This window comes from Ciconia boyciana, chromosome 5 (genome assembly GCF_034638445.1).
Source record: "Ciconia boyciana chromosome 5, ASM3463844v1, whole genome shotgun sequence".
Classification (NCBI taxonomy): domain Eukaryota; kingdom Metazoa; phylum Chordata; class Aves; order Ciconiiformes; family Ciconiidae; genus Ciconia; species Ciconia boyciana.
The window spans coordinates 69,140,982-69,409,543 of NC_132938.1; the positions used below are offsets into that span (position 1 = coordinate 69,140,982).

A 268,562-nucleotide genomic window follows, 5' to 3' on the forward strand; every position below is an offset into this window, starting at 1 on the left:
CCCCCCCATACAGAAGTTCAGTTCCAGTAAGCCCCTCCGGCCCCTGTGCTGTGTGAAGGAATAGCTGAACACATCCAAGAAATGCTATGGGGTTAGCTTCGCACTAGTACGATTTTTCTTTTCTAGCACAGGAAGACAAAACGTCTTAATTTTAAAAAGGGTGGTTGTTGTTATTTTCTTTCCCACCAGAAACGAGGGAATTACAGTGCGAATGGTCGAGACCCACAAATCCCCCCCCCCCCTTTTTTTTTTTTAAAGAGCGAATTGGGAGCGGGTGCAGGACCGGGGCAGCGCATCCTCCGCCTGAACCCCGCCGGCGCGCAGCGCCGCGCCCGGAGCGGAGCAGGGGAGCGGGGGCACCTTCCCCTTTGCTCTGTGTGTGTGTGTGTGTGCGCGCGTGTGCCCGCCCGCCGGGGTGTGTGTGTCTGTGTGTGTGTGTGTGTCCCTGCCTGCCTCTCGCTGCCTGCCTGCCTGCCGCCCGCGGGCGAGCCGTGAGCGCCGCCGCCGCCGCTGCCCTTTGATCCCGGCGTTAGTGTTAGTTAGGGGCCGGGAGGCGCGCGGGGCGCAGCCCTCGGCACCGCCGCGCCAGCCCTCGCCCCGGCACGGCGCCCGGCGCCCGCTCGCCTGCCGGGAACACATCCCCGGCCGCTGAGGGATACTGCGACCGGGGACAAGCCAGGTGCACGACCGGGTTGGGGGGGGAAGGAAAAGAAAGAGAGAGGGAGAGGGAGCCCTTCGCGGTGGCTCCGGGAAAACCGGCTTCAGCCCCCTTTCCCCCGGCGAAGAGGGAAAACCCGCCCCGGTTAGCAGCTCCCCCGGGGGCCCCGGCTTTGTGCCTGTCTGTGCCCCCCCGGTCTTATTTGATCTCCCGTTAAACCAAGGAGGAGAATGTGAAAAAAGGGGGAAAATGCCCAGGAGGAAGCAGGAGCAGCCCAAGCGCCTCTCTTCACGTAAGTGCCCCCTCTTTTTGCCATTTTCTCCTTCCTCCTCTCCCCGTCTCCTTCCCCTCTGCAGCCGCCTCCGTCGTTTCGTGCATTAGTTTAGGGTTACAGAGGTGAAACTGACAAAGACACAGCCTGGGTTATTCCTCTTTTAGGTCTGAGCTAAGGCAGCCATGTTGGTGATGAACAGCCTTGTGCCCTTTTAATTTTTCCTCTCTCTCTCCTTTCCCCCCTTCTTTCTTCGCGTCTCTCGCCCTTTCCTCCCTCTCCCTCCCCTCGCCCGTGATTGTGCATTTGTGCTGGGGGGGGGGGACGACGGTGTGGGTTTCTCTTTGGGGCCAGAGCGAGGGGGGGGTCTGTTTTATTGGGGTGGGGAGGGGGGCTAGCACCGGAGGGGAGGGCGGCGAGAGGGGAAGCGGCTGCTGGCGTCTTGTGCGGAACCAGCCGAGAGGTCCGTCCCCGGCTAAAGGTTGCGGCGGGGCTGGGCGGCCCGGGAGCGGGGGGAGGCTGGCAGCGGCCGCGGAGGGGGCCGGCGGCGGCGGCGGGGGCACCCCACACCGACCCCGCGGCCACCCCCGTAGGGGGGCCCGGGCCGCCGGCGGCGGCGGGGGAAGGGGGCGGCGGGGAGGCAGACCGTGGCAGGCGAGGTCCCTGCAGAGCAGGGAGAGGCGGCGGCGGCGGGCTCGGGGCTCCTCCTGGCCGCAGTGAAATGAAGGGTCAGGCGAGCCAGGAGAGACTCGGGCTTCGGCGGCGCTGCCCCAGACGAGAGCAGCAGAGCACAGGGCTAAAGTGCATCCCGATCCTCCGCCTGCGGGCACCCCGTGCGCACGCACACACACACACACACGTCCCCTGACACAGCTCACCCTGCCCTGCTCCTTCTCCCTCCCTCCCCCCTCCCTGCCTATTTTGTCCCCTCTTTGCAAAACAGTTAACTTTTCTCCCGCTCGCTCTCCCCCCTCTCCTTGTATTAAGCGCTCGGCAGCTATTGAGAGGGAGGCGGAGGGGAGGGGACCTAAAAATACCCTGCCCCTGCTTGGCCCCAGGGTTGGTTTAAGGAGAGCGGGGGGTGGATGGAGGGGTCATTTGTCTGTCTCCGGCACATCTGCTCGGAGCGTGTCTGTAGCCCCTCTGCGCTGGGCTCGGGGCAGGGCGAGAACTGAGCCGCCGGTGCCGGAGCCTGGCTCGGTCACCGGGAGTTCACCGGGGCGGCCCCGGCCCCTGCCCGAGGGGCGCCGCTGCGGGCGGAGCGCGGCCCGTCCCCCCTCGGCTGTGCGGGCGAAGGGGCTGGGGCAGCGCTCCCCCCGCCCTTCCAGCACCGGCACACGGGCCGGGGCCAGGGGTGTCGGCGCGGGGGGGCGGCACTTGCAGCCCCGCAGATATTTCTCTCTCCTTTGCCTTTCCGCCGGAGCCGAGTTAAGGGCTTGAGTCGTGGTGGGGTTCGCTCGGGGGGTTTCGGTGGGGTTTTTTTCTCCCTTCCCCGCCTCTCGCCGTTTGCCCCCGCGCAGTCCTTTCGTGGTCCGCCCGCTAGAGGAGCCGAGCCGGCAGCCCAGCCGGCAGCCCCGGCGCTAATTCCCCGCGCAGAGCGCCGGCCGGGGCGGCTGGCACGGGGGGGCGGCGGCGGGAGCGCGGCGCCCGCCTCTGCAGCGCCCCGGCCCCGGCGCGGCGGGCGGGGGCAGGGGCCAAGCCCGGGCGCGCAGGGCCTTGCGTGGCCGTGGAGGGGCGTTTCGGGGAGGGGGGTGGGCGAGCGCCGCCGCCCCGGTTTGGCAGAAGCCCTGCGGGAGCGGGGAGGCGAAAGGGGGCTCTCGGGGCGGGAGGAGGCGGCGGGGCGGGCGCTGCGGGCGGCCCGGCGGCTGACCTTGCCCTCGCCCCCGCCCCGGTGCGGCTGCCCTCCGCCTGCCTCTCGGGCTGACATCAAACCTGGGCTCCATTTTAGCTCGCTCGGGCGTGCCGCTCCCGTGCGCGGCGGCGGGGGCTCGGCTCCGGCGCCGGGCTCTCGCCTGCCCCTGCCTCCGGGTTGCGCCTGAGGCTCCCCTCGGCCCCGACCTCCTGACCGCCCGCGCCTGGGGAAGTCACGGCTTTTTCTGGGCCAAGGAACAATTGCCTTCATTGTGCAAATCGAGTTGTGCGTGTGTTATTTGGGTTTTTGTGTGTGGTTGTTTTTTTTTTTGATGCACGGCCTGATTTGCAGTTCTTTCGGATTAATTTTTTATTTCAGTTCATGGGAGTTTTTGTCCTGATATGTGAAACACGCACATGCTCTATGTCCCACACGAATGCTACTTTTTAATGGGATTTATTTATTTTACTTTCTTTCACAACTAGATTGCATCGGATTAAAAGCTATTCTTTGACAATAATAATACATTAGATAATTCAGGAAGAATTGCAGGAGTACTGTTCTAGCCTGCAGTCCTGCAGATTCAGAAAATGCCTTGGAATCCACTGCATTCAGTGTGCAAATGCTATAAATAGTGATTTATTTTTTTTTAGCAACATGTTGCTTTAATGGGTACTCAGTGTAAAATACATTTTTATTCTACAATTTCTGCTGGGTGTAGCAATACATTTCTTAGAGGAACAGTGTGTGTATTTCATTTTGAAGTATTAATGATGGCAGAAGAATGTAAAGTACACCATGCGCATCTAGAAGGAAGACGGCTAATACTGTATTCAACCTTAACTCTGCCCCACTGTGGGTATCGCACTATGATTCACTCCTAAGTTATGTTACAGGTTACTGCTGGTACATGAATGCTCTCCAGTGCACCGAAATGATGTAGCATCTTACTGAACCTCTCTGTGATATTTTGGATTCTGTTGCAATTGTTTGGGATATAAATAGTAAGATGTTGATACACAGAATAATTTACTAGTGTTACAATGTAACTGAGCAAATGTCTGGCAACTCCTGTGGACTCTAGTATAGCTTAGATAGGAAGCTGTGTTCTCAGGACCTCTAGGCCTTAATTAATTTCTTATAAATTGTTACGTACCCTGAAATGCACCTGAAGAACACTGTCATGCTGCTTGAAGTGACAGTACACAGCTGCTGCTGACCAGGACCCTGATTTTATACTTCTGTCCATTGACTTCATTGGACAGCCGTCGTGTAAATTTAGAGGTAATTTCACAAGGGAAGACTGTATTGCCAAAACACATGCTATGGTGAAGAAGTTCTCTGTATAAGAGTTTGCTAGAGATGTATCTGGCTGTTGCAGCAATTTAACTTAGTTTCAAGGGCGTTGCTAGATATTGACGCTTCAGTTGTTGAATTAAAAAAAGGGACTAATATTATTAGATGCGATAATACTGTGTTTTGGTGGCATCTGCTTAAAAGGGCAGAGTTAAGGTTGAGCTCCCAGTCATTGGATTTGCTTACAACATAATTTAGTTTGGAAGGGTCCTTTGGAGGTCGTCTAGCCTAGCCCCCTGCTCAAAGCAGGATGAACCTCAGGGTTCAATCAGGGGGATGGGCCCTTTGAGACACTGGTATTAACATGTATTGTAAGCAGAGTTTCCGTGTGTAAGGAAGTCAGTTTTTGGGAACTGTTTAGTCACAGGTGCCAGCAGAATGTCTTCACTTACACTCTATGAAATACAGGAGAAAGTGCATCCTTTTTAATTTAAGATACAAGTGAATGAGGAAAGGACTTCAGGAGTTCCTGCATAGACAATGGCTCATTCATACCCAGACTAAACACTATGGCAGTGTAGACTCAGTTTATAATGACAGAGTTAGGTCCATAAGTTAAAAATTTTCCCAGTGCACGTGTGTCTTAAGATTATTTTTGGATGTGACTAACTCAGACAACTCAATTCATTTTCACTGGAATGCTTCAAGGAATTTTGCTCATTCCTTAGTGTGTGTGTGTTAGGGGATCCCCCCCCCCCTTTCAGCTACTTCAGCACTTAATTTTTTTTTTTTTCCTCATCTATTCAATTAGCATCAGAATCTTTAAAAATGTGTGTATAAATACAATTTTACTGTTTTTCTTGCCCTTGTTGTCTTACTTTCCATTCTCCCTCACACTATTATTTCCTTTTCTGAGAATTCCTGAAAGTCTGTTTCCTCTGAACTGCACAAATGTGACTTGGAAGACTTCAGCCTGAAAAGTAAAAGTTTTGGGAAGTTTTGAAGCACTCAAGTAAATGTTTAAGATCTAGACCACTACATTGCCTTAAGCGTAGCAATCGATACTCCTTGGGGTTTGGTTCTGTCTCAGAGGCTTGTAAGCAATGCAGTTTGTGAATGAATGCCACAATACCATTTATACAAAGCTTGCATTTGTTATAGAGTATCAGGCAGAATTAGATGCTACACTGAGGAGTTTGAACTACTACTACTTTCTGAAGAATGTGTTTAATGTAGGACAAACTGCAATGGTATTTTCTGTTGGATTTATTTTGTTAAGGAAGGACATGCAGAATTGATACAATATTAGTTTCAATATCAAAAGCTAGATATGTGATAATGAGGGGGCATAACTTCTTGCTTTCGTGGTCAGGTATAGTGTTAGATAGTCCAGATACTGTGTTGAAGTGTTCAGCTGTTTCTATACAGTAAAAAAACCCTTAAACTCTGTGAAGCTTTTTATTATATTGTTTTTTATTGCTGGATTATATCATCAGAGTGTAAAGAAAATACTGTCAAGTAAATTAACAGTGATTTAGAGCTTCCTTCTTTTTTATTCCTGCAGCTTACTTTATTTGATACTTTCTGGTAGCAAGAGAGAGTGTGTTGGATGGGTTTTTCAAAAGACTTTCCAATGTCAGAAAAGCCTTTACTATCATTCGGCATTCAAGAGTTGCCTCCAAGACAAAAGGCTTTTGCCAGGAACAGGAATCTTTCTCTCTTAATAGAGTTTATTACCTTACTAGCAGACATTGCATGTACAAGGCGAAGCTTTTAACATATTTTCTATTTACTTTTTTTAACCTCTTACCGCTGCAGGGATCATGATATAGCTCATTGTCGACAAGAGGATCCATGTAGGGAAAATTATTATTCTTAGTATGATTAGGTTAATAATTTCATTGCTGCTATCATGGTTGTCCTGGTGGTACTGTAATGCACCTCTCAAATGAACAGCATCCTTTTGGTGGATGGAGTAGCATCCACACTACTCTACCTCAAAACACTGTTCTTATTTTGTCCTTCTCGTGATGGCGAAGTCATCATAGACTTTTCAGAAATATCTTCTCCCTTTATGGGGATTCTTTCTGACATGTAAAGTCTCTGTCTCTTTATATTTGTATGCTAATGGATTGTTGTTTTTTTTTCATTATACAAATGAAGTCACTTGTATAAAATCATTCAATAATCAATGTCTAAACCCATTCAATGGTAGACTATGTCTTAGTGTTGTCTGATAGTATGAAATATGAATAAATCACACTGGAGTATAAACTGGACTACCAAAGAGTCAGTGTTGTGCTCATTAAGCTATTTAAGTCTTTAGGATCCTATGAATTAGATTTTAGAGGGGGTGGGGGTGCAAAAGATTATAGAAGAAAAACACAAACTTTTTAGTTGGCCAAACAGGAAAATCTGCAGGTAGAGCAGTGGAATTGGAAATGTAAGAACATGCAGACAGAATGCATTTTTACTTTTAAATTTTAAAATGGATAAAGAAAGAGTATGACTTAATCTTTGTAACAGAGTGATTGTTGTCTTTTTCATATGTAAGAAGGCAGGAGTAGGAGGAATTAAGTTTAGAAAAAAAAAGAAGAGCAGCCAGGAGGAGCTGGCTGTTCAAAGTGAAGTATTAGTAATTTCCTATAATTTAATCAGACCAGATCCCAGAGCAAGATAATGAGAGCATGACCTACAAAAGAGGACTTTTTGGAAGTTAAAAGGGTTTCTAACATGAAGCTTCACAAGGCATGTGATTTGTCATGAAGCATCATATAGAGGACTTTTTTTTCTTTCACATTGCAAAGAAATCATAATATAGACATTAGTTTGGATGATTAGGGAGAGCTAATATGGCTTATGCCTGGAATCCTTTTACCGTTACAGCTGTTAACCTACTCCAGAGTCATTCTTGAAGAGCGCATCTTCTGAATAATATTTTGTCCTGGTTTTCTAGTATACCATTTTTTGTTGCCTGTTTTGCCATTCATGGTAAGTGATTTGTATCATTTAGGTTTATGTATACAAAACCTTCAGGATTTATGGAGGCTAAAGTATCATGTGTTTTACAAAAAAAATAATATGCAAAAAATCTGGACTCCAAAGTAGCGAGCAGTATGTAATAGAATCCCGTTTTCAAGGGGGTGGGGGGAATTGTCTTCCTCTTTCTTTCTGCCCCCCAAAGTAAAACTTTTTATTCCACTTAAAAAAAAAATGTTTTCTATGAAGAATAATAAATGATATGGGCTGATATGGGCATGAAGAATAATAAATTATATTGGGCTGAAGGAAAAAAAGAAACCCTCAAAAAGGTGGGTAATATCCCTTTCCCCATGGATTTTTTTTTTTTTTTTTTTTTTAAATGTAGTTAAAGAATAAAACTCGGACTTGACCCATACTTCAGTTGAAAGAATGCTTGCTGCAGGGCACAGTCAGCATTGGTTCTGCACATATATTCTGCATTGTGGCTACTTTAATGAAGGATTCAGCAACATGTATCCATAAGCTCACATGAGAGCTTGTCTTTTAGTTTTTGTTCTTTTACAGACCTTAGGGTCACAATTATGGAAGCATTATGCTCCTCAAGACAATTTCTCTTTTCCTCACGTACCTTCAGTAGCATTTACAGGCTGGTATCCTCTTTGGTCTAGACTCCAAATATTTTGAATGCTCAGTCTGAACCTGTCGGCTTAGTAGTGAGCTCTATTCCTTAAAGTTTCTCCTGCCTTTCAAGGGATTTCCTGCTTGTGGTGTAATTGCACTGAGTAGTAGAATCCCAAGTTAAGCCTAACACTAAGACAAGCGTGGTCCATTTTGCAGGTTAAGAATTCACACAAAGTCCAAGTTTGATTAATTTGGAATCATGAAAGAGTTATGGGGGATTTGTTTGAAAAACATGCAGTAAAGAGAGAAAAACTGGGCTGCATAAATAGTCCTTTCACTCATTCTTTTCAATACTCAGGCAGCAGGGATGGAAGCTGGGGGGAAAGAATGACTAGTGCTGATAGTACAGTAGACCAAGAGAGAGAAGTTTTTATGCAAGACTGATGATTTAGCTGCTGTTTAGAATAAATTGTGTTCAAAATGAAAGGGTTACCGAGTGGTAGTGGTCTTGTAATGGATGGTTTAATCAGCAGTTTTGGAAAGTGAAATTAGGTTCCAAACATCTGCACTGTTTCGTTTCTTTTATTTGGGGCGCTCTCTCACTAGGGTAAAAATGAAATTTTTGAAGCAACTCAAAGCAAGCTACTGTCATCATCCCTTTGAATTCTGCATGGTCCTACCTCTAGGGATTCCCTTCCTCAAGAAGGATTTATAGCTCTGCTGGCCCTCATCTGGGGTTTGCTGCTTGGATGTGTTTTTCCTCTATTGTGGGGCTTTCTATGCAGGTACAAAAAATTCTTCCCTGCATAGTCTTAAGTTTTATCTGAAAGTTTCTGAAAGGGAGAAGATTTGGTGCAAGCTTACTTTAAAATTACAACTTCCTATTTTAAGTGAATGTTTTGGACATGTCCTGGATCTTGGTGCTTATGTTAGCATTTGTAAGATGCTGTATCAGTGCAAAAATGAGAATTCTGGTGAATTCTTAAAAATAAATGGCAAATAATTTTTAAAAGAATACATTAAAAGTATTGATGGCTTTAACAAGTGTGTATTTAGCTTAACAAGTGATCCCCATGTGTAAGTTTATTAACGAACACAAGTTCTTTGCAAGCTACTTCTAGACTTCACTTTGACTTGTGTAGTAGTACAAATAATTACTCATCTCAAAAATTAAAATCAGAACAGATCTTCCACAGCTAGATGATCATGCAGTGAGAAGCAGGTAAGGAACAGAGAGAGTGGCAGGCAAGTGGATTTAGATAGCAGCTGGTGGTGTAGCTGTTTGTGTTTGCATGCTTTCCTGAAGCACAGCCAGAGTCTTTCCCCTTATAGACCACTGTGCCAAATCTAGACCTGGCAACTAGTGACTGAGGACCCATTTCTTTATCTGTGTTTGGAGCAGAACTTCCCCTTATCTACCTCTGTATTTCTAGCACTTTGAGCCCATAAGGAGCCCTTCTCAGTCACCAGTGTAAGCATAACAGCCTAGGGCTGCTCTAATTTCTGCTGCCCCCAGGCTCTCACCCTGCCCCTTGTTCTGGAAAGGAAGGGCTGACATAATCCTTTGGTCAATTCTGCATTGCCAAAGGGAGTTCTTTGCACAGTGAATAACTCTGAAGGGGGCTCTTCTGCCCACCTTGAGGTACTTTTACATTGCCCATAAGGTCTAAATAGACTTCACCATAATTGTTTATATTGTCTTCCTGCACAGTGCTGTGCCACATTGAGATAACAAAGCAAGCTCTAAATAAGCTACCTTGTGTACAGGAGGCAGTTATCACAGCAGTCTACCCAGGTTAATTCAGCTATAATACTTGTGGGTATACTCAAGCTGGCTCAGATATCGCTACGTAGCACTGTGTTATTTAGTATAGACATACTCTCATGAGAATCAGAGTTGTTGTCTTTGAAGGCATTTACTGGCCTGTGTAAAAAGTGTTGGTAAAGCCCACAGAGTTTTCAGCCAAGAAATGCACTTTGAAAAAATAAAATCAAATCCTTCTGCCATTGGCACACTTGTTTGTTTGTTCAGCAGAAAAGCCAGCAATGGAATGGACATGAACATGAAACTTCCCCTTCGCTTCTAGCTATTCCTCTGCATCTGAATTTTAGGTGGCTTTTTAGGCAGAATGTAGAAGCGGGTTGCTGCCATTTATGCTGTGTCTGTGCCCTAAGTAGCCATAGTATTAGTTTCTTGTACCAGGAGCTTGGCAGAGAATCCTAAACCTCTTTAAAATGAGATAAGGTTTGAGGAATGTCCACTTTTTATTCAGTGCTTGCACATTAATTATGTGACCTCTGACTTTTCTTAAGGTTGAAAGCTGAAGCAGTGCCTTAAACAGTGTGTCTAGGAGTGAGGAGTGCCTATTCCACATGGACAGGTCTGCTTCTGTGTGTTCACCTACCACTAAGAGTAGCTTCCTAATCCTCTCTTATTTGGCTTTGCTTGTTAACCCCAAGCAATCCTCTCAGGGACAGAGAAAGCAGCTGTCTTTGGTAGCAAACACAGCACGACAAAACAAACACTTCTTGAAGCTTCCCTTAGATACGTTACCATAATATCATCCTTGTGGGAGGAATTAGAAACACAGAGAATATAATTTGCCATGTTTTAATCTGACTTTGGGAGAGAGGAAAAAATTAAATTATAGGGAACTAGGTTCCTGTGACACTTATAGGAAGGAATAATTTCAGTATCTGAAACCTAAACCTTTTGTTTCTGAACCAGTTGGAAAGCTAATGTGCATAAAGCATCTCAGGTGAGTAATGGGGCAGAGTAAAATGGTAAATCGGGAGCACGTTATTTACCAAAAATAGAGCAGGAGAAGCTGCATATAGCAAAAATAAACAGAAACTAGTCAAAAACAAAGGAGATCTTTGTTAGAGCAGGTACGCTGGTCTGATGTCACCTGCTATGGTTGAATATTGCCATACTTACGGTTTGTGAGCTCGTCCCTTTACTTTGTGAGCCATTGACAGAGGTTGTAAACACAATAGGGATAATTAAAGGCATTGTAGCATCTTGATCTGAGGCTTCCCATGTTTTGTTTGCTGCAGCCTACATATTAAGGTGACATAGGGATTTCTGGTTGATTTTGATTTTTATTTTACTTCATTGATCACTGGAACAACCTTCATAAATGTGTTCTAAAGCAACAATTCCATATATTTTAAAAGTCTTTTTCTAAGAGTCAATGTTTTGAGTGGTTAGTGTGAGGGTTTATCTTTCTGTATTTTAATAAAAGGGAAAGAAAGTTCACAGTATTTGCTGTCACTACCTTTCCAACTTCAATATTTAGAATAATTTAAGATGACTTCACTGAGTTCTACTTAACATTATTTTTAAACTAGGACTTAATGTTTATTATCAGCAATAAGCCAGCTTTGCAGCCTTCCTCTGATCTCCCTTGTGCTGCTAGGTTGATGCAAATGTTATGGAAGTTGCCTTGGCCTTCTCAGATGGGGATTCTCATTGCATGGGGATGTTCCTAGGAGAGAAATAATACTGTTGTTTCATACATCTTCATATCACTGCAACTTAGAATAGACTGTGAATCGGAGATGGAAAGGGTCAGAGATGAAGCCACAGCTGGAATGTACTCGGATCTACTTATTGCTAGTTAACAGCCATTTCCAGCTGCTGTTGATCACCCAGTCTCCAGGCTGAGTCTAGGTTAGAAAACACGAGGGAGAATCGGAGTGCTGTAAAGGCTCGTGCTGTGTTCCTCCTTTGCCAAATACTCACATGTCACACAGGAGAGAACCTGGTCCTATGCGTAAACTGAACAGAAGTGTCTGGATTATTGAATATGTAGCAGTAGCGATTCTTCCGAATTGGGTGGAATGAATTGCTTTTGCCAGAATGCCACTGGGGCTGTTGGGAAGTTGAGATGTCTTATTCGTGCTCAGAGAAGGAAACAATGAGCTGACCAAAAAAGTCAAAGTAAGCATAGGTCAGAATGTACAACAGTACATCATATCATCAAGGCAGGCAAATGCAACCACTTCTTTGACAGCTTTTCAAACTCCAACATCTTTTATATGAAGAGCAGCCAGCCAGCCTCCTGCAGCAATAAAGAGACAGAGAGATAGAGAGAGAGGCTGTGTTCTTCCTTCCTTAGAAGCTAGCTGGGTTAACTTTGTGCTCAGGAGATGAAAACCTCCCTTTGCCAAGCAAGAATTTTTCTCTTGCTGTTTTACTGGTGCTGTAAGTTATAACTGTGTTCCTTGGAATGGTTTTTGGGTCCAAGAGTTCTAGACTGCAATGACAGAGCTGTTGGGGTTGTATGATGTTTGTGGGGATGTTTGGAGGCTTGGCAGGACAGTTTACAGACATGAAATCTCCAGCTTTTTTGAGTTCTTGTTTTTTCTTTTTTCCTGTGGCTCAACAGGAAGTTTTCTTCAGAGATTCTTCACACCTATTGGGAGAGCTTCACAGACAGCTTTTTTTTTCAGCTTTAATCCTGTGTAGCGCTACTACACTGATGTAGGCTAGTTTTCTTCCTTTTTCTCTTTCTCCAAAACCACTTGTGAGATAATCACTGCTTTTATCACTGATAATTCTTCTTTTTTTTCACCCTTTGCCTATCAATATTTATGGTAAGTTTTCTAGACCAGCTGGAGAAGATTGGTCAGGAAAGGTAGGAAAGTAGAGAAATACCCATTTTTCATTTTGGTAATATAACTGCTTTATCAGTGTCACTCCCTGAAGACTGCTGGCAGTTTCAGAAGTTAATAGAATGAGAAGTTATTTGGAACTGGTTCAAGAGAAGACACAGCATGCCTTTAATCCATTGGAGAGAAGAGGAAAAGTGAAGGTTGCCATTTGTATTATCCCCGACATTGTTGGCCTGGCTCGGGAAATTAGAGCCAGTAGTCGTGGAGCAGACCAGAAATACCATGTTCTTCTGTAGGACTTCTGATTACTCTTTCAGCTGAGTGTCTCCTGGACTTCTGTTTTCTACGGTAGTGATTAGACATCAGAAAGTGCTCTCAAGGATTACCTTGTGCATGAGCGAGGCAAGGCAATATTGTTTCCTTCTCCTTTGTTGTTTTTGTATAGTGCATAAGAGTACAAGCCAGGGAGTCAGCCTGCTGTCCTAGGCACATGTGACCCAACAAAAAGATAGATTCAGCCTGAAAGACAGCCTGTATTCTAATTAGATGTCCTGTAGGAAAGAAGCACTTTGCAGTTTCTCAGGGAAACCAAGGTAACAGTGGTTGAGGTTGTGTATCTGTAGAGCAGTTGTCCCTGAGGAACAGAGGTAAATGGGGAAAAAGATGGAAAACATGCTCCTTGAAATGACTAGATATGTTCTGGATGTTGCTGTATGATTTTACAGTGCTGCTGAAACCTTCTAAAGAACTTTCCTCAAGTATTAAAACTATGCTGGGCTTGCATTAGCCTGTCCTTGTACAAACCCTGGTGGGAGTTCTCCACTTCTCAAGTCCAAAATTTGACTATGCCTTTGAAGAGATGCAGGAGACGAGATCTATTGCACAGTCCTTTGTATTTAATAACTTCTGTGTGTAGAGGAAGAAGGATGATATATCATTACCCTTTTGGTTTCAGCTTCTGTGTTGTTAGTCAGGTATTTTCTGTTCTCCTTTTCTGGAAATCTCTTGCTATTACCAGAGAGGAAGGAAGTATGGAAAGGGAAATTTTACCTGATATCATGCGCATCTACCTTGCTGTAGATTTAATATTCCATTTTGAGCCCAAACCAGCTCACTGGGAAGGATTATGGCCTTCTGTGGTTTTCCCATACTCTCCTGGCACTTGCGAGGACTGGACTGTTCTTTAGATTCCCACCAGGGGCACTAAAGCATCTCTACTTTGAAGATGAAGACAGTAACTGCAGTGCTTCAGTAGCATTTGCTTGTCTTTACCTTCCCCTGTATGTTAATGATTTCTCCCTGTTTTATAGGGGTGGGGGGAGTGTGTGGCTTGGGGTGGAAGGTGGTTTGGACTTCGTAGGAGGAGAGGAAGGGAGACTGTGAACTTCATGCCCTGTGTATATGTTCAGCCATGCAGGGGGTATCGTTGGAAAGACAGCAGGTGCTCTTGCTGTGGCGTTCGGGTGGGCTGAGGGTTATGCACAGAGCAAAAGTAAATGCGGAGACAGCGGCCTTAAATAATGACAGCAAGGGAGCTTTATTTTCTGGAGCTATCACTTTGGTGTTTAGAAACCTTTTTTAAATAAACTCATTGTAATCTTGCTTATAGTAATTAAGGATTTGCTAGTAATTTAAATAGTTGGTTTTGGCAAAGTACAGATCTTCTTCTCATAAGTACTGGTACAGGTAATGTAAGGATGAAAACATTTACACAAGAATAAAAGTCAAGGAAGCAGGTAATTGACCGATTTATCAACCTTAGCAGACAATTTTTTCTGAAACATCATGGTAGCTATGGTAAATTTACTCTGGATTGCTTAAGGGCACGATCCTATATGGTGTGTACAACACATGAGGGCAACTCCTTGAAATAAACGGGTGAAGGAGCAGGTAATCAGCCAATGTGGTTTTGGTGCCTTGATTAGCCTTTTGGTCAATGGTTTGTCCCCTAGGAAAGTTTGGAATTGCCCTGGACAGCACAGCTCAGAGCACATGTAATTTATGGCTTTTTCCTTGAGCTTTTAGATCAATTTTAATCTTTCAGGTAATGTGAGAACTTTTTGTAAACTTATGGCTGTTCCCAGGCCATAATGCTGAATTGCAATTGTGATCAGGGAGTTATTTATTTTCATTGCAAGTTGTTTGTATGCAACGAAGTGGCATGTTTGAACACTTTTCTCACTTTAGTCAGCCCCTTTTGCCAGCTGAATTGACACTTGCAGCTTCTCATCTGCTTCCTTTCCAACTGTAAGGGTGACTAAAATCATGTTGCTGTGGTGACCCTGTCAGTTTTAAATGACTAGCCACACTAAAATGAGTTGCACGTATTGAGGGTAAATCAGTGTTACAATAATCTATAGCATAAACAGATCACTTTATTCTTGGCTGCTGTAAATCGTGAGGAACATGTGAGGATTCTTGTGCCTACTTTTTACTGTTGGGGTTGTGACTGTGCTGAGGCTTGCAGTGCATTTCAGGCAATGAAGATGCATTTTGTTGCAGTAAAGAGTTGAGACAGCTATCACTGCAGCCAGTTCTGGAGAGGTGGCAGGTCAGGTGCAGGCCTTAATTAAGATGAATTGTTAGCTGATGAAGACACTGAGTAAGAGCAGGCAGTTTACAGATGTAGCTCAAAAAGAGAGAACATAGGTATGCAAAATAGAGTGGACCACCAATTTTATTTGTTACCAAGTCAAATAAAGATTAGAAAGCAAAGCTTTCCTGCCTTTTTTGGCACATAGATCATACAAAATGTAATATAAGAAACTGTACTATTCATGCTTAATGCCTTATTTCAGTTTTGCTATGGAGGCTTCTTTTCTTGGGAAGTGCTCGCTACATAAAAGTGATACTGTTAAGGGTGCTTCTCCCAATTTTCTTCTGGTGTTTGCCAAAGCCTTGTGGATACCACTGACAGCCAAGAATATAATCACTTTAAAATGCCTTGAGCCATCCAGTCAGCAGATAGATTCTCTAAACCATGTCTTATGCTTAGTCTTTATCTTGGAGACTGATCATCACAGCACCAAAAAACATTGTAGGGTATGCAGAAAGAAATTCTGCTGGTCTTATTTGAGCTGTTCAAGGCAGAGGCTTACCTCTCTGAAAATGGATACATTTCCTTTGTTTCTGAGCCTTTTATTTTGGGCCATAGGTTAAGTTTTTGTCTAGTTCCATGATCATTCACATGTGCTCACCTCCTTTCTTGAAATCCATTGCCTTTTAAGGGATGAAAGGTATAAAGAACTGAGGTTGTTATTCTGCTTTTTTCTTTTAGATATCTTAATAACATAGTATGATCTTTCCATCTGCTCAAGCAAAATTGTCCAAGTGAATGGATCTTGTCTTCCATAACACCTAAACAGAACTGTATGATGATAGATTGAGAGTGCTGAGTTACTTCACTGTTTGAGCTCATAGTGATTGTCTAGTCTGACCATGGTTTTGCTTCCTTCTATCTCTTTCTCTTTTGTAAGTCAGGGATAATTGCAGCCTGAGATCTTGTCAGGGGAAAAAAAAATAATCTGTATTTTGATGTCTTCTACCTCAAATATACAATAGAAGACTATGACCTAGAATCAAACTACTACAAAGCAAGTAGCCATTTGGAAATGAGTAACTGAGCCTCTGGTTTGCAGATAGACTATGTTTAAGATAAGGCAGTTTTGTGTTTCTGCTTAGAATTTCCTAATAGAGACACTAGTTCTGTGTTCCTTATGCAACTTTTCAAAGAACATTTAATTCATGACCTGCCAAAAGCATAAAAACTCTTCTCATTCTTGGAGTTAATTGTCATTCAAGGATGGCTTTAAAATATTATGCATTCCAATATTGACCATTTGGCATTCATGTGATTATGTCCCACAATAATTTGATCTAGAGTGGAAATGAAGTTCCTTTATTTAGAGATCTGGTTGTAGCCAGCTTTTCCAAATTGTTTGCTAGAATTGTTTGGGGTTTCATTTCTAATGAAGGCCCATGGTGGGAAATCTTAAAATATTTCCCCTCCTTTATGAAGTAGACTGAGATGATAGGTCTTGACTCTATATGCTAACGATAATAGAAGTCTTGAGAATAATGTTTAATACTTCTTATTTTGGAGGTGCCAGCATCCCTATTACCTTTTGCTATTTGATACTTTCTCACTGCAACAGCCTATTGCCATAAACATCTATCTAGAGCAAAACAAAAGAACAAGCAAAGTGAATTTTGGCTAAGTAGGAATAATTTTAAGGAGTTTTTAAACTTCCTTATAACTAAGAAAAGGTAGAGTTTCTAATCACTGTGCTGAACTTAACACGTAAGTGAGCCCACAACGGTAAATGTGTGCTGATGTAAATGATACACTACCACTCCAGGTGCAGGGATCTCTCTGGGTAGACTTGAACATGGACCACTTGAACCATCAAAGATTGTTAAAGCCGATTCCAATTTCAAATAGAGCTGTGGGAATAACAGTTGATCTCCCGCATATTTAGTTTGTCCTCAAATTTATAATACTCTATCAGAATCTTAATCTGATATCATAGCTGGTTTTAAAAGACCCAGGGAAGCTTGGAATTCCTGATAAGGGACTTGAATCTGGCTCAGAGGTTGCTGCCTAAAAAAGTGTTTGGTTCTATAGCAAATGATTTATCATATTCTCTGTTTTCATCAGGCAAAAGAGGTGTATTCCTTTGATATGTTAATGTACAGACTTCAGGTTTTCAGTTGGCCATATTCCTTTAGTGTATAAATCAGTCTGATCGCTGTCTTGTGCTTTATGAAAGGTGTGCCCAAACTCAACTATAGGTTATTATAGGATGTTCATGAGGGCCTGTGGTAGAAACTTTCAATAAGGCTGGTTGTGGTATTTTGCTCAGTCTCCATAAAAGCGTTACAAGAAGAACATTGGTACCATAAAATATGTTTTGTAAGGAACATGATTTTCTATTGTTATACTGACACTTTATGTGCTTTATGAATCTGTCTTGGGGCTACTAGCCAGCCTTTGCAGCATAAGCTGACTTCAGAAATATTTGTTTCTTCTGAAAACCTCAATCATAGAGATCAACTGTCTTTGTCTGCCTTCTCTCCGGGAGTTCTAGGTATTGGTCAAGTCAGCTGATGAAAGCTTGTTGTGTAGGATGCTCTTTTGTGGCGTATCACTTGAGAAATGGTCTTCAAAAATACTCCCCTCCTGTAAGGCCATGTGTGTTCCGTTCTGTTTCATGCACATACTTCAAGTACTTCAGCTCACTGAGCCTCAAATAGTGGTAAAATCCAGCTAGAACAAAGTGATTCTAAATTATAGTGAGACAAATATTATACATATATTATTATACACACATCCTATATATATGTACATATATATGTAACATTGTTATACATATCTATTACTGTAAGACATACTGCTCTGCCCACCTACTTTTCAGGGTTGCTGATTACTGGGCCTCACTGTTAGGATATTATTTCTGGGTCTTTAGGACTTTTCTTCTCCCAGGAAGATGCTGCCAACCAATTCTAGAGAAGAGGTTTTTTTAATTAGCCAACTGCAGATGTCCCAGATAAGGCTTCTAAAGCGGTGTGCATCATATTCATTGCTGTAATCATCCTGACTGCATGGGCCAGCTCTTCCCTGAGAGGTGTAGTACTTTCTTGAGGTTTGGGATGGGAGGGAGAATCCTCTGGTGCTTTTCATTGACAAGATACGATAAGCTTTGCACCCCAAAAGACCTCAGGAGATAGGTGGCTCAGATTGTTGACTCCTCCTGCTTCCCCATTCCTGCCTCCTTTGCATCAGTTTTGTTCTGATTTCTTGGCAGAGTGATTAGTTTTCTGCCAGATCCGTGAGTTGAAATGGCTCACCAAGCAGTCAAACAAACAACAGAGCAAATGTAAGGGAAGGCAGAGGACCACCACTTCTGTCAGTCTTGAGCTTTTGTCACCTTTAACAGTGTCTTCTAACTGCACTCTTAAGGCAATGCCTGTTTATTTGGTGCTTCAAATCTCTGAGTCCCAGTGGAAGCAATACTCCTCAAACACTGACCCCACAGTTACTAACTATAACCTCTTGCCTAAAACAGAAGAATAGTTAATCTTTCTTGGAGACAAGATGTCAAACATCCATCGTACTAGGAGTTATCTTTTGAAGAACTTGTTTTGGGGGAAATCAGATGTCACTATAAGGTCCTATCTTGTGGTCTGTCAACAGCCCTGAGAACCTTAATCAAATAGTGACAGCTTACCTCAGGAGAAACCATGTATTTCTGTCCTCTTCCGTAGATACTTAGCTAGTAAAAGAAGGATCTTTTTGGCAGGTAATGAAATCCACTTGACACATTTATTCTGGGGCTTATGGCTGAAAATAAAAGGCCACTGTCTCTGTTTCCCATCTACCACAAAATTCTTCTCCTTTGAGGGAAAGGAAATAAAGGCAGTTTTATGTTGTCTGTGACAAGTTTTTTCAGTAATCCATCCTGCTTCCCTTCTTCCTCGAAAGAGTCCATCACACCTGGATTCTGCCTTTGAGAGGAAACTGAGGTGCCGTACATGCATTTTGACCTTTTATGGTTGTCTAGCAGTTGGCAAACCTGAATGCATGGTACTTCTGCACATTTACAGTTGTTTGTGCATATGGGCAAAGCATCTTGAAGGGTTCCAGTTACTGCAAGGTAATTAACTTTCTCTAATCTTGTTCGTCTTGGAGCCCTCTTTTAAAAAAGCAGTACTAGAGAAATTGCTAGGTGAATATTCTGGGGTTTTCTTGTAAGTGGATTTTTTTTGAAGTCACTTTAAGTTAGGGATAAAAGTAGAGGATATATGCCTCGTCTTTAAAAGCTATGCCTTTCTTTTCCCCTCTCCTCCTTCCCTCCAGTTAGGAAAATCATTATTTTAGAAGATGTGGAGATGAAATACAGAGTCCTACCTAGGCTTCTTTTCCTGTCTAATTGTGTGAGTATTTTCACACATCTTAAACACAGTGGAGAAGGACAGAACAGAAGAGCTATGGCTTTTTGGCAGTTCCTTCTTGCAGCTGTGCTGCTCTCTCTAGGTCAGCCTGCGGTAGAGAAATTTGGTTCAAGCACCGGCAACACTGCTAAACCATTTTGTGATGAGGTCAAGAGTTGAATAATCATCCCGGTGATAAGTGAGCGAGCCAGAAATTCCATTCAAAGAGGACAGTGACTTCCTGTGCTGCTTACCTATTATAGGTCACAGAAATCATGAAGGGAAAGCAGGGGACTGAGGGCACTCTAGCACATGACTGTTTATGTAACTGTGACTTTTAAGTTTTATTTGCTGCTGTTGATATAATAAAAGGAGTTAAGGCAGGCCTTTGTGTCTTTATTAAAATAATGATTTTCTTGCAAGCATCCCTATGGGAAATTCGACATAGCTGCTGCTCTGGATATATAGTCTAATCAGATGTGGCTGTAAGTGCTTTTTAGAGGTGGAGCCTGTGGAGTGTCAGTGCACTGTGTGCCCAGCTTCTCTGAGGTAGGCCTACAGCACACACAGCCACGTGGTCTGGTGGGTGTGGGAACCCACAAAGGTTGTTCAGCCCAAAGAAGTGACATTCACTCTTTTTTATTTGAAATGCTTAAAAAACAGCCTGAATACAAAAAGGGTAGTTTGTAGGCAGCTAGGCTGAGCAATTTATGTAGGATACCACAGAATAGACTTCCCAGATATGACTGCCATTTTTAGGCCTGTGCATGCTGCTTTCTATAGTACCTGGTTGTGAAATTAGCAAGGCTTTATGTAAAGCTGACACCCAGAGACAAAGTGAATTAGAAAGTGATATGATATTAGCAAGTGATCTCTTGTAATTATTTTTTACCGTTGCTAAAATGATGCACTCACATAGTGTACATAGTTACCTAAAGGTATCTACTGTATTCAGTCCTTAGCTCCTTCATTCTTTTCTCCTCTGTATTACCTGGTCTGCACTAAATTCTGATGTGACACTTTTGTGGCTGATTGTTCTCACTGAATGTGCCGTTTGCAGTTAGGACTTCAAGTTCCTGTCCTCTAATTTCATCCTGGAGCTTCTCCAGTATAGCTTCTGCTTTCCTTGTTCCACTAAAACTGTTCTGCCCAGGGGGGCTAGCAACCAGTCTCTGGCAAATTTCAAGGCTTCCGTGCCAGTGGTACGGATTTGGCTGGGTTTGGCTGAAGGAAGTGAGCATCCTTCTGTATTCCAGTTCTAAAGGGCGTAGGTTGGCTGACTGTTGCAGAGCTAAGGTGGAGACATTGTGGGCCTGTGTTCTCTTCTTGAACATGCAGCCATCATGTGATGGGAAACTCCTCTTATTTGGATATGATGCTGATGGTAACAGTCATGATAGAACCTGGGTTACAGCACCTGTAAAAAGAGGGTATTCTGAAATGGACTGCCAGAAGAGTGAATTTTGGCCTGTGGCCTGATCCCTAATCCTCGTTTGAGGGTTCCGAAAAAGTGGACAGAAGGGAGTAGGTCATGGGAAGCCATCCTGGAGGCCAAATATGAGCACACCAGTTTACTATCTGTCTCACCTCTTCCTTGTCCATGACTAGTTAAATGCCTTTACAGTTGTCCATGCCTTCTCGGTTGTCAGCTGCTGCTTCTCTTCATTCACCCTCCTTTTCTTGCTATTCTTGATAAAAGTCCCACGAGGCTAAGTTCTAGGTTGCTCAGGTGTTGTCTCTGCCTTATTTTTGATGCATCTGCCTATTTACTTGGCCTTAAACTGATTGCTCATCTGAGTCAGTCTGTGTTTCCTCAGAACTCCTTATGGATGGCTTACTGCTTCATTTAAGTTTAATGCATCCTTTTAAATTCTGTAGGTATCTTTGCAGAGCTCCTCAGTTCCCTAGTTTAAACCTATTGCTTAATCCTAGCTCTTTCAGTAGGCCTAGGTATAGTGTATAGTATAAGATATACAAAGAATGGTTTATGATAGGTGTTAGAGATGGAATAAGATAAGCTGTTGGGGCAACAAATTAGGAAGATGACCTGGGTGCCAAATAGCCAAAAAATGCAACTGTAACTTTATTTAGATTGACACAACTTGAATGATCATCTCTGAAATCCTTATATAGATCAAGATATTTGATATCAAGGTAATAAAAATGAGGTTTGGCTCTCCTGTCCTTTTAAATCCTGGTCCTGTAGATTCCCAGATTTATCTTGAAATGTAACTGCTGAAGTTAGGGCAATCTTACCTAATTTATCTCATCAGCAATTTTCCTGTGCGCATTTCTTTGAAATTATTTGACTTCTTTCATATTTGTTTTAATTTTCATTCTGTAATCCCATAATTACAATTTCCATATGTTTCATATCACTGTAGCATATGGATTTGCAATGTTAATTCTATATTGAAGTTCTTTAATTTACTCATTGCACTGAATGATTAAAGTGAAATTTTGTCCCTCTTAGCCTGAAAATTCAGTCTCTTCGGGGTGAGCTCCTTAGCTGTAGCCTCTTCTCAGATAATCTCTGGTGGTTCAAATGGTGTTCTTTCAATCATGTTTTCACTGCCTGTGTCTGTCGCTCTATGCCACAACTTGGATACTCTTCTCTTTTCTGTGTGCTGCACAGGCTGTTTCTAGATCTAGCCTGCTACATTTGTATTTCTCCACTCCAAGTCCTACAAAGTGGAACTCTGGATCATCTCACACTTGCCACTTTCAGGAATGGCATGTGTACATTACATTGGGTACCGTTAAAGTTTCCAGCATTTGAACTGGGTGGCTCAGTATATAAATCAACAAACGTGTTTGTCTTCAGTTTTCAGATATAAATAGTTTGGGCAAGTTAATATTTACATTTCTATTGATAGCAGGGTCAAATTCTAATCACCACTCTAAGTAAAAGGGCAGATGCTCACAAAGTGAAATAATGTACTTTGGGATCAATAAGATTTGTCTGTCAAACTGATCTCTTGAAGAGGAAACAGAACTTCTCCGTGTTTGAAAACAAGCAGACGAGTGGGTGAGCGAGGGAAACTGGCACTTCTTCAAACAGTGCTTCTGCACGCATTTGTGGCTTTGCCAGAGATTGTTTGATATTGGGCTACGTCAGTGGCAGCAGTCGCCCAACAACTTTGGTGCCTTTTGTCATCGCTGACAGGAGTGGGAAGTACTTGTGTGAGGCTTCTGGCTGCTGTGTGATGGGGTAGTCCTGAAGCATGCAGGACCTGTAACTTCCACTAGCCTCTGCCAGTGGCAAATGGTTTGGGAAGCAGTTCTCCTTCCAGAACTGCCATGGAAATCAGGAAGGAGAAGCATTGGCAAGTCTTGACTCGAATCACATTGAGAAGGGGCAATCTGATGAGTGGTTACTTGGTAAAAGTTGGTGAGATTCCCAGCCAGGTCTTGTTCCAAATGAAGTCAGTGAGAATTTGCCTCTTAAATCTGAAGTTACTTTTTCCTGCTTTGCAACTTCCATGTTGTTTCTTACCCATTGTTTAGCATTTCAGGCTGCAATAGAAATGAAATGCCAGTAGCTTAATGTTCATAAGTACTTCTGTAATAACAAACTATGCTATGTTTATGGTGGAGAGAAGAAATTTAAATGCGGTATTACATTTCTATTTCTAGCTTTCAAGGACTTCTCACTGGAGCTTCTTAGCGATGTTGTGAGAGAAGGGAAAAACATGTCATGCAGATCTTCTGCCACAGATGTGAAATACAGCTGAAGTTTCTTGACAGACATGTGGAGGTTGGCTCTTGTTTCAGACAAACCTGGTCTGGGTGTCCCATGAACCCTCTGAGTTCTGAGGGAGGGTTTGATTTAATTTGAAATCATAGGAAAGTTGGTGGATTGGGCTGATTTCTCCTGGAGTTCTCAAGCTTGTTCAAACTCACAGGCTCACAAGTCAATGTGAATTAAAATCCTGCCCTGAAGGCCTTGAATGGCAACTTTGCTTAGAAATTAAGTTGCCAGGCTTAACTGTTATGCTTCTAAACCAATTCACTACTGTTTAAAAGGAGGCTTGACTGAGCTCATGATAAGACAGTGATGCTGGCTTTTTTAGCATTAACCTTACAGCCTTAAAATACAGTGGACTTGATACTGCAGCAACTGAGGGAATTACTGAGAAGAGGAAAATTAGAACTGTGTCAGCAGTTAGAGGTCTGGTTTCTGGGTACAGAAAGAAACTGCACTGGTGGAAAAAAAAAAATCCAGCTGGCTTTTGGGATAGAGATGCTGCAAAGGAAATTTGCCCTTTGTTATGGAGACCCCTTGGAGATTTGAGAGTGCTTGAGTGGTTACAGGTAGATTAGCAACAGGAGGGGGAGCTCTCACTACATTACCCAAAGAGGAGGGAAATTCTGGACTTGGTAGCAAGCCTTTAAATGAAGACTACTGCACTCCTGCTGCTCCCTGTCAATAACATGTTGGTGGCTGCTTTTCATATAGGCAAGACCAATGGAGAATGTGCATGCCTGGAAAAAGCAAGGCAATCCATGTCCTATTCCTATCTCTCCTGCTATTGCTACCTTATTTTTTTGGTTCCAGGCATAGTGTAGTTGTGTTACTGTCGAAGAAAGCTGTATTGCAGCTATGTCATAGCAGATGTAGTTCCTTCCCCCCATTCTTACCATCAACTTCAAATACCAGTGTCCTGTTCCTCAGCCACTGTGAGTGTTCCCTGAGATGTCAGCTTTAGAGACAAGGGATAGAGAGTAAAAATACATGTAGCATATTATTTTTATGGTTAGAGCAAAAACCGGTGCAGGTGAGAAGGAATAATTCATTTCCAGTGCAAGTAGGATGAACAAAATTGAGAGGTTTGTAAAATAGTGCTATTTAATTGGTATTTTAAAGGCTGGTTGCAACTAGGAAACATATCAACATTAAAAAATTGAGGTACACAGCAAGGAACAAAGAAATTTTGGGGTTTAGTAAGCTGGAGATTTCTCTAAAACAGAAACCCACTTCCTCTTGTAACCATTTACACTTAAATATCTCTCAAACTGTAATTTTTGGATTACTTTCAGAGTGAAAGAAATGCAATTCTCTCTCCCTATTTATGGATGGGGAGCCGAGACACAGAGAGAGTAGGGTTTGCAGGGGAGAAGAGGGGTTGTTTTAACACAGACAGATGTAAGCAGACACATGGATGTAAGTGGTAGGATGCAGGCTAGCTCTGGCTCAGAAGCTGTGTAGTGGTGTCAACTCTAGGCTGTGTCCCAGAGGATGTGCCCTGCTCTTGGTGTATTGGTTCAGGCAAAGTGCCAGTAAAGTACTTTTTTGGCTTCCAGTCCAGAACTTGCTTGCATCTGGGGTGAGTGGACAGATCTCTCCTCTGAGTGCACCCAACTGTACAGATATGCCTCAAGTTACTTTTTAATGTTCACGGGGTGAAAAGGGAATACGCTCAGTTCTCCTTTAACCTGCATAAGTGCTTGCTCAACTGATTAGCATCTATCTTCTTTATTTGAATGTGCGTGGTATTGGCCTTTATGCACATGTTATTGTTAATCTTGCTGTGTCTGTGATGTTAACTTGGATAATATAAAATAAATTTTAGTGCTTTGGGTTTTGCTTGGCTTTTGTTTGTTTCAAATAGGAAAGATGCTAGCCCTCTTCTGCTTGAATTACTAATCTAAGGTAACTGAGTGGTTTTATTGTGGGCTCTTAAAACATTGGTGAGTTTTTTTCCAAAGGGTTTTGAGTGAAAGGAACTTACTGTGAGAGACTATACCCATATTCTCTATAACGTAAAAAAAATCTTTGCTTTCAGAGTGTGTGTTACCTCTACACTCATGATACATTTGACTGGTTTTTTTCCCCTTAAATTCGTTGGATCAAAGCAATAATATAAATCTAAGTTTTGATTCATCAACTTCTCTCCAAGTTTTGTAATTTGCGGGAATTAAATAGGGAATCTGGGAGTAATACATGATCATAGATACAGTACATATAATGCAGGCTTATTTCCAGAATGTCAGTGGAGGGTTATATTAAATCCTTTTGTTTTGCTGTAGTATGATTACAAAGATTCTTTTGTAGCTTGGGACATTGAGTCTAAAAGCAAGAAATGTGAGAGGTATCTGGCAAGAGAAGATAACATGAATTTAATTCTAGCATTGCTGCTGTTCTTAACTACATTCTGATTGGCCAGCAAGATCTGCAAAAAAAATCTTGGTCATGTCCGCATGACTTTGAATACCTATCAGGAAGAAGAGCAATCCAGGGTCACAGTGCTTTAAACACTGTCGGTTAGGTCTCAGGAGAGCCTAGATGTGTTGCGGTTACCGGAGAGGAGAAAATGTAACTAACTGCATTGAGACCAACACTTTTTTCTTTTCTTTTCATTTTTTTTTTTTCTTTTCAGCTAAACTAATTTCAGTTTAGGATGGTCTTTAAAACTTTAACATTAATGAAGAGAGACAAGCAAATGACAAGCAAGTAGTGTCTATATGAGGAAAAAAACCCCCCAAAGATTAGTTTTGTATCTATGATATTCCTTTCCCAAATAGTTGGAGAGATGAGAGCTTTAGCCTGCATTTGTGCATTAATAATTTCAGCTATTCAGGAATGAATTATATATTATTGGTACAAATTTTATTTTATTTTAGATAGGGGTCACTGCAGGATTGGGCTGAGATTTAAAGTCACTGGAAGAAACTACTTTGAGTAGCTACACACCTGATCTGCTTTTGAAGGCACACCTGTGCTAGCTGTACAAAGACACAAGTATCCAGTAATTTCTGGGCCTGTTAAATCCCTGCTTTTATACCACAGAGCTCATAATATTTTGCAGGATGTATGGACTATACCGATAATGAAATATTTGCAACATATCAGTATATATTATATGTATTTGTATTGTTGCAGTCTTAGCTGTTTTAGTTATGCTGACTGAAAGATGACAGGCTTGTCATGATTTTGTCTTCAAAGAAAGACTTAGTCGTTTTCAAAACATTTTTTCTGGTCACACAATCCAGGCTGATGCCGAGTCCATGCACTTTGGGGGGATGTTAGGTGACTATTCAGGAGCATCATGCAGAGGCCAGGCATACTTCATACTAAGAAGTTATTTTACACAGATTTGGGAATAATACTGTTCTTGTTTCCACACAGATGGTACCAGACAGGAAGAAGTGGAAGGTGAACTCAGTGAAGAAGAACGCTGGTTTGGAAATTCTTCAGAAACTCCTTCAGAAGCATCATATGGAGAAGTCCAGGAGAACTTTAAGTTGTCTCTTGAGGACAGAATCCAAGAGCAGTCCACTTCCCCAGATACTTCTTTGGGAAGTGCAACTCCTAGCAGCAACACAGCAGAGCTGGGATCCATTGAAAATGAGGCACTAAGAGACGCATTACAGAGCAAAGAGCACCTTTCTCCTGATGTGTCATCTCTGTGTGAAGAAGAACCTCCTGGTCCAAATAAGCCACTGAGTAGTAACCTGAGGAGACTACTGGAGGCTGGCTCCCTCAAGCTGGATGCTGCTGTTACAGTCAATGGCAGAGACGAGTCCCCTGTAAATCTTGGCTCAAATCTCTCCTTCTCTCCGCCTGCTCATCATGCCCAGCAGCTAAGTGTTCTTGCCAGAAAGCTTGCTGAGAAACAGGAACAAAGTGACCAATACAATGCAAGTAGTCACTTTATATGGAACCAAGGTAAGTGGTTGCCAAACTCAACCACCACCTGCGGTTTGTCCCCTGATTCAGCTATCCTGAAACTGAAAGCTGCAGCCAATGCTGTTCTGCAGGACAAATCTCTTTCAAGGACTGAAGACACTATAAGATTTGAATCCTTTTCCTCACCTTTTAGTTCTCAGTCAGCCAGCTCCACATTAGCAGCTTTATCTAAGAAAGTGAGTGAAAGAAGCATGACTCCTGGGCAGGAGCACCCGCCTCCAGCTAGTTCTTTCCTTTCTCTGGCTTCCATGACCTCTTCGGCTGCCCTTCTCAAGGAGGTTGCTGCAAGGGCTGCAGGCACCCTGTTGGCTGAGAAGAAGAAATCACTGGTTGCTGAGGATCCCCTGCAGCTTTCAGAGATGAAGCAAGAGAAAGCAACTCCACCACAGTCTTTGGAATTATTGTTACTGCCAGTCCCTAAGGGAAGAGCATCCAAACCCACTAGTACAGGTATGGATACAGTTTGAGCTACTAAGTAGAATGTATTTTTTTTGCTATAGGCTTATATAACATCTCTTCAGTGGGTCTGGATTTGGTTTGATTCCATGTATTATGAGAACAAGAAATAGGTACTTTAGGTAAACAGTAGAAATGCCTTTTAAAATGCCACTTGAAGACAGTACTGTCACAAATGTTTCCATATTTGAAAGATATGAGTGTACAGTTCAGTACTTTGTTGTTGTTGTTGTTCCATGCAATGGTATTTCTCACTCTTACCAAGTTCAGAAGTCATCCACAAAAAATATTTAATGGAGAAGATCAAAGAATCCCTGTTAAGGAGCTCGCAGTATCAGTGAGCATGTACGAAACTAGTGCTTTTGAAATACTGGACAAGGGAGAAGTGTCCCTCCTGCTGTCTCTGTCACAAATGAACTTTAGTATAATCGCTTACTACCCTGTCCTAATTTACCAGAGTATATTATTACGTTGCCACTTTTCATTAAAATTTTTTGCAGCAGTTCGGTGTTTTACAGTCCTTTGTTGTTTAAAAAAAAAAAAAGCGAACTGCATTTCTCTAATTTGCTCAACAAGAACCATTTTACACTTCTCCACCAGTTCCTCCGCCAGTTCCAGCTGTTGGCAGTCAAGGGATCAGGCTTATAGGGAACACGAAGAAACAGTCTTGGTAACAAAAGCTTTCAAGAACTGGCAAGCCATGCAGGGAAATTTAAATGATCCGTCTTCAAAATAAGGAAAAATAAGGTTTCTTTAATCTCTTTCTATAAAAAGTTCACATCATGGATTCATATTTCTGGTAGAACATACAACTGCAGGTGTCGTCAGTGTTCCCCCTGGAGTGGCGTTCTGCTGCAGAGGGGAAGGAATCACGTCAGCTAGCTTCGTAAGATGCACAAAGTAGTTCCATATATTAGAGCTTTATCAGGCTGAGTTTTATCTGGAATACTAACTTGACTGTCCAGGTGGAGCAAGCTAATATACAGACATGAAGCCTGACATGGATGTTGTATTACTGCACTGCTGTCTTTCTGACCTAGCCTTTTTGTTTAGGGATGTTATGAGGTCTGATCTGTCCCTGTGCAGTCCTTGGTAAAAACTCATAGGGTAGAAGCTATTGGATGGACAGCAGTGCTCCTTCCTCCCTTGGAAGAGGAGGGGGAGGGATGCCATGAAGTGCGGCCGGTACCAGTTTTTTGCTCTGAGTTACATGTGTTCTGCAAATGCTTTGCTGGTGTGTTTTGCCAAGGCAATTAAAGTGGCAAACTATTCTTGGCATGGGTCTGGCCTAAGGTTTTCATTAGTTTAGATTAAATCCTTTTTGGAGTAACATAAGCTAATCCAAGATAAGGTCCTTTCGTGTGGGAATAGGAGTACCCACACTGGCTACACCAGTGTGACTGTGGGCATTAATTTAATGTAACTTTCCCCATGAAGACTGGCCTTCGTATAAGAAAGGAAGCAATGTATAGAAAAAGAGTAAGGTTAAAATTTATTTGAAGTTATTAGTTTATTTTCTGCTGGAGAAAAAGCTCTTCACATGGTAAGTTGTTTTTGGGGAAAAGTAAATCGTTGTAGTAAAATCCAGGTTCTGTGTTTGACCAACAAACTGTGGGACTTGTCTGTGCAGCTTATACTAGGGGAGTGCTCTGTGCCAGGGCGCAAGTGTGCTGGTAGTACCAGCACTTTTATAAAGTAGCTCTGATGAAGCAAATTCCTAGCAACTATTCTCTTTGCCGAAGGCCCAAGCATACTGTGCTGCTAAAAGATAACAATGGGGGCTGACTGCCTCAGGTCCTTGGTAACCAAGGAACAACTATTAACTTTTTATAATATATGGGACTAGTATCCCAAGAGGAAGGGTGTTTCCTTTCAGTTCATACACACTGGGCCAATGCCAGTTGGCATCCAAGCAAAGTTTATAGTGCGATGTTCATAACAAAAGTTCTTTAAGTCCATTTTCTGATATGCTATTAAGTTTTTTTCTTTCTAAATAATTAACCCACTGAAAATAAAAAGCAAGCTGTTGGTTAGCATATCTGGATGTTGATTATGGACAGCCAACTTCTCCATGGCTGAAGGAATCAAGGGAATACAGCTTGCAAAAAGAGGTCACTGTTTAGTGACCTTTGATTGAAGACTTCACTTCTGTAAAAGTTGAGTAGGGCAGCTGAGCATGTATATTTGCCATGAAATAATTGTCACATGTTCCTGATTCCTTTTGCAACTACAACCTTATGGCACTAAAAGCAAAAAATAGTATTTTATTTTATAATGTTTTATCTTTTTGTGTGTGTCTGATTGCTCCTTGAGACATGGGGTTTTTTTGTCTTATTCCCAGAGAGACATTTTTTCACAGTAGGCATAGCTTGAGAGGTGGTTTTTTCCCCCTCTCGTACTTTGAACATTTAAGGCACTGGTGAGTTTGCTTTGTTGCTATGAATCTGATTCACTTACCCACCAGCAACATCTAGCTTTGGTTATGAGATCAATACTCAGTGAGATTAATTAGACGTCGACAAGTAAGGAACAGCAAAGATGGAGGCTATTTAAAGAGGAATATATTAATAACAAGAGTATGCCTGCTGCTCTTTTGTCCACCATGTTGAGCTATTTGCTCAGAATTATTACAGGCAAGAAGCTGGAGCCATGGTTTTTCAGAGCGTAGTCACCTCTGAAATGCATGTCAGGCTTGGTGGACCTAATCGTTACTTCATAGGTTATAGTAAAGTGTTACATAGAAGATTAACTTTTCTATTAATCTGTTAATATTGCCAATTTTATAAAATGCTTGTGTGTTTGGGATGAAGTTTAAAAGGAGGCCTGGAATCTCTGTTAAAGTTCTGATGTCATTTTTGAAAGAGTGTGGGTGCCAGACCCTTCTTTTACTGACTGAATACTTGTTTGGTGTAACTTTTTGCCTGCGATGGTTGCAATTTTGTTCCTGAAGCTTCTTTGGGAAGCACTGGCTGATTCTCTCCTCACTGGAGTCACTCCTTCCAACTAATTGACACCGTGTGACATGAAATAGACATCAATTTAAATGAAGGAAAGCTGAACCCCACGATTTTTTTTCTTATGCTGAGGTTTATGTAGTATAGTGAAGAGCTAACATGGTTCATCTTTGGAGAACATTGACATGATTCCTGTGTGCCATTAATTGTCATTGTTACTGGTGACGTGGCATGCATTCAGTCCAGTTCTTTGCATATTTTGTAATGTGCTAAATTCCTATTGATCCGTCTTGTTTACAGATTTATTTTTAATGGGGTGGAAAACAGGTAATAGCTTGTTACACATTTCTTTTCTGGATCCTTTGTGATGATAACCAGAGGCTGGAGAAAAGATACGATAGAAGGAAGAGAAATGTTAAGTAAAAATGCTACCAATGTATTTTTTTCTCTGGTTTGTCTTTCTCCTGCCTTTTGTGAAGAAGTAAGTAAAGATATTTAAAAACTGAAACACAAGCAATTATAGCACTGGCTTTGGCTTACTCTTTAGGGGTGCAGAGAGGGGAACAGTTTGATAATATGTCGAGTGTGATAGAATATTTCACAAGGAGAATTTCTGAACTTGCAGAAGTGCGTTCTTTGACAATGAGTCCTTTTTTGTACTTCTGTAATGACTACCTAATTAGTTGAATTACAGTGTTTTTGTTTCCTAGCTAATAGCAAGAATTATATTTTAGGATATGACAAATCTTTCTGGAGGTTTTTATCACCTAGTTCCTCATCAAGGGAATTTGATGTTTCCTATATCCTTATCAGTAGGAAATAACTTATAATAATGAGATTAAATATTCAGAGAGAAATTCCAAATAGCAGGATGCACATTGCTGAGCTCTGGATATTTGAAAATAGTCTGGCTTTTACAGTGAGGAAAAAGGCTTCCAGTTCCACAGTAATACTAGGCCTTTCTTTATAATAAGCAGAGGAAATTGTGGTGAGAGGATGAATGGATGGTTAGCTGTGTAAAGTCAGCAGCAGGAATTTATCTTTTCTTCAACTTTGAGATGGTTCCACACTCAGTAGACTAACCATATTTGCCTGATAAATGCCACCAAATCCTTTTCTTACCTTAGGTGAATTGGGCAGTAAAGCAGAGTGCAAACATTTAGGAAGGCAGTAGATTTAAAGCTCTGGCAACTAGAGGAGCAGAAGGAAACCCACCACCCAAAGACTCCTGATGTCTGAAGTTGCAGCAGCATCTGCTCGAACCATAACTAAACAAGTTCAATAGCAGGGGTTCTGAAGTCATTCACTTCTGTAGTTAAATATATCTGATATGCAATACCAGCATGCTTTTCAGTTAAGTTGTGGATTGTTCTATGCTTTATATCCCACTCCCCTGCTGGCTGACCATCAGATATGGAAATGGATCATTTTTTAACAGTTAAGCATATTTTCCATACCTTACTACAACCGGCCTTTGATAGGAAATGAAGCTGCAAAGTGATGATTATGAGAGACATCCATCTCAGTTCAGTTAAATTATAAGGACCATTAGGACCAGGTGAGATAGAGTAGCATTCCGTACTGATTAGCCAAAGGATGTTTGGGACATTAGCCTTTATAAATTATGGTGACCTTTCTTAGAGGGAGAATAACTAGATTAAGGGGAAAAGGGATATGTAGGGGGGAGGAGCTGAAATTTCTGGTACATGTTGTTTAACTGATGTGTCTCTTTGCAGATGAAATTCTAGCATTGAAAAATGGTATCTTGAGTATGTTTACAAGGGGAAAGTATTCGACAAGTGGCTGTAAAGGATCCTCTCTTTTTCTTCCCCCTTCTGCTAAGCCTCAGAAGAAGAAGGAGGAAAGCCTTTCCAGTGTCCAATCTGTGGTCTGGTTATCAAGAGGAAGAGTTACTGGAAACGGCACATGGTGATTCATACAGGTTTGAAAAGTCATCAGTGTCCACTCTGTCCATTTCGCTGTGCACGCAAGGACAATCTCAAATCACACATGAAGGTAAGGGAAGTGTTTACAGACAATCAAAACACTTGAATCATCAATCAAACCTATTTCATTTGCTTTTGCAAGAACAAAATTTCTCTAGCTGTACTACCAATGATGCCTTTATTTAAATAAAGAGACCATATAAAGAGAAAGAAATAACTTTTTCCCCTTTGCTTGCCTTTCCATTTTATGCAATGTGGAAACTGCCTTGGCTTATGTCAGCTTGGTGCCGCACAAGCTGTCTGCGATGGATTTAGTTCTGGACCTGGAACCACCAGAAGTTGGGATGTTAGCTGAGATGTGACACCATGCAAACACAGCAGTGCTGCTTTTCAGGATGTCAGCTAGTATCTCTGTATGCCATTGCATCACACTAAGTGGGCATACCAACTTGGCCAGCACTAGCAGGGGATCTCCCCATTACTTTCTATAGACAGGCCTGCAGTTTTAACTTTTTTCTTGCTGTAGTTTTTAACTGCAGGCATTTCTGGAGTGAAGGATCCAAAACAAAATGAATGACAGTAATGTTTTGTTTTCAAATGTTTCCATTACGTTTGAAGTGTGCTGCCTAAGTTTTAGGCTCAAAAGAGTTCCACCTAAGTTTTAGACTCAAACTGAAGATGACCTTTTGAAGGAAGCAACATCTGTGTTGATACAGAAAAATATAAAAATGTAAAGAAACTCTCTGTCTGCTTGGCTGAAGTACTACATGGTTGCAACATACAAAGTGCCTGGTCTTGCAAGCTGTAGAACATGCTTGCTGAAGTAAAAATGGTACCTGTCCCATTAGCCCGTGGATGAAGAAGCTAAAGTGCAAAAAGTTTCCCTTGTTAATGCAGTTGAGTTTTATAGTAACAGTGAAATGTTTTATTATAGTCAGTATTTTGTCTGTTTTAGACAAATGTGTGTAACAGAGTACCAGGCTGGTGTGGAGGGGGACAAAAATGCCTGTTCAGCTTTTATATATGCGATTGCAGAATCTGAGATCACTAGACAGGAGTCTAACCTTGCTTACACCCAAGTAACTATTCACTTCAGTGTAAATGATTCAGATGATTCCACTGATCATCACAGCAGATCTTGCTGTATTTCAGGTCCTTGCTAGGTCTGAAATCATCCCCCTAAAGTCTGAAGGTTCATCCCTTAACTCTTCTACTGTGGATCAATGCACTATTCCCAGGCATCCCTGGTGTATCATGCTAATCCTTATCAGGTACAGGTAGGTTTGGTGTTTATGGCTCTTTCCTTTAGGACTTGGTGTTCAGTGTTGACTAGAGGGCTCAGATGGCTGTCATGAGTAGAAGATGAGTAGAAAGAATGGGAACACAGCATCATAAGAAAGGTTTTTTGTTTTCAGTTGTTGACAGCCTTCACAGAAGCATGCATCACCTAAAAGCTTGCTATTCCCTGGCAAAGACCTCATTTTGTCCCCTGCTTTGTAAAGGACATCCCTATTATTCCTTGCAGAAATTCTTGTTCTCTGCTTTTTTGCCTTTTTGGCATTATTATTTGCAGGCTGGGGGCCTATCCCTTCCTTTTTGGCATGGTCATTTCCATAGGTCATGACAGGTAGTATGTTAGAGAAAATTAGGGACTTTTTCACTGTCTCTGTGCACTATCAAGTTGATGGCTATCTGAAGCCCTCGTGCTCTTTTCTGCTCCCCACCTAACATAAGCCCCTAAATTAACTAAGCCCATGTCATCTTAAAACAGACCCCTTGTACAAACAGGTCACATGTAGCGTTAATTATTTGGTAATATAGTAATTATTACCAAGTAATGCTCAGTTAGACATCACTGAGGTCAGAGTCAGGCCCAGAGCTGCTTGACACGATGTAAGAGATTACAGCCTCCTTTAGCCTTACTATGGAGACAGGATTTGAAGTCTCCTCAGTCAATGCAGTCCAGTCATGCATGATGGACCCAGTGGTCTTTGCTGGTAAAACTGTTCCCTATTTAAGATGAAGGCAATTGTCTCTGTATCTGGTCTTTTGTCCTCGTTATAGTCTTATGGATAGGTGTAAAGAATCACAAGTACAAGAATCTGAAAGACAATGTTTTACCTTAATTTCAGTGGGTTTCATACACTTTTCTCAATTGAGTAGGCCATTTGTAAAAATATTTTCTATCACATCAAAATTGAGGCAGCTGAATGAGGTAGGGGCATGTTAGTCATGTGTCCAACAGTGTCAGACATAGTTTGAATTCCCTTTGGTGAAAGTATAAATTGCTAACAAGGTTAAAAATAAAAAATATCAGGTTTCTTTCCTCATTATAAAAAAAGTGCTGCTTTTAAATCTGTATGTAAATAAATACGAGACTATAATAATTTACACATATACAGTGTTCAAAATGGGATGAATACACATCAGAAATGGTACAGCACAGCTGGGAGCTGCTTAGGATGCAGCATTCTGGTTATGCCAGTCAGATGTTTCAGTTCTCTTTGTTGTCCTAGGATCCTTTGGGAGCTACCTGGCCTTATCTCTTTCCTGGCAGGGAACCCATGAAGGTAGAGCTGCCTCTAGCTCTCCATCCCTCCCTGCCTCCCCATGAGTCAACTGTGGCTGCAGGTGAAGACACATTTTTCAAAACCAAAAAGGCTACTCAAAATTAGGGTACTAGGCTGCTGTTTGTCATTCATTATAAGCCAATTTTTATTCTAGGATGCTATCACAAGCCAAGCTTTTTTCCTTTATGCTACTCTTCAGTTTTCAGGTTTTATGTTCTATTGATAAGGATGACAGGCAAAACTGGTTGAGATGTTTTGTCCAGCTGCAGTCCTCAAAATCTAATAGTGGTGTCTTTGTTTCCTCCTAAGCAGCTTAGCCTTGAGCTGAAGCACCTCCTCTTTTTTCTAGGTTCTCGTAGGCATTTTCCACTGAAACGGGTCATTTAGAGATTTAATTTCCATGAGTGGTTTGTGTGTGTCTCCATATGGGCCTGCCTTATTGTGTGTATCCTTAGGTTAACTAATAATAACTATATAATATAAATACTGTGTAATTTTATGGTAATTATAACATGTCAAACTGATTGGCCCAGAATACAACATTGCCAACATTTTTGGTGTCTTGTCCCCTGCTAGAGAAAATATTAACAGAGCTGGACTGATTCCAGCCCTGACCATATTCAGATCTACATGTGCTACCCACCATGTTGACGAAGCATTCTTCTAGTAAGGGCACTTTGCCAGGACCAACTCACAACTGGAGGCAAGGAAGTGAAAGAAAGGCAAGAAGGGAAGCAGAAGCAAAGTTTTCACACAGACACACAATGAACAAGGGAGGCTGAGTAGACTGCCTTTTAAGGCACACAGTGTTATCTATAATTGTTATATGGCATTTAGATTCCACAGTGATAGGCACCTTAGAAAAATCCTAAAATAGACACAGTACAGAATTTTATTAGTCTGTTTTGGAGACAAATTATAGTACATGCATAACCACGAGTTTTGGCCCTTATTCCCAGGAATCTGGGGATAGCATCATAGGACTTGATTCTGGTATCATAGTGTGGTTTTCAGGGGTGCTGAGAATACTGAAAATGAAGCTAGACAAAATGAATGGGTAACTGAGAGAGGTGTCTTGTCCAAGCAGGCAGCAAGGGTTATACTTGAGTCCTCCTCTCTGTTTACCTAAACATATATTCAGTTGGAATATGTTGTTCTCTTCTTGAGAGAGAGAGTATCTTATGTACTACTTATGCAGAAAGCAGCAGAAAGGGGTGGTGTAATTCAGCAAGATGTATTCAGGCTTTTCTGGTTTTCCTGGTAGGGAAGCAGGATTAAATTTACCTCAGAGCAATACCACAAGCATCAGTCAGACTTTGGCCAATTGGTGTCTTTGGATCATGCACATATCTTCCTCAGCAATTGGTGGACGGATAGGCTGTGAGATCATACAGATATGTTCCAAGAAAGCAACAGGATATTAGCTGGAGCACTTGGAAGGGGGAATGAGGAAGAGGAGCATATGGCCAAAAATAATATCTATAAATGTTCCTTGTGCTGCTATAGAGACCTAAGGCAGAAGCGGGTAAACCAGCTCTTCTAGCAGTGGAAAAGAAGGCTGGCATTGTGAACACGTGCTGAAGCATGATGGTATGACAGAAAATGAAGAAAGGGAAGGTTAAGCTTAACAGAAAAGGTAGATGCAATGGCAGGCAGGTCATGCGATGCTCAACCATGGGATCTTCCTGCTTCTGTTGCTTATGAAGAGGGACCATGTAGTGAGATCTCAGATTAATATTCCTGTGTAATATGAAGAGGGTTATAATCAGCCTTCTGATTAGGGAGAGGCTATTAATTACATGATAGTGGGAATAAGAAAAAGCCCTGAAGAGTGTAGCCAGGTGCTCATTACCCCTTAGTGATTTGCTTTTCCCTCTTTCTTCCTCAGCTAGGGTCAGACAACTGAATAAGCATTCCTAATCCATTTTGGTGAAGTATAGGACAGGTTATTTTAAAGCATCTTCACCATATTGGGAGAAGGAGATTGACTGTGTTTTATGGAAGGGTTTTTTGTTTAGTTTGGTTTAAGCTAACCTTAAAGAGCCCTGGGAGGCGCCTGTGATTCCATTACCTCCCCTCAGCTGAGGGGAGGTAATGCAAACTTGCACAGCTTTTCAAACAAGGGAAATCTTTGCCCTGAGTCTCAGACAGGTACCGCAACTGACTTCAAATATCTGCCTTTTAATCTTGTCACTTTTTGCACGTGGGACAAGGATAAGACAGGAAATGCATTGATACCTTAAATCTTAAAGAAAAAAAAATTATTTGTAACACCTAGTCCAGTCCAGCCCTGCAGAGAGCCTTTTTTTTTGTTTGTTTGCTTTCAAGCAAAGCAAGGAAATAATTTCAAGAAGAAAATACTATATAAATAATGCATGTGTCCTGAGGGGAAGGATCATATCAAAACTAGTACCGTAGCACTAAACTTTTGGAAGTGCAATATTTTAAAAATGAGGGAACTTGTCAAAAAGAGCATGAAATGAAAAAGCAGAGGGCACATGATGGATGCAAAATGTAGACCTCTCAAGTGTACTTAAATGCAGCTTCAGAAGAAGGGATTTTACTGGAAGAGATTTAAAAACAAACAAACAAACAAAAACCAGAAAAAATCAGTGGGTAGGCAGGTATGGCTAAATGGCCAGGTTGTAGTAGCTGTTGATTGTAGTAGTTGCTTAAAGAGATACCCCTCACGGAAATGTTAATCCACTTGAAAGTTGGTGAGAAAAATAAAACCTATAGTAGGCAAAGAAAAGTGATAATTAGGTCATAGAAAGTAAATAAAGACTGAGTAGCCAGAAGCAAATATAGCAGTGAATGGATTCAGTACCCCAACCCACTTATGTTCTGATTTTGCTTAGGGATGAAGGCTCTCAGAAAAAACATTTCCTCTTATTCTGAGTGTTTAAAAAATAATAAGAAAAAAACCTCTTAAGTCCCACAAAAGAAAGGTGAATGCCAATCCTTCCCTTCTTGTGCCTCATAGCTAGAAGGGAGAGTCTGTGCAAAGCATTACCCCAGCTTTAAGGAGGGGGAAAAGATCTACCTCACCAGTACTACAAAATTGCAGGACGTGCTTGTGTCACTATTTCCTTCACCCCTACTCCTCAAGGAACCCTGTTAGGTGGGATCACATGTATTTGTAACTGTGGTACATCTGTGTACGGGCCAGTGTGTACTTCCTATGACTTAAATTGGCTGGTAAATCAGCAGGGATGTTGCTTTTAAGTTATGAAAAGATGATTTAAGAAACTGCATATGATATGAGAAATGTTAGTATGTCAACAAAAAATGTAACAAAAAAATACAATTATACGAATGATGTGATATGATAGGGGCATGTGGTTTCTGTAAAAGAAAATCATGTGTTCTTCTACTAAGATGTTTTGAGCATGTCAGGAAAATCATGGACTTACGAACCAGTTGAAATTTATTTGGTCTTTAAAAAAGCCTTTGGCAAAGCTTCTCACTGAGAAGCTGCCAAATAAATTAAGCAATGTGATGTACTATGGCAAATTAGAAATTCACCAAGAGACAGTAAAACAAAGGATAGGAAGGAATTAGCAATTTTAAGCATAACAAAAGGCTAACAGAGGGGTGTTCCATTACTAAGAGTGGAATTGTGCATATTTTAGCAAATGTGATCTGCACAAAATTATGACTGTGGGTAAGAGAATTGTAGACGATATAACCTTATGTGCATGAATCTAGATTAGAAAAGGCAAACCTTGAAAGGAAATAAAAAGAGGCTGACTGACAGATAAACAAGGGGGCAAATGAAGTTATTGTTGACAAATACAAGGTACTGCACCTTGGAAACAAGAGTCTAATCATGCACCTGGCTGTCTGATATAATGAATTGTAACTACTGAGGGAAAATATCTGAGTATCGTTGTAGACAGTTCAATGAAAACCTCTTCTTGGCACGCGCAGCAGTGGTTAAAAAGTACATCAGATATTTGAATGTCTGTAGAATAAAACAGAAATAACACTGAAAATACTACAATGCTATTATTAACATATGGCGTGCTGCGACTTACGATATTCACTTCTGGTCACTGCATCAGAAAGATGTATCAGAAATAGAAGGGATTTTAAAAGCTGGCAATGAAAATGATTAGTGGGATGGCAAGAACTCCCTTTGAAGAAAGAAGCTGAAAAGAATGGGACTGCCAGGTATAGAAAGGAGGTGTGATCAAAATAATGCATGTGATAGAAAAAAAGAATCTGTTCAATTTATCTTCTCTTTCTTGTAATGTAAGAATGAGGAGGGAGCAAGACAAACTGAAAGAAACAAACAAACAAAAAAATTGACCAATAATAGATAATTTGTACCCAAGTCCTCAAACTAGGCCTAAAGTTTGTAAGGAGTGTATAGTTCTGTTGAAAATTACTGCGTACGTTATATCAAGCACACACTGAAAAAACTGTAGAACCACAAAATATTGTTTGAGACTGGGAAGACTGTAGGGTTAAAATAAAGATGATACAAGTACTTTGCACAGTCAAGGAGAATATCCATGGTTAAATGAAATAAACTCAGAAGGTAGAAGTCCTTAAACGTTTCTGACATAAGTCAAACCATAGTTTTATGGGATTTTGAAAGAACCATTCTCTATGAGCAGGTTGTGCACTGTGGTTTGTTGCAGCGTAATTCAGAGAAATCCAAATCTGGCAGCAGCTGGGCTCAGAGTGGGTCTTTGGAGAAAACCTGTCAGCTGCCCTCTTGTCTCCTCCTGCCTGTGGTTCTTGCAGCAACAGTCTAGCTGAGTCTGAAGGGGACATCTGATGGTTTGGGTAGCATTAGCACAGTGTAAGAGCCGTTCCATGTCTCATGGAGGGAGAAGGCAGCTTTTTGGATTGTAACACTGCATTACCTGGGTCTCCCCTGTGGCTTTCCGTGTAGCTCTACAGGGTTTCTTGTTTCTTATTCTTCAGCAAGTAGTTGCTGCCTTGACTTTTCCCTCTGAATAGCATAGAATGGCAATTCTTGGCTCTTTTAGCTGCTGTCAAATGAGAAAATAAGAGGTAGTTTTTTTCTTTAAAGGGACTTTAATTCCTAGCTTCTGTTTCTAATAGTGTTCGAATTTTTAAATATATATTATTATTTATTTTTGAGAATTAAAAAAAATAATGTCTTATGGTGGGACTGGACCCAGGATATTGGGAGCTAAATATTGGGCTTGATGTTGTTTCATATGGGTTTTTTGTAGATCTAAAATTTTTCCTTTCCTAACTCTTAAATATTTGGGTTTTAATTCTGTCATTCCTTGGCTGCAAGTTATAAACGTACTTTATTTTATGAGAAATCCATTGGTGATGCTGCTATTGTCTTTGGGCAGGAGAAAAATCCCAATCAGGTGAATCAGTCCCCCCTGTTCACATCCATTCTCAAAAGATATTGCAGGGGTGGCATGCCATGCTCCTGGGAAGAGGAGGTGGGCTCCCACACACTTTGCCACCCGACTGCAGCAGTGACAGCCTTCAGAAGGCATCATATTGATGATTGTGATAAGCGGCCTCTAGAAGAAGTGGTTAAATATGTAGGCAGGGAAATGTTGATTGAAGGGGATCCTGGAGAGAAACCCTGGCACGCAGAATCTTAGTGGGTGTAAGAGAGAAAGTTGCCATGGTGAGAGTGCTTGCTACCATTAGTACATCTCCGTGCTCTTCATGAAGAAGAGTGCTTTCATACTGCTGTTTTCACAGACCATCCTGTTTCCAGTAGTGTAGACAGGCAATCTGGTTGGCATTTCTGTTGTAACCTCTTAAATATTTAGAATTTATTGTGCTGCTATTCTTCTGCAAGGTTGTTGCTTTAAAACTGTTTCAGGTTAGCATTAGCTTCTAATTTTTTTTGTTGTCAGGTGCAATTTTAAGATTCCAGAATTAATTTGTCTGTAAATGTCATGTTTATATGATACTGAGAATGTCATTCTGTAAAGCGGCTGGCCAAGAGAAATTCTGTCTTGCTATCTGTTTGTTTATTACCTAATCTCTGGAGCCCTTGAAGAACTAGTGAATGAAAAGTTAAACAGCACTAATGAAATGTGTCTTCACTGAAAAAGAGGGACGTCTCCCAGCTTCAAATTTTAGCAGACCTGAATTCAGGTCCTGTGTATGTAGGGCTGGGAATGCTGGATATGAGCTTGTGACTGAATTCCTCTTACTATATAGAAAATGAATCAGGCCAAATCTACAACCATGGGAAACTCCAACCTGAATTTTGACAGAGCTGTGTTTGGGAAATGCTACTGTTACCCCAGAGCTCTGCAACGTCTGCACCAGGACTCTCAGAATCTAGATCTCAGCTCTGCAGGAAACTGGAAAGTGCTGAAAGCCTTAGCTAAAGCTAGGTTTTCCAGGCTCCCTGGTGTAGAGTTGAGCTTTGATTAGAGCTGGAGCTCTCGAGGCTTTTGGACTCCCAGGCTACAGCAGCGAGCCTTGGATCCCTGGCACAGCTGGCTGCTTCTGAGCCAAGCCCAGGGAGCGGGGGGTAGAGTGCCACTCAGTAGGGTAGGGGAATCACGCCTCATTTGCCAAGAGTTCATCAAACCTCTCCATGTTTCAGGTGAAATATTTTGCATTCAAGAAATTGCCATTTTCCAACAAAAATCTGTCTCACTGAAATGTTTCCAACCAACTCGAGTCACAAGTGAAAACGAATGTGTGGAGCTCAGTCTGGTGCCAGTTTGTCCTGATCACATGTTCATCAATTAGTAAGGAAAAATGTATGTATTTGCCAGTCTTTCTGCAGGGAGTAGTCCAGAGTGCTACTGTCAGGATTTAAAATTCATTTTTGAAGCTATAGGGAAAAAACTTTTCAATATACCTGCCACTATTATGCTGGACTCAGTTATTCCTTCCCTTTCATGAGTACTGTGTTAAACAAGAAATTGTATAATTATATGCATATAGTTTATATTAATGAGTGTGTCTGTTCAAATAATATGTAAACCATTACAGATGGATGGATGGAGTTCTCTTTAAAAGGTAATCAGGATCGGGCCTGAGGATACTAGGCATTGTAGTCATACTGGAGCATGCGACTTCTATGAGAAAGAGCCTGCAGTCAAAATATGAGGACAGTAAGATTAACCGTGATCATTAATTGACTGATAAAATAGAATAAATGGCAAACACCATCTCTCATGTTTGTATTTTATCGTAACAGAGCTGTTTATTTTCTAGTAGAATTAATTTGCAACAAACTGTTTCAATAGTGTCTTGGTATTGCCAGGTGCTGTGTTTTTACTCTAATGATACATGAATCGATGATGGACATTGCTATGTTGGTTGGTGTTTTGCTGGGTTGCTCTGAACAATTGCTATTTAAGAGTTTGCACAGAATGATCATGCTTAGCAGAACATGTAGTTGATAGGGTTTTTTTTGTTTGTTTTTTAATCAAGAAAGCTAGTAGTTATAGCTTGGAAGTCTTTTTATGCACTGACAGGTCATCAGGATCCAGTTGTAAGGACTGTTTGATCCAAAGCAGACCATCATTTCTATGCTGCAGAAGCAGATGTTCCTGGTTTGGTTTTTGTTTTTTTTTTTTAGTTAAGTCTGAAGTTTACGTTCTTTGACTTATATGTGAAAGAATCCTACTGTTCTTAGTGCCTGACCTCTTTGCAAGTGCTCAGAATGAAGAGTTCACCCATTAGTTAACTTTCCTTTTTTTTTAAATGGTGTGAGCAGTGTAGAGTTGGGATTTCTATAATGCTAGTAAACTGTTTTGCTTAATAGATGCTTTTATCTTTCACCTCTTGAACCAGGTTCATCAGCACCAAGACAGGGGTGAGACCTTTCAATGCCAGCTATGCCCTTTTACCTCCTCCCGCCACTTCAGCCTGAAACTCCATATGCGTTGCCATCAACATTTCCTCAGGACAGAATCCAAAGTGAAGGAGGAAATACCAGAAACTGAGGTGAAAGCATCACCACAGCTAAATAGTGACTCCTGCCCAGGACCACAGAGGGAAGGAGGTGGACCTGACCTTACAGGATCAGCATCTGCATCTCTATCTAAAACACCTGATGTGGCTGGGCAGCCTAGTGGAGGTATTCCACCTTTACTAGTGAAAGAAGAGCCCAAAGATGACAATGGCATCTCAGCTGCACCTTTTGCTCTTAGCACTGTTGACAGAGCCTCCAACAACACAAAGCTGAAAGACTCCTCTGACTTTGTGGCCAATACCGCATCAGCACTATTCAGCCAAGACATCTCTGTCAAGATGGCATCAGATTTTCTTATGAAGCTGTCAGGTAATTGAGCAGCAAGCGGTAGCATCAGCTGCTCCTTTATGGGCTAAGAAGCACTTTGCCTTGGGTTTGCCAAGTCATGGAATTGCAGGGAGAAAAACATTGCAACTTCTTAACTTATAATTTCTTGTTTCTTTTGATAAGGAGAGGTGCATGATGGAGGGAAGAGGGGAAACGGTGAGAGAAGAGAGGGATTTTGCTGTTTAATGACTGGGATTGGGAGTGAGAACTTTTTATCCAGGCTTTCATATTCATTGACAATTACCTTGGCAAACCTCATTTGGTGTGTTTTTCAGGCATGCTGAAATACTTGTAGTTCTGGTTTGAAATCACTGAGGGTCACAAGCGCCCAGCATGTTAGAAAATTCAGTTCTTAAGTTCTTTGCCTTTACCCATCTGTTGAATAGGACCAATAAAGTATTGGTCTCCTTCCTTTCAGAGCAGTATTTGAGGTCTAACTAGTAAATACGTGTGAACTATTACTGTTACCACATTTCTTGATTATTAACACTTAAAAAAATCTCTAGAGATTCATGAACAGCTTTTAAATTTTTTTACTATTTTAATTGAAATCCATATCGAATGCAAAGCATGTGTTTATTGTGTTTTCTTTCACTGTCAGATTATTGCTGTAAGAATGATATTCATATGTGAGACTCTGAAGTGGAGGATGTGTTTAGGGTGAATCTGTTATATTTTATGTGCTTGTTTATTGATTTGACTGAACACTTCAGAATTGTGGATGTGCTGGGGGGATGTTCTATACTAAATGTTTTCAAAATTGACCTTTAATTTTTAAAGAGAAAGAAGTCAGGAAAAATGTCACTGAAGAAACTTCTGTTTTACAAGGAGATGGCAGTCCATATGGCAAGTTTTAGACTTTGGAGGTAGAAGATATCCTTTTCAATAGAGAATAATTGGTCACCTTTTTCCTTTAAATGGCATGTGAGCTGCATTTTAGCAAATTTTATTGTCACATAAACTAAGGAATTAGGTCTGTCCTAATGCCATTGCCTTGGTGAAACTGCAGCCATTTATTTTGGAAAGGCTTGCTGTCCTCATCTGTCCAGACCTTTATACCTCTGGGATAGCAATTCTGTGGGGAATCAAGTAGAATGGGTAAAAACAAGAAATCAAGACTGAGGCTTCATGGAACCAACCAGGAAAATGGAAGAGAGCTGAGGACAAGCAGGAGGTGAAATGGGCTGGCACAAATGGTTTGCCGTGTGGGTTGGAAGAAGCCACAGAAACCTCCCCTTAAAAAAAAAAAAAAAATCTGTTGATATAATTTATTATTATGACCAACAAAAAATGAGCGAGGATCAGTCTGTTTTGATTTGCTTGTACATTTTTTTTAATTGAGTTTCAAATTTGGACTCTATATGTAATCCATTTTTTATGTTGTCTGACAGCTGTCCCATATATGTTGTCATTCTGATGTCTACCTTAAATTTGGGTTGCTGTGCACTAAGTGGCTCCACACATCAACTGTACTGACCTGTAGGTGGTAGTGCTCATGATGGCTGCACGTAGCAAGAATGAGAGCAGAAAGCAGGAGAGGGGGGAAAGCCTGAAAGCTGAGAAAACATACAACATTCTGATGTGTTGTTTTTCATGTAGCAATTGATGGGCAGCTGTTTACAGTTTGGCAGACGGTCATGTTTTCAAAGTCTGATCTATTGGCATCAGAAAAAAGATACAAATGTACATTATTCATGCAAAAGGCCTATGCAGTTATTTCATGGTGACTTACTAAAGGTCTTGAAACCTGACTTGTATGCACTGTTACCTAGCAACAAGTTATAAAGTCACTGGGGGAATGAGATGTATCTGTAATTTTGTATGTGTGCATATTTGGATGAAAATGTACTGCCAGTCACCAAGTTTACTACACAAGAAGAGCAATTTTAAAAGGAAAGGAATTTCTTTTCTCCTGAGATTTATATTGTGTTATGATATGAGTGTTATATACATTTAGCTCATGCTTTCCTTCATACAGTGTGCATAAATTTAGAGTAGAAGTAATTCTCTTTTAGAAAGTTGGCCAAGTGTTAGCTGCATTTTTTTGACTGCTTGCTGTGCTGAACCAAGTTCCTTTGAGTGATTTTTTTTATTACGACACTCTCTTGTTAGGCCCATCAGAACTTCAATTATTGGTCCTACCTTTTCAATGATATAAATCTTTTGACATCTCAAATTGTATATGCCAACTGTAACAGCCAATACAGATTTGTCGAGACCAAATTATGTCAAAACAATCTAATTTTCTTCTCTGACAGGCCTTGTGGCTAAGACAGAAGCAGTAGATAGATATATAGACTTTTAGAATTTGGCATTTATTCTTATTGAATATTGATGCTTTAAATGAACATTTATTTTTGCTTGCCAATGTTTATTGCTCCTCTTCTTCTTGGTTGATGTCAGTTTGTATGCCTCCAGTTTCATGGGAGACCTCAGGGCCTGTTGGTTTTCCTTTCTGTGCAGTTTCAGCCTCCTCTTTTTCTAAGCGTGTGACTCAGAGGAGCGCTTGTCTCCCTTCAGGCCTAAGAGTTACAGTTTCTAGAAGTTTGTGGTGTGCCTAGGGTGAAAGATGGTACAAAATTGGTGTTTATTAACTATTATGAATTTTAAAATTGAATCTTAATAAGCATGTATATAATCTTGTCTCTCAGTATTATTTCTGATTGTGCAATGCAGTACCTTTCTAGTCTAGATGAAGTGCATATCAGATGGTTGGAAAATAGCACACTGAAAGTAGTTCACAGTCAAAAGAGAAGAATTACAGTCAAAAGAGATCTGTAAAAAATGTGCAACTGTTCAACAAACAGTTGCACAAGTACAAAACCAGGAACAACTAGCTAGGTAGCAGTTCTGTGGGAAAGGAACAACAGTTAACAATGTCACACTGGTGCTAAAAGGGCAGTCATTGTACTGGGATGTGTACAGAGAGAAACAGCCTCAAAGAAGGCAGAAACAGTCCTGCTCTTCTCAGTCTTGCTGAACTCCAAGGTTTTGGCGCTATAGTTTATGAAGAGTGCGGACAGTTGGAAAGACTTCAAAGGAGAACAGCAGAAATGACTGGAGGTTTAGAAAATGTGTCCAGTGAGGTTGGATAAAAGGGAGTGAGGTTGTGAAGCCTATAGAGAAGGCTAAGGAGAGTCATTAATAAGCCTTTAAAAAGTTTGTCATGGGGAGAAGGAAATAATCTGTTGGTGATTCATCGTAATTAGGACAAAAAATAACAGGTTTATATTGCTGTAGGGTTTAAGTTGGCATTAGAAAAAGCTTTCCAAAAGTTGAGGTAGTTAAACCTCTATGATAGTTTGGCTGGAGAGATTGTGGCATCTCTGCCACTGGAGAATTTTAAAAACAGGTTAGATAACTACCTGTCAGATATGGTTGATCACATACTAGGCAGTAGGATGGACTAGGTCTGTGTATCTCAGTGAACCATAGGACATCAGAAGCAGTTGCAAGAAATTTCAGCTGAACAAAAACAAGCAGCAAGCTGTAGAGAAGCAAAGTGGGGAGAAAATTTACACATGTTCAAAGTTAGACCTGATTTAGAGTGGGCCAGAAATGAATTGTGATGACACTGCTCAAAATGGCCTCTGAATTTTTTTTCAGAAAGGCTTAGAGGAGCTTTAGATTTAAAGAGGTTGAGAAATACTAGTGTGGGTGACCTTCTGAGATCCCTTCAGCCCTAACTCTGTGCCATTGCTTGCCAGAAAGATTTTTAGTTACTTGTTTTATGAAATAAGACATGACACAAATCACCAAATGTAAATCTAAAAATAATAACAAATGTTGAATTTTTTTCCAGATTCCATTCTCTAGGTCCTAGTTTAAGGTAGGAGATGCTTTTAAATTCACAAGATATTTAAAAGGGTTCTCTGAAATTTTATTTAAATTCGGAAAGGGTTACTGTTTGTAAAGACAATTAGCAGATGACTCAACATATAAACAGAAGAATATTTAAGCATGGGCATGTTTTTACCTTCAAATCTTCCCCTTCTTATTTCAGTAGGACTGCTTGTATGCTTTAAGTTGCCTGAATGCTTTACTGGATCAGTGCTTTGCCAGAATGTTTTCTTCCCCCAGTCCATTAATTCCACATTGAAACTTTGTAACTGCATTCATATCTTAATTTGCAGAGTATTTGCTTTTCCTGTTTCAAAGGTTTCAGTGGCAGACATTACACAGCACATCTCTTTAAATACTCATGTCCTTCCACCTACTTCTAAGGCTTGTTTTCTTTTGTAATAAAAAACAGCTTTCACAGTGATCCAAATTACAATGGCTGGTATACTCTAGTGAAGTTATTACTGTGCCTATGTTATGTGCTGCAGTTACTTTTCATAACATTCGAAAATAAATGAATCCCATCAAAATGAATGGGATTCTTGCACTATTGATCTCAAAGGAATTCTGTGTGGAAACAGTAATTGTAAAGCATACTTCATTGCTGGCCTCTCTCCCCCACCTTTCTGTGTTCACCAAGTGCATTACTCTAGAAAGCGTGTCTCTTCATCTTGTGATGGTGTATATTATTGAGTGTGCCCTGCTTCTGCAGTTCTTTTTATGTTCCCCAAGTTACTCACATGGAAAAACATTAAAATAGAGAGAAGGAAGGAGAGATAACATGCTGAGGGTTTTGGGCTGGCCTTGTTAAACAAATGAGAAACTATGTTTTCCTCTAGTTTAAGTCATATCTGCTGTCACTATCGTGTGAGGAGTCAAATCTTTATTTTGGAAAATAATGCCACCTTGGGATTTAGGTGACTGTCCAAAGTACTTGGACTTAGCATTCATGTTTTATTAGCTGATTCCATTAATGGAATAATGAAATAGTAAATCATCAGACAGCTACGTAGAAAATATTAGTAGATAAGCTAAGTAGTCACTTAGATTATTTGTTCTGTTTGGCTCTTGAAAATTACTGCATTCCTTAAAGGTAACACAAATAATTTGAAATGTTTTAGCATTTGCCATTGACAGTACTGAACTGACTGGCTTGAACTCTTCAAACAGCTATTTTTAATAAAATAAAAGCATGTCCAATTAAATTGTCATAATTTATGTATTTGTGTAGCAAGTTCCAAAGAAAAGACCACGTTGCCTATATTTAGGATTCATAGTTTATGCCAGAATGTAAAATTTCAATTAGAATATGTAAGCGCACAGGACTGGCAATTATTGAGCCATGTCCTTAATTTAAAAATACTGTGAATTCCATAATGCTGCTGTCAGTGTAAATACCCCTGATGTCATCAAGATCTCTCTTTGAAGTCTCTCTCTAGACTCACATTTTCATAATTTCCATATAGACCTTTACTTTAAAATAAAACTGAAAAAGGGCAATAGCATGGCTAATTAAAACTTGGGCAAATAAAAGCTTGTACTAATCTTTGCCACTGATATATCACCACCCTTATAATCTCTTTTCAGCAATTGCAGCAATTCACATCCACAATTTCCCAACATCCTTAAAATCATATCCATCATGTTTTACACCTTGAAGGAATATGTACAATTTAGCAAGATAAAGCAGTGTAGACTCTGTTCTAATTCAGTCATTTAAAATGCAGGATAACAAACTGCTTTTTTGTGTACTCAGCCCAATGCAACTTAAAAGAAGACGTGAGTATGATTCTGGACCAGCTCTGTGCTTACAATTTAGTTTTAATATCTACACAAACTCTTATACTTGTAGTATAAGACTAGACTAGGTCTGATGGGTCTTTTGCTTCCCTGATTACACTATTACTCTGGGCAGAAGTCCTAGCTCATGAGCCTTTCTGTCACATCTATCCAAAATGGGAATCAAAGGCATTGTTGGTTCAATCATCACTGATAGTTTGGTTAGGTTTTTGTTTTCTTAAACAAACATAAAGGTCAGTCTGGTGGTGTTTCTCTCCTTCTCTGTTTCTGTTCCTTTGTAGAGGGAAGAAATTTCCATACTGCAAACAATTCTTTCCTGTCAGCAACAAATTTCCTTTTGCTCCTTTCACTTTCCTCCCTCTCTTTTCTCCAGCTTCCCCAGCATTCTACCTATTCTGCTGTTATTTTGATTTTTACCCAGAAAGGAGAAGATGGTCTTGGCAGATATTATAACGTTGTTCAGCAGGTGGGACTTTGGCTGTATAACAGACATCTTAGGGCATGGAGGGATGTGTGGTCCTACAGGTGCCTTAGCAATTTGCTTAATTCCTCTATTCCACTTCGACTAGAACATTGTGAAATTTTGAGGACACAGTAGGAGGACTGGTCATTCTCCAGTGCTGTGTCTCATTTTGCTTGACTACAGCTCCTTGAATGCAAAGCAGCTTTAGAGAAGATCAGGATAGTTAGCTGGCCTTTTCTTAGCTTCTGCTTGCACATTTTTAACATACTTAAGCAAGATGGTTTGGAAGACCTCATATTTTAAGTGGTCTCTCAAAGCCCAGAGTTGGCAAGTCTTGGCATCATCATACTTCTCATGATTGTCTATTCTGCCATTACACTGCTTTGGTAAAAAGAAATGTTTTTATGCTGAGCGCCCTTGAGTCATAGAGTAGCTTTTTCATTGATAGTTCCCATCCTCTTCCTTGGAGCCCTGTAGGTTAGTTTATTTGGCTGAGGGCAGAGTAGAGGGCTTTGAAAATTAGAAGTAATTGAGTTAGCACTCCCAGGAGGGGTAGGTAACATGAGGTGCTCTGGGACAGATTAATACTCCAGGGCAGAAGGCACTAAAAAGAAATGAGACACCAGCTAGGCTGTCCTGCCAGAAGAACAGTATTTCTCCTTTTGGGCCACTTACAGGGTAGACAGCCTCTATGTTTAATAAGTTGAACATAATTTATCAGACCAATTGGATTTTAGCCTGGAGATTCTCCAACAGGTTCCAATAGCATAGATTTTTCTTTGTGAAGCAATTAGCTCACTAGTGGCTTCTTCTGCAGTGTTTGTACCCCTTACTTCTTGAATGTCATCAAATATAAGCCATAGTCTCTATGCAGGATGTCAACACCTGTGCACGTTTCAGTTACTAGAGTGAAAATAGTAGAAGATTCAAGTCATACCCTTTATTGACCACAGCTGCCTTCAGGATGATGATACCCAGTGTTGGGGAAAATGTGTCTTCCAAATGCTGTGAAACTGATCTGTCAAAGGTCCTTGGTTTCTTTTGACAACCGCAGCTCACAACTTGCCACCTGGAATGGAAGGTTCCCTGTGTCATTCAGATGCTCTAGCTCCAGTAGGACCTGGATAAAATGCTGTCCTTACTTCCTCAGGTAGAAGTCATGCCATGGTTCTCTTGGCATGGCTCTGAGGATAATCACAAAGGGAGGTTTTCCTGCAAGATCTCAAGGAGATCAGTTCAATTTGCAGTGCCTTTTGGAATGTGTCCTGACTTTCCCCTTTTCCCTCAGCCATGACTGGCCTGCTCTCTCTCATCTTTGTAGCTGTAGTCAGGCATCACTTGTAAAATAATATGGTGCAGCGGTGTACTGTGGCATTTTCATCACAGTTCCTTTTGACCCGGACTCTGTAGATGCTTTTTCTTATGGTCTCTTTTGTGGCAGCATTTTTGTTGTGGATTCTTTTTTTTTTCTTATGTTCTTTGCTCAGACAGATGGAACAGTGACCAACTCCTTGCTGACTGTGACTTGTAACATTGAGCTTGGCTTGAAGTAATCAGCCCATTTTTCCTCTTTCAATTGTAAACATTTTGAGCATTTAGAAATCCTCGTAAGTGGACTGATGCAGTTAGCAGCTTCTACCAGAGTGTTTCAGATTAGTGGCAGATGCCCAAAGCTTTTCTTGTGGCATTTGGCAGTTTGAGGAAAGCGTTATAACTTTCATCATCTACTTTTGCCAAACAGATCAAATGATTCCAGTTTCCAGGAAGATAAAAATCAGCAGTCTGGAATCTTCTTTGATTTGATTTTTTTTTTGGCAATGGAATGAATGGAGAATTATCAACCCTGCTTGAGATACTTCTGCCTGTTGGTTGCATTTGCTAGGTGATGTTTTGGGTTTTTTTTTTCCTCGTTGTATATTTCAAAATTAAATTGTTGGGTTTTCTGGATTCAGTCTGCAGGCAACACATCCTTCAGTCTGTTCTCATTGCAGCTCAGGATGAACGTAAGTTAAATACAAATTAAGTATATGTATGTGTATCTACTTTTGTATGTAGATAGAAGATGCTATTCCTTCTGGGGAGTAATAATTTTGTAGTTCAAATATACTTAATAGACTTCAACATCATCTTTTTAATCCTTGTCTAGTACTAATTTTTAAAAGATTCCTCAATCATAGGGTTTTTTTAAAAACTGGTCTCAGTCAACTTTTATTTCCCTTATTTGCAATGATTTTTCTCACATCTGTTTATTGTTCTCCCTAATATGACTAGTGGATGCATCATAGTTGCTATTTCCCGTGTGTTAGCAATTCTGCCCATAATTGTAGATCCAAGATGGGACAGAAGCAAGGGTGGTGGCAATTTTTGTTGGGTTTGGAGTGGTTTGGTTTTTTGTTTTGGTTTTGTTTTTTTTTTTCCCCCTCTAGTTTTCATGTATGGATCTGATAGACTGGACAACCTCCCCCTTTTTTAATTTGTGGTTCTATTTAGGCTTCATTTACATTGGAATCTGCTTTAGTATATTTCAAGAAAGAGTAAAAGCCCCATTAATTGAAGCAAAAGCCCCATTAATTGAAACAGTTGGGTCTGATCAGACCCAATAGTTGTCTGATTTAATTTGTTTTTGTTTTCCGAGGGAACAAAAATGAGGTAAATAACTCTTCTATTTTTGTGATTTGTCTACAATTAAAATGTTTGATTTTTGGAAAGTGTGGTCAGTTCAAGGAATGTGATTTCAGTTAATTAAAGAAATAAACTCCTACTTCTTTCCTAATTTATTTATTCTATCTTCTGTCCAAAGCAAAGCAGCTAGAGTAGGCAGAAACAGCAACATTGGTAAGAACAATAGTCTGGGTTTCTTTTCCCCTTCACATAAAACTGCCAAATGCACATTTTCAGGACTTCCTCTGGATTGTGGGACCCTGACCGTGTTTTATATTTCTCATAGGTAATGTCTTGTAGACACACAGGGACATACAGATCTCATGAAGAGCTCATTTAGATTATAGCTGATGTGCTGGTAGATTTGTTGTCAACATAGTTTTAGCATTGTTATCCCGGGTGGTGGCTCAGAAGTGTGAGGGAGCAGTGGCTTATAGCAGCATGTGCTGTCACAGTAGGAGAGAGAATGTGTGGGGTAGAGAGAGAATGGGAAAGTGAGACACAGGAAAGGAGGGAAACTGGATGGATGCCCTGTTCAAGTCATTCTGTGTGTGTCACTATCATGAAACTATTTAAACTCTGATGTGACCTACCTTGAATTTTTTGTTCTCTGAGGTATTAGAACTTGGCTTCATCTCAGTAGATTTTGAGAATACCCTGGCATGAAGAGCATAGAGGTACCACTTGACACCTGCCCTTGGATTGGGTCAAATTGGCGCTGAGTTTTGGCTTGGTGATAAGAAGGTTTAATAAATGCTAATTTCTTCCAAAGCGCCCCCTTTGATCTTCCTTCTTGTGGTAGGGGAATCCATAAGGCATCTGCCACTGCATACTATAGTGCCTGACTCTGAAAAAAGCTCCTAGATTAAGGCTGTGATGATATATGAATTCTGTTACAGTGATTCTATTTGTATATGGATGTTTTAAATTGTTTGTAACCTGGCTTATAATGGACCATGGTGTAATGGCTGCAAACTTACAGTGATCCATGTATGTGAGCTTAATATCACCTCTGTATTTTAAATGGTAAAAGTGTATGCTGATCTGGTCTATAGTGCTTCCTCTACCTGGTTCACGGACAGAAACATAGCTGGCTTCACAGGTTAATGATTGTTCTCAGTGGGTCATCTTTACCTCTTCACTCAGTCTCATGTTTCCTTTATTTTCCAGGACATTTTGAATTACTACCTTCTTGAAATGAATAAATTCAAAAGTTTTTTTTTCTCCAGGTTCTCTGAAGGTTCAGGCAGAATGCTCTCTATTAGTTGCACTCAGCTCCTGGTGGAGGTATTTTTCATATCAGTAGCAGCTAGAGTGGTGTGTTTTAAAAGAGAAGGAATGCAGAAGGTAGTGTGGCATAGAAGGTTTGGGTCTTTTTTTTGGTGACCATTCATCACCCCAGGTCAAACCCCAGAACAGACTGAGCTGGAAAGATGTAGGCCTGGATAAAGAAGATAGATGGATTTTTTTTTTTGTAAGTACGTTGGTAAAGTTAATGTTGGTTTGAGAGCCTTAACCTGTATTTTGATGAATTAAAGCATGCTTTAATGTTTCATATTTCTGCTTTTGCTCTGTTTTTTTAAAAAAGGAAAAATAAATTCCTAATGCTGGTAAAAGTTCTTGTAGGTCATATTAAAACTTACACATATAAGGTAATTTAACTTCTGAAGTAGTGACTAGCACCAATATGTATGTACATGCTGCTTATGTGTACACTGTTTATACCACTTACTTTAATCTTGTTCTTTGGTAATGGCTTGCCAACCAATAAGAAAGGAGGAAAATCCAACAACCCTGGAGTATAAACAGTAAAGATATAAGTGTTGTGTTACAGGGTAATGTAGTAGCTTTAAAAAATAAATTAAAAAAAAACAAACACAAAGAAATCCACAAAACAATGGACAGTGTGAAAATGAACAAAGCTCAAAGTAGGAAACGGAAGTGTCTATTTGTGATAAAGATAACAATTGTACCCCATATTTTAGGGCTGAGGTCTCTGGGAGATGATGAGCACTTGACAGTGGGATGCAGGAATTCAGATTCTCTAGGAGTCAGACTTTGGGGGAACTGCTGAGAAGGAGAGTATCTGAGGAAATAAGCCAGGAAAGTGAGGAGCCGGAGAGTAGGTAAGAAGCAGTGAAGTGGAGGAGAAAGCAGACTGAGGGCTTAATGTTGCCAGATTTTGTTGGGTTGATTTGACCTGTTAGTACCCTGCCCCTTCAGTTGGATATTGCCATCCCTGTGATACGCCAGTTCCTCGGCTTTTCCTGTTCACATAATGGGTTTGTAAAACAAACGGCTCTCTGCAGCAGGCAATGCATGTTGGCTTCTAGTGCGCTGGTGCAGCCTGTGAAAGGGGTGAGTGGGGTACATCCTTCTTACGTGGTCTGAGTGAGATTTGACAGAGCTCATCTGCAAGAGTCATGAGGGTAGGCAGGGGATTGTCATGTGGAAGGAGGAAAATATGTAGGAGAGGTAGTGAGGTAAATGGTGAGAGAGCTTAGAAAGATAACAAAATGGGGACGATGCTCTATCTTTCCTATTTGTGGAGACAGAGGTTTAGAGAGGTGAGAAAGATGTAAACTTTTCAAAGTTTGGGGCACTGAACAAGTCATCGGCTGTGTGTTACTGGGAATTTAAAGTGAAATTTTGAACATGAAAAAGCCACTAAGAGACAGAGAAAGAAGTATCTCTTAATGGTGAAACATAAAGAATTATAAGAAGAGCTGCTGAAAAATAGTGCAACTTCTTTAGCTTCCTGTTTGTCTTGCAGTCTGCCTGTGAATTTATATTTCTCGGGTTTGGAAGTATTGTTTAAGAGGTGTTCTTGGTTTTATCCCTTCAACCAAACGCAGTGCAAAGGATCTACCACTGTCAAGGGGTTTTGGAAAGACTGTTTGAGAACAATGTTGTTCAGTGTGTAGATTTTAAGTAGTCCCAAGGTCTCTGCACCCTTCTTTGAGGCTGTGCAGCTGCTTACATGGAGTATTTGAAAGGATTATTTTAAACTTGCTCTCTTTCTTTTTTATAGATGTAGAACCTGGAACAGTGCTCTAATAGCATCTTCCAGTGCACAGCTGTCTTCTGAAAATCCCTCTGTTCTCTTTCTTAACAAAAACCAACTTTTAGGACCTAAGAATTAGCTGTTCTTTTCCCTTTTACTCCCCTCTTAGGTTTCCTATCTTTCTACTCTTCATCTCTTGCCTCTTTTCCATGCTTTAAGAACTCAGTATGTAGTACCCATGGGCTTTGCCAAATTTGCCCTTATGTGAAATGATGTTTTAAACTTCCATCAAGCCTATAGAAGACCTACAAACCAATGACCGGGGGAATGCTTTTAGGAGGAGTAGGGGCAAAAAAATAAGAGGAGAAGGATGGTTTCTTGAGCTCTGGTACCTGCAGTTTTTGTGTTTCAAAACTGTCCCTTTGTACAAAAGATGCAGAAGTTTACTTACCTCTTGAAATATCTTTGAATACTGTTTGACATGCTTGCTTCCAGTACCTGCTCTAGCATTTCTAAGGTTATGGTTTCTTCCTTTACTAGCTGCTCTGTGATTATATATTACATACCTCACTAAGTCTCACTTCTTTCCTTCTCTTGACAGCTGCAAATCAAAAAGAGCCCTTGACTCCTAAATTTAAAGTGAAAGAGGAGCCTAAGGATGAAGAAGCTCCAAGTTCAGCCTTGTCTCAGTCCAGCTATGTGTTCAGCCAGGAATCCGAAGCCTCAGCTCCAAACATCCCTGAGGAGAAACTCAAGCCACAGGAAGCACAGGCAAATGTGATGAGGCAGGACATGTCAGTGAAGGCAGCATCTGAGCTCCTCATGAAGCTCTCAGGTAGATATTTAATTTAATAATATTCAACTTCTTAATTTTTTTTTCATGTACGCTAGGAGAGTTACGTTGCAGAAGGAATGTGTAGCTTTAGCAGCAAGTGAGGGAACAATTGAAAAGGTCTGTCTACACAGGTTCATATACATAAGACATCTGAGTTTGGTCTGTCACCGTAGTATCTAATCATCTGTGCTCTGGTTTTCAAATTAATGACTACGGGATAAATCAAAAGAAATGATGCCTTAAAGCTTTTAGATGTTGTCATTTTTTAAATGTACCAAAACAGGTTAATACCATTATATTCACATGTGTCACTTCATTAACATCATAAGTATGTGTGTCTGTACTGAGCTGTACCTGATATAGCTTTATAAATGATGACTTTTAAAGCCTTACACTTAAAAATAAAAAAAGTAAACTGAGCAAGCTTTCTGCTATTAGGGAGACCACCTGAACTTGCCTACATTGCCTTAGTGATACATCCTTCTGCCGGACAAGTAGACAGTATGTATGTGTATACACATATGTACTGTTACAGCTGGAGGGAGTCAAATAAAAATGTATGTTCTGCTAATCATGCTTTGTCAAACTGTCAGAATTGAGGTTTAACTTTAAGGGAAAGTAAAAAGGTTGAATTCTCCCTGCTGGGAACAGGTTAAGTGCATGATGAAAAGGCTTTGAACTTCTAATAGACTTCAATTTTTAGGACTGAGACATGAAAGTCAGTCTAGGAGGCTGGGTTTCATACTTCTGCACCTAAACTGGATCAGTTAGTTTTCAGGTCTTCTCCAAAACTAGACAAGACTGGTTTTTTTAAGTATGCCAAAGTCCTGCAAGAGGTGCCAGTGGAAATGTTTACAAGTTTAGTAACTTCTGAGATCCCTGCCAAACCTATCTGAAATTATTTGGCTTCACTGGATACTGTCAACATTGAATTTGAGCTCAAATGTATACCTTAAAGACTTTAACTGACTAGGATCTCCCCCATAAATTCTAACGTAATTAATTCGCTCCTGTTTGTACCTGCACGCTTTGATTTGCAGAAGAATTGGGATCATTGATTTGCAAGCCTTCCGTGTTAATGGTGCAAAAAGTGCTTCCCAGGTACAAAAGTTGATCAGGGCAGAAGTTTCCCAATTTTTCCCAGAGTCCCAAATACTAAACATTTGGTTATTGATACAGTGCACTGTTGCTCCTGGTAACCGGTTCAAATATGTTGTTCTGGTAACAGAACTTTACAGCCTAATGAATGTTAACCTGTGACTTTATTTTTCTTGGTGCATATAAATTTATATAATTATTTTCATAAAGAAAGAGCTCCGTAACTTAATGATTTCTCAAGTACTTCAGAGACACTAGGGTTCTTGATTGTGAATCTTGAATTCACCACTAGCAGGCTGTGTTTAAATAGTTTTATTATAGACTATTATATTAGAATATTTGTGCCTTAAATATCTGTTTATGTGAGTGAAATCTGGCATGTATAAAATCTTGGTCAAGTCTTCAATCACTTCTGTTGGGAACTCACAGTCTTTAAAGGGTGTAGTAAGAAATACACTAGTTTAACATTTCTCTTATGATCTCTTAGTGATTGAGCAGTTTTTGCTGATAGTGATCTTTTTGGTTAATCCATAGATTAGAAGGTAAAGGATTACTCTAGGATTTACTCAGTCAGTATTGCTGCAATTGGTATTCCTGTATCAGCCAGTGGGTGGGGTTATACCAGGTTTATCACATACACTGTTTTCAACTTGCACTTTTCTGAATTACCATCTAAAGCAGAAACTATAAAGGAGGAAAACACTAAGATACAGTTTAATGTAGGACAAATGTAAGAGGAATATCTAAGATCAATATCCTCTCTAGTGTTTTTTTAATGTTTACTTTATCTGGTAGAATACTCTGAGATCACTATTGGCTTTCCAGCTTATCTTAAGCAATTCTGCACTCTGTTTTTGGTGATTTAGAACTGGTACTGCAAGGGGGGGGGGGGGGGGAATTAAAAAAAAAAAAGGAAAGGAATGAGTAAGTCTGGATCTTCTACTGTCTGTGGGAAATCTTCAGTGAAGTTCCCTTATTAGATTTGATATATTATATAATTAGGTTTAAGTCAGGTCCTTCCAGGCTCTGTATATTCTTGGTAAAGACTGAATGGATTACATTCTTATTTTGTTATTTTCAGGTTCTTCTGTATAATACTAATTACCAAAACCTGCACTGCATACAAATTCAGCAAGGGATTTCCAACATAACAGTATTTTGCTTTCTGCATTCCTGACATACATGCTTCTGTTATCCCCTGAGCAATCCCCTTGCTGTCTCCTTTTATATGAAGGATACACTGGTTTATATTTTTCACTGGGAAATCTCTTTTCCCAAACAGAGATGCTGTGTTGCTAGCTCTTAGCTGAGCTTGTACAGTGTAGTGGAAGGCCTTTGCAGCTCTGGAGCCTAGTTTGGGCTGGAGCATACTGTAAGAGAGACTTACTGCAAATCACTAGCCCCTATAATGGAGAGGCTTGTCAGCCACTCAGAAACTACCCTCAAGCTAGGAAAAGTTAGAAGAATAAACATATTTTACTGTAGTAGAACATTAACAGAACATTTACGAGTTGCCATTGTAGAGGCAAGTTTACAGAAACAAGAGAAAATCACATGCAGCTGTCTATTTTAGTTCTACTACACAAGGCGCTCTCTTTTCTCATTAAGCTAAAAAGCTGTGAGGACACTTGCATGCTTCTAGCAGCACCACAACCAATGTTTAAGATCAGGCCCTTACCCTGCATATTACTTTGGTGGAGTTGGGCCTTATCTGGAGATGCTATGCCCTTTTATACCAGTTTTTCTCCACTGTGTTCCACTTGGATTCAGATCTTCTACCTCACAGTTCACAAACTTGATACCTAGTCACTTGATACCTAGTCGCACTTCTTCCAAAGGATTATTCAAGCTAAGAAGGCTAACGTCTCTTGGGCATGTCTAGGCAGAACCCATTTCCATCCAGATAGTCAAAACAAAACTTCCTAACAACTCATCTGCTATTTAAAAATAAATGAAATGCCTGTTTGGAAGAAATGGTCTTTGGGGGTTAACAGACAAAGTTCGAGCCTCAGTGCAGACTTTCAACCTGCATTTTACAGAAGAATGTAAAATTACTACCATGATTTGTATGAATGTATGAAGCTTAGCTGTGAATTCTGTCCATTACTAAGTCTTGACTGAGACTAGATCCAATGGAAAGCAAACAGATTTGAGGAGATAGTGCAGTGGGGCAAATCGTTCTCATCTCTGTTTGGAAGGGTACCATCCCTGCCAGATTTTAAATTCCTATTAAATGTTGCACAAAATCACTTAGAAGAAATTGAAGTAATGTATTTCAAATACACCTGAACCAGTTTTCTACATTCTTACCAGTTCTCTTTCACAGAAAAGCTAATTTATTTCTCAAAATGTTCAATTAAGTGGTGCATCCGGTGATCCCTGGTCACTTTTATACACTCAGTCTTGTAAATTGAAAGGTAGGTTTCAGAGGAAACTGAAATTTAAAATAAATGTTTGCATTTACGTGCTAAAGTTTGAGTCTAAAAACTAATTTTCTGTTGAAATAGTCATGCTGCTAATATGTTTTGGGCATGTATTATCTTTCAGAAGCATACAGTGTTTTGCCTTCTTGTCCAAAAATGAATGCATAGCTGGAGGTGTATAAAATCTATTCCAGGTACTAGCATTTTATAAGTAGTATTTTACCCTAGTACCTTGAACTATGACAGTAGTATGTCCCTGTCTTTCCTAGAAATGTTGTCTGAATCACATTTGCCTTTATTTCAGCTATATCTTATTTGTGAAATGTAGTCATTTTGCATTTCAGTAGTAACTCAGGTTGTTCTCCTCTCTTTTTTCACTGGATCAGTTCCCCATGTATTGCACATATCCTTGTTATCACTAGCAAATGCATGACCTTTGTGCTGTTCAGTTCCTTTGGATTTTTTGTACTTCAATCCTCAGGTCACACAGTGCTTCTTGTAATACACCAATTCCCCAGTACCAACAATGTGTCATAATTTTGGGTTATCAGCAGATGCAATTAGTGCATACTTACTTTTTGTGCCAAGGTCATGAAATAAAATGTTGCATACAATTGATTCCAAAAGCATTCTTTATCAGCTCCATTTATTATCACCTAATTATATGACAATTCCTCTTTCAGCACAACTGGTTATTGCAGGGGTTTGGTGGTTTTTTCCCCTTTTTTGATTAAGTCTTTATCCACTTGAAAATGTTTATGCTAATTTCCTATTTTGTGCCTTGTAGTTAATTTTTTGACACTATATCTTGCATTTAGCTGAAACCACATGGATTAGATCTTCTATTTAAAAAGAGGAAGAAAAAGAAAAAAGAATGATAGTACAATTCTAGCATAAGATGAAGGCCAGAACACCTCAGTGCTACTCCCATTCCAAAAATGGCACATTGTGCGTTAGGGCACAGCAAGGTGAAGGACTATCTGAGAAGGCTTTAAATTAGCTCGTACCAAAACCAAACCAGTCACAACAGCACAAACTTCCAGAGGTACTAAATAACAATATCAGTTTTAAAAGTTTGCTAAGTAGGAGTGCTATCTATGCATGTGTGGCTGGACAGCTGGTATCAGATTTACCTCATTTTAAGGCTTGGGTGGCTTTATGCTTGGCTGTCATCAGCAATGTGAATTGAAAACAAAAAAGAGTTCATGGCTAGTAAGCTATTATTCCTAGCAGTGACAAAATCTTTCCAGCTTTAGTGGGTTGCATTGGCAGTCTTCTGGTTTATTGTTATTATGGTGAAGAAAAAGCACATTACTACATTCTTTGGGGGAGGTAGGGGACACAGAAACTAATCTTCCTATATATTTCTTTTTCATAACTTCGTGGACTGTTCTGGGAAGCACTTGTATGGACCTAGGCTGCTGTCTTTGGAGATAGCTGTTGTCAGGACCTCGTAAGAGTCTTGGTACCTCGATTGCAGGGGAGCTGTCAAGAGTGCTTTCATCCCTGCTTAGAGAGCCTTGATAATGGGCAGAGGAGTGAAAATACAGGGAAGTCTTTTGTTTCTTGGTCTCTAAATAGCTCATTAGAAAGCTCTGGGCAGCAGCAGGTGCTTCTGTAGAAGCCTAGAAAAGTAAGCAGGGAAGTGTATGACCCAAAATAAGACTTTCTCTTGATGGGAACTAGAGAGATGGCAAGCCATGGCAAGTCACATCACCAGACTAAATCCTGCTACTAGCCAAGTGGTTTTTGTTGTTTTGGATTTTTAACCAACAGAAATGTGAAATAGATTGTGAGCGGTTAGAGTGAAGCTGTGTTTTAATTAGAGTATAGAAAAAGATACAAATTTCTAGATAGCTAGACTTATAATTGCAATGTGTCAGGTTACAGATATTTTTTCAGGATTTTGAGACTCTCCTGCCAATGCTGTGATACATGAAGTTTGTATCAGGCCATGGTATGTTCATTCAGTTTAATAAGCTTTTCCATGACATCTGCATAATAACATAATCCCCAAAAAACTCAACTAGTAATGGATTTTTACCTTTTGATGGGTTTTGCCATGTTTCATGACAACATTAATGTCTAAACCCCAAAGCAGGAAAAATGTGGAAAAAATACTGCCCATTCACAGGAGGAGTATAGGGTGGGAAGTATGGAAGACTGCAAAGTCTGGGTTTTTTCCCCTATAGATCTTTAAAAAACCCACAAAACAACAAAAATCACAGAAAACCAAGTACCTTATAACAGAGCCTAGCTTTTAGTTCAGTAGATGCTATACTATACCTTTAAGTTATTGCAATTCATCATCTTCCTTTTTTCCATGTCAGGGTAATCTTGACATTTAATGAAAACTGTGTTAATTTAAAAGATTAGATAATTTGGAATAATAAGAAATCATAATGTCTGTGGTTCAAATGTGCTTCTTTTGGTGTTCTGGATCTTATTTTGTTTTGTTTTATTTTATTTTTATTTTTTAGGAATTGTCACTAAAGAGTTTAAACAAACCCCCTGTCCTTCACTTTACTGCTATTCCTTGATGATGTTCAGCCAGGTGGGAGTGGCCACAAAGCTATGGAAAGTGGGCATGTCAATTTTTTTTGAAGTGTCAGGGGATTGTGGATGCACAGTATTTGCAGAAGGGCCTCTTGCAGTCCCCTTTGCCTTTGGACAGTCAGCTTGGAGCCAGGCTCTGCAAAGGTACAGCTTGCTGCAGAAATGCTAGACTAGAATTTTCTTGAACTGGGAGACTTGCATAGATTGGAATATATTGTGCAGTGAATTGTTATTTTACATGTAGACTGTTTATCAAATTCTTCTTGATCTATGTTTTGAGGGGTTGGCTGTGTTCTGCAAGTAGGGTCTTTCAGGTAAGCACCATAATCCTATCATTTAAATGGAAGGAGCAGCAGATGCATATCACAACTCAAATTAGTCTGTTGCTTTAATTTGCTCCTTTTTTTGTTGTTGGCTTGCATTTTTGTGAAACTAAGCCTATAGTTGCAAAATTCTATAACATGGGAGTTCAGAGGTTCCACTTTAACAAATATAAGCCATTTTATGATTTTTTTTTTTTTTTTTAAATGCAGGATCCTGTTACATTGATTCAAGGCCCATTGACATTGTCTTATATAAAACAGCAGTTTGAAAAAAATACTAGCAAAATAAAGCATCAAGCACAGTGCCCTAGGGAACGTCAGATGTTACTTGTTGTGTCTCTGTAGCAGAACCTTCAGGGCTCGCCAACTGTTCCCTACCTCTGAGGTTTTATTTAAGCTGTTTTAGGGCATGTTTATTTCTAGCAAATCAGAACAATTAGCATAACAATGCCAGATTCTCCATACTGAAAGCTTTTGAAGTCGGTACAAGTTGACCCACTAGTTACCCCTGTCTGCTTGATTGTGAAAACTAGTACATGAGTCCAATTTATGAGACATATGGGAAAGGCTTTCTTTTCCAAGTTGATTCATAAAGTTGATTTGTAAAGCTGATGGGCATTTTAGCAAATATGAGCAACTTAGAATTTTAGTTGCAGGATGAAGTTTTAAATAAAATAGCGGGAAGAAGCATGAATGATTTAACAATGATTCATTTGATTTCAGCAATGGAAAGTCATTGGACAGCTATTGTATCAGCAAAAGCAATATTTACTACATGACTTGTGTTTTTTTATTAAATCTGTGCACTTGATTTTTACTTTCATCTCAAAAAAAGTGAAAAGCAGACTGTGCTGCATTAGAAGAGCATGTTCAGTGTGTCCCCTATAGAGCAGGTGAGTGCTGCATAGAATCACAGAATAGTTTGGGTTAGAAGGGACCTTTAAAGGTCATCTAGTCCAACCCCCCTGCAATGAGCACAGACATCTTCAACTACATCAAGTCGCTCAGAGCCCGGTCCAACCTGACCTTGAATGTTTCCAAGGATGGGGCATTTACCACCAATCTGGGCAACCTGTTCCAGTGGTTCACCACTCTCATTGTAAAAAATGTCTTCCTTATATCTAGTCTAAATCTAGCCTCTTTTAGTTTAAAACCATTAACCCTTGTCCTATCGCAACAGGTCCTGCTAAAAAGTTTGTCCCCATCTTTCTTATAAGCCCCCTTTAAGTACTGAAAGGCCACAATATGGTCTCCACGGAGCCCTCTCTTCTCTGGGCTGAACAACCCCAACTCTCTCGGCCTTTCTTCATAGGAGAAGTGTTCCATCCCTCTGATTATTTTTGTGGCCCTCCTCTGGACCCACTCCAACAGCTCCATGTCTTTCCTGTGCTGAGGACTCCAGAGCTGGATGCAGTACTCCAGGTGGGGTCTCACCAGAGCAGAGTAGAGGGGCAGAATCACCTCCCTCGACCTGCTGGCCACGCTGCTTTTGATGCAGCCCAGGATACAGTTGGCTTTCTGGGCTGCAAGCGCACATTGTTGGCTCATGTCCAGCTTTTCATCCACCAGTACCCCCAAGTCCTTCTCCGCAGGGCTGGTCTCAATCCCTTCATCCCCCATCCTGTATTGATAACTGGGGGTTGCCCTGGTGCAGGTGCAGGACCTTACACTTGGCCTTGTTGAACCCCATTGAGGTTCACATGGGCCCACTTCTCCAGGTTGTCCAGGTCCCTCTGGATGGCATCCCATCCCTCAGGCATGTCAACCATACCACTCTGCTTGGTGTCATCTGCAAACTTGCTGAGGGTGCACTCGATCTCACTGTCTATGTCATTGATGAAGATATTAAACAGTACCAGTCCCAATATGGACTCCTGAGGGACACCACTCATCACTGATCTCCATCTGGACATTGAGCTGTTGACCACTACCCTCTGGATGCGACCATCCAACCAATTCCTCATCCACCGAACAGTCCACCCATCAAATCCATCTCTCTCCAATTCAGAGAAGGACGTTGTGGGGGACCATATCAAAAGCTTTACAGAAGTCCAGATAGACAACATCTGTAGCTCTTCCCTTGTCCACTGATGTAGCCACTCCATCATAAAAGGCCACTAGGTTGGTCAGGCAGGACTTGCCCTTGGTGAAGCCATGCTGGCTGTCTCGAATCACCTCCCTATCCTCCATGGGCCTTAGCGTAGCTTCTAGGAGGATCTGTTCCATGATCTTCCCAGGCACAGAGGTGAGGCTGACAAGTCGGTAGTTCCCAGGGTGCTCCTTTCTACCCTTTTTAAAAATGGGTGTAATGTTTCCCTTCTTCCAGTCACCAGGGACTTCACCTGACTGCCATGACTTTTCAAATATCGTGGAGAGTGGCTTAGCAACTACATCAGCCAGTTCCCTCAGGACTCTGGGATGCATCTCATCAGGTCCCATAGACTTCTGTATGTTCAGGTTCCTCAGGTGGTCATGAACCTGATCTTCCCTTACAGTGGGAGGGGCTTTACCCCCCTGGTCCCCAACATGTTGTCCATTGACTCGGGAGGGGTGAGGAGAGCGGTTGCCAGAGAAGACTGAGGCAAAAAAGTTGTTGAGTACCTCAGCCTTCTCCTCGTCCATTGTTACCAGTTTGGCAGCCTTTTTCATTGGGGCAGTACGCTTTCTTTGGCCTTCCTTTTCTGGCTGACATACCTGTAGAAGCGCTTCTTGTTATTCTTTGCATCCCTTGCCAAGTTCAGCTCCAGCCGCACCTTGGCCTTCCTGACCCCATCCCTACACAACCGGGGCAGTGTCCCTATACTTTTCCCAGGTTACCTGTCCCTGCTTCCACTGCCTGTGCATTTCCTTCTTGCCCTTCAGTCTGACCAGCATGTCTCCACTCATCCATGCTGGTCTCTTCCCTTCCTTTCCTGATTTCTTACATCTGGGGATCGAGAGCTCTTGTGCTCTATGGAAAGCATCCTTAAAGATCTGCCAGCTCTGTTCTGTTCCCTTGTCCCTGAGGGCAGTTTCCCAGGTGGCCCTATTGACTAGCTCCTTGAAGAGCTGGAAGTTTGCTTTCCTAAAATTCAGGTTCCTGACGTTACTTTTTGCCTGTCCCATCTCCCTCAGGACTGTGAACTCCACCAGTGCATGATCACTGCAGCCCAGGCTGCCTCCAATCTTGACATCACCGATTAGCTCACTTGCTAGGTGTGAGTTGGTGACCATCAGGTCCAGTATTGCATCCCCTCCGGTAGGGTTGACTATTACCTGGCTTAAGCAGTTATCCTCAGTGCATTCCAGCAGTCTCCTGGATTGCCTACAGCTCGCCGTGCTACTCTTCCAGCAGATGTCGGGGTGGTTGAAGTCCCCATCAGGACGAGAGCCTGCAAGTGCGATGCCTCCTGTAGCTGGAGTAAGAAGGCTTTGTCAATAGGCTCCCCTTAACTGGGTTGCCTGTAGTAGACACCAACCACAAGGTTCCCTTTGTTGCCTCGGTCTCTAATTCTTACCCATAAGCTTTCAGCCTGCTTGTGGCTATTCTTCAGGGACAGCTCTTCACACTCCATCCATTTCTTGATATAGAGGGCAATGCCTCCACCCCTCCTTCCTTGCCTGTCCCTTCTGAACAGCCTGTATCCATTGATAGCCTCACTCCAGTCATGGGATTCGTCCCACCAAGTTTCAGTAATGGCAACTTGGTCGTAGCTTTCTAGCATCACGGTGGCTTCCAGCTCCTCCTGTTTGTTGCCCATGCTGCATGCCTTGGTGTAGAGGCACTTCAACTGGGCTGTTGGCCATGTCACCTTCTTAGAGGAACACCCCTTAGTTCCTTTGAGGTATTTCACTGGTGTTTCCCTCTTGGCTCCTGTTACCTCAGGAGCCCCTGGCTCGTCTCCGTGAGACTTCAAGTGTGTTGCAGCGTAGCCGGCACATCTCAGAGCAACAGGCTGAAGGCCCTCGCTAGCACCCCATCCCTCTAACCTTGGCGTGTCATCCACAGCTTGTCACGGGCCAGCCTGATACTATCGCCCTCCCCCTTCCAGTTTAGTTTAAAGCTCTGTCAATGAGCCCTGGTAGTTCATGAGCAAAGACCCTCTTCCCCCTTTGAGAAAGGTGAATCCCATCTGATGCCAGCAGGCCTGGTGCCATGTAGGCCATCCCATTATCGAAAAACCTAACATTGTGATGGTGACACCAGCCACGGAGCCATGTATTAATAGACTGGGTCCATCTGTTTCTTCCAATGTCACTGCCCACAGCTGGAAGGAGAGAGGAAAAAATAACCTCTGCTCCAGATTCCCTTACCAACTGTCCCAAGGCCCTGAATTCTCTTTTTATTGCCCTTGGACTACGCATTGCAGCTTCATCGCCACCCACATGGAAAAGCAGTAGTGGGTAATAGTCTGAGGGCTGTACCAGGCTAGGAAGTTTCCTCGTGATGTCCTTAACCCGGGCCCCAGGGAGGCAGCAGACTTTCCTAAGAGGAGGGCCTGTCTGGCATATTGGACCCTCTGTTCCCCTCAGAAGGGAGTCACCTACAACTATAACCCGTCTTTTCTTCCTCGTGGAGGTGGTTGTGATACAGGGGGTAGGCCTTTCTGAACTTGCCAACACCTCTGGTGTAGATGGACTGTCATCCACATCATCCATTGACTGGCCTTCCGCATCCAGATCCTCATACCTGTTGTACAGAGGCACCTGCGAAGGCGAGGTGGGCAAGGAGGGGGTTCGCCTGCTGCCCTAAGCATGGACTTACCTCCATTTGCTCCTTTCCTTTAAGCTACTGCCTTCAGCCTGGTGGGGGGAGGATACAGGATCCCCTTGATCTTGGGTTTTCTCTGGTGGCTGTTCCTGTTTCTGTCTCAGGGAGGGACAGAGCTTGGTTCCACCAGTCTATTTCTTTCTCAGATTCCCTGATGCTCCTTAACCTTTCCACTTCCTGCATGTGGAATACTGTACCAGTTTTGGGCTCCCCATTTCAAAAGGACCGTTGAGAATTAGTAGACTGTCTAGAGGAAGGCAGCAGACCTGATTAAGGGTCATGGGCTCGTGACCTACAAGGAGGCATTGGGGGAACAGGGCCTGTTCAGTCTGGCAAAGGGGGACTAAAGGCAGATCTAATCACAGCCTGCAACTACTTGAAGGAAACTTAGAAAAGCAGGGGAGTCAAACTCTTCTCTGTAGTGGCAGATGGTAAAAGAAGGGGCAACAGCTACCAGCTGCAGCTTGGAAGGTTCAGAGAGGACATTAAGAAAAATTCCTAGTGCAGCACAAGAAAAAGTGTTACCCAAGGATGCTGTAGCTTTCCCTTGCTTGGAGTTTTTGAAAGTTCTGCTAGCTAAACCTGCAGCTGATCTGATCTAGTGCTGATGATTCATGGAATAATTCAGTTTGGAGGGGACCTCCAGGGTTCATCTAATCCAAACTCTTGCTCGAAGCAGGTCCAACAAGACCAGGCTGCTGAGGGTCTTGTTAAGTTTTGAATGTGTCTGAGGATGAGAACCCAACCTCCCTCAGCAACGTGTGCCAGTACTTCACCATCCTGACAGTGAATTTTTTTCTGTGTATATAAACAGAATTTGCCATGTTCCAACTTGTGTGTCGACTCTTATACTATCACTTTGTATTTCTGAGAGGTCTGACTCTAGCTTCTCTATACCTTCCCTTTATACCTTAGAGAGTTGTCGACAGCAATATAAAATCTACCCTTACTGTTGGTTTCTTAAAGCTGAACAAACCCAGTTCTCTTAGCTGTTCTCCTCTTATGTCTTGCAGCAGCTCCCTAACTATCTTGGTAGCCTTCCACTGAACATGCTCCAGGATCTCAGTGTCCGTCCTATACTGGGGAGCCCCAAATGGGGTACAGTACTCTAAATGCAGTCTCATAAGTGCAGAATAGAGGGTAATAATCTCCTTCCTCTACCTGATGGCTACAAGTTTGATAATATGGCCCAGAATATGGTTGGCCTTGGTTGCCACAAGGGCACATTGCTGACTTGTGCACAACTTTCGTTGGATTGCGGTAGTCCCAACTTTCTGAGAGAAGTAGCTTGAATGAGCTCTTTCTAAAGCTTGGCAATCTCTGTCCTAGGCTGTAGAGAGACATTGTCTAAGAGTAAATTTCAGAGGCTCTCTTACTGCTACACCTTCTTGAGGCAACACTGTCAGGCCTTCAGGGATGAATGCTGTACCCTGAGCTTTTAGGTAGCACAAGTATTGTTCTAGGTTTCTGTTGTGTTTGGATTTTTTTAGCATGTGCCACTACTTTGCAATTCCTTGCACTTGTGAATGCCAGAGAACCTGAAAGCTGTGGAATAAACTACCTGCTCCTGGAACAAGCCTGTCCAATATTGCATTTTTCATATCTGATGTGGAAAATTGTCTCACTCAATGTGAATAGGATGAAGTTCATTGAGGCTTTTATAGATAAGCTGATTAAAACTTATGCTGTTCTGTAAAGAAACAGCATCTCTGTGGCTTGATAATAGTACATCCATGTATGCAATAATTTTCTCTTATTTTGTTAAGCTGTTTCCGTATCACAAAGTTAACAGCAGAAAAAGGCATATTAGGTGATTCAGTTAATCTTCTGCCAGATGAGCAATGTTCACTGCTGTGCTGTTGTTCTGAGCTTCATCCAGGTTGGTTTTGAATGAATAGCAGACCATGTTTAGGAGATCACGGTCTTGATACTTTAAAACTACTTGAGTCTTTATCCGCCGCTGATTTTTGCTAGGAATTAGATGTCTGTACTTTTATAAAAATCTGGCATGAAGAAAATTACTCTTGCATACTAACTTTGTATGCTGATACATTGCAGTTTATTTAACCTAGCCCATCTACTCAAGGAGAAATGCAAAAGTGGAAAAAAGCCAAAGCTATCATGATTTTAATTATTCGAACCAGGAGACCTCTCGGTGTACCAGTCCTTGACTTGGAAAAACTTTATCTGCGCTATGACCACGTGAGATACCTGTGTAAGGAAATAAGGGGTATCACCTTACTCCACAAATGAATTGTCTGTAGCACAGAAGGGAAAATAATCTTCAAGAAGTTACAGTTTGCCTGTATGGTGAGATGGGTATGGGCATGGGCGTAAGCCTAATTACAGTCTTTCGCCAGCACAAGATCTAGCACAACTGGGTTGTATGCCTGTGATTGCTGCTCAGGGGACAGACTGACTGTGTTTTCTTTTTGTTAGCCCTTGTAAAATTATCATAGAGACCCTTCTTCAGTCTTCTGTCGGAGTATGACAGGATTCACATTTGGCAGGGACATTCTGTCAGATCAAAAGGGTGCAGCTGGGAAGATAAAGGTCAAAGGAAATGATCAAATATGTAAATTTAGTTAGGGCAATTTGAATGTTAGCTGATTGTGAGAGAGAGAAGGTCATTGGTATTGCTTGACTCTTGCCTTAGCTGGGGTCGTATCAGTTTGTCTGTTTCAAAAGCATTTGCAGGACAGGGAATTAAACTGTGTGGAGCAGGAACAGAAATAGAAAGAATATTTTAAAAGCAGAGAGAGCAGCAAAGGTCAGCTTGACTCTGCACCTAAATTTGGCAGCTGGGTGCAAAGCTTAGTCTGTCAGACATCTGAAGAACTCATTTGTTTGTGGAGTTACCTGAGCTTTTGATTGACAGTGTTACCTGATGCGTTCTTTTGCTGTTCTGTGTTCACTTTCAATGGACAGCATGCTATTTTTACACTTTTCAACACAGATGCAATGTTCTGTGGTTTGATAATGAGGCTAATGGAATTTTTAAATTAAAGAAAAATCTGCTTAACAGGACAAAAAAGGCATTATATGATATTTCTAACTTGTATTCAGTTAGGAATTCACTATGAAAATTTCAAAAGTCTGAAATGTATCTGGTTGGATCGTAGATGGTAAATACTTTTATCAATGTTTATACATTTCTTTTAAAGGTCAAGAAATGTCATAAGAAAAGACTGAAAGCACTTCATGTAAATTGTTCCTGGAACATATCCAAGTGACTTTTATCTTCTGGCTTCGAATTTTTTTTTTTTTTTTAAGAGCTGTAGGCAGCAAAGCCACATTTTCTCCACTTAAGAACAACAGGAATGTAGGGAGAGGGAAAGACCACGGGAATGAAAAAGGACTTGGTGACACACATCAGTTTAATTTTGTGTGGAATGCATATGCCTTCATGCTGAATAGATTCTGTTCGTCTTTGGCTAGGGACTACAAGATAACACCAACCAGTCGACTAGCTTGACGATGTTATGAAGGATGACCAAACCATGTTTTGGTGCCTCTGAGATTCATGGTAATATTGGGAAATTGAAAACAAAAGGCCTGGTGGTGTTTGAAACATTCACACTTGGAATAATATCTGTGAGGCTGACACATTTGTATGTGAGTTAGAGAGGAGGGGAAAAACAGAGAGTGCAGCAACAGATGAATTTATTGAGTGAAGTTAGTGGATTCAGCCCCCCCCGCCCCCTTTTCTTCTCTCTGACCCAAACTTAATAGAAAATACTGTTTGTATTTGGGCTTTTTCTTATGAACTGTTGTTCATTTATTTATTTTTAATATCGGAGCCTTCGAAGTAGTAAAATTTGACAGATGACAAGGAAACTTCCATGTGAGGAAACTCATTGTGCAGAGTGCCTCCATCAGTGACCTGATGCTATCAGGATGGCCAGCCCCTGTCTGCACCAGTTAGTGTGCTGGCCCACGGTCATAGATCTGATCACGTCCCCCCAGTCTGGACAAGGGCCAAACTGCGCTCTCAGGTCCTAATCCACTCAGCATCTAAGCTCCCTGCTTCTCTGGCTCTGTGTGCTGCAGTGTGCCTGTCCCTGCCCTCTACCACGGCCTCTTTCCCTGGGTGCTAGGGTTGCCTTTTCCTCCTTTGGCTCATAAAGTCTGAGCAATTCAAACTCACGCTTTCCCTTGACTCTAGCTGCGGAGGCTACATAGGTGACAATTTAGGGCATGTGCTAATCATGAGTAAACAGAAGCAGATTTTCCTTAGGATTTTCAGTATCTTGACTAGTGCCAGAAGTCCGTGTACAGATTTTGGCAAAATTAATAAATCCCATGTACATTTTTTTGTTGGAATGATTCCTTATCTGGATAGCCCTTCTGGTATTTAACTGTGTTCATGCATTTATTAATTTTTTTTATTCTCCCAGGCATGTTGCCTGTCTTAGGCTGCCTGTTTCAGGAGTGTCTGGCCAGCATCCAGCCAGCAGAGGCAACACCTGGCTGGGCAGTTCTGCCATGATACCAGTGCCCTTTCAGGAGCACTCTGAATGAAGATCATTAAAAAAACTCACCATCTTTCTCTGAAACTAAATTGGGAATAAATTCTACAGGTCTTCTACAGGTCTTCAATTTCTCTTTTCACAGCAGAAAGTCTGAATCAAAAGGGCTGTATAGATATTTGGGGTGTGGTAGGCAAATTACCTTGGAGCCTTGATTTTGGCACTTCAGAGCTTTTATTCTGAAGAAAAAATGATCACTTACCTTGCAGCCAAACCAGAGCATTCAGCAGCACCCAGGGAATCTCAAGTGTAGAAAGTGAACTACAAATTGGCTTCTAGACTATGGTTTTGTTTGCTAGACCTAGGACACTGGAGAGGAAAGCAAGGAGGGAAGGATATGGGCTTATGGAAACTGGTCTTTAAGGTTATTGGATCTTGTAATGTATGACGGAATATCTATGCTTGTTACAAAATCAGACTTAAGAAAAGTATGGCCCCAGAATACTCCTCTCATCTTGAAAGCACATGCAGCTATAACAAACCGGTTCTTCACATAGTTGGCTGGAATTTTCCATAAAAGAGAAAAAGAGTAGAAGAGGAGCAGATGAGGTTTCCTCCTCCACCCCTATCCCCATACCAATACTTCTGACTGTCTGTGCGGGTACTTCTGCTGGTAAAGAGTAATTTAGAGTTTGTAAGAGGTCTTCAGTGCCCACCTTTGGAGAGCTAGTGTGTAGTTGCAACTTCATTTAATAAATAAAAATAAAGCTTCAGTAATTGGTGTGTGATCACCCAGTATTCATAGAAAGTAATCTAACTCTCATATTTACAAATATGCAACTGTTTTCTGCTCTCTAGTTTGAAAAATTATTTTCAGGAGATTGCTTCTATTTATACCCCCAGAAGAATACTGTAGCAGTCAGCTGCTTGCTTCCCTTACCATTTGCAGTGATATGGTATACAATTTATAACTTTGTAATTGTGCTTCCTGCTTTGAGTACTCTGAAAAATTGTAGCATAATTAAATAATTGTGGCAGTTGTTTATTTTTTTTTTAAATACATATTTGCAGCTGAGAGTTACAAAGAAACCCAGATGGTAAAGATAAAGGAAGAACCAATGGAAGTTGACATTCATGATTCGCAGGCTTCAGTGTCACCCAGCCAACCCAGCCAAAATGTTGGTTACAGCACTTTATTAGGGCGAGACATTAGTGAACACATACAGAAGGCACCAGAAGGTCGTGTGCTCCCAGAAAGAAATCTATTCAGCCAAGATATATCAGTGAAGATGGCATCCGAGCTGCTCTTCCAGTTATCAGGTAAAAGCAGTGGAAGTAGTCGATGGTTGAATTTAAAGAGATTGTGTATAACCATTAAGGTGCTATGAAAGTGTGAGATTGCTAAGGTTGAAAAATAATAGGAGGTAGAGCCCTTCTACCCTCACAGTTGAAACGCAAAAGCCTTGCCAAATGTCCCCCATAGTTAGCATATGCTTTAGAGCACTGTGACAGTCAGGTCAGGTTCACAGTATTTGAACTGAATTGGAAAAGCTGGAGTTCAACTCCTGTATTTTTGAAAGCTTATTAAATAATTTGTGACAACTGGTTGATCCAGGCTTTGGAGTATAGGGGAACCTATAGATGGCAATTACTGGCATAAGTGGCTAGTGGCTGCGGCATGCAGTGCTCCTGAGGCTGCGCTGTCCATTTCTCTTGACAAAGAAGGTGAACCTCAGCTATTACATAAAGGCAATGATATCAGCACTGTGTTTAATGAATGCTTGTATTGCACACTTTGCATGGAGCACTAACACTGAAATATGAAGCTGAAAAAATTTGTTGGGTGTTAGTTTAAATAAAGTCATGCCCATTCTCTAATCATGCTGTAACCATTTACCTTAAATTACTCTGGATTATGCTGTTATCAGAAAGCATTAAAATAGTTCTGCTGAATAAAACCTGATAGGGAAAATATGATATATGCTAATCACAAAAACCATGTGTGTTCCTCTGCAGAAAAGGTGAGCAAAGAGCACAACCACAATAAAGATAACACCATCAGAACTACAGCCAGGTAAGTACGGTCCATTGTTATCTGCAAAGCTGTAGTGTAAATGGCATTGCTTCATTTTGCCTTGTGAACTCAAATGTGTCTGTCTCCTGCAAATGTGACCTGATATTACAAGTGTAAGATATTTTCATGAGTAAGGTAACCTGTATCTGAAAAATTACACCTATACACCTGATTGCTTAGAGTTCATGAGACAAAAGGCCTTTGGGCCAAGATGACTGTCCTCCTCTGATCAAGTATTCACACATAATTTTAAGAATTATTTTTTCTATTTTTTTCTACAAAAACTGAAACTTAAAAGAAACTGCATAGTTCATGCAGTGCTTGAGGAAAGAACAGGCTGACAACTGGGTTTTAAGACATGGACCAACGTAAGAAGAGGTGATTTCGATTGTCTTCTGTCAAACTTGGATTTCTTTAATAAAATTTCAGTTTAGTATTTCTATCATCTCAATGCCTTCTAGAGATGAATTTTTAAAAGTCAGACTGTAAGACAATGCTAATGAAACATTTGTTAAAGATTACAGTCACATTAATACAATAAATGAAATTATCCAGGAATTAAAAACATGATCCAATTATAGCACATGCTGTTAAAGAAAGATGCACTTTACAGTATTGTGGCTGGGAACAAGCCCATGAGTTGTTTACATATACATGAGCAGCAAAGTGAGGTGTCCCTATGAGAAAATTCAAAGCTCTTATGTAGTAAGTTTTAGCTAGAATTGGTAAAACTTAGGAGCCCATGGTGAGGAGTAGGCAGGAATTGGCAAGAGTACATTTATTTCCTACTTGAAAGTTCCCTAATCAGTGTGGATGGGTTGGAGACAGCACAATGAAGTGACAAAGAGTTCCTTCAAAGATAGAGTAAGATCTTCTGTGCCTCTGCAGCCCGTTCTGCAGAAGTTCCCAGCATGTTCAGTGCCTACTAACTAAGACAACTTTGTTCAGACAGAAATTGAAAAGCCTTTCAGTTACCGAAGAAAAGATCTCTAAAATATGTTGTTCTTAAATTCCTAGGCCTATCCCATTCATTCATGGTAACTGTAATAAATAAATAACTTTTTTTAAAATAACCTGACTAGCTCAGTAAATGTACATTAGGGATTTTCTGATGTTACAAGTTGAAAGATAATTAAATTGAGCTTTTAATTTCTGGCTACTGTGAACGCTTCCCATATTTGCTAGTTTGGAAATTTGTGGAATATGCAGCCTGCATAGCCTTCCTGTGACTACTTAAGCCTGAGAGATATATATGGAGATAAATGCACATATTGTCCAACTACTCATTAACCATCCAGTGTGCGTTGCAGGGAGTGGGTGACAAATAGTCAGTTGAAAATAGATTTCAATGTCTCATGATGTTACCGCCAGGACTGGTGTGAGAATCCAGAGCTACTTTTGGATCTATCAAAGATAATTCAAACTGGAAAGGTTGAGGACAGTTCAAAGATAACTTCCCCTCCTTCTGGCTGCCAGCTTTTAAAAGGGTACTACAGTTGGCTGTTGTCAAATTTGCACTGAGTTTTACTGAGAAGTCCTGATAATGGCTGCTACCCATCAGGGCATGAAATGCTGAGTACCTGATTCAGTTCTTCCCGGTGCTTTTCTTATCTTACCTATCTATCAACAGAAGACATGAATGAGAAGAGCTTCTTAAAGGGAAGTGAGTCAGTCTACTAAATCCTGCAAGTTCAGATTGACTTGAAAGACCTTGCCAAAAAAACCCCACCCAAAACCAAACAAACAGCTGGAAGTCTTTACTGATAAGGGTATGAGACCTTCTCAAAACCAGAATGTGATAGAGCAGCCAGTGGAGGACAGAGGGACTCAGACTGCATTAAGAAAATGTGTGGTGTTGCAGTTTGGCTCACCAACCTACATCTGGAGTAATGACAGAAAGGCATTTGAATCACAATTGTTATGTGAAGTTTGCTGATAGCTGCAGAGAGCCAAGGTGAGGTCAGTGTTGTCCACCTGCGAGTAGTTGGGGAGCAGAGAGATTAAGCTGTGTCATTGATGAGAGTCTTAAATCAGCAAAGCCCACCAAGATGGGGTACGCGAGCACTTTTTGCTGTCTTATTCCATATTAACATTTCTAACTGTCGCCTATCTGTTGCTATTCCTCCTGTGAGTATTCCTGGACTTTGCGAGCATACACTTCCATATGAGTTTGCTTAAGCAGCCGAAACTGGCAAGGATTCCTCACAGTTCAATGGCTGAGTGAGATGGTAGAGCCTGCCATCTGTGATATGAAGACACAAAGTGGAGAAGCAAATGATCTGGAAGTGAGTACGCCAGCGTAAGATGCCAAGATAAGTTTCTTTCATCTAGAGAACTGTGTAGCCATAAAACTGGAAAAGTGCAGCCAGAAAACAAAAAATCCTAAAGCTTAATCTTCATCAGAAGGGACTTTGCGCAGTGATTGAGAACAATTTATGTAGTTTCTTACTATGAAGCAGGAGCCCCTCCCTCCATACTTTGCACTGGGAATTGGAGGACATATCTGCTGAAATAAAAATAGTAATAGGGCCAACACTGAAGCAACTCAGCTGCCATTCTAGAGGAAGGCAGAAAAGAGGTATCCAAGGATGGTTCTATAATTCACCGGAGACTGATGGCGGAGAGGGAAATCCTTGGGACACAACACGATGCAGTCTTCAACAGCAACCTGCTCATGATATATGGCCTAGCCTGAAATAGATAAGTTCTGCATCATCCATTTTGCTTAGAACCAGCAATGAGCAGTGTCCCAGTGACTGAATCTAAGGCACAAGCAGGCAGGCCAACGTGGAAACCTGAGTGGATTACAAGATTCTGAAGAGTTACAACAGTAATAAAACTTTTTTTATTGGTGTTTTTCTTTCAAATCATTATTAAACCAGTGAGAGGAATGTTGCAATAAATTATGCCATATTTTTATACAGCGTCAGTCTGTTCTATATTATGTCACCCCGAGTGGGATTGTGAGTCTTGGAAAAAGTTACGTTTTGCACATGTGAGATGGAGCTGTTTTGCTTTATCCTGATCACTTGTTTTCTTGAGTATTATGCATTGTTCAGCTATCTGCATACACTGAACTGTTAAGGTTTGGGGCAGCTTCATGCCTGACCCTTCAGCACAACCTAATGTTGACTGTGTTTATGGTTACATTCAAACTTTTGTAGAAATACCAAAACATCCCATTAACTGTCACACATGGAACAGCACAAAATGAGTAATGGCCAAAAAACTTAATGAGAAAGCAAATAACGTGATTGCCAAAAGTGTTACATGATCAAGTTCACTAATTATCGACAAGTTTCCCAAAGAGGCAGAAGAGATCTGACTAAGAATTCAAGTGACTCAGTGGAGAACACCTTGTTCACTCTCTGCAGAAAAACTGTATGAGGGAAAACTTATGCAAGTGCCGTTGTTTAGATTGACACCTTGGGTATCTGGACTGGTAGAGTCAACTTGATTGGTGCTGCTGGCACATACTTTCTGGGTCTGGACTACCCGCTGTGCAATGCTTCATAAGACCTCATGCTACGTTCTTTATCCTGAAAAGGTTCTTGGATTTTATTACTGAATAAGAACAGGCTGCAGAAATGAGCTGGCCTCCTGTCCTGCACCTTTAAAACGCCTACTATACACCAGCCTGTTAAGGATTCTCAATATGAGAGAGATCAGATTTAATCTAATTCTCATTTTGCTTAGAAGAAATTGATAGTTTGCATGCAGATGGAATACACTGCCTTAGAAAACAGTTTTCCAAGAAAGACTGTCTTTTTCCATTTTGAATTTTTTGATGTACCTCTTACTGATGTCTGTCTGTACTGTAGACAAGGAATTCTTGTTTCTGTTATGATCTTTAATTGAGCAGAAAACAAAATACTTTGACAGAAATGCCAATTCACTATTGAAATTGACTTTTTACTGCCTGTTAATTAAAACCAAAACCAAAGCATGCTATTCTTTTTGGAGTCAAGTAGCTCATAATTTTTGCACTTAACAATCTTTGGGAAGTAACCATTCAGTTAGCTTATATGAATTGTTTTCTGCTTTAAAAATCAAACTCATGGAGTTAATTTCATTCATGGAATGCCGTGTCAAAAGAGAACTATTCAGCATCTTAACCTAAAATGTAAAAAATTTTGTTTGAAAAATAATTACTATATACCTCAGATTATTAAATAATAATATTTTCCACCTTTCCTGATTGCCCTCTCCAGATATGACGGTAGAATACAAATTTTTGAAGCATTAATTTTAATGATCCGTATTGTATTGTGATATAGCAAATCTGAGATGTTGTAAAGTAGTTAAAAGCCTTTTGGGAGGACTTCAGTTTTCACTCTGAGATGCAATTTTACCAAAGCATGCCTCTTCTCCACACCTTGCCTCACGGTCTGCATATCTTTCAGCATGAATTCTGTAAATGAAACAAGGCTTTTAACAAGATGGTATTTGTTATAATATTAAGAAGTTAGGGTCAAAAATAATATTTACTTCTTCTGTTAACTGCTATTTTGTTTACCAAAAGTTGTCTTATTTTTTCCTATAGCCCTTTCTTTTCTGAAGACACATTTAGACAATCACCGTTTACTTCCAACTCAAAAGATCTCCTGCCTAATGAAACTACCCTTCATGGAAGGACATCTGCACCAGGTCAGATACCTTTTTCTTTCATTTCTTCCAGTTAATATATCTTTTTAAAATTTTCTTACTGTAAACTCCACCACCTGACCAATGCTCTTAAATGTAGTTTGCTTTGTCAAAACGCAGCTCTCTCCATCACAATAAATGTTTATTATTAAGAAAAGAAAAAAGTTAAATATTGCTGAAGCATTTGTATTAATAGTCTTTAAACTACTATTTCCATGAATCGTACAGTCTATAACAGATTAAACTCAGCAGTCTTAACAGAGGTGGGGCTTTTTTGTGTGTGTGTCTGCCATATGTAAAGAAACTTTACTGATGTCAGATTACTGTCTGCTATTCTCCTGTTACTGGCCATTTTCATCTCCATCTCTCAGAACACAGATTAAATGTTTGCAGTACATGTATCAGAGTGTCTGAGCTTGGCAATACAATTTTCCTGCCTTTAACAGTAATTTAGAAACCTTTTTGGAAGAATGTGGGGTTCTTAAAACATACTGAAAGGCCTTAGTATCTGTGGGTACATTCCCACTGATCTTCTGAACTAGTTGACAGGCATTTTATGTCCAGATGTAGCTTGGGTTATATTCTGCATTGAAATGGAAAATACAGGCATGTAACAATACTATTCAGGGTGGCACTGAACACATGCAAAAACTTGATATGTGCCTTTACTGTCCTGTTGCAAAATAACTCGTTTGCTAGTTCACTGATATCTGTTCTTAAATTAATAGCTCTTGGGTTCTAAAGGTCAGTAATTACACAGCCAGCCGTAGGGGGGGTTATTCACCTTTTCTTAGCAATCAATAAAGTTTTGGGCACGTTACTGCTAATTTTCAGCTATAGACTGTCATTTAATTTACAACTTAACAGACCCTTCATTTTTTTTAATGCTTGAATAGTCATTTGACAGCTTGTGAAGTGGCAGATGAGGTTAAGAGCTAGATGTTGTCTAAGGATAAATATGCATAGCAAGAAGAAGAGAATTTGTAGCGTAAGGACAAGGGTTTTGTCTTCAGGCTAGCCTCAGCTGCACTTTTGCAAGGAAGTAGTGGATTTTGTAACTCAGGGCGAGGAGAACCAGATCAGGTGTGGTGCTTTTAAGTATTAAAATGTAAACCAGGTTAGCAGTTCAATCCTGGCTTTTGACCTTGGCATAACATGGAATATTCATATACCCAGATGAAAGACGAGAACTCTTAGACTCCTCAGGCAGTGCTCAATACCTCAGAGGACATGGCCTCTAGCAGCAATACTCTTACATCATACCAAGATGAATGTATAAGAATTTTAATTCTCTGTAAGACTTCATTTTAAGTGAGGCCACTAAAACCGTGGATGGGTTTTGGTGACATGTTTAATCTTCTGCTTAAAAGATGTAAAGTATCTACTTGGTTAGGACATCCTGGAATGTTAGAATGGCTTCTGAGGAACTGGGTTTTGTATGTTTATGCTGCCCCATATTCTGCCTTATGGAATATATGCATTACCTTGATAGGTCTGTGTATTATAATACACATTGCTCTGTGATTATAAGACTCTGATATGTAATAGCAGCATGTATACTGAAAATAAAAAATGCCAGTTTCTGCTTCATTTTTATTTTTGGAACAACCCTATCGTTCCAAATATGTTGATTTTTCTCAGCTTCATAATAAATTCTTGGACCTGAAGTGCAACTTCACAGTAGCACCAGGAATGTGATTTAAATTTTTAATCAATTACAAATGTGATATTCATGTAAAAGAACAGCAGAATACCCACAGGTAGATTTCCTACTAGTTTCAGCCTTGCAAGAAGAAATAGTCTATGTAGTGCTATGGATAGCTCAGAAGAAACTTTATCCATGCAGAGAGTGGCATAAAGGAACGGTAACAAACCATCGTAAAGGCCACCAGATGTAACAGAAAATGCTGTGGAAATGTCTATGTGGTGTCCCATGGATAAATGGTATGTATGCCTTCTCTTGAGATTTGTTTTGGGTTACTTCATCCCTGAAACAGGATAGTAAGAAGTAGAAAAGAACAGCATAAGAAAATGACAGGAAATTGCCAGTCCAGTGTCATCTTCAAGTCATCAACTAAAATCCAAGCAGATTAATTGCTAATGGCCAAGAGTGTTCATTAAGCAGTGCCCATATCCAAAAATGCAACTCCATGCCACTGTCACCACAGCTAGCAGAGGCTGATGAACAAGCGTGGGGTCTGAGCTGCTGCTCTGTGCTGGTTCTCTGCAACCAGACTTGACTCAGGCAGGCAGAGAGGCATGAGGAAGCCTTCACTGCCAGTTGGTCTGGGTGGCCTTGGTGGAACCCCATGTACATAGTGCTTCTTGCCAAGAGAGCACAAATATGAGCGGTTGTATCCCCAGACTCCTGCCAACTTTCTGTCTGCAGACTTCTTGGCACTCTAGCTGCAGAGGAATTGGGAAAAGTGACAGGAACATAGGACAGTAAGATATCTCATGTGTCACATTCAATTCTTTTCTATAATAGGTAACAACATTCTGTAATCTCATTCATTATCAAGATCCATCTTGATAATGAATAATATGGACCTGTTGTCATTATTTGTATGAGGACAGTGTTTCAGAAGCTCACCCCTTTGAAGGGCTGGGACCACTCTCTTTTCAGCCTGAATTTATTCACAGCAAGTTCTACTTTTGTTGTTTCACCAATGCTGTCCTTCAACTTTGATAATTCTTTTCCCTTGTGATGTTCACCATCTGATGTGCCATCTTACATCCTCCTAATCCTGTCTTCATTTTGGAAAAGTGAGCCAGCCAATGTCTTTTAGTCTTTTAGTATGCTAGGGGTTCCATTTCCTGACTGACATCATAGCCTTTTTCTGCCTTTGTTTAGGGAAATTAATTTTTGCAAATATGAGTAGTCAGAACTATATATGCTGTGTTACAGGAGGTCTTACCAATGACTTTTCCAGAGGCATGCAGTCTTCTCTATGTATATTGGAAATGCCTCTCCTGATTAATCACAGTCTTTGTAACTACAACATGCTGATGACTCTCAGTTAATTTCCTAATCAAATAGTAACATGTTTTTCTTTTCCTTTACAATTTCAGCTGATGATTTCAGCATGCAACAGAAATTCTTGTTCCTACTTTCTAGGTATATGACCTTGTAATTTGAATTGTTTCACTTGTTACTCTAGCTCTCAAGATTATTTCTTTAATACTCTGAAATTTCTGCATATTGATGATACTGCTTTCATTAATGCAATGCTGGATTTTTTTGTGTTGAAGACTATTAAAGAGGATTTTTAAGTACGGTTGGTCCAAAGTTCAGTCCTTGAGACTGCAGCTTAGTGGCCTCCTCAGTGCAAACCACTTCACTTCGTAGCCAGTTTATAAGAAAATTGCAAGATAAGGTATTTAAGAGGAAAAGCACTCTTTGTAGGGCATTGAGTACGTAAGATCCCCAAGGAGTATGAAATAATTAGGAAAGACATATAAGATGCAAAGATGAGATAAAAGATGTGTGAGAGCAATGCACTGATCAGGGCGTTTACTGGAGAAAAACACCTCTAAATAAATAACAACATAGTGATGGATTTGGCCTGAAATAAAGGTGAAGTAATCCTGATCAGCAGCAGTATCACAGTCAGGAGAAGTGATTCTCATGCCGCAGCTTTTAAGTCTGGTACCCAAGGAAATGACAATGAAATCTCCAACAGCTGTCAGAAGGGGACTTAACAGCCTCACAGAAGTCATGGTAACTCCCTGATAATCTGTGGTGAATTCTTAATATTCTGAGAAGGCAAGAAAGTAGTTTCCTATGCTACATGGTTCAAAAGTATTGGACAGATTTGAGGAACTACTTCCCTTCCTTTTTAAGGTATTTTGTATGTTAATAACCATACACAGTTAGTTGTAGTTACATTACACTTTTCTGTATTACTATTACTGTCCAAATAAGCTCATTTTTACTCAAAAATAGAAATAAAATAAAATAGCATTGATGTCCACATCAATCGAACACACTTCGCTCAAAAATTACCATAGTATCAAAGTCATATCTAATACAAAGTCATATCCAAAACAATTCAATAATTTCAGCTTTCCCCTATAAGAATAGCAAAATGACCTTTTTTGGCCTAGCAAGAGGTAGAAAGAAGAAATGAAAATTTTCATTTCAAACAGTCACTTTAAAAGGGCATTTTTATCTTCTGTTTTATAACTCTTCTTTTGACAGAACAGAGTTTAGTTTTATGTCAGACTATATGGTTCAGTCCAGATCGCTAGATAAATTAAAAACTTGATCTTACACTGGTGTTCCTGACCCTTAGCCAATCTTTAATGTGTTTTAATAGTTTTCCACTATCTCACTGACTCATACTGTAAATCAAACCTGCCTTCATGAAATCCAGAGGAGTCATATTCACTGTTCCTTTTCCGGTTAGTTCATTAATATTGGCGAAGACTCTAGCCATGGGGTTTTGAGAGTATTTTTTCTCCATGTATATCTGTGTGTAGTATAATAGTATTTCATTATTTTCTCTCCTGTTCACCAAGGACCTGATATTCTCCTTCATTTACATTAACAGTGCCAAATATTGGAACAATCTCACCTGTAGAGATTAAATTTAAAAAAAAAAAATCCATCTTTTTATGAAAATTTACTACTTCTTGCAAAACTGTAATTTTGATTGTGGTAAGTGAATTTCACATGGCTAAAAAAGACCTTTGGAACTGGAGGATGTAGGTTTTGGGGAGTTGTAGTCCATGAATAGCCCTGGCTTTTTAAATTTTGTCCATTGGTGCCAGAGCTAAATTTACCAGTGTTATTTATTTCAATGAAATAAAGCCAATAAAGCTTCTGTCCTCAAGTACCTTTTTGAAAATGCATCAGAGCCTCTTCTGTCACTGTGTCTTCACACTCTTTACTGACCTGTAAGATGACAGATAGGCCATGCTTCCACTTCAGAAATGTCCAGAAGCTAATATTGAATCAGTAGCATGATACTTAGTTCAGTAGAAAATTGGAAACATAGTGCAAAAATTTGGGATTTTGGTACTGTCAGTTGTATTTCTATTGATGATGTAATTAGTGGCATTATGTTTATTGAACTAAGGTAATATGTGTAACAAAGATTCCTTTATGTTTGGAACTACAGGACTATTCGGGAGATGTACACGTTTCTCCTGTTACTGTTCATACTCACAGCCTCCTTCTACTTCTTTTCTCTAAAGCAGTAATTCCACTGTAACTTTAATTTACTTAAAGGGGAAAATATGCCTGCTCCTTGGGCCTCATCTTTGCACATTCTCCAACACAGCAGTACTAACATTTGTGTGGCCACATTGTAAGCCAGATCAGGGGAAGTAGTGAACTAATCTCCTTTTTTTTTTTTCTTATAGTTTGTGGGAATGTTGGGATTTGAGCAGGGTGAAGGCAAGGCCATATCTTTCGGCCATGTGAAATTGTAGCATTTGTGTGAGATTGATGTGGCTGTGCCCATGCTTAATCTTGTTTACTTTCTTCTGTGACTGTAGTTGAAAAACACCTCCTGAGAGTTTAGATTTTTAACTTGAACATGATAAATAATCAAGCTGTTCATGTTGCACAGATACCACGTTCTTTGGTATGAAGTATTTTGCATGTGTCTTCCTTCCTAATCCCTTTTTAAAGACACTTCAAGGTCAGTATACCTCTTGGTGTTGTAATTTTGTGTGGCTTAAAGCATCTAGAAAGTAGATAGCAAGAGCTCTTATTTTGGTCCAGCCTGCAGACATGCTCTTTCATATATACTATTTTCCAGCAGTATTTGTGCTTGATTCTGGTCTCCTGTCCTCTCCAGCAAACTAAACTTCTGCAACCATCTACAGCAACCAGCTCTGAATTTTGGGTCATCACTAGGTTAGTTAAGAAAGTCAGACTTCAATAAATTGAATATGAGGTTAGAGTGAAACCGACTATAGTTTCCATTTCTTCACAAGTTGCCAGTGACCATTTTCCTTCTTGGTCTCTTTTAGCCTGCTGCCAGACTTCCTACTTTTAACTTATCTTACATTGTCCCTGAGACCACTGTAACTGTACTGCAGAAATGAAGGGACACCTTGAGGGTTTGATTTCTGTGCAGGGGACTGTTGGCACTTCTATCACCCTGGAAAATGTCCTTAGGCCTTAGGGGACTGTGAAACACACAAGCCCTGAGGATTTCTGCTAAAGTGATCAGCGATGAAATGTTGGCATTTAAATTGCCCTTGTATAGCTTCCCAGCTGTATACCCATGGAGTTAATTAGAACAATTTTACTTTCATTGTTCACACAAAAAGAATGTCTTTTGGGTACACATTGACTGGTGTATACTCTCTAGAAGGCTAGGGACTGTCAGCCATCGTGGTTCCTCTCTGAAGTCTGATAGCAAGAGACAGATAGCTGGCAAGTTGTGGAAAGCGATTCTAGGAAGGTGAGATAGTTGGACTGCTATAGAAGTGGGCTGTGCTTGGCATAGTTCTCCAAAGCAAGACAGATTTTGCAGAATTTGTTCAACAGAATTCAGTGCTAAACTGTGTGACAGTGGTTCTGGCTCTAGCATGTTTTTTATCTATCGCACCCTGTCTTCAGATTCCCATGATCGTCTTGGGTGCAGCCTTCTTTCGCTATGCACCCAGCTGCCTTGACAACCGCTTTGCACTACAGTGATCGAGCAGAGGGTTCCAAATTTCTGGTTCATCTAATGGGATCATAACCAACACGGCTGCAACTGATTACAGCATCACATTTCTCTTGCAGCTTTTTCTGGGTCTGCTGCCAAACAGGTTTGCATCTAGTCCATGTGTGTTGCAGATCTGTGGTACAGTAATAGTCACTATGTCCTGAGCAGCCACGCAGTCTTCATAACTGACGAAGTACCTTTCAGTTCTGAAAATATTATTATGCAGAACAGACCATTTCAAATCGGCAAATCGCCTCTTGCTCCAACATGCACAGTGCGTTCTTTGGCTAAAATAGGACAAATGAAGTGTGCAGCATGTGCATAGTTGTACATGTTTTAATTTTTCTCAACAATCAGTATTTATTGGCCATTCCTACAGCAACTAAGGGGAATGTGATCAGATCCTTCTGAGGAACCCATGAAACTCCTGGTGAATTGGCCAGTCCCTCTCTCAATACAACACGTGTCGTGGTTTAACCCCAGCCGGCAACTAAACCCCACACAGCCGCTCGCTCACTCCCCCCTGGTGGGATGGGGGAGAGAATCGAAAGGGTAAAAGTGAGAAAACTTGTGGGTTGAGATAAAGACAGTTTAACAGGTAAAGCAGAACCACGCGTGCAAGCAAAGCAAAGCAAAACAAAAGGAATTCATTGACTACTTCCCATGGGCAGGCAGGTGTTCAGCCATCTCCAGGAAAGCAGGGCTCCATCATGCATAACGGTTACTTGGGAAGACAAATGCCATCACTCCGAACGTCCCCCCCTTCCTTCTTCTTCCCCCAGCTCTATATGCTGAGCATGACGTCATATGGTATGGAATACCCCTTTGGTCAGTTGAGGTCAGCTGTCCTGGCTGTGTCCCCTCCCAGCTTCTTGTGCCCCCCCCAGCCTACTCACTGGTGGGGTGTTGTGAGAAGCAGAAAAGGCCTTGACCCTGTGTAAGCACTGCTCAGCAATAGCTAAAACATCCCTGTGTTATCAACACTGTTTTCAGCACAAATCCAAAACAGCCCCGTACAAGCTACTATGGAAAAAATTAACTCTGTCTCAGTCAAAACCAGCACAACATGCTAAATAGCAGGACTTTACATGAATTGTTACGGACATACAGATTTCACTTCTTTTCCTTGTGAAGTTACTGCACTAATTACTTTGCCAATTATTCACAGGACCTTCAAGATGAAAGGTGTTAATTAAAATAGACAAACAGAAAGATACACATTCATGTCCATGTCTAATGGCTGTCTTAAAAGGCACTTGACATCTATCTGAAAATTTGTGATCCTTGTTTTATTATGGACTGGCTTTATACATGGTAACTTTTTTTCCCTGTAATACTGTGCAGTCTTCTTATACAGGCAAAACCACTTATTTTCTTTCATTTCCCTTTTATGTTTGTTCCTCCTAAAGCAGGATCAACCTCATGGTAAAGGACAGAAGAACAAAGTAATTTCACTAGAGCAAATACCTTCTGGTTTTGTTCAGAATAAACCCAAACTAGACCCCATTCATTAAACCCAGCAAACCAAAAGCTGTTAAGAAATATCACCAACATCAAATCCAAAGCAAAATGACCAAAAGTAACTGTCTCATCCCACATGGAAAAACAAAACTTAGCAATTGTTTTTTTACTTTTTCAAACAGGGCAGGTTTTTGCATCTCTTATCATGTTTTTTTTTATATGTTTTGTGAGTCTCTAAAAGTTATTCAACAGTAAGTGATTTTTTAAAAAGTAAAATAATTGTTGCTATCAATATTTTTAAATAAATACGTAACACAAGTGGTGGTCAAATTTGAGAAAGGCTTCCTGAGCAGCTACGCTCATCCAAAGTACAGAATGAGAAATATGGGATTTTGCCTACCTTGTCTTCTGCTGGCAAGTGAATTCAGGACAACACAAGGCTGTCTGGCAAGTTCTTGGGATCTTTGATACAGGTGACAGAAGGCAACTTGGTGAAGAATGACCATGAAGTGATAGAATGTGGTTTTTAGGAAAGGAAGAAGGGAAAACAGCAAAATAACAGCAGTTGGTTTCAGGAAGGACAACTGTAACCAACTTGGAGATTGGTATGGAAAGAAGCCTAACAATAGTTGTTGCCGGATCCTTAAAGAAACTTGACCTCTTGAGTTGAGTGAGGCTTTTGGCGCTGCCTCCCACAACATGCTCATAGTAAGCAGGGAAACCGAGGGTAGCTACAACTATAATTAAGTGGTTAAGTGTAGTTGTCAAACCCCAGGGACCATGTGTGGTTCTGCAAGGGTCTGTGCTTGCTCTGGTATTAATCAGTCCTTTCATAAATGTCGTGGATGATGGAAGAGAAAGCGTGTTTATTAAATGTCCTGGTGACACCATGTGTGGAGGTGCCATATGCACTTCAGAGGACAGAATTAGAGTTCAGTCTTATCTTGAGGAATTGAAGAAACAGTCTGGAAAATAGTAGCCAATTCAGTGAGGACAAAATTCTGTGCCTGGGGGAATGATGAGTGCCACAAAGAAAGAGGAGGGATGAATGCCCAGGCAGTGCAACTTAACGGAGGGATCTGGATTAGTCTTGGTCAGAACTGTATGTAGAGCTGACACTGTACACATTGCAGAAAGGGCAAACATCCGGCTGAGATGTCAGGAATGTTGTCTGTAGGGCACATGTGGTAATTCTGCTCTACAGCTGGAGCCCTGAATTCAGTTTTGGGCTCTGTAATCCAAGAACAATGTGGAGGACAGCAGTGGTCAGAGGTTTAGAAAACATGAGCTGTGTGTAAAGGTTGAAGAATTTGTGTTTATTTAGTTTGGAGAAGAAAAGAGGGGAGACGTGATAATGGTATTCAAATATGTAAAATGACAGCTTTCAGAGAAAAAGAATAAACCTTGCCTATGTTCATGTGAGCAGGATAAGGAATAACAGGCTTAAATGACAGCAGAGGAGATTTAAGTTAAACGCCAAGTAAAACTTTCTAGCAGTGGGGTGGTTTTGCACTGGCAGAACTGTCACAGGAGGCCGTGGAACCTCTGTCACAGGAGGGTTTTTAAAAAAATAAGTTAGACAAGCACCTGTCGGGACTAGCAGGTATGTTTGGTGTGTGGCTGGTGTGCCTCTGGGCGAGGGAGAGACAAGATGGCCTCCTGAGGTCCCTTCCAGCTCTAATTCTGTGATATAAATTCAGTAGCAAAGCTATAATGGCGATTAAGTAACCTCTTGAAAGAGACTTGATAGATGATGCTTTTGGTTGATAAATACCCAGTATACTGTGTTTTAGACTCTGCATCTTATTCAAACCTATCTATAGTTTCATATCTTCTTTTGTCTTTCTTAATATTGGAATCTTTTGTAAAAATGAACATCAGCATTGAGTCAGCGTTGTTTCCTGAATATTAAACTTTTCCAAATACAAGCTCAAAGTGAAATAGAAAGACAGGTTTTAAAATAACTTTTCTCACTCTGCAAAAGGAATTGGAACACATCATTCCTGACATTTCTTTTTAGAGTTACCTTGGGACTCTCCAGCCCTCACCAATCTTATTTTGTATAAGGTTGTCTTCTCTAATATTTGTCTGCCTAAGAGTAAATTAAGTGCAAAATTCATCAGCCTATTTGGACAGCTATATTTAAAAAAAAAACCCTGTTGTTTAAAAATACTCTAAGCAAAGCTGAGGATAAGTTTTTTTTCTTCTGCAGCATGATTTCAGTCAGGGTACAAATTTGCCCTAGTGGTTGCTGGGTGTTTTAGTTGAGTTTGGAGCAGTCGTGGTGCTGACTAGTGTCCTGCAAATGCAACCTGAGCAGAAGGCAGGTGGGAGAGTAGTGCAGAAGGAAGGAGAGGATGGTTTGCAGGTAGATGCATGTGCTTGTGATAAGAGAGAGAGCAAGGAGAGAGGTAAATCTCTTAAAAGAGTGAGTTAAGTGCTTCAAGGAAATGGCAGATTCACTGCTTATCACTTGGGGAATCTGCAATAAAAGCAGTAAGAACGTTTTCTTTTACAGCAGCAACCACGTACTGTGAAGGGTGGTGCCTTTCCCTGGCAGCTTGCTGAAACATGGATGGAAAGGTGGATCTGGCCGAATGTTCACGGTTACTTTCATCTAGTTTTGACGCTTTTGTGTTAATTCAGTCAGCTCAGGATGAGGGACTCAGTCTGCATTTGAGACTTTATTTTGCATTTCCCCACTGAGGCTTCTGGTCACCAGCTTACAGTTTCTCTAGTACAGCGGCTTGTGCTTCACTAAAAAGGACACAGAAGACTGAAAACTGTAGTTTAAAGGCCAATTTGTCTTTATTTGTATCTGAATTCTGGATGGGGAGTACTAGTGTTGGCCTCTACAAAGTGCCCTACATGTGTTATTACCTTCTCTCTACGAAAGAAAAGCCCCTATTTCAGGTGGACTTGCAAGTAGAAATTGGCACAGTGACAAAAACAAAAGGAAAAAAAGGAAAATTTTTACATACACCATAATGGTCCTAAATGTGCACAAATGTCTGAGTGATTTTTAAAAGGGTTTCTTACGAAGTGTGTCTTAAGCAGAATTGTAGGAAAAAGAAATTAAAAGGGTAGAAGCCTGTTGGCATTATGGAAATTAATTAATTGTGGTTTAAAAATAACAGTAGGAGCAAATTATACTTTCATAAGTTCATATGAACTCAATGTTGTAGCACCCAAAATAAATGTTACAAGCAGTGTAAATGGTTGAGCTAAATGTGAGGGCCACCTGCTTGGGAGTGAATTAGAGAGAGCTTATGTAAATGCATTATGGCACATCTTACAGTTATGAAGATATTTTCAGGACGATATTCTAGCATTATATTGACATAAAATATATTGTGCAAAGATAACAGAGAGCACATTATCAAGTTTTTCTCTGACAATAGATGCAGATTTTAACTTTTATTTACAATAGCTATTATTTCTACACAAGCATAAAAAGTAAAGTTACGATGGAGCTCTTTGCTACTGAAAGGACTGATTGTTCTCTTGGCCAACAATGATCAGGTGAGCTTTTAGAAACACGTTTGGGGGAGTAGATTTGATGGTGCTTCCTATCCCTCTCTTGCAATGTCTCAACTCCCTCTGAAAAAAATAAACCAGTTTCCATCTGGGCCAAATTGCATTACTTCATCTATAGTCATGAAACCAAACTGACCTTCACTGTGATAACTGTGAAAGATTGAGGAACTCCTGGAGCCTGTGCAGTGAGCTACAGGGACTCTTCCATGACTACTTCTTTTTGGCCAGTAAATTCACAGCTCAGAGCCTTACTTCATGTATGTCAGGAATTTTACATTGTTCTATTCTTTCTTATTGTGTGAGGAATGAAGTTACCACCAAGACAATCCTGTTTATGCTTTATGCTAAAGCAGTACAGTGGATAATAAAAGTTGGGGGGAATAGAGGGTGTTGTCTAGTGTTATCCTCAACTTGATGTCATAGTGTAAAAATAATTTTCAAGAAATGACTGTAACATTATTGCAGCTTTAGGGTTCCTTAAAACTCTGCAACTCCAGCCACCTTGCACAGAATTTACACAGACTGATTTAAGTTTTGAACTGGGGATTTTCTCTCTTCTTGGTCGTTTCTTATGTTTTGAACTTAATACAGACAACAAAAGCAAATCTCAAAGCTTTATAATGCAGATGAAGGTTATCATAAGCCTCACTGTTTACTCAGAAGTCTTGTGTTGTATAAGTGAAGTTAAAATAGGTGTTAGTTTTGATGCAAAGGTAGAAGGTGGGGAGTGGCCTTGTGTATTGAAGTCAGTGTGTCCCTACCTTGTCTTTGCCCTGACTCAGGTTTTGTTTTTCTCACCCTGCTTCTGCCTGTCCATTTTTGAGTAATGCGCTCAGTCTTAGGAGTGAAGTGGGCTTTACTGTTTTCCTATGTTCCTCTATGGAAGCATCTTTAAAGTTCATCTCTTATTTGTTTTTATTCTTTTCACAAACCCTGACATCTTTATCACTTCTCAGTGACCTTTTCAAGTGTTGTTGCCTATCATTGTGCATTTGGAATACTTCTGTGCGCAATATTAATGTTTCTTTTTGTGGGTCATGTAAGCTCTTTATTGAAATATATCCAACTTTGGTAGTTGATGTTTTTAGAAAGAGCAACTTAAGCACCATGCTACTGATACATAAAATCACTTGGGTTCTATTTGCTTCCATATCAAGATTTTTAAATTATCATAACATTACTGCTTTTTACCATACTCCATAGTAAAGTTAGATATTTGCAAAAGCATTTGAGAAAAACATCAGAGCATTAGTTGGTAAAGTCTTTTATTTAGCAAGGAGACTTTCTCTGCCTCCTCTGTGCAGTTATTCTGTTATTCAGACTGTCTAATTATGTGCAGTTTTTCAGGACTTATGAAAAAAAAGTGCACGTCCGCCTCACAAGTGGAACTAGGGTTCTTTTATTTGAGCAATAATTTTGTGTTAATTTTTATTTTTTATTATTAGAGTATTATTAAATTGCTCTGAATAACTTCTCGTATCTGACACATGTTGTGACTGAGAGCATGGCTACATAGACCCTTCCTTTGCTCATGCTTCAAACATGCTAGCTTGGGCACAGGGCTCTGCTGCCAGCGCTAGATGGCTCCCAGGGTGGTGCAAGCTCACCTCTGGCCAGGCCACAACACACACAAGGGAACGTGGGTTTGTCTGAACAGATGCCCCTGGATTGGTATTAGAGGGGACAGCACTGACTGCTTTTAATAGCTACAAAAAGGCATTAAAAAAACCACCACAAAGGGGTCAGGCAAACCAGCTTGTAATTTCAGCAGAAGCTTGAGGGTTTTTTTTTAAAAAAAAAAAAAAAAGTTTTCTTACTTCTTTTTATTTTTGTGGGGAATATAGAGAATTTTTATGCCAAAAAAGCAGTTGCTTGTCTCTGGCTAATAGTGGATGAGTCTGCTCACAGTAAAAGATACATCCTAAAAGAAGACCAGACAGGTTGCTGTGATGCTGGCGGTGACAAATGAAGACTGCAGGACCACTCAGGATCACAGATACCTTAAATAAGTCACAAGACATATCTTACTTGGGAATTACAGTATCTGGAAGGAGTCCACTGCTTATTTTAACTGACTTACTAGAAGTAAGAATTCAGGTGCTACAAATAAAACCTTTGTGAAAGTAAGTTGGGAAGGGAGCAAGATATATAGTATTTGGAGCGCTGCAATTTCATATAGTCAATATATTTTTGAGCTTGCGAGCCTTTCACAGGCTTTCAGCAAACAAGCTTGCAGCAGAGCCTTAATTACATATTTCACAAAAGGAGTTCTCAATTTTTAAATACAGTGTGCTTGCCAGAGGTGATAAATGAACATGTAAGTGGAAGGCTCCAAAGCAATAAAATGCATCTTTGATGATGAGGACACTGCACAAAGTAGGAAGACATTATAATAACATAGATGAATGCAGACAGAAGGAGGAAAGAAAATTTCTTTGACCAAATAAATGTTTTTAAAGCAGTGTTTGCATGATTGCCTGACCTGAATACCTTGTTTCTGAAGAAATAATTTCTTGAACTTTTTGTCTTTTAGACATAACAGTAATAACCTTACAAATGGAACAAGCTTTTGTGACATTCATATAGAGCTGCATGCAGTATATTTACCTCTTGGGTAAACATGTGGTACTTGAAAGATCACAAAGGACAGGCTAGCAGCAATCCACTTCAGGCTGGTAGTAACCAAAAGTTACCTGATGACTGTTTAATGTCCTAAGTCTTTCAGAGCAAAGTGAGGTGTCTTGCTGTGGGACATCTCCACTACTGGTAGTGTTCATCCTCTTGCCATGAGCTCATAGAAACCTGGTTACCTTGTCCAGCACTGTTTCTTGGTCAGTTTATTCATTTTCTGGTTTGGTGGAATTTTTTAGATGCATTCTCCCATGGGAGCTTCCTTCTGCATCTCGTGTTCTTCACATCAAGTTTCATCCTCTTGAGTATGAGGAGGGAGGTACTGCATACTTCCTCTCCTCTTTTTCTGTATCAGCTATCATCTACCTTTTCCCAGTTCACCTCCTGTTCTGAGTTTGGCCATCTCTCCCTCTTAGCTCTCAGCCTCACCCTGGGTGGCTATTCTGTCACCAGATCCTCTAGAAATCTAACTTGTTTTCTTGATCGTATTTGGCTTGCAAGCAGGATTGATTGAAAATAGTCTAACCACCACTCTCTATCTTCTTCCTTCACAGGATTTCTGTTAATTTCATTTTCAAAATTACTTACCTGATTTCTTCTTGACCATCTGTGTGGTGTCAAACTGTCTGAATAGCCCAAAGTCTAAATATGACGTACACTTCCAGAAGAATGGAGAGATAATAAATTTTGACCTTCCTTGTTAAGACTCATCAGCACCTCTCACTTCCACCTCTTTAAGGAATACTTATTGCAAAGGACAATCTATTTAATTTATATCTGTTGGATTCCATGTGACCATGGATCTGCCCTTGTGGATTTTGTTGCTTCCGAGGTCTATGGAGGTGTGAAGATGAAACAGAGAAGCAGCTGTTTAAGTGAGTTATAGGATGTGAGAGCAGACAGTAAACCAGCAAAGGTTATAAATATGAATTTATCTTCTTTGAAAGGCACTTCAGCATACTTTTTGTTTGTTTTCTTAGCTTTGTCTTTTTCAGTTAAATAGTGATTTCATTCTTTCAGTTATTAGGATAAAGATATAAAGGTAGACATGGCATTGAACAACAGATTAAAACATAATGTAGTATAAAACACTGTGAAGCAGTAATTGAAAAATACGTAAGCTAAGTAAAAGAAAATAAGTAATCAGAGTACCACATATCAGAGTCCAAAGCCAGTCCCTGGGGAACTTTTTGTGCGTGACAGCTACTAGCAGTCACAAGGCTGATTTGGTGACTCTAGACAGTTAGTTATGTATTCAGGTCACACTTTGTTCTCTTCTTCAGTTACAGCTTCAACCAGATATGGTATCTTCTCTCAGCATTTCTTGACAAAAGTCAGGGTAAAGGCTCTTCAGAAGGGGTGGTTAATGCACTCTCCATATTACTAGTTTGAGAATAAGAGAAAAAAAATTACTCACTAAATGTGGAGACGGAAAATACATACATGTTCAGAATTATGCCCAACAGCTTAGGAAAGGGGTAAATAGTAACTCTCTCAAGCTGCTGGGCTTTGTTTCCCAGAAATTAATCTATTTGTAGGGGTAAGAGGAGGAACAGAACAATATTTCTGCAGTTGATATCCACTTTATCTTTACCTCAGGGAAAATACAGATGGTGACAGTCCCGGCAGTTTCTAACCCCATCTTGGATGATCAGCTTTACACAGCTACTCCTTATGAAGTTGATGTGGGTTAGTAGGGAAATGCAATTTTATTACTAGCCTGTAATATACTGAGTTTTAATCTTTCTATTACTTTTTAATGATGTACTGGAGAACTTGGACGCCTTCCATTTTACTAAGCATATTTTGTTTTAAACTCCAAAACCCATACAGAAATGCAGTCTATTACTTACTTAATAATTTCAGTATTATTTTGTCATGTATGCTTTCCTAACATAGAAGTTTTGGAATTTGCTGTGGATTATTCATTTAAAGCAGAAATCTTATATCAAGTCTTTTTTTTTTGTCTTTTTTTTTTTTTCCCCTTCGTTTTAGTATAAGGGATGTCATGGTGAAAGATGGATTTCTGTGGGACATCTCTCGCAATGGTAATTTATTATTTAACAGTAGTTGGTCTCAGTCCGTCTTCTTCCTGGCCACTGTGTAAGGTATTCTTAAAGGATAACGATGCTGACTGTCTTGGTAGAGTGCTTTGGGATACGCAGAGAATGCTGTGCACAAACCAGTATTATGGTCTCAGAGTCACTGGACTTGTATTCACTTCACAGAAAACACCATTCCCCAGCATTAATTAGAGACAGAGCCCAAGGATTGAATGTGGATGTTGACTCACCTGATTCTTCAGGTCACTGGTATGTTCTGGGAAGATTTCTGGACCACTGTATGGACACAGAGCTCCAGTTTCCAGTCTGCAGACAAAGCTGCCCAGAGGGGAAGGTGGGTGGAAGTGGGTGGTTTCCCTTGGAGCTGAGAAATCTTCCACGAAGTGCTGAGGCTCCTGTTGCACCAGAGACCAACTCTGGTTTGCCATGAACAAGCTAAGAAGCTTGCTGAATAGAAAAAGCACTTTGCTACAGAGAGAAGATTCAGTTGAAAGAGAAGAAAGAAGCACTGTAGTTAGGACTCCAGGAATAAATGTTTAAAGTAAATAGAAGTACTTTCAAAACACCTACAGTATCCTCTTTTGCATCAATGAAAAATATGCAGCTGCTTTGCAAGGGACTAGCTTTCACCAGCTCAAGATAATCAGAAAGCTGATATTTTTCCAGCTTCCCATCAGCTTCCCAGAACTGATAGCTATAAATCCACCATAGGGAAGAGAATATTATATTTCTTCTTCTTAAGAGATAAAAGAGGGCTGATGTGACTAATGCTGAAGTGAATTGTTAAGAGACTTATTTACTTAATTGAGCCTGCTTGTTTGGTATGTGTCCCAATTAATTCATTTTTGTTGTGACCATATTGAAGCAACCTACACCCTTGTGACCTTCTCTTACAATTATTACCATATTCCTCTTTTGAAGCACTGTTTTGATTATGCACTCAAAAAGCTCTGCTAAAATATCTGTAGCATTAGTACAGAGTCAGATTTTTCCATTTTTTTGAACTCAAGGATAGTAACAAAAAGAATTATTCTTTATTGAACTTCTTGGAGGTTACGGGTCACTTACAGCCCTTAGGGGATGGGGGGGGTCTTCCTTTTTAATTTCACAAAATGACTGTTTTGAATAGGCAGAACTTGTTCTCTAACTAGAAATTATTTTAAGGAAAATGTGTTGTCGGGTGGTAGCACTCAGAGATGCCTCATAATTCCTCTGGTGTGCTGAATATTGTACATAGTACAGGGTCACAGGAGAAAGTAACAGCAGCCGAAAAGGGGCTGGCAAGTATGACCATCCCTAAACTTGCTAAGATTGCTATGTGGAATTCTCTGCCCCAAATGAGGCATTGTTTCTATTATTGCTTAAGTTAACTACAGTATTTGACATCTCTTTGCTTAAACCACAATGGAGCCGTCTGGACACACCTACCTGTGAATGAGAGACTCTTTCAGACATGGCAGTCAAATTTGCACTGGTAGGTGACTCTGTCAGTGAAGGGATGCCTGTACAAGGGCGGTATTTATTCCTCAGTGCTTCATCGGTTGAAGATTTTGCAGGTTTGTGCCAACCTCCACGAGAGTAACTTACATTCCATAAGATGTTTTTGTACTCCTGTCTTCAGCTCTTCTCCTCTCCTCCTGCTTACCTGAAAATCCCAGCCAAATGGTTTTCCTCCATCACGGCATGCACACGTGCACTGGTGGAGCTAGTTCTGGGCAGCAGTCGCACAGGCTCTGTTGGTTTAGAGAAGGGTGCTCTGCATGTTGCATCTTTAATTCCAGTGGAAATGGAAGTTCTTTTGCCAGAAGTCTTAAACCAAGCCCCCTTGCCACTGGCTGTTGTATTTGGAAAGCTGCTGAGTACCCTTGCAGTTCTGGGCACCTCTTACAACTGCGGTCCCTTCTCTTCAGGCAACAGGACCCTTGCAGAGAATAGTTCTTCACACAAGGCTTGCTGATGCTGGTTCTCTTATTGAGCTAAGTAGTATCACTGCTATCCCCAGAGGGCCTCCATTGGCCCTCTGCTCCCTTCTGTCCAGATCAAAACTGGCCATGCTTTTAAATTCTTGAAGCACTGTGTACCGTTTTTCCTCTTCCTCATTCCCAGTCCTCTTCTCTCTACTTCCTTAAAGAGTGCCTTCATGTTTGTGTTTTATGCTGTGTGGAGGTTTGGTTTTTTTTTGGTATGGCAGACTCTCTCTGTCCCTAAACAGTTAAAAACACTTCTTTAAAGATAATGGCTCACTCTGGGTCTCAGTTTTTCAATGGATGGCCCTCTAAGCTGCTGGGGATTTTGATGCCTGAGGACAGCAGGTGCTGGGTAGAGCTCACCCCACATGCCACCTACTCATTGGCATGCTGTGTCCTCTTGGTTTAACGTTTGTCTGAGCAATCTTCTGTTCTCATTCAATGTAAGACTGCTCATGTAGCAAAAATTCCTGCGTCAGTAGAAAAGTAAAGGTTTAGAAATCTTCCTTCAGCCATGAATAACAATCCAGTGTGAAACAGACCACCATCTCAGACCAGGCCTTCTTCATGCACCAGGCAAAGGTGGGTGATTGAAAAAACCAAAGGAGTGGTCTCTCCACAAAAACAGAATTAGAGGTTAATGCTTTGCCCTGCTCACTCTTGATTTTCTCTCTTTATATTATCTGATTTAACTCTTTAACTCTGGTTTAATTATGTCTATGTCTAGAACAATTTGACTAAGTGTTCTGCTTTAGAGTACGTATGAAGGATGCTGTATGAAAGATTAATTTCCTTTCCATCGTTGAGAGTTTCCTTTTTACATTAACTCATGTGCCAGATCACACAGCATGCAGCCGAGGTGTTGCATTTTACATGACACCTACAGGACCCTACTGAATGAAATCTGCAAATCTTCAGAGTTCTTAAAATATGACTTTCTGTTTATGTGTTTTTTGGCATAGAAACAGAAAAGCTGGGGCTGGAGGTGGGAAATGGATTGCCATCTTGGAAATTTAATGACCAGCTCTTTCCCTGTGATGTGTGTGGAAAAGTGTTTGGTCGACAGCAGACTCTGTCCCGGCATCTCTCGCTGCACACAGGTAAGCTGATGCTTTGTGGTTGATTGTTACAGCACTGAGGAAATCTGTGTGTTCATCATGGTTTGTTTAAGTGGAGGGGGAAGAAGGTAAGCAGAAGAGTGTGTGAGCCATCCTCAGCTCCTTGCACTTAGAGCAGAGCCAAGCACAGAAACAGGACAGAATGTCAGAGTGGTGTTCAGGGAGTTAATTAACATTTTATTTCTTTACAGCCTACTTGTAATTTATCTTTGCAAAATGTGTAAATTCAAGTTTGTCCAGATTCCAGTAGACCAGCCTGTAGACACCAACTGGTTAACCAAGCCTGTTAATGAAGTTCTGCAGAGAAGGCACAGCCTTGCTTACATTCACCTGATGAGCTTTTTAAATGTCACTGAACAACAAAAGATTTGGCCTTGGTGTTGCAGATCTGGTGAAACTGAAAGCATTTAGTATCTGTCATTCATCTTTCCTCTCATCATCCAGTTCTTCTGAGAGGAACAGGGGCTGTTCTACCCCATACCAACTTTCTTAAAGTGAATCAGCTTCAAATCAACTGAGACTAACAGAGTTTTTTTATGGAAGATGCACCTTGTCAGCCTGCTGAGGTGCACTGCACAAAATAAGACTTGAAAGCAAGAATTTCTGATGCAGTGCTGAAACATATCGTTGGTATAATGCCACTGTATGTTGTACCATCTAGTAGAGTCATGCTGAAAATGTTCAAATGCTCTGTTCCTTGTCATCGTGGGGTTTTCTTAGTCCTAAGCTGCTCTATTAAATGAAGCAGCTTGTCCTTCCCTAACACTTGTAGCATTATATTTCAAATTTAGAGCAGCAGCTCCTCAAAGGGAAAGGTTGTAAAAGCTGATGTAATGTTTGGTTATTTTAATCAACTCCTTGCAAAATAAAGCTTGGCATGTAAAAAAATGTGCTGCCAGGATTTAGAAATGTTTAATTCAAAATAAAATCATTTTTATTTTAAATCATTTAAGTCGTGAAGCATCAGAAACTCATGATGAATTTGTGTAATTTCTTCAACTGTTCTTTGAGTGATGTTTTTTCGTTAGTTTGTGTTTGGAACTGGCCTAATGATACAGTGTTCCCTTTCCTCTCCACTCTCAGATTTTAATACAAAATCATTAACCATCAACTCTCTGCAAGTGATCACATGGGCAACCTCAAGAATAACTGGACCCAAAAATCAAATAAAAGATGCTAGTAAAGGAAGTAGTTGTAGATTATTGACCCATTTCTCTTCTGGCTCTGCTGCAGCTCTCAGAGCAGCAGTTGCCCCAGTTTTCCAGTTTATAAAGTTTTATATTATCTGACTACAAATGGTAGAGCAACTTAAAAATCTAGCTACCTCCAAATTAGTTTTTTTCTGAGTAATTGCTGTGAACTCCTATAAGTTTACAAAATGTCGAGCTTCCCAAGTACCTCATTCTGAAAGCTGCTTGGAGAAACCCGAAGGAATGCATATTTGGTTATTGGCAGTTTTAAAAACAGCTTGCTTCAAAATGAAGTATACATTTAAGGTTTTCTGTTTCTTTTTCAGAAGAGAGAAAATACAAATGCCACTTGTGCCCCTATGCTGCTAAGTGCCGTGCTAATCTGAACCAGCACCTGACCGTCCATTCTGTGAAGCTGGTGAGTACAGACACTGAGGACATTGTCAGCGCTGTCACTTCTGAAGGCAGCGATGGAAAGAAGCACCCTTACTACTACAGGTGAGAACCCAGACAAGGGCTATGCACCAGATGCTGGAATCTGAATGTCTTATCTGCCTGCTAAGGATGTGTTACAGGGCCACCCTTCTGGTGTTGCAGGGTGGAACTGCGATGAAAGTATTTCTCTTGCCCATATCTGACTTAGTCTAAGCAGCAAAGCCCAGCTGGCTGCCCCATGCTCTTTGACTTGGCTAGCCATTGGGAAAGACTCTGGGGTTTGGTGTGGGGTTGTTTTTTTTCAACAGCTTTGTGAGGCAGATGGGCCCTTAGAAGCCTCCTTAACTTTTATGCAGTGTTCCTTTAAGTTTTGTGTTTGGAAACATCTCATCGTGTACACAGACTCACGGCAAATCTAAAGCACTGTGCTTCCAGTTGCCTCTTGATAGCTCCATTGTTTTCCGCCAAATCTATGAAATCAAATAGTAAAGCGTAATAAGAATTGTTACATCAATACACGCGTTTCCTCCATTTGCTAGAGGTATATACATTCAGTGACCAACATGATGAAAGAAAGAAAACCTTTAGGAGAACTTGCCTGAAAAATTAAAAGGAATTGCCCAGATTAAATGGATATTTGGACATTCTCCTTGTTGTATGCACTGTTGTGCGCTCTGCAAGCTGTGATATGCACTCTAGTGGCCAAGCAGATTACCAAATCACTCTTACTTTTAGTCAAAGTGCCAAGAGCAGATTTAATTACAAAATCATAGAAGTAAGAAATAAATGAGACCTGCTGGATTAGATTATCTAGTCCGTCGCCCAGGGAAAGCAAAATAGTGCCTTAGACTATATGCCTTTTAAAATGTTTTTGGTTTGTTTTAAATGTTAATGACCTAATCAAAGCAAGAGGAGGACTCTGCAAAGAAAGTTAAATTAAAGGGTCCTTTTCGTTGCCTCTCAATATCACTCTTCATGCACTGGCTGTGAAATCTGTATCCCTGCTAATTATTTGCATAGCTGATGACTGTTGTTTCCCAGTCCAGCATAAGAAATGTTTGAACCCATTTTTACTTGCTTACACTGAAACTGCCAGGCAGTTTTGCACAAGATCCCAGTTTGGCATGGGAACCATTCCAGGGCTTGAAAATAACTCCTGGAGTGTGCAGCAAGCTTTCCGTTTGTCAGTGTATCAGCCATACTAAACATCTTGGCAAAGCTGCAATGCCTCTTATTGCCCAAAGGAATCAGCTAGGTGATGCGCAGCATCTGGAATCTGTAGTTTTTAATTAACTTTATGATTATTTAGCGTCATTATAGCATGTACAGGATTGTTGCATTGTGCCTGCCCTTAATCACGTTGGCATGGCCATCAGTTCAAAGGCAGTTCAGTAGACAAAAGAATTTTGCAGTGAACATTCAACAGTGAGGAAGAGAAGAAATCTGTGCAGTGAGTTTTTTCTTGCAAATTCAGGGAAAGGCAATATGCTTCTGTTTGTGGTTTGTTTTTTAATGTTTCTTACTCTTGAATTCCCTTCTGCCTGCAGCTGTCATGTGTGTGGGTTTGAGACAGAGATGAATGTCCAGTTTGTCAGTCACATGTCCCTCCATGTGGATAAAGAGCAGTGGATGTTCTCCATTTGCTGCACAGCATGTGATTTTGTCACTATGGAAGAGGCAGATATGAAGGCTCATGTCAACAGCAAGCACACAGGTGATGATCCCTCTCTCCCAGCTGCAGTGATCTCTCTCTTTCTTGCTTTTTAGGTGCAACCTTCACACTTCCCATTAGCACTCTACTTTCACTGAAACGCTTGCTAATTAAGGCCTGATCTCTCAAAGTTGAAGTGAATTGGACTCCAGCCAGGCAAATAATCTGGTAGTACAGATCAATTTTCAAGCTCAGTGAAATAAATGAAGGACTACTTAGCCCTCCTTCTTCCTATTCCCCTTATCCCCCAAATCCCCTCCCCTGTTGAAGTCAGCATACTTCGTTTGTTTTTCTGACTGGTTTACTATTTCATCAAAATCCTGGTTTGACTTGAGTGATGATAAGGTGACTTTGAGTGCTAATTGCGCATACCTGGCTGTAAGTTTGAAATACACAGTATGTTGAGCTTTGCTCTTCAGTGTGTTTGCCTCCACAGTCTGTCAGTTTGGAATTTCACACTGATGTTTAGTTGACACTGTGATTCAGCAATACCATAAATGTAACTTTATATAAAATAACAGAACGAGTGATGTGTTCTCTTCCTGGTCCTGTTCACTTAATAGCCAAAGATAAGAGCAATAGCAGTTTTCAAACAAACTCCATATGCTTAGTCCAACTAATGAAGTCTGGAATAATTTAAGGAGAAGAAAATTAGAACCCTTTTAATTACTTTCTCTTATAACACCAGGCAGAAGCATTTTGCTGCCGCAAACTACTAACAATTGTGTTGACAATACTGAACCTGAATTGCATCCAGACCAATTTTTCCATTGCTAAATTGCTTTTCCTGTCCTACCAGGAATAAAATTGGGAAAACGGAGGGGTGGAGAAGGAGAAGGGAGAGAAGAATGCAGTTGTTTGTGCTCACAGATACCTAAGTTAAATGTAACTACAGAAATACAAATACTGGAAAGCTCTCAAGGGGTTTCATGCCAGCGTAGCTCTCAGCACTACTCCCCGCTCTCTGAGGTGTTTGCATCTAACTCCATATCTAGGAAGTCAAGGCAAATGAGAAACGCCACCCATAGCCACATGAAAAGCTTGCATCGGAGCTTAAAACTGAGCTGTACTCTACTGTATCTTCCTATCATGGCTAAAAGATTGGAGCTGCTGCTTTTCTTTTAAAGAAAGACAAAAAACCCCTTGTTCTTCCTTCACCCCGTCAAACTGAGCCATTCAGCTGGCGATTCAGCCAAATGCTTACACATATGGCAAATACAGAGAGTAAAAAATAGAATGGATTTTCTGGGTCACTTGACTCCAGTCCCTTATCCTGTGATGTTACCGAGTCATAAAAGGCCTGTTTGTAAGGGCGTTGGCATATGTCTTCAAACAAGTATAATAGTTTTAAACCAACTACTTCTACAGACAGGCAGCTGCAGATTTTCCTGCATTAAAGATTAAGGACCTTTGTAAAATTTCCAGTGTGTGTCTTACTGATAATCAGAATACACATACGTTGTTCTTGTGCCAGAACTGTCCTTTATCTGAAACAGTAGTCCACCTCTTGCTCCCTCCACCTTTCTTCTCTCCTACCACAGTATTTATTCCCTTAGTATATTCACAGAGAACAACCCTCTCCCCTCTAAATGTACACTGAGCCTTTTCTTATATGAAACACGTTTTTCTCACTGTACCAATCCCTCGCCACATATGTTCTTGTTAGAACCCCTGCTCTCGACATATGCAATCACAGCTGTACATGGTGAAATGAAGTAAGTAGTGGTGGCAGTGTAAAACAGCAGCAGCTACTGGGGATAGCTCACACAATAACATTCTGTGATCATATTTACCTTCCTTGAAGGCTCCCCCACACTGATTGCTCATATTCATCCCATGTTCTGCTCAAATTCTTATTTTGTTTTCCTTGACTGTTTCCAACTTAAGCACTCGTCATTTGTAGCAAAAATTCTTGTTACTGGCCCTTCAGGTCATAACCTTGTACTCTGTACTATTAAATGTCGTTCCATTTCTATTACTGTGGTCCCCAAGGTCAGTGAATCTTTCTGTATGATATCCCAGTCATCCTCCCTATTGACAGCTCGGGTCATCAGATTTCATTAGTGCATTCCTACATTTTTATCTTGGACGTAAAGGTGCCACTCATCAGTTTAAAGCTAGGCATGTAGGTACTGATGTTTGCAGAGGCCTTGATCAGGGGACTTTATCACATAGACTTCACTAAAACTTCATATTCTCTCCTTTTAACACAGCTCTGATTAAACTAAGACATAGATGGGAGGTAATAATTTGCCCATCCTTGCCTTGTTGGCTCACGGCAGTTCTCATATGAGAACTCTCACTCTTGTTCATTTCTAGTGTGTGATAGGGTTTGGGATTTGAACTTCATACATTTATTGCACACGTAAGGAAACTGTGATGGGCTTCAGCTTTAGATCCAGTTAAATAACGGAATTTTTTAATTAATTATCTTCAGTAAGAGGTCATAATAAAAACAGATTAATCTTTAGACCACGCTGTTATCTCTTACAATCGTTACTGAGGATGCTCCTCAGGAGAATGAGTGAGATTATTCTCCTTTGCCCTTCCTCCCAAATTTACCCATTGGACCCACATAAACAGAAAGGTGGGGGAAGTTTAGCTTGGACCAGTAGGCACTTTTGGTTTCCACAGCCCAAACCTACAGAAGCTCCGTTTCCTTTCTAAGTGACAAGTTCTTCATTGTTTTTGAACTCTGAGCTAATCAAAGTGTTTTCTTGGGATTTTTTTCAGCTTGGTAATGAGGTAGAGTTGCATGCTTCCTTCCCACTACCATTACAGACAGACTCAATTCTAGGATAAACTGAGAGATGTACTGTTGTAAATGCTAATAAAAAGGAAGGAGGTACAACTATGATTTCTTAACAGATCAATTAATTTCAGACTTCTTTATAAGCATTTTTGAATTAACTTTAAATGTAAATATTTTCCCTGAAATTTAAAACAGGATCATTGAGATTCCATCTGATCTGCTGTACTAGTTATTGCTCTGTTCCTGTTTTTCAGCTGAAGAGAGGAAGACACCCAGTGAATCTAACAGTCCATCTTCATCTTCGCTGTCAGCACTGAGCGACTCTGCCAACAGCAAAGAAGATGCAGATATAACCTCAAAAAACAAGGGTTCAAACAACCTGCTGGTCATTTCTGTAGTGCCTGGTAGTCAGACGTCAGTGAACACTGAAGAGAAGTCAGAGAAAGGTAAAACACTGTTAAAGAAATACAAACTGTTACCTTCTATGCAGTCAATCTGGCCACAAGGTAAGGAATACATTTTCCTGTTTTGTTTTTCAGGCTTTGAATGTGTTTTCTGTAACTTTGTCTGCAAAACAAAAAATATGTTTGAGCGCCATCTGCAAATCCACCTGATCACACGGATGTTCGAGTGTGATGTGTGCCACAAGTTCATGAAGACACCTGAACAATTACTGGAGCACAAGAAATGCCACACTGTCCCCACCGGTGGGCTCAAGTAAGGAAAGCAAGTACACAAACTTTTACTGTGTTAAGCACCTCTAATACTGTGGGGATAAGACAAAAGGAAGTCAGGTAGAAAGGGTTAGTTATATGTCTGATAATCCAGATTTGGGGCTTCCTTTTACTTGGATGACCCAGGCCCAGTCCTTTAGTGTAGGCTTGCATCATTATAGCAGATCAGTAACCTAGCAGCAGATGTAGTATCCACTGGTCTTAGTGCTGTAATAAACTATGGTCCTTTCCCTTTTCAAGTCAAATAGGAGACGGTACGTGATGGGTCCTGCAGAGAATAAGGCAGCACTACACAGAGGTGGTGGTGTCAAACTGAGAGGGGTTTTTTTCAAGGTATCAGAGCAAAGGAGAGCACACAGCACAGGCTCCATTCTGCGCCTGGCTCAAAGACACTAAACCCCGTACAGTCTCTGCAACTAGGTATGAAGTTATAACCTTAAGGGTTATAACCTTTGTAGACTCTAATGCAAAGTCAGTCCTCTCCAAGAATTAGTAACTCTGATGCTTTCTGCTTTGGTTTGCATGCCCCAGAATGATCACTATTGTATAAATTAACATGTAACAAGTAATACACTCTTTAAAGATACAAGCCCTTTGGCTTTGGCTAAGGTGGTGTCCTTTAAGGTCTGTTGGTGCAGAGCAGCATTTCTAGAGAATGAGCGTGCCCTTATGTCAAAGTTGGACCCCTGAGGGAAGGAGTGACTGCTGGGGCCATATGCTGCTTCTCTGTGGGCGGGCAATGTGACGTTATGCAAGATGCACGTCCCTGGTCTCTGTTTGTTCCAGCTGCTGCAGGAAAAGAGGCTGGAACCACTTGGAGCCCAGCTAGGGTTCAGCACAGGACTCCCTGCTTCTGTTGCTCTCACTAAGCAAACTCATGTTTTCAGTGCACTGTAACTGTCATGTGACGAGCACACCACGTTTAATGTTACCACAAGTAGCTCTATCAGTTTGCACTGCAGTTTTTGAAAACTGGTTCTGTTTGCCAGGCAGCGTCTGGTCTCCGGCTCAGTAGTTCCATGAACTGGGATCTGTGGTCACTTGAGATGTGATGACTGAATCTGGGAAGAAGACCAGATTGAGAAACAAGTAGTGTGCCAGAACGACGGGATGTCTGTCTTGGACGTACAGACCAGTTGTCTAATGCACTTTGGGTTTAAGCTGCACAGAATCTGTTCTATTTACCAAGGAAAAACCATGACCTATGACTCAGACCTTCCTGACAGAATGGGCTTCTCAGTCTACATGTTATTCCTGCCCAACTCAAGTAATAATTAGGTACCTTGAAAGCTGCGCCTAAGAAAAAGCTCTGATTTTTTTTTTTTTAAGGCATCCAGAAGAGCCTGAAGAGATCTAAGTAAATTGTATTTTTCTGTCTCCTGTTTGCTGTGGGGGAAGAGAAAAAAAACATGATTCCTCCAGCTCCAGGTCAAAATCTGAGATTCTGATCCAGAGAGCACCCAGCCCAGGAGAGGTATGTGTGCATAGACAGCTGAGTCCTCTGTTGCAATAGAGCTAATCGCATTAGCAGCCTCAATGCCAGGCTCCCTCTCTGGATCAGAGTACTTGATGTGCATCAGAAAAAGTGTCCGGATGTTTTAGTATCCATTTGTCGTCCTGTATTACTCACTGTGCTCAAAAGTCTCTCAATTAGCGGGTAGATTAATATTAAACCTGTATGTGCAACCAGTTGTAGCAAGGGAAAACACACATGGAGAGAGGATCTCTGCTTAGAAATGATCCGAGATGCTAGAATACAACTGGCAGACCTGCTAAACAGTGAACACAGATCAGCGGCAGGTGGAGACGTCTGTAAGACAGTAGCCAGGTGCCTCAGTTGTATCTTTTTATCTAGACTTGCTCTTTTAGCTCACCAGTTAGATCTGGAAGGGAGCATGCTTTGCTTAATACAGCAGAGATCCCTGGCAGGTAGCTGTCCTCACCAACTTCCTCTCAGCTACATAAAGCAAAAGCGGGTGTGTTTTGGGTTTGTTGGTGTCCACGCTTGTTCAGCTCAGGCTTCCTTCCAAGCTTTCAAGATTCCCTCCTCCAGCCTTCTCAGCCCTTCCTGGTTCAGGAACCAGGGGTGAGGCCCTTTGCCACGTCCACCCCGGTCCGGACGCTTGCTGCTGTGAGTAAGCGGAGCCCACATCCTGTTCCCACACAGGAACAATTCCTGCCGTGGCAGAGGCGGCTGTAGGCAAACACTGCCAAACACACACCCCCTTTGAGCATGGCTAGCTCATCTCCCAGAAATGGGAATCCCTACAAATCATCCTAACAGACTGGCTTTCAGCTGCTCCTAGCAGGATACCCAGCAAACTTATTGTTCAAGGTCACATAAAAGGAATTTCCTAAGCTTTTGCTGTACATGTGGTATTACAAGTTTATTCCATCTTTACTTAAACAGCTGCTTTCATACTCATCTGTAAACACTCACTTTAAACCACTTCTTAATGGACAAAATGGCCAAAGTGACTTCGTGCAAACACTAGGAATGTCGTTATACAAAGTACCTGTGAATCAGTCACCCACTCTGCACTACCCGGCCTGCTTTGCAGAATCTTCCCCGTCAAGGTAAGCCAGAAGATTAAAGGGATGCTCCTTCAGAGTGAATCAGTGTTTCATAGGAATGTGTGAGCTCTACTACCATTAAATGGGCAAATGTCCTCTAAGGAGAGATGTGTCAAGGTGAACCAAGTATTTGAAAGAGGCTTTACAGGGAAAACTAAGTGCCTTTTTCTCCTCTTCAGTAGGTCAGAGAGGGGTTGAGTGACAGGGTTAAACCAGGAATGCAGGTCTTCAAGCTGAGTGACTTCTCTTTTCTCTGTCCCCGCCTTTCCTTGCTGTGTTGCCAGGTGCCCATTCTGCATCTACTCCACTAACCGCCCCGCAGCAATGGAGTGCCACCTGAAGACTCACTACAAGATGGAGTACAAGTGTCGGATCTGCCAGACAGTGAAAGCAAATCAGCTGGAGCTGGAGATGCACATCCGAGAACACCGCCTTGGCAACCATTACAAATGCGACCAGTGTGGCTACCTGTCCAAGACCGCCAACAAGCTGATTGAACACGTGCGTGTCCACACCGGTGAGCGCCCTTTTCACTGTGACCAGTGCAGCTACAGCTGCAAACGCAAAGACAATCTCAACTTGCACAAGAAACTGAAGCATGCTCCACGCCAGACTTTCAGCTGCGACGAGTGCCTGTTCAAGACTACCCACCCTTTTGTCTTCAGCCGCCACGTGAAGAAGCACCAGAACGGGGACTGCTCCGAAGAGGAGAAGAAGGGCCAGTATTCAACCTCCAAGGAAGCCAGCCCGCTCCTACCAGTGAACAGCTCCAGGAACCTCCTGTCACCCCTCTCAGTTATGTCTGCCTCCCAGGCTTTGCAAACAGTGGCTATGTCAGCTGCACACGGCAGTGGGGCAGAGCCCAGCTTGGCAGTGAAAGCCTTGGCCATCAACGGCACTTCCCTGTGCTTTGATAAATACTGGAACTCAGAGTTTGCCCACCTTATTCCTTTAACAATGTTTTTCCCCAAAAACCACTATGATCTCACATTCCATCCACCCAGACCTCAGACTGCACCGGGAGGTGCCTCTTCACCTAAACACTCCTTCCTTGCCTACCTTGGACTAACAGAAAGGGCAGAAACTGTCTGAGGGCAGTTACATTCTGTACCAAAAATACCCCAACAAACCCAGCAGGTATACATTGCTGCAAAATGTAGACCGAAGAGGTAACGAACACTTGTACTATATCATTAGTAAGGTTTAGAAAATGGCTCTGTGTGTATACTTATTGCATTGACATGAAAGCTGCTTTATTAAATCTTCAAGAGGTGACCTACTGCATACTTCTACCTTCAGAGGCATGTTCCCAGTACTCTTATCTAAGAAACTATTTTGTCTTGTTAAGCTGAAAAAGAGTGTCCTTAATGGCAATCAGCACTTGTAAGATTACATATTGATGCATTTTATTTTGGGGCTTTGCGTGCGTGCGGGTGCGTGAAAGAGAGTCTGCCTGTAGCGTGCCATGACATTGCTTTTGCACATCCCTTGTATTGGCTTATTTAATTATTATTCTTTTCCCCTTTTCACACACTTGCTCCCTCCCTTCCCTCTGTCTTCCCCTGAACTGTAGAGTTGTGGAAGGAATAACAGTTCAGGGTGTATTATTTCAGTGCTGTTTGCAGCTTCCTTTAATTGTTTGATGCCTTGTACTCAGTTGTCAAGGTTTGAGGATTTGGGGTAGAACTGATGAGGAAAAAGTTGCTTTCAGCACTGCAGGATGAGAGTATGACAATAAAAAGCATGTGTATGTACACATACGCAGTGCGTGCAGTCTACACACCCACACAGCAGGCCCAATTCTTAACTGTTACACAGGTGTAACAAAACACCTGCGTCTGGGCCATAGCATACATCTTTTGTTTTAAAAGGGCATATAAATATTATATATATATATACTGTATTATGCAGTGGTTACCTTTTAGTTTGCAGGAACAACATGTATAACTAGAATTCTATGGTGGAAAAAATCCAACAAGGGGATTAAAAAAAGGGTATGGATAAATTCTGGGTATAAATACTCAGACTAAAAAAAAAGGCAGTTTTGCACAGTGCTTTAGTCTTGCACTAGTTTGTTTCTCACTTGCAAAAAAAAAAAAAAAGAAAAAAAAATCTGTGGGCTGAAGATAAGATGACTGTTTATCTGAAAAGGTACCAGTAACTTCTTTGAAATATACAGCTATAAAAAGATGCTGTTTGAACCATACAGTTCTCTTTTATACCCTCAGTATTTCAATTGTACTTGCAAATTCTACAGTCCTATCGATACCCTCCATGTTATTAGTAATACTTTATTCCTTTTGTTAATGGCGGATAGAGTGTACACTGCTAGGAAGCTAACGTTATACTTATTTAACGCTCCTACTTGTGGTCATTAAAATGACATGTTATATGTAGCACTTTATTGCAGGAAGAAGCAAATGCGGATTGGTTGTGTAATGTTTGTTAATCTCAAAATGCTAAGAGTGATCTTAATTTAAGAGAAGCTAACTGACTGTTAATTGATTTGTGTTTCTGAGACAACTTAATATCCAGGAAGAAAGATCACATTAAAAATACTCTGCATTAAAATTGGAAGTACAAAATATGAAACTCTTCAAAATTATCATGTGACTTATTTATGGAAAGGAATGCTTTCTTACTGGATTATTGTTTTCCATGGTGTCTCTTGGATTCGGATCTCGCTGTCTTTCACCAGGTATTAGAAATGTCTGAGCTAGCTTTTGTCAGAGTCCCCTCTCTGTCCCTTGGCCAAGCCACTGTAGGAGGTGCCCTGAGTCACATCTAATGTGCTATCCACCCAGCCTCATGCTCTCCTGAGGGAACTTCTGCAGGTTGTTGTGGGATGGGCGAGATCTGACAGGCCAGTTGGAGCCAACCCCTTGTTCATGACAGCACTAAAGCAATGCCCCAGTTCAGGAAGGCATTTCTGCTCCACAAGGGCTCTTAGCCATATGCACAACTACACACATAACTCAATCTTTATTAGTTCTTAAATGAAGCTTGTGTAGAAATACTTTTTTGATGCAAAACTTGCATCGTTTAACCTATTTGCAAGATTCCTACGTTTGTTTTGCACTGAGATGGCCAAACATTCTCCACTGTCATGACCAAACTCTTCCTGTTTGGGGAGGACTTCCTAATCTGTGCACTCCTGTTAACATACTGGAAGCTATTTACAAGGGGGAAATATCCAAAATAGTAGCAGGTTATCATTTGGAATTATTAATTAAAGGACAGAGAAGTCCCACCACTTTGTTTACATTCCAGCAGACAGTTTTAGTTGTAACGAGCATGTGGCAGTTCTGTCTGTCTACGCAGTAAAGAGAAGCCATCTGTTCCAAAGTGTGTATAAACCTTTGTAAACAACCTACGTAACTCAGGGCCCTGTTTGCCATGCTTTACTCCATCAGAACTCCTAGTAACTCCCCCCCGCCCCGGAGTACAGACAAAATAGAAAATGCTGTATTAGTAAATACTCAAAGCATAAAAAACTGAGTATCTCGACAGCATGAAATATGCAATCTGCATCCAGAAACTATACCAGTTCTTTAAAATACACTCAGTGTGTCTATCTCTGACCCCACCATAGAAGAGCAAACACTTCCAAATCAAAAAAGCTTATTTTTCAACCGACAGGTAAAGTACAGCTGTCTAGGAGGAAGAAGTAGGAATATTAGTGGGACACTTTATGTAAACCAAACGGCAGTTTAAATAGGGCTGGAACTTCCAAGAATGAGCTGTAAGCATGCAAATGCCACGTATTTGACAATGTTCCACTGTACCAGTATCTGACATAGTAATGTTTAATGTACCTGGGAAATTTGTTTAGCACTTTGGAAAGGATAAATTAATTCTTTCTGGCAAGTTATAGAAGTTTTCTCTGTAAGGAAAAGTGTGTTAGGAGGTTTTTATTTTTTTAAGAAAAAAATACAGTATTTATCAGAGCTCATGCATATTAAAATAATTGGTTTGCAGTTCAAGGCTAAAGAAAAGAATGTTCCCCAGAGGTTCCCCCTACCGACTAATGACCAACAGTTCTGATAAATTCCCCCCCGCCATAAAGGTAATTTCATACTGGTTTTCACTATGCATTCTTTAACGAAAGCTAGCGTGTTTTTCCATTTGGTAATTCAGTTAAAGTTCTCAGCACTTTTTTCTTTCTTCTGTCTGTTTTTTTTTTTACTTGTTGTATTATGTTCCAATATCATTCTGTCAAGGTTTGTGTACATTAATAAAAATTTGTATTGTATAAAGCTTTTTGCATTATAAGGCTGTACAGGGTCATTTTGACAGTAACTGGTATATTCCTTTGCATCTTATGTTGCATTGCCAATTTCTAGTGTAGCCAGTTTGGAAGTACAGTATACTCTAATTAAAAAGGTTGGCTATATTCTTGTTTCATTTTGGTTTTCCTTCCTCTCTTTTTTTCACCTTAAATTGATTTAGGCTTGATGTGGAAGGAGGGGGAAAGGGTTCTCCTACAAGACAAGAAGATACGAAAAAAAAAGGTAAGATGTTATCAGTGGCTGAAATTGAAAAGAAAAGCTCTGGTTATTACTGCTGATGAAGAAACACAGCAAATACTCCTAGGATGGCTATAGGACTTCTCTCTGTGGGCTCTGCACTTATACCAACCTGCCAGGTCAATTCTGCAAGGGGGTAATGCCTCTTCTGAGGAGCCTGCGCAGTCGGGAGGATGATGGAGCTCTCCAGCCCTACCCTCCTCAGCCCTGCAGTTCAAAAATCAGATCCTTAAGCAGTGGCTTGGTGAACCTGGCCTTGCTTGGGAGTCACCCCAATGAAATCAGGAGAACTCTTTCCTTAAAGAGGAGCTACGCAGTGAATAAAGGAGCATTGTGCATTAAAAGATTGTAGTGGAAATCTATTTTTTTGTTGTAAAAATATCATGTACTCATTTTGTCAGCATTTTAGAAAACGCTATTTTTTTTCACCAAAGATTAATGAAATAATTAAAATGCAGAGAGGAAGCTAAAGAAAGAAACACTAAGAGCAAACTTCCAAGAAGACTTCCAAGAAGCATTGATACTATTGGCTCCACTGAACAAGAAAAGATACTTCACATCCTAAAAGGAAGTGAGAGTATTTAAACACTAACCAAGGAAAAAAAAATCTGGGTATTCATTAGATAAAAATTATCCTAAAATAAATTAATGTTAACATTACATACATGTGGATTGCCCTTTGCCCTCAGTTAGGGCAGTGTTAAGGTCTAATCAACTGAAAAATTCTTACGGTTATTTCTACTGGGGTGTGGATACTAATTTTCAGGGCCTCTATCAGTACCTTGTTAGAGTATGTGGTGCTGTTAACAGCTTGTGTGTTGAATCCACTGCTCCTCCTTTTGCCTGTGACTAGTTAGGTGAAGGGACAGCACCTCTAGCTTTGTCATTAGGATGGTAACCTGTGTTCAAGAAGAGGTGGTCTTTCTCTCCTCTTGCACTATATCTGTAATAGAAAATGCACAGTGATACTCTATGTGGGTTTTTTTTGCGCTAGACATAAATAGTTATCCTAGCAATTAAAAGACAATCATGCAAATTCTGTAATTTTGAAAGGTATTTCAGTGATTGATCTACCAAGCCCTGATTATAATCTTGACGGTTTTAAAAGGGACCTCTGCTTGTGTAAATTGCTACAGTTCTGTTGTAAAGTATTATAAACGTTAATTTAATTGAGGCAATGGTTTAAGATGTAGGTTCAAATGTTCGGTTAAAACAAGCAGAGAAGGTGCAGGGAGTGAGTCAAAGAGCACCTTGGCTGGCAGAGGAGAGGGAACAGGGCTGCCTCTGGAAGGGGCATACTCTGCACTATTTGACGTGTCTCAGTGTCTCTAGGAGGGGGCTGAGCAGAGGACTGAATTATCCTGCCCGCAAGTAGTCAGCCAGCAGCTAAGTGCAAGTCTTGTAGTAGCTCCAGCCCTTGAGTCCTACTGTAAACTTTTCTTTACATGCTCAGGCCCAATCTCAACCAAAACATCAACTGTCCTCTTGCAGTCAGCCTCTCTAGCTTTCCCAAAAACCTGACAGAAGAACCCTGTGTGCACCCAAATAGGAGTATTAGTGTCACATGCGGATATGAGATAAAGAGCCACTGTCCTTTGCAGCAGGTGGCTATAACATGCTTGTAGAACTGCACAATTCTAATCAATTAACTTTCCCTATCTGTCTTTTCTGATATATACACCAATACACGTGTGGTGACAGAAAACATCTCAGTTTGTGTATGGACCCTCTCGGGACAGCAAGAACTGCCCTGTTTTCATTCTGCATCTACGTATATTTTTAATATGCCATATCTGTTAATAAAGAATAATAATTAAAAGTGGACATTTTTTCAAGCAGAATTATTTGTTATAGTCCTACACCTGCCATAGTCATCATGAGCCCAGCATAACAAGGCTTAAGAGAGAGACTTTGGAAAAAAAAACCAACACTAAAAGTTTCTGTAACACTTGACTGTAGAGAATGATTCTTTTGCAGGGGATGGCATCATTTATGCAGAGCTATGTTTTAAAATACATGTTGTGTTAAAAATATATCAGTTGTGCTCCTAACAAACAGACATCTGCATTATATCATCCACCATCATATCTGCTGCTAATTGGCCTCCTTGTTGACAAGTCTCAGCAGCAAGGTTAAGTACTGGCTGTAAAAGCAATCTAGCCTCTTGCCCGAGGGGTCAGAGCTCAGGCAGACCATGCAGGAGCCTGCACAGCCTCTTCCCTGCTATATATTTTCTGAGAGCTAATAAAACACTAGCACAATCACTCCTACCCAGAGGTCTGCCAACCACTACAGTGTCTGTGGAGCTGCAGTAAGTGGTATGTCATCTCCTCATCACAGAGGCACTCAGTCTGCAAGGGAAGAGGCCTCGTCTTTTGCATCAAAGTTTTAGAAACTACCAGTGAAGCATCTAAAAATTCCAGCAATGACAGCTAACCTCGGACGCCGGGCAGCTGAGGCCTGAGTGCCCAGCAGGAGCCCTGGGAAAGGCATGGGGGTGGGTTTAGTGCAGAGTTTAATGTCCCCTGAAAGGTAACTGATCCTGAGCTGTCTTCAAGGCAACTGATCTTGACCAAACAAATCCGCTAGCTGCTTTTAAAAATCTTGGCTTAAAAATCTTGGCCTAAAAATCCTGGTGGGAGGTTGCAGGGAGCAGCCTGCTGCCTGTTTCCCCAGAAGCGCGCACCAGCTGGAGTATGGCACTGCCGGCATCGAGCCAGCCAGGACGGCTCAGACATCACATGTGTCTTGGCAAATCTAGGCCGAGTTAACAGGTTACATCTGAACCAAAGACCAGAATTTTACTTGGCTTGTGGGCTTGTTGCATAGCTCTTGGGAACATAATGCTATGTATAGGAGGAAGCCATCCAGTTGCTAGATACCAGGCACTACATCAGAAATGCAGCTGTTGCGCTTCCACATGTGCACAACAGCTGTCTTTGACCAACCCAGCAGTGGCTATATTTACATGTATGACTCTCGTAAGCACCCACATTTAAAAAAAAGGAAAAGAAAAAATAAAAGATAATTTAGAGCTGGAGCTGAGCAGTAGCAGGGGTGGGGGGAGACACCAACTGGAAATGTTTCATTAAGTTAAAAAAACCAAACCAAAACAAAAAAGAAAAAAACCACCCCCCCAAAAAAACCCCGAACAACAGCACAGCGGAAGAGTACTCTGGCACTTCTTTGCAGCCTTGAGATGCCTCTGCAGCCTATTTCCCTACTTTAAGATGGGGGGGGAGGGGGTGCGTTCCATGCTAGGAGGTGGTTCTGCTTTGTTTTGGTTTGTTGTTGTTTTGTTTTGTTTTTAATTGTTCCATTTCCCTCCCCCCTCCACCGTGATTAAAATGCAACATATGGCACAACTTTGAAAAAAACCCACAAAACCAACAGCCTTTCCAATTTAGGCTATAGTTAATGAAAAAAGACTTTGAGTTCCTGTAGTATCCTCTGTTGTTTGCATATAGCTCTGCTCTACTTTTTACTTTTCAAACCTCTACTTTCTATCACATACCTTTTTTTCCGCAGCACTTTTCAGACAGCATTTCACTGGAACTGCAAACTTTGGATTGTTGCTCTTCTGGGAAGGTGCCTGTTTAAATAAAGAACAGAAAAATGTTCTCTATCGCCGAGCCCCTAGACCTTCATGCCAATGTTTGCAGCACAGCCTAATGCGACCAAAACCAAAAATAGGCCTCGCTTTCTCGCTGGTCAAAAAAAATATCAAATACTTTCTTGATTCTTTCCCTGTTATTTAAGACTGGAATGTTCATTCACACACTAGACTGAAGAATTTGCTTTTTAACAGATTTAACAGGAAGCCAGTTGGGAGGGTCAAAGCTGCAACTAACATGCTCACGCATAGCTGAGTAGGACTTTAGAACCTATTTATGCATAACTGCATGAATGAATACGAGCGTGTTTTGCCTGGCTTGCTCTCACTGCCTCCTTAAGCATTTTGCCACAAATAACCACATGAGCCTGGTCTAGCCCCTACTCAGAGAAGGCTTGCTGCTCCTCTCTGCCTGAACACCCACAACCAGCATCACCAGTGCAATGTCCAACGCTGACTAATTGCCAGAAAGCCAGACCTAAGGGCTGGAGTGGAGCAGAGCACTGCCCTGCCAGCAGCACCAGGGCCAGCCTTGGGCACGTCCACGCTGTCGCACATCTCATGCTGTGTAGCATCATACACACAGGGTTTATCTGGGTACTGAGAACAAGTGCTGCTTGACAAGAAAGCAAAAAGTCATTTGGCTTCCTTGTAGGACCAACTTCTCTAAAACTGTAGGACCAAACTTCTCTAAAAACTGGGTAGATTAATGCCAAATTTCTTGCTAGAACCAGCAAAATAAATTATGATAAACTATACATGTCTTGTATTTCTTGTATTGCAGGGATTAACACTTTCCTGATATCTAGACTTCCCAGTACACAGCGTACAACTGCATTCCATTACAGTTAGAAGCAGTAGATGTTTTAGCAATAAAATCACAGTATCTTTTTTTCCTGCAATTGAGAAAAAAAAAATGTAAATGGCATGGGAATATAAGTAAAGATAAATAGTTGCAGGAGTGCTCCCTCCATCAGTGTGATTCTGAAATAATAAGCATACATTGGTGGCTGTCACTCATGCTAGTGACACTAAAACGTACCAGAATAGCTCTATTAGCATGTGTTATCAGAGCGATGCCCATTTGCACTCTGAATATTTAGTAAGCAAGCATTAAGACTTCATGTTTTTATACCTAGCTACCTATTTTTAATGGGACTGCATACCTAGAACTTAATGAAAAGATCTTATGTTAATGTGATTTAAAAATATGCACTGCATCTTTTAAGTTAACATTTCAATTAAAAATAAATAAGATCCAGTTATATGGTGATACTGTGATAAGATTGCATTTTTACCAGTCAAGTTTCATGCTTATTCAAAGTGACAGATTTCTCTAAGAACAGTCCTCCAGCCACTCAAACCAGGAAAATATAATTAAGGGTGCACTTAATCACTTCCCAAAATTGGGATATCACATTCTATGGATAAATGCATTTTGTGATAAACACATTGTTACTTTCCTCTGGCTAGTCTATTAAAGCTAACAATTGCATAATAAAATTTAATTCACATCCAATTTTAACAGGAAAACAATGCCACATACACTGTAAAAGGTTATTATACACATCTGCATGTGCGTACCTACTGTCTAAAGCTCTTGCGAGCACCTTCTTTAACTCGGTTGCAGCAGCTCTGCTTTACGACAGTAAGCCCATCAGTGTGTACAGGTTTGGCAGTACTCGGCTCCAGGTGGATGGTCGCAGCACACTCAACAGCCCCACGCATCACCTAGTGGCCCAACGCTCGCTGGGTGCCGAGCTCCAGCTGCTTCATGGGCGTGTTGCAGTCATGGTGGCATGTGTACCTGGAAAGACCCCCCCTTCACAGCATTCCCAGTATCCTGGCCCAGCTCAACTCGTGTAACAAAGAATTTAACAGGAAAAGAAGAATCCACTCATGTTTTCTTCTAAGCTCTATTTAATTAACTAAGGTCCCTTTGGTGCGGCCATAGCAAATCACACCTGAGGTCTTCCTAACATGACCACCCGAGACATAAATACTTACGATACAGAGGCAGGATTGACCTGTTGTCACTGAACCTGGTCTTTTCTTTAAGCCTATTCACATCTCCAGCACCATGTTGTTCCACAAGTTAAATGTAAACCCACTATGTAAAAGCATACTTTGTTTGCTGCAGTGATACACTAAATTGCCCCCTTGCTACTTGCACTGCAAAAATGGTTCCTGATTAGCCTTCACCAACCTATTTTATGGCTGCCCGCTGCAGTCCCACTCTGTTTGCTCTCGCCACAAGCAGAGGCCACTTCGTACTTGTGATCATCACTGGTACCCTCCTCTGGTCCTCCCCACTTATGTGAAAAGCTCATTCTGCTCACAGTTCACTTCTGTATGCGGTAAAAGGGCTGACCCTGCTAGATTGGCCCATTCATTCCTCAATTCCAGCCAGTATCCTGCTCTCAGGGTAAATGCTACCAACTAACACTTCAGAAGAAAGAAGAATTTTAAAAAAATCCAGAAATTAGGATTGCTCAGAGGTTTCTTCCAGTGGAATGTTTTGCTGTCAGACAAGTTTTAAAAGACGCAGGAATTTCCTGTGGAGCAGAATTTGTGGTTCCTGACGATGAGCGCTACTGGCCATGTTCTGACCGACTGCCTTTGGATCTGGTTCCCAAAATCGTTTACACAGAGAGGTTTTCCTGAGCATTCTTTAGAAACTGGACGTTTTTCATCAGGATTTTTGATTCTGTCACTGTAATAGCCAGTTCCTCAACTGGCTTTGGCCTTGCCATTGCCTTTTTTTGATGCAAGTCATGTGAGTGCTGTCATTGGGTTTTTGTCACCTCATCAACAGATTGTCAAGATCCAGGCTCTTATTTGGTGGTAGAGGCTTCAAGAATCCTCCACATTTAGGGGGCCAAAATAAAATGGGTGGAGTGGGCTTTTTTATAGTTCAGAAAAATTGTTTCCCATGGGACTTTTTTAGCTTCCTGGACTAGACTAACAGAGGAACTGAGACCCCTAACTTTTACTTTTAATGACCAAATAAAAATAAAGTAGATCACCAAAAACTGTCACTGGCAGCCAAAGAGAAGCCAGGACTCTGAAGTCACTAGTATGAATGTTCCCTAGGTGCTAAAAGCTTGCATGGTTCAAAGCTTGCTCTTGGCACTGCCAAACGACCAGGGACTACCTCCTCCCAAGTCATCTGCCAATTCATGACAGGCCAAAAACTCAAAGAAATCCCTTAGCTCTGCAGCTCTTTCTAGAAACCTCAGAAAGAAAGGCTATTTACCTCTAACTCCTCTGAGATCTGCTGTCTGTATGTATGTTGACATTGAATTTACTGTGCAAACAACTGAAAGCCAGAGAATCTCCACTCCAACAGTACTCACAGAAGTGCACATACCTTGTCTCTTCTTGTTCTGTTCTTGCAGAGGGTGGCCCACCTGTTGGTACAAGTTGCAGTGTCGTAACAAACACCAATCAATTACCTTGCTTCTACAGTAAGACTGCTAAGTCCCTCAAATCTTCTCATCACAGGCCCAGTAATGCAAGGGGACTTTCTGAAGACTTCTCTCCTGTTAACGGAAAAAGGAAAAAGCACCTGCAACACTCAATAATGCAATTAATATTGTCGGTCAAGTGAAATCTGGAATCTTACACCATCCCAAGGAAGCATTCAGCCTGAATTCTGATGGTAGCCTTGTTTCCCCTTTCCTTCCTGGCAATAAATAAGACAGCCAATGAAGAAAGCTACTTTCAAGGAAGGATCTCCTCCCACGTATTCAAAGGTCTTTGAAAGATCTCCTGGGAAGGTGGGAGAACACAGAGAAACCTCCCACCCAAGGGCACAGGCCAGAGACAGCTGCTAAGTGCTCTGAAACTGCAGGGAAGAAAGTCTCACCCTTTTCAACTCCAGCAGGCAATCTGGGACACTGGGCAGAGACAGCCCAAGAGAGGACAGCAGCCTGTCCACACACCATCCATTTGCCCATACTGATGTATCTCGTGGTGTTCTTGATAATAAGCACAGTTTCTCTTTCTAATGGACAATCAAGCATGTGCCAGGCCCCATCCAGTCTTCAGGTCATTAAAGGGAGGACCCAAGACTCAGGTGGTAACACCTGAGATTCACAATAAAACTCCTCAGGAATGGAGAAGCAGGAGTTTGAGGCTCTAATCAAAGAGCTGTAGGTGGACCCAAAACCAACACTTCTCACCAGCAGCTCAATATGGCTGTGGCCTGACAGAGCCTGCAGGTTATTTTGGACATGAGAGGTGTCAGACAATAGATTAATGCAGCCTAACTAGGAAATGGGGAATGCATCCACCATGGTTCGCAGGCTGGCCCTGAAGCAAAACAACTAGTTTTTCTTAAGTTATAAGGCATGGAAGTTAACCTCGAGGTACTTTCGGGTCAAAATACAGTTCTTTTTTCCTGTTTATGATCAAACAGTACAGCGTAATTCAAACCCACGTCCTGGAAAGGTGAAGAGCAGACAGCCATACCAGCTGCTCAGGGCACCCCCTTCCGATGATCTACCCGCTTCCTTGCACAAATAATGTCGGAAGATGAACACCTTATTTAAGTAATTATCCATCCTCATCCCCTGACTGCACCTCTTATTTTGTCTGTGCTGCCACTATATCATATGTCCCCTCAACTACACAGGATTTCTTTTACTAAAATATGAAATAATGCAAACACACTAAATGCCACAGTGCAGTTTTTTAAACACTTTAACAGCAGTATTTTCTTCCTTTTTTTCAGGAAGAAACTGCAGACAAGCCATGTCGGCAGCCAAATTAAAACACACAAGTCATTCTGAACAAAAGGTGCTCTTTCTAGAGCCTCAGACTCACTCAATAACTCTAGAGTTAATGGACTGCAGATTCTTCAGCTTTTGGGAAATATAATTTGACAATTTGTAGAGGAAGATTGATTTTTGTTTATATACATCTATAAATAAAGACTTCATACTGTGACGCCAGCCACTCAGATGCATGATAGAAGTTCAGCATCTTTTGAAGAGAAACAGTCAGGATTTTGGGCGACAGACTAGTGTAGATCCTTTTCTAACTCCAACTGAAAAATGCGTTTTCCCTTATCACATCTAACACTGGTGAAGAGGGCGGCATCTGTCAGGTGCCTCTTACTGCCAGGATTGCAACCTGCCCTCTCAGGCTAAAGAGAGGTCTGTCAGCCTTTGCCAAATGAGTCAGAAGACAGTGATGCAAAGATACCGTGTGGAAGGAAATGAGAGAGAGGACCTTTGCAAAAGTGGGATTTTGCACTTAGTAATTAAAAGTAGCATGAATTTCACACTGGCTCTAGCACCTTTCCATCTACAGACAGAAGTAAGGAAAACAGGAGTAATATACAGTGCAATTCACTGCCAGAAAGACTGCAGAAATACACCTTCATGAGAATCTTAAAATATGAGCAGAAGGAAAACTTAAGGGATGGATAGTTTTAGCAAGGCCACACCACGTAAACAAAAGATATCAAGGAAAAATAAGGGATGGAGGGGAGGGGAGGAAGGATCCAAATGGATTTGAAAGATCCATGTTGGGGCTACAGAACCCAGGTTTCCTGACCAATAGCAATGCCTTGAACTACTTAACCACAAACAGGCCTCTCAAAAAAAGTTATGCCCTTAAAGTTATTTACACAACAGCTGGGAGTCTTGATCTTGCCAGCCCTGCATCTTCTCTCCTCCAGCTGCAAAACCCTTTATAACCTCAGTAGTTCTTGCCCATCACAAAGCAGTGAAAAAGCCCTGGTCAAAAACAAGTCAGAAGTGCAGAACCCAGAAGAAAATGAGACCCGAGGCAATTGATTTAGGACTCTGCTCACCATTTTCCTTAGCACATTTTCCCTGGTTCTGAGTAGTCCAATACACTTCTGAAGGAACAGAGAGCAGTTTGACATATCGAGGAGGGAAAAAAAAAAAGATGGTAACAAGTGGTTGTTCCTTTTACCTTGGCTGTAAATCTGAGTACAACACACAGTGCACTGCATCAATTCCACACAAGTGCAGGCAGCTGTACAGCATGCTGCTCTCCCTGACCAAGCCATAGAGCAGCAGAGAAAAAATAAGGCTCTCTAGCAAGACATAAAAATACTCAAATCTGTGGTAAACAGGAGTCCAGCTTTAAGGAGGTCTAAACTCTCCTAATTCCAGGAAAACATCACTGCTACCTAGACAGAGTAAGCCTACCCACAGATCCCAAACAGCCCTATAGCAGATGCAGACTTCAGCTGGTAATGTGAGCATTTTTAAGGAGCAGTGTGGTGCAAGGAGGCTATTCACCAGGATTAAAAAAAAATTAACATTCAAATCAGCTCAAATTGAATCTTTGATAGGGGCAACATGGTAGCTATATCTTGGTGGTTTTTTAAGGAGAGATAAAGAAGTTCTGAGGAAGTACAACTATCCCCATCTGAACCATCCAGGAACCTTACAGGAGGCAATCTAATCACCAATGCCATGACTGCTTTGCTGTAAGTCCAGCAGATCTGGTGATGGATCACCAAATCTATGGGTTGTTTCATGTCATGCTTGGTGTTAAAACACTACATGTTTTGACAGGTTTGTAGGATGAAAGTTGAGGACTAACAGCAGCTCCCCTAGCTCTTCGAAAGGATTCATACCAAGAGGAACCACTAAGCCATCTGATGCCAGAAAACACAAACCACAGAGACCTTGAAACCTCCCTTTCTGCCACAAGGACACAAGCTTCGCACTGCCCAAACAGCAAGACCAGGAGCATGAACTGAGAGACTCTAAAGAGATCATTTGTCTCTTCGTTATAGGATGTTTTACTCAGGTCTCTCTGGAGTTCCCTAGTAGGGAAGGCAGATGTACTCAACGCTGAAATTATGTAGCCATCAGCATTTACCATGAATCATTTGGCATCAATCACAAGAGGTTATTTTTTTTTCCTCTCTCGCTGAATGTACACTGTTTTTCCTGCATGGATCTGTTTGACTATGTCTGGATGACTTGATCACCAGGAAGAATGAAAGCAGGATGTCTGATCAAGTACCAAAACATCACTCAAAAATACTAACTAACATTTACAGTTCAATCTCTGATCAGTTATTTAACCAACTTCAGTTGTGAAAACTCAATTGCAGTTTAAAAACAAAACAAAACAAAACAACAAAAAACCACCACCTCAAAAAAATCTAAATCCACTTAAAAATAGTTAGAGATGAATTAGTAAAAAAAAAAAAAAACACCAAAAAATGACACCGCAATTCAGTACAAACAACAAACTAGACAGAGGCAGGGAACATCTACATTGTTTTTTCAAAGCAATAACTATTATGACTGGTACCTCTGAGAATTAAACAGAGCAAGCTCTCCAGTGTTTTGACCTCCAGAAGGTCATGTTCACAAGTCAGTGACCGTAAGAGCCAAGCTGGCATTCCCAATGCCCACAACAATAGATCCAATTACTTCAACCAACAAGCATTAAAAAGCAAATACAGCACATAAAGCTCCTATTGCTTTGTTAATTCAAATACATATATCTGCAGATATAAAGATGAGAGAACAGCACCCTTGCCATTTCTGTGTATGCCATACATGCTCTGGTTTCTTAACCTTCCTTACACATTTTGTTTTCCACTTTTTTCTCCTCTGGTGTTTGCCTGTTTGGAAACACTTCACCCAAACTCAAACCAAAACAGGGCTGAGTAAATTGATTTGATAACTATTTGGTTTGTGAATGTTGTTCTTCCCACCATTATTCACTGCAATTTTTCAGACTTGGCTAAGAGAAAATACCATTTTGTTCTTCTTTCAATTGCAGATGCATAGATCTAGGTGCTCAGTAAAAAAATAAACTCAAGCTTCATACTTACTACTCAGTGACTATTTTGAATTTGCTAAGTAACCTAGCAGTTTAAATAATTCATTTAGAGGAAAAACAAGAAACAGAAAGCTTCAGTAAGTACACTGCTGAAGCCAATAAGTTCAAAGGGGATCAACAGCATCTTATAAAAGGCAGATTAAAAAAAAAAAATCTGCAAGATCCAGCAATACCTACTAGATAACCCTGCCCCGGGGACATTTGAGGAATGGCTGAGACCAAATGTCAATGAAAACCCCTTCACAAGTATTCAGCATCCTCTCCTCTGTCCCACTGAGTGGGGATATGGGGCTTGCTTTCTTCCCTGGAAAGCCTAAAGACCATCACCAAATCTGGCACCTTCGTGGGCTCCCATGCTTGCACCTCAGCTCCAACTCTGCCCAGGTATGCCAGGGCTGGCTCCGTCTCATCACACAACACAGGGAAAGCGTTGCTGCCAAAATCTTCTATCACCTCTATATTCTCCCTAGGAAGACAGAGCTCTGCTCAACGGCTTCAAAGTGGCAGAGGAAAGCGCCCCAGCTGCTGCCCGCACGCCCAAAAACATGTACTGATTGCCGTAGATGAGCTGTACTGATCTGAAAGGTGAGTTGCATATGCAGTTTAATGTGACTGTTAATGGGGAGGCTATTTATGCCTACTTTGTAAATGTCCCTATTTACTTTAAATAAAGTTGTGTTAGAAGAGCCAAACCAAAAATACTTATCAAGAGTATAGTAGACAAAACTAACTGTGGAAGTGCCCCAGAAAAATGCAATGTAGCCAATTTTGCAAGGTTGCTAATTACATATTATTAAGGACATTATCCAGCCACCTATTAATACATCTAGAGCCCTTTGTTGCCCTATTATCAATAACAAATGGGAACCTTCTGTACTATTTTGGGAAATGACCTTTCTTCACAGCATTGTAGCGTAGTGTGAGCCAGGAACCTCCAGAGCTGTAATTCCAGCTCCACCATTGACTTGCTGTGTGATGAGGGAAAGTTGCTTTAACCTCTCAGGGGCTGTTTCTTTTTTTTGTAAAGTTGTAGTGACACTCGCCTACCTCTCAGCTTGGTGGAGTGCTTTATTCGGTTCAAATATTTGAGCAGAGCTTTGAGGATGCAAAATGCCAGATCAGTGTGACACATTGCTGCAGCTGCTTAAGGATTTTAACATGGCAGAAAGTCAGCTGCAGCTGGAAGAACGTATTGAGCAGACCTACAAGATTCCCTTTTCACAGGTGAAAACTTATAGCCACTAGCTTTAGGCTACAAGTCACCACCTAGCAACATTTAACTTGTCAGTGATTTCAGCCAGAGTTTCTCAACACACAAGAAAGAAAAGCTCAGTACTTGTTCCCACCTACATGCCAGCAGAATTCGGGGTAATGTTAACAACACATAATGGCAAAGGATACACCTAAAATAACAGCATGCAGAGACCATAGGATCAAAATTACTGGGACAAGCAGAACGCACAGTGGATACTCAGTTTATGCAGTCTGGTACATTTCAAAGGTCAAAAAAAAATAGTTGGGTTATAGGAAGTTACAGAGATTAAAAAAATAGAGCAGAGACTGTAACAACACCAGCTCTTTCTCTCTCTCTCTCTCTAAATAAATAAAAGTCATGACTAAATGAAGTCATTCTGAAAACATGAATTATTTAATTTGCTTTGGCGGAATATTCCCAGGCTTAACCCCCTCAAATTGTGGTAAAAGGTGGGAAACAATCTGATCCATTTACAAATTACAGGAATGTGCATAAGCACACAATAAAACTATAGGAAGGCTATACTCCCAACTTAGAAAAAAACAATCACTTAACTCTTTTCCAAGGGGCAGACATCAATTTATTTTCAACACCTCTCTTCTCTCCTGCCTCCCAACAAAAGAAAAAGGCTAGATACCAATACAGTATTTGAGAGTTGTCTAATAACTCCCTTTCATAATTTCACCAACAGCTTCCAAATAAAACTTACTTCATGGCTTGAGACCCATCCCACTGGAGGAAATTCCATTCCAATTCCTTTGTAATTGACAGCACAACTCAAATTCCTAAATCTGCATCCCCAGTTCTTCAGAAATAAAGCGAGTTTCACAGCGTGGAAGATTTAACCTGAAAGCCACAACATCACGCCCATATTTAGGTGAGGAAGTTCCCAAGGTGAACGTTGTTCTTCCACCACGATGATCCTCAAATGCCCTCAAAAACTCTTTAGCTATTACTTAAAAACACTTTGTTTGACAGACAGATAGATAGCAATATATTTGAGGCAGATGTTTAAGCATTACATGATTCAAGTTTTATAAGAATTAAATGATAGCAGTTATTGAAATGCATGTTTGAATTTAATATTTAATACATCTACTGACAGATTGCATTTCCTGGTCTTAATTAACAGTGCCCAGAGACAGCTTATCCATATTCTCCAGATTGAACTGTGGCAAAAGTTTAGACCTGGGCTACGGATCCATGGATATACAGAAAACAAAGGACAGGAACGTGCATTACTTAGCAAGTGGTTGGGTATAACGCTTAGGAAACAAAGGGCGGTGTTTCCTCTCCTGGGCAGAAAGCTTCGACTTGTGTGGAACACCCTGATGTGAACACACAGGCCCTGATGGTCACTTTTGCTTCTACAACTTACTCATGCAACATTTCGGAATTAATTTTCTTTTACCCAACAACTTCATGAAAAAAGTTTAAATATCATCAGTAGCCCAAGATGAGTGGGTCAAGAAATTAGGCAGTTGCTAAGGAAGCCTTTTACCAGTTTAGTAAAGCATACCCTCAGCCGGGCAAAGGCATCCCTACTGCAGTTTGACCCCGTGGAGGAGCTGCGGGCCCGGGACGCTGCGCAGGGTACCGCAGGGCTGCGGGCTGCTATACAGCACCATCTAAGGGCTCTCTATAAGTACTGCGACTGAGACTAAGGACTGCAGCCGCTCCCAGCTAGCCTTCAGGTTCCCGGCCACATTCACTGCCCTCCCAGCAGTGTTGTCGTTAAGAAAACTTCCTAAGCAATTGTTTTCCCTGTGAATCACTGTCACTGTTTCATCAAAAATCATCTAGAAAATGAAGTTACTGAGAAGTTGGCTGAGGAATAATTTTCGGAATAAAAAGATTTACCTTTGTCATTTGTAGCAATTTGTTTCTCTCCGTTGCAATTTCTTGGTATACAAACAAGGTGGTTCACTACAAACACTCTAGATTAAGCAGGGGAGGAGAAAAAATGTTACGGCTTTTAGATTTAGAAACTAAAAAACAAGAGGAGCCTTAATTCCATCCAGCTTGTGCAATATTTAAATCTCTATTTCAGCTTCTCAATGCAAAATTATTTTTCTTCATAAGTTACACAAGTCTTGTTTGTAGAAATCTTTTCTTGTGGGGTGATTCTGTAATGCAATCTACATGAGGAAATGCCACGCTAACCTGAGGATGCACTTAGTCCAGCCTTAATCTCAAGCCAATAAAGGGAAACCAAAACCATTCAAACTCTCCCACAGAAATGTCCTTGCACTTTAGATGCTCACTAAAGGATACATGTTCAAAACGTTAGATGAGAGCTATCCAGACTAGATTCATTTACAGGATCTGTGCATGTCTCCAGAGCAATGTTTTCTAAGATGAAAGAGTCGGCAATGGACCAAACAAGATTATTTTAATTATTCCAGTTTCCCTCTGAAATCTCCTGCCTCATTGCATATGAAATTTACTACCCCAAAAATGGAAAACTGACTCACCTAATGGGACAAAACTCAGGCGGCCTGTATTCTGGGACCCCTATTCAATCACACTCAGGCACGTGCTCAAATGCCGTCCTTTCTTGATGTCAGGGTATGGAGAAACGGTAGTATTTCTAATAAGAGCAAGTGCACAGCAAGGAATTGTGTGCGGTGGGAATGGGTGTGTGGAGCATTGTCTGCAGCTAAACTGAAAGCCATGTGCATCCTGCAAGACATGAAACTGGGACTTCCCTATTCAACACACCATAATTCAGAATAACTGATTAATCTTGGTACAGAAATAAAACATTCAGTGGCTTTTAGATGTGCTAGTGCCGTACAGTGGGCATGGTCTGCCAGGTTGTTGCAGATGTGGAAATGACAACACTAAAGAGTCTCAGTGAAGACACTTTTTCCGCTTATAAGAGAATGCCACATTCTAATGGCATAGGTAAATGGATAGCTAAAAGAAAAGGTGAAGGATAACAATATTTTAATTATCTAAAGTTTGAAATATTAATTTTCAAATCTACTTGGGTTCTATTGCCACTGCACACCAGTCAGAAAGAACCAGTCAGGTATTCAGCATCACATAAGTGTTTATAAGTGATAAACAACAAAAAAAAGTTTTTTGCTTTTACTGAAACTGTTTTTAAAAGCTTACTGATTTTGACCTAAGTTCCCTCCTTCTCCTGTAAATCAGAATTTAAGAACGTAACTTCAGCTACTTGTTTTGAATCCTGCAGATATCAAGTATTGGCAGCTGTTATTCACTGCAGACAGACAAATCGTATTCACAGCTCAAAAAAAGAAATCCTGTTTTGGTGAACAAAATTTGCTCTGTTCAGCAAGCAAGGGCATGGAAAGTCATTCCTCTTAGTCTCAGATAGCAGTCAGGATTTCCAGGTAGATCACTTTGTTAAGATTTGTGCAATTAAAAAAAAATTAATAGCAATATTTGCAACGTAATTCACCTTCCAGTTTGCTGTTTATTTTACTTGATTGAGCTCTGCCAGACACCATACACTTGCCATGCTTTTGACATGACACATAGGACAGAAACCAGTTTCTTGTGTGGCTGCCTTTTCTGGAATGAGTATGTGATCTCAATTGTGCAATTACAGTAATACTAGTCCTCTCCATGAATTTTAGGAGACTGAGACAGCTGAACAGCAGAGTTTCTCTTTGAACTTCAGAAGAGAAGGGACACCAGAGCGTAACAGGCTTGTGAAACACATGCTGACCTTTTAATATGTTGACCCATACTGCTGTTAACAGCCATCAATGAATCCTGAACTGTGGATAGAGGGGAGAAGTCAGTAGTGGAGGCGAGAGGGGGGAAAGGAGAAAAACAGCAGACTGACAAGGCATTATTTTCTACATAACGTCCACAAGCTTACAGATGTCTCAGGATCGTAACATTTTTGGCAGAGAAAGTATACAAATACTTAGCTGTTTCTTACTTAGATCTAGAAGTAAAAGACAAGCATCTGAGTAACAGTAAAAGCTCCTAGTCTAAGCTTCTGACATCATAAGGCAATTAATTGTTGCAGTTTGTGATATCACTGAAGATCCTTTGTCCAGTTAGACTAACAATGTACAGTTTAGAAGTAAGGTGAAACAAGCAACTTACTCTTTGCACTTACTTTACAGGCTTTGCCAGATTTGACCAGCTAAAAAACAAGGGGGGCGGAAACTGTCTTTATATCTACACTCAGTGCAGATCCCTAATCATTTTCAAACACATTCAATATCCCTTGTAGTTCAGTTTGTGGAATCCCTCATAAAAGATGTAAACCAGGAAATTCTTAGCACCCTAATTTCCCTTTCCTCTATGGATTATTTTGCCTACTCCAAAATACTGGGAAAGCTTCTCTAAATAAGAATAATCCTTACTGTGATGGCTGAACTCTGCTTCTCCCGCCACAAGAGGAGGGTCTGTCAACACAGCCTGGGAACCAGCTCAGCTCCTTTACACCATAAGCAGCAGGATACATCTTAGCACAGTCAGCTTGTCTCTAAACTTCCCATCCTCCACACCTTCCTAGGATGGTGCCTGTTTTCTTCTAAGACTTGATGAGAGATAGAAAGAAGACTGAAGGGCAAAGGTAGCGAAGGGATCAAGAAGAGACAGTTTGCCACGGGTGCTGCTAACAGACATTGAACAACAGTTTTGCACGACTTCAGAAATCCTTGTCGTCTGCTGGTGAGCTCTGTCCAAGCCTGGGTTCACCAAGGTTACAGGAAAAGAAAAGGTTGTACTTTTGTTGATCAACGCTGCTAAGCAACAAGTCATAAAAACTAACATTACTCTTGTCTTCCGCTGGTTGCAATTAGAAAACTACAAACAGGATCTGTGTGTCATAGATTCAGGGCTGAGAGAAACCTTTAGCGGTGTGATTTTGTAATGCTACAAGACACACAGTCAATTCGAGTGTCTTCTCATTATACATACATTACGCATCCCCAGCCATTGCAGTCTGCCACAGTACAGGTCAGCTCAGTCATGTGAAGTTATAAGAGTCTTTAGATTACAATAGTGACTTTCAATAGAAGAAAAAAGCAAAAATATTGTTAATCCATGATTAACTTTACGAATATTTGAGTAATTTAAAAAGGTGTGCAACTAAAGCTTTTTTATGCTACTCTGCCAGTGAAAGAGATCTAAATGTAAGAGAAAATGAAGACATAGTAACTAACATAGAGCAGGAACTCACTTTGCCATAGTATTTTAAGGAAAAATACATGAATCTCATAATGCATTCTGAAAAGTGAAGCTTTTGACTTCTTTGTTACAAGTGAACAATCATTTACTCAAACTACAAGGACTTCTAGCTTTTCCCCACTTAGAGCACAATTACGAATAAAACCACCTAGTTCCAAAGGACAAGTGTCTGCATTAGACTAGTCCCCCGCAACATACAAATCCAAAACATAGAAAAGGGAATTTAATTTATCATTTTTGTAAACCTCCCACAGCAAACACTGGGGATCACATCAGCTTCTGTGGCTTGCCAGTGAATTGTCTAAGATAATTCTTATGGTCTCATGAGAGAAAAAAAGAGAAAAATAAGACATTCTTCTTGCTGCTCCATAAGGTACCTTCTCCGTAGACTAGCATGAATGTCAGCTCCTCTTTTCCTTGTTTGTTCACCAGCTGAACCATACCTTGGCATGGCAGCAGGGAACAGGATATGTCTATCATACTTCCATTCTAAATATGTACTGTAATTGCTTATGAGTTTTTCGTTTTGAAATTTTTATTCTCAATCCACAAATTTTGTTAATGTTCTAACATGGGGTGGGTGGGTTATTTTTAAATAAACTGTAAGGAATATGGCCATGGAGTATCTGAACTAGTTTTTGGAAGAGGAACCCTGTTGCTAGTCAACCTGTGCATTGTTGATTGTCCAAATCATAAGTTCCAGGGGAACACACTGATTTTTCCTTAAATACATGTTTTATCGACTTCTGTTCAATTATTCTTCAAATGATATCTGTTTTAGAATAGTCCAGCAGGAATAGTTATGGAAGCACTACACTGTAAAAATGTTTCTCATTTTAACTCATGGATAATGTTACTTCTTGACTGTGCATCCAAGGGGGGAGCAATATAGCTCTCTGAGTAAGGAAAAGTAAAGGGGAAATAAGTATGTTTACACCAGTACAGAACACATCAATCATTGAATCTTGCCACATTACCTTAAGAAAGAAAACTTTAGGAAGGGAACTGCATAAGATTAAAAAAAAAAAAGTTCATTTGTATTCTTTAGCTTTGCTCAATCCCTCTCCCCAAAAATCTCAAGACCCACAAATAGACAGCCAACACACTGCAGATTTCACAAATAAAGAAACAATAGATGCAAGGAGAATATAAAGACTGAACAAGCACGCATAACAGGAAGCAATGCATTTACAAAAGGCGAGGGCAGATTAGATATCAAGGAAAAGTTTTCTATTACTTAAAGCAGGACATTACAACAGAACAGTAGTCAAGAAGGGGTCACTGGGTCCTGTCACTGAAAACAGAGAGATTAGAAATGAAAGGAATAAGTCACACTAAGAGCATGAACTTGCTAAGAGCATTTTTTCAACCTTAAGTAACATGGCCGTAAATATACATGGGGCTCAGAGTAAAGACTACTGAACTGTAACCCTTATACTCTGCTGACCTGTTTCAGAGTCCTGGGTAAATCACTTGATCTCACCACACTTGTTTTTCCAGCTGTGAAACACCAGCAACATCCATTACACTGGGACCTGGGAAAAAATTTCACACTTACATACAACTGCAAGACTTCGCAGGACACGAGCTTGTGTATCTGAAGAGTTTGTTCCTTACCTCCCATATCAATTTGTCTAACAGTTTATCATACCTCTAGCTACAAACTTAATCTTGCTATTATTTTCTCATAAAGCTATATTATTTTCTCATACTGTTCTGCAATAGCTGTGGTTTTAAATGTTAACATGAGAGCAACTTAACAACTCTAGAAACTAAGAATATGTCAACATCCTACTCAACAGATTTGTTTACTATCTTTTTTCAGAAGCCTGTTTACTTGAATGACAATGTTTTAATGCATTTTACCCCACTTAATCACAGAGCTAGAAATGATGAGCTGGAAATGCTCTTTCCTATCTTGGGAAATACTGAATTGTTTACTAAATTGTAGCCTACCAGCTAAAGCTATGCAGTCTTTCTGAAGACAAGGCATTTCCCCAGTCTGTGAGGACATAAACAACACTTGCACAATTAACTGAACAGCAGTTGACTCCAAAACATGTCACAACAAAATCCTAAAAGCTATAAAACAAACAATTTGATTCTCACACGAGGCTCAGCTCATAGTTTGCACAGTACAGCTTTTCAGTTTGGTAGGGGAATCACTGAAAAACAAAGCAGGTACCCTTCTCTATCGTGCCATTTCCAAAGACCCTTTTCAGTATAAGGGTATTTCTCTGTCTACTGAAGCATGAGGCACAAATGAACACATAAAGAAGGCAAATCTAATTTTCATTCAATGCTCTACTTTAAGAAGAAAATGCAGCTTAATGAAAAGTAGAACTTGCTTAAGCCATTGTACTGTCTTCTACTAAGAGTTCATTAGTAAATTAATGATACTTTAAAAAAAGCAACAAAATGAGAAAATAATGATGGCCCATGGCTCGAGTGGATGGACAGATCTGCATCCAGAAAACATCCTGAAGAAGTGGTAAAATGTATTCTGCTTGAGCAACCATCATTTAAACAAAGCTGCAGTTTCTATTTTACTTGCTTGACAGCTCACATACAACAGACAAGGAAAACAGCAGCCCGACAAAAGAAAAAGTAATGACAATAATAAGGGTTTGATCTAACAGATAAGCACAGATGATGTCCCCTTAAAAACTGTCACTGAAACAAATGGACTATCAGAAAGTTGAGAACTCACCAGTTAAAATGCTGTTGCTCTCATTAATTCATTTTCCACCTGACTGTCATTTCTTCTACTAGGTACCATCAAAATACAGTTAATTTTTAAAGCTGAGAGAAGACATTGCTTTTGGTTTGGGGCACTTTCTGTCGTATTCAGTAGAGACTGTTTTTAAATAGAAAAGAAACTGTAAGTGCTACATTTTTTTCACAACAGCTCGGCATGGTCCTAACAAAGTCGCTGTGCTTGCGCCACCCCCAACATTCCTTCAGCTACTTCTGGTAGCTGGTTGCAGCAATCCCAAATTACTCATTTGGGATGCAAAGTTTAAGAAATAGGAATAAGTGGGTCAGAGCGCTGAAGTTCTGATGGTGGAAACCAGCCGCACCAGTGCAAAATTTCTTAACAAAAAAATGCCTTGGCTGTATGTCCCACAAAACACCACAATGCTCTTTGTTAATATTTCACTGCAAATGTATATGGGGATAATTGCTTTTAATTACAAAGTATTTTTACTTTGCCTTGCAGTTTGCCTTTTACTTTCTGGTCATGCTTCATATTTTTAGAGTAAAAATATATGGACAATTATACAGACAAGATCATATAACGGGAAAAATAACTGACTAGCACTGAGGATGGAAGTTTCTTCCGCATTGTTTAATTTGTGGCACTTTGACAAACCAAAGTATACAAAATCCTCAGCATTTTCAACAATCATTCACCTTTTCTGATAGTTGCCAAATTATACCTATGCAGGAATCAAAATTCTGAAGCACAGAAGTCTAGCAGGAAAAAGTAAACTTAGTCGGGAACACGCTGTAACAATTGGGATGAGGGAAAGAGGAAAAAAAAAATCACTCCAGCAAAAAAACAAAGGAAAAAAGAAAGAGGATCTAAGTAAACCAATTCATTGCTACCCTGGAATTGTCTCAAAAATTCAGACTCAGGTTGCCAGAACTCAAACACTGTGTGAAACACATACTTCTTAGGAAGCCAAACAGGTGAAACTGAGCTAAAATAAAAATTAAAGACACCCTGCCTTTTATGTATGCGTCCAGAAAATCAAGACTACAAAAATTGTAATTTCCAATTATTTTTTTTTTAAGTCAATTTATGTAAGCAACTCACAAAATCTCCTGCTATTTTACTGGTTTTCTGTCAGGTGTCCAAAATTCAGCATTTTTCCACTTTACCCTTCATATTTAGTAGGTAGCAGATGAGCTCTGCTTTCTAGATCATGGCTTAAGAAAATGCTTCTTCCAGATTTGTTCTCAAGGGAAATTAAAAAAAACAAACAAAAAAAGTACTTTTGGTTGTAAGCAGTCATGTCTTCTACAAGAGAGGGAAAAAAAACCCAAACACAACTGGGCATTTTGCTTGAACCTAAAAAACTTAAGTCATATCAGAAAACCTCAAACCATTATTATTAGAGATAAATTATTCTAGTATAAAGACATCTGCTATTAAAACATAATGGATGACATTTGTTCCATTTGATGTCTGCATTTAAAAAAAGTCTAACTAAATTTTGCTTTTGTACTAAAACAACTATTTAGAAACTGGGACGGTTAAAATTCCATTCTCCTAGTGTATAGTGTATAATAACTAACTATAGCTTCCAAACAGGCACCAAACACCACTATATTCTATTTATATGCACACAATTTATTTAAACTAAGATTGTGGTCAGGTGCTGCCAGGTGGTCCAATGTTCTTGCTGTCACTCAAGGTGAGGAAAGAAAAAGCAATCCATACTGGCAACAGCTGATGCCGTATTAGAATGGAAAGCTGCAGTGTCAACTGCTCTAAGATGGTCCCATAACTGGATTAAAACTCTGCACCACCACAAACCTTTCTCTCCCACCCTCCCAAAACCAGTCACATTGACACAGGCACACATATTTGACCAACAGATCTATGATGTGTACAAACAGAAGACTTAGAAATGTACTTTTTTCCAATATAGTCCGCAGTAATCTCTGAGTGAGCGTTTGAATTTGTCATGATCTTCACATATACAGAATCCTACAGTATTTTTTTTGCAGAGTACTGGAAAGGTATTCTACTAATGTCTGCTGTAGTAAAACATTTGAATCCACACAGAGAAAAAAATGTATTTAATGTTCATGTTTACATAAAGCGCTTAATAAGAACAGAGTAGAATCTAATGCTTAGAGACCATCTTTGAATGCTTTCAGTAGCAGGTCGGCTGCCAGCCCAGGAGACAAGACACCACTAAGAACTTTTTCTTCTAGAAGTGGAATCTTATCCTTGACTGCCAAGTGACTCCGGAAATGTTCCAACATATTTTCTTGGATGAGATTCCACATCCACACTTTCTGCTGTTTCCGTCGTTTGGCAATCAACTCACCACTCGTGAGCATGAGGTCACGAAATTCTGTCATTTTATCCCACATATCTGAGATACCTTCTCCAGTTTTGGCAGAGATGCGCATTACCTGTTGGATTCAGAAGAATTTTTAAAGCCAAGTAACTACTGGGCTTGAGGGTTCAATTAGTGCATCAAGTAGATTGCGTGAAAATTAAGAAATGCATAAGGCAAGCTTAGTTCAATACACTCACTTCATGAAGGTCTAAGCAGTTTTGTGCTGCTTGCCTTTTTTTTTTTTTTTTAAAAGATCTCACAATTGGGGTTCTACCAACTATAAGCGGACCCTGAGATCCATAGTATTTGGGATAAACAGGCCTTGTCCAACTGCTTGTATAAGAGTGAGAATCATTTTTAATGAGTCCTTTAGCTAAAAGGTACATCTTACTGAAATGTAGAGTTAATTACATATTCTAGTAGATATACTGTGGTAGCTATGCTTTTGCACTTAAAATATTCCAGAGAGGAGATATTTTGACTATTTTTTGCATTTGCTTTCCAGACTAGGAATTCATTTTGTCAAAAATATTTCAGGCATCCAACATGATCTTTTAAATGGAATAGTCTTTTTTTTATTTTTTAAGAAGTCTCTCTCTCTTTCCCTAATCTAATGGATAGGATACAGCCCCTACACATCAATATTTTCTTTCTTTCAGTTGTCAAGACACTGCCATCACTGAGAGACAGACAGATTTCTGATAACCTGTTTAATTCACTGGTCTCAACAGTTCTTTTGGGTCACGTTTATCAGATGTGACCTCTCATCAGATCTAGAAACAAAAATTTCAAATGATCGCTAAGCCTCAAGCAGCCCAGCTCATTTAAACTTAATTCAATGAGTCATTTTTAATACCAGGGAAGAGCAAACCTCCTTTATATATACATGCATATAAATAGAGGGAATGAGAGTGTGTGTGTGCTAATTTTATATACACATAATGAAAATAAGTACTGAATCTTGTCCTTAATAATTTACCGTAACCTTTTAATAGATAGAATACTGCTGTAAAACTAAAGGCCCACAAGACGAGAATTCCAATAATCTAGACATTGCATACACAAGTAGATGAGGTTCTTGCCCAAGAATTTAAAAAAAGTAAAGCAATAAAGGAAACATATGAACAAGTGAAAGAACAAAGATAATCACAGGCTTCAGAGTTACAAAAGAGGGAGAAATAGCTTATGGGACATTTTAAGATACGCATAGTTTACAAAAAGCAAAACAAGGTTGTACCACTACTGATGTTAATAACAGGTCTGATAGTGCTGAGATTGTAGCTCAGGACAGAAATCATGGGGAGCAGGACCGGCTTTGCACAGTGTTTCAAGTGGCACACCTTGAGATCAGAGGTGAAACAGAAATGGCAGCAATCAACTCTCTAGCACAGTGTAAAACTAAACAACAGAACTGAAATTTTTATAAAGAGAGCCCAGGGAGACTAGTATAGCTAGATGAGACTGTAACAATCCTAACTCATTCAGCACTATTTTGGGGAGGTGGCGGGGGGGGGGACGACAGACACCAAACAAAAACCCCAAACACACCAACAGAACCTAAACAAAACAAAAAAATACCCACCCCCTCCCACAAACCATAGTGAAGTACACAAACCTTTGGTTTCCAAACTTTTGAACGTTTGCGAAGCAGCTTCATAGCACTAACATATTCAGCTTGTATTCTCCGTGCAGGCACAACTAAATCACCATCAGCTTTATTTATAGCAACTAGATCTGCCATCTCGATTATACCCCGTTTGATACCCTAAATGGAACATGGAGAGAAATCATGAATACCCAGAAGGACTGTGACATGCTGATTAATCACAAAAAGCAGGTCAAAATGCTTTGTTAGTTTCTGATGGCTCTTGCTGACTTTTTTTGCGTGTGCATGTCTGTGTATGTGCTAGTCATACAAGAGTAGTACCAACGGCCTCTGTCATTACTAGTTATCCCTCTCCTTTGACACGAGAAAACTAAACATGGATATCAGAGTTTACATGATAACCTATTTCATGTGTGGAGACTTACATTTAACCAAAGCATGACCAAGTTTGCAAACCTATTTATACTGATTTCTGTTTTCCTATAATACAGAGCCACCCCCCAAAATCATATATAATCAGTAAATAGGCCAAAGTAAGTCAGAAAGCATAAAAATTTTACATCCTAATACTTCCAAAATCAGGGGAGTATATCAGATCCTAACTGTGCAATAAATTGGTTAAGAAACTGAAAAGACTTCAATAGTAGCAGTATAATTTACAAAACACTATTGAGATGAACTTTCTTCACAGATACTAGATCTCGGATTTAAGTTTCTCTTTCTAGTCCTAGGTAACAATAAGAGAAACTGAAAAATACCTGTAATTCATCTCCACCTGCAGGTGGTAGCAGTAATATAAACATATCAACCATATCAGCCACAGCAAATTCTGACTGTCCCACACCTAAAAAATTAAATCCAGAGTTCACCATTTATTGCAAACTTTCAGTCACATTAATGACAGTAATTATGACAGATCCCAGTACTGCACCATGAACAAATCCCACTAACAAAGACAACACAAAACAATAGTTTTTACAAAACAGTGTTTTTACAAAACGTACAGGACTAGTGACAGAACAGGCATTCATTTGCAACCAGTAATCATGTATGAAAGCATAAGCAAAATCAAGGATGAAAGTATGCAATTAGTAACACACCTTATTTAGATACCACAACAGGATAATTAAAAATAAAAAACCCTAAGCACATACCTACTGTTTCCACAAGAACAACATCATAGCCTCCCCCTTCACACAGCAGAATAGCTTCATTTGTGGTCCTTGTTACACCTCCCAGTGTCCCTCTGGTTGGAGACGGTCTGATGTATGCATTCATGTCTCTTGACAACTCAGTCATCCGTGTTTTATCACCCAACAGAGAACCTTAAATGTTTAATGTTAAATTATTTCAAAAGTGCAAAACAGCCAAACTTCCCCCTCTCTCCACCCCCTATAAATGAGTGAGAAAAGACAGATCTCTTGGATTAATTCAATCAAATAAGAATCTCCCAATAATAGTTGCTCAAGACTTTGCTGAGGACTAGGAAGTTACTACCTGGTTCTCCTGCCTATCAGAAGCTGGAAAAGCCTGATAAGCAGACCTTACTGCTACCAAGTATGAAGAATTTGTTCTAGGTCAGAATGAATTCTGCAATTCCTGAATGGCTTTTTGAGGCCTATACACAGCAGGGCACACAATTGAATCTTTGCTGTTTCTGTCCAAAGGGACAAATCCGTGTCTTCCTTCTACTCATGCAAACTTTAAATCGGATTCAGTGAGACCTACACGCATGATGCACATTCTAAAAGATGAGAGATGCTCAATTCTTTTAACTGATGCAGTCTTGCTATCATATTTTGCTATTCTATTGATGCATCTTGAAAGTATGCATTCAAGAATATAGTCTTTCTTAGCTCTACGTCATTGCAATGCTGAAGTTGTTTTTCTTTTTAAATAGTTATACACTGCAACATCTTCTCTGACAGTGTAGAAGCTGGAAAAAGGAATAATGTTCCCTGGCAGCTGCCCATTAGAAAAAGATCAAAATCAAGGTTCTATTATTTATGTCAGAGATACCATTAATCAAGCATGGTCAGCCTATAATTTTCCTACAATTTTTGATTTGAAAGTGACAGATTACAGCCACACAACTTTGAAGAATTTCAAACTGGGGGGGGGAGGGGGGGGAAACATGCTACAAGTCAGACAAATGGTCAATGATATTGCATCAGGAGACCTTGAAACCAGTATAGTCAACAGAAATCCAAAAATTCCTATTGAGAAGAACTAATGAATGTTCTAAAATCCAACCTGATCTACATGTTTGGATTGCAGCATCCTCTAAATAGTTTTAAATTAGCATGTGCTTCCTGACCAGTGATCAGCATTACCGCTGTTGAAGTTTAAGCAGAACAAATGCCCTTCTGCTCCTTCATTCACAGGGAAATAAATAAATACAACTAGAGAGAGAAAACCACAGCTATCTAAAGTTTCAGACAAAAACGTTGTACAGCAGCATTCAAACACTGGAAAAGAGAAAAGCTGACAAAATTAGGACACTGATACATATTTCCCAATTTCATATCACATGGGGAAAAAATGAAAACTGAATACAACATTTATTTTTAATATTTTACTTTTATAGGCCCCCCAGTTTTCCTCCATTTGGCCCAGAGAGATACTCCTATAGTTGACAAGGTATTAGAAACCTGACAAACTTTAATTCGCACTCACCACCACTTGTACTAGAGGAAGGGTCTACAGCCAACACAGACACTTTGTACTTTCTTTCTGTAAGCATTTTCCCAAAGCATTCTATGAAAGTCGATTTCCCAGCACCAGGAGGACCAGATAACCCTAAATAATCATATCAGGAAGAAAAAAACATTTTGTTAATCAAATAAATAATACATCACATGAACACCATCAACATCTAAGTTGATATCAGTTCATACTTTAGCACAATACCACAACAAAGGCAAATGAAAGCTATGCCACAACTGGTATACCCAACTAAGCAGTTGTAATTGACTTGAAATACACTACCTCGGTTCACCCAGCACAGCAGCGCTCACTTCACCATCCCTCATCCTACCCATACCAACATAACATTGGGTTTATCCAGCCTTATTTTCTCTCCTCCAAATAAATTTATTTATACTGACTTATACTTCAGAACTTTAAAAATATCATATCCTAAATCTGTACTTTTTGGATTTACTCATTATTTATGAGACACACACTCTAAACGCAAAAGCCCTTACCTCGAAGAGCTGTTATTTTGAAAAAATCAGGCGATTTACTTACATGTCAAAGCACGCAAACTAAGATTAGCTTGTTAACCTCCACCAAATATTTCTCACTCCCATGCCCAAGTTCTTGTTCTTACTACCTTTGTACACACACATGACAGACGACAGGTGGACATACTTTAGTAGTCCCATCTCTTCACAAGGGAAAAACACTTTATAGTTTCCAAGATAACCAGGTTCAAGTCTCCTCAGCTGAAAAGCAGGCTGCTTTAAAGTAAGGCCATAAACCAGAAAGGTACATATTTTTCCTTCTGTGGATTAATGAAGGGATTCAGGAAGTATTCAAGAAAACACATTCTTTAGGAAAAGAAGAGGTTTGCTTAACTATATCCTTTCCTATCTAAGTGTAGATAATAGCTGTATCAATCTGAAAACCACCTAATATTTCAGCTTATAATAGTTATTTAAAAAAACCCAAATAACTGACACCACCACCACTACCCCCAAGAAGCAAAATTTATTTCCAGAGGTTTCTCAAAAGCATTTTCCAGCTCAAGCCATCATTCTACTGGACAACACAAGTGATCTAGATTGGTTACAAACCACAAGAAACCAACGATCAAGACTACAGACCATGATACTTAATGAAAGGCGAGGACTGTAATTCTGTCAAAGCAACTACTGGACAGACATAAAAGGACTAACCCACTCTAAAGGCAAGTGGCTTTCCTTGATTTAACTTTTCTTGTTCCCTGTGGTAGGATAATACCTTCTGAAGGAGCACCTGGGCTATTTTCTTCTTCCTACTCTGAGTTGATTCTACAAGTGTAATAGCTTCTGCTAAACAGGCTCTATGACCCTGGATTAGTCCATTGTAAAGTCTGTCTGCGAGTCTCTGTTCTTTGTCAGAAAGTCCCTCTATTTGCTGGTCAGGGGCCACTTGTTGACACAGCTCCCTCCTCAAACTGTTCGACGAACATATCCATTTTGTACAATAGCGGTGCATTGGCACAAGAGATTCAATGCACAAGAAACCTGCTCTGGAAGTGAAGTGAAAGTTCGTGAAGTAAGTTCTTCTAGAGAAGTAACAATGAGGGAATCTCAGCAGCAAAGAGGGGATCTTCATCTTGTTTGGAATTAAAAGTACCAGAGGTATCAGTTCACTCCTGTTTGCAGACACCCTAAAGAGAAAGAAAAACATTTTTATTTCCTTCAAAGCACTTGTAAGGACTCAAATGAAACCTATGTACACAGGCAATCATCGGTTTTTACTTTATCCATACCTACTATTTTAAACAAAAAAAAAGATAGTTCCCTCTTCCTATTGAAAAAAACGGAACAAAAAGAAGCTATGGAATCTTCAATAGCATAGCATCTCTTTCTTATTATACTTAATAAATGAAAATATTATAAGCAAGCAGATAAATAAAAAATACTTTTAAGTAAGACAGCCTCTAAGAGCACACAGCACCCTAAAAATCCAGGAACAAACCAACCCTTGTGCTTACTGAAATTGCTGTATATTCTACTTTCGCGGTCGCAAGGTTTTTTAAAATAATTATTCAGGATGAGCTTTTTGCACCTTATTTCCAGAAGGAAAAAAAAAAGTGGTCAAGCCACAAAAACACTTAAAAATAAACTCAAGGAGCTGAAACCTCCCAGAGGACCGACACAAGAGCAGCAGTACCAGGCACAACCACCACGCTCTCTGGGCCTGCTCTGACCCACCTCAGCACCGCTAAAAGCCTAAAGATCGAGCTACGCAGAGCTCCTCCGAGGGTTCGGTAGGCCTCTCCTTCACAAAAGCTGCCCTCGCAGCTACTTTCCGAAGCCTCTGGGGAGAGGCTCACCCTGGCTGCCACGACGCGCTCCCGGGGGACAGGGCGGCCCCCACCGCCGCGGGTCTGGGAGGGTGCGCACTGGGAGGGGTCCCCGCTACCGGGACCCTGGACAGCCCCAGCCCCGCACCCGCTCCATCTCCTCAGCCCAGGGGCGACCGTTGGAGGGGGGGATCACCGTCTCGCGCCAGCCTCGCGTGGATGCCCCACCGGGACGGGCACCGCTCCGGGACGGGCACCGCTCCCCGCCTGCCCCGCGCTTGCCCCGCACCTACCGGCTGCCGCCCCGCCTCCCCGCCGCGGGGAAGTGACGCCCTCACGCTGAGCCGGAACCCGTCCGGCCACGGGGCGAGGGGCCCACCCCGCCGCGGGCGTCCCGGCCCGCCCAGCCGGAGGCCTGCGCCGAGGCAGGGCCGCGCATGCGCCGCCGAGCGCCGCCCGCCCCCTGGCGCGGTGCCGTTGCGGGTGCCAGCCGTGCTGCCCCGCCGGCAACGGGAAGCGCCGGCGTTGCCGCCGGCGTCCGCAGGATCAGGGAAGTGGGCAAGGAGGATGGCGGTGGCTCTGATCGAGTCCGACCGGACTCGATCAGAGCCACCGCCATCCTCCTTGCCCTTCGCCAGGCACCCCGCCCCGCCTGGGCTCTGGCAGCGGCCCTCGGGTGGTGGCATCCTGAGAGACTCCGGAGCCTTCGTGCTGCCAGGAGCGTCTCCTGCACCCTCCCTTGCCTCCAGCGATTCGCCTTTGGGCAGAATCGGGGTCACCCGTGAGACCAGCCACCTGCTCCATCGTCCGCCACGCTGCCAGCTCTCGTGGCAGCATAGGTCTGGGGTCGCAGCAAGGCAGAATTTCAGCAGCCGACACAAACCGCACCTCGAGAGAGGGACGCCCGCCTTACTCCGCACGGTGAGACGAGGCCCAACATCCACCGCCCTGCAAACACACTCTAAGCAGGTCCTTCCACGTCAAACTTGGTTGAAACCTCACGCTAGTCTCAAAAAGTGACCCTAAACTCTAATCCAACATCTTGGTGATCTCAGAAACCAACTCACGAGCCCAGTCGGTGCAAAAAGAAACTTTCTCTGAAGGCATGTTAATGAAATACACTACAGGTACACAACACATCTCTTTTCAAGCCCTTGCTTTGGAGATACGCCCAAGCCTCAGTTCTGGTCCTTTCATGAGTACACAAACTTCCACATTGATGTAATAACAGTTTCTTTGCCCTGTCCTTAGAAGGAAGGATGTTGCAAATCTTAATTTCTCTCTGCGTCTGAAATCTTAAAAATGTCCAGTTTGAATCTGTGCATGACAATTTACTACTCCCCGATTTATTTTCAGATACCAGGAAGGCAGAAGAAATGCTTAAACCCCCAAAACATGTTTATTAAATCATATTTCTTTTCAGTCTTCATTTTGCCAAGTTAAACAAACCTGATTTTCAAAATTTCCTCTCCTGGAATGTTGGTTTGTTGTGTTTGGTTTTTTTTAATTGTTATTATTTCTCTACTCATCTTACCGTCCCCTTTCTGCACCTCTTGTTGAAGTACATACATTTATTTCCAATAAACAGAAACGCACACAATTTGCTGGCTGAGCTGTTACTAGTGCCTTACAATGATAGTAGCACTTTTCTAGAATGCATTAGACTTCTTCACAGTCCTATCAGAGTGGCAGTGCAACTAATGGACTGTATAAAACAACAAAAGTTTTGTTCTTCACTGCTGAATGCATGATTTAATCTCATTCCTATTATTCCGGTCCACAAGATTATCATACACAGAGAACTGAACAACCCACTCTGCAGAGCTGAGAAAACATGCAATTTTGTGTCCCTGTCAGCGTGTGATGAAACCACAGCAGAAAGAGGCAAGAACTCCCATTTCAAAATAGCCTTGTGTAGTCTTTCTGTTTAACCAGTTCTTTATTCATCAGAGTTAGCATGTATCACTATCATCTCTTCCTTAAACAAGCCTTTTCTAAGGCTCTCTGTTTCAAGTGCTGTGCTTAAACCTAGGTGGCACATCCCCGCTATTATTTTAATAACAGCGGCAACAACAAAAAAGCCATTCTGCTATGGTTTCACCACAGATCATTGATCCTGCATTTTATTCCACTTTGTGTGCTTTCATCTTGAATACTTTTGTCATTGACCTTGTTGCAAGAACTAGATGAATGGGTACGCACAATTGCATGTTTTGTCAACACTGAAGAGGAGAGGGGATTGTTCAGTTCTCTGTCTATGATAACCTTGTGGACAGGGATAATAGAAATGAGATTAAATTGTGCATTCAGCAGTTAAGAACAAAACTTCTATTTTATACAGTTCATCAGTTGTACTGCCAATCTGATACAACCACGAACAAGTGTGTATGTGTTTTAGAGTACTCTTCCTGCAAGAACTGTTTCAAGACACTGGTGAGGTGTAGAAATCCAAATTGTTCGAGTCACCTCTTTTTTTTCCCCGTTTCCTCTCAACTCTGTTATTCAACAAGTTTTCTTTTCTCCAGAGACTATAGTCCACAAATGTCAGATACGACAGGAAGACTTCCTATTGCACTGTTAATTACATACACCCCTTCTTTCAATATTCTGGAATAGAGATTACGCAGGTCTCCCAGAACTGTGCGCTCTTCTACCATCTCTGATTTTATGTTACTCTAACCTCATCCAAAATAGGCAAAATCTTTCCTTAGAAGCTGGACCATATCTAGAGTGTCCTTAATCTACATTCTGTTATATTATACAGTGCTCTTATGTTTCCCCTATGGTCTTTTAACATGTGAGCAAACATGTATTTTTTTTGGTCTTTCTTACACACAGCCCAATGAATTTTGGTCAGACTCACTGTTTTTGTGCTTTCTGATCTCCAACATATGGAGTTCTCTTGGCTCATGTGTTCCTTTACCCAGTCATGATTAATTCACTTAACATCCTAGCAGAGATATTCAGAAGGGTACTTCAGTAGCTTTCCACATCAGCCTCTTTGTTTCTTTTTTTTTTTTTTTTAATTTTTATTTTATTGGGGGGCAGAGGGAGGGGGAGGTGCTTTTTTTTAAAAAAAATTATTTCAAATTTAAGTCATCTTCCTTTTTGTGTTTTCTCTGCTTCTTTTCCCCAGGGGTGTCAGAAGAATAAAAATGTGCATCCCATAGTTATGCCATCACAGTCTGCAAACTTGTCCAAGATTTAAGGAAAATGATCTGTTTTAACCTCCCTGCTGCAAATCTACCCCAGATGTTAAAGAAAATGGTACTGCTGGTTACTCATGAAATGGCAGTCTTCCTTCTGAGCCAATACTAAATCAAACATCCTGTCAAGTGTTATAAAGTATTGTGCCATGGAGTAAGGGTACAGGGAGGCACAAATCTTCAGACAAAATGTTAAACTGAATCCCAATCATTATAAAATAATAGAAAAAGAGCCTTCTGTAACTTCTCACAGGAGAAACAGTATTACCATTAGCATCTTTGCCAAATTCCACCATGCAAATTTACATTCCGTCTAACTGGCTTCCCCTTGCAGTTTTAGTTGGATTCATTCGTTCTTCCTTTCTCTGGCAGCACTCCGATTTCCCTGCTCTGTTCACCTCCTCTTAAAGAGGTCCCAAAGTAATCTTTGTGCACATTATTATCACAACGATATTTAATACATTCATAGACATAGCTATAAGCAATGTGCTGCAGAGGCAAATACAAAACTAACAATCTCTATGATCTAAATGAAATTACAACAGGACAAATAATTGATGAAATTAAATAAACAGCATCAGCTTGAAACTCACCAGCTTTTCCCTGAACATATAAAGATGTACTTCTGTAAGGAACTCTCTATTGGTCCCTCCCTCTGTATGTTAAAAGGTCTGGCATGCCTACAGTCACTACTGGTTATGGTTACAGAATTATGAAATTTGCACCACTTACAAGAAGAAATGATGACTTCTTAGAGATGAGATTTCATCTTAGAGATTATTTCATCAGTTCTTTCTCCCCCTGTGAGGCTGGGAAGGGTGTTTAAGAAGGCTCTGCCACGCTCCCAAATCCCTTTCTCCACTATGCCTTATTGCAAAATTAACTTCTCATTCAGGAATACAAATTCAGTGGCAATTCCTACGCTGACTACTCACATTGCACTTGCAGTGTAGCACCTGGTTGTCTTCACTCTCTCTCTCTTCCTCCAACATTTCTCCATTCTGCATGACTATTGTCCACCCTGCTCACTTGCAAATGCATGTTCTTGGCTAGTATGATTAAAACCAACTAGATTAGTGGTTTTATTGCTATTACAAGCAGTCCAAGAAAAAACCCCAAGATATTCCTTAAACTACATTAGAAATTTTGGCTGACATAACAGACTGAAGTTCAGCATCCAAACTCTATCAGGGTCCATCCTGCAAATACTACCTGCCTGTCCCCCAGCCCCCAGGAACCAGCATCACAGTGCTTCCCCTTTTGTGGCTATGAACCAGGCCCATTGCCTTCCAAAGCACCAGAGAAATCAGGGGTCTCCTCCATTGCAACCTACAACAGCTGACTGGAGTAACAAATAATCGTCCATTTGTGGTGAGGGTTAAATCCTACCTGCATATCAGGTTTAGCCAAGTTACACAATAACTACAGTCCCTGCCACAGTACAAACTGAAACTATAGTGGCAACTGAATGACCACTTATCCTTTATTTCAGAGGACACCCCTCAATTCATTTCAGTTCTCACACAAGCAGAGAAGACTGAACCAATCTCCTCTTTGCTGCACAACACTAAGGAAGGTAACTGCTGATTACAACCTTATTTTCAGTAAAGAGCACTAGCCTTTTGAAAAGAACAGTCTCAGCACTTTAGACAAAATACTCCTGCCTCATCTTAAAAGATAATTGGACGCCTGAAATAAAAACAATAGGAAGCATATTCACAGCTGAAAGTTTGCCCATTTAAATGTAACATGAGGCCAGGCCTCAGGTTTTGCATTCATGACTCGGGCAAGGAAACAGCACAAAAGAAGCAAATCTCCCCAAAGGCTCATTAACAACTATACAAACATGTTTGCTGCGTATGGGCATTCAAAGGTTTTACTACAAAGGCCAGGACAGAGCAGCAAGTCAGCTCCCTAGCTAGGTCTAGAGACAAAAGCCTTTCCACAGCTTTCCAGGTTCAGCAACCTACAGAGAGGGGACAACTCCAACAGCTGAGCAGATTCACTGTCCTCATGCTGGTGAGGAGCCGTAAGGTTGTCGGAGCTGTTAGAGCTGCCTGAGGAAGCTGGAAAAAGAAATTTGCTGTTTGAGCTTTGGCTGAGACCTACAAGACAGTATCTGAAGAAAGAGGAAAAACATCTTAAACAACTATGGTTTATGGTTGTGTAACATGTTTATAAACAAGTTTCTTCACAAAACTTTATAGCAGTGACTTCAACATTTTCTTGTTGGTATGAACTGAGCTATGACTGCACATTAGTGAGAAATTACATCAACCATTACAGGAAGGTTTTCTACTGCTTATGCACAAGTGTTTTAATTGTTCATGATGAACTGCCTGATATAAAGTGACATATAAAGGGGACAGATAAAAAATATTTTCTTATAAAAGCAATTATCTTTTCTGTAAATGTTCACATTTCTTAGAAAATAAAAATAAAATTACTATATGGGCAAAACCCCCAAAACATTATTCATATAGACTACTGGTTGTAAAAGCAAGTTAAATAATGTTCTCCAAGACTGATTCGTTGTCAAAATTATAAACCTGGAAGGGCAAGTCACTTGCCAGTAAAATACTATTTTTTTCTTTCAATTAAGAAAGTATTTAAAAGCTTGGCTTAAAGAGTATGTTTTTCTCCATGACCACCAATGACCCATGATATCAAAATATTTCTCTTGTAGTTCATTATGGCACAGCTGAAAAGGAAATCATTAATTGCCTCCTCCTGAATATTTTCAATACAGTAATGAAACCATAGCAAGTATATTAGTAAACATAAGAAATATAATACAATCTGACACTTGACTTTGACAAGGCACCCTCGTTCCCAGCTACTTTTGTCTTAAGGAAAGGCTTGATCAGCTGCAATTTCTAAGTTCTGTAGGATTTGACAAAGACAGGAGCAAAGGACTGACACTTTCAAGTGACTAAATACAATCCTCCTTCCCCCCAGCCCAGTGTGCTAAAGATTTATTAGGTTGGTATGCAATTAGCACAATCTTATACACCAAAAAGTGAATACCTTCGTTCACAAGGTGAAGCATACATTGGGGCAAGGAATGAATGATGAATGCACAACTCATTTTATAACTTGAACATTAAGAGTAGAGACGTTATATTTCATGCATTCAAGTGTTTTTCCCTACATCTCCAACAGCATTGGTGCTCAGAGGTCTCCGTCTCAACATCCCTATGCTGAGTGCTTCACAAGCAGGTGAAAACCACAATTGGTGGAAGTGAGATAGTGGGTAGCATTGTCCATAGGAACATAACATTGCAGCAAAACATACCAAGACACATTTTCGCTTCCAGGATGACACTTACGGCCAAGACAAAGAGGAAGACCAAGCCCATGATAAATCTGATAATCGGGATTCAAGACCGAGATACAGGAAAACCTAAGTGTTTCCAATTCGGACCAAACCTGTGGTATGAACAGGGAAGCCTGTTTCCTGCAGTCCACCTAAGCGTCCTAAACATGAGGCTATCATTTATGACGCAGGTAGTTCCTGTTTCTCTGGTATGTATGCATATGCATGCATGTTGTGTTTGCATGCTTACTCTCCAACATGCCCACAAAAGCAAGACTTTGGTCGTCTTATAACACAAAATTGTTTAGTGATTTAAATGTCCCATTTTTCCAGGCAGCTGTAGCAGATGGGAGTGAAAAATCACAAAGAGGAAAGATTCTGCTAAGATTCAATGTTATATGACAACCCATCCAGAAACATAGTAATACAACATTGCAAAAGACTGGCAAACTAACATAGAAAGAGCTTGTTAAAAAGCATGTTGGATCATATTGTGTACTGTTGCTTTATACCACAAAATAAACACCTTTATGCTAGTACACCCGACATTTACAAAGCTTATACTAACGCTACAAAATATTGTGCCATAGAATTAAAATGAAAGAAGAATCTTTAAATAAGACAAAAAGGCAAGCAAAAACCCCCCAAACAAACAAACAAAAAGTTACAGTCATAACTGATGCAGCTGTATAGGGAAAATTAGAATACAGAATAGGAAAAGGAGTAAAATATTTGTTTCTAGCAGCAGCTAATAGGGGTCTAGAAGGGAATCCTTCTTTCCAGAAGTTGGTATTTTTATCTAATTGCTTTCCAAATTAGGCCCATGTTTAGAAAAGAATTCTATGTTCCAACAGCAACTCCATTTCAACACATCATTGTATTATGTTGCAAGAAGCAAAGATGTTCCACCAGCACTTTTCCACCCCTCAGTGGCAGTTAAGCATTAATTTGTTCTCTGAAAACTAGTGTTTATCTTTAGCACATAGAAATAAAATCGAGAAATAACTCGTGTGACTCTTGCCTTCAGGATCACTTACTTCTTTTGGCCAGAAGGGGAAGCTAGCGCTATGTATTTTTGTCACACAGCTTGGATATATTCTGACCACAGAGGAATTTAGTATTACTTCATCATCACAATCATAAATCTACCCTGTTCGACCATGGCAGACTTTTACAACCTGAGAAACTTAAACACATTGAACATTTATTCACAGTGCATTCAATAGGCTTCAGAATGTAAAATATAAAAGTCACACCTCTGCCAGCATGAATTCCATCTCGGTTTTGTTTTGGAGAGTTACTCACAGAAGACTAGAAGCAAGTGGCTGTAATCCTATTTAGGAGTGCTTTACAGTGAGTTTCTGACTTTCCAGCAGAATTTTGCTGTTGCTCTCTCTATGGTCGTTGCAGTAAGTCAGGGATCTCTGTGTAACAGGACCTACGTAGGAATGTCATCTTATTTCCCACCTAAACCAGAAACAAAATACAAAGCATAAATTTTAACCAGTAGTTCTGTTTCTGTGTTAAGACATCTATTCAGAGTATCAGTGTGGGGAATAAACGGAAAACTTAATATGAAAGGTATGAAGAGTTGCCTTGTTGCATAAATCAGTGTTACAGGACTTTGTTTTATTGTTGAGAATGAAGATGAGGTATCTGCAGTATTCGCCTCACATGACTTGTGGCCATCAGCATACTTCATCCTTTTCAGACCGGATTCAACTGTATTTATTTGATGTTTTGCAATTCTAGTAGAGAAGGAGACAGACTGAACGACTGACTTTTTTCTTTCTGATCAACTCTTCTATTTCAGCTTCTCAGCATTAAACAAACAGCTGTTTATTTGATTAAAGCTAATCTATCAGCCATGTTAGATGGCCTTTCTCACAGTACTGTGGAAAGAAACACCAGCAGTCAGATATGAAAAGCTGTAGCTAGTTCTTTCCAAATTTTTTAGTTTTGTATCTATCTTTGTCCCCCTAATCTGGCCTAGACTCAGACTTTCTGCCCATTTCTGCCAGCAGCTATACCAACTTTCAGGAGTGCTCCAACTCTCAACTCTCTGCTCAGCTGGAGGCAGACTATTCAAATCGTCAATGGATGAAACATTAAAAAATGAACCAAGGAACACCCAAATACAAGGTTGTGTTACATACATACATATATATATAAACCATTCCTAGTCCTTGTTTGCCACTTGTTCCAGGAGAATATATTCCTAGTGCTATTTCCTTCTCATGTAACAAGACTGATACTAGAACACAATAAACAGATGCTGGGTACTTCAATGAAGATGTCAGTCACCAATAGTGGAGGTCTGACAGAAGGTCTTACTTGCCCATTAGATGTTAAAAATGACCTAAAATGATGAAATAAGCAAAAATTGATAGTGTTGCATTGAAAGTATTCAAGAAGGCCTCCTTTGTTGAAGTGTCTCTTCCCCAACACCATCCCTTTCTGCTGCTAACTTTTTGTACCTACTTATTCTAAAAAAAAGACAGAATGAGTAGAGACTCAAAGGATTAGAACAGCAGAGTTACTTGGAGAATAAGAAGTTTCTTGAAGGGAAGGGATCTTGATTTTGTCTTTAGAAAAGCTTCTCATATTTTATACCACACACTGGGCTATAAAGATCTTTTTGTTAAAGAGCAAGATCTTTAACAAAAAAAACCCAAAACACCAACCCAAAACAAACAAGAAAATCAGAGCTCAAGTCAGAGCTCCCAGCTCTTAAGCCACATTTCAGAATCACATGTCAATGACATTTCACCTCTTCTGTGCTACTGTTCAACTGAAGTAAGCAGTCATTCAAATCCTCACTTACTTTAGCTGTTGTTCTGGAAAAACAGCATTTCATGAGTTAAAGCCTCATGACCCGCCCGTCTAATTGTGGAAAGCATAAAAATTCTGATGTCATCTCCTTAGAGTCAATCCATTCTTATAGCTAAGCCTATGCAAGAATAAAAATGGTATCAACAATCTGTTTTAATGACACTGTTTGTATCATTTCCAATTACAAAAGTAACATTTCTCCAAAGTCATTAGCGCCCTGCCATTATAGCTGTCACTGCTTCTCCAGTCTTGCTCTCTGAGAACGAAGACTCCGGGTAGTTCCCTGTTAGGAATATTGATAAGCCTCAGGAGAAGCTCTTTTTCAGATGGTCTCGTATGAGGCATTCATACTCCAGCCATTCCCAATGAAGGTTAAATGCTATTAGCAGAACACACTCTCCAGCAGAAAGTGAGGTTTGTCACTAGGATAGCTGTGCAAATCACTAAATTTTTTAGCTGTAACTCATCTTCACTTTAACTAAATAGGCATATGGAACAAGGAGAAGAGGGGAAAAATATTCTTGACTGTTTTATATTAAATCAGTATGTCTCAATAGGCACAAAAATATGCTCAAGTGACAAAGGGATCCTCAACATTAGCATCTCTGACAGAATTCAGTTCTTAAATGTTCAGACCAAGCCCTAAACAGTCACAGCAGGAAAGCAACAAGGACACCTGTGCTATTCCCAATATGCATTTTTTTTAACCTGTCATTGACAATCTCCAATGACTACTTCTCCAAAACCTATCCAGATAACTTGTTACAGTGTTTTACTGATAGGAATTTGTCCCCCCTGCTCCCAGTATTAAACTAAATTTTATTCTCTGCAATTTAAGCCTGATATTTCTTGTCCTATTCCCCATGAAGTAGAGAAAAGGGATTGAACTCTTCCTCCTCAGAGTAGCTTTCTATGCATGTTTCAAGATCTCCAGGTTTGTTGCAAAACTGTGAGTACAAGCCAAACAGGTCAACTAGAACCACGAACGATGCTCTTTCCTATCTAGTCCCTATATTCACACAGTTGTTTATTCTTGTTGCAGTGTCAGATATCACATTTGTCCCTATTAAACAGGAAGCCATTTTTTCAGCTACAAAGTTACCCATCTCAGCACCTCAAGAGCTTTAGGAGTCAGTGAAAGTAGAAGGAAAGCTGGCCGCCTTCGTTTCTTACTTTCCTGGTCTTTGCTACAATTAATTAAAAAAACCAACCAACCAAAAAAACCCAAAACAAACCAAACAAACAAAAACCAAAAAACCAACCACAAAGCTTTTCTCCCTTCTCCCCCTCTGCAAATTTCTACTTCCTTTTAACATCAAAAATTGTCCGTATTTTTTTCCCTAGAAGTCTGTGTGGCATATGTTTTATCATCTTCAGATCAGAGAAGCTAGAGAAACCTGCAAAAGTTCACTAGTCAAAGCCCTTATTCTACAGGACAGAGACATTCCAGTAGTCTACATAAAATTAACAGGGCAGACCACAAAGATAACTGCACATTTAAACAGTTAAATCTGGTTTGGTTTTGTTAACATAGTATTAAATGCCAAGACAGGTGGTAGAAAAAGCTCCTTAACCATAAAATACAAAATCCCCAATCTCTTCAGTTAAGAGCAGAGACAGAGACCACTGACCAGAATCTTCAAAGACTTCCAACTAAGCAAGTACAACCCTGATCTGATATTCTTCAGCAAGCAGAGCAGAACTGTATCTGGAGGGGGCGGGGGGGGGATCAAACCTCATTTGTATGTCACAAATCCATTCCTCTGACCTTTTCAGTTAATTTTAAATCATATTTATTTACCATTATATTTTAGAACAACACTTTTCATAAATAACGATAATAAGACAGTGAGTATAGTGAGCTCTGATAGGCAGTTTCCTCACTTGATTCTCCCACCATGCACACAAACACTCCTAGATTACCTCATGATGATTGCAGTGTCTCAGAAGCTCAGACAACAGGGCAGCATGTATTTTAGTGAAAAGTTATTTCTGAAAAGTTTATGGTCGGCCTTTCTGGAAGAAGACTACAAGTACAGACCTAATGCTAGTTATCTAACCGCATACCTTCTTAATTCATACATGCTAAATAACAAAGACCACATTTTAAAGTCTAACCTGTAAAAGAAAACTCTTTTTGTTCCTTGTGATCTATGAAAAAGGTGACAGCACATCCATTTTTTCCATTGAAATAAGAGGAAAAGAAAAAAAAAAAAATCTTTTGCCTCCCTTCTTCACTTTAATGCAACTGTTGGAAGGGTCATGTCCACCCCCCCCCCCTTTTTTTTTTTTAAACAGTGACTCTCAGATGCTTGTTGGATAAATATTTCAACACTTACTTAAGACAGAAGAGTAAATGATAAAAAAAACCCCTAACCTTTTCTTGTAAGAGTTTTAGTTTAAAAAGGTATCAGAGAAAGAGTCAAAAAAGAAAAGGCAAGAACAAAAAAGTTTCACCCAAGGGAACTATCTTTGCCAATTTGCTTAATTAATCTTTTCTGAAGACTAATCTAGACATTCCCCATGATCAGTTTCCAGGGGATACAAAATTTAAGATTTTGGCTCAATTATGCATGTAAGAGTCCTGGAACTAGGCCAACTTTTTCCTCCCCTCATTGCTCATTCTCACAAGAGCCTTATGAAAGCATCACAAGATGATGAATGCATCAGGATTCCCAGGAAAATATGATGGAACCCTGTTGCATTTCTCATGTGGTGACAACCACTAAAGGCAAGTGCAAGAGACAACATTTTGCATAAAATACATACATACACAACAATAAAACAAAACCATTTGGCTAGGCACTCATCCTACTAAAAAGGCTTGGAAACCACAGACTGGAAATGCTGTTGCAAAATGCAATTTTGAGATGTATTCAGAGAAGTGTTACAAGAAAGAAATGAAGTCATCATTTCACTTTACTCAGCTCTCCACTCAATAGCTTTGAAGTACTGGTAAGGCCTCAAGTAGACTACAGCACTCAGTTTCAGGCACCTTAGTAGGAGAGATGTAAGCAAACCGGAACCCAGAGGAAAATTTCATCAAGTACATTTAAAAGTGAAGAAAAGCAAAGAATTTTAAAAATGAGTTTTTTGACAAGATGAGAACTGGAAAAGTAGGGGAAGGAGCGGGAACATACCTTTCTTCAAGGCACAAGGTATTAAGAAGATGAACAGTGAATGATTTGCTGCATCACCATCAAAAGCAGACTAAGGAGTAATCAGTTTCATTTGTAGAAAGGCAAATTTAAACCAAATCGTAGAAGAAACATTCTAACTACAAAGGTGATTAAGAATTGGAACAGGGTACACAGGGAGACTGTAAAATACCTTCCATTTGAATTTTACTTAATCCCTATACAAAGTCCTTCTGTCCATACCGTATACCACCTGAAAGCATGCATGATGCAGCCAGCCCATCACCTGACTAGGATTTACTGCACTTCTGCATATGCCTAACATGTACGAGGCTCAGATGCAGCATTCCTAAAAGAATCTCTCTCAAATCTTTATGCACCCAAAGTGTTGTTTTGGTTTTTTGAAGTATTTTCCCTCCCCTCATAGCCCTCAGGCTTTTAGGGTGATCTTTTTAGAGGCTGAAATTCATACTTCCTCTGAAGAACACAGCATCTGTTTCACTGTGAGATCTCCCCACGTTGCTGGGTCAGCTTTAGCCAGAAGGAAACCACATGGAGCAAGTTCCTCCAATTTTCTCCCGTTCCTCCCATAAGACCTACAGGGGCAGAATTTGTTTGGGTGAGGTGGCAGGGAAGGAAGTGAAGCAGATCCCTGTACTCCCCCATCTCCAAATATCAGGACTGTAATTTCTCACCTCTCTTCATCCAGCTTTCCAGGGGAAAAAAACCAAACCAAAACAACAACAAACACACACAAAAAAACCCCAAACCCACAAGAGATCATCACTTAAGCACATTTGATGTCACCACTGCTGCTCCTCTCGCTCCTCCCTCACAAGGCAGTCACCGATGCAGTGCTGGCTTGAGTTTGTTTCTTAGGGTGATGGGCAGAGAAGGGAGAGAAATTAGACTGCGAACAGCTTTGAGGTCTCTTCATCTTCCTAACCAGTTTTGCTTATCATAAAAGCAACACCATACCCACATCCCGTTGAAGGGGGGGATGTTGGAGGGGGAATATCAGAGGCCACTACACTAAATCTACTTCTGAAAGAAGATCAGGAAATCAATTGCTGTTGCATAGCCCTAACCCTAACAGCCCAGCCTGTAAAAAAAAAATAAATAAAAAATTAAAATTCACCAAGTTCAATGAACCCTCTCTTGCCACTGTACACATACCTTTTTTGCTTTGCTTCTGTTGATTGCTCACAATATGGATTAATCTGGGGCTTGTATGGTGCTAACAGATCCCATGCACCAGAACGGGTGCCCCCTTTCTGAAAGTATGCTCTGCTGAATCAGGCTGCTCAAACTTGAGGTTCCTACCTCAAGGTAACTGATTCAATTGCCACATGTGCCCAGGCCAACATTAAGACATCCCAGCACTTTTCTAGGAACCATTTTGAAGATGATCAATTTCTAGGAAGTTTAATGTTTTAACATTTTGATTATAAGAATGCAAATAGCTGCTTTCTATCAATGTAAGCTCATCAAATTCAAATTAAGCCCTATTGCCATATCTGTTCAAATTTGCTCCTGTGCCTTGTGGAAATCACAGAACACTTAGGGCAATGACATGATTCCTGAAACACCAAAAGCAATACAGTGGGTCTGAAAATAGACTGGCCACAATGCCCAGAACATATTCTGAATTAGCGCCAAATCAATTGGTACCAGCAGGGGTACAAAGAAACCCCACACCCAAATTAAAAGCTACCCCATGAAAGAGTGTTTACAAAGCTACTCTCCTGGCACAAGATAAAAATCCAACTTCTGGAACTGTAAGTCTTCAGAGCATGCAGATCAAGGTAGCTTCTTTCTGTACTGCTTTAGAAAACAATATGGACCAAATCCAACAGACACAGGGATCAAGCTGTGTCTCAGAGGTTTGTAAAGTTTGTTTGTAGTCAAACCATTGCCCAAGTCATGTTCAAAATGAAGCCATGCTTGGATACAGTTTTTAAATAGTGCTGTTGCCAGCACTATGGCCTATGGTGATTTTGACTTGAGGAGACTGGTCCACAAGCTTGAAGAATATCTGATGGGACAGCAGCCATCTTCCAGTCTCCACATATATATCTGAAAATGCTCAGGATTACCAATCCCAAAAGTATCAACAGAAGGCAGAAGTGAAAGGCTCAGAGATGAGAAAGACCCTGCTCTCCTGCCAAGAACCAAGTGCTCTGGGAAAATAGTAAGCCTTACTGCAGCACCACACACATCGAGTCTCATTCTCCTGCTTGTACTAAGTTTGACTCAGTAATCTAAAGGAACAGAAAACCAGTAAGTTCAAAGTCATCATATAAGGAAGGGTAAGGGAAGGGGAAGTTATGCACACCATTTTTCTTCATACATGTTACAGGAATGTTTTTACATGTTACAGGGATACTGGGGAAAGAAAGAAGCTGCAATAGGAAAATTAGAATATTCTTTACAAAAGGCAAACTGTGCTGTTCCCACCATGTCTAAGCAAGTGACCTGTCCACTTAAACCAAACTCTTTGAGCAAGGAAAGCCTATTTGGCATATGCAGAGTCCCCTCTGTAATACAATTATAGCTCTTTTTACATTAACTACAATGCAGAGTTGCAGGTGGCGGGTTTTTATCACTGCTATGAGAGATCTTAAGTCCTGTCTACAATCTGAAGCATGTGAAGGAGCTCACTTCTTCAAAATTTACCTACAGCAGCCTCCTCTGAGCTTTATAGATTTAAAGTCTCAGATGAGCTGGCAGAATCATGAGAAGATGATACAGATTTTTCAACTCATACCTTAGCAGCAGGATGAAAAGGGGAAATTGCAAACCAATTTCTAAGAGAAAACTAGGAATCTGCACCCATTAGAATAAAAATTCTTACATTCCTGAAAGATGACCAAATCAAATTCCAGACTTTTGGACTGTTTGTAAAATTTGGGGGTTTGTTTGACATTCCTTTTGACGACTTCAGCTGCACATGACAAATTAACATACACTGAGGATCCACATGCCATTTTTAACTGTAAAGCATTTATCAGACCCAAGTGAAAACTATACCCATCTTGTCCATTCACTGCAACAGACCTGCTCATCTTTCTACCCATGTAAAGCCCAGGGGATGCTTACATTATAAATCTTATTGGAGTTAGTTTTGTGTTTGCAACAAGCTTGATCAGGAGGCTGTCTCTCCATTGCAACTGCTTCATGAAAACCAATTCGCCTTATACCCTTGTCAGACATAGCTGTTGCAGCTGAAGAGATCATCGTCTCCCACAGCTGGGATGAATGAAATAGGACCCACCTTGTCAGCCACCTCAACTGAACTGAACAAAAGCGGGAGCCCTCCGCCTCAGCAGTTCACAGCACGTGAACGTACACAGACAAACCAGTAGCAGTTTGCCGCACCACACAGACGTGTGACCTGCGGTGGCACAGGAACAGGCACAGCACCTCATGAGGATGGCAGCCCCTGGGAACAAGGACCACTTCAGCCAGCCTGCAAGCCCCTGTGAGTGACAGCCACATCCCAGCTACACAGCTTCATTTGTCCCGCAGAAGTTTCCCCTCTGAGCAAGTCACCAAGGCAAGCGGAGAGTACAGGAGCTTCGTTCTACAAACCACACAAGTTATTTATTCTGGAGCCTGCTGGGAGAGAGAGAGACGACGAGAACAAGTGCAAGGCTTGCTTGTGAAGCTGAAGGCAGCAGTCAGGGAACACAACCGATAAATACAAAGCCTGAACACCCTGCCTGACAATTTCTGTCATTTTAGTCAGATGCAAACCAAGTGACATACTACCATAGAGAGGAGGGAAGGGAATCTTAATAACTGTAAAACAACAATCCCAAGCAAAAGTGAAATCCAATAGCATGAACCTGTCTCACTTCACCTTCCTCTTCCAAAACGCATTTGAGACAGCAAGGGTTGAAAAAGTGGTGCCTGTGAAGCATGCATATCTTTATGGGTGGCTTCCAGTGCCTACAGCAACCTATAATTCTTTACCTGCCTTTGACAAGCACACTGTAGAGGGTGTTTTGTCTGACTGAAACATACAGTGTCCAGCAGGTATGGGAAAAGAATCAGACAAAAAGCTATTTGCAAATGAGTTCAAAAAAATAAGGAAAGTCATCAAGAATATAGGAGTCAGGGAGGGGGGCTTAGGGAACAGAGAAGAGAGAACATCCCCTAAAAGGATAACATGACAAGGACGAGCTCAAAGAAGAGAGACGCAAGTCAAGGATGGAAGAGGAGAGAGTAAAATAAGAGCCATTTTCATTTCTCTCCTGCACAGAATTACGAATGTATTTGAAGAAAATGAACTGTGAGATGATGCATGTAAAAAAATATATTGGCTCTACCATGACTGGTGATGGTAGAGTTATGTTGTATATTTAGGAACACATCCAGAAAAAGGTGACTGCCAGTTCATGGTTATGAGTCATGAATCTTAAGAGCAGAATAAAAGGCTACAGTGTGCTGAACAGAACGAACCAGCAGCAATTAATAGAGAGACGATCAAAACACAGCTAACTTCCAAGATGTCAATCAAAGGTTTAAAGTGTGGCCACACAACGGCAAAATTGAGGAGATAGGCACACTAAGGGCCATATAAATTTCAGACATCTCTGCATTGATTTATTGTCTTCAAATAACGATAGTCACAGAATTGCATTATTTGAGGCTAGAAAAGACAACTGCAGTTGTGAAAGCATAGCTACAGTAGCAAGAGAAGTGATTTAGTAAGGGAATGGCTTTATCAAAGTAGATAGCAATACCAGGTTAGTAAGCATTAGAAGATCAGGTCCATGATTCTGAAAATCATTAAAAATCATTCTGAAAATCATTTTCATTAAAACATGAATTATTTCTCTCCATACCTTCCTAAAACCACACAAGTAACCATGACTACCTCTTAGCTTTCATCAAGTCTTTTAAAGGTTCACCAGAGACTCTTAAATGGTTAAAAAGTCATCTCCACCTGGGGAGAATTATTTTCTTTCCTGCACTTAAAAGCCAAAGCACAGATTTCAAAACACATTCAGCTCCATGGAAGTATTTGTCTCCACATCTGCTGTTCACTGCTCTTCCTTAATTCTTTTTCTAAAACAGTTATCTGCACCTTTTCAGTTTCTCCTAACACGAGTCGTCTTGACTTTTTACCTTGAAGTAGCGTCTTCTCTATTTAACTCTGTTGTTCAGAAGACTAGACCCAGGAAACTATGGGGAAAGAAAACCAAACAGGCAGCAGAGACTCACCTGGTTACAGAGTTGACACTGTAGGTTCTCTCAGAGTTTCTAGCTCTCATCATTCTCTGTTTTGGGAGAGGTCAGCAAGAAACTCTTTTCCTTCTGTCTTTTTCTGTGCCTTTTCCAGCTTTCTGACTCCAACTATCCGAAGCAGGGCAAATCAGTAAGAAGACTTCTCCAAGATGCTCCAAAAATCTTCACAAGAGCCTCAGGCTAGCAGTTGCCTCCTCCAAGATAATGTTTGTCCTACCTCCTATTTTTATGGCTATTAGTCTCAGGTGCTACTCCAATCTGCTCAGCTTATTTAATAAAGTGCAGCTGGAATACTCTGTGCCATCATATGAAGGCACACTTTTTCCTTACACCTAATGTCTCCTCACCACAAACAAAAAGCTGGATAACAAATAAAGAAAATGTTATGTACACTGCACTTCAACGGTATCAACAGCATAGAAAAATTCACAACAGAAGGAACTTAAAAAATCTGGGACCCTGCAGAAGTATTACCACTGAAAGTTTCTGAGACACTGCCAAGCTAGTATTTTCTGATTTTAATCCCTGTTTAGGAAAAACAGAGAGGCATTACAGCCCAAAACATACAAGACACTAACATTCAAAAGCAGTCACAACATAAAACTGTCTTTTCTTATTCCAAAACTACTTCAAAGTTTACCAAAACTCACACAGGATCATCCAAATATGAAAACATCCAAATAGAAACACTCTTAAGACTTGCATGATGGATGGTTACAGCACTGATAAAAAAAAAAGTCACCACCTCAGTGCTGCATTCCAACAAAAGGAAGGAAACTGGTTGGGGACAGCTGGGAGTTAATGTAGCAGGGGCTGAAGATGGAAAAAACAGAGACAGTGACTGAACAGCAAACAGCATTCTTTCTCTTTTGGGTCATCTTTAAATTTTACTTATTTTTAAGACTTACATTTGTGCTGTGACTGCTTCTTTATGAAAAATATATGTTAAACTGAATTAAAAAAAAATTATCTGTTCTTGGAACTTACAAATACAAAAAAGTCACTAACCAAGTTCTCCTAGATAGGGAACTTGAACATTATGGATTTTTTTTTCCCCTTAGCAGGGGAAGAAGGGTTAGTTTTAAAAACGTATACTGAACCACGCAATGGAATTAACTTAAAAAAAAAGAAAATAAAAGAGAGAGAGAAAGATGGGACTGACTCATTCTCCAAAAAGGGCTATTACTCATTACAGTGACATACACATGCATACATCTGGCTGAACACACATTCACCTCTGTTGCTCACCTTTCCCTCATGCTCCTGTTAGTGCTGCATGGTCCGTTATAGCCAGGCACAGGCGCTGGATCTCCAGTCAACCCCCAGCCTTTCAAACTCCATCATCCCAGCACCTGACAGACACTTCACAGCTGCAAACGGACAGTCCTTCCCTCACCTCTCCCCAGAGCAAAGGCAGAGGTGTGGGGAAAGGAGCATGGAGGCTCTTCACCACAACCATGGCAAAGGAGCAGCAAGAGCCCGCTGACGGTGCAACCTCAGCAAAATCTCTTCTCATACATATATCGTATGTTGAAATCTCACAGAAATTTAACTAAGTGGCTAGGATACTTCACTGTTCCTGCATCCATTCTAATCTTGCCTGGTTACGAAATCTCTCTCCAGAGTACTCATTTATCTCATATACTGAGTTTAGTAGGGTTACTAACCTGTACTAATCATAAATGTCTAAGCTCAGCGTATCTTCATTTCTAGTTGCTCCTCCTCCAAGACCATATCTTTATCTGGTTTGTTAAGAGTCTACTAAGAAGTGGACAAGACCAGGTTTTATTCAAATGTAAGCAGTAATAACAGGTTTTATTCAAAACTTCCAGTAAAGAGGACCCACTAGTTTTGGAATAAAGGTACTTAAAGTACTACAGCTTACGTGAATATAAAAGATCAAAGAGAAAATAAACGAAGCAGTAAAAAAAAAAAAAAAATTAAAAATTAAAAATATATATTTTTTAAAAGTTTGAAATAGACCCACACAGGGATTTTTAAGTCCTCCAAACAATTAACAGTTACTAGGTTTGGTAAAACAAGATTCTCTTACAAAATTAAAAGCCTACTTCTGTTACATAAACTGTATAAAACTTCTCAATAGTTAAAGAGCACTCTGTACAATTTTGTCTTGAAATACATAGAGCTGCAGCCTTCAAACTGCAGGAACTAATAATTTTGTCCTCTTCACAGGTAAAAGAATTAACCAGCTGCGCAATTGTTTTGGGGGAAAACGAAGAGGCAAAACCAGTCATAATTAACAAGATGAAGCCACTATAAAAATGAAATGCACAGCAAAACTCAGACCTCAGTTTAAACTAACAAGCTATGTTTACAATATATTCTACATTTCAGTTGTCATTTTCCCTTCCCCCCCATTCAAATATTCCTAATTCCCACCTCCCCCCATTCAAATATTCCTAATTCCTTTATGGTCTAAATCTAATTAATTTCTAAACTTTCAAATACACCGTACATACATTTAGCAAAAAACATACCTAACATTCTTACAGCAGTATGGTCAGGACACAATTTCAAAGATTATTACACAGTTATTGAGATTAAACCTTGTGACTTTTTTTTTTCTTTTAAAGAGAACAGCAACCGTCAACTTAGACAAATGGTTTTAAAACATACTGCAGAGAGCCTGCAAAAAGCAGACTTCACCAACATTGGCTTTTAGCCCCAGAGGACACAGGGGAAAACAGCGAGCGCTGAACATAAGGAAGAAAGAGAATCTCAGAGTGCCAGTTACAGGAAGATCCTTCGGGAACTCGGTCCAAGAGATTGTGGTTTTGGCTCGATCGTCCCCATTGCACTAAGCCCTGCAAATCAACTTTGCAATAGTATGTTACAATGTAAACTAAAATTCTTGATACCAACAGTATGTCAAAGGCGTTTATTTATTTTTTTTTTCCTGAATCCAACAGTTGGTCACAGAAGTCAAGTATTTGCATGGCTCTTATTCAGCTGTTGCCAGTTTGGGGGGGGGTGGGGGGTGCGGGGGGTGGGGGGGAAGTGTGTGTCTGACTCATACGTCCTTCAAGTACATGCAAGGCTCAATTGTTTCCAAAATGCAGGAGCCTAGGACCTTTTAAGACACTGAAGAAATAGGATTATGAGGAGAGCCCATCTGAGTAAGTACTTTATCCAGCCACTGAAGAGGACCATGAAGATGTATCTCTATCCAGCATGGAGTGCTTGTTACATCTTGGCGATGATATTCAGCTCCCCAACCCTGGAAACAGAATCGTAAGTGGGGAAAGAAAAAAAAAAAAATCACCTTATTTTATAATATCCAATATGTGAGAAGCATACTTCAATCATCTTCTTTCTTACCAAAATACTCTAGCTTTCAACAGTCTTTATCAGCAGGGTAGCATAACACCCTTGATGCACCAACTATTATCACATTTCAACAAACAAATCTGAAGTAAAAAAAAAAAATAAATTCTGGAGGAAGTGTCATTTTGAGATGTCTTGATCTCTTGGAATGGAATTCTTTAAATTCTTAGAGACATAACCTGTGGCAGTGCAAAATTTCCCCATATCTCACTGCCAGCTGCATGATGTCCCAACAAAGCCTCTGAAGAGGGGGATAATCAAGTCTTCTCTGCCAAGACCAAAAATAGAACAAATTGGGTGGAAATGCTGCCAGCAGATCAATAAATTAAAAAATGAGACTGACATTATGGAATTGGGGGTGAGGCATCTGTCTGACAAGAACCAAAGCATCATTCGCAGGATGGACACGATAATCTGAGCAATAAGTCAGAAACATTCCTCTTTGGAGAAAGGGGGCATGGTCATTCCCCAGCAGTCTAGTTCTCAAGTTAAGATGAGATAGGTTTGGTTTCAGCTCATACCTGATTCAGTTACAGTAATGACCAAAGATATAAGCAGATATTTAAACAGCATTCAAAATCGTTTTGTAAGTGAACCACTTTTGGGGCAGGTGTGGAGACAAGACTAAGACAGCCGCAGGTACAGTTTGCTCTGCTCTATATGAACCCTTAATGAAAGGACTACCCAGCTCCCAACACAGGTAGCAGCAGCTCTAAACACTGTGCAGTGTAACATCCAATACGCAGGAGGTCCTGTTCAGGCAACACTGCCTTACAACTCCATAGGATGCAGAGCTATAAATAATCTATTCCATTTTAGGAACCCCTGTCCTAACACATCTGAAAGTTTCTATCCTCCTATCAAGAAGCGCACTTCAGCATATTACCATCTTCATTTGACTACTTTCATATATGTGACCAGCCCTTTTATAACAGTACCTATGTTGACACTCACAGCCACATCACAAATCTTGACCTTGCATGCCCCTCTAGAATACAAAGGTATGTATATTATTCTAAATAATTACTGCAGCTCCTAATTTGGGAGCTGCTGGTCAAGACAGATGTAGAGGATTAATCTATCTACACTCCCACAACCGCTATAATGACTTACACACTGCAGTCCCAGCTCAACTCTCCAAAAATGCCAGCCAGGAACAGGAGCATGAAGTTCAGCTGGGCCTCTTACAGAGCAGGACATGGCATGGACCATAACAATGGGCAAAAAAAGGTGCAAAAGCTGATGCTACATAATGAATTGGTGGCTCTTCCACTTTTAGGCCAAGTAATTAATGACACAGTTCTTTTCAAAACTTACTTGTACTGTATCTTGCCATATCCCACAAAATTAAAAAGACAAGCCCTGTAATTCCAGAGTAATTATGCAAATAATTCTATACACAAACTATCTATACACATATTAAATACAAGAATTCAACTGAAACACTAAAAATTTACAAGAGGCAATTCAATGAAATTAGAATAGTTAACAGACATGACAGAAATGCTTCACAAGTGACTACAGACTTATGTGAAGAAACACCTTCTGCAAGTCACCTCAAGCTTTCAAAGTACGTGCGTCAGATGGATTTTTGTCCACAAAGACAACTTCGTTTCATTTAGATCTATCTTACGCTTAGCAAACATTATTCCATACTTAAAATTCAACAGCTATTAACAGGTCAATGGAGGGAGGCACTGGACCATTCAAAATCACCACATTAAGAAAAAAGAATTTATTTTGCTTATAAAATAATCTTGAGCAAATTTTCACATACCTTTACAAAACTCATACGGAGAGTGCACATCTTAGTAAGCTCATACACTGTCTCAAAGCCATGGTTCACTGACTGAGCCAAAAGCTGAGCAAACTCTTGATTATTGAAAATCTTCAAACTGCAGCCACTGGGGATTTTGCAGACCGTGGTGGGATGGAACCCATGATGGTAGTTGCAGTTCCGACTTTGCACAAAAATACTGCTGTCGCTAAGACATTCAGCATACACTTCCCCACCAACATAATAGAGATGAACACCTGGGAGGAGAAGGTTGACATAAGGAGGTTAGACAAATTCACACTGTGTATCTATTTTTCATGCTGTCTCTACAGAGATACATTTCTCCTTAAAGAGAAAAACATTAATTGCATATCAGACCATCATCTGTCTTTCTTCAAACTTGATTTTTACTTTTCTGTTTCATCAGTAGGCTACTTGAAAGGAGGGTGTGTATGTATGTATATATAAGGGAAATCGGTAATTCCTGCATTTTAACATGTTGTATATTCAACAACAATAAACTAGCAAGCACTGCAGTAGTTTTGATGCAGTACATTGGATGGCTTGACCACTTGAACTTTTTTCCTCATTATATTTATGTAAAACAATAATTGGAATGCAAGAGGAGAGAGCAGAAACCTACTGCATAATTTGTAGATACTAAAGCAGCCCCAAGCTGGATTATCTGGAAACATCCTGAATGCTATTTTGGGTAGCATGAGTTTTTTCAGCTTGCTTTAATTCCAGAAAACTGGAAAAAGACAATGGCCCTTATATTCCTCAGATATATCTGTCAAAGGAGGGTACACACCAATTCTATAGTCCTTTCCCCTTCTACTGCCTGCTCCCTCACCTGCCACTGATGGCAGCAAGCCCCAGAAAAACAACATACAGGGAACCTTTGTGGAGATTTGCTGTCAGTAGGACTCAATTCCAAAGGCTTTGAGAAAGCAAGAAAATGTGCCTTTTGTGTTTAAAAATGGATTATTTGCTGTTTAAACCTTTCAACTCCCACAATGTCACGAGTCAGAGAAGTGGACACACAGAATTTAAAAACTAACCTGAAGTCCAGTCAGAAAGCCTTGACTGTGCTCTGTCACGTAAGATTTTGCCACTGACTATACATGTACCTGTGTGGGTACATATATACTCCCACCTGATCTGCAAAAACATTTATGGCTATGTCTTCAAGTTTGGGATTTACTCCTCCTTCCTCAAAGACTAACAGTTCTACATCATCATTAGTTGTACACATTTACTAATTCAACAGCATCCTTGTCTCTTCCACACTCTGCTGTGGTACGTACACAGTTAAGTGCTTCAGCAGAACTCTGCTTGAGCTGGGTTAACTTTTAACAGGAAAATGAATGAGGTGTTAAATAAATATCCTGATACTTGGCAAGATGGATGGGGAGGAAAAGAAGGAAGAAGTATTAGGACTTGAGTGGCACAGCACAGGTGTGGTGTACTGCTGAGAGCTGCACAAGTCCTCATGTAGAGTAAAGCTCTTCAGACCGAGGGCTCAGACTTGAGGACCTGACAGTTCTCTTCAGTTTCAATTCTTTCCTCCTCTAAGGAGGAGGAAGATACTTCATTAATTGGCACTTACAACATACACCCCACTGCTTCGGCATGCTGAACCCTCAACTGTCTCAGAAAATTTAGAGTTTACTAATAATGCAAACACCTAAAAAATTTGTCTGCCCCATTGCAGGGGGCAACATCAGTTTTGCCTGTCATTTGCTTTATAGGCAAGTTCTCAGAAGAGAGGACTGTATTAAGTCAGACATAAAACAGAAGCTTTTCTCTTTTGCAGGACACTGTCACAGCCATAGAAGAGAAGCACAAAATTTGCACTGAAAGAATCACCAGCCTGTGAAAAATGCATTTGGAAAAACTGTTTTAGCAGATTGTCTCTCTAAATACATGTTAGGATAGCTAATTTATGTTGGAACTATGGCTAGCTAAACATTTGGTGCCAAGAACTATAATTTGGATTTCCATATACACCAATAATCAAGATAAATCAAGACATTTCATTAGACAAACTGTCTTAAGCTCTCATTCTAATTAAGATTATGATAGCCTTCGGGCAATTAAAAATTGATTTAAATCAATTTTTGGGTAAAACTCAAGGGTAAAAGCTTCCTGTAATCACACACCAGGTAAGAACAATACTTTACTTATAAGACCCAGCCAGAAAATGATACATTTACCAACACAAGCACTTATCCCATGTACTTGGGACGACCAGCCTGCTCTTGAGGCAAGTGACTCAGGTTGTCATGTCTAGGGGAAATGCTGCCTCCTTCCCCAAAAAAACCCAAAAAACGGTTGCAAAGATGCAAAATAACTCACCTTTGCCAATATGCCGCCTAGTGTTCTCAATGGTGGAGTTGCGGTTAACGTTCGAGAGCAGCCCCAGGCAAAATCTGTTCTTGTTGTTTGAAGGATCAGTGAAGCCATCCACCAGGACGCTGGTGGAAGAAGCGTGGAACGCCTCCCCAACGCGATTATTCAGCTCATAGTAGACAATGGAGCACCAATGCTTCGGCTCTTCGTAAGCAACTGCCTGAACATCTGTAAATCAACAATGGAAACGTTACAATCTAACGGCGCTGGAATACAGGCTCAAGATGTAAAGATTCATAAACCTGCAGATTTTGGCTGAAGATCACTGAAAGATGAGCCAGATAAGCAATTGCAGCTAAATGAAGGCTCTTCCATCTTCAGTTATTTTTGAACTTTTCAAAGCCACAGACATACAATAGAATAATTTCACCTCAACTTTACCTGCACAAGACTCACAAGAGACAAAGGTTGGCACTAGATATCAACAGAAAAGTGCAGAAAGCTCCTGGGCACATACTAAGCAGTGCCCCAATATCCCTGCCGCATTTTCTATAACTCACTATGGTGCGGGCCCGGACAGCAGAGAAATGCTGCAATTATACAACTCAGCTTTCTTTCCAATTTAGTAAATGAACTGCTACTTCAGTTCATTTTACTCAGCTACCAAATTACAACAATTACACCTCTGTGCTTACTGCAAAGTTGTATAGTGACAGGGAGAAACAGCATCACACAATTGCACGAGAGACCATTTGTAACTTTGGGTACCAAGAAGTATAGCAAGGTAGCTCAAATATACAGTCAACAGATCAACTCTTCAGCATTCAGGGAGTGCACAAATCTTTCTCCTGGGCTTCTTGGGGGAAGGGTGGGAGAATTCAAAAAATAAGAGAGATTGACATTTGCCTGCAGAACATGTGTGAAGCACATCTTCCATATGAATAGATGATGCTTGAGATCAGAGGCTGAACAAGGGCATAATTCACAGGACCCTAACAATTACGCTGGACTGAAGAGCAGATGAAATGGAGAAAGATATTATTTAATGAGAACCTTTTATTCATCAAGTGCTACCAAATGCAAAATCTGCAACTGTTCATCACCAAAATAATTACTTGTTGAGTAATAGCAAGGATTTCTCAGAACGTGCTTTTCTAGACTCTGGTAACAAGAAGCTCCTCCTCACAGCTCCTAACTGAAGCTGGGCATTGTGCAGAATGCTGACAGGAAATTCCTCGTTCACGACTTCTACCCATCAAGCTCTAGAAATACATGGAAGTCTTGAGGTAACACTTGTGACTGTGCACAGGGCACAATTTCTCCAGATGATACCAAAGGTCTTTACCAAAAAGTTTCCCAGTGGGTATCTAACAACAGCATAGGCTTCTTCAGATATCTCCACCCCGTACGCATTCTTTCCGTGCCAAAATCAGCTACAAATTATTAAACTGCCTCCAAATAAAAGGAAGCTAGCGAAGGGATGTGGTTGCTTTATGTGGTTTCTTTTAAATGAAGGAGACTATTTCACTGCTAAGCCTAACACAGTTGGACTTGCTGCTAAGATACCAACTTTGCAGATTAAAGCTCCAACTACAGGTCAAAGTGCTAAAATTAAAATCAGACTGGTATTACAGGAAAACTTGTTTCTCTGGCCAGAGGTTTCCTTCTCCCAGCCCCAAGTCTTTACTGAAATCAGCTAGCTAAGACAGTGTTCCTATTTTCCTCTGTTCACAGATCATACCACTATGAGTTTTCTGACGTGCAAAACAAAAACCAAAAAGTCCCCCGTCCCCCCCAACCAGCAGTACATAGCAGATACAGAAGGTGGCAAATAATCAAAAGCAGGATAACACATCCTGCATCACCGTGCAAAACTTCTGAGCATAGTGTCTACTGCTGACCAATAACTTGCTTAAAACACTTGTAAAAAGGAGCTGATCTTTCCTGATACCCTAGCATTTTCTATCCTTTCACATCACTGTAAAAAAACCCACAATAAAAAGTAATAAAAATCAGTCATTAATTATTAGTAAGAGGTTACTACACTTTTAATTCCCATGAAGATACCAGCAATTATCAAAGCTGCAGCTTTGCCCCAGTTCTCAAAGTCAGGAAGAAATCTTGCCAGCTGGCCATTCTTACAGAATGAATCATATCTCTCTCACACAGATTTCATACTAACTTCCTTACATTTGCTTTAAGTCATGCAGAGCAGGTGCGTTTAGCCTCTCTATTCCCAGCATGGGCCAACAATGGAAATTACCCAACTTCATTGACAGGATGCAGCTTGTTAAATCAAATCTCTCAAGACTAACAAATCACCATGAAGAACATGCTTCTAAAAGTTTGCAACAAAACTGCTGCAGTAAGTTCACAGTAAAAACTTTTCTTTTACAACCTGCAGCAGATTTTTGTTTAAAGTAGTGCAATTACAGCATACATATATGAATAATAAACACATGAAGGCACACAGAAGTAAGGTATCTTTTTTTTTTTTTTAAATGAAGGGACAGAGATGCAAATCCATTGTACTAGACTACTAGGAGGCAAAAATACTAATAGACACAATTTTTATTTTGAAACAGTTGAATGTTAAAAAGCAAGAAGAAAAATGTAAACCCTTTTCTCTTTATCAACTCTCAAGTAATAGAGGAATTCTACAGTACTCGTGTATTTTGTGAGAGGGACAAACATGCAAAGGTCTGCAGTTAGGCATAAACATTGATAAATATACTTTGGGCCAGCAAGGACTATACATACACACAGAGTGTACTGGATCAGCGAAAAGTGGAAATGCACATGGGGTTTATCACATGCAAAACTCATTCCACGCAGAGAGTAAATAGATTAGCACAAAAGCTATCCAAATTGTTCTAAGAGGGCAAATATACTTCCTGAAACCAGACATTAAGCCTAGCAACAAAACAAATACCAAAAAAAAAAAAAATCAAACAACAGTTAAATTGTTCATATGCTTGTGATCTTGATAATCATTCTGGCACAGCATCCAGCTTGCTGCTCTTTCTTGGCATGGGCCACAACTGTGTAAGCTTATGTGTTCTCTAAAGGGGCTATTTCTCACAATGTGATGAATGCACTAAATCCTTTACTCAGCAGTCATGGCTGGCTGCAAAGGCTTTAAAAAGCAATGTGTAAAAAGATGTCTGTGTCATAGTACGTAAAGCAATAGGGGGTTTTTTTAATGCAGATTTTAAAGCCTGTAGCGATGCCACACCTCAGGCAGACAGCTCTGAATTCTGAACCAAGTGCCATCATTGCATGACTCAAAGATGGAACAAAAATGGGGAGAGAGGGTGGAACTACACAAAATACGAAAAAACCCTCAAATGCCCTTATGACCAGGAGAAGGGTAAATTATTAAAAGCAGAGCATACTCTTTAAGGACTGAAGTTTAGAATTCAGGACAAAAACATAGTAAGAAGACAATTTTATGAGATGTACTGTCTCAGAGGAAAAAATACAGATATTGCAGTTGCCCATGTAAAATGTCTCTGGGTGTTCACATAACTGACAGTATTAGCATCCATCCTCTGATCAAGTCTTTGCTTGGAGAGCTATATTTGACCATATCTACCATCATCCACAATTCAATAGGCTTTATATAGCATTAACTGCATTGTTCCAATAAATCAATGTAATCGTAAGAGAGAAAGAGATTCCCTTCCTTGCACATGTGTAATTTCAGCATCACACACAGAAACGTGCAGCATCATAGGAATTCTTTCTGTTTGGTGATTAGTGGAAGTTCCAGATACAAAACATAAAATGACTTTGGTTGTTGAGTTAGTTGGGAGTAAGAAAGTAATAAACCCCATACATTTTACATTTTTAAAGAGTCATGTGATAGCTTCTTGTCCTAAATAAATATTTACATTTCTAAATTTTTATCTCCAGATTTACTATTTCATCCCTTACAACAACAGAAAAAAAAATCACATGGCTGTTTTTTTTTATTTTCTACAGCTAAAAATTTCCATAAACAACATATATCCAAAATTAAAACTCAGTTATTAAAAGTAAGTTCTGAAAGTTCTTTACTCTTAAGAAGTGAAGCACAAGACGAGAAGGAAGCATTTTTACCTCCTCTGTGTATGTCAGGGGGAATTGCGGGTGCCATCATGTTGGTATCCATTGGCTGGGAGGTATCGTGTGTCATCTGATCTTCCGGAGGCAGGTAAGCAGGAGGGGGAGTATCAGCTAAATATAGAAAAGGCAGAGATACACGAGTCCTTTCCTCTCTTTAAAGTACATATACATAGCCACATAAATAGTTTTAGCCTGGAAATGCTTCCAGCCTGACTCAGCTATAAACTTCCACCCACCAGAAAGCTGAGAAAGCAATCATGGACCTTGAATCAGGAAAGCAAAGAATTACTGTGCATGTTAAGCACAACTGCAATAAAAACATGTCACTTCACCCCCCCATCAAGCCACAAAAGAAAGCTCAGCTATGTTTCCAGCCCACGTTTTTTGCAGGTTGAAAGTATCATATAGACATTAAAGCACAAAGAGATCTCAGGACCAGGGCAGAAGTAGATATTGAATATGGTAAACATGAACAGAAGCTGGAGCAGAAAACTTACAGTTTGAACTCTTCTGTTTCCAACATGATTCTATCAGCAAAGTATGCAAACATCCCAGATATATCCAGGACCTTATTATTGTCATTGTGAAACATTAGCTTTATTTCCCTAGACTGGGAACAGTAGAAAGTGTTCAGGAACCCAAATTCTACAGAATTAGCCATCTGGGTCTGGAACTTATCTGTCAGTGTCTCTTACTGGCTGTACTGTCCCTTTCACAATTGAATGGCTAGCATAAAACTAGCCTGTGCACAATGACTGTACTCACTAATGCTTTCAGCCCAGTTTGAAGCATCCCAGCCAGGTACTCATGTTGCCCTTCAGCTGGCTATTTCACTTCTAGGAAAGCCTCCCAAATGGCTTCTTAGAAGCTGCAGGAAGTTGCCAATGTCACCATTTCCCAATACACCAGAGGATAATCTCCTCCAAATCAACTCCACAGAGGTACATGCAAAACAGAGAAACCCTTGCCTGATCTCTGCAAGCTTTCACTGCAAAAGCTGAGATTAGATTACCACTGTACTATCTCTGGTGAACACGGCTGCTGCTCATCCCACATTTACTTCCATTACTGAGAGCATGGATTGCAAGCTACCACAGCAAATAATCACAGGGGCCTCCAAAACCCTGAAAACCAAATTAGCATCAACAAAAGGCAAGAGAATCATATCACTGCTTTGTAAGTTTTGGGGTTTTGTGTTTGGGGTTTTTTTGGTTGGTTTGGTTTTGGTTTTGTTGTTGTGGTTTTTTTTTTAAGAAAACACATGTTAATGAAATCTATTAACTGCTTATTGTTTAGGAGATATTCTGTTGAAAGCTCATCTAATGCTGGAAGGTACCTTGCTAATTCCCTTACTTGGATACCCTCAGCTGGATGAGAGAGCAGCAGAGAAAGACAGAGATGACAACAGGACTGCATTAAAAGCTTAATAGCCTGCACTGGAGTTTAAGTCTCGTGTTTTACTAAGCCTTAAATGTTCGTGTGTGTGCAAACATGATGTTAGTGATGCACAGATAGGAAAACAAGATTGTAAGGCCACAGGCAACAAATTAGCCAATATCTAGGGAGTTTTCAAGATCTCTGGATAACTGCTTTGCTCCTTCTTTTGTATTTTCCAAAAGTGAGCCTTTTTCCCTATTAGCGCAAGACAGACAACTGTCCAGAGCTAAGCATCAAGGACATCAGTATCTTGACGTCTCCTCTAATTCAATTTCTTCACTGCAGCTGCTGACTTGTCTTTATGGGCATGTGGACAGAACAGACCCTGATCAAGTGAACTTCCACAAGCCAGTGTTCAGGAAGACCTTGTTAGAGAAGCCTTTATCTCTGCTGGAAGAGCCCCAACCACACCAATCATTAAAAAAAAAAAAACAAACAAAAAAACCCCAAAAAACCAGCTAGTTTTGTGGCAACTTTTCACATTTTTTAGAAAAGCCAATACAAACTCTCTTTACCCCCCTCCTGCCTCTGGAAATTCAGTAGTCTTCACTCGCAAGAGAAAAATTTTAAAGAGAAACAACTATCAGCAGCAGAAATCTATGGATGTTAATTTCATGTAATAGAAAACAGATTTTCACAAGTCTGCCGCTTTGTTTACACATGCCCTCCCTCAGGCCCTGAAGAAAACATGCAAACAGAACATCAGTAAGCATTTGTATGGAGTGCTTCTCCAGCATTTCGATCAGGAAATCTGCCACAGACTGCTTCTGCAGTATTTTTATCCATCCGCATGTAAAGACCAAAAAAAGACAGCTTCACAGAATTTTCTACAGACATCAGTCAACAACGAAAGGTTGTTGCTTCTTTGACTTTAGGAAGTAAAACAGCCTGAAGATTTCTTTTCAGGGCCTTAAGAAACTGTTTTTCAGTTGAAGTATATTTGTTTCTTGAAATTACATCATTATGTGAAGAAATTTTATTAAGTAGCAATATCATGATTCCCTTGAGAAACATCCTTCTTCTGCAGAACTAAAGCCTTGTGCCAAATTTATGATAATCTTTCCTAAGCAAGGATGATCTGTAGCATTACACTTCTTGTGCATTAAACACTATGCTTTGTGGGCTAAACTGTTGAACTGGTCCCCAAAACATTTTGAATCCCTCCCCCCACCCCAGAAGAGTTTTACTGTAATGTTTTAACTGTGTTTGCAAGGGGCACAATATTAATACCCTCAATATTATTACTAGACAAAACAATTACATGGTCTTTATTACCTTACATCTCTCAGCTCACTATTGAACACAAGTGTTGGCTGATAATTTGGTATTATTAAGCAAAAAAGTCATGAAACCAGTGATGTCCAACCACATTCTCCCTTCTGAAGAGGAACCGAAGTTGACTGTACCTGGCATCTGGAAAGGACTTCCCGGGTCTGAGCTGGTTGGAGAATGCGGGTAGGTGCTACTGCTGCTTCCAGGCGAGTTTGGATAGCTGCTGTTGGGCGAGTGGGGGAACGGGTGACTATTGGGTTGCTGAAAAGAGTCCGGGAAAGTAGCGTTGTGTGGCATGTGGGGCTCATTTTGTCCCAGGTTGCGGAACTGGGCCAAGAGGCTGTGCTGAGGGTTGTACTCACTGTGCCTTGGAACCAGCACCGGAGGAAGGACTGGAAAGGGAAAAAGAGGGAAAAGCCACAGTGTTAGAGATTCAGTTCTGAAGGACTAGGCTATACAAGGAAAAAAACCCACATTCTTCCCCCCCTAGGGCATATTCACATCTGTCTTAAAAACAAGGCAGTCAAATCTAGGAGCACATGTCTAAGCAAGAACTCTTTTCCTTATATCCGGTTACTGCATAGCTTGAATTCATAGTGATCGTGCTAGCTACCTGGTTTGCCAGATGGGAGCTTGTTTTCACAGAGGGCCAGTGAAGAAGAGCCAAGAACAAACCGCAATTCTGTGTTTTAGTTTTATTCGCACAAAGAAATGCTGGGAAGTAAGCACGTTACAATGCTGACATGCAGTTCATTTTGCTGCACTTGTGATCCTGCTAATCACGTAATGGCCTGTAACCAAAACCTTGCTAATAAGGACAGATATTTTTTCTGAAGACAATACTAATACTAATAGGCCTTGAACTCAGTCTGGTCCCAACAGCTGTAATTTTATTTTTAACCTGGACTATGTTCTTACAAGTTAGTATTAAACAGTTATTAACTCTTCAAGTCAGTTTACAAAATGTGCAATTTAAACAAAATTATGTAGTTCAAAAAAACCAACTGAGCAGCAATTGAGCTCCAACTATATGCTACTATGGGATCAGAGAAACACACATCAGAAACTACTAGTCTTACCACACTCCCAAGGCCTCCTCACCAGTGGGGAAACAAAGCTCTCTTTTTAACTGGGAATATTAACATGATACCAGATACACTAAGACAAAAAAATCAGCCCTTTTTCCAGTGCCTCAGCTTCTATCTTTGAATGCCTCACAGCAAAGTCCAAGCTACTCAAAGGATTAAACGCTAATCTTGTTATAGATTGAGATTTTTGGGTGATGGGGGGAAGAGGAGAGGCAAGGGCAGGGAGAGGGAGATCCGTGCAGAAAGTAGGGGAAGTGAAACAAAGTTATTCCTCTCCACATCTGCCCCTCTTCAGCACCTCCATTTCCCAGCTCCATGGCCGAGCAGAACTGGAAGAAACCCCTTGCCTTCAACGGAGGGTGCTGAAAAAAAAAACCACAAAAACCAGAGAAAGCAAGCCAGGCTACCATCCCCTCTCCCCGAGACTCCTGCCCTGTCCCCAACACTTGGTGGGCACACAGAAGAGGAACAGGAGCATGTATACACGACAAGCCTATACAGACATAACTATCGCTCAGATTAAGAAAGGTGTTTCAGAGACAGCTGCTTCACCAAAAGGCTGAATTGCAAACTAATTGCAAAAAACCTCATCTTCTTGCCAAGACAAGCAGGTTCTTCCAAGACCCTGGGAGCATCTTTACTCTTCCAGCACTTTGCTTTTACAGAAGCATTCAGATACTTATGCAAGTATCTGAAGTCTGGAGTCTGAGCATACCAGAACACTGCTCAACGCATAGACCAGGCCTGAGGTCTGTGTCCATGTTTAAAATGGATACAAAAGGATGCCACACACAAAACTCTCTCTATTCCTAAAGAAAGTCACAGATTAACTAAAAAAAAAAAAAAAAAAAAAAAAAAGGCAGCAGGTTTCCCTTGCATATGCCTAAGAGAGAAATTAAGCCACCAGATTTTTGCCCACTAGTGGCATTAATGCATGAAAAGTTTGATCCCAGAAATCTTCATTGAACATACACTGAAAAAAAACCCCCCTCACTACTGAAATTAAGGCTGCCCATTAGAGTCAGAAGCAGGTTTTAAACATTTCATCTGATGTCTCACTTTCTTAGGGCAGCTTCACTGAGATTCCAACAGATCTGAAATATTTGAGGCAGATGTCACCCCTAAGTAGATTTGTTTAGATGTGAAAACATCTAGTTGTGTGTTTTAATCAACTCCACTTTACAAGGAATATATGAAGTTCCTAATTATGGCATTTTTTGAAACAAAACACATCCATCTGCCATTCTGTGGAAGTTCTCAATAGCAAAACACACCAGGAGAAGCTGCTTCTCCCTTGGCTGTGCAGAATGTCCCTGGCCTCTAATGCAACCATTCTCACATGTCACCGGAAAAAAACATTAAAAAAAAAAAAGTTACTCAACATTCAGGTGGACATCACAAATACCCTCATTCACAACATGGCAAATGTCAAACCCGATCTCTCCGAGTATTAGGATCTCTCAGAATTAAGCTTGTTCTGTTAAACCTAGCAGTCCTTTTGCAGTGACATCAAGCACTTAATTGTCATAGCCAACATTTGCTGGGCTAATAAATTACCAGTGAAAAAAGTAACAATGAGATCATGTGTTAAAAACTATTTTCCCTTTCCTGTCTTTATGATTCTTCCTTACTTTTCCGAGCATTAAAAACACAGCTTTCCTATCTCTTCCTTTCCTATGGATGAAGGTCAAACCATTAACTTTTCTGAAGTTAATTTGTGCAGAAAGTACATCACTTACCTTTCCCATCCCGTACCTCACATTAAACAATGACACAAATGACATCACAGGAAGCCACACGATTTATAGCATTTTAAAATAGCAGGAGAACAGGATAGTTTCTGTATGTTTTCTGTAATTAAAATAAAGCAGTGACAGATTTTCCCAAGGTATATACGCATGTTTTCTCCCATTGGGCAGAATCATGGGTGAAGTTTAGAAGGACTTGAAATAAGAACAAGTCTCCTCTTCCCAGCTCTCCCTCAAGCAAACCTACACTTTTTGTCCAACTACTTCAACCTCAAATGATTAAACGCCAACTTCTTCAAAATACACATGGAAAAGGGGGAAAAAGAATACAACTGGTATTGATACAGCACAAATAGTCTCAAAAATATCATTGCAGAATTTTCTTTGAGTGCTGCCCCTAATTCACATCCTCCCTGCATACATACAACCTTAATGAGGAGGAAAAGCCCTGAAAGGCCACGTCAGGTGGGACAGAGACTACAGTGCAATCAGTCCAACTCCAAGACAGTCACTCACTGCCATAACTTGATCTCTCTGCAGCTCATGGGCTTTTTTGCAGGCTAGTTGTTCCTACCGGAGTCACAGAGGAGTTAATCTGAATGCTGTTCACTCAGGAGTGAAGACATGAGCAGGGACCGGGCCCTTTGCAAGTATGGAAGGATGCCAGGAAGTCAAAATGTAAAGGGGGATGCATACGCTTCTTGCTCCCCTCGCCCCTCTGTAAGGTGCTGAGCTTCTGGTCAGGTTGCAGACCTCAACCATATGGAGTAACAAATTACTGAGGCTCAGTACAGCAGGGGAGGAGGCTGATCTCTGTTGCAGCTGCCAGCTCCAGGAAGAGGTATAATTGAAGGGGAGAAAGCATGAGAAAGTTATTCTGTGCTAAGCCAGCACACCTGTTGCTATAAAATAAGGAAGCAGTGCACATCTTTGCTGTGCGATCTCTGCAGAACACTGCTCTAACAGTTTGCAGACAGAATTTCCCCCTTCCTCTTTACCTTCTTCAGCAGAAGGGAACACAGATACAAAAAAAATATCATTTTAAAAAAATTATCATTGTTTCTATTCAGCAGGGATGCATATATTTAAAGGAAACATACTATTAAATATACTGTTGTCTTAAAAAGCTACTGCAACAGATTTGCAAATTCAACCTCATTAAAATGGTTAAAACCAGTTAATGGTGCAGAACCACAAGTCATCCAACAGCTTGGTTTCTATACTTTCTCAAACACCAGATTAAAAGGTTTTATGGGCTATACCGTGGCTAAATTTTGTTCCAAGATTTTGTGGACCTGGAGTCGAGAGTTAACACATTACTACTAGCAGTAATGCTACTAGTAATGGTTGAAGAGGAAGATAAACTACCTGGAAGCAAGGCAGGGTATGTTTGTGGAACTGTAGCTAAGAAGAGATCCTGTATCTGTCAAGACAGCATGGGAATTGGGTAGCTTGTTTTTACCATGCAAATAATACCCAGAATATGCCCGCACCAAACAAGTGGAGCTGTATTAAAGAAATTACAGCTACAGGGCAATTTCACCCACAGGGCTATTTCATCTAAGAGCCAAGAATGCCAAAAATATAGAAGATAGACCAAAGACAATCTGGCTGTTCAGATAAATGTTCCAACTAACCACACCAAGAAAGAAATGCTTTTATGAAAATGTAATGGTGGCCTTTGAAGAAAGCTACTGATCTCTACTCTATGTCTCTCCAGCACGTCCTCCTGTTCTTCAGAAAACGAACAGGTGTGCTGTCCTAGAGTAAAGATTTTCGCGGTTTTCTTTTTTGTTCTATTTTCACATTCCGGAGATAATGATTTTAGCAAATATAGAAAGTCTCCAATTTATGAATATAACGTATTTTTTTAAAAGTTTCTCTGTTAAAAAAAACCCTAATCCAAGCCAAAGGACCTGCTGTACTTTCAAAGTAGCATATTTTCTATCCAGATGGGTTTCGGTTATCTTACACAAGCCCAAATGACAGCTAGTTTCCCTCAAGGGCTCATTTTTTTCCCCCTCTCCTTTGCAAGTTACATGAAGATTTGGGTAGGTATCTCTCTTTCCATGTCTGGAAATTGAAAGATGAAGTAATGAAATACAACAAGGGGCCACATATAAAGCAGACTTTGATCATCTTTCCTCGCCAAAGTAGATTCTACTTCTTCTGTGAGCTTTATAAAATTAAAAAAAAAAAAAAAAAAAAAGATGAGCAATTGATGCTGCACTTTCTGCTCTTAAAAAGCATGACAACTCGCTTGACATATGTTCTGTAGAAGGGTTTGTACAGGCTTTTACCACAACAGGGCCCTCAGCCTTAATGAGGACCTGAGGGCACCATCATTAGACAGTGCACTTTAATTTCCAAGCATCATATAGCTGTATTTTCATATGAATTTATGCAAAGCCACTTATGTTTTACCAGAAAAATAGAACTGTGGGTTGGGAAGGAGGGAAATCCTCACACACTAGTTCGTGCTATCTGGAAACGGGTACGAAAACATGGGGCAGGGGGAGGAACTTGCGGCTTGTACTCCATGCTCTAGATAGAAAATCCTGCAAAGACAAAGTTGTAAGAAAAACGAAGAGTTAGGAGAAGAAAAACAAACAAACAAAAATAAACCCAACAAAAACCTCCAAAACACAGCAGCAGCATTAAACTAACAGATTTCAACCCTCCTAAAGACTCCTAGCTTAATTTCCTGCCTTTGAGGCCACAGCAGCTGAAGTTGGCTGCAGTATCCTGGTGAGCAGCCCAGTCCCATGGTGGGAACAGAGCAGGTACCAACATATGCTCAGCTGTACGTGCTTAGTTTTGCTTGCTGTTTGTAGCATTAGAGAGTCACTGAAGCACGCTGACTGAAAGGTCTTGCCAAGATTTTGCTTATAAACAATAAAACGCGAAGTAGAAAGAAAAGTTTTAATGTCATTAGGTCTTCCCATGTTGCCTAAAACAAGACTTGGCAAAATTGAATATTCTTTGACCAGAGGACAAGTTCTCACATACAAAGACACTGACATGTCTACACTTAGGATAGAGTTTACTCTTGGCTAAAAAAAAAAAAATTAACAGGGTTGTGGCAAAAGCAATCTCTGAGGATCTAGCTACTTTATGTTGTTCCAATACCACGTGGTTTAAGCAAGGCTGTGCTATTGGCTGTGGTAGCATGGCTTTGCTTTACTGTTTTCTCAAAAGCAGAAATGCCAGCCTTTTAGACTTTTGCTCCAAACCTATGTTCCAGTAATTGTAAGTGAAAAGGCTCATTAATAGCTATTCAGCAGCCTGTTTTGGGTGACAGAAGGACAACCATGCCAGACTTTCTATTCCGGGAAAAAGCTGAGAGCTGTCTTGTTTTCTCAACTCTTAATTTTATTTTGCAGTTTCAGTAGACCCCACAGCTTGATTTGTCATTTTACATAGTTACAACTGAAGACTGTATTTAAAAAAAAAAAGCAAACCAGTTGTGGCTTTACTGACTTTACTTTTACATCAGACATCTGGTCTGAATGCATTTGGCAAGTAATATTAGTACATTTCCTGCATTACAATATTCAGCTAACATTAGATTTTATTTGCGGATGCTCTGATAAGCTAACATTTTGATTAAACTGATGTTTGTCAAGGCCAATTTCAGAATTTAGTACCAATTGTATGCACATTAGTGAAGGAGTTCTTGAAAGCAGATTTGGGGGAGAAGCAGTCCTGATACAGGAGGAAGTTACAGTGTGATAGTGTATATTAACTCAGACATTTACACAGACCAGAGTTCAAGTTACCTGTACGAAAGCCACAGTCACCATCCTACTGAGTAGGTTAAAATTTGGAAGTCTGGTCTTTTAAGTCAGAAGAAACATGTGAATCTGGTTAATTTTAAAGAAAAAAAAAGGACACAAGCATATCCTTCTTGACAACTTTTATCCCTTTATTGCAGCTCATTTTTCTGACACGTGGTGAGGTTAGACAAGGAAAACCCTGCTGTTAGACCATTCCCTCCTTTCTGCCTCCTTACTTCAATTCCTCTCCCCCAGGTCGGTTCTGGTGGGGAGTTTTAGAAGCAAATTCTGCAAAAATGAAAAGAAGAAAGTTTTATACTACTTGCCAAGCAAACTGACAGTTGCTTGCTATTTTGGGGAACCATCCTATAATTGTGCCCACCTGTTGTAGCATGCTATTTTTAAAGTTACGCCCAACAGCAGCATTACACAGCAATACAGCAAAACTTCTCAGCGATGACGCTCTCTGCTCCCTCACCCCCAGCCTGCAGAGGTGCAGAAATCCTGCTACAGAAATCAAGCGGGAACAAGGATTTTTCTGACTTGGTTCTACATATTAACTCTGAAGGGATGCACTGGTTTTCTGTTCCCAGCTTTCCTTTTGCCTTCGCTCCTCTGGCCCCTCTCCCCCTCCCTCCGATGCCTGGTGCTGTGGGAGTCGTGCCGGCAGCTGCTCCGCTGGGCTCCCTCCAGCCCGCGCCATCAAAGCTCTTCCATCTGGCCGGAAACGGCGTGGAGGCTCTTGCGCCGATCCCAGTTCTCCCAGGTGCTGGGGGGTGGGAGCCACCAAGCAAGCCCCGGGACCCCAAAAAGCGCAGCCAGGCAAGCTCGCGGTCCCAAAGGGACTTGCCACTTACTCCCAACTTTTCTCTCCTGGCACCAAATTTGATCTGGACAGACTCATAGCACCTGCCAATTTGACAGTCCCAGGAGCTGCGTTTGAACCCTGCCACTTGCCGAAAGCAGCATTAGCGATCCAACAGGCAACCCGCTGCAACAGGCAGCACCAAGTTTGAAGCACAGGGAGAATATGCCGTGATGGGTTTTTAAAGATCCTCTTCTCAATTTAGCCTCTCTAGAAACAGTTTGGGGATATTAATTTTATATGTAGTGATCCTAGGCCGGCCGAGTACAGGGGTACGAGACAGGGATGACTAACTGACCCATTTCATTTTCCTGTAAAGTACTTAGAGAGAGAGAGCGCTCCCAAGCATGACCAGACCAATATACACAACCAAACATCTGTGTGATTTCAAATGGCATTAAAAAGCTCCTTTAAATATGCCTTATTTTTCTTTGACTGAGGACCAGAGCTGCAGCGCTGTACAGGGGAGCATTCAAGGAATATTTACTTCCAGGATTGTGTGAGTCTAAACCTGCCTTATCCAGGATTTCCACCATTTCAAGTTTCTTTCTGCACTTCTGGTGCCTGCAGTAGGTGTGCAGCCTTACGGAGACTCACTTAGAGCAAACAGCAGAGGAGATCAAAGACAAATATGAAAACAATCAGGTTAAAGTCATAGGCAAGGAGTCCACGCCAGGAGCAAAACCAGCACGACACACCTACTGCTCTCCTCAGAGCCCAGGGACCTGGCCTGTTCTTGTGGCAAAAAGCAGCTGTACATTTAGGTAAAATGTTTCTTGCCAAAAACAAGCTTGCTGAAGCAGACATCCACTTCGAATTCATGGTTATAATGGAAAGGAACATCACAATCTTTAGGCAGAATTCAACCGTTCTGACAGTGTATTTCTCCGCGTCACGAAAAAGCAGCCGCTGCTCATCCCCTGATTTGGGTGGAACATGGGCACCATCAGCTTCATAAAGCCCCTTGATGTAGAGCAGACTGCAGCCAGCTCTCCAAAGAAGAGAAGCTTAACAGAGGAAAATCATCCAGCCTTTTTATCTACGCTTTATTGGCAATTGCAAAAAAACCTGAACCAGTGTAGTTATTTTCTGCCTCCAAGTGGCTGTGCTAATGGGCAACTAGAATATTTCAGATGACAGATCAGCTGCTTCTGGACTTCTCGTGTTAGTACCCCCTGGCATTGCATGCTTCAAGCACAGCAGAGCATCAGTAAGCACGTCCAGAAATTAATATTGAAAAGTTAACAACTGCATTTCCCAAGGCAGGTTTAATCTCACTCAGATCAATGAAGAGTAGGTTTCTCCCAAGCCTGACCCCTGAGGAGGTATCAGCAGATTCTGGATACTCTCAGGAGACAGCATGCAGTTGTGGGGAGGGGGGTAGCCATTTATATAAACACTCCGCACCTTCAAACACTTCCACACATGAAGCATAAAAGATAAGTTAATTCCTCTTTTGCCTCCTTTGTAACATATTATAAACTCAAATCCTCTTTAACCTAGCAAGCTGATGAGCAAGGATGCTCAGTAGAGGCAAACTAACACAATTCTGCATCAGACGGAACCGCGAGCTAGTGTTCACTAGCACTTTAAGAAAATTAAATACTCAGTTTCTTCATCTTCCTTCCTTCCCTTTAGCTAAGGCAAAAGAACTAAACCTCCTCCCCTAAAGCCACATTAGAGGTGTGATTTCTTATTATTTTTTTAATAGCAGTGTCAATTTAAGCACCTCTTCATCCTCCCTGCTCCCTATCCCATTCCTTTTGTTTTGCTGTTAGAGCAAATGGGATCCAGGCTCAAAAAAAGAATTTTTTCCCCCTAAATTCTGGATGACATCTTTCACCTGATCTCATTGACATAACTGAGGACAGAGGCAAGCAATAGAGGCTGTATCTCCACAGAAACCAAAGTAATAAAAGAAGGGAAGGAAGCATCTCAGGAGGGACTTCAAATGTCATTTCACACATTCTCCAGCAAAACCTGAGAGGTCATTTGTGGCATTTTCAGAGAGAGATGAGGAACATCGTGTTCACTTTCTCCTCACAGCCTCTACGTATGCTCTACACCTAATTATTTCTCAAGTCTTGATCATACTTAAGGATAGTCCCAAACCAGGTATGAGCCTGATTTCCAGGTATCTCTAAACCAAAAAATAAAACTGAGGAGAAAAAGCAGATTCAGCCAAGTGAGGACACCAAGTGAGTGTGCCAGTTTTTAAAAGGCATCAAATTCAGACCCTGCCCTCCTTAATTAAAAGCTTTGCTTTGCCTTGCCAAGGGAGAAATTTGACAGCCATTAACTACCCTGCACCAGAAATAATTCTGCACACAACAGACGTACGAAACAGCAGCAGTGAGCTACTGTAACACATCTCAAGGAGATACTTCTTCCTGGCAGTCAAGTACAAGGCTGTATTCCCATCCCCAGCAACAAAACAGCCTCTACTTTCTCCTCTCATTTCCCACCACCTCCACTCCTTCCCACACATCGTCCGCAGGGCTGTGTTGGTACAGATGGTCCCGCAGCCACGCGGCGAGCCCCAGCGCTGCTCTGATCAGCCTGGAAGATCACACAGCAGGGAAGGGAAAAAGTGACTGTGATCTGGTTCAGCACGAGGCCACGCAAACAGCTGTGCTGGCACAACACAGCGAGAAGGAGCTGTTTATGCACCCTGCCACGGATGGGATCAGGTCTCCATCGCCTGGGGGGCAGCTTGCTGATACCAGGCTGACCAAATGTCACACAGTCACAGGAAGGCCACCCTTCCTCGCCTCCACCCCGTGCCCCCGTGCTGCCTTGCCCCCATCTGACTCCACAGCGAGCAAGCTGAGGGCTTGCTAAAGCTAACCGTGCCAAAAAGTAGTTTTCTGTCTGTTCAGTTTTCTTGATCGACTTGCCGCAGGATCAGATAGGCATCCGTGCCTGCGCAGAGCCTTTAGGTCAGGGCAGGGATGAATATGGTACCACCACCTCACACCCACATGCCTGCCAGTTGCCATGTTCCCCTCCTTGCACAGAGGCAGCAGCACAGCCTGCGCTCAAGGACACCTGGGAGGCTCCCTATTTGAGACTGCTGATAGTTTTCCACCTCCTCTCGACTGTTTACAACCCGTTCCTATCTAGCCTGGCTAACAGAAAAATCTCTTGTTTGGATTCAGGTGTAGCTTTGTAGCTGGCAGACACACCACAGCGCGCCAATTCTCATGTTTTCCAAGCTTATCTTCTCAAGCTAAACAGCAAGGATGGAAGAAGGTTATCAAGGTAGAAAATCCATGCATCCCTCTGGCACCATGAAAACTGGGGCGCATACATAGCACTAATTTCCCAACATAGAGCATTACCTGATTTTACTTATTTGAGGATTTACCGCTATCTGTTCCTCAAAACTTATACAACACTGCAACAAAACACACAACGAGCAGAATAGTGAATGTATAGATGCCATCCCATGCACGCACCATACGCTTCAGCTCTCCAGTAACTGGATCTGCACAAAGCAGTTAAATACAGACCATGCTGTCAAGCAGAGCCAGAATTTCACGATGTACTTTGCACACAAAATGCGCATGTACACAATCTGAGCTTCCAATTTTCTTTTGTCAAGAGAAAGTACATTTCTAACCCTCCTGGCTGCAATGATAGCCTTGGAAATGCAAACCTTGATATCTGCTCAAGTCCATAGACTGTTGGAAACAGTGACTCATACATGAATTCCCACTACCCATTAATCTCAAAGCGTAAGCACTTATGCAGCAATAATGGTGTTTTAATGTCCTGGCAAAAATGGGAAAAAAAAGTTAGCACAATTTGGGAGTGACTGTCAGGAAATGAAGATAAAGACAATGCTTGGAGGACAGCAAGAACAAGGAAGGGACAGGAAAAAAGAAGTCATAAGTTATGAAGCACAGCTCTCCAAGCCAAACGGGAGTTCAGCTACCACCTGTTTCCAAAAGCCACGTTTTCCCACTCATCTCCACGCAATATCCCTCAAAACAACGGCAGATCTGTGGCTGACTAAATATAACACCATCCTCCTTTATGTACCCAGCCAGAGACCTCAGTAAAACCACAGTGGGCTTCAATCCCACTCTCGCACTTTGGCAAGCTGTTAAAAGTTCAAGACATAACTTCAGCATGCATATAACATTGTACCTCCAGACCCTGATTTAACAGAGCACCTCAGCAGAAGTGAATGCTGGCTCCTTGTCAGCAGCTACCTCCAGAACATTTTAAGTGGTTAGAGCAGCACACTGAGCTTGTGAAAGACTGAATACTTCTGTCAGCTCTGTCAAACCGACTACAGCCCTAATGTTTACAAGAAAACTGCCCAGTTGCCTATTAGGCAACTGACCAAGAATATCTAATTTTTCCTGAAGAAGGGTACTCTCTGGACAAAAAGAGAAGCATTTTATTTCTACCATCTCCAACTTGATTATGTTACTGTTTTGGATTTTTTTCCAGCAAAAATTCTGTAGCTACATGAATGTAGAGATTTTTCTCTCATCCAAAAACAATTAAAGAGCAATCCAGAATTCAGGCTTACAGTTAATAACTTTTTGCTCTGTTTCCCAAATACAAAATTCATAAGATGACTTAACACCCAAACCCCAGCTTTCCAACCACTTAAACTACTTAACAGCACTCAGCTAAAATGCACATTTTAGTTAAACACCTTTCTAAAGTTTTATTCTGTTTTTATCTTGCAAATCTCATTGAAGTGACAGGACATTTACAAATACCTATTTTTAAATATGGTATAAATGGTCCAAATGAGAACGTTCTCAAACTCAGTAATTGTTTCCAAGATTAAAGCAAAATGAGTTAGAACATGTAATTTGACATTACAGTAACAGTAAAAGCCCGACTGCTGCTCAATCTGATGGAAAAATCTAGATGTCTTTCAGGAATCTTAATTTCCAGTATTTTGGAATACTGAATGCAACAATTAGTGCAGACATATGCAGACAGCTAGCAGTACAAGGACACAACTATTTTACTATCCCACTTCTGCTTAACACGGAATTGTTAAGAATTCTAACATTTTTTTTTAATTTTAAATTTTTTAAGAACTGTTTTTCCAGTGCAGAGTTCCTTTGTTCAAGCTTCTGCTGCATAAATACATACATTATGGGTATTACCTCTGCCATTCACATCATTTCCAAGTTAATACTAACACACCAAAGGGAAATATTTAACATCTAGATAGGCACTATGTGTTGCAGATCCAAGACAAATGCATTTTCCATCCACAGAAAAACAATCTTGCAACAATCTTATTTCCACTGTCGTTCTTAAGGTATCCATGCCACTCTGCAGAGACAGCTTCACAGTTTATGAAATGCCTAACAGATGGACTTCCCAAATTTAAAGCAGGGAAGCCTACCCACGCCTGCAATGCATTTCTGCAGACGTCCCTGTACAACCTCACAAGTAGATGGAGACTAGTGTAGATACGTCCAAGCACATTTCATCTTAGTCCCTGCAAGTATTCCCTGATAATAAACTTGCGTAAGTAAAATTAAGCACAGATTTATCAAAAAGAGGTTTGGCCTTTGAAGAGGAGACAGAGAGAATGGGTTGCACCTTAAAAAATGAAGTGGGGAAGTGGGTAACAGGTAAGCAAACTGTGCTTACAGAACAGCCGACAGTAAAACTTCATGTACAACCAAACATTGCTATCAAAGCTTTAAGTTGAGGGGATTATATTCTGCTGTCTAAAATCACGGTCTTTTCAAAAGGCCAAAATTGTGGGAGATCCTAAAGACAATATTATCTTCTGGGGGATGAAGAAACAGAAGTGGTAGAAGTGAAATAATAATTTGGAAATAATAAGAACACCACTACCGCAGTATGTCAGCATGGTTTTCATGCACAGACTGCAATAATCCTTTATGTTAGCTTCCAATGTTTCTTACAGATTCACTGATCCGCACAATTCAGTGAAAAAAAAATTAATCAAGGGATAGTGGTCACCAACAAAACCAGGTGATACCAGGCCCAGCAGCTTGAGGAGTATACTAAGACTATGCCTTTGTATAGCGATAAAACATTTACACAAGTGGAGCATTCATCATGTGAAAGGGAGAACTCCTAATTAATGCTTACATCCGGATAAATTGCAGAGGAAGAATGTGACATGTGCAAACAGCCACTTTTGCTTATTTAAGCTGATGAGTCACATGATTAATTGCCATATTTTGCATTGTTCAGATAAGGTGTAAAGGTACAAACAAGGAAGAACCTACCAGGACTCTCTACCCGCTTGTAGTGGTAGGGATTGATGCAAACCTCCTTCTGTTTTGAACCAAAGGGAAACTCGCAGCATTCCAGTGGTTTCAGTTCATGATGGCTCTGCAGGTCTGGCCACCGCCACACTCTACAGTAAATTACATGTGGTAGCCCTTTCCGGTGCGAAACCTGAAGTCTGCCGTCCAAGGAACGAGGAATTGTGACACAGTTGCTGGGCTGACCAGGACAGCTTAACGCTTTTTCCAGCTCCTCCATAGCACCTTTTTTCTTCTTCAATTTTTTCACTAATGCATCAACAGCTTTCTCTGCCCATTTTTCTTCTTCATCCCCCTGCTTCCATCCCAACAGCCTCTTCACTGCTGGGCTGGTGAAGGAGAATAAACTTGTCACATTCATGGTGACCCCACTGTGGCGATACCACAGAAGCAAGCAGGAGAGACTGTCCTGTTCTTCCACCACCAGCAGGGTACAGCAGGTTGTGCCAGTAGTCAAAAGCAGCCTGTATCAAATAATTCTGGTCCTTTCTCCTTCTCAGTCCTCCAGTCGCAGGAAGGCAGCGCTGACATCCCCCCTTGATGGACGTGACCTTCTCATTATTCTAAACTCTTCCGGCCGAGAACCTGCAGAAGAATATCAGAGGGAGAGAAAAAAGGGATTTTACCTTTTAAATTAACATACAGGAGATAAAAACATCCCTCCCAACCCCCAAGAATGGTGTGACCAAAAACCAACCAATCACAAAAAAACCAACAACAAAGTGTTGCCAGACTCCAGAACTGGACTCAAGGCACATCTGATGAAGACTTTTAAGCAGCAGGGCCTGCTGCCGAACCCTGTATATCCCTCTCCCCAAAACAGCCCTGAATAAATGAGGTGATCACCCTTGAAAATAATGACACGGCATAAACAAAACCAAAAGAGGTTGGGGAGGGGGGGTTAGCAGGAGGAGAGGGCAAGGGGTAGAGGTAAGTGGTGGGACAATTCTGCATCAGCTCAGTTCCCTCATCCAATCTGCTGTGTGGCCTCAGTGATTTTCATGCCACGCAGCAAGGGGGACAGCAACTGCATTTGCCAGCTTCAAACAATACTTCTGCTCGGTGCCCAAGCATGGCCTCAGTTAGTACTATGAGAAGCTCAACAGAAAAAGCCAAAACACAAGAAGACGTGGCTGTATTCCCACACATACTCCACAGAAGGGCAAGGGTCCTATATTAGAAATGTAGTTCACTTTAAATCTAGCCTAAAACAGTCCCTCAGATTTCATCTTTCACCGTTAAGTGTGAAGGGCACTTCCCTCTGCCTATCAGCTGTTGCAACCTTAACCAGCAAAACATCCCAAGGAACCAGTGCAAGATCACTAGCGCTTTTTTTAAAAATTTATTTTAGAGAGCAACTGGAAACAATATGCCCCAACAGCACTGTGCTACCCAGCCCTCTCCAAACCACCAGTCATGCAGCTCAAAAATCACAGCACTAGACTTGTGCATACCACGATCTGAAACAAAAACAGTTCAGCTTCACCTCCGACTTACTTTGAGGAACAAACCAAAAAAGAAGACAGGAAACTAGAAAGATCCTTGCCCTCACTCACCTCACATGAGAAAGAAAACTCCATCTCCCCACCCCACCAAAAAGCCCTCACAGCTCATAAGCAGATTGTGAGGGAAAGATATAATGAACTTACTTCACCGATTACATCCTGACCCTTCCCGTTACAATGCCTGCCTGATGTATTCAAGGACACATGAAGGAGTGGGAAGGAGGAGGAAGTCCTGATAAGAGGATTTCAGACGGCACAGTGGTCCTCGAGCTGGGAGACATGGAATGGGGATGAAGCAATGGGTGAAGAGCAGGAGGAACTCCACATATAAAGAAGCCCCCACTGTGGGCAGCAAGTTCTGTACTTGCCTGGGCTGGGAGCAGGCAAAAGGCTCTGTCGGGGGAAGCAGGAGAGACGCTGCACTGACAGGGAGGGGAAAATGAGACAAAGAGCACTAAACCACTGATTTTCAAACAGAGCATGAAGACAGACAGGAAACATATCCTGGACTGGATACCAACAGGTTGCAGAGGAAGGGGGAAGGGGAAAAGGATATGAATGTTTTTGTTGCCATCAGAAAGACACAAAAAACCCCAATCAACCAGCAACCTATACACACACAGAATAGAAGGTGTCAGCACACCCACATCAGAATTTCATGGCTATACTAAGAAAAGATTGCAGATCTTAAAATTGTAAATGCTATGCCACACTTACCCTCTTGACTATCATGCATTGTCATGGTTTCATAGTGTACCACTATATTGAAGTACTTTAAGCTGAAAACCATCCACTTGATTAAAATGTCACTAAAACAATTATCTAATTGCAAAGGTTCAGTTTTATTAGGCTGAATGCATAAACTACATTTATGTGAATAATGATTATGGACTAAGACACAGACCATGTCTACCTGCACTTTGTGCTGGTATTTCCCATTCCTTTTATGCTAAGAATTGTATCTGAAATAATAACGTCAATGCAATGGAAGATTTGCACGAGCCTGGGGCAAATTTAAGAATTTATTTTGTTACCTGGGCATGTGCTATACTGTTAAATGAACTGAAACTCCATTACTGTCACTGACTGTACCCCAGGTATACTTTATCCTTATATGCACTGTAAAGTGCTCTATTAAAATGCTGTGCTAATTTAAGAACCATATTACCAGAACGCCAGTACATGTGTTTCAAATGTGTTTGTAAGTAACAGAGTTATTCTCAATTCATATAGTCTGTATCTCAATCAATACTCTAAATATCTTTTTTCTTATCTTTCAAAGAAAAGATACAAGTTCCACACACAAAAGTTACAAGTTCCAGTGGTATATCACCAAGTAATCAAGTCAAGCTTTCCACTTCACATCCATTTGAATTAAACAAAAAATATTTAAAAGACTTGAGTTGAAGTTCTAATAAAAAAGGAAGTACAAAGTCTAAATCTCAATCCAAACTTCTTTCAACATTGATAACAAATACAGACATGGTTCTACCTAGGCCTGACCCATTTCCACGAAGCTACTTTAAAAATAAGTGGCCAACCTCCTTGCTGTGGGGAAAAAAAAAAAAAAAAAAAAAAAAGTCCCATCTATTAAGACTGTATGTTTATCCCAGTGCCTGAAAATACAATCCTAACATGAGCTAGTGCACAAGCTCTGCAAAGGCTAAGATGACATTCAGATGGAGCCCCAAGTAATCAGACCATCGGAACAGATTTTCCAAAGTTTTTGGATCAAATGCAGCAACGTACGCATGTCCCACTCCCACAGTCATACACTCCAAAACATATTTCACCATCACAATCAAAGGTAGTATCATAACAGCTGGCATCTCTGTAGCAACAACTGCAGCAAGAAATATGCTGGGAGCAGGAGTAGCAGCATTAGGTACAGTACTTGTAGATATGCTTGGAAGTAACACAGCTCAGCAGGACCTAGCCAGCCACCAGCCGCCAGCCCAGGGACTTCTGCTGAAGTCCTGCCTGCCCAAACAAAGTCTAAGCACACTCCAAGCCCTGAACAAGCCACAAGAGAAAGTAAAGGGGGAGAAAACCCACAGGCTGCTGTATGCTACTCACACAAAGCTCCAATACCAGTATTAAGCTAAAAAAAAAAAAAAAAAAAAAAGGCAGCGTAGGTGGAGTTTTTTGTGTCCAAGAAGCAGCGAGCGCGTCCGCAGCGCTGAGCCCTTGCCAGTACATTCCGTTTCCCTTTCTGCCACTCTTGGTTTTTGCAGTGCATCATTTCCTGTATTGCTTTTGCACAAAGTGGTCTTATCAGCTGGAAGTGCAAAATAAAGATTAAACCACGAGTCAGCAGATGACACAGTCCACATCTTTCTTCCCCAAATACACGTGCCCTTCTGGGAAAGTGGGAGTTAGTATTTCCAATAGCTGAGTGACCACCAGCCCTTGAAGGGTATGTTTATTCTCGAGGTACCGGTGAAACAGAAACCTAGGCCAAACAACAGGACACTCTCCAAAAGGCAGCCTGGAATCACTTTAAAGGAAATTGAGTTGTTACCCACTTATCAGCCACTCTTTACACATCAAAACTCATGCACTTTTAATTATGCGTTCTGTCTGCTGATGGATGAGTCGGAATCAACAAACTTCTTTTAAATCCCAGTGCTGCTTTATTTGTCTTCCTTCACTGCTGCTGTCTTTTGTGTAATCTTTGGACTAACATACAAACCTGCACACAGCTTGTGAAAAGCCTATTAAAAAAAAGTGAGCATTAAACATATAGCTGTTTAGCAAGCCTTGTATTTAAACAACGTATTTAGGCAAAATGCCTAAGAGTGACGTTCTATTTTTCTAGCCCTCAAAGAAGAGATAGTTACTCTGTCAGCAACACTAAGCAGACAGTAAAATATTCAATGAGACTGTTTTCAAATTCCCACAGGAGATCCCATAGGAAACTGTCCCACTTTGCATAAATGACTGTTTTTGGTGGGTGGAGAAAGGGTTAGGACAATTAGGTGATCCTCTCCGGGGGGAGGGGGGGGGGGGGGAAGTGAAACAACTCCTAGCCCAAGTTTCAGGCAAACAAGAAGCAGTTCTAACTCTTCTACTAATTTCATTATTTGTATTACAGGCTCAGTGATGCTGGCAAAAAGGATCCTATTAAATATTTTTAATATATGCTCGGCACAGTTAGACATAAAAAGGGGCAGGAACCACAGTGAAGAGAATCTACATAATTGTTAATGGGGAAAACCGTCTAGTCTTTGACTACATTTTTTAAATTCAATTTATCTTATTTTATTCAACATACCTCCTCCCAGCATCCATTACTTATTGACAATATAAAGAAATAACAAGCAGAGAGATTTTAATTTGCTTCTTTAAAAATACTTAGTAATTTACCTTCTCCGAAAGACACATCTTTTCAGCAACTCATGTACTCAGTACAATATTTAGCCCTTTTTTAAAAAAAGAAAAAAGATCAGATTTTGGCATAGAAGCCAAGGAGCTGTCACTTTACTCCTGCAAGAACTATTTCCATGTATTACTAAAAAGCATGCAGTCTAAGCAGCTGTAATGTTAGAATGTGTTACAACAGATTGTGCACTAACTTCCTCTGGCTCCCTATTCTTGGAGCAAGCAGCAAAAAGTTTCGGTTTCTTTCTTCAAGCCATGTGACTTGTAAAACAAAAAGTCCAGAGTCTCCTGCTGAATTACTCTGTTTTTAATCAAAGAGTTCTTTCTTTGCACCTTCGTATGGCAGAAGATCAGATCTTGCTCATCTTGGAAAAATGCATGGAAACCCAGTAGAAGCTTCAATGGCATTACAATACACATGCAAAAAGAAAGCAAGTTTCATTTCAAAGTGCTGTAGAACTCATTAGAGAGTTTATACAGAACCTGACTTGGCTTCCCTTGTATTTCTGAAAAGGACAAGGAGAAAGAAGAAAAAAAAATTAACTCTGTATGTTTTTTTGGCACGGTAGAAAGAATTCAAGAAAACACTTAAATTTCTGATACGTATCATACTGTTCAAGGAAAGAAGAGCACACTGGTGTTGAAAATACTTCAACATACTTCACAGGAGTAGGTAGCTTTTTTCCTAACACTGCACTAGACTCCCTTACTTAGGCCCAGCAAGGGCAAGGAGGATACTTCCAGCCTGTTCTGCGAAGTAGCCTCTGTCTTGGATTCTGAAAGACAGACCAAAACACCCAGTCTGTGAAACCTCCTCTAGGACCATTGATCAGGCTATTTGGCTGAGGGACTGCCCTTCCAAGAAAACCTCCCACATATCATTGTTCAGCCCACGGAGAAAATCCTTTTAGATACCCACGTGCACCCTTTAGTTCAGCAGATGGTAGGACAGCAAGGGTGTCATGTAAAGAGCAGGTGCTGACTGCACCCCCCTAACTGTAACAGCAGCCCATACGGTCTCTTGTAAGAAATATCTAGCTGTTCTCAACAGGGCAGTAAATTTGCCTTTAGAAGAAGGACTTGCACAATTTCTAACTTATCTGATAAGCCAAATCAAATCCATGAGTTCTGAGTGTGACTCGAACACCAAAGAGCAGATTCACCACTCGCTCAAAATGAGACAGTAGGGCCAATGTATGCTTTACCGATGGAGGGGAGAAGGGCAACAGTGACCCAAACAACAAAACCCCCACTGCTCAGTTACTCCAGAGCATGAAGAAATAGCCTTATACTATCAATATCTGCCAGCTCCTTCCCAATGCTCACCACAGTTCAAACCAAGTACACAGTGTCCGGCCAGTTTCTACAACAAACCACAGCTTTTCCTCCACTCGCCTACCCACTCAGCTTCTGGCAGACAAGGCACTGATCCTTGCCCTTGACGTCTCGACTATCACAATTACAAGAGTAAAACAATAGCAAATTCTTACAGATTTTCTGGATTTGTACTTTGCTTTCTCAAATTGAAGTTACTAGATTTGAAAGACTTAGGGTAACTTCACTGTCGCTTCTCCAGAGAAAAATACCCGGTTTCCACGTACATTAGAAACTGAATCCTGTGTCACAATCCAAGTAAAATGGCATAAAAGTCTTTGTAAGCAAATACATAATTGTGAGGAAAGCTAAAGAACACAGCAAAGGTGCTTTCCCAACTTTAGCAGAGATGCATCAACAATTAGATTTGCCCTTTTTCTGATTAAGAACACTTCCTCCCAATGCCATTGCAACTGTTTTGACATATTAAAAACTGTGCCCCTGAAAACAAATTTGAACACCGTATCTTGCAAGAGGCTTATCTACACCTTCATTAAAGCACAGCTCCCCCCGTTTACAAGAAACACTAGCATATATAGCCTCTTAAATGATCACCAAATCCACAAATTGTGCAGTTTTAACCAGAGTTGAGAAACAATGGTGAATTTCTAGTTTACACTGCTGAATTCTACTCATTCCTGCGTTCAGATGCACGTGAGACTCCATGAAGTCGCAAACTGTCAGCTCTTCCTTTAATGCCAGGTGGTCTCCTCACCACGCTGATTTGACTTGCCGAGACTACAGAAAAAACTAACACTAAGTTTGCCAAGTTACTTGGTCAGGAAACTGGAGAAGCCTGGTGCACACCAGGGCTAGTACAAGCAGGACACATCAAAACGTACACCCAGGTGTGGACAAATCCCTTCTGGTGTCAGCAAGCAGTTGGACTGAATCGGATGCATTATCGAAGATTATCTCTAAAACCGCAACTTAGTATTTTAACTGAAGTCAGGAAGGAACTGTAATTTGATGATTCAGTCAAAACTCTGGCACAGATGGGATTACAAAACTACGAACTTCACTAAAATAACCTATAAGATGAATGTGTGAACCAGTGCTGTGAACCACAAAACTTGCCAGGATGGTGCTCATGAGTTTTTTTTTTTTCCTAAATGCTATGAAGGAGGAGACTTCATTTTTTACACTCTCTCAAAGCTGAAGGCCTCTTAAAGAAATCCTCAAATTAAGACAAAACATTCAAGAGAAAAAGTTATCCAAACAGTCATCAAGAGACAGAATTAATTCCCAGCCATCACAGTGGTTATTTCATTATGGATCTTTGGGGCAGGTTTATCCACTTCACTTGTGCTGTGGGGTATTTAAACTCCACATGTTGTCCCACCAGGCACCAGGAGCGGGCAAGGAGCTCAGTCAGCATCGTTAGATGACACAGGCCAAGTCCTAAAAAATGCAGAACAACCTACAGACCAGTTTGGAGTCCTGGCTATAGCTTTGTGAATATGGGATATCCACAAAGATGCCGTGACTAGTCTAGCTGTTAAAGCAAGTTGGAAGTCCTTTTCTAAAAGGTCAAAAGGCTGGGAAAAACAGGGTTTTTTTCCCTTTCATCATAAAACTCCTGTATAACTCCCTTTTTCCACAAAGACCATTCCCTTTCCTGACTTTTTGAACTGTCTTCAGAAAACAGGTGTTGTTTACAACAATAACAAACACACATCTGTGTGGGTGTGTTAATACACACAAAGGCAGGATAACTGAAACCTCTTCCTATATTTAGATCTGTCTGGTCAGCTCTAATTGCATAATTTAATCAAAACCCTCTCCAACGGAAACACATCCATATTCATCACAGGCATCAAAGGAAACATCTTTACAAACTATATCCTTTTACAAACCAACACATGGTCCCACGCCACTTGTCCAATTGTTGAATTCCTCCTTTGGGAAGGGCACGGAATTTTATTTCTTTTTATCAGTTGAAAAAAGCATTTCCCTCCAATTCATCAGCACAGGGCGGGAGGAACTTCCTTCACAGGTGAGATGGGGAAAATTTACTGACATGTCACTTTCAGGGATTTTTTTTTTTTCTAATAGTAGTTAAAACATACATTTGCAGCATAAAGGGAAACCTTTGAAAACAAAAAGAAAAATGCCCATCACCACTCAGGCATCAAAATTTTTGAGTAAAGCTCATAAAATGCAGGATGTGTTTTGTCTTCGCAGAACGGCACAGCCTAGCACAGACTGCATGGATTTAGAAAGGAGTTTGTCAGCCCCAGCCAGAGTAGTGCCACAACAAGGTATTTTTAAGGAGGGAACCCTACCAAATGCACTCCAGTTATGCTCAGCTTATGGCTTATGCAAGCCACTGCTCATACAAGTGATTCATTTTACCAAGAGCATGCACCAATACAGTTACATCAGCTGCATTAAACCACTTCTAAAGACTGTGACCCAGACCTCATTTATCAGAGATTAAGTAAAGATGTTAAATTATAGCTCAAGATCCCCAGCTTTAAAGCAGAATGTTTCACCAAAGCAAGAGACAACAAAAACTGAGAAGGAAAAATTACTTATTCACCAATAAAAGCATTATTAGGTCAAGCCTCAGCAAAGCAGAATAAACTGATGAAAGTTAAACCAAAAAAGGAATGTTGTTAAAATAAATAATTAAATCTTTTCACAGATTAGTCCCCCACCCACCACTGGTACACCTGAAATAAGAACAGCCTCTTCTGTTTGCCAATACTGAAGACACTTCAATGCATTTCACGAGATACACACTTTACTTTTTTAAAAGGATTCCTCTACCTTTCCTCTTTTTTGTCTTATTTGCAAAAACTAAGGAGGTATTTTTTGCCTTTAAATGACCTTTAATACATTGTCTCTTCATCATGTCTTCAAAATGTCAAAAGGCAGAGCAAAAGATCTACGTTAAATTTCATTAAGTGTCCTGCAATTCGCAACTACCATTCTGGATAGAGAAAGTGTTTAAAGATGATACAGCTTTCCAAGCCAAGTTTATACAACCCAGAAACAAACATTAAGATTTGCCAGATTTCCACTGTCCAATGAAACATTGTTTAATTACGGCATGCCATTGGTGGCCTTCTGAAAACTGGGACTGGACTTCAGATGACATGAAACCCAGACTGCTCCTGGTCCCTGGGACAGCGAGCAGCAGCTGCACTACCACATCACAGCAGATACTCCCTGGCAGTATCTTGGTATTTGTCAAGCCACCTGAACTCACCAGACCCTTCAGAGACGGAAGGAGCCAAGATCACATGTTTAGAGATGCCCCTTCAGCTTACACACAAGAAAATGAGACTCTTTAAAGACTACGATTACAGGCAAATACAAATTTGTAGGGATCCTCCTGAGATCAGGTCAAGGAAACTTTGGGTTTGTGTTTAAAATACACCAGCAAACAAAGATCTAGGTTGATCAAGGCCTTTACTGGCATGTGAGGCACAAGTCTGAGCTTGCCTACACTAAAAAACTTGAACTGCCTTCAACTACACCCCAATGTAATCCTAGAACAGTGTACAATTTCACCAATATTAAAAACTATACCTGTGGAAGAATAAAGCTATTGACACACGACTATGAAGGCATTTACGTGGTCTCTTACTTTTACAAATGTTTTCGTCCAGACAATTACTCTATGGAACCAAAGGAACAATTCTTGGTTCAACTGAAGACCAGGCATTAGGAGCACTAGCTTTCCCCTGAACTGGCAGGCACACTTGGAACAAAACAGATATCGCACATTATAGTGGCTGGAGGCTAACAACCTTCCAGACAACAGTCAGCTCACCAATGTCCTGGTTTCATCTAGGATAGAGTTAATTTTCTTCCTAGTAGCTAGTATAGTGCTGTGTTTTGGATTTAGTATGAGAATAATGCTGGTAACACACTGATGTTGCTAAGCAGTGCTTACACTGGTCAAGGACTGTTCAGCTTCCCATGCTCTGCCAGGTCCACAAGAAGCTGGGAGGGGGCACAGCCAGGACAGCTGACCCAAACTGGCCAAAGGGCTATTCCATACCATATGGCGTCATGCTCAGTATAGAAACTGGGAGGGGTTGGCTGGGGGGCAGCGATCACTGCTCGGGTACAGGCTGGGCATCAGTCAGCAGGTGGTAAGCAATTGCATTGTGCATCACTTGTTTTGTACATTCTTTTATAATTATTATTATTATTGTTATTATTTTCTCTTCCTCTACTGTCCTATTAAACTGTCTTTGTCTCAACCCATGGGTTTTACTCCCCCCCCCCCGCCCCTTCTCTCCCTCATCCCACCAGGGGGGTGGGGAGGGTGAGCGAGCAGCTATGTGGTGCTTAGTTGCTGACTGGGGTTAAACCACGACAACCAATGAAGTGTAAAAGTTCCGTTCTCAGGAGCATTTTAATCCAAAGAAGACTACTGACTGCAGCCGAATTGGCTATCAGTGCAATTTTTTCCTGCCACACCTAAGCCTGTAAAACCTTGCTGGCAGAAGGAGCACTGTCACGGAGAGCGCTGGGCTGCTGCTCAGGAGACACAGCTCCCATTTGCTTTGGGCAGGCCACTTCCTCACATTAAGCCTTAGCTTCTCCTGCTGACAAGTGGAGAACAAAACTCTTGAAGGCTATGGATTGAGAGGCAAGTACTAGACAAAGAAAGATGGAGAGGTGACCACCGCCACAAAACGTTTGCTGGCAGGACAGCACCATGACAGCTCTTGTGAGAGCATGTGCCATTACCCCATGCAACACCTCCACACCATGGAGGAAGAGAGCACTAAGTCACTCGGCCAGAGGCAGCTTTGCCTGAGCAAGAACCGATGACCGCTGCAGTGAGGGGCCGGAGGGCCAAGGCACCAGGGCTGAGACCGGGGCACGTGCCAGCACTACCACACTCATCGCAGCCAACAAAAGTGCCTCCTAACTACTGCTGACAGGGAATGGCCGTGCACAGACCCAGAAGTCGCAGACATACCTTCTGCCTTCTAAAGGCACAAAATGAGGGCGCCCTCGTATGTGAGGATTCAGAGAAATTCAAAAAACTGCAGGATAAGGCAAAACCAGCCATCACAGCCCTGAGCCAGAACATCTGCAGAATCTCATGTCAAACTGTTTTCTCATATTCCTGAGATCAAGGCTTTGGAGGGTTTTATACAAAGGCTTCAACCCACAGATAGGAACTGATAGTTCATACAGCACTTGGCAACCGCATAGCTTGAAAGGAAGTGGGAGATATCCTCCTACATTGCTTACCAGGAATACGGAAGTTTTACAACATGAGAAAATGGCTGTAATCTATCTATCTGATCCCCTGGTTATCTGTAAGCTTTTTATGATTTTGGAAGAGGAATCAAGCCACATAAAGAATTACTCAGTACCCTTTCCTTATCTGCGAGCTTTTTTATTAACAGAGTCTATATGATTCTGCATATGGAATTAAGGCAACTTATTATTCATTCCACCATAATTTTCCAAGACCAGTTTAAAGTTTCAAAATTCAGGTTTTGCAAAGTTGCAGTACTGCAACCTTACAGCTGAGATACTGAAACACAGTATTTCCCGAACACCACATGCTCTGTAGGGTCAGCAGCAGGCTGGCTAAACAGCCATAATGCTTCCCAGATTTTCCACTGCTGCCTGCTACTGAACAAACACTCATAGCTGTCCTAGTACAGAGGACAGAAGGACTCCAAGCCCTGAATATGTCGCAAAGTGAGACTGCAAGGATGAACTTCCAGGACCTGCAGCTTTCCAAGACTACTTACTTCTAGGCTGAAAGCTAGTGCACAAAAAAAGCACACAGAGATTTCAGACTCCTTGTCTTTAAGCTGACAATCTAGATTCTGGGGCTGAAACCAGTAGTCCCCAGTTCCCGACATAACAAGCCTTTAGGCTCAAACAACCCTGACTGCTGGCTGGCCTGTGTTGGGAGGCAAGAAGCTAGGCAAAGGTGTGATGGAAACGTGCCTATATTCAGAAACACGAGACTTCAGCCTATGCAGCCTGCCACCAGCGCTCCCAGTTCTCAACTGCTCCCAGTTCACAAACCACAGGAGATGCATCGGGTCTGACTATGAGCAAGAGTCATAGCTGATAAACTAGTGTGGACAAGGGCAAAGGGAACAGTTACCCAGTAAACAGTAGTAAATAGCCCTGGAGTCTTTATGCCAGCTATGTTAGGTGATGTTTTCTGCTCAGAATAAAATTTCAAAGAAGCCTGTAGCAACACAGAGGGGTGGTGGGGGGGGGAATTGCAGTCGGGTTCCCAAGGGTCTGGATAGTTCCTTTGCATAGCAGAAGGCTACAAGGGAGTTCAGTGAGAACCTTGCTCCAACACTGCCACTAGGGAAAATCTCTAAAGTTTGTATTTTAAATTTGTAGATAGTCTAATTTCTTGAAATTAAGAAATATATTACAAAGATGCCATGTTTGAAGAGGTTAAATAACTAGCAGTAACAAGTAAGGTTTTTTAAACACATTTACCATATACCATTAAAACAAGTGCTTTCTAAATTTCTTTTGAGAAAAGTGGACTGAAAGCCAAAAATTTCAAAGTGACTTATGCAGTGGTGCAGAACCCAGGAAAGCTACAAGCAGTGCATTGGCTTACAGCATGTATCAGCTTCAGGTGCCCTAATTGTCTTCACTGGCAATGATTTCTAGTAACACCAGCCTGCTTTTACAGAAGAGTTTTTAATGGATTTAATATTTAGCTTTTCTCTAATTTCTTGATAATGCTGCTAACAGTATCTGGTCTGCCAGTTGTTTCAAGTTATTTCATCCTCTAAAGAGGAAAAGAAAGTTTCTACTACTAAGAAGTTAAACTCGGAGGACATTCTTTTCCCCATGAGGAAAAACATTTGTCCTATCTCATACAGAATGTGCACTAGATGTGCTCTGCTCATAGGGTTGCATTAAACTAGAAAACCATTTCTAATATAGCTTGCAGTTTATACTAGCAAAACAGCACTTGACCAGAAAAGCTTGTTTAAATGTTCCTCCCCATCCATCCTCCCTCACCCCCCATAAAACACACTGTATCATTAATCATTGTCGTTTTGCTGCCAATATAACTACACTGGGGCTTTGTGACTGACGTAACTGTTGGCAGTCTAACCTCACCATGCTAATCACCAACATAAGTATCTGGGAAAAAACCCTGTAAATTAGACCTTTCCTTGGCAAGCACGTAAAGGAAGTCTTCATCTGGGAGTACTACAGTACTCGTTTATAACTGGCTACCTCCAACAGCTGCCTTGGGCCAGCAAGGTCACAGGTCCACAAGCAGATGAGCAGCTCTAACGGCTTGCTCCCACCCAAAAAGAAAAAGTTTCCCTTTACTCCCTTGTGCCAGCTTTGGTACTCCACCGTATGAGGATTCCCCTCTGCTTACAGTCTGTCAGCCAATTCACCTTCCTAACCTGGCAAAAACAACAACAGAAAAAATGTTCTGCAGAACAGCTGGATCGGCTCAGAGCAGGATGAGCACCAAAGTCACCCAGCCAGCATACGTGAAGAATTCTGTGGCTAGGGTTGAGAGGAGCCAAACTGTTAAGAGTTCTCTCCATCTTGTGGAGTTACCATCCCCCTAATTTTAAATGACATCCAGGGCAAAGATTAGCTCACACTCAGACATGAGTACTTCAGTTGATTTGCAAAACCTCTTCTCATCCCCAGAGCAATGAGCTCTGCCCTAGCAGGTTCTCAATAACCAAATGCTCTAGCAAGCACTTCAACCCCCCTCTGCTACCACTGTCTCCTGCTCTAGGTAACTAGACAGCAAACTTCAGAAAAAAGAAGAGTGATTTTGCTTCCATCTGTCCAAAAATACCACACACCACAGAGTTTTAAGCTGAGAGTATTTATAAAATATTTTCCAGATGAAATCTAATACGACACATTACAGAAACCATAATTACATTATCTTAAGTTTTTAAGTGAATAAAGACAAAGACTTTTCCTTTGGCTACTACATCCAAGTGGAAGCACTTAACACTGACACTAGCTAGCATGGATAATAAAGGGCCTGTTATTAAGTATGCCAGCCTGTAAAGCCAGAAGTGGGCAAAAATGCAAAACAAGAAACTGTAATAGCCGAGATGGCAACCTATATGTAAGCCAGGTTTTCTGAGACATTCAGCAAGGTCAAAACTCACATTTTTCAAATTGGTAGAGTTTGTCACTGCATTCACAGGTAATTAACAGAACAGGGATGAAGACATAACCAATGTCTGTTTTATCTATCTCCTCAGTGATAAAAAGGCACAAGTGTCTGATGACAAGAGGAAAGACCAAGAGACTGTGTGAAGGGAGATGAAACTCTGGTCCTGAATGTTGGAGATTCATGGTGAAGCCTCAGTAAAGCCACATGAGTTGAGTCTCCATCTCTCTCATCTCCCTCTTCCCTCCCTTTGCAGGGAAGCACACACTTCAGATGTGTTTGAAATTCCTGAAAGACTACACATTTGAAATTAAACCAGTGTAATCATATTACGCATTTAACAATCCCTGAAGCCATCACATGCATGTTGTCAGGTCTATGAGAAGGTTTAGGTAAATTGCAAATTTACTTGCATCGCTGTTGTGACAAAACAATAATGCTGTTGTCATACAACTGGAAAAAAGGAGCCATCTGGACATGGTCCTAGGCAACCTAGGTGGCCATGCCTGAGCAGGGGGTTGGATCAGATGACCTCCAGAGGTCCCTTCCAATCTCAACCATCCTGTGATTCTGTGAAGTTCTCAAAACAACCACCTGCTACTCATCTGAAAACAAGAATTGGTTCACATCAGAAAAACAATTGGTTCAGGGAAACTGGATAGAACTCTGCTTGCCTTGGCAGAAATACAAAATCATATCAAGTGCTACTAGATAGATGTAGGGACCAAGCTCTATTTGCCATGCACAGGCAGAGTCATGAGAGAACTGATTTTTAAAGTAATATGGCATTTTCACGAGGAAGTAAAACTCAATGGATTCAGTGCTATTAATCAAAAATCATACATTTCAACAGAGGATAGAAGATTTGTCCAGAATTCTACAAAGAACAGACTCTCGTGAATTATCTGATCTCCATCAGATCATTTTGTTTCCCCGATTTTGACCACTTCACCAAGTCCTATTTAAAATGGCCTGTGACCTTACTGTACTTATTTTAGGAATCTCAAATACAAACCAGGGAGAGCAGAAGGCAAAGCAGAGAAAAATATAATGAGAAATAATCCCTCTCCAAATTTTACATAAAACTTTTATAATGTTTTCAAAGCATCCAGGAGTCTTCTGAGTTGCCTCACTCATCCTTCCTTCACTGCTTGTACCCTTGAAGTTAGGCTTCATGTACCGCTCCATTCCATTAAAATGCAAGTCCTCATCACTGTCACCCTGCTTCACATACAGCCCTGGTAAGAAGCCACTTTTCCACCCCTTTTTTCACTGCTTGTGAGCTACTAAAAGATTCTGATCTACAGAGGTTCCCATACCATGCTCATCACTACAGCACCAGATACCTTAAGCAACCATGACTAACCCTTGTCAGGTTCATGTACTGGTTATCTCCCAGCCTATCTGCAAAGGCAAGATGGATTATTTTAATATATGACTAACCTGAAGAAAGTCCTCCCTAAAGTCCTCCCTAGGTTAAAATAAAACCAAAACTGCCTTCCCCAAAGTAGATTTCAGTCAGGAAACCACAACAGTGGTAAAAATATGCATTTAGATATCAACAGAAAGACCCTTCATCAAATAGAACTGTATTTTATTGATGAGTTTTAGTAACTTTTCAGGACCTGTGAGCAGAATCTACACTCCTAAGTAGGTGCTTGTGGCCTAACGTGAAAGCAACCGTCTTGTTTCATACAACACAGCTCAGAAACCCTTGAAAAAAAGACAACTGGCCAACAGTGAGCAAAGGTGTTCTGCCAACTTTTTTGTCCTACCAAAACACTAGCAGAGTTTGTTTTGCAATACCTTGGGAGGGCTAGAAAGAAAAGAAGGACAAAGAGTTAAAAACCAACAAACAACAACAAAAAAACCCCAACCCATACGCTTTTGCTATTCTTCAGCTTTATAATTTACAGGACACCACAAAGAATTAAATCATCAAGTGAAACAGCAGGAGATGTCAGTTCCACACTAGCTTCCACGCTCTCTCTCTCTCTCACACACACTTCCAAATTTGTCTTGGAGAAAATTTTTGAAAGCCCTCTCTCCACTGCCTCAGGAAATACAGCTAGTTACAAGCCACATATTTTGTCCCTCAACATGTCAGCTGAATGAAAGTGCTTACTAGTAAGATACATGTAAGACAGCAAGGACATTTGATTAATTCCTCACACGTCAATATTCAAATAAAACCTAACAGATACAAAGGTGAAATATATTGGTAGTATAAAGTCAAATATGCAACTCATTAACAGCATCTGACCAAACAGCAGATGTTTCCTCCTCCTATCATCCGTAGAAACACATTTAAGTGGAAGCCATAATTTGTTGCAACATGATTCTCCAGTTATTTACTTCATCTTCAACCAAAACTGATTTTGTGCTTTTAAACATTTAAGCAGCATTTAAGTATTTATATATAAATAGTTATTATATACACACACCTTGATAAATTTACAGGCTCTTCTCAACTATATATAGGTTTAATCTACCTTTATCTGATCCAAATAATTTAACTTTCAACAGCAGTGAATGTTATTTTAGGCATCCATATGTGCACATGCACATACAGCATACCTATCAAGTGTGAATAACCCTACACACATAACCAGCATAAGAATAAGGTATCTTTAAGTCTCATGCCCTGGTTTCATCACAGTACACCAGACAGAATGGTCCTATTATTGTCAATGCCTTAAAATGCTTGAAATCAGAAGTCTGAAATGATTTATATGAAAAATATCCTCAGTAAATCAGTCTTCCATGTAAACACAGAAGAATGAAATACTAATTCCCAATATTGAACAAAGTGAGGAAGAAAAGCAAGCAAAAGTATGATCAACTACAGTCCCTGCATGCCCCAAGCAATCTGAACATAAAGAATTCTCTGAATTAATAGAAAACTTTTTGACTTGCTACATGTTAGCTCTGTGTGCACACATGCTTTTTTGCTTTCATCTACCTAGACAAGTTTTTAAACATGTACCTCAGTCTTGCAACCTCTGTAGAAGAAACTGTAACGCTGTAAATCCTGAGATCCAACTTCTACTCACCCACAAAATTGGTATTAAGAGGATACATTTTCAGCTTCCCCTCGAACTATAGTTCCAAGTACCGAAAGAAGGTCCACCAGTCAAAGCTGGAGGGCAGACGTGATTCTTTCACCCATGCTGAGGACAGAAGCAAGGAGACAGTGAAAACTCTTGCGATTCTGTGTATAATCACTTTACCATTGTAAAGATTTTTTAACAGGTATCTTATTTCCAAGTTACCCAATATTGGATTGATAGTCCATAGATGACTTTGATGTCGATTGGCATTTTAATGATTTTAATGACAAAAACTTGCAAGTTAAATACTTCTGAATACCACTAAGTGCTATAATTCAGACTGTCTATACTGACTTATTCAGACAGTCTCATCTGCTGCCATGTTGGGAAGAGTATTCCCTTTATAAGCATGGAAATATGAAATAATGCTTCAGAAATCACTGGTGAACCACATTAATGATTTGCTTACATGCCAAGTCAACATAATAGTTGCCTTTGGATGATACTGCTTTGAACAGTGCCTAAATATAATGACTTACATAAAGGCATGTTTAAAAATAATTTGTTTTCCTCCTTGTACTCTAGACTTCGCTTGCGCATGCTAGGGAAAGGGTGGGGGAAGAACAAAACGAGAAAGACTGGTGACATCTATTCTAACATCACTCTCCCAAGTGGATATCCCATATTGAAATAAAAGTGACATATAGTCCAGAACAATTACAGAGCTACGTTAGAACGACTGAATTGTGCAAGTGTTCAGAATAGCTGCACTGGTCAGGCTCCCTGCATTGGCAAGTCTAGAGGGAAAAAAAGCTTCAACTCTTGATTTAAACTCAGCTTTTACACAGTCTCCCAAGACGCAGCACTCGCAAGAAGAGTACAACTGAGTAAAGGAATCCGTACTTGCAGAAAACCCTTCGTAATTTAATGACAGCTCACCCCAGCAGCTGGATCACACAGAGCAGAGCTATCAGGAGGCAGCACTGTGGTCACACAGCTGCGCAACACTTCCACCATAGCAATCCCAGTGCCACAGAGCCTGATACACATCCTCCCTCCTTCCCCAAAATAAAGAAAAATATAAATGGACCCATCTACACAACTCAGCAGAGTTCAGCCTTACACCTACTGAATACTTGACCTCACACAGTCTAATTAGAAGTAGTGTGCTCCATCTTTGTTCCTATTCAACTATGAGGCACTTCCAAAGCCAACGCATGCATAAAACTGAAGCAGGGAGAGATCCTGTACGATCCGGGTTCATTCTGGAAAATGCTTTACATTCCTTGAAATCAGCCTGTTTATTTTATGAAATGTTTGGCTTCTCTATCCTGTTAAAAAACAAAGACCCCCCCCACTCAAATACACACAAAACCAAAAAGCTTCTGTAATGCAAATTAACATTTGTCCTCAGAGGAGGATAGGGATCTTTGTGGCAGCCATTAGCAGCCAAGAGCATCCTTCTCCTCACCCCTGAATCCACCCTCTGCAGAGCCCTTCACAAAAGGCCCAGTCTAACATTTTCTCTGGTTATTTTGAATCTTGAAGAATAGCAACATTCTAATGGAAATTACATAACAGCCTGCAGGGATACAACTCTATCAATTAAAAAGTATCAATTTAAAATAACTTCTTTCCCATCCCAAGCAAATATCGCTGTTTGAACATAAAAATCCTCTATGTCGTTCTAAAGTTATGCCATCGTAGCTTCGGCAAAATAGCTAGAGAAGTGCAAGATGCCTGCATAGATGAGCCTTTAAGTCACCAGCACTTCAAGCCACGCTTGCCAATTTGGTGTTTAAGTTTTGAACTCAAATTTTCTGTTCAGTAAACTTCAAAGGTAAACTTCTAGGAACTGCATATCATCTTTATTAAGACTTGTATGCATTCAATTTTTTGAGACACTGCTATACACAAAAGACAGGCCAGTGGAAGAATACCATTCTGCAGCTACTAGAGGGAAACAAGTGAAGTTTTTATGGGCAGAACAGACCTTTCCCCACTCTGAAAGCACAACTGGGTGAGTTTGCCATCAAAACCTAAAGCAGAAATTAAAAAAAAAGCCAAACCAAACCAAACCCCAAAAAACATTAGTAGAATCACTTCATTACCCATAAAGCAATTTGTGGAATCTGATTTTCATTTTCACAGATTTTATGGCTCTCTCTTCAATAAGGTAGTTTCATTTATTCATCTGCATTGACACAGCAGAAGAGCGCTCCATATCCACATTTTATAAGACACTGCACCCAAAAGCGAGCTTTAATTCTTTTATGTGCCACTCAGCACCTTAGCTAAAGCACATGCTGTTGAGATGCAACTGAACCTGGAGACTAATGGATCTCTCACCACGAGCGACCATTTATTTTCTCTGCTTCTCTTGTATCCCTCAAAATTATTTCTTTTGTTACAATTGTGACTAAAAATAAGAGATGCTTCTCTCTTGGCTGGGAGAAGCTCAGGAGATGCAGTGCAGAATTCACACCAATTCAGGTATGAAGAGTTGGTTTAACCACTAATACATGCAAAACCCTCAAATCACCAAGCAGCACACTGACTAGTAGAAAGAAGAAAAAGGCGTTTTAGCAGGATTTTCCCAAAACACTTCATAGTGATTTTATCGGCAGAAACAGCAAGACCTAAGATGTTTAGTATGTAATGTTTTACTACCTGTGGCATGCTAGTTTCTAAGCTACTTAGAGCAGAAACATGAATCTGAAGCCACAGTTGCCTTCACTAAGAGAAGTAGAGTGACCTAAGCCAACCCATATTCAAAATTACAGTCTCTGTTCTAAAATAAGTTTGGTCATATAGTTCAAGATATGATTAAGATGCTCGGTCTTATACAAGAACTTGGATCTGCAGGAACATTTCAACAGGCAGTTAAAAACTTTAGTAGGATAAAAATACTAGGAAAAAAAAAACCCAAACAATTTGTTTGTTTGCCTGTTTGTCCCTTTGATATCTGATAGCACAGTCTGCAGGTAAAGTCTAGCTGATTTTGAGGCCTGAGAAGGGATATATAAAATTCAGAGATATTCACTCACAACCACTTCCCCCCCCACACACCTCCAAGCTGCACATGCCTTCATCTATTTCCATTGCTAATGACTGCAAGAAAGAGGTTAAGAGTCAACCTAAATTGGTTCAGCATTTATTCTTCACAGGGCCAAAAGCTTTAATTTCAACTACTCTTTGCATAACTTAAATAATAAACATGGTGCTCTCTTTATTTGATTCTTAAACCACCCATATCTGAAGCACAATGGGACATGTCACAGACACTTGCTTTGCTGCCCTCATAATATGGTTTAATTATGATGACTGAACTAACGGGCTCACATCATAGACTTTTACAGGTTGACCCCGTGTCATCCTGATGTATCATTTTGCACCAGTTCAGTGCTGTAAATCAATTTAAGATCTCCAGCAGGTTGAAAAGGCTGGTAATGATGCTTTCTCTGCAGTCTCTGGGGACTCCACATTATACACAACTTACATTATTTATAAAGCTGAGATGATGCCTCCATTAGGCTTGTAAGACTACTCAAATGAGCTTTTATTTTACACACACAACTTGGGCTTCACAGAGCAGAACACTGGCTATATGTAATATGCAGTGCATTCATGCTTCAATTTAAAAAAAAAAAGTCACAACCCCTTCATTTTTTTAAATTAAATCTTTATACCAAGGAACAAAACTCATCATTTAATCTGGATAATTTCCCAGTAATCAGAAACTCAAGTAGCACTTTTATTAACCTTCATATTGCTTTTCTTTATGTTCAACTCTTTATTCTGTGTTCAAACTACAGAGGAAAAGCAAACACTAAACTCATCAGCTTTCAAACATTTGATTTGATAGTTAACATTTATACAGAAACAGAAAGATCTCCATCTGTTTATTCAGTCACTTTTCTCAAATGTATTGGATCATCACATCTTCAAGGGTACAGAAAAGGCAAGTTGAACAGGACAGAGTAGGAAAAAATGTATTTGATTACATACCCAATGGTTGATAGGGTCAAAACCAAAGCAAGGACAAATCCCTACCCTTAGGGTAACCTGATCATGCCTTGAAGTGATCCTCTCTGGTAGCTGTGGAAGGCTTCTGGATCACCCAAATCAAGGGAAATTTCTCTCAAGCACCTACTTACAGCCTGAAGTAAATTGCAAGATTTCCTCCCTAAGACCAGAGCAAGAACTTCAAAAAGGGCTAGATATCTTTCATTTTCATACCAGTCTGCTCTTCCAGTCACAGTAAAGAAGCGAGCACTCAAAACTTGCACTAAAATCCAATGAGACCCTCTAAAAAGCTTCACAGCACTGCTCTCCGGTTCAATGGGAAAATAAAATGAGTATTAATCAGTTGCAACTAACAAACTCATCCCCCATAATTCAGCAGAGTAATTACTGGCAAGTAAAAGAAAAAAATAAGTCAACGTTAACACCTCAGGTTCCCTCACATGATTTGCTCCTATTGTTTGACAGGACAAGGTGCAGACAGTTAGCCACCCGAAGACTAGCAGAATTGCAGACACAAGCCCGCAATGAAAACTGGTCTCTGTGGGCTGGGTTAGCTTCAGTTTTTAGTCTTATTCTTGAGTGCTGCTTAAAAACACGTATAACTATTGGGGGAAAAAAAATTAAAGTTTTCTCTTTTTGACTTCTCTGTGTGCAAAAGAGATGTGAACTATCAGCTATGACATGTTTGAAATACAGCTTTTTCCTAAGCATGTTAGTTTCAAGATGCCGTATCTTTAAACACTGACATCCATTAAACACTGACATGTTTCAGGCAGTGATCTTTTCCATTTGCTTGTATCTGAAATACACATCTACTTTTACTCCTCCCCACCTGGATCCAACAATACTTCTCCTTCCCCAAATAAAACGGTTACCTTTTTTACATGCAGCGAGCATAATTTTTTCTTAAAATACACCAAAATAATGATTATTTTTCAGAATAAGCTCTAATTATTCAGATACTGTAAAAGCAAACTGTAAGGTCAGACCACATATCTTCTTCAGATTCATCTACTAACAAAAGAGCAAGCACAGCAACCCTTCCTCAGTCAGAACTCCCACTGACTTCAATTTATAAAAAAAAAAAGTCAGGATTTGGCCCAGATCCTTTCGAATGCATGACTGAATATTTCCACACCAGTAAATTTTCATAAGCTTTAAAGATCTATATTCAGGACAAGATTATTTGGCTGTAGAGCCCGAGTATATGAAGAAACTGCATTGAGGAGGGGAAAATCTCATGCATCCAAACCTTCTAACAGGGAGGAGAAAAAAAAATTAAGTGAACTTTCCTTGACCTCTAAGCACAGATTTGTCATTAAAGTAAAAAAAAAAAGGGGGGAGAGAGGAAGGGGGCTGCGGAAAGAAAGAAAGGAAGGCGGGGGGGAAAGCCTTAAACGGACAGGGATACGGATCGGCCGAGGTGGGAGGCGAGAGGCTTTTCCCCCGCAAAAACAAAGGAGGGCACTTGCCCCGTCTGGCCGGGGCTCCGCCGCGTCCCCCCGCGGGGCGCACAATGGGGACGGGGCCGCGGCCGGGCGGCGGCTGCGGCGCGGCCCCGGCACTGGGTTCGCCGAGGAGGAGGGCGGCTTCCCGGCGGGGAAGGGCTCTCCCTCCCGCCGGGCCCGACGCGGCACCTACCCACAAACTTCGAGCCGGGAGCGGCCGGCGGGGAACCGGCAGCCCGGGTCTCCTGCGGGCTGCCGGAGGGACGCCATCATGCCGGGGAGGAGAGGAGGAGAGCAGAGCTGCGCTCCCTTCGCGGCACGGAGGAGCCGCTCCCCGCGGCCCGGTCCCGCGCGGGGCCCCCGCACCCTGCCCCGGAGCCGGGGACCACCCGGGGGAGCTGGGGAGGGGAGGGGGGGAAGGAGGGAGGAGGAGAAGGGGGGCGGCGCAGGCACGGCCGCCCGGCGGGGGCAGCGGGGAGAGGCGAGGGGACGCGAAGTTGTTACCGGCTGCCGGGCGGTGAGGGGGGCCGGGACGGGCGGGTCTCCGCGCCGCCGGCGGGCAGCCCCGCGCTCCCGCTGCCTCCGCGCCTGGATTGATCTGGTCTCGCTGGCGTCAGGCAGTCGGAGCCGCCCAGCCGCCGCTCGCCCCGCTGCCAGCGCGCTGCTCACCGGCACACGCGCGCACACACACACACACGCACACGCACTCACGCACCGGCCCGGCAAGGGATCCTCTCCAAATTACCGCCCCCGCCGCGCGCGGCTGGGGCCGCCGGGCCCCGCTAGGAGCGCTGCGCCCGCCGCCGGCAAGCGGCCGCCCCGCGGGCGCGGCCCCGGGAGCGCGGCGAGGCGCGGGGGTGGCTTTACTCCCCCCCCCGCGGTGTCCGAGCCCCAAGGGCCCGGCCTCGGCCACGTTTGCTCGGCCGCCCTCGGGGCTGGCGGAGGTTTAAAAGGCGCTTATGTAGCCGCTGGAGCGCGGCTGAGATGGTCCGGCAGCTGGGGCTTTGGGGAAAGCTCCAAATGCTGGGAGACCTGCGATAAAGTTAATTCCTGTAACGCTCCGAGCTGGATTTCATCCTGCCTCTTGTGTACAGGCGATTCACTCCCTGACTTAGTCTATTCTTAATATTGAAGTAATTGCTGTAATACCTTCCAATAACAGCCCGCTCTCTATCCCCAGGTACTTTACATGTGGGCCTCATCCTGGCCGTAGGTACTGTTGCAGTTACTTCTAATTTACGCAAGTAAACCTCTTCAAGTGCATGAGGCTTCTTGTGCAATCAGATATATAGTAATGAAGTCTCGCCCCTACGGCCCTCTGAAATGAACTTGAACTCTATTTGAATCTGCAAGCGTCTGCTCGAACATGGATCTAACTGAAAGTTTGCAGCCCACTTGAAGAACGATAAGTCTCTCTCGCCTACTGTGTTTACAGGAATCTTTACAGCACTCAGATGAGCATAGCGCAAGTAGGATTGAACTGAAACTGATTGTTTAACAAATACTTTGGCTTTTACCCAGTCATCATTCCTGGAAGGAGATATGAAGTAACAAGTGCAAGATGTTTCTACATGGCAAAATATTACGATACACCTATACTGGCATAATTACATCTCTATACTTATGCCAGTAAATTTTCACGTGTTTATGAAGTTCTAGGTATGGTATTAACCTCATTTTAGAACCCAGCAAAACTGAGGCCCAGAGAAGTTAAAGCCCCAAGACTTTTACCAAATGAACAGTAGTCCTGGACTTACCCACTTGCCCACCCAGGGTCTGAAGACACAGAACTGGAATGGCTTGCCCCAGGTCACAGAAGGAGCATAACAGCAGCAGTTAAAAATACCCAGTTTTATGGCTGTGAGGTTATCGGCACTTCTTTCTAACTTCATAATCTAAAATTCTTCCATTTCTTTGTCATATAAATACTACATAAATTGCAAACAGGTAAATTGTACTACGTTGTTAGGTAGCACGCTACAACAGAAGTGTAGTGAGGAACTCCTACCCAGAATGATGCCGTAATATTGATGGGGGAAGCCTGGAATAAACTTAGTATTTTACTACTTAAGTTTTGAACCTTGAATGATTCAAGATGAATGAACTTTGGTAATCAGCTTTAATTTGTATTTTGTGGTGGTACTGTACACAATTACAGTTAGCAAGTAAACTTCTTTTTACGTGCAATCACGCACAGATACAGTGCAGCACTGGGCTGCAGATGTAACTGGTAAAGGTTTATCTCAAGACAAACTAAAATGTCTTTAAATTGTGTCAATGTCAATACTTGCAAGCAAGGTACAGAAGAAAGATGAGACTGCTACTGGTTTTTGTACTGCTTAAATCAGTGCTTAAATCAGGGCCAAGTGTCCTGAGTCAAGAGTGGTGGATGCAGCAGTATTATCTGCTCCAAGAGCTTGGCAGTCTCGGTGATCCAGTCTCACACAGAGAAATACATGGAAAAGGCCTTACATGTGCCCGAGGTCTGCTCTGCTCTGCTCTGCTCTGCAGGCTGACTTGGCAGGACTGGGGTTGGTGGCAAGCTCCATTCGCTGGATCCTTGTTGCTCGAGTATCTATTCAGTGCATGATTCACACTAAACAGATACAACAAGAAGATAGTTAGGGAAGCACTGCAGTTTGTCAGGTGTCTTGTTAGAACCATGTTTTTACTGCTTTTGTTGTTGTTAGGGTTGACTGGTTGGTTCGCTTTGGCATGAAAGAATTAAATTATTTTCTACTTACACTGAGGCTTGGGGAGGATCACATTACTATGCTCCTTTACCTAAAAAGGGCTATAAAACAGCCTAGTATGGCCTTTTGCTGATGTTTAATAACCAGAACGGTTGTTCCAGAGAGAGCTGGTTAGAACTGGCTTCAGACAGATCAGTTGTGTGAGAAGACCTGAGGGCAAGCAGAAACAGTGTGCCATGGTCAAATCTGCCACAAGACTTCGCTGGCCGGGCTGTTTTGGTACACACTTGGTCAAAACTTCAAGTCTGCCACCTGCTTTAGGATGTTCAACTCATAGCTAACTGTCCAAACCCTGTGTGTGACTCATTATTCTGTGTGTGAGTAGTATCAGCAGTGTCTTTCTTGTACATTCACCACTTCTAACTCCATCAGCTACTTTTAATATACCCTAATTAAACATCATTAGCATCTGCCTAGCTTTTCTGAATAACATGAGGAAACTGAAAAAAGGAGAGCAAAGGGGCACATACACCTGGGTATCTGGCTTGATGCCATTCCTACAACAGTCTTCCTCCTCTGCATTGGACTGAATAACTGTGCCATCTCAAGAGGCGACAGAGAACTTTTTTTTTTTCTCTTTTTACTCTGCAACTACATGATCATTCAGACTGGTGCAAGGAAAACAGGCCGTGAGGCTGGGGCAGTGAAGAAAGAGAAGAACCATCCCTTCTGTAAATAGCCTGACTTTTCATCAGATTAGGTGTACGATCCAATGACACCATCAGTCATAAGGCCTGTGAACCTGAATTTTAACGGAGTTGGGGCACTTACGCAGATAAACTTCCAGTAAGATTCTCAAAGGAAACTTTAATCTCATAGACACTTTTTAACATCTCACCAAGCACCTGCCTAATCACCTTGAAAATCTGTCTCAGAAACAGCTTATCAGAAGGCAGAGTGCTAAAAGAGATTCATTACGCTGCATATTTTATAGTATTATGTTATGTAACAAATATTTAAGAAATACTACTACTAATACTGCTACTACTACTATTAGCTTTCAATCTTCCTCTAAAATCAGAGTTTATATGCAGATTATGATTTAGTATTTCTTGTTGACCTCAGCCAGGCTTCATTAGGCTTGAATAAGAGGTTCCAGGGATAGAAAGTGCCTTCTGGAGAGAGTTTAGCTCCAAACTGAGTAACTTTGCTTCATCTTTATGTACACCAGGTTTCTGCCAGAAAGTAGAGTTTCACAGATAATTAAATTGTATCAAACACAAAACTTATTATTTACATTAAAATCACTGGAGTAATTTTCTTTTTAGCCATTACAGTATTGCCCTAATGTGGGAAAATACCAACAGTATTTTCAGAGAGAAGAGGCAGTTCTGTCAAGAAGAATAATAGCTTTCTAAGGATACTTGATTTCATTATTTCCTTCTTTCCCGGGCTGGCTGGTAAAATTTGTCAACGCTTATCCTTCATGGCTTGTCTGCTTCTTCTTTGAATAGGCGAGGTATTAAACAAGCCTCCCACCTCAGCATTGTTAAAATAGGATATGCAGACTGTTTAGCAGCTACACATATCTGTTCGGGAAAGATGCCTCAGGCAGAAGACAGCATGTGGGAGAAGGTAAGGAGTATTTTTAGAAGGTCATCATAACTGTGCAGAGCTGTGTATGGTTTTCCAAACCCATCTGGGTACAAGGACCTGTCTAGCCACAGTAGCACAGAGTTCATAGCTGATTTCCACTGTTGAGAAAGGCACTTGGGTTTGAGCTAGTTTGAATAGTTCAGTCCTGCACTGCAGCACAAGTGGTATGGTGGTATGGGCTGACTGAACTGTGGCCTCCAGAGGCAGACTGAACGGGGCAGCAAGATGATAGCAGCGGCAGAGCTGCTCACCCGACACCCTGCCCCCATTAAAGAGGGCCCAGTGGCCCTCCTGTCCGCCCTCTTTACTGCCCACCTGCTCTGCTGGCAGCTGTGGGCAGCTGGGTTAAAGGGGCTGTTGGGGCTGCTCTCCTTCCCCTCCACCTCTCTCCCTTCCAACTTCCCGGCTCCCCAGCAGCAGAAGCACAGCAGCCTCAGCAGCCCCAAGCACCTGCCGAAGGCTGACTGAGTGGGGCTGAGCACAGAGGCCCATCACCAGCACTTTAATGTGGATGCAGAATTATTGGGGTGGTGGTACCTTGAGCTGTTTAAGGAGGCTGGTGCTTGGGGGAACTGTTCTGGTGCCATCCTCACAAAAGTGATTTCTGCATCCCCCAGTGGAAGCCAAAGTAAGCTGTTTTATGCCAGAAGTTGATCTGTCCTCGTCCTTGAGTGCTAAGATTCAGTTTTCCTTCACTGAAGAGAAGCTTTGAGCTGGCACTGTGTAGGTTACAAAGAAAGAGGAACTAAGTTGTGAAAGGCCTTGAAGACAGAAGTTGTGACATGAGGGCTCTCTATACTCCTGCTGTGTGTGTCCACCCATTTTCTAGAATGAGCCCTTCATGAATTTGCCTTTGTAGAGTCAAATGTCTACTTGGGGCCTGCCTTAGTTTCCTGACTCACTCTCATATGCAAAAGAACAAAGAACCCATTTCACTCTTAGAAGTTCTTCCTGAACTGGTCCACCATGGTTAAGTGGGATTTATATAGAATAAATGTGGAACTGATAATTTTACAAGGTTATTACATGTATTTCCCTCTGTTACATTAAATAAGGCTTCTGCCATAAATCTATCTGCAGATGCCAGAAAGGTCTTTGATCAGGTTGAGTAGTCGTTCATCTTTTCCACCCTTGAGATGATGGGATTCAGACCAAAATTCATTACTTTCCTAAGATTAATGTACCCAGCTAAAGCTGCCAAGATCCTTATTAAAAGTTATGAATCCAAAAGGTTTGGGCCAAAACAAAGTACTAAGCAGGGCACTCCCTTATCTCCTTTATTGGTTGTTTTCTCTATAGACCCTGACATAAGGACTTGCTCCAGCAATATTATATTGCTGGTAAAGAAGGGAGGTTGAACTCTGTTCTGACGGCTAATCACATGCTGCCACGAAGCACAGTATTCCTGCCCACTGTACTGCACCAGTACTGTACTTCCTAGAGAACTAAATTCTCCCTTTGGATCTTGCCTGCATCCACGTAGAAGCTTTTGAAGGTAGTTTCACTTTCTCCTGGCTATCACCTCAGCAAGAGATAATGGATTCTATGTAACCAAACATTATTGGTTCTTTTAAAATTAAATTTCTCTTCAGTCACTCAGCTTAAAAAAATTTACATAACTGGAATAACGCAGCTGTATTACTGGTTTCTTGGAAGACACCGCTAAGATTAATCTTATCTCTCATTTTAATTACTGTTTTCACATTCTTACAGTCCTTGTCCCAGTTACATCTTGTTGCAAAAAACACCAGAGAATGATATATTAAAATTTAGTCAGACAGGTGGCCGATACAAAATTAAAGCTAATAACTCTATGAGAAAAGAAATCACAGGTGGTTTGGCAATCCTGAGCTTTCACTACTTGGTCACTCGGTTGCGCTGGCTGTACAACCAGTGCACTCATGACTGGTGCCGTGTGAGTGTCTGTGTGTCACAGCTTGCTACGCAGGGCTAGGGAGTGCCATGGTCATGCAGTTGCACTAGCCTCCACGGGCTAAAGAAGCCTGGGGCAGAACTGTATTGCGGCGATGGGTGAAGGCTGGGCAAACCATGGTAGTCTGGTTTGGGCTCTATCTCCTTCTTTATAGCCAAAGAGGAGACAACTGTATTACACCATTGGAAGACTAAGAAAATCACACATATTGCATCTAAATGCATCCCTTTACTTCCACGTTTTGATGATATTTTGTGACAAAGTACTAAGCCCATTTGATATAATGATTAAAAACAAAAAAGAAAAAGGCACAATGTCTTATTTTTATTCCCCATATAAATGGTACTTATCTTGAGTAATATAGAAACCTCTTTTCAATTTTTCTAAACTGATGCAAGTCTAAGTCACGTTGCCTGAGTTCAGTGTCACTCTTGGCTGCGTAAGTCAGCAGTAAAGCAGTCCCACTCTTCCTCCTCAATGGCTGCTCATCCCTAACCCCATGTCACCCACCTGCTTTGTGCTGGCACAGTTGTTGGTGCAGCTGTGAACTGACCAGGCCTAGGGAACTGATCTGGCTGGGAAAAACAAATGTTTCAGGGGCCAAGCTAATTTTTAATTTGGATCGGTTCCCTGATGTGGTTCATTGTGTGATTGTCCAAATCCTTGTGCTGATGCTGTGCAGGGGCAGGACTGAGGTGGGAGAAAGGGCAAAACTTATCTTTTTGATAGAGTTGTTGGTTTCAGCCAGTTTAAAGCGGTTATGAAACTGTGGTAGACTTAGTGAGCTTTTTTTTAACCAAGGAAAAATACTTTCAGTTTGAGCACAACTGCAAACATGGTTTTAGAAGAACTACGCTAAGCATAAGAGCAGAGCTCACTGGTGAATAACAGAAGGCTAGGAGAAAACATGATAGGACTGAGGAATTAATTGAGCTGGTGTGATCACTGCATATTAGAAAAGGCAGCTGTTGGACACTGCATTATATGGTAAAAAGCAAAAAACCTATTGCCCTTCTGCTGTTCATGAACCAACAGAGGCCAAAGAATCACAAGGATCCCAACAAACGATCAATTATCAATTGACTCTTCAAAAGGCAGAATTCTGCTCAGCTGCCTTAAGGAAGCTGAGACCTGGGCACTGGGTATGCCTACATTCCCATGTTTTTTTCTGTCCTGTATTCTTCAATTCCAGAGTTTTCCTTTGCTCAAGGTGTGGAAGAAACTGAACTCCAGAGAGTAAGTAAATCAGTATTTAATTAGTCATCCCAAGGCAATGAATTTATTGAGTTCTCAATAACAGATAGCCCTGACAATAAATGTACATGTATTGTGTTAGTTTCCATTTGCACTTTCAGAAGGAAATTACCTTGTAGGTTTCAAACATCCCGGCAGTTACACAAAGTGTTGAAAAAGGCTGCCCACGTGACAAGAGCATTTAGACCAATTTTAAACTCCACTATTTTCTTGCTTGACCAAAAATAGCCACATTTTTGACAAACAAGTCTGAGCAGCTTTGAAAGCAACCCTCTCTACACTTAATATACTATTGCACAAATCGCATCTGTAAATCCTCACTATAAGTAAAAATTGGAAAAAAAATTAAGTTAAACACTTAAAAGTTGCAACCGATTGAAATTAGTGTTGCTGGTATAATCTTAGTTAAGTATTCAGTTTGGGTGCATCCTGACACCTGTCTTTCATTGCGTGCTCATATATGTTCCTTCCTAAATACCCCAGTGAACAAAACAAATAGTGGTCAAATAATGGAGAGTGATTTTGTTTTCTCCCCAGGTTCATGCTGCAGCTAGCCATTATGAAAACTGTTTTTGCAATATTTAGTTGCAAAACTGAGACTTAACTGAGGCTGGCTTGCAGCTCATCTCTTGACACAAAATTCATCTTTCCTTTCCCTGCCAAATTTCATCTCTCTTCCTGAGTGGACAGGAGCACTAGAGCCTCTCAAAAAAAAGTTCTCTAATATTTTCAGCCCTGGCAAATCAATTATTAGTTATTCCTTATCCTGTTTTCAGAAATACTTGAACTGTTTCACTGACATTTTCTACATGTATTCTGCCTGAAGCACGCACCAAGGACAATTAATGTTTGATGAAGTTCTAAACACATAAAATCAATATAGTCTCAATGTAGGAAGTACTGGGCAACCTGAATTACAAGTGATGAAGATATTACTAACAATATAGTTTAAAGGACCAAAGCATGCTACACATATCCAGAGATTCTGCTGTTGTTGGAGGTGTTGCAGAGAAGGGAAGGGACTACATGGCTTACCAACACCTAGGAAAACGGTTTTCTAAATACCACAGTCAATGCCTCTTTAAAATGGGGGAGAAAAAAACCCCACAATGCAAAATTAAGGCACTCATTTGCCTCTTCAGACAATTAGGAATAAAGTAGTTTTCAGCGTAAAGCATTTTATCTGGACGTCTAAAAGTATCATCTTTACAGACGAGGATCAAATGTTTAGTATGGACATCACCACAGAAGGCCCCCAGAAAACTGCAAATAGCAAGAGATAGCAATGCTGCCTTACTCTACCTGAAAACCTGCAATCTGAAAGTGGCCTTACAGTCAACGGACAGTCGGTCCAGCTTCTGCAAAGTCCAGTCGCACAGTATGTGAACCCTACCACCTGGAGCTGCTCATGTGCTGAAGGCCTTCAGCACCTAGAAGACAGCACTGATAGGCTGTATCACCCTGGTTAAGCAAAGCATACACTTGTCAGAGAGCAACCAGAGGGAGGAGTACAACAATTTATGGCCTGCAGTTAGACCGGCTTGCACTGTGATCTCATCAAATCTCAAACAAAATAGGTCAAGCTTGGTCAGTGTTCAGATGAGATACACTCTAGGGAAAACAGAGGTACTGTAAGAAACAGTTTAGGATTTGGATTTAGGATTCAGCTGACAAAACTGCTAAGGCACTGTCCCAATTTTAGGCTAGATTCCCAGATGTCTGAGGTACCCAAAACAGGTCCCTGGTCTGTCATGTAGAAGGGGCACTGTACTGCTGGAACCATACTTCTCATTTTTCAGATGAAAAATAAAATCACAGTCATGCCTTGTGATTAATTAAATAAATCATTCTTGTCTTTGCTGTGGACACGGCATTTTCAGAGGCAACATAAACGGAGAAAGGGAGCTTGTTTGGTTTCTATGATCCTGGTACAACATTCTAGCCCTCTCTCTGCAAAATCCCATTTTAAAGCTTTTCAATACTAGGGCACCAAAAGCAAGAAATTTAAATTCCTTTAAGACTGCAAGCATCATAAGAACTTTCTAGCAAGACATATGCAAAATAAAGCCAATTATGTAATCTATCGCTTTACAGACACGTTCCTTTTCCTTTACATTCACACTTCCCATACATTCACACTCCCACTTACCAACTTTTACCTCAACTCATTTCCCCAGATGCTGTTCTAATGTGGTTTCATCCTTATGTTGATTTTAGGCTCTTTGGTTCAAATCCTGTGTCTTTTTCTTTGCCTTCAAAACACAGTATGCATGTAGAATTTTATGTGTAACTATCATGCTCCAAAAAACCATATAAATTTTTATCTCCAAATAATTAAAGACAATGACAACTATGCTTCTTGGGAAATTAAGTAGTCAGAATGTAACTAATCAAACTGAAATTTAGCCAGGACACTGAAATGACACCACTGGCTCAAGAGGAACATGCTCGTGAGGGTTCTGCTAATTGCAAGTGGTCAGGACTCTGCTCTCCTACCTCCTTCACAGTATAACACCTCCTGCATGCTGTGTGGTGCAAGATGCTGCAGAGTAAACACTAAGGCCAAAATGAATTTATAAACCTCGCATTCGCTCTATGATTGTATTGCTCAGATGTATCACTCTACAAAAGAATTAATTTCTAGATTTTTTTAGGCTGAAAAGCAACCACATATTATGTGCTTTGTTTTGATTTTTGTTTTTCTTTGCCTTATGGTCATTCATCTTTGACGAAAGTGAATCAGAGAAGCAATGCCTGCCTTATCGTTGATTTGTGGTGTATAATCATGTTAAAGACAGATCACTGGTCTCCTCCTTACTACAGTGCCATTTATAACTGACAATTATCCCTGTATGGTGCAGTTGTCATGATCTAGTGATTGTAAATGCTTGTTATCAGTGCAGAGCCAGCTAAATGCTGTGTGTTGTTTCTCTTTAAAGCTGATTTGATTTTCCAGAGCTGTCTGTCATCCCTGAAGTTTTCTCTAGTGCAGCTCAGTTCTCAATCTATACACAAGTGAGGTCCTTTTGACGTGACGCATGTGGGGCAGAATCTGCGTACTGCTCCCACTATAGACAAGGACTACAGTCCAGAAAAAAGAACAGCGGCGTGTCTACACTGGGAAATCTCCAGCCATTGCACTGCGTTGAAAGGACGCCCTACTAATGGCAGTGACAATGTGCAAATGCCAAAATAAAGGGCAAGGGGGGTTTGAATACAGTGGCATTGTCTACAAAAAGGAAATGTACCAAAACACTCTAGTTGGTTTTAAAATTAGCTGGAGAAGATGCAAACAGGTCTAAGTCTTAATGACCTCAGTTCTACAATATGCTGCTAATTAGTTCTACAATGAATAACTGGGAACAAAACAAGGAGTGACAGACTAGGTCAGCCAGTGGTTTGCAAAGCTCTTGTCTGGTCTTTCCTACTGGGGCCTGTATGTGATGATTCTTCATTGTGTCTACACTATCTTTTAATAGTAATCAGGAATTGCATTGTGTTATACACTATACAAACATACACCGAAATACTGCACTTGCTTTTTAATCCTGTAAAGCATGGGAAGAGCAGCTCCTCCCCAGCTGATATTTGCGCAGCTCCTTCTGGTGGGCATGTACATGCCTTCATTTTTTCTCTGCCAACCATCTCCCTGCCTCCTGCTATCCTAACCCAGTAAGCCCCATATTTGTTTCTCCTCTGCCTCCTTCTGCAGCTTACATTGTGCCTATGCTCTATGATTACTTTTCTCCTCTGTGTATTTACCTCCCTGGTCTCACTCCTAACATTTTGTTCTCTCTCTCCCTCCTTCCCACATAATGAAGATCTCATTAATTTTTTCACAGGAGTATCTTATTTACCCCTTTTACATTTTAAACTTGTAAAAAACCGAGTTCCCTATTCCTTCACTGAACAACGAAAATGTGACCTTAATCTATAAATATGCTGCCTGTGTGTTGAGTGTGCCGGAGGACCCAAAATACCGGTTGGAGGATGCCTCTCTACTCTGGTGGATCCTACCAGAAGCAGATAACCATCAGAGTGCAGCAGTAATGCTCCGCTCACACCCCTTTGACATTACTGCTGAGAAATAGAAATGGCTGAAAGTAGCCTTAAGCATGTTAGTAAACCCACTGCTCCTGAGAGCAGCAGTCTGGTCCCTTGAATAACTTCAATAGTGTGCATGTCAGGAGGCAAAGAACATTATCCGCTGCATTTTTTTCTGCAAGTTAACTATTTCTTCTTAGAGCGATGCACATATATATAGCTTGGTGAAGGAAGATTTCTGGAAGCCTTGAATATTGTATCACTCCCAAATGCCTCACTCCTCCTTAAAATCCATCCGGCTTCCTCAGACCCCATAGGATCTGTACTTTGAGGATTCCTGGATATGTTACACATTTCTGTATCCACAGCAATTGCACAGACCCCCAATTCAGCTTAACATATGTCATAAGCAGTCAGTCAACACTGAGAAACTGCTCTGAAACACTATCAGTTTGCTGAGAAGACTGTTGCATACAGCTCCCACAGTGCCAAGCTATCCGGAATCCTTTTGTAGCATTCTTGCTAGGATTTGCCATTTGTGTGTGTGTCTTGGAGGGGGGTGTGTCTTTTTTGCCTTTTAAAACTCATCAGCCCAGTGGCTACCAAGAACACAAATGCCGCAAAAAGGATATTACAAGCACTGTAAGTTATTACATCACTGGGGATCTGGCGAATGTTAGATCAATGTCCTTACATTAATAAAATGGATGGCTAAACATCACGAATCTAGACCACTCCACCAAAATATATTATCAAGGTATACAAGCTATCAAGAAGAAAGTACCCTGCAGGTATGCAGGTGTTGCTTATGCAGGGGTGGGGCACAGCTCAGCAACAACATTTAGAAAAGGAGGCCAAGGCTTTTAAAGGGACCATGCTCCACTTACTAGTAAAACAACAAAACCCAGTAGTTAAGAAGTCAATTTTTTTTCCATTAAAGGGCTTGCCATATGTAGGAATGCTGTAGTTCTCTTCACATCTTTAGTCTTCATTTCATTCATGATAAATGGTTTAATCACCAGGTACACATTTACCAAGCAGTGGGTAGCTAGGAGGACTTAAGCCGTTTCATCTGGCTGGGCCAGCGGAGTGTGCATTACATAGCTTTCCTCCCATCCCCGTTTAGATTAGCACTGTGTCCCCCCCACTCATATTTTATTAATAGTTTAAAAAAATGCCAGCTTAATTCTCACCTATTGCATGCATATGCATACAGAGGCATACATGCAGCAAACACCTTGACGACAGAACTTTCTTCCTCTTTATTGTAAAGAAAGTTATGTTAGCCTCCTAGCATTAACATGTATGAAAGTAGACTCAGTTACGCACTGTTACCAGCAGATCTTGTGAACCCAGAGCCTTGCTTTCAGCAAGACAGACATGATAAAATCTTTCCTCTTTCTTCAATAACATGACTAATAAATGTAGAAATTCCCTTGTCCTCTCTCCCTTTGCCAATATCTGTCTTATCTCCGGTTCTTCCTTAGACATAATTTCAAACATGAAAGACATGTCTATACCATGAACAGGCAACCTTAATTCTGGCATGAGATCCATGGCACAATGCAGTTTAGTGCTAGAGAGCTAGAGCTTAAGATCTGGCATCTGCAAAACATGGTAACTGGAATGTCTGCTGCTGACTCTGCTTGCCTAGTGAGATACTGCGCCTGGGGTTAGCATGCTCTGTCTGTGAAGGCAACATCAGGCTCCACTTCAGATTTCTTTCCAAAGCAGGTGCACAGCTGAAAAAATGTGGCAAGCATTTATGAAATGGGTTCGCCACTAAACACTACATCCCACAAGTAAGGGGGGGACCATCCTGAAGCCTTCCTGGAATTTTGGCAGCATTTCCGAGAGATCATCTGCAAATTACTAGAGATGGGTATTACATGTATGCTGTAGGCAATAAATAAGAGTGATTTTAAGGGGCAGCGTATATTGACAAAGTTAACACCTCTAAGAATAGAATACAACCACTGGCATAAGCAGTAGAGATGCACTAATAAAACTGAGGAGGACCTAGGGAGTGTCTTTAAAGTATATCTAATAGCAAAAATACTAGTTTAAACAACAAAGTCCAAAGAATGCAAAAGGCTACAACCATACTAAACCCATTCAGTTAACTTGCTAGTTTATTGTATCCAAAGATCCAAAGATCCCAGTAACTATACCTTAACTTGAGCACCCAGAATACTCCCAAACTCCTGGATGTACATCCCAGCTACATTACTGCCTCATATCAGAGTGAGACATAAGTATTCATCAGGCTTCCACTTTGTCTTTCACTGTAGAGGTAGAAACAGAGGCACATTAGCTGAGAGGGAACCATGGCATGCTTTGGCCAGGCCTCTGGTCTAGAAGGCTGGGAGACCAAGAGCATGATTGTCATTCAAACCATTTTTACTTCAGCAACTTTTATTTACTATTTGCTCAATGCCACATGACAGCTTTCTATCAAGGGAATATTTAAAAGTTAAGCTAACTAAAGTTGGTGTTTCTTAAGACCTGACTCTAATTCAGTGGGAATCAATGGGAATTGTTCCAGTGACTTTTACAGAGATCAGATCCTTTAGAATTGCTGGATATCTCAATTTTAGAGCTATGCTATCTTTTTTCAAGATAACTTAGAGCTTTCTCAGGGGTGACATTTTCATTTCAAAAAAAGTAAATACTTTGGGTTTGTGTATTGACAACCCAAACCAAAATAACTGTATTTCCTGAATTATAAAAGATAACAGTCTACTTGTATTTTGCCCCCAGATCTGAATTTTGCAAAAACAAGCTTTTTTTTTTTTCCTGAGACCTATGTTTTTCCTATTACTTTTTCTTTTAATTTCCAGTGCAAGTGGCTACAAGGAAAAAAAAAATCCTCTTGCGCTGCCTTATATGCAAACACTGAACCTTTGTGCATATGGAGGAAAACCTGCAGGCAAAATTGGTAAGTAGCAGAAATAAAATAGCTGCTTCCAAAACCAGGCACGAACACCACAATACTGTGTGTTGTGACGCAAGTCATAGAATCATAGAATCACAGAATGGTTTGGGTTGGAAGGGACCATTAAAGGTCATCTAGTCCACCCCCCCTGCAAGAGCAGGGACACCTTCAACGAGATCAGGTTGCTCAGAGCCCCGTCCAACCTGACCTTGAATGTTTCCAGGGATGGGGCATCTACAATGTCTCTGGGCACCCTGTTCCAGTGTTTCACCACTCTCATAATAAAAAAATGTCTTCCTTATATCTAGTCTGAATCTACCCTCTTTTAGTTTAACCCTTGTCCTATCACTACAGGCCCTCCTAAAAAGTCTGTTCCCAGTCATGATCATGGGCCAATACTGAGATTCTCCAGTGAGGACCCTGGTATTTCTGTACTATGTGAGGGAAGAGTTAGGATATATATTACACAGACAGGTGTTTTTCTCAGGGCATACATAATTCATTTCTATGAAACAATAGCAAGGAGAACTGTAGTTTTGGTACCATTCTTAGCCTGCTTCAATAGGTTATGACATTTCTTTTGCAATTCTTTTCTGAACCTGAATCAATTCCTTTCCACATGTATTCCCCTTGCTCTACTCCCACAGTAAATAAGACCATTTGCTGGGATACTGTCCAAATGTGATAGATTCATTTGGCATTGGACAATGTGTATGTGGGGCAATCTTTTGTAGGTATATCTAAACAACATATTTTGTGCAGCTGACAATTTGCTCCTACTCATGCTCCAAGCTGACCTGAAGCCCTTTGGCTTCATTAGCATGGTGCTGCGCTGAAACTAGTACAAACTGCTAAAAGTGCCAAGTTAGGGCAGCTCTATAACTTTGTTGGCTGGTCGATAGCAAAAAGGCATATGCCTGCATGTACGATGCTGTGTTTGAAGCCTTCCCATCAAAGGCCAGTGGCTTGTTCTTTTTCAACATCTGCTGATGTTTGAAAAAAGTGGAAGGTCTCCTACTAAACTCAGAGGGATGCCAGAAGAGGCTTTAAGACTTCTGAATTACCTTCGCTAACCTAGAATCTTTTAAAAGATACTTTAAAAAATTAAAACTAATGTTCTCCTTTATGGGAAGGGCAGTTATCCAAGCTAAATGAGGTCAGTTTATAGTTTAAAAATAGCTTTTAAAACTGCATGGTTACCCAACCCACCTCAAATTTTAAAGCATTAGGCAACCATGTTGCCCTGCCGTGAATGACCACTAGCTAATGCCAATTGACTATAAAGCAGCACTTTATTTTGTACTATCTGTTTATATTCTACAGAGTTCAACTGGTGGTTCTGCCAAACCTGGGGTCATAGCAGAGTGGGAATTTGGTAAGTTTTAGACAGATCAAAGGGAGGGGAAAAAAGACATGAACATTCAGAATTTGGCGAGTGACAAAAGCAAACCAGAATTTTTTTCTGTTGATTGCGTTGCCCTTCTGAGCAGAAATAACAAGTTGAACGTAGAGAAGAAACTGTTTTTGCAAACTCTCATAGATGTAAGATATCGTAAAGCCTTGAAATTCTGCTGTCTTGAGACTTTTTTAACCTATTGTTGCTTTTGTCTGTGAATTAAGACTACTTCCCTTGCCGAGGAAAAGCAAATACTGGGATCTGAATGCTTTACAACTTTATGCTAGAAGAGGCCACAGATGGGGAAGCAGTTTGATCAATGTGGGAGGGATCAGCCCAAAATAACAGTAAGATATATTATACCATCAAAAAATTGCATGTCTGGAAGGAAAGTTTTGAGCATAAATTAATACTGACCTTAGCCAGAATAACTTGCTCTCTTCAACATCTGCAGCTGTGTAGTTACTAGGGAGATATCTGGCTTCATATGCTTTTTCACATCTGTCTACTAAATCAGAGGTAGAAATACAAAAATCTAGCACAAAGGGACATTATATGGATTTGTGACACTCCCTGAGGGACTTGGGGTCTTTAAACTAACAAAGATATTACAATGGGACACAGGTATATTTTTCTCTTTGTGACAGGTATAATATTGGTCTAACATTGTGCCTGTTCCATTGTGCAATGGAAAAACTATATTTTCCTCTGAGGAGCTCTGTGAAACTTCCAAACATGGGTAAACAGAACTACAGTATATGAGACAATAAGTTTGGCATACATGCATGAAACTTCATACTTCTGGGATGAGCAAAATGAATAAACTCAATTCATATTAATTGCCTTACAACACCATGTGTGAGTGAAAGCAACAGTGGGAACAGATTGAGAGAGGACAGAGAGACTCTCTCAGTTTAGCTCATACAGTATTTTTATCATTCTTCATAGTTTTCAACATTGCTAGCAACTTCCAAAGACTAAACTGTGAAGCTGTAATAGAAATGGGCATGACAGGGTTATTCAACAGGAGTAACAACATTTTTCAGCATGTAGCATGTGAGTTAGTGAAATGAGTGGTATGTTGTATTTCCCCTGCCTGCATCATCTCAGGTTATGTTATGGTCCAGTCTAAACGACAAGGTGATGAAATTGCATAGGTGTAACATGCCTTTATTTCAGCAGCATGCATGACACAAAGTACTAAAATCCCTGAAGTATAACAGTCTTGAATAATACGGTTCTAAATCTTCAGGTGTCAGTGGGATATTCGTATGTTATTGCCCCATGCTTGCAAAATATGGGAGTTGTGCTTAAATTATGTTCTGAGCTTGTATAAAAAAACTCAACCAAATAAAAATGCAATAGCTTTTGCCCTCATTTCGAACAGTTGAACTTTTAATTTATAAAAATTTTGCATTCTTTTATATCTTTGTAGTATCAAACTACATTTTAGGTTAAAAAAAAGGAGAAATTTCAAATGGGCAGTGCAAATTGATGCAATTGTAATGTACTAAGAGATTTAAGGACACAAAGCCATAAATACATAACCAAAATCAAACATGTGTGCATGCACAGACATTAAAAAAAAAGTCAACTTCAATTTATAGTCATTAGGCAAGGTGAAGAAATTCTGTGTGATTCCCTCTGGAGAGCCACCAATATAACTTGTACCTTACAGCAAGCAAATAATGTTTTCATACAGGGAGAAGAATAGAGAAGGGGATTGTAGACACAAGCAAAACAAAAGTAGTGGTGACAGATGTGAAAGGTAGTAGAGATATTCCTTACATGGCAGAAAAGTATTTTCTATTGAATTTATTTTCTGCTGGATTAGCATAACAGAACAGCTCAGACAAATGTCAGCACTAGTGCAAAAGAAGGGCTGCAACAGCAAGATTGGTTTAGACAACTAAAAAAGGAGCCACTGCTTTGGATACTGTCTGATAAGCTAGAAGGGCACCGCTCAGAAGCAATGGTGGTCTCAGTCATGTGTCAAACATTCAGGTTCAGAGTGATTCTGGCAAAAGCTCAGGAGGAAGTTACTTGGCCCACACTCTCACATCTGAATGGACAGTCTAAGGGCACTGGAAAACACAGGCAGGCAAGCGCACTGCTGCTGAGAACATAAAAACTTCAATCAGGGTCGACCACTCTATGGGGCAATGAAACAATCAGGAGCTGGTACAAATAGGAACTTGTACACCACAGCATCCTGGCACCTTACTTGGCAAGCAGTGCTCAGCATTGCTCCATGGGCATACCCTTCCAAAAATAAGCTTTTCAATGTACAAAAAGGCTACTGTATAGAGCTGGTGTCCTCAGTTCCAGAGAGGACAGAGAGTGGAAGTGCTTGGCAGCAGATGGTATGGCACAGCTAAATTCTCTAGAGCAGGCAGAGTCTGAAGGAATCTAACAGCTTTGTTCAATGAGGATATGCTTTCTAAATAGCTCTAATACCATGCAGTGTTATTTTCATCATTATCAGTAGTAATGTGGTAATATGAGCCTACCTCTCGATACTTCTTTCTTTAGTGAAAAAGTTCTTCTCTCCTTGCTTTTTTTAAGATAGTGGACCTTGCCCAAAGATGGTCTGTTCCTAAAAGCATTTTATAGCATGCTAAAAATCTGTGTACATGGCCAACCTGGCTTAAGCTGATGTTAAGGATGAGGTCTGCTCGTGGAATGAATACTTTGGATTTGGGCTTACTTGGCCTGAGTTTTGATTGACTTAAAATAATTTCTTGCATCTCATTTTGTGATATCTATGGCTCCAACTTTCATAAAATACATCTGTAAATTACCCTGAACTCATCTAGTCTGTGATTCCAAGGGTTAATTTGAAAACGCACACATTCAATTAATGGAGCAGATTACTTAGAGCAAGGGAATGCAGAAGCGTGATTACTGCAGAAAAAAATTACAAATCTAAAGTGAATTTAAATTTTAAAATTAATTTTCTTCATCCTTTTTCTTGACCCTTCTTTTTTTCCCCATGAACACTGAAGCTGCTCTTGTATACATGTATACAGATAGCAAATTTCAATGTCCTGCAGGAACGACAGCAGAAGCTCAATTTATTTTCACATCCAAGGATAGGTGTGACAGAAAAAAATACCTGCACATTAAAATAGTATACCTGGCCAATAACAGTCAACTAAACACTGGCATAAAACAAATAACAAAAAGCTTTATAAATGTGCATAAAATGTTGTAAAAAAAACTTTAGTATCAGAAGAAATAAACCAATGAAACATATAACCAGAAAAAGGCTACTGTAGTTGGTCTCATTTTTACGGTGAACTTTTCACTGAATTGCAGTAAAGAGGTTGTAATGTGGCTAAGTGAGGGTTTTTTCTCCAACCATAAATAGAAAAGTAGTTATCCTAAATACTTGTAAACAAGGCCACGGCTGGTGTGAGGTTTCCCTGAACATGGTGGCAGGCTTAGTGTAGGCTCACTGCTTCTGCTCGCACCCTCTGTGTCACTGCTTATTCTCTTTCTGACTGCAGACCATCAGGACATCCCCGCAGGTTACAGCCATACAGACATTTCTTTCAGGAGCCCGGCTGTTATCCCATTCCTCCTCCAACCCCACCACCTCATTCCTACTGTCTGCTGCCTCCTCAGTCATGTCATGACAACTCTTTGTAGGGTAGCTTATCAGGGCTATTTTTTAAGAAAAATTGTGATTGTGTGCTCAGCTCTGCAGCCGATGCGTGGGCTACATTCATAACATCAGTCCAGCTTTTCCGTTTTTTTCCTCTACGCTCCTAAGTCTTGTGTAATCTAAAATTCAAGCTTTTAAACTTCAGCAATTACAGCCAACACTAAAACACATCCAACAACCTCTTAATATCTACAAAGTTCTTTCAAGTAAATCCAGCATTTCTTGAGAAGTTAAATCTGGTTGTTTTGTGATGATTTGGAACTGAAAACAGACAGCCTGGGTAACTGGAACTTAAAAATGCAAAATCGACGGCAACTCCAGTTTAGTTTTTGGCATCGTATTGTATTTGTCTCAGCAGTAATAACAGTTATTATGTTTTAAAATAAATATCTAGCAAACAAACAGGTCAGATGTATTTCAAAAAGTGAAAGTCAGTGTATTTTTTTCCACTTGTTTGACAAGGTGATTCATTTACACACTCCTTACTAAATCACAGGGTGATTTTAATAGGAGGAGAAATCTGGGATTGCCTGAGATGGATAACTGGGTCAGGTTACCCTTTGGAAGAAGTCAGCAAACAAAATGTGAAACAGAGAAATCCACTGCCTTTGCCTTTGAGCTTCATGCAAATATGCTCTGGAAACTCAGTATGTCTCATTTTCTAGGGCTCAACCACAGTACCAGGCCTCCAGGGATGTACTTTCACTAACACCTTAAGCAGTCACTGCTGCTTAAAAAAAAACCCACAGTCTTTCCCTCCACTCCCGTACTCCACTCCTTCATGCCCCCTTGCCACTCATCTGTAAAGGTGATCTTGGTTAAAGCTAAACAATGGTTTTGTTGGTTTGGCTTTGACGCCTGGCACAGTTCATCAGCTGGCTGTGCAAATGCTGGTGCTAGCACAAGGAGGGAGGTGGTGGGGAAGCAAAAAACAAGAGCCAGGTGAGACTGCAGCAGGGTTAGCTCTGGGCGCAGTTAGAAGATGCAGCCGAGCCAATTTAATAGCTTGCTGCTGCCAAAAACATCAGTCCCACACCCTCCTTCCCCTCTCTTCTACACCTGTCTGCAGCTGTGGAGCCAGGTCTTTCTTCCTTGTGCAGCCCTGAAGCCCCATCGACCTTGCAGTGAGACAGCTCAGCTCATTAAACCATGGGACAACTGTTGTTGTATTTTAACTGCATGGGAGCTGGAATGGCTCACTGAAGGATCAGAGAAATGGCAGCACCAGGGCAGGAGAAGTGTAAGGAGTGCATGGCCAGCAGCAGGGAGGCAGGTTGAACTACCCCCTTTCAGCAGCAATGACCTGTTAGTTTGGCTCAACTGGATCTTCTAACTTCACCCTTGCAGTGTTTTGGGCAGCAGTGCTGGCTTATGTCAGCTAAAAGTGTTGTGAAACAACATCCTATGTCTCATTTCAGCCACATAGGTAAGCAAGACTTCAATGAGCAATTCACATACCTACAGTTAAGAATATGCTGATACACATTTTGCATTAAAGCCCTATCTGAGGAGCCACATATAATTTCACAGGAAGCCCAACAAATGGCCTTCAGAGAGGTTCACTGATCTGCATTTCAAAAATGTGGACCATTATGCCAGTAGTAGTTCTCTCCTGAATGATAGCGTTAAGCACTTGTTATTGATTTAAATTTTGAACTAGTTTGTTTTGATTCAAAACATCATTACACCTACAACTTCATTTGTGTTGAGTTACTGTCCAAGCCTTCACATAAATTACTTCATCAGCTCGCCAGAGGTCCCAGGCTGTGGTTCCCCATGCAGACAATGGTGGCTGCAGGAACTCCCAGCATCCCCCTTCTGTTTGTCCTGACCTCATGCTCCTGCGTCCTGTCCCTTCAGCTTTGCCACTTTGTGGGGCTACACTGCAAAATGGATAACCAAACTCAGACACAATAAAAATATTCCAGCTACTCCCTTTTATTTTTTTGGGGAGGTAGTGCCTCAGGCTGCAGTTTCAGCAGTAATACTGGCTTATTGTATAGCTAAACACTGTAATTTCCCCCCTGCACACACACAGTTTATACTTGCCCACATTTCACTTACAGCACCCTTTCCCTTGCGTCAGTGTGCATGGCTGTGCTGGGAATGGGAATAAAGGACCTATCAAGCTGTAACGTAGTCTGGGAAAGAAAAAGAACTAAAGGCACTTAATTCCCTTTTCTGGTTCACAGCAAAGGTACACAGATAGTGTGATATGCTGATATGACTGAGGCCATGGTTAAACAGATATTTGTAGGCATTTTGCTTACAGAGATCCCCACTGTTCCTTTCACTTCTCCAGTGGCATATTCCCATCCTTGTTTCTTCCTGCATTGTGCCAGAAAACAGGCAATTTGATTTCTATGTTAAAGTCTATAATAGCTGATAGCTCTAAGAAACAGAAATTTTCTATCTGCCTTGTTATTTATGCAGGCATTTTGTATTTTTAAACAAGCCAAGGTTTAAAACAGTCCCAGAACTCACCCAAACAGTCACAAAACAATCAGTGGCATCTGAATCTGTAGTGACCTTCTTGAGAAGATCATCCAGCATGGAAAAGAAAAGCTGCTGAGCAAGAGTGAAGCACCCTCTGCACTACCAACAGGCACAACAGGCTGTCCTGGGTGCCCCAGGCATTATTGGCTTTGGCAGAGCAGACCATGCCATATCCGAACCAGTTAAACTGGCTCCAGAAGTACTGCAGGAGCCCAAAGGCAGGTAGTTGTTCATCTGACTGGGACTGATACAGAAGCTGCAAATAATGTCAGAGGTTTTTTCCCATTACTGTTGTCGTTTTTGACTGCCAGGGTCACTGGGCTGACAAGTACAACTGGAAAGTATGTGAGCTGGGGAGATGGTAATTCAGCTATGTCCAAATATTACACCCCTGGTGAAATCTGCACAGTGGCAGGTTCTGCATAGCACTGCTCTGTCCACAGCGAGTATGACAGTCCATGTACTCTGATGATGAGTTGGCCAACAGTGTTTTGACAGTGCATGTTAGGTGAAGGGATTGCAGTTATAGATGCTGCTGGCTTTGTTGTGTCTGTGATAGTTTTCCTGATGATTAAATAGGGTTCCTAGTCTGATAAGGAAGAGGTGGGGCATATAATTAACCAAGCAAGTAGCTGGGAGCAAGTCCTGGGGTATTTGTGTAATGGTTCCTTGGGTGGACTGTACTTGTTTGGGAGAGACAATTTCTGCTCTTTATTAAACAAACAGTAAGGGTAATTTACATGTCAACACCGTTAACTATTTCAACGGTAGGGAGGAGATAAAGTCACAGATCTGCTCAATTAACTGTGAGCAATGTCTCGTTTTGGTGCCACAGTTAAATGATATTTGGGAGATACCCTGATTTCTGTGCCTCCCAAGAAAGAAGTTCAGTGGAACTCAAAACATATTCAAGCCAAATCAAGATGCCCAGGCGAGCAAAGTAGCAACACAACCTACTGCCTTTTCATGACCCATGTGAATAGAGCTCATTTTGTGAGTGGGACTTAAAAGAGAGTGGTCAACTCATCTCTGGACTCCACTGCTGTCAGAACAGCTTTACTTTGTTAAACCTTCCAAAAATGTTCAATAATTTTGTGCAAATGAAGTTACACAAGATGGAGTCAGAGGATCCAGCAGCTCACAGCTCACCACTGCTGCTCACCTAGTCTCCCTGCTCTTCTCCCAGCAGTGTGATTACTCTGTTTACCTGCTGCTGTCCTCAGAGCTTGTCAGACCCGTTTCCTGGGCCAGTTCAAATCACTAATCTAGGAGAAAAGTGATCCAGGAAAAAAAGGAGGTGTCTAGTTTTTTACTGGGCAAGTGATCCGAACAAAGAGCGTAAGAGCATACAACATATATCAGAAATTATTCAAAGGTGAGGGCAAAACACATGTCTGAGAGCGATGGAAATGGGGAGTTAGTTTTCAATAGTTATCTTTCTACTACGCAGAGACCATTAATATTCAAGATTCCTCCCTTTCCTTTATATCACCTGCCCCAAACTAGTCCAGTTTTGCCTTTAGTGCAATAATACAGTGGTTATTTTATTATATATTATTGGTGAGTGAACTCTAACATGGTCTAAATTTCTGATACTGACAAAGCAAACTTCATTAGCATGTTCAGGGGATTAGATAATTAGGTTGAAGCTAATATATTCTCAAAAATTCATCTTTTATCCAAGTCTAGACAAGCACATCTAAAGAGTGAGAGATATACTGATTTTTATATGAGATATACTCATATACTGATTTTACTAATACACAGGTGATAATCCACTGAATCATGCTTTTGCATTTTCAGGTGCAGTCAATGAGAAAGATGGTATTAGCAAGAAATCAGTGATGGTGGGAAAAGCAATTTGCAAATTCAGAAGAAACTGATGTCAGTAAGAAGGAAAGATTGTGAGGAACTTGTGAATATTCTAATCTAGCCACTGTGGAAGAGTAGTTTAGGATCCTAAATGATACAGATTCGCAGAACTATGTGGATTTCGCAGAAACATTGGCATAAAGTGTTCCTCTGCTCCTGCCACTGACTGTTGCTCCCACACTATTGTAGCCCACTGGGGCAGGTGGGACGTTTGATCTGTTTTAAATAACACAAATGCAAGTCTTGTAAGGTATTCCAAAAAGCTGCATTTGTTCACTGAGCTGCCTCACAAGAACAGGGGTGTATTTCCTAACCACTTTGTATCACAAAAAGACAGCCTTGCAATCAAGACAAAGTCATCACTATCGTTGGACAGCAGGTCACAGCGGTGCATCGCTTACATAAAAGGTTTTATGTCAAAGTACTTTAAGATGACCAAACATCATTTCTGGGGAAACAAAGACACAGAAAATGGCTTCTCCCATCCCTACCTATCCAGAAAGCTGTTCCACTTTTTCAGTTAAACTAGCTACTGACCAGTGGTTTCTTCACCTCCAGCCATGCTTCCCAAAACAGTCTTCACCTGTTGCTGAAAGCAAGAGAAAAAATGGAGTTCAAGACTGATACAACCTTTAGATAACAATCAGTTCAGCTTTGGGAAGTTTTCCAACTCCTGTTTGTTCTTTAAAAATATTGTTCACATTTTCAGTGCTTTTGTTATCTTTCTTTGTTCTGTTTCTGTTTATTCGTATCTCCACTCTCTTGCTTGCTCCAACCCGGGTGTCCCAGTTCTCCAAGTGAAACAGTGCACACTTTCTGTCCTCCCTGCCCCAAGTCTTTGTATGTAAAAGTATATAGCAAAGTATGTGCAGGCTCCACCCAGGCACAGCTCTGCAAATCCTACTGCCCATGTTACTGCATGGGCCCCTTGCACCTCTAGCTGGTTCTCTGAACTCCTCAGAGCCTCATCAAAGCACTGCCTCCAGGGCCTTCCCCTCATTTCCCTAATACCTGCATCTTCTGCTTGCAAAGGCACCTCCTGAGACAACTTGCCTTGCCCTTCATAGCTCCGTTCCACAGCTGCCATGCCCAAACCGGTGAGCCTGAGCTCTGGCAGAAGAGGAAGCACCGCCAGGCCTCCAGCACCGCAGCAGCAGCGTGGCTTACCCTGGGCCAGGAGAGGGAAGAGCACAGAGGTGGAGGAGGCAGTTTCTTCCCAGTCCATTAGCACTGCTGCGTGCACAGAAGGCAGCTCAGCCCCAACTGCAACCCTTCTTCCCATTCATCTCCTTTCCAGCCATCCTGAGGGGGCTGGTAGAAATGTCACACTCTTTGCAAAACTGCCAGAAAGAAGGAAATTTTTGGGTGGGGGGTAGGGAGTTGGAGAATGAGAGAGAAAATGAGGAGGGAAAAGACAAAAGCTGGACAGAATATTCGTGGCCTTCCTGCATCCTTGTCAGGGAGCCACTCCTTCCCACACTGTCCAATGTGAGCACCTGCTAGCATCACAGGCGGAGTAACAACAGAGCTTTGTGTTTACCATTTTAACATCGTATTTGATGTTTGTCACCATTTTCTCTGACTCCAGCCACTTGAAAGCAAAGGCTTTTTCCATGAACCATGTTATACCTCAGTTTCAACTTACTATGCTATCTACTGTCATACTCTCTCCAGTCAGCTGCCTTTCCCTCCTTCTCTTTTCCCACTTCTCTTTTCTCTTCTCCCAGGATATGCATATTATTTTATCTCCCTCTTTAAAGCTTCTTCAAATATTAGGCAGACCTCCCTGGGGAGGTGATAATCTTGCCCAACAGTAGTGCAAGATTGAAATACACATAAGATCAGTGTCCTGCTGGGAATATGCAGTGCTGTCCTTAGCGAGACAGTGGCCTGGCACTTAAAAGCTGTCTATGAGATTTGTATCACTTTTTCATAATCCTTTTCCTCTTCTTGGCAGAGGAATATCCTCTAAAAAAGGCCACAGTCAGTATCAGAAAACCGAAATGGGAATATTACTTTCAGTTACTACAGAGTTTTCACTAAGCTAGCAAAATAATAATTGTGTGCTGGGTAAGTCAAATGGAAATCATTCACCTAGAAAAGGCAATTGCTTCTGAGAACTCAAGAAAAATTTTAACATAAATTCATTTTAACATAAAATGCTATCCACTGAGCACATCTTTGGTACAAACTCACTAAATTTAAGGGAGTCAGAGCCCTATATTTCTTCACAGGTTGGAATAGAGATGCTACCACAAGATTTGAGATTATAAAGCTGAATGTCAGGAAATGTATTAGTAATTAATCTTCCTTCCTTTTCTCTCACATCACAATCTACCCCTGTTCTTCTGTGTCAGCTATCTTTGTGATGCTCACAACAAACTTCTTCCTTGGTTATATTTGTATGTTCCTGTAGAACATTAACAAAAAGTCACGCTTTTCCTGAGAACACTGTTAACAGTTAATTACTGTTGGTTGAAGTGTTTGCTTTACTAGGGTCTACAAAGATACATTTTAAATGCCACAGGATAAGCTAGTTGCAATGAAAAGTTTGTTGTTTGTTTCGGGTTTTTTTAAAGCAATTCTACACTTTGGATGCTGTGGTATGCAATTAGGCAGATAGGTTTAGCCTGGTGAATGTGAAAAACCTGAACAGACTATTCCCATTTCCCCTACAAATCTATTTTTAATGCAAAGAACTATGGCTATACTTCTTGTTAGAAATAATGGATATTAACCTAAAATAAATCTTTGTAAGTCAAAATGAATAGTATATGCCCCTAATTTTACAGGCCTATGTGCAATATTTTTCACCCCGTGACTGCCATTAGCATTGCTAGAAATCACAAAATTCCTTTGCATCCTGCAGAAAGTCATCCTCATAGGGCAACACTTTGCTATTCTTATTCTGTGAGTCACCAGTCCCATCCTACAAGACATCAGTCACCTTGATATAAAAAATGTGAGTAAAACAAGCTTGGCTCTCCCTCCTATTAAAGACAAAAAAAATTCACAGCAAAATTGTCAACCCCTTACTGTTATAGTTCGGAAGATATTCCCAAGCCTAAGCCCATTGATATTCTAAAAAGTTCATAGTCTATAACGATTTTGCCTGTAATAGCTATCAGACAAACTTTAACCATTTTTTAACGTAAGGAGAATTGTGCCTGCCTTCCTAAATTAATTGAGACTTACGCACAACCTCATCAGATGTTATTCCTCTTTATAAAAGTGAATTTGAAAGACCAAATGATTTGCCCACAATTATTCATGAAATCAGTGGCAGAGCTGGTGTTGGAAAATAAGACCTTCCTGGGTCCCAAAAACATGTTCTAATTACAAATCATGATGACCTACCTATGTACATTATGTATGAATGATATAACCATGCAGATGTAGGACGTGACTTTAATCTGACTGTGAAAGAAATTAAAGCCAACCTTTCTTCAGGGAGTTTTCAAATCACAGAAACTTCCTGGTAAAACTCTTAATCCCTCATATTTCAAAGAAAATGCTGTATGCTGCTGTACTAAATCAAGATAAAATTAACACAAACAGCATTTCCAATGCAACAGAAATACAGTGAACACAAACCTTAATTTGATCACCAGGCTATAAACTGGTGCAATGAAAACAGATCAGAGCGAAGAACTTGTCAGGCATCAGTACAGTTGACAGTAGTTTACCCTGAAGGATCTATGTAGACTTGCATTTGCCATGCCCTTGCTAGATGTATCTCCAGGGCAATTAGATGCAGAAGGCTTCTATTTTTTGGCTACTTCAGTGCTTTCTGAAAGGGAAAACCAATTGCTTCTTTGCTTCTTCTGCCACTCATTACCTAGTATAAAACCCATAGACTACATTAAAAAAATAACAGAGCACAAGGCAAGAAGTGTGTATCTGAAAATATGGGTAGGACTGCTAGCACCCAAGAGGAGTGCTGGATGCTGTCTCTTTTTGCACTGTGATGTGCGGTCTGATATGCCATTCCCTAGAGAGGCAGCTGCTTGTTAGAACTGAATATTCATATTACATGCCACTGCAAACCTCCTCTCAGCAGATGGGGTTGGTGATGGCATCTCCATGCTGCTTCTTAACCAGCTTCTGAAGTGATCACCGTTGAACAATGTAAGCTGCTCCTTCTCATAGGCCCTGTGCAAATGTTAGGGAGTAGCTGAAAGAAAAATCAGCACTCAGTTGGAAGACTATATTGAACGATAAAATTAAATTCCACGTCTTTTTAGAACTTTGAAAATTCTTTGCAAAAAGATGAATATTAGAATTAATCTATTCTTGCAACAGAGACCAAAAGCTAATAGGCAATAAGGACAGGGGACATTTTAAGTAAAGACATAGAAGGGAAAAAAAAATAATCAGTTTTTCCCCTGTGAAAAGCAAGCATTTGTATTTTTGCTCTTCTGTTTAGTTGCAAAACCTTTGGTCTGACATTCTGAGAGTGCCAGAGGTAATCAGGTGTGTTCAATTTATTTTCTTTCTGCTTTTTTTGGATTTGTTATAGCTCTGTCAGGTATTTGGCTCCCTCTCTAAAAAAGTTCTGATCTTTTTGGTCTATCATTCAGAAATCTCTCTGTAATAACCTCTTGAATTCCTTCTATTTCTGCTACGCTTTACAATATAATAAAGCAAGGTTTGTGGGAAGAGGTAATGTCTTTTATTAGAACAAGTGTTAGAGATGGGAAAAACACCTAAGCTTTCAGATATAAAAGACGGGACTCCTTTTTGATGTAGACAGTATTTAAACTGAGCAAAGGCTCCCAGGTGAGTATCAATGAGCTAAAGAAGGAATTAAAATATGTTTGTTTATTGAGAAGACTTGAATTACATTTTATTTTAGAAAGTTTGTATTTAAGCAAGTCTTCACAAAAGCATTAAGTAGTGTGAACTTTACCAACACTTTTTGTTAGATGCTTAATCCACACCCACATCAAAACAAAGACAGAAGGCTGAGCTCTTTACATATGAGAAGGTGTCTTTTCACACATAACGTTAACAGTAAACCTTTTGCTTTTTTCAGGGAAATACAAAGCTCCAAGATAATAAAGTTTCCTTAATTTACATATCTTCCAAGAAGTGGAAATTACAAAACTACAGACAACAAACATTGGCTAATCAGTCTAGGGAAAAAGGTGCAAAGGGAAAACTCAGAAATTGGTTTGTTTAAAAGCTACAACAGGCAGAAAGGACCTTGAGCTATGAATGCTTTTGTTTTGCTAATCTACCAAGCATTCTAGTGGCAAAAAAAAAAAATCCTTGAATGAATGATTCTGACTTTGTACTAGTGTGAATTGAGTAGCTTCTTCTTAAAAAAATAAAATACTTGGTTTGTATTTCAACAAGTCTTCCTGAAGACCTGTTTTCTCAAACACGTCTTTATATGGGAAAAACAACTGTTGATTTTGTAGTCATCATGTGAGTAACTTCTATTAAAGTCAGCAGGGCCTTGCCTACTGTGAGATTTTTTGAACCTGTAACTCTTAATCAGTATAGCTGTCAGCTGTAGAGCCTGAGGAAGCTGTCATACAGACAATATTCAAATGTAGCTGTGTTTTTCCCACAGTGCTGTTGAAAGGAAACCCTTTGTTAGCAAAGCCTGAGAGACATTAGTATCCTGAAATGGAAACAAATAGAGTGAAGATGGGTCTCCTAACCCAATACGCACTTTGTAAGTGCAATGTGTCCCCAGAGCTGAAAAGACACACCACTAACAATTTTTAAATCTCGTTCACAAATAGAGGTTAGAAGTGTTAAGAATTTGTGGGAAAGTTTTTCTTCAGTGTAGACCACGGCTTGATGTTTATTCATATGCTGTAGTAAGCAAATGAGAAACTAAGCACTTTGTAAATGGTGCATCATTTTGACTACTTGATCCACTCTACTGACAGAACAGTTTGGCATAATTGCTGGCATACATAATATTTTCAAATGACAATTCTCCAAACAAGCCAGAGCCTGAGCTAACAGCAGTGAAAGGTGAACAGAAGCTGCCTACATATTCAGCTGAATTCTAGATTATTAAATGCTACAGACAATTAAGATTTATAGTTGATATTGTCCACAACATAAATGCATTCCTCTACCTTCAGTACTTCCAGTTTCACAGCATATACTGGTATCTATCTTCAGCTGTTGCTTTAGATGTGAGAAGCTAATTTCTCTGCTATACCCTTTCCCTGCCATTTGACCACAACTGTTTTGAAACAGGCCCCAAATGTCTTCAGTGCTGCCTCTACATGTAGTTTTAATTTAACATTGGTAGTATAATTCAGCTCATGCTGTTGCCTCTGAGTCATGTCGGGCAGTTCCTAGTGGAGTAGCTTCAGCTCCATGCTGCTGCGTATCTTGCCTTGTAAGACAGGCAGGAGTACACATATGGTTGCCTTGCTAACGGGAAAAATACTTCATCAAGAGTGACTGGCAGAAAATGATGAACAGCACTTTAAAGAAATCCAAGAGACAACAAAGTATGGCCAGTAACAAAGGTCGAGGGCTTTCAGCAACCTTTCAGTATTACACTGATGCCAGGATATTGTCACGGGATTAAGATGGAGAGCCTGAATTTTCAAACATGCCTATTTTGTTTTGGCATCTCAGTGTTTGACTATCAAATTCTCAACAATTAGCTGCCACCACAATTAAAGAGCACCTTTTGTAGCAGCAGTCAGGCAAGCAAAGGTACAGTGACAGCAAGGAGACTGATGGCAAGAGGGACCCACAGAGCAGGATAGCCGGTCAATATACATTTAGTAGCTGCAGATATGCCAGCTCAGAAGAAAAACTACAGCTGGGTTTCAGCTGTGAGCAGCCTGTAGTGGCATAAGCAGCAATGTGGAGTTGGTCAGGGTGCCCACAGGGAAGAGCTGTACAGACACAGAAGAAATACCTGTCTGTAAAAAGGAGCCTGCACAGCACAAACTGTGAGCTGTTCTTAATGTATCTGTTTATACCTGGTTTTGGAATAAAAGCTCGGTATTGAAAGTATTTTCCCTATTGCCAGAAAGAAGCACTTCTCATTTTTGTCCTAAATATTCCAAAGGTGTAATGCCTACAAAACTTGCTAACACTGCTTCATAAAACAGGTTCTGAAACCTTAATTCTTTTTCCATAGTAGGAGCAAATCCAGCTTTCCTATCCTGTAATGCTGTTTGGAACAAGAAAATCTTGTAATGGGTAATACCATAATACCATACATAATGCAATTTTAGGTCCTTTGAATGTTTGGCCTATATTACTTAGGTCAGCCAGGTAGTTACTATCAGTGCTGTTTGCTCCACCTGGTCAAACTGCATCTTGTGTTACTGAGATGCTCCTTCTGGCTGCCTGCTACCTGCTATGGCAAGGGAGCTTGCCATAGCCTCATGCTCTGGTTGGTAGCATCACAGATTGCCTTCTCTGCAATCCTGTGGCATATAGCTATGTTTTTCTTTCCAGAACTAAGTTTCTGATGGAGAACTGCAAATAACCTGTTAACTCTCAGAAAAATCTGTGACCAGTCTTCCACCTCAGTGATTTTTTTTTTTTTAATCATGCCCTATTTTAAAGGCTCTCTTCATAAGGAGAAAGACTAGAAACATTCCAAAATCTCTCATCTTCCAGGGCTCACAAATTGGAGAGGATAGGCAGCCACAGGCTTTGGTAAGCTACAAAATGCTAGCCTCTACTTCCAGCTGATACTTTATCTTCTTACTCTGACTACTAGTAAAGGTAATAACTGTGATGATAGTTATAATGATTTTGCTGTCTGACTGAAAAAGCTTCCGCAGCAGCTCATCCAGATTGCAGACCAATATAATCTAATCAATAACATATGAAAAAGATACCTATATGGCTAAAAGAAGACTAGGATTGACAGCTTTCTAGAGATGTGTTCCAGACTGTATTTTTTCTTTCCCAAATTAGAGTTTAAGATCATGCTGAGTAGCCATTTCTCTTAAATACAGTAAACATGCCACTGATGGTGACACCTTGCCTTCTGGACAGGCATGACCAGCACCCCTATATACCATTCATAGCATGTACATACCCTCTTTGTTAACTTTAGATCCATTGTCTAGGTGACTCTTTTGATTTGAGTACAACAGAGGAATCAATTTGATGCATACAGGGTGAGCATACTCCAGATGAGCAGCTACTTGTTAGAATTCTGATACCTCCCACTTCAACAATAATATATCTCTCCCCTCCTTGTGATTACTAAGCTAAAGACACAGTCTGAAAATGAGAGCTTTTTTGTTTTTACCACAGTGATGGAATTCTGGTTTTAGGCTGAACCACTGTCCTCATGTCAGCTGTGATTATTTTGCGACAAGGCCCATTACAGAGAAGGTAAAGGATAGGCATGTTGCATTAATACATAAGAGGTTTTTCCTTTATCATTAAGAGTTTCGGAAAGCTGAGGAGTTCCTGAACTTCTTAAGAATTACTAATAAAATTTCTCTTTATTCTTTGTCCTAATGGAAACAAAATCATTATGATCGCAGTGTCTTTGCACATATCTTTCTCCCAACCTTTTGCATCCATGGGGCAACTGCAGCTAGATTTGAGAAAGCATAGAGGTCTCAAGGCAATTATATTCCTACTAATTTTTATGCAGAAAGGGAATGCACAAAGGACAAAGACCCTGAAAATATCTCTGTATGTGTGCCTATCAGGTATGTATCAGGGAAAGGCTGAAGCACAAAATTATTAAACATCTTGGCATCCACAGGGTCCTCCTTTGTAGATATTGTCCTGAGACTTTGCCTCAGCTATGTGAAAAACAAACCTCAGTCAGATCTTGCACATTCTTGGACACTATGTCAAACAACAAGATGCAAACCGACAGAAAAACTAATCCCAGCATTCAGCTAAATACATCCCCAGACCAGCCCATCTCATTCCAGCACTTGGCCTGAACAACATAGTCATTATTTTCCTGGGTTTTGACCTTGAATAGTCAGGTTTAGCTTACTGGGTTCCCTTTGGCCTTGGCACACCAGCTTTTTTAATTAATTTCCAAATCCAGTATGCGATGACTCTGTTTGTACTGGCACATCATACCCTGACTTATCATCTGAATGGGGCAATGTTGGTGAACTATTTAGAATGCTCTAGTACACTGCTGCAAGGGTCACCTGAATTTCCAGCTTGTTTTGAACATGATGGCAGACTACCTCAGAGGATTAACAAGCAGCAATCACTGCCTGTTTGCTTATCTTATCGTCTTTATCCTAAGCGTTTGTGACTGGCCACTGTTGCTCCGAAATGGAAGTTAGGCTACATGCATTAGTCTGTCTTCATGCGAGTAGTTCTTATGTTCAGGTATTCTAACTATGTTCCAAATTACTTTCTAGGTCTTCGTCAGCCTCTAATTGTAGCATCACTGTCCAGAGGTTGTGTCGTAAGCCATACCTGTTGCTTTCTGCAGCTTCTTAATTGGGATATCCTCCTGTTTTTCTGTTAACAGTTTAAAAAAACATAATTCATATACTGAAATTATACATTGTGGAAATACCTAGGGTTTTTATAATGTGAGATAATACTTTTAGCTTTAAGCAAAGACTTCTGCTTAAATCACATTGTCAGTGTAGTTTGTGCAAGGTCACGTTTTGCTTACTGAACATGCAACCTGAGATACATAATTGATACATGCTAGGAAAAAAAATAGTGTTACTGTATAAAGTGGTGGAGATTAAGAGAGAAGCACCTTTTTAGAATGTCACTGTTTTTAAATGACCTAGCCTTTGAGCTAGTATTTGTTGTTAGCATAAAGCGATTGGGAGTGTCCATTAATATCTCTCTTATTTTTAGAATCTAGTTTATGTGAGCAAGTAGAAGCTTTTAATCAGACAAGCCAACAAAACATGGACAAAGCATAGACACCACTGCAGGACTGCATGGGAAAAGCGAATAGTGCAGCTATTCTGGAATGGTATTGATGGTGTAAGCCTGGAATGACTCCCCACTGTGACATTTTTATTCCACAAAATCATTGATTTATTTTGGAAGACAGTACACATATGCACAATTACCCCGAATAGCTATTCTGGCCAGCAACACTAGGCAGGCAAGCATGGAGCATGATTTTGACAGCCATAGGCAGTTTTATTGTTGTCTGGGTCACTTCAAAATCTGTGGGAGGATCACGGTTTAAATCTCTCGTATCTCAACACAAAAGCTCAAGCCTGTAGCTAGAGCAGTATAAAGTGTTTTAATTTATGTTAGCAGTATTTTATTTCAGCTTATTTTAAAATGTAAAGCCCCTTCTTAGTTTTAAACCTATTAGTTTTAAATGTGGATTAAAACCAAGAGAAAATAAACTTGAAAATGTTCATAGATTTTCCTCTTTATATTTTAACTAGTTAAAGAATTAACTCAACTTTGATAAACTTCAGTTAACATTTTCTACTGAAAACAAAAGTGATTTTGTCTATGCATGTATGAAACAGTAAGGAGTTTCAAGATAACTTAATCTTTCTGACAATTTTTTAAAGCAGTTCTGTGAATAGGCCTAGAGCCTAGAACAATTTTCAGCCGGTGAGCCGCAGAACTGCAGGAACTCGTGGAATTCAAGACATCTCTGGACTGCTTCCAGGGGGTCACAGAAAGACAAGGGAGAAGAAACAGCAAATGAAAGTTTGCTAGCCAGATAGCTGCACAGCCATAAGAAATGTTTTGTGAATCTGCAAATAGGGAGGCTGATCTAAACTGTTATCAACGGTTAAAGAGGAGCCATCTGTGCCTGTACGAAGTCCATGTACAGAAACGTCTAGAGAAGTTTGCAAAGTCACTGTTGTGTGTTAGCCTTGAATCCTATCGGTACCAATTAAAATATAAATATTGTTAAGGAGCTTGTCACTACTACAGTTACCAGTTTTAGTTGGGACATAACAAAATTTTTTAGTGTTACTGCATTCAGGAAAATGAACATGCTAGACATTAATCTAAGGGGTTTATTCTTTATAACTTGTAACACCATGTAGGCAACAAGTTTTAAAAGCCACATGATTAAGTCAAGAGTGAAGGGATAAAACAAACAGAAAAATACCTGTCATAAACATCCTATATGTTCATGTTGTTCTATATTTACATTCTTCTCAGAGGCCACAGCTGTATGTACACCAGAATTTCTGTGACCAACAAACAAGTTTCATCTCTGTCATAAATATGTACATATATTTGTCTTAACTGGTTTTGAAGAAATGAGATGAACAGAAAAAGCAGTAGTGGATGTGAATGCAACAGCTAGGTATAAACTCCTCTGTAGCTGGGTACATATTCAAAGGTACTTAAGCTTTAACTTTAGAACTCTGTAGAATGGTTAAATTTTTTCCGTTACCCAAGGCACATAACCAAACCTCAGCAGTAAGGTTAAACCTGTGATAGCCAAGCAGATATACCAGTATTTTTAGATGCACAAATGAATTTTAAAAAATCTCAACAAGCTCCTATAAACAAGCTAAAAAAAAAAGAGAGAGAGCTAACAGAAGAGTGAAGGTAAATTTTGCACAGGATTAACTGCTTAAAAAGGCTAAGAGTGAAAAGCATATTAATCCTAATGTAGCTGAGAACTCTGTCTGCTATTCAGCAAATCATTTAAAAAGCCTGTATGAGATTTACTGGAACTAATGAGATTTAAAATGCTTAACTTTATACTCAGATTCATATTGTTTTCTGAATTGGCATCTTTGATAACAAGGGAGTTTGTTTAAAAAACGAGAGAAACAAACAGTTCATACAATCTACATGGATGCAAACCCTGTCTGCAGCTTACCTTTCACTGAATTTAATAAATTGCAGAATAATCCAAACCTTATTTGTGCATTTTTTGAAAGTGAGCTGTGGTATCAGAAACACACATCTAGAGACAGAAATAGCTGTCCAGTCATTTAGCTCTGTCATGCAGAACTTGTATATACGTACATAGATAGCCATTTTCATACTCATAAACATTCTTTGAAACTGCCTGTTTGCGGGATAAGAAGAGACAGTCCTGTTAATACCTTGGCACTTCTGTTTCCAACCAATTAAAAAAGCCACTAGATTTTGTTTCCAGTTTCATGCAACCACAGAAATATAATAACAATTGCTAATAATATATTATACTAAAATCTCTCTTCCAGCTACCTTGTGGTATTTCAGTCTCTACAGAACTTAGACACTCTTTTAAGATAATTCCTAGCTATTTTGGTTATAAAGAAAATCACCATAATATGAAACAGTCCTCTGTATTTTCAGTTGTCTCCACACTTGCCAATGTAGCTATATCCTCGGTGTATTTCTTTTTACGTAATAAACACTTCAGATCTTTATTTTATGGCAAGCATATAATTGTTGTTAAGCAATTATGTAAAAATTAACATTAATAAAGGATACTGATAACTGGGAAGAGTAACTAAGAAATGGTGTGTACTACTGCCTCGAGCCATCCTAGGCTGAGTATTGGCTCTCAATCTCAAAAATGACACTACCAGTGTTAGTGTCTTTACAAGTTTTGTTATCCATAGATTATCTGGATAGAGTTGGAAGCCACTAAAAGAAGAGCTAGAAAGCATTGTTATTGCATCTTGCGCAACTCATCAACCTCCACATCTCCCTGTATCTCTTGACATGCAGAGCACTGGACAAGGTAGTCCCTTTGATGAAAACTGAGAAGTTACGTACATGGTATGTATATAGCAGATAAGCTGAAGAAAGATATACTACTCTATTCAGAAGAAAAAAAACCCAAAACATTGTAGTACCTAGGCTGTCAATGTAAGTTTTACAACCATACATAACATACACATATATCTCTGATACACCTAAAAAGTGATTGTAATTGCTGACATTATGTTTGCAAGGTAAAGAAGCTCAGCAGAAAAATCAGTATCTAAGAGATGCAGACTAAATACCAAAAAAAAAAGAGAGACAGAAAAAATGTAGATAAAAAAAGAGCGCATTTCAGTTCTGGGACTACATGACAATAGCAGCCTTTAGGATGTTAAATTAGATGTTTAACAAACACAGCCTTTATTGGGAGTTTAGCAAGAATTTACAGGAGGAGATCTTTATGGCCTGTAATGGCCATGGCAGGTGCCCCACATGTGCAAGTCCATATGGAAAAGGTGGTATGCTAACCAAAATGTGTGGAGTTTGTGGTCTTTTTAGGACTTGGTAGAGCAACAGTGGTGTTAAGCAGGAGGCTGAACAAATGCTCCCCATCCCATAATCAAAGCACAGGTTATGCTCATACTGTCACCAAAGCAACCTGATTAGGTCCAGAAATAGCTCTTGCTCTCCACTGACACTACCCAGGGTCTGAGCCATTCTGATGGGCTCACTACCTGCTTTCCAGGTGTTGTAAATGCTAAGCTAGGCCTTCATGGCTATATAACAGAATGTTTGATATGAATTAAAAGAAATACTATTAGGAAGTTTACGTATGCATCTCTTCTGAGTTACACATATATATAGCAAATGCTGGCTTAGCAGAAGTGCTCCTTGTGTTATGAATTCCAGTTATTTGTCTCAGTCACTACAGTAAGCTTTTGATTTCTCCCTGTTAGTCAAGACTGACTTCTTGCAAGATAGATACTTTTATTACGGAATTCCTTAAAGACATATTTTTACAGTCATTTATAAGAGCAGCAGCATATAATAAAGAATGTAGTAGCCCACACTGGTATAGTTTACAGTTTGTCCATTAGCCAGGTGAGTTACAAGCAACAATAATATAGCTCAGTTAGCTCAAATATTGTCATTTTCTCAAAGGATAATCTGCTCCAAGTACATGAATAAACTTCATCTCTAGCCATGTTCAAATCTCAAGTAATTATCACACTTGAAGAATGGGAAAGCAAGGAAATTTTCCATTTTGTTAAGAAGATCTGGAAGGGGTGTTATAAATATAGCAGCAAACAAGCAAATTTTGAAGAAAAAGATTTGACTGATATTTTTGAGAGTGCCACATTTAGCACTACCACTATTTCCTTTATCCTAACCAGTAGGCCTCAATTATAAAGATGAAAGCACTTAGCACTGTCTTAGATTCCAGTTGCATCTCTATCCCAACATAGTCTGTCCTCTGATGCTAAAAAAACCCCTTAAATTACCTTGTGTTCATGTGTAAAAGTCTCGCCTTTCTTAAAATTTAAGCTTTAAGAGACACTTTCTAGACATAAGAGATAATTTCAGAGCTACTTACTGGGATTCACTCACAGCAGCAGCTCTGTCGTTCCACCCACAACCATAAAAAGTGCTGAGCCTCGCATCCTGATCACTCCTCTGAAAGTAAGGCAAATAAATAGCCACTAGCATTTGGTTCCTGATGAGGTAAACTGCTTACACATTGCAGTCCGCCTCTTCTGACACTTCTGGGACTGACACAGATGGTGAGTCAAAGTGCTTTCAAATAGTAGCTTTATGCTCATGGAGTCCTTGTTTTTCAGACTCCATTTTCCCTTAATAGGTATTTTTAAAATACTTGCGTCTCTTCTACTTTAAAGAGACCATCAGGAAAGCCTGTCATCAATTTACTGTGAGGACAGAGGGGAGGGGAATTCAATTGTTCGTACCAGATTATCACCAGCTATCACACACTTAATGTGCTGTAAGGTATAAAGCTGGAAACAAATTTGTGTTACTTTATCACAGACGTCAAACTCAGTTGCTTAATGATATGGCCACACTGATGTAGCTGCTGAATAGAAGACCATGATTTGGACTGTGCTTATCAGACTTGTATATACAAGCAATTCAGGATAATAGGAGCAAAAACCTGCTTACTGTACAGCCACTTGGTGTTACCTGTATCTATGCTTACAGAAGAGAAAGTTGACAGAGCAGTAAAAGTGTATCTGTGTACATTATTCATGTACATTTATCTGTCAGCAGATACAGCTAAAATCCTCTTGATAACTACCTTCAATATTGATTGAAATAGCATACATGTTTTACCATAACTGGAGACAATCTTTTATGTATTCAATAAGCAACACTTGATAGCTCACTGGTGAATTACCAGGTAAATTAGTCAAGTTTATTTAAAAGAGAGAGCAAAATTTTGGCTATCTTTAAGTTACTTTATAAGCATCATAGGAATCTTACTTCTTAACTGTAACTGCCATGGTGCTGCAACTCTGTATTGACAAGTTTCCTGTTACATTCACTAGACTGTATTTATTTGGCTGTGCTAAAGGAGACTAATGGTTAAAGTACTCAAGTCTCTTTGTGGCTGAGGGAAAGCATCAGAGCTCAACACTTCACAGATTTCTGGGAAGCTAATAAGATGTGTGGCTGATGCTGCATGCCAAGAAGTGGGCAAATGGCAGCAGAAAATCATTTCAAGTCACTTCAGGATCTTTGCTGAGTCGTATCGGTTTCAGTGTCTGTGTGAGCAAGTCTGTGTGGATTCCACATCACACTTGAAACTACCAGAAGGGATTTTTGCCTGCCTTTAATATTTTTATAGCTAACTTACAACATCTGCCTGAAAAAACACCAAAACAAATTGAAAAATGCAGACTCAGATGGTGTGTCTGAACATCTCATATAGCCATAATTTGACAGATCCAAATCCAATTGCACATGCACCATTACTGAAAAACAGTGTTCTCCTTAGAGTCTGTCTGTTAGATGGTGAACCTATTATCAATACAGATAGAACTACTATAGTATAAAGTTTCTACTAATTCCTTTTAATTTTCTGACAGAGCAGCTGATGCATCTGTTACTCTCATCCACGCCTTGCTTATTTTAGGCCTAGTAAGTGGCTCAAGGCACCTCCCTTTAACAAGGTGGGTGGGCAGAGTAGAAACTGATTTATTTATCAGAGGAAGCACTGAGAGGCACTTTCACCCAGAAGTATGAGTTCTGGAGCCCGGTTTTCCTCCCTGTTCTCTTCATTGCTCCATGAAAGGAAAAGAGACCATGCCTACCAAGCAGCAAACTATAACGACCATGCTCAGCTCAACAGTTCTTACTGGTAGATTTGGTTGACAGATTTGGTCAGAAGGCAGAACTAGCATTCATTTTATTTCCCCTCTCTGCTTGTCTACTTGCTGAGACCCAGAAGAGAAATAGCACTCAATGATTGTCGTAGCTTTAATTCAGACCTGAGTTAAAGGCTTACGTAGCCCAACCAAACACAGTGCAAGCAATTTCTGCACCAGTTCTTCATTGCTGTGTTGATATATGGAATAAGCTCCTATATTGTATACTCCAATAATCTATCCATGAGGAGATAATGTTAAAGATATACAGGCCCATGCTGATTCCTATTTTCTGACTAGATACAGACAGAACATAAGCCTTTTTGGAAATTAGTGCCGTTGTTTTACTGCCATTGAGGAACTCAGACTATTCAGACGCAGAACACAAGGGGCAGCTATATGCCATCCATAAAAGAAATGGATACAATTCGCACCTTACCTTTGTCTGCTTCCAGTGGACCAGCATTACCTCAGATTTATCTCTAGCTAGCTCTCACCTGTACTCACCTTAACGAGACAAACCTTTCAATGGCGTGAGATGGAGAGGAATAAGCCTTGGTTTCACTGGCATATCAAAGCAGCCCTGCAACACACCTTTTTGCTGCAACCCTTTCAACAAATCCCAGTTTATACAGTTAATGGATGGACAGAACTAGCTCCGAGAGTGTCATTATTATGACAGAGCTGTGTTAAGTGCGCATTTACAAATTCATTTCTTTAGGACTTTTCAATTCACTTTGAGTTTGTCTTTTTTTAAACAGTATGTAAAAAATTTATACTTGGAATATAAACCACTTTATGGGATCATAATTTCAACAGACCTCCAAAATAAAGTTTTGCTGGTAGACAAGATCAAGTCTATCAGGGAGAAATAAACATATTCTCAAGCTCAATGCTACCATTTGTATTATCAGGGAGCTCCCTGTATCCCTAGATCATAAAGACTTAGAACAATGTAGCCTAGGAGTTAGACAGTGGCAAAAAGATTTATTAAGTCATCCTACTTACTAGAGCAGTGTGCTTTGTTCAGTCTAGAGGCTTCTTCCATTTTCCTTAGAAGATCATTTGAACTAAAATAACTCAGAGTCAAAAAAATTACTAGCCTGTACGCTGCAGTTTATCCCATCTGTCTCTAATTTAATCATACTAATTAGCTGAACTATCATAAATATCATATTCTCCTTCTGTCATCACTGTTCACATTCTCTGTATTTATCTGCAGATGCCATGAGCACTTATTTGTTCTTGCTGTACGGTAAACATTGTTATGTCAGGAACCCTACTGCAATAAAGCTTCTCTTTAACAAGCATTCACCCTAAGGGAAAAAACCAATGGCTGCAGCTCGGTAACAACTGGTAACAAACACTCAAAGATTTTACATCTCACAGTTTCTTATATGTTAGCAGTTCAAAGTAAAGATTTTCAGGAGCCTAGGACTAATCTTAACTATTTTTTTAATCTTCGTTAGCATATTAACTACACAGTTTAACTCTGTGTAACCTATAATGCACAGGGAAATAGTATACCATTTTTTTTCAAGCAAATATAAGCGCCAATGTGATTACATATGGTACCATTTTGCAACCAGGTAGAAATGAAGAGTGGCCCTAACCTCTTGGGAGCACAGAAAGGAGTTGCAGCCGGTCAAAAAGAAGGACTCTTAAAATTTTGCCAGTTTTTTAAATATTTGGGTGTATGTTTAAAAACACAATTTGGTGCCATTGCTTGTACACAACTGTATCTTATACATATGATCATATGTATCATATCATATCATACATTTGATTAATATCTTATACATATGATCATGCATATGATTTTGCTTGTATAAAAAATAGTGTGGCCAGCAGGACTAGGGCAGTGATCGTGCCCCTGTACTCGGCACTGGTGAGGCCGCACCTCGAATACTGTGTTCAGTGTTGGGCCCCTCACTACAAGAGAGACATTGAGGTGCTAGAGCATGTCCAGAGAAGGGCAACGAAGCTGGTGAAGGGTCTGGAGCACAAGTCTGATGAGGAGCGGCTGAGGGAACTGGGGTTGTTTAGCCTGGAGAAAAGGAGGCTGAGGGGAGACCTTATTGCTCTCTGCAACTCCCTGAAAGGAGGTTGTAGAGAGGTGGGGGTCGGTCTCTTCTCCCAGGTAACAAGTGATAGGACAAGAGGAAATGGCCTCAAGTTGCACCAGGGGAGGTTTAGACTGGATATTGGGAAATTTTACTTCACTGAAAGGGTTATCAAGCATTGGAACAGGCTGCCCAGGGAAGTGGTTGAGTCGCCATCCCTGGAGGTATTTAAAAGACGTTTGGATGAGGTGCTTAGGGACATGGTGTAGTGGTGGTCTTGGTAGTGTTAGGTTTACGGTTGGACGCGATGATCTTAAAGGTCTTTTCCAACCTCTACGATTCTGTGATTCTGTCATTCTGTGATGATTTGTTTGGATGTAGCAGTCACAAAATTTAGAAATTGAGAAATTTTGCAGGAAAACATTTAACTTCTAATTTTTGTTTCTCTGTTGATATTCCATAAACTATAATCAGGTTGTGCTTTTTAAGGATATCCTTTACTATAAACAGATAAATAAATAATTGAAATCAAATGTTCAATGTCACATTTTAAGGTTTTATGCAATCCAACTGTAATCCAGGTCACAGATTTAGAAGATACATTTTTCTTATGAAGAAGTACATTTTGCATAATTCAGAAGAGTTTTACACAGAGCTGTATTCTCAGATGGATAAAGATGTGTAAATTCCTCAAAATCAAAGGGAACTGATACCCAGGAGGGCAAAGCAGACAAAACAGCCCATCAGCAACTCAGCCACATGAAAGACCACAAAGAAACTCCAAAGCCACCCACGCAGCTGCCTGAGGAGTCTGTCAAGGAATGAGAGGCTCTTGTTCAGCTCATGTTGCTGCTGGAAATGTGTTTGAAGAGCTTGGCAATCCGTCTGGATTTTACGAGTGGCACACAAAGATGAGAAAAATGAAATCAGATTGAATTATGTGCTGTAGTACACTGGTGGTGTCACATCTCAGCTAACTAGTATGTAATTTAATTTACAAGATAATGGAATGATCTCTTGCATTCGTTACTTCCAGAGAGGCAGCTGACAAACATCTTCACAGTATAAGTACAAACTTAACTAGATAGTCACCTAAAAGGCAAAGAAGATAGGATCCTTTTCATGGTATCTTAAACTATGTTTATTTTTTAAAGATCTCTAGAAAGCCTCTGTTTCTGAAAAATGAATATTCAGGCTTTGAACATCAGAGATCTATAAAACCAGAATAGCTATGATGAAGAATTAATCCCTTTGTTTCTGCACCCTTCAGAAACTACCAGTACTTACTGGTAGAGTGACGGAATAACACAGCTATTGTATTACTTGTTATTGCTTTCTACCTGTTTGTTTTATATAAAGCCGACAGAATGCCCCATCTTACTTTGTCTTTCCACCTACAAATGCGAGGCCATCCCTTCTCAAAATTCGTTGTTTTCCTCAGTCAGAAAGAAATATGACAAGAGACTTATATTTTCAAAACATTCGTCAATAAGCTTTCAAAACAACTAATCTTAAATTTTGATCTCTACTACACCAACATAGCTCAGCTAGCTGCATTGAAATGTGACGATAGTTTTTGATGAGAAAACACTTATTTAAAGTACATTTTAAACAAATTGTTTTAGATGCCTTCAAATTGCTGCAGGGAGTAGAAGGGAGAATGAGGAAAAACCTGGAACACTGAAGATACTCATCTTCAATGCTTGTTAAATGCTCCCTTGTTTTGCTCACTTTGTGAATCTGTAGTAAAATGAACAGGATCTTAAATACACATGGTGAAGGCTGCGAACTCCTTATTCAGTCTCTGTTTAATCTTCCACAGCACTTTTTGTTTAAATTTGTGAGTGACTCATAGCAGTGGCTTCAGCCAAGCTTAGCACAGACAGACTTTGTGCATGCCCACACAAATACTGATGAGTCTATTCCCACTGTTGGCTTGTAAGATTCCCACTATCACTATCCTGAGCTTTTTTGAGGAGAGATTATTCTTTGCACAGGCCTCTGCCAAAGTATCTCATATTCTGGTTATGGGAATAGTCGGAGACAAGAGTCTCTATATATTCATTTTCATTTATGACCTAATATAGCAGATTATTTTTTGCATTAGTTCAAATGAAATATTTGTCCTGTGAATTATGGTTTTATAGGCCCCTGAATAATGTTCTTTTATTTACAGTTAAAAAGCTCTCTAGGCAGTACCTTTTATATAAAACAAATTTATGTTGCAACAACATTCTCAAAATAAGAATCTACTCACATGCCATTGCTCATTGTTCCACACAGTTAGGAAACTTCAGTGGCCAGAGCAAAAAGTTCATTAGCTTTGACCATCTGAATTAAAGTCTTAAATCCTCTTTCACATGAGAATCCTCTTCCTCATGCAAATTTCCAGCACATTACTAGCTTAAAAATAGTTATTGTATAGTATGTTCTGCACTGTAGTTGCCCTTCCATTCCTGCAATAACTAGCACACTTGTTCAATATGTAGATCTTCTGCTCAAAAAGCAGGCAGGATGTGATTATCCATTAAGTATAGAAGGTCCAGCCTAGGGGATCATTACTGTGCTAAAATGATCTAAATTTGTAATGGAAGGGTTCTACCTCACCCCACTTTTCTGAGATGGATTATTTTCTTCTGGTGACATAGTTTTTAGCCAGATCAATTTTGTCATCAGGCATATTTCCTGGCTGCTCAAATGCCAGTGTCAAGCCTGAGGGAGGCTGTGGAAATGCACACTTTGGGGCAGAGCAGGATCTCCCCTTTTGGCACTGCCCCTGAGCTTAGGTTAGTGTAAATGATCCTGGCACCACACTAGAAGATTCTGGTGGCCTATTATTAAGTGCACCAGCAGTGGTGAAGTGTGACAGGGTTTAGCTGTACTTGAAGTTTTACAGCAGTTCAGCAGAATGCTCCGAAACACTCTTACATAATTAAAGGCGTTAAGAGCCAACCAGTTCTAATTCCTGGCTCTTAGGCTTTTAAATATGCAGGAGTGTTTCATATATGATATATAGTCTACTGAGGCACCATGGGAAGGTGTATACAGTTTAGGATTAGGATAGGGTTGAATTAATGAAATTTGACATCTGCATTGAAATATACCTGAACTGTATCTGATAACAGGCTACTTCTAGCTCAAGATCTGCCTCATGGTGAAAAGCATACTTGTGAAGCTTGTATTCAGGGAATGAATTAAAGTCAGGTGTTTTCCTGAAGAAACTAGGTGATGACAGCTCTGATTTCAAGTTATACATTTCAGGACTTTTTCTTGGCATTTATGCAGGTAGACTAAGGCTTTCTTTGTCTGTAGGGAGACTACTATTACCTATGGGTCCTATAATGGACCTATGGCTCTGAAGATTTTCCTGTGTTTAGATGCAAGAACCCAAGTAGATACATTCTGAATTGGTAACCCTAATTTCCGATCCTCGCTTCACCTTTTTAAAGGAGGCATTTTTTTCTCAAGCTTCACATAGGACTACTGTAATTTTCTCTGTATTTACAGAGTCTCATTTTTTATCAAAGTCACTCTAGTTAACCTTTAGTTAAATTTTCTAGTTAAAAATCTTACCCTTTGGTTTCACAACCAACTTAGGCTGACCTAATACTTTTGTGCACACAGCTGGAAGACTCCAGATGTACCAAGAGGTGCATTTTACAATTGACCAGCAAATTATGATCCTTGAGTGTACAATGGCATGCACTAGGTCAGTCTAGACCTTAGGGCAGCAAATATGACTCATTTCTCTTCTGATTATGTCATACTTTTTCCTGTTTTCGGACCTATTTCTACAGCAATATGACTGACAAATTGATTAAAATTTGGGTGAACTTGGCATTACATGAGTAACCTTAAATACTACATAACGTAACATACCTTACAGGAAGTGACAGTGAGAGAAGTATCTAGAAAATCTAGAAAAAATTAGTTCCTCCCATTTATTGTATTCTATAATACAGTATCGACTTGTAAAATGAAAGCTGAAAGATACTACTGCCTAGTGATGGAAATATTTCTTCTGTTCACATTCTGGTATAATCCGTCAAACACCAGGACAGAACTATAATTTAGATTATAGTTCTATCCTGAAAGTTCTGGCCTTTCACTGCCAGCGACATTCAATGATGGTAACCAAAGTGGTAAATAATTAGCCAGTTGCTTTCCTAGATGTTTTTGAAATAAATTATGTTACAGATGCTTAAACCTATCCATCTATGCATTTATCTAAACTTTTGATAAAAATTGACAGCTTCCACATTCAAGCATCCTTCAAGCTTCTGAGAAGGCTGGAAGAAGTTCATAAAACTGTTTGTTGCTAATGCTGTAACATGAAATAAGCTTTGGGCTTCACATCAGTCATGATGTCTCATCACAACAATGGGGCATAGTGAAAGAAGAAGGAAGTTGTTTCAAATACTAGTTGGGTTCACATCACCCAAATGGCTACCAGATGGGGCTCTGAGCTGCCTGGAGATTCCAGCTGGGGGGTTAGAGTTGCCCATGCACTCTGCAGTGGGATGAATGGGCTCTCTGTGTCACCACCGCCCTGAGTGTGAAACCCAGCTGATCACATCTGGTGAGAGTCTTGAGGTAGGCCACTGGAGCAGACATCAGTAGGGAACCCATGGGCAGAGGCAAAGGCTGACAGTGCTTCCTAAATTGTCCAGGAGTTCCTTAACTGTCCATTTTACGTGATTTATTAATTCTCTGGGATTAGGCAGTAAGCTTCTGCAGCTAGAGAGAGAAGGACGTTTTCAGTAGCTGCATGGATTTTAGTGCTGTCCTACCAGCCAAGGCTGGGGAAGGCTTCAAAAATCCTTTCTCAGTCAGAGGTCAGGAGTTACAACAAAGGGAACATGAAATGAAAAAGATGACTGAAATCTAAATATTTATATTTCCATTAATAAGAATATATCATATAAATACAAAAGCACAACAGATTACTTCTCCGTAATACAGGGAATTTTAACAATAGTTATAATATTTTTATTTTTGGTGTATCCGGTTTATTACAGCTAATTTTCTGGTACATGAAACATTTGTTCTCAGAGTTGGCAAATGGATGTTTACCTGTAGTGAATGTAAAAATCAGACATAAATTTATACATTAGGCTAAATAAAATCTATAAAGCTTACTCTCTGCAATTCATATATTAGTCATCTATCAGAGACAATGTATCTCAAAGCACTTGAAAAAAGTATAACTTAAAGATAATATTCACTCACAGGTTTTGTGTGTGAAACCAGCTGTTCTAATAAGCTATTTCATTTAGAAATTAAATCTACTTGTGTATTATTGCACAATTTTTAAAATATTATGAAATAAAAATGTGATAATTTTTTAGCTTGTAGAACTGTATTCAGTGGGTTGTTTTGTTTTTGCTAAATATCTCATTAGGCGTTTGCTGTTTTGCTTCTTAATATGCATCTTCTTGTATATTCGTATTAGTGAAGTCAGGTCAAGAAGTCTATCTTGTACAGAGAAAAGAAGATATGTGATGTCCTGGTTTCGTCTGGGATAGAGTTAATTTTCTTCCTGGTAGCTGGTATAGTGCTGTGTTTTGGATTTAGTATGAGAATAATGCTGGTAACACACTGATGTTGCTAAGCAGTGCTTACACTGGTCAAGGACTGTTCAGCTTCCCATGCTCTGCCAGGTGCACAAGAAGCTGGGAGGGGGCACAGCCAGGACAGCTGACCCAAACTGGCCAAAGGGCTATTCCATACCATATGGCGTCATGCTCAGTATAGAAACTGGGGGGGGTTGGCCAGGTGGCAGTGATCACTGCTCGGGTGCAGGCTGGGCATCAGTCAGCAGGTGGTGAGCAATTGCATTGTGCATCACTTGTTTTGTACATTCTTTTATAATTATTATTATTGTTATTATTTTCTCTTCCTCTGCTGTCCTGTTAAACTGTCTTTATCTCAACCCACGGGTTTTACTTTTTTTTTCCCGATTCTCTCCCCCATCCCACTGGGGATAATTTGCAATAATTCTTAGGTGCCTTAGAGAGATTGTTGAAAAAAATTGTGTCTCATTGATGAGTTTTAATTTTCTTACGGTGAATATCATTTCATGATTGAGCTGGACACTGTATCCCTTCTGTTCTGGCCCAGTGGATTTCATGTATGTAAGCAGGATACAACTGGTCCCACACTAGGAAAGGAGATATCTTGTAGCGCTATGTATTACATGTGGCTGCATAGTTGGACTCGACCTGTCAAAAGTCTTGGGCACATCAGGACATGAAGCTTTCATGGTTTGGCTTGCCAGTGTGGAATTACTCCCATTTTGAGTGGCAGAGAGAGGACACCACAGACCCTCTTAGAAAGCAAGAGGAAACAGCACTAGTTAATCCTTCAAAATTGTTTACTATTTAGTGAAAATGCTGAAGTATGTATCTGCATACTTTGCAGGCTAAACTTGTTGTAAAATTCTCACCTCCCTTATGCACAAAAGTATTGCTCAGTTACTTAAGAGACATGACTTCCAGAATACTGGTACTGGGTTTATCTTGTAGCAGTTTTGGTTTATCTTGAAAGCAGACATCACAGGAGGAAGCACATATGGGTCATGTTTTCATGCCTTTATTAGCAACCATTAGGAAGAAACTAACCTGTTAAATTAAAACTTTAATTTTGATGTAATGACATGGTGCCAAGAATAAGAGCTCTAAAAATGAAGCTCTCATACAGTTGATTACGTAGTGAGTGGCGGTATTCTTTTTACTGAACAAATCATGAACTCACAAGTTTTGTGCGCCTAAAAGTGCCATTCCTTGAACAAGATATAAAACTTGAGTCCAGTACATATGATTAAATGAAAGATGAATAGGGAAGTACTGATCTGGATAATTCTATTCCATTGAGCTGAATCTCACTTCTCTTGTAGATGTCCCATAGTTTTGCCCTGCACTGATAACCAGTAACCATGATTAAACCCAGAAGTAGCTGCCTTTAACATTAACTGTGAAGACAATTCATGTGTATGCACTGATTTATCCTGAATACCATCTGCCCTGAAACATGAACACAGAAGTGTATGACTCTTGTGGTATGTCAAACCCAAATGAAACAAGAAAGCACTTAAATCACGCAAGAGGTTGAGGTTTTCAATCTGATTTTCAAACTAAACCATTTAGATTTACTTCAGAAACTAATTCAATCTTCTGGATCCTTACTGGAAAAAAAATGAACCAATAACCTTTATGCTTGAAAGAACTTTTCTTCTTTTTCAGCAATATCAGACTTCCACTGATTTCACTTCTTATTTGGACTGTCCTTTATTATATGCCATAAGAGGAAGACTGGCAGTAAGCAATCTTCTAAACAGACAAATTACTCCAGGTTGTATGTCAGATACTTTGATGTCAGATACTGCTATCAAGGAGGCATGTTCTCATCACATGGTTCTTGCGAGGTATTCACTTCTTTACGAAGCATTGACTCAAAAATGTTCAAATCAAGGAGGAAAAGAAATCCCTTTCAAGGATTGCTGTAGACTACAATTCAGCTTCGAGATACGAAATGAAGCATGGTAGTAAATGCTGAAGCAGGAGTGAAGAGTAAAGAGGAACCTGATCAGTGTCTCTGAAAGGCTTCTACTCCATCACTGTTTTCTTCACAGAAAACAGTTTTATTTCTATTTTCCATTCAATTCACTCTGCTTGTGCCTGATTTTTTAAAGTGAAGCTAAATAAGAAAATCGACGAAACAAGTGCTTTTTCTAAAAGTAAAAGCTGTGCATTTATGTGGAAACATCGTTTCTTTTTGACAAAGAGGTGTTACGTGCTTTCCTTACCTGCTGCACTATGAGGAAACAAACTTCCATTCACTTTGTGCAAACTGTAATCATCTGTACTCTTGTTCTACTGTACTCTGTGCCCATTGCTGCAATTATAGAAATTTTGATTCCCTGAAGAAATATTTTGTAGTTAAAAAAATACACATATATACATATATAGTTCTGAATATTTTGCAGTCCAAGAGAGAGGAAAGTTACTCACTGGCTTGTCAGTTTAGGGGCTGATGCTTTCACTTGGTGTTGTGGTGTTGCACTGCACAGAACAAAACTGATCTGTTCTAGGATTTACAGAAATATGGCTACATAGGCAAAGACTAGACACAAACTGAGAAAAAATACTTGGACAACTGAAATTAATATGAGGAATCAAACATATTTTCCTACTTTATATCTCATACTATGGAATGGAAATGTTGATTTTGCTGTCTGATATTTATCCACTAAAAATATCAACTGACAGAAATTTTACAAAATGTGATATATTTGTTTGAAGGTTGAGAGTGAGCTGAATAATTCAATTATTAATATAGCGATGAGGGACATCATGGTTTACTTCTACCCATTGGTGACATCATGCATTAATTTTGTAGAATTATTCAGGTCTTGAAATGGGATGGGGAACAATCTTGATGTCTCTCAAAGGAAAGGGTGTGGTACACAGCTAGGAGAAAGACAGCTGATAGAAATAGAACATAAAAAATGTTCATGAAATGTGTCAAGGCAAGCACTGTAGGCCCCATTTAGTAAATCTAGAAGAAACATCCATATCCCAAAAATTAAAGTTTAAAATGTTTTCTTGCAATGATGGAAGAAAGATGTGCAGTTAAATGTAAGAGGGGAAGACAAAATGGCACGGCACTGCAATGAGTCCAGTACAAATGTTAATAAGCAAGTGAAAAATCTCTACACATGACAAGCTTCCACTAATGACTGTTGTTGGTGATATTAATTTCTACAGATAACCATAGGGATAGATGACATACAGTCTTCAAGGAGGTATGGTACCTCTTAGGCTATATCTAAACTGGGGACTTTTCTGTTAGCACAGCCCAGCTGGGCAAGTCCTGAGGCTGGTGCAGACCTCAGCACAAATTTGACAAGCTGCTCCAGCTTACAGCTAGAGTCACCTGAAAAGAACTTTCCACAGAGCAGCATATCTGGATCACAGATCACCCCAGCAACTCACCCACTTCATCTTCATACACACAGACAGCATTGACTAATTCTGCTATGGGACACTGAGAGCCAGAATGCTATGAAGTAGTCAAAGGGGACTAGGAGCTAGCTCAATTATTGTAAGAAAGGGGACATCAGAGTATCAATGTGGGGGAGCCTGAGTGGGTTAATACCACCCGGGGAGGTAAACTTATCAATTATCCCACATGTACAACTGAGCATCTGGTAGGCAGGATGTACGGAGATTTTACCTTATGTATTCAAAAGTTTAATATGCATCATTCACATGCTGACCTGTTTGCTTTTGCTTGTTTTTATTAATTCATTTCTTTTAAAAATCACAGTATTCTGAACAAGGACAAAGAGTAGCTTCACAGGAGAATGTGACAATGAACTGTCTACTAATCAGAAAAAACCTGAATTCATGGGCAAGATTTCTGCAGGAATACAGGAAACGCCTGCAGGTTAACTTACTGGCTAGGTAAAGAAACGTAAAGCACAGCTGAGATGAAGCAGAGATGGCGTAGGTGACTGACATGTATAAGGCCTGGGCAGCAGAGTTCCCAACTTCTCAGCTTGTCCCACCCAAGTTTAACATATGTGGCAATCATGAGAAGCAGAAACAGAAAGGAAAAAAGGCAGGAAAAGTGTAAAAGAATAGAAATCACAGGGCTTCCCTTAACGTACATGAAGACTGATGAATGAGAGGGAAATAATTTTCTTCCTAATGATCTGTAAAATATGAAAAGTTCTTGAATCTGAAACTGTGTAACTACTGCTTATATAAGAGCATGTCTGTGTACATGGAGGTATATATACACATCTAGTTTTGGATTTGTGATGACAGGTTGTTTAGCTGAGGGGGAAGATCACAGTGTTAGGACCATATTTGGAAAAGGAATGATTTTTAAGTTTCCTTTGCAATCCTTGGTATCTTTTTAGTTCAAAAATGTTTATGAAAATTGATTTCTCAAAGCAGTTTTATAAATATGGAGACAAAACACTGAAGTGAGAAAACTTTATTCCTACTTAAATGAGAAGCTTACAGCTAGCCATAGAATCACTGCTGCCACAAACACACACTACCACCACAAAAAGGGAATCTAGTCTGCTCTGTTCAGCTCCTAGTATTGCACTCAGCAAAATACATAGAAACACACATAATTTTAAGCATATGCTTAACCCTTTCCTGAATTGGAGCCTATAATGTTCTTAGTATTCATTCCAGCCCAGTACAATTATTGGATTAGATGCATGGGAAGTGAACAGCATAAGGGAATGTCCCTATTCTAAGGGACAGATTCTTTCTTTTAGACTTTCTACACACACTATATTCTTCTCTGTCCATTCCTGCCTCATTAATATTAATAAAAGCTTGTGTATTCAAGACATTTATAATACTGAATTACATTACTCAGTGGCTCTAATTATGTTATTTCTTGAATTCCAAATTGACTCCCAGCCTTACTCATTTTACCAGGTTTAAATAAGAATATGATTCATCATTTACAGAAAGCACATTACATAAGTTACACAGTTTCACAATTGAGCACACTGACTGTCTGCATTGAAGCTACAAATAGGAATAGAGAGGATTTTCTATCCTTAGTTTGAAATTAAACTTAGACTACTGTATCAATCATGTGAGCTCTGGCTGAAATGAGAACAGAAAACATTCATCACATGTTTTAGACGTTCCAAACTAATAATAGTCTGGGACTGGTTTTCAAAGAAAGATACAGATGTGCTTAGGAAGGGTGTGAATCCCAAGTACAACTACTGCAAATAAAAGCTTTGTTTCTTTTTTTCTGTTGGATTCCTCATGAGGAAAATTTACTCCATATGTAGTACATATAATGGTTTTGCAATTCTAATGAAAAGTGTTAGCTACAGGCAGATTATACAGCATCAAAACTCTAGTACATTCAGCAGTGTACTGTGGCCTACAGATGTGACTCCAATAATAGTAAGTGAGCTCATCCTTAGTGTGGAAGATTATTCATTAGGGAGAGAATAATGTAAGTGATATGATCATTACATCACCTTTTCCTGTACATTATTCTCACTACAGCTGACAGGAAAAACATTTCTCAGTTTCAAGTTACATTATTTTCAAATTTTGCAGAGTCTAGATAAAAGTGGTAATTGAAAGTATATGTCCTTTTAAAGTTTCATTTGATAACAAAGAAGGGCTAATGCTGCAGTGTTGGATTACTTGTTCAGTATCTCTGTTTTCTTCATATAAAATAGTTATTCCATAGTATTACATCCCACATGTATTAACACTAGCTATTTTAATGTTTAGGTAAAGGTTTTGAAGAAAAGATATTTTGAATCTATATAATCATGGAATCACAGAATGAAGGTTTTTGGTTGAAAGATAGGATCAATCTGATTAGTGTAAGAGAGGTCTTAATATTAAACTCAAAAGAAAATTGACAGAAGTTACAAATTCATGGAAATTTATGTTCAGATTACAGCAATAACATGTTTCGATGAGGATGGAGTCAATGAAGAAATATGAAAAGATTTCTTGGCTTTTTCTGTGCTTTTGGTAAAAATGGTTTATATCCCTATATTCAAGGATGAGGAGAAAACCACATTCATTATGATTAGGATGGAATTTATCATGATAAACAGTGTGTTTACTGATACTACTGCACAAAGGAGGGAATAATGTAAACCAACAGCAGAAGCCCTCCTAATTTTGAGACTATGGCACTCATAATTTTGAAATTATGTGTATTTTGATCTTATTTTTCCAAATCAGACTGCTGTTCCACAATGTTCTCGAACCTGCCATCAGAATGAGAATTATTATCAACACTTTGTAAAAGCCTTAGCCTAGACTATATTAGTACAGACATACGCATTTGTATATCATGGCCTAATTTTTCAAGTTTCCACTAAGTAAGGATGTTGTGAGGATTTTGAATGCTTATGTGCAAATCTTACATCGCATTTTTAGTACTGAATTAATTTAGCAAAAAAATACCAGTTTCAAAATGTCAACAGGAGTCCTATTTGTGTTGCAGACATTCTTCAGACAATTAATATCAATAAAGTTTTTAAAATAAACCATTCACACCGTTTAGTGTATTTGATTGAATATTGAGGTGGGGAACAGGAACATTTTCATTCAGTTCTGCTGCTTTCACTGGCGTACACCTCTTTGCATAACCACTTGCCACTGTCAGTATTAATAGAAAAGAAACATGTTGTTGGCATAATCATAGGAGAGTGCAACTGATCCAAGTATTTTGTGTAAGGAAGTCATCACAAATTATTTATCCTGGTTTTTGCTTCTTTGCTATGGTAGCTACCTCATGCACTTGTTGCATTCACAAGGATTTCCTGCTGTTGTGTGCACCAGGCTGGTTTACTACATGTGTTTCTACTGTTGTACTATATTGTTTTTCCTGCCTGAACAGTTACCAAGCAGTGCAGTATCAGTTGCCATGCAGTGTAAATGCTACAACATCAACAGACGAGACTCTCAAATACAATTAAATTAAATTCTGGAACCCTGCTCATAGATAAAAAATTCCATTTTCCTCTCATTCCTATAATTCCCAGATGTGAATGGAACAGAAAATGTTTTATCTTTTTTAAATTGAGATATTTCTGTAGAATCATGTGTGAGAACTACGATTAATAAGTTGTCTTTAAATGTAAGACTTTCCTGATCTAAAGCATGGCAATGCTCTGAGAGTCTACATTTCATGAATGTAGATACACTTGCAGACCACTGGTCTCAGAAAATGGTTTGCATGAACCAAGCCAATTCGGTAAGCAGTGCAATAAAGACAGTCTGGTTTACTACAAGCTGACATCCTACCTTAACTAACATTACTTGTCTCTGTTCTTTTTTTTTTGTGTGTGCTCCTTTCTTCCCCTCTCCCTGTTTCCCAGTCCTCTTCTAGGCGTTCTGTCTATTTTGGATTAGCAAGGGCAGTATGTGCTATGGCTGTTTTGGAGTTACTGCAAGCAGTTTGCCTCGCTGGTACCCACACTGATTAGGCAACTGACTGCAGCTTCTTGTAGGCAAAAGATGATGGATTGGAACAGCTTTCTCCCACCACGGAGGCAGTGTATTTGGGTCTCCCAATGCCTTTGACACCCCTACTTCTCCATCAAGTTTGGCTGACCAATAGGTTTAAAGATTATTACAGTGGACTAGCAGTAACAGTCTGAATGCAAAGGGCTCACTTCCATAGAAAAACAGAACAAAAATATAGTGGAGATGTTGAAGGTCTGGAAACACCAAAATCCTCATTTCTGTACAACAGGGAGTATGAAATGATGTTACTGTTACTGAGACTGATAAAATTATTTTTCCCTCTTTCCCTCCTGCTCTAATTAAACAACTGAGATCTATTTTACTAAAACATTATTGTTTTCCCTCTTTAATCAGTGTTTCCATGATTTTTTTTGTTAACTTTCAGGTTTCTGGACTGTTGTTCAAATTTTTTGGGGTTCATACCTGCAAAATTCCCCCCCCCCCAAAAAAAAAAAAAAAAAAGCCTAGAAAGACATTTTTTTCTTTGGAGTAGTGGTATTTTTAAATAATCTCTTGATTACAGGTGGGCCTATAAGAAAAATATCAAGCATTACAAGATCTGACAACTGTAAAACTGTCCCTGACAATTTTAAAACAAAACAATACTTTTTGTGACATGGACAAAACCACATAGCTTATAAATGTTAAATTCAATCTTTCTTCATAGTAATAGTGCTACTTTAATCAACAGATTTCAAGATGAAGCCTGTAACTGACCAGTCTTCAAGAAACCAGTTAAGGGTACTTTTCATAGTAGGTATGATCCATCTAACCTAAGTGCTCATACGGAGCCCAGTACTGGAATGTTTTACTATCACCTCTCAAAAGACCTCCGTGAGATATGCAAGTACCAGTCCCATCACTTTCCAGGAGTGGGAAGCAAAGACATTACTCTTCTGCAGAAGACCTTGTTGCTAGCACTTGTACTGGCTCACATCTGCTAACCTTGCTGTGTCACCAGAGCACATGCCCACCTGGGTGCCTTTGCCAGGGCAGCATGTCTATCCCTATATGAAATTTTACTGGTTAAAAAAAGTTTGTTATGAGTGGGGGCAGAAGCTTCTAGGTGCCAGTGCTGTTATGTCATTAGCAGTGTGGTTGGTGGCTGAGAGCTGGTGTGGTATGGGAAGAGAGTTTCTTTCAAAGGAAGGGTTATGTTTTGCCAGCTTACAAACTTGTGTGGGAACACAAGACAACTTTTCTTAGAAAACTTTGTAGTGTAGATGAGGCCTGAGGAAATAAGGCTCTCTGGTTCCAAGGACACTTCTCACACTGACAAAGCTAGCTAAGTGCTTCCAGCTCCCTTTCCTCATCACTGATCATTTCCACGCCTGCCCTGTTTGTTCTAATGCGATTGTCTGTGAAGCTGAATAATAAACCAGATCAGAGAGCCCATCCAACTTTAAAGGCACTCCTCCTCCCCTCCCCTTTTTTTCTATTTTTGAGGACATGCTGTTGAGAGAAACATCCATAGAACCAAGACTTACAAAACTAGGGACCAGATCCTTAATGACAGTACAGCCAAAAAGAAATTAGATACCTATTTAAATCTGTGAATCTGATCTGATATGACCTGTTTAGAATTGTGAGAATCCAGATCTTCAGAGTCTGGCAGATTCCACCAGATTCTTCAGATTCTGCCAGATTCTTCTCTGGCACCCTAAAACTCAGTTAATCTTCTTTTTCATTTAGTAAATGAATGGTACTTTAATCTGTTGTCTTCTAAATGCTGAAGCTATATATATTTCACAAATTTAATTTCAGTAGAGGTACTAAAAATGTTGACTTAAGCCCTAGCTGAGGGATATGCAAATGCAACAGTATACCAAATATATTTGCATTAAAGATCTAATTGAATTAACTGTTCACACAGCTTCTACACAGTCAGCTTGTCGTGGCTTCCTTTGCAGCTTGACTACCTCCATTTTTGGTGGAGAGATTTAAAAGGTTTTCTCCCTTCCCCTGGGATTAAAGATAGTGATGAGCACTAATTAGCCACCTGCACCCATAGCACAGTGCTACAGCTTGTTTACCTCACAAAGGCTGCTGCACCCCTGGGGAAAAGTCATTGTGTGGTGGTTTTTTTCTTTTAAACATTTTAAGTTCAGTTCCTTCGAGAAAAGTTCAACAGTTTACCCAATTTTTAGCATTACTAGGAGGAGAAAGAGTCCCCTTTTCTCACAGTGCTACCTGAATTCTGTAGAAGAGAAAATAAATACTGTTTATTTTTCTTCTGTTTTTAATTTTTCTTTTTCTTTTTCATCAAGCGATTCACACATTTGGTGTTAGTTGCAGCACTTTGCTCCCTATAACATGTAAAAATTAGACTTTGAAAATAAAAGTAATATTTAGCAATCACAAGAGCTTTACTCATGTTAGCACAATGTAGAATCCGCTAAATAGCCTATTAAAATATAAGAAAAAAATCAGAAACAAATAAAAGAAACCTTTTCTCAAATCCTTTAATGCAGTGATGCTTAAGTAGGTTTTTTTATTGTCAAACTGTGTCTTTGAATGAAGCACTATTTAGGACTGGCAGCTGACATAGTTATAATTTAAACTGTATTCTGATTCTTGTTTGCTATTTTTCCTTACCATGACTGGCTAAGAATGGTAAAAAATGTTCTGCTTGCTTTGTCTTTTCTAAGTTCTGACTCAGTGGCAGGCAAGTACTACTTATGGGCCTGATGTAAAGCCTAGTGAAGTCAACTGAAATGTTTCCAATTACTTCATTAGACTTTGGATTGGGTCTGAAGTGCAGCAATTTACTCAACTCTGGAGCATAAATTACAGACATAAAAAACAAATTATTTGTGTGTTGCTGGATTTCTGACAGCAAAATGTATGATGTCAGAAAAATAATAGGCAGAGATAGCCTGCACAAGTTGGAAAAGTTTAAAATACAGCCAAAGATAGGGGAATATTCTTTCACAAGAATAGAGATGGTCTCAGTTCCAGTGCCGATGGAGGAAAGTTGAGTAATTTAACAGACAATTATGTGATTTATCTAGTAGGAGAAGATGCTATCTGTCTCACTCAGTCACCACTCTGCTGCCTGATCATTGGAGTAATATCTGGATGAGACGATGGTCTGCTATCACAGCAGGAAGAACTCTGAAGCCATAACAACCGAAGAAACCCCTTTGGAAATGTTAAGAATTCCAGTGGCCTAAACTCAGAGCAGAGGTGAACAGTGTCAGCCAAACACATCAGCTGAGTTTGTTGCCAGAGTAAGTATGACAATGTTGAAGAGAACTGAATGTGAATGTTACTAAAACAAGAAATCAAGCAATCTCCACCTGAAACATAACTTTTTGTTTTAGAGAAAGATCTCCCAAATATTGTTCTTCCGAAATTCCATACTATATGTCTTGATGAGTTGGGAGTGATACAATGAGCTAGGTACTTGTTTCAGTCAAAACTTTCTTAATTTCCCTTGTTTGAAAACCTCACGATGCCAACATCTTACCCTAGCTACCCCAGAGAAACTAACCAAAATATTTGTTAGAAAGTGGTTATCTGGTTGATCCAGCTCTTCTCAGGCGAGTATTTTATTTCAGCATACAACAATCCAATCATTAAAGAGTAATTCTACATCGTAAAAAGATTGATTATTTTGGAATAAACCCATTTTTTGTTCTGGAAGAGCCTATCCAAGCAAGAGCTGTTATCCTGGAATAGCTGATTATGCAACAGCTATGTCAATCCACTTCTAAAGATGTGTAAAACCTTAGTATTCAAACATTGATTTCTCCCAGATTGGAATTATTTTTAACTTTTAGAGTTTGGTTCAGGTTATTCTTTAGCTAGTT

The 268,562-nt window shown here is 40.6% G+C and overlaps 3 protein-coding genes and 2 long non-coding RNA genes across 13 annotated transcripts; 1 reads left to right on the top strand and 4 right to left on the bottom strand.

Annotated features, from left to right (window-relative positions):
- The first annotated feature begins 851 nt into the window (after positions 1-851).
- Positions 852-111,279, top strand: ZNF827 (zinc finger protein 827). Of its 2 annotated transcripts, XR_012042703.1 has the most exons (15): positions 852-950; positions 26,357-27,367; positions 32,171-32,343; positions 42,614-43,103; positions 55,491-55,724; positions 72,415-72,663; positions 73,360-73,417; positions 77,961-78,064; positions 97,351-97,488; positions 99,023-99,194; positions 100,679-100,845; positions 103,849-104,040; positions 104,134-104,311; positions 106,739-106,905; positions 107,187-107,325. XR_012042703.1 is itself a non-coding variant. In XM_072862766.1 (14 exons), exons 1-14 carry the CDS (start codon positions 908-910, stop codon positions 107,992-107,994), a joined length of 4,017 nt encoding a protein of 1,338 aa, XP_072718867.1. In that variant the 5' UTR covers positions 852-907; the 3' UTR covers positions 107,995-111,279. The 2 variants fall into 2 exon arrangements, 1 of the variants encoding a protein (XP_072718867.1); XM_072862766.1 differs by lacking the exon at positions 106,739-106,905 and having other exon boundaries at positions 107,187-111,279.
- Positions 93,395-97,104, bottom strand: LOC140652256 (uncharacterized). Its single transcript, XR_012042705.1, has 3 exons — positions 95,850-97,104; positions 94,652-94,889; positions 93,395-93,741 (listed from the first exon to the last, which is right to left on the bottom strand). It is a non-coding gene; the product is annotated as an uncharacterized lncRNA (long non-coding RNA).
- Positions 99,047-126,059, bottom strand: LOC140652255 (uncharacterized). The gene is made up of 6 exons (XR_012042704.1): positions 126,002-126,059; positions 118,497-118,583; positions 114,943-115,020; positions 112,210-112,371; positions 104,074-104,161; positions 99,047-99,601 (listed from the first exon to the last, which is right to left on the bottom strand). It is a non-coding gene; the product is annotated as an uncharacterized lncRNA (long non-coding RNA).
- Positions 126,060-133,569: 7,510 nt separating this feature from the next.
- Positions 133,570-141,443, bottom strand: MMAA (metabolism of cobalamin associated A). 5 transcript variants are annotated; one of them, XM_072862841.1, is made up of 8 exons: positions 141,051-141,307; positions 139,906-140,381; positions 138,683-138,805; positions 137,161-137,331; positions 136,765-136,850; positions 136,016-136,165; positions 135,638-135,740; positions 134,283-134,473 (listed from the first exon to the last, which is right to left on the bottom strand). In XM_072862841.1, exons 2-8 carry the CDS (start codon positions 140,324-140,326, stop codon positions 134,421-134,423), a joined length of 1,107 nt encoding a protein of 368 aa, XP_072718942.1. In that variant the 5' UTR covers positions 140,327-140,381; positions 141,051-141,307; the 3' UTR covers positions 134,283-134,420. The 5 variants fall into 5 exon arrangements, with proteins under 5 accessions (XP_072718944.1, XP_072718943.1, XP_072718941.1 ...); XM_072862843.1 differs by lacking the exon at positions 135,638-135,740 and having other exon boundaries at positions 133,570-134,473; positions 141,217-141,302; XM_072862842.1 differs by lacking the exon at positions 135,638-135,740 and having other exon boundaries at positions 133,570-134,473; positions 140,929-141,212.
- A 19,163-nt stretch (positions 141,444-160,606) lies between these two features.
- On the bottom strand, positions 160,607-210,579 carry SMAD1 (SMAD family member 1). Of its 4 annotated transcripts, XM_072862510.1 has the most exons (8): positions 210,235-210,416; positions 204,260-204,376; positions 186,777-187,400; positions 173,189-173,446; positions 170,340-170,456; positions 166,245-166,466; positions 163,887-164,143; positions 160,607-162,002 (listed from the first exon to the last, which is right to left on the bottom strand). In XM_072862510.1, exons 3-8 carry the CDS (start codon positions 187,174-187,176, stop codon positions 161,859-161,861), a joined length of 1,398 nt encoding a protein of 465 aa, XP_072718611.1. In that variant the 5' UTR covers positions 187,177-187,400; positions 204,260-204,376; positions 210,235-210,416; the 3' UTR covers positions 160,607-161,858. The 4 variants fall into 4 exon arrangements, with proteins under 4 accessions (XP_072718611.1, XP_072718610.1, XP_072718608.1 ...); XM_072862509.1 differs by lacking the exons at positions 204,260-204,376; positions 210,235-210,416 and adding an exon at positions 210,446-210,579; XM_072862507.1 differs by lacking the exon at positions 204,260-204,376.
- Positions 210,580-268,562: the final 57,983 nt, after the last annotated feature.

Excerpts from the sequence above, each read along its gene's own strand:
- MMAA (XM_072862843.1), bottom strand. The coding sequence starts at position 140,326 with ATGAAGATCCCCTCTTTGCTGCTGAGATTCCCTCATTGTTACTTCTCT. Across the intron at positions 136,166-136,764 it reads CAGGTGGAGATGAATTACAG|GGTATCAAACGGGGTATAAT; the intron begins GTATTTTTCAGT and ends TGTTCCATTTAG. Across the intron at positions 134,474-136,015 it reads CAAAAGTTTGGAAACCAAAG|GTAATGCGCATCTCTGCCAA; the intron begins GTTTGTGTACTT and ends TGAATCCAACAG.
- ZNF827 (XM_072862766.1), top strand. The coding sequence starts at position 908 with ATGCCCAGGAGGAAGCAGGAGCAGCCCAAGCGCCTCTCTTCAC. Across the intron at positions 55,725-72,414 it reads GCTCCTCATGAAGCTCTCAG|CTGAGAGTTACAAAGAAACC; the intron begins GTAGATATTTAA and ends ACATATTTGCAG. Across the intron at positions 73,418-77,960 it reads ACCATCAGAACTACAGCCAG|CCCTTTCTTTTCTGAAGACA; the intron begins GTAAGTACGGTC and ends TTTTTCCTATAG.
- SMAD1 (XM_072862509.1), bottom strand. The coding sequence starts at position 187,176 with ATGAATGTGACAAGTTTATTCTCCTTCACCAGCCCAGCAGTGAAGAGG. Across the intron at positions 170,457-173,188 it reads AAGTCCTTTCCAGATGCCAG|CTGATACTCCCCCTCCTGCT; the intron begins GTACAGTCAACT and ends TTCTATATTTAG. Across the intron at positions 166,467-170,339 it reads CCCTGACATACACAGAGGAG|ATGTTCAGGCAGTTGCTTAC; the intron begins GTAAAAATGCTT and ends GTTGATTTACAG.